General features: G+C 39.7%; 5 protein-coding genes and 1 pseudogene across 16 annotated transcripts; 4 read left to right on the plus strand and 2 right to left on the minus strand.

Annotated features, from left to right (window-relative positions):
• Positions 1–1,297: 1,297 nt before the first annotated feature.
• Positions 1,298–20,525, plus strand: LOC117419511 (protein max). Of its 10 annotated transcripts, none has more exons than XM_034032315.3 (6): positions 1,298–1,516; positions 1,799–1,855; positions 8,170–8,277; positions 12,016–12,060; positions 17,548–17,671; positions 19,244–20,525. In XM_034032315.3, the coding sequence occupies exons 1-6, from the start codon at positions 1,481–1,483 to the stop codon at positions 19,450–19,452; spliced, it is 579 nt and encodes a 192-aa protein (XP_033888206.3). In that variant the 5' UTR covers positions 1,298–1,480; the 3' UTR covers positions 19,453–20,525. The 10 variants fall into 10 exon arrangements, with proteins under 10 accessions (XP_033888206.3, XP_033888240.3, XP_033888197.3 ...); XM_034032306.3 differs by having other exon boundaries at positions 1,299–1,516; positions 17,533–17,671; XM_034032323.3 differs by having other exon boundaries at positions 1,300–1,516; positions 1,799–1,825; positions 17,533–17,671.
• On the minus strand, positions 20,350–39,797 carry LOC117419499 (protein farnesyltransferase subunit beta-like). 2 transcript variants are annotated; one of them, XM_034032288.3, is made up of 12 exons: positions 39,553–39,797; positions 38,377–38,441; positions 35,273–35,345; positions 35,033–35,124; positions 34,271–34,417; positions 33,324–33,407; positions 30,870–30,956; positions 28,072–28,201; positions 26,756–26,888; positions 25,804–25,915; positions 24,982–25,096; positions 20,350–22,783 (listed from the first exon to the last, which is right to left on the minus strand). In XM_034032288.3, exons 1-12 carry the CDS (start codon positions 39,649–39,651, stop codon positions 22,664–22,666), a joined length of 1,257 nt encoding a protein of 418 aa, XP_033888179.1. In that variant the 5' UTR covers positions 39,652–39,797; the 3' UTR covers positions 20,350–22,663. The 2 variants fall into 2 exon arrangements, with proteins under 2 accessions (XP_033888179.1, XP_058847313.1); XM_058991330.1 differs by lacking the exon at positions 39,553–39,797 and adding an exon at positions 38,928–39,014.
• Positions 39,798–52,301: 12,504 nt separating this feature from the next.
• Positions 52,302–76,485, plus strand: LOC117400195 (ras-related protein Rab-15). Its single transcript, XM_033999782.3, has 7 exons — positions 52,302–52,679; positions 59,413–59,473; positions 66,075–66,135; positions 67,486–67,563; positions 68,551–68,640; positions 72,736–72,801; positions 73,569–76,485. The coding sequence occupies exons 1-7, from the start codon at positions 52,556–52,558 to the stop codon at positions 73,725–73,727; spliced, it is 639 nt and encodes a 212-aa protein (XP_033855673.1). The 5' UTR covers positions 52,302–52,555; the 3' UTR covers positions 73,728–76,485.
• A 6,265-nt stretch (positions 76,486–82,750) lies between these two features.
• On the plus strand, positions 82,751–88,638 carry LOC117417716 (glutathione peroxidase 2-like; annotated as a pseudogene).
• Positions 88,639–89,704: 1,066 nt separating this feature from the next.
• On the minus strand, positions 89,705–110,781 carry LOC117421907 (uncharacterized). The gene is made up of 3 exons (XM_058991327.1): positions 110,690–110,781; positions 102,440–102,503; positions 89,705–100,430 (listed from the first exon to the last, which is right to left on the minus strand). The coding sequence occupies exons 2-3, from the start codon at positions 102,457–102,459 to the stop codon at positions 91,964–91,966; spliced, it is 8,487 nt and encodes a 2,828-aa protein (XP_058847310.1). The 5' UTR covers positions 102,460–102,503; positions 110,690–110,781; the 3' UTR covers positions 89,705–91,963.
• Positions 110,782–111,213: 432 nt separating this feature from the next.
• LOC117421087 (pecanex-like protein 1) lies at positions 111,214–178,384 on the plus strand. 2 transcript variants are annotated; one of them, XM_058991328.1, is made up of 36 exons: positions 111,214–111,645; positions 116,231–116,445; positions 120,883–120,988; positions 123,714–123,753; positions 124,460–124,549; positions 127,262–129,004; positions 132,567–132,699; positions 135,081–135,268; positions 139,205–139,298; positions 139,907–139,964; positions 140,755–140,972; positions 141,531–141,684; positions 142,573–142,605; positions 143,292–143,463; positions 145,132–145,242; positions 145,865–145,956; positions 147,116–147,225; positions 148,200–148,305; positions 148,754–148,846; positions 149,328–149,478; positions 150,576–150,717; positions 151,785–151,962; positions 153,117–153,225; positions 154,675–154,804; positions 155,226–155,284; positions 156,110–156,325; positions 165,001–165,254; positions 167,120–167,350; positions 168,624–168,724; positions 168,990–169,140; positions 170,706–170,936; positions 171,621–171,895; positions 174,362–174,543; positions 174,897–175,267; positions 175,683–175,823; positions 177,461–178,384. In XM_058991328.1, exons 1-36 carry the CDS (start codon positions 111,493–111,495, stop codon positions 177,599–177,601), a joined length of 6,972 nt encoding a protein of 2,323 aa, XP_058847311.1. In that variant the 5' UTR covers positions 111,214–111,492; the 3' UTR covers positions 177,602–178,384. The 2 variants fall into 2 exon arrangements, with proteins under 2 accessions (XP_058847311.1, XP_058847312.1); XM_058991329.1 differs by lacking the exons at positions 132,567–132,699; positions 135,081–135,268 and having other exon boundaries at positions 111,215–111,645.
• Positions 178,385–205,474: the final 27,090 nt, after the last annotated feature.

The following is a 205,474-nucleotide window of genomic DNA, read 5'->3' on the forward strand; positions in this document are numbered from 1 at the left end:
AAAACGATCCAGAGAAGACAAATCTCGGTCACAAAATCTAGGATTATAAAATCCGGATCACTTATCCACATTACATATGTTGAAAAATTTAGTAAGCAGGGTTGCTGAGTTGGTTAAAACAGGTAACGCGCGCCATCTCCAGTTCTGCATTTAAGAGTAATAGCGGCACTTACAGAGGAAATTCTTTACACAGCTTATTAAGCGTATCAGTATGGGATACATACAAGTTTAAATACGAGAAAATACTGATTGGATTTACGGGGCATTACAAACAAAATGTAAGGCAATACAAACTAAATTCAACTAATCGTGGGTAATTTCACACCAGCAGGCAGGGTGCGAGTTGTCAAATTTCCAGTGGGTGGGGAAACATTAAAAAGATCATGGCAAGCCTTGATACATCTGTGGTACACAATCTGAACAGTTAAGAGAATCACTAAGCTACATATTTATTATACTGAATCAACTACTAAAAAATCTTTAGGAATCACCCATTTGCCAAATCTGCCATCATGCAGGATAAACGCAGTTATTATTATTATTATTATTATTATTATTATTATTATTATTGTGGATACGGTATAATAAGGCAATAACAGAAACTACCTACGCTTACAGGATGCACCTTAACTTTAAAAACGTCAACAGCTTCATACGAGGTACAGTATGTATCTTAATGCTAAAAACGACACTTTTGGGGGCCTAAATGAATCTCATAATGTAAATGTAATACAATTTCCTCTATGATTTACATTGTTTGCGTTATATTGCAACAATTGTGCTTTCCTCGTAATAAAATTCCCTTTAAATTAGGGCTCGTGGTGTTGTCTTAAGTAAGATACCACAAGGTAATTTGACTGTGGTACTAAAGGTTAGATGTAGATATTTCACATTCTATGCAATCATAAAACATAAAAGAACGGCTGTAGAACAACATAATTTAACAGAATGAAAGCAAAAGTGTCATCTACTGGAAGGGGAGGGTGGGTGACGGTAATTATCGTCATTATATTACGCACCAAGAGCCTTTGCAGGCACTGCCCATCCACGTGTCTTTATCATGGCCCCTCTGTTCGTGTTGAAAACATGCTGGGACTTGTAGGCTTTTGCATTCCTTAAAAAACTACAAAGCCGACGAACGCTCCTTCATGAGCATGGGAATTTTCTGTCGCAAGGAAACGCCCATTCGAATGGACTTCTGGGATATGTAGTTAATATAAAAGGGATTGTGTTTGTGTAGAAAGGCAGTGCACCCACTTAAAAACTACATTCCCCAGCTCTCCCAAGAGCAAGGTGGGACTTGCGTGTCATGCTGTGTAAATGTCCCCGTGTGGAAGCAAAGTCACGTGTGGGGAGTCAGTTGAGCTCGTTTTTCGTCCCTGCAGTGAAAGACGCTTGTTTGTTCATTTGGTTTTGGTTTCTAGTTTTATTCTTTCCCCTGAATCCCCTTCGTAATCAGATCTAATATTTTAATTTAAGCATGAGTGACAACGATGACATCGAAGTCGACAGTGATGTAAGTAGCCGATTCATAGTTTTATAGTAAAAACAAATCGTATAAAGTCGTAAGAAATAAAAACGCCTTGGCTTGCTATGAGATGTCTCAGTTCTGTAGAAGAGACTCGGTACGATCCGCGGTTTCGGTTCAATTACAGATAATTGGTCTCAGTGGTTAATCGGATTTTGATCGGGTGTCTCCTTTAATTATTTTTTATATAGAATTATTTTCAATTTATTAACTTTTATTTTATCAGCGTTACCAAATTCAGTTTGTACTTTTTTCTGTTTTGTTTTACAGGAAGAACAACCGGGATTTCATTCGGTGGTGCGTAATTTTACAGACCGTTTTATCCCGGTTAGACTTTTTTAAAATGAATATCACTGCTACTGCTACTTCGACTACTACTCCATTGCAATTCACATAATATCCGGGTGGGTAAATAAAGAGAGTTGGCTGGGTTGAGACAGCGATGCTGGAGTTGCGAGGGACACCTACATCGGCGAAGGAAGAGCAGCCTAGGCACAGAAAGAACCATTGTAGGCCACTGCCGAAGCAGAGGAGCAAGCACACACTCAGGGTTTGATCCAACAATGTAGATACAACACAACACCACGCATCTTTATTTTAATGGTTGGTTGGGTTGTTAGATATTAATAATCTACTTTAAAAATAAATACAAGTTTGATTCTTGTTATGCATGGAATACGGGGTAATCCCATCCCACAAGCCACAGCGCGCCCTATATTTAGAGTGCCTCCGCTCCTTTTGTGTTTTAGCAGCAGGCTTCAAAACATTCAATAAAAGTGTGCGATTTAACAATTGGGCTGAAACCGTATTGGCGTGTGCTGTTTAACAGCTGTGTCGTGCTGTAGTCAGTTTGCATTCACCACAGTGTGAAATATTATTCTAAAACGAATCTATGCAGATGAACACCAGTCCGCTACAGCCCCATTTCCTGTTTTGCCATTAAACATAAAATGTCACCAGTTTGGGTGTTGCAATGCAAAACGCAGATTGCAAAGAACGTCCAGTGCAATAAACCGCTATTTGAGTAACAGTAATCGTCGTGTGACTTGTAATGTTGTAATTGTTTTACGCAGGTCTGCGTGCACGTTTGCTGTGACCAAAACACCCTTGACAGTTTTGACAAAACTGCAGCTGTCAAGCGCTATTAGTAAATGCCGGTTTGTACAGCATGTATTGTGACTGAGAGGAGCACGGTGCTCGGTACATTTAGGTATAGCTCTATATACGCATGAATTAAATATCACATTGTAATTTCTGCATTGCTTTATACCTGCAGTACTATTAAAATGCGATGTCTGCATGCGCACTACATTTGAGTAACGTGACATCGCCGTTTTTTCAGGTATTGCTGTTTGTTAGCGTCTAAACGTGACAACTCACAACGTCACCTGCATTAACCCCATGTCTCTCACATACGGTCACTAAGACACTTCTAAGTTCTGCAGTCATTTGGACTGCTTAAGTGTTGATTTGCCCCTGTACCAAACATTTTGTGATATTTTATATACGTTACTGTACAAATGCATCAACAGGAGGTACCCATGGAATATTTCAATGGAAATGCACACTTTTTTTTAACATTTATATAATTCTTTAATCTTAATTTTATTTCACCTTCTGTCCAAAGTTAATTCCAATCCCAGAAATCGTGCAGAAGGCAATATGCAGTTTAAAAACTGTTGTGTACCAAAACTTGCAAGTATTGTAAATTATACATTGTGAATTGTGTTTTTATATATATATATATATATATATATATATATATATATATATATATATATATATATATATATATATAAAAACATAGATGAAGTTTAGTAAGACACACCTAATTCAACGCATATTAAAACCTGGAATGGCTTCTAAGCATTGCATTTGAGCCCCAGATCCCCAGATATATGTAAACAGGGTAGAATTCTATGAGTGGAACAGCACTGGTTGTGACATCACCTCTAATACAAGAGATATATTTTTAGACGCTAGATTAGGGTAGTTGTTTTTTTACTGCTTTAAAAAATACAGACCCGAATAAAAGAAAGTTTATCCATTTTACAACTCTGGTAGTCATTTGAACATTTCCCCAAAATATATTTAATACAATTTTTATGTAAAGAAATGCAAAGTATCAATTGGGATGGTGTTTGTGTTATCACTCGTCATGATGACATGGCTTCAGGTGGATGTCGTTTTTATTTCTATTTAATTTTTTCAAAACTGCCTCTCATTTAGCTGGTCTCTAGCACTGTTAATTAGGCAGCCAAGATACATGATTTAATTATTGATGATGTTAGTATATATTATGTCAGGAAAACAAAGATAACACTAGGATTTATTTTAATCAATATTTCTTTATTTTAAGCACTGTATTTATTATAATGAATATCATATTACCTTTCTATTTAAGAATCACAATGCATAATGTAAGTAACACACTGGCAGAAGATCATTTTACCAGAGGGCCCCAGGGTTTATTAGTACTAATACACCATACCAATATCTGGGCAGTAGCAGCTGGTTTTCAGTCCTGCTAAATAGGCAGTGGTTTATTCGTATGTAAATTGAGCACTAATTAAAAAAAAAAAAAATCATCAGTTTAGCCTCCAATAAGAGGTCTGCTCCTTTTAAAGGTGTGCAAACCAAGGCTTTAAAGCTCATTTGCCTGCCCTTCATTGTAACGTTACAATTAGTCCTCCTTTTCTTAAGCGAAGTGGTTCTTTGCTTGATAATCTCTTCAGGAGGTGCATATCACTGCTGGGGTCAGTGGAGGAGGTCTGTATGTATATCACACATATTTTCATAAATCATATGCATGATATATAACATTGCGTTAAAAATATCAATGTTGTTGCATAACTTTTTATGTAGTGGAGTCGTCAGTACATCACATCTCGTGATCTGCTAATTGTGAGGGAACTTGGTAAGGACATTCTTTGACAGTTGGAATCTGGGAGTGTAAGGATCTTGCTTATGTTTGGAGATCAAGTTTACATCATGGGGAAGGTTTTGTATTTACAGCTGTGTGTAACTGACGTGTTTCTTGTTTGTTTTAAGTCGGGCTACAATGAATGTGGTTCATGAAAAGGGTGAACTCTGAACACAACACATGTACAGTATGTAGGATTGACTGCATTTCCTTTTGAGTGTTTTACTTGCAACATTTTAATAGTACTGCGTCTTGTTCAGGACCTGCGACTGGCATGCCGTGTTGGAATTGAAATATTCAGTAATGCTTCATTTTAATCTGTGATGTTTTACCAACGTTGTACAATTAGTTTTGCTAATATATACCATTTGTAATTACAAATCGATCTCCGTTTAATCTTACAAACTAACCAAATGTGTATATTTGGTCAAGTTTAGAAGGCTATTTTGGTATTTTTTTAATTGGCCACAATCACCTTTTAAACCTAAAATGTTTAATGTACCCATTTAACTATATTTTGTTAATATTAATGGGCGTTTTTATAGTCAAATTCTGGCGTGCTTAAATTGGCCAAAATGTTATAATGATGCCTTAAATAAGATTTATACACGGCCCAGGTTCAATTTTGATTGAACCCCAAAAGCATTCTTATAGAGGTTAAGCTTAGAAAGACATGTGGGTTTCCTGGCCAAGAGATTAATAACGAATATGATTGGTGGATTTCGTTTCAAATGACACGGCCTGCTTTAGAAATTTGGCTGAACAGACTTGGGCGGTGGGGCAGGATAAATTGTCTTCGGGATAGAAATAAAACTCCTATTACTTGGCATAGTGAGCCATTCCAGGTTTTACTATAGTAAAATGGAGTAATAAGAGGGAAACCTGTAGTAAAATTAGCTGAAACTGCTAAACAGTGTACAGTAAGGGCTGTGTATAAAGCAGGCATGTAGCACCAAGCTGACAGTGTTCAGATACAGCTCTGGGTCTCTCGCTGGTGGATAGGTTTGTCTTGCACGCAGCCCTTCAGTTGTACAAACGATTTCATGTGTACAATAATGTGTGCGAGTTTGACTATGCAAATCTAAGATGCATAAGTAAGTGGCAGCCACATGTTGTTGTTTTTCCTTTGTGGAAGGCCATCTCTGTTTCTGAAATGTTGTTAAGCTTCTGTTTTGTGGTGCTATTGTAATATCCGTCCCGTTTTTCACATTTAAAACTGTATAGCTCCATGTTCTAAAAATGTAAAGATTTTTTAAAATTGTATTTTATTAAGTAGCTTCAAATGTAATTTGATTTGCATTTGTGTACATGTCCCCTCCTATGTTATAGTATTTGCAGTCATTGAGTGGTTCTGGGTTCTGTTATATTCCGTTAATCTGCCTTTACCTGGCTTTGAGCTGCTTTCAGTTGGTCTGGAGAATCAGAAATGCCGGGACAACATAACCTTTGAACTCTCTGTGTCTTAATAAAATGCAAAGTTGAAAGGTCATATGATAGATAGCTTGAATTGGGGAAGCAGTTCAGTGCTGGCACTTGGGATTCTCCAGGAGAGCTGCACAACCCGATTATTCATTTATTCCGATTGCGCTCTCCACAAACATCAAGTTTAACATTACGTTGAAGAAACAGCTGCTTTGGAGTTGTCATTGCTGCTTTTCTTAGATTCTGTGGAGAACAGCAATCCACACAAATCCAAGCACAATTCTTTTTTTTTTTTTTTGAATGGTAAATTCGCCCAGTCAACACCAGTTGCCCTCACCTTATTTCTGTGGAGAGCTTGATCAGAATACTCATCTGTTGGTGCAGCTCTATTCTGCACACAAGCCAGCAAGAGGCAGATTTAAAGATACAACTCAATACTGGAGCAACAGAATCACTCAAAGATTGAAACACCAAAAATGTGTGAAGAAAATGTGAAAACACAATTAAAAATGACATTTGAAGCTACCCGCTCTTAAAAATATAATATTTGGCACAAGTGAGATGTAAAACCATTGCATTTTCACCTGCCTGTTTTATCAGATGTGTTTTTAATGTGTGTTTTGGACACTCATCAAAAAGTGATTTAAGCCACACAATCAGCGGTGACCTTCTCAAACCTGTTTCCAGATGCAGGCAGGGTATGAAGATGGAACTGAATAGACTGGAGCGTGACTAAATGGTTTCGGCCCCACCTAGTATACACGTTTGTATTATATAACACACCCAGTAACAGGGAAAACAAAACATTTGTATAGAAACGAAACTGAAGAACTGATTTTAGTGCCTCTCTTCACGTTAGTCATCAGTCTGGCTTGATCCTGGAATTTGTAGTATTTAGTGACGACCGCATAGGCATCTGTGAATTTGCGTCTTAAGCAATAGACTTTAATGGAGGGCAGTTTCAAACGTTATGGGAAAGCAGCAGCGAGCAAGGCCCACAGGTAAAGCAATAACTTCCCCTGGAGAAAAACTCCAGGTGGCAAGTGTAGAACTGTCTGGGACGTTCTGCAGTGTTTGTCTGCCCACATGTTGAAAAGTGATTTGGATCCTGTTTGTTTCCAGCAGTTTGAATTGGGTTAGGCTTTGAATTGGGACTCCTCTGCACTGTAGGATTGTAGCTCGCTGCTAGAGATCAGTTGGGAGTTCAGTGGAAATGATGTTGGTTGTTAAACTTTGAAATAGGAATCTGTGGTCATTTTATACGGAAATATTAGAAATGGGGAATTATACTACACGCAGACATATTTTTTAACTTCACCATTGTGGACTGACAAATACTGTGGACCCGACCCCGTTCTAGAATAGACATAGCAAAAAGCATTAATGCTACTCTGCACCAAGTAATTGGACATAGTATGACAAATATTTACGTTCATTTGAGCTCTTGTATGCTGGGTTGACATTAGAAGTTTATGCAGTTGGTATTTTACCATTCAACTGCAGAGCTCATATTAAAACCTGGAATGGGTGAACCTGCTATGCAATAGGAGTCTTATTGCCATCCCTGAACTATTAGGAGAATTCATCACAAACAGCCCATATCTCCTAACATTATTTAGTCGGTATTGCAGTGTAATTGCTTTCAAACAGCAAATCTGATAGCATGTTCTTTCATTGCCGTAGCCCTAGCTGATCTGATCAATGCCTATTATAACTCTGGAGTCTCGTGGTCTGTTCAGTAGAGATGCTCTCTGTGTAGGCATCAGCATGTCTGCTGTGGTTATCATTCCTGCTGTAGATCACATCCACATAGAGAATCTTCAAAGCATTTTGTGGCACTTGGATAGCTTTTAAAGAGGAAGTATCTTCAGATATCGTTAATGATTTGTTGTCTTTTTATGATGTTTGCCGTCTGGTTTTTTATTTTATTTTTCTATTTTTACCTGGCTTGAACTTGTCTGGAGAACTGCATAGCACTGAACAGACTTCCTCATTGCATTCAGTCCTGAAATTCATCCAAATGCATTCATGGAAATAAGTTTTAAACTACAACATTTTTTTCATCATACTGAAGAAGGTATTCGCTGAAAATGTCCTCCTTCAGTCCAGCACCATTTAACCCAACGTTCTGTATTTGTTACCTGACCGAATCTGTTTAGGCTGTTGCTTATCACTTTGGGATTGGGAGGGAATTAGTTGCTGCTGGAAGTAATAATTAATCGCGGTAGTCCTGTTTGTTATAAATTGTTTTCTTTGCTAAATGTTTTGTAATGCGCTTTTTATATTTTCATTTCAGGCAGACAAAAGGGCACACCATAACGCACTGGAGCGCAAGCGTAGGGACCACATCAAAGACAGCTTTCACAGTTTGAGGGATTCAGTCCCTGCATTGCAGGGGGAAAAGGTTGGTACAGTTCTGGGAAAACTTATTTTTTCAGTTTCAATATTTAGCACACGTACTGTAAAACAAGCTATGTTGGCAGGCTAGACCTTTCCGCTACATATGCAGCTTTGTGTTTTACATTTCTGTTTGCCATTTGTAGAGCAAAACATGATGTGTACCTTTTTGTAGGCAAAAAACAAGCAATTCTGGTGGAGAAATTGCCGACATGAAGTTGTCAAAAATGAATCACCCTGTGTATTTTTCCTAATTTAAGACTAGTGTGCTACATGTTTTATTTGAGCATTTTTGTCACTTGTTTACAACAAGTTTTTGGTGTGTTTACATTAACATAGATTTTATATATAAAAAAATCTTAAAATATGATTCTGTCAAACGTCTGGTCAAATGCATTTAATTTTTGAACAAAAGACAGTACTACAAATAAAGATAATGTCATGTCGGCAGTTTCACCTTTGGCGATTCCTTTAACGCATGGGGTTCTCAACTGGGGGTCTGTGGCCCCCTAGGGGGCTTTGAGGAGGTTTCAAGGGGTCCTCCAAAAATAAACCAAGGAATGGGTTATTTTCCCTGCATGCTTATGACACGCTGAAACCTATTAGCTTCAGCTTGTCATAAGCATGTGCAGAAATGAACGCGTTCTCAGGTTACTTAACACGTTCTCGGGTTACGTGTGGTGTAATAGAGCTATTTCAGCAGGAGCACGACAGATTATAAAGCAGAGGAAAAATCGTTGGAAACACACATAAATATCAGATGTGGATACATTTTTAATTCGACTATCAGCATCAAAACAACAAAACCCACAGAATGATGATACAGAACTTCCTTCAGGTTCAACCGTAAGAGCTGAAGAACAGCGAGGAGGTGGTGTTGTGAGGAAAAAACATAAAGCCATTATTAACCCTGCAAAATTAAGGAAATATGAAGACAGCTACGTGAATTTCAGTTTTATTTGTACTGGAAATGGAGATATACCTCAACCACAGTGTGTAATTTGTGCACAAGTACTGTCCAATGGATGTTTGAAACCCTCCAAATTAGAGAAATTCACAACTACCGCGGATAAAAAGCTTGTAGTGTCATCGTACATAGTGGCGCAGAAAATTGTTAAAGCAAAAAGATTGCATACAATTGCTGAGGAGTTGATAATGCCGTGTGCCATTGAAATTGTGAAGGAAATGTTTGGAGAGCAGAAGGAACTGGCAAAAATATTTTTCATGGTTTTGCTATACAACTTGATGAATCCACAGACATTTCTAAAGTGTCTCATTTCCACACCTATGTTCGGTATGTATGGAATAAGGAAGATTTTATTTTTTTGCAAGGAGCTCAAGACAGGAACAAAGTCGGACGATATTTTCAAACTGTTAGATGATTTTATGACTTCAGCAGAAATCAGCCGGTCCAATTGCATGCTGGAGCCGCAGCAATGACTGCAAAGCATTCTGGTGTTGTGCAAAAAATAAAAGCCGTTGCACCTTGTGCTGTTTGGACACACACTTTCTTAGCTGATAAGAAACCCAAATTTGCTGAAGTGCTGAAAGATGACGTGTTCAAAATGAAACTACAACTCTGGAAAGTTTGTGTCTGTGGGGGGACTACTGATATGTTTGAGCTCTTACTTTCTTTCATTCAGTAATGAAACATTGACTTTGACGTAATCAAACCGCAGCTGGCAGTGCAGCTGTCTGGTCTAAACAAATGTAATACTTTCTTTCCTGGTGTGAGCGCTCTGATGAATGCAGCACTGAAAGTGTTGGGCCCATTCAGTACAACCTACTTATATGAAACCGGATTTTCATCCATGACATCGATGAAAACCAAGTACCGAGCCAGGACATTGACCATTATTATTATTATTATTATTATTATTATTATTATTATTATTATTATTATTATTATTATTATTATTATTATTATTATTATTATTTATTTCTTAGCAGACGCCCTTATCCAGGGCGACTTACAATCGTAAGCAAATACATTTCAAGTGTTACAATACAAGTAATACAATAAGAGCAAGAAATACAATAACTTTTGTTCAAGCAAAGTACAAGTGTGACAAACCACAATTCAATAATACAGCAGATAATAGTGATAGTTACATCAGGATATGATTAAATACAAAATACTACAGGTTAAACACTTGGCAGATTACAGTATTCTGAAGTACAGGATTAAATGCAGTAAAATAGGGGGCAGATAATAGCAAAATAAAGCACATTTAAATGAAGGGTGATGGTGTCCCAGGATACAAACAGAGGAGTTCTACAGGTGCTGTTTGAAGAGGTGAGTCTTAAGGAGGCACCGGAATGTGGTCAGGGACTGTGCAGTTCTGACATCTGTAGGAAGGTCATTCCACCACTGCGGAGCAAGGGTGGAGAAGGAGCGGGCTCTGGAGGCAGGGGAGCGTAGCGGAGGTAGAGCCAGTCTTCTAGTGCAGGCGGAGCGGAGAGGTCGAGTGGGGGTGTAGGGAGAGATGAGGGTCTGGAGGTAGCTGGGTGCAGTCTGATCAAGGCATCTGTAGGCTAGTACAAGAGTCTTGACCATGACATGCGTGTGTACTTGGTGAAGATACCTTCACGTCTTGACAGAATTGTTGCTCCGCACCAGCAAGTTTCATATTGAGTAAGCAAAACAAAAATAATTATATATATATACAGTATGTGTGTGATATATATCTATATATATATATCTATATATCTATATATATCTATATCTATATATATATATATATATATATATATCTATATATATATATATCTATATATATAGTATTAATAGAGAGGACAAAGCGAGCACAGGGAAGAATTTTTTAAACGTCTCTGAGACGGCATGGTGGCAGTATTTGTGTGTGAAAGTGGTATTGGTCTCCCAGTATGTGGCCTGTCATTGACAGAGTGTGTCTGGTTATACTGTCTCGCCAGGTATGAAATTGCTGGCTGTGAGCACCCAATACGGCGAGCCACAGCACGCTGCCCTAGTCCAGCCTCCAACATGCCGATTACACGAAGGCGCTGTTCTCTTGACAGACGTGGCGCATTGTTTTTTTTCTGTGATTTTCTTTATTGCTTTTATTCAAACTTGCAATTCAACAGCTGAAATCACTCCATATCCAGCGTCCAATCAACTGTCTCACTAATTAGGTGATTAAGTGCATGTGCTTCAGTCATAGTCACTCAAGCGTGTCATGGTCAAGGATGAATGATCGAGTGATTAAAACGAATTCATTTCGTCAATGTCCATCATTTTATATATGTTCTTTTTTTCGAAAATAAATATGTTATAATAGTGAAGTTTATTTTTGATGCTCGGTGTGTGTGTGTGTGTGTGTGTGTGTGTGTATATATAATGGTATGTATGTCTGTATGGTGGGCCGTGGAATTTCTATAGCCGGGGGGGGCCTCAGAAGCAAAAAGGTTGAGAACCCCTGCTTTACCGGATCTGCTGTCTAGCAAATACAGGATGACGTCAATTGGCCACTTTGGTCTGCTGCTGTGGAGAAACTATTCTAACCAAATTGAAGGATTCCAAATTGCATTCTGCTGTTGTTAATGTTCTCTTGAAGCTAGTACCCCCTTCAGTGAATGCAAAAGCACGTGCATAGATTCTGTGATGGCAGCTCTTTAATATTGTTGCCCATCGTTTGCTGCTTCATTGATCTGCAGTGATGTTTTGTTTGTAACAGCAGCAGGCAGTGGCCAGCTGATAATAACCCTGTATATTTTTCCCGATCAGGACAGCGAAGTCGGCACAGCCCCACTGATCGAGTCAAATAGACAGGTGAGTTGTGTGACTAGACCCTATTGATTCTAATGTGCCTGCAACCTCTGCCTTTCTGTCATGTTTTCTTTGTGTTTGATATTACTTAGGAGACCGAATCTTGCAAGCGGCTCCGAAGAGTTCATAGTTGCACACTTGTAAGCGTAGCTGATGCAGACCTAGCTTGTTTTACAGTGTTGGAGTTGCTAAGCCAGTGGTTCTCAATTCAACCATCAGAGTCCTCTAACAGCCCAACTGCAGACCTGTAAACCGGACTCTGGTATTCCTATACATACCAAAACACCTTCTCCGTTTAATACTATTCACTATAGTGTTGCAGTGTGTACTGTTCTTTTCCAGAATGGCACCGTCATAAATTAGGGAACAACCTCAAACATTTGTATGTCCTCGTTAACGTGCCTTTTAAGAATTAAAAATAAAGATGTAAAGTGGAACTGTTTCTGTACACGTTAGAGCATGTTAGTGTGAAGTAGTCAAGTAGACTGACGTTTTAGCTAGTGCCCCCTAGTATACTAGCTGAAACGTTTGTCTACGTGACTTAGTTATATCTTAGTGCAGTAAAAGTATTGTGAGCCAGTATCTGCATTGTACACGCTGGTTCCTTACTTACAAGATCTCTTTCAACACTGCAGAGTGCTCTAATATAATAGGAAAGGTAACCACTCAAAACTGCAGAGCTATATAGAGGTCTAAGAAACAAACATAACTCGACTCAAAACTGCACACTCCTCTGGTAGGAAAGGATGGATAACTCTACTCAACACTACAGACTGTTGTAGTAAAGGAAAGCTAGCTCCACTCAACACGGCAGAGCACTCTGACCCAGCATAAAACAAATATAAAATCTATATGTATGTATCTATATGTAATGTATTTTAATTAGGTAATCTTTCTGTAAAACTATACAAAAAATTAAGCATCCATTTTTCTCTTCCTTCAGTATCTATCTGTGTCACCATAATTTACTGTGCTTTTACAGTATTTATTAAGGTATTTATTTATTATTTTAATGACTCTAAAACGGCACTCGTGACCTCAGAAACTGAAACTTTAAATAAATGCAAAGTTGAAACAAACGTGTACTGTGAGAGGACCTTGAGGTTTGGGGCTGAGAACCACAGCTAGACCATTGTAATTAGAGCAGTCAAAGAAAGAGAAGTTAAAGAAAAAGAAGACCTGTTTGAAGCAAAGGCTCCTGGCCAGAATGTAGAAAACTAACAAGAAACTAAACACCAGTTGAAGCTGCAGCTAAGTGGTTTCTTGCTAGTTCTGTACTGCTCTGTTCCTTGGAAAATGTCCCTTTTACACTTGCTTCACAGCACCCTTGTACTGAACACCAGACTAGCACTCTGCTTCCATAATCGATAGTAATCTACATGAGGAACCACCATGAGAAGATAATGGCAGTATCACTAACACAGTAATGAGACTCTAGGCAGGAAAGAACACTTTTTTTTTTTCCTTTACAGATTCACAAATTTAAAGGCGCAGTATCCTATAATAGTTTCTCTGAAAATGTTACATACTGTTTATTTCATTCTTTCATTGTTTAATTTTTCTTTTAGCAGATCTGACTTTTGGACGGGAGCTCCCAGGGGGCGGCGCACATTTGGCCGAGCGTCGCCCGGGGGGAGGGAGGGTTAGGTCGGCCAGGGTGTCCTTGGCTCACCGCGCACCAGCGACCCCTGTAGTCTGGCCGGGTGCCTGTGGGCTTGCCTGTAAGCTGCCCAGAGCAGTGTTGTCCTCCGACGCTATAGCTCTGAAGTGGCTGCACGGTGGGTCTGCAGTGTGAAAAGAAGCGGTCGGCTGACGGCACACGCTTCGGAGGACAGCGTGTGTTTATCTTCGCCGCTTCCGAGTCAGCGCAGAGCCTAAAAATAATTAGCTATTCTAAATTGGGAGAAAATAATAATAAAAAAAAACAATTGGCAACTACTACATTTTAAATAAATAAATAAATGACTTGCTCAAACTCTGCTACAGACATTTTAAAAAGATTTAGTCTCTTCAGTTGTAAGAAAATTTAAAGAAATAAAACCTGAAGAAGAGACTTTTGAGGTCTTGAAAGCCAGTGCTTGTATATCAGTTAATCTAATGAACAAAATCAAGCCGTCTGTTATAGAAATTCAAACTTTTCACATTGTGTTTTTGTTCTGCTGAAAGAACTATGCAGAAACACCTACACATCTATATTTATGAATGTAAACAGACCGGGTAGCCAATGAGGCCTGGTCAAGTAAGGTGCAGAGAAGGGCAAACCTGTGGAGGAATGTTGCAGACAGTCACCCCAATGAACTGTTTAGTACAAAAAGAGTAAATGATTGTTGGACACTGCCGCTTTAAAATTCTTTAAAGATCAGCAATAGAAATGGCAGGTACTGGTCACTGCAGTGTATTGGGACGAACCAGTTGGCACAGCAATGACCCAGCTAGCCAATCAAATCAGTATTTTTTGCTTCATTGAAAGCATACAGATCACATGACCTGCTCACAAGCTGGTCACGTGAGCTGTGATCTGAGTGGAGGCTGCTTTATCTGGTTGGCCACTAGGGGACGTTGGGAGCCATCTTTACCATTTTTGTCATTGAGAGTGACCATTTTATTGATGGTACACAAGTACACTTTTTAATTTATAAATGTAGCTTTCATAAACGGGTTGTACTGTAAGTAAGTCAGACAGCTTTTTACATGTTGCTAATACAATTTTTTTCCAAATGCTGCTGCTGGTAAATGGTTGAGTGCTTTTTGTCTGTCTCACCGGAGCTCGTTATAATGGTCTAATGCTGCACTCGCACAGAAAGCTATGTACTCGCAGGGTAGCACTGTAATTAGCAGGAATGGCACTAAGGCATGTCTCTTTGAGGCAGGTTTTATTGGACACTGTTTTAACATTGAGGAACGGTATGCCAAATTTACAAAGAAGCAGAAGCTAGGGACTTGCAAATTAAAAAGGTAAAATTAAAATTCAACAATTGTTTAATTTAAACTAAAACTGTGCTTCCATTTTAGTTAGCACCACAGAAAGAGAAAAAAAACAAACTGGAGCGTTACCATGTTCAAACTTGACACCTTTAATTTATTGTGAGCCGATTACAGACTTATGATTATACTGTTCGATGCAACAAAAGCTAGTTGCCTTTAAGGTATAGCCAGTTAAATTGCAACTTGGTAACTAATGTATTTTTCCTGTTGGCTAGATTCACTTTGTATCATTTTCTGTTTTGTAATCCCATCATGCTGACTTTTAAAAGTTTAATGCACCACTTTGGCCTCAATAGAGCTCAGAATCCTGTCTAACTCCCACTGGGACACAAGCGTATAACCCAGGGCTTCCCAAACCCGGTCCTCGGGGACCCCAGTGTCTCTGGTTTTCATTCCAACTGGCCTCTTAATTACTTAACTGAACCCTTAATTGAGCCAATAATTTGCTTAATTAGACCTTCAATTGTTCTCGGGTCCTAAAATTGCAGATTTCAAGTTACTAATAAAATGTTATAGTTGATTTTACATCTCCAACTGTTTGAGCTGAAAACAATTAAAAAGGTATAATTAAGCAAATTAGTAGTTAAAGTACGGGTTTAATACCACATAGAACATCCACCGGGGGCCACAAGTAACACACTTTCTCTATTGATCTTGTAAGCAATTATTTATTTATTTTTTTGCAACTTTGAAGTCAAATTTTGGAAATCCAGTTTATTTCCATTGATAATGACAAATGGCTGCCGATACTGTTTGGTGCAACAATAACACCAGGGTGAAATACACCTGCGAGTAGTGAAAGCAGCATTAGATGGTTATAAAAAACTCGGGTTGAGCGAAGTTTAATCACAACCATGCCATGAAGGTAAGTGAAAAGTCTAGCTTGTTTAACATGTTTATTGTATGATTTCTGTACAGAAGTTAAGACTTCTGTAAATAGTGTGCAGTTAAAGGGTTACAGAACACCCTGCAGTGTTTACTGTACACTGTCTTGTCTGTATCGCAGTGGTATTAAACCTTGATTTTATCGTTGTATTCACCCAATCCGGGTCATAGTGTCTGCAATGGTTCACTTTTACTTGGGAGCGTTTGCCAGGAGAGAGAGAACTTCACTGATAAACATTGTAGTGGATCCAGGTCGTGCTCCCTACTGCAACAGTGCTGGGGAAATGAGTGCCATATTGTGGGATACAGAAACACGCATTGTGTGGGTACACTGCAATGTTTGTAAGAGAAATTCTCTTTCTCCTGGCGAACGCTCTCAAGTTGAGAAATGTCTTCCCTAGATGATTTAGAACCCAGGATGAGATATGAATACAAATATAAAAACTAATTAGGATTATATTTTTAAAATAGATTGCTATACGGACAACACAGGATATGGCAAAGGCAAAGTAAAGAGTTTCTTGTAAACACTGTAGGGTGTCCTGGGACACTAAGATAAACTGTCTAACTTTTAAGATCTGTATCTAAAACAAGCAGCTCCTGCCCAGAACGGTAAGGTGTAATCGCATTGTGAGGATAGCTGATAGACTTTTTCTTGCATAACAGTTTAAGATTCAGTGAGCTTATTTAGTTACTCCTAAGCCGGTGACCTCTGGGATATTTCTAATTAAGCTTGTAGAAAAGCTTGACCTAGCTTAAACTGCTAAGCTATGCATCTTACTTGAGACATTCCTTTCCATAGGTTGAGCATATTATAATTAGGGGTTCCGGTTTTCGGTCCAAACCGATTTTTGCCGGTAAATACCAGCTGGATTTAACGTTCAAGTTCCCGGCATTTATTTTATAAAACCGATAAAGAGAATCTCCACTTGTTTTTATTTTTAACTCCCATTTCCCAACAAACCCTGCTCAGAGAGAATGCGCGCAAGAAGGCTTCCTGTGTCAATTCGTATCTGGTTTGTTACACACACACTCCTTATTTTCTGCAACATCCACACTCCTTAGTTTTACCACTTTCTATTGTGGAACATCGGTATGAGGGTCGTTTTTAACCGATTTTTACATGTTTTATGGTCCTGAAAATGATTAAAGTGCTGATTTTTAGTACTTTTTTTTTTTTTTTTTTAAATGCTGAAAACCGAAAGCCCTAATTTTATGTCTTCAAGATGTTTTAGACTTCAATATACACTATACAAGATAGAACTTGAATTTAAGTGAGGTGTTCATAATGTATTTTATTCATTGTAATAAGTAATAGAGAAGTATTTTGCATATTTGAAGGAATTTAGTATCGAGGTCAGGCTCCTCATTTTCTTAGTATTTCCAAAGTCTAAAAGAGCCTCGGAACTCATTTTAAGTATATTTTATAAATTGTGTTGTATTGTTTATGTATTCAGTATTCCCCCAGTATTAATGTTTTTGGCCATCATTCTGTAATTTGTTGTTGAAGTCACTGGGGTTACACTGAAACCTTTTTAGAAATGCTGTGTTAAGGAAACGATAACATTTCGTTGTATGTTTTAGTTTGTAATCTGTCGCTGACAGCAATCTATCAAACAGGCATCCCGTGCTCAAATCCTAGACAAAGCCACAGAGTACATCCAGTATATGAGAAGGAAAAACCACACGCACCAACAGGACATTGACGACCTCAAGAGACAGAACGCCCTGCTGGAGCAACAAGGTGAGGAGGTTAGGGCTGGGCAGATACTCTGCCATTCGGAGGCACGATTGAAGGTATTCATTGGAATGGAATAAAGCCTCTTGCACAAAACTAAGCTCTCCCTTGTTTGCTCTCTGCCAATAAATAACAATGTGACGGTGTGATATGAATACAGAACCAAACTAAAAGCACCTGTAGAATGAACAAGTAAATATATTTACAATACCCAGGCAAGAGTAACTAGCAGATATGTGTGTAATGGTTTTAATAAATTAGCACTTTTAATTAATAATTACTTCCAACCAAGCTCAAGATCCGGGAAATGAAACAGTCGAACAATAACACAACACGGTTATATAGTCTATAGATTTTATCAAAATGAGTTCAGTAATACGATACAAAAGTAAGAAAGTTAGTGTCAAAATAATCAGTACATTAAGTTTAGCATTGGATACTATTCAGGTAATACTTCCGCTTAAATGTGACATGTACATTATAAGTAAAAGCAAGCATTCATCAACATTTATATTTTTCTATAATACTAGCAAGGTTCTTAAATCAATAATGAAGTAGCATGAATAAAACATGTAAATAGGGTAACTGATTAGATAGATAGATAGATATGAATTAGTCAGGAAAATTATCAAAATTTATTCTAAAAATTTTTTTTCCTGATTTCAAAAATCCTATTTTACAGGTAATCCATGTAAATGGAATGAAACACACATGTAGTTTAAAAATACATTATGTAGAACAGTAATCATGTTTTTATAATTAATTCAAAATAAAAATACATGTTGTTTATTACACTAGGTATTCAGTACATATTTTACTGAAGCAATACAGCCACTATAGGTACCCCCCAGTGCTTTGGATACCATACCCTGCTCCATACATGGCAGTGGCACCATATAGAGTTGCTACGTGTAACAATTTAGTAGCGGATTTTAATACAACAACTTTTGTTTACGTAATATGCATTTATACAAATCAAAAGATTGAATGTTGCATGTGGGTGACATTTAATGTGTGCTTTATAGCATTCACACATTGTCAAACGGTTTCTGTTAACAGAAAAAAACAAAAAAAACTACCTTTTGAATTCCTGGCTAGTGAACAAACCTTTGAACACAGCCCTAGATGTTAGCAATCATTCTTACTTGGTGTTTCTTATTGTAAATACTTTTTTTTTTTTTTTTTTTGGCAAGTAGTTCAGGAGCTTTGATTTGTAGTTGTCATTGAAGATCTAATGTATCTATGAAAATAAACCAGCTAGTGCACAGCAGTGTATTGACCGCAAAACTGAAGGAAAGCCAGGATAGCAGTGGCTTACTTCTATAAAGACTCTTTCGCTGATCTAGCCTATGCTATATACAACTGACAGGTAACTACAACTATTGAACAACTCCTGAAGTGAAGGCACCCTAACACAGAATTATCAGAACATTTCAAACAGTATTTGAGTAATTTCAGGTAGAATCATTGAGATAATGGGACATTTGAAGCCACTTGTGTGGCATGGGTGTGGATGTGCTTATGGGCAGGTGATTTTAAAAGCAAGCTTTATACATATAGCCTCCTTTTCCTTTTCAGTGCGTGCACTGGAGAAGGCGAAGGGAAACACCCAACTACAGGCTAACTATTCGTCATCCGACAGCAGCTTGTACACCAACCCCAAGGGCAGCGCGGTCTCTGCCTTCGATGGAGGGTCTGATTCGAGCTCCGAGTCCGAGCCAGAGGAACCCCAAACCAGAAAGAAACCACGAGTGGAGGCCAATCAGAACCACCCGGCACGGCAATAAACTGGTGTGCTTTCACTAGAAACTCCCATGTATGACTTCTGTTTTGAGTTTGTCTTTTACGCCCTTCATGCTGTTTGTCAAGAGAATGGAAGCCTTTTGATGGCCCAGCTTTTTCGTTTGTCAGCACCACCTACAAAAAAAAAAATCTATACAATGTGGCAGCTTTATTATTAAAAGACTTGATGATGCATTTGGATTCTTGCAGTAATTTTAGTAGCTGTCGCATTGAGGAGAGCAGCTTAACTATGGAGAGTGATGCACAGCAATAGGAAGAAAAAATCTTGTTTTTGATATGTAATCTGTTGTATTTGAGGTTATGCGCATCCCCCTCCCCTCTCAAGGATTTGTCGGTTTACCTTTTTAATATTTGTATTTTTCCACTTAAGAATGTGACATAAAAAAAAAGTTATAAGCACCCTGAGATTTTAGGTGCTGAAAAGTTCTAAATGTAAATTGAGAAGAACCCAATGGTAAACATACGCTTTAACTTATTTATATTAGCTTGAGCCAGTGATTTAATTAAATGGATGTATCATTGTTAGGCTTTTCCGAAACATCGATCAGATTTTTATTTGTTTTTGTTTTTTTACAAGTGCACCAAGATCAGCTGTTTTGTATTTTGTATTCTGAAAAACAAAAAACCATGGGAAGGTATTTAAATACTAGGCTCCCCAGATATATACTAGGCTGAATAATGAATGTCTCATGAATGCTGTACAGGTAAAGGTAGTGCCCTTTCTTTCTTTTTAAAGTGAAGACTTTTTTTTTTGTCCATGTCAGTGTGTTGTGCATTACACTGTATTAATCTAGCCAATTTCAATTCTTTAAAAAAGAAAAAAAAGCTGCCTCTAGAAGCATTATGGCTGACTAGGGGTGTATGTATATGTTTTGTGTCTTTTTTCCTTTTTTCATTATTAGAACTTTAATTAGTGTGTACTAAATAGATATTTGTTCACGTTTAATTCCATTCCATGGAAATTACAGGTATGTTGTACATACTGCCAACAATTGTCTTGCAAGTTAAGGCTTACCTTTAATATGAGACTATAAATAAAACTATTTTATCCTTTAAAGATGGATCTGTCTTTTTTTATGAAAAAACAAAGGAAACCAGTGTGCGTATACAGAAAGGATCCTCCTAATCCTGCATTTTGTTAATCTACAGGTTTAAAATTTTGAATAAAATAGTTTCGGAGTAATCCGATAAAAGTCCAGGCAGCTTGGTGAACGACTCTTGTATGAGGCTTTAGTTCTGAGAATATTGGTGGAAATTCAAGGCAGTTCCTCAGTTCACCATTCAGAATGAGACAGACATGGATCAGTGCATAAGGGTCCACATTTTGAATGAGGACTCAAACCATGCTGAACGGTATATATGTTATGTACATGATGGCTATAAAAAGTGAAGTGACCACTTTGAATTTAAAATGGAGATAAAAAATAGTGGATTCTAATACTACTGACTACATTTTCAGTGTAAGGTAAGCTTAATCATTCTGGAAAACAAGTATGATGATGCAATATTTCTATGATAATGTAAAGCCATCAATATTTGTGAATCAAACCCAAAGAACCTATTTTGCTCCAGAAATATTGGCAACCTGTTGCAATGTACGAAGGATGTATTGTTAGTGGAATTTGATGTGCCAAAAATGTTTGCTTTTTTTTCGTACGCAAAAAAGCGCATAAAGGCCTGCAGATATTTATGGCATTACGGTATTCATCAAATTAATCTAGTCTATGCACACAGTAGAAGCTGTTTTACCTTTAAGGAAAGTACCGTAGGGTGGATTTGCAGAAATGTCCTTGACTATTGCCACATTTATTTTGATATTTATCACATCACATAATGCTAAACATACGGTGACTAAAGTTCAGATATGGCACTCATGTTAAATGTGTGCAGAGTAGGAAAAATGTAACCAATTATGTAAGTGGATTTAATAAACATAAAGAATGTGGCAACAGAGAAGTTCATTGCTACAAATAAACCCTATGATAGTTCCACTAGAGCTGAAACAACAATACAGTAAGACCTGTCCAATCTGGTGTCACTTAGGACCGGACAATTGTCTTGGCAGCATTCAGCTTTTTTGATAAGCACATTTTTTCCTCCCAGAGAGATCTCATTGTGTGGACGTTTAGACATTTTCCAGAGAGAGCTCATTGTGTGGACGTTTAGACATTTTCCAGAGAGAGCTCATTGTGTGGACGTTTAGACATTTAGTTGCTGTTCAACACCTGCACAATTCAGAATGGCGCTGACAGGGCTTGTGAATATATACGCAACGTCTTTCTTATGTTTAAACAATCCGGTGCTGGATTGCAAAGTCATATTTACATAGACTGTACACAGAAGAGGCCGAAAATCGTGCTGGATGCCAGAATACACAGGTTCCAGTTTGTAGAGGATGTCGCACTATTCATATCAATAGGGATTTGGGTCAGGACCCACAAATTATACAAGAGTACCGGTTTGTAGAGGGGCTGGATTAGTTAGGTTTCACTGTATCAAAGGTTTCATTTTTGGCCCTCAGCTGCCCTTCCTGCCAATTTTGACACCAGTTCCTCAGGCAAGTTGTTTGAAAGAAATTCCCTCTTGAAGTCAATTGATGCTGTTGGGCCTGGTACTGTTGGCAAGCAAAGAATAATGAACGAACACAAAAGAATAGTAAATTTAGATTTCAAACATTTATTAGTAAAACTAAAAATCTAGTTAGAATTCTAACATGATCCTACATGGCTTTTAAAAAAAAAAAAAAAAAAATTCTTGCTGCAGTACTTCTGGGTAACACCATAGGTAGAGAATACGGATACTACCCACCACGTTTACTCACTGTGGAGGCCTTAAGTGGCACTAGACATTTCTTGCCCTTCACACAAAGCCATTCAAAGTAACATCTTGGTTTTTAATCACCTGGTCCTGGAATACAATATTGAACGCATTCACCTTTTATTTGCATTTTTTAAAAATCCAATCCAGACTCCCAATGAACTCCTGCACTGGTTTTCTTAATTCAGGCTCACCACTTACAGACTGCGTTCACAAACTTCCACATGCATCTTCACTTCCTTGTACCACGAGTCAGCTGGCCGTGCAGAAACAAGGATTTTGCAGCGTCAGATGTCCATGCAGACGCTAATGATAAACCAGAGTATTACTTATAAATGGCCTAAACCTATGATGTTACCCGAAGTTTTTTCTGAAGTATTAGAGGTTAGGAGTCTGGGAACTTGATCCACTCTTCCCAGGGACAGCCATCTGATGAAAGTGCTGTACAGCTTGTGCTACTTTGTCAGGACAGATGTTGTACACTGGGTGAGTTGGGGCCTGTTGGGAGGAAAAAGATTAAACAGATTTTCATTGACAAGTCATAAAAGTAGATATTACCCTAGATTACCAAGTCTTGATGCATCAGATCACTGGCACTGTCTGCCAATTTAAAATCCCAAGCAAACCAGTTTTGATTTGGTCTCCAGTGGCACCAAGTGCTCTAGAGTTCTAAATGCATGGAATAACATCTAAAAACCCGACGAACAATTCTAGTCTCTTAAATGAAATAATGAATGTCCATACCAAGTTTTATCACAAGTGGATAACCGGTTGTCTTGATAGTGCAGAAAAGTGTGAGATTTATATAATTGCAGAACCACACATCACTGAGCATAAGAAGGCCCGGTCAGGGATAATACAGCACTGCAGTACGTGGCCAAATAGTCGACTTTAGAATAATAGATACATTTTTAAATCCCTATTTTGTGTGATGAGGCAATGCAACAAAAGCAATGTTAATTATGGTCCTGTATAACTGAAGGAGAAAAATCCTTTAAAATGCGCCATGCCACTCACCTATAATTGCTGTGAATCATTTTACTCTTTTCACTTGTGTATGGAATTCGTTCCCAGAACAAAACCTTTTTTTCTACTTCCCCATATTCTGTTTATACACAATAACCCTTTTTAAATACAGCAGATCCTGGCTCTTTTTTTCTGCCTGTATGCTTTGAACCCTAATTAGCACATATGCTTATCTTTTCGTTACTAAGTGATGCAGTGCGGGTACTGCAATTATATCTTCACAATACAAATGGAATTTTACGCAGGGTGCAAGTTTCCTCAAGAAGCAGTAGCGTCCTTCGGAAGTGGCTGTCTGTTTCAGAGTCCCCCATTAATCTTTTTCAGGTAATTTCTCTGGACCTCTTGTAATATAATAATGAATGTGAAAGAGCCCCAGAGCTCATTCAGAGCTCCTTTAGCTACTGTAACTCCTCTTCCGTTATACCCTTTACACTAATAAAATACAACACAGGTTCACAAACATGTTTCTTATAAAATATATTCACGTACTGATGTATTACTGGCGACAATGTAATGTGTGTGTGATGTTCTTTAGATTCAGCATGCATTAGCTATAATGGGTATTTGACACAATGTGTTAATTCATTTGTTCACAGTGGTATTTTGCCCCGTTTCATATGCACGTTGATGATGGTCTGGTTGGACTGACACATGCTTGTGTGTAACCTAATCTATTATAAACAAATAAATAATAAATAATCTCCACTTTCTCCACTGAATATATTAAGTTTTGTAGGTACGTTGCTTTTGAGAACCTCTATGCAGCACTGAGAAATACAAATTTTAGTTCACAAGATAGAAGAATCATGAATGGGGCTGTTTCTACTGCCTGCTGACACTAGATGGTGCTATACCTATTTCATGTAATACACTGCCAAAAAGAGAATGCAGGTGGAAGTTTATCTATGTGCTTGTGTGATTATTATTATTATTTTTGTAGAACAGTTTAAAACACAAGCTATCAATAAATTAAATACAGTATTAAAACAATGCAGAGGATATAAAGTATATTCCCTTTTATGGCTGCTGCTTCCCTAGAGTCCAAAAAGGTAATATTCTAAAAAATAACTTTCCTGAGTAACACAATGAAACCTTTTGCATTTTGTAAAGTGAGGAAGGCTCTCTACTCGTGACACAATCAGACCTTACAACTCAAACTAACTCTCATTAGGAAACACGGTAACAAGCTATTTTCTTATAAAGCTGTATCATTGTAAAGAAGTAGCCGGAGACTAAAACCATCCCAAGCTGGGTCCTGTTCCTAGCTTTCCCACTAGGGGAGATGGGTGATGACAAAATGGGAAAATATCACTGGTGTAAAGTTGAATTAGATTATATTTATGAAATCTTCAATTTGAGAGATTAAACAATGGTGTAAATGAAATGGTTCAGGGGATGCATCATTAACAAGGAGGGAAGGAAAGGACTAATCCCGCACTTAAAAACATTCGGTCAAGCCAGCTGAAAGAGTGGATGTTTCCCCATTTCTCATGTACACCATCCTGCATTAATTGTACAACTACAGTCCAACATGCCAGTACTCTCATTATCTCACTTGGGATGGAATGACCCGAAAATCAATTTACTACTGTACAGTCAGCTTTTTTAGTGTAACATCAGGATCGCTTACTGAAAACCCGTTGACAGTATTTATGTCTCAGGAAACTCACCAGGCGGTTTTCCTCTTTGCCCACGATCACTTCGTGATGGATCTCCCGGCTCCCAAAATGCTGTGCTATAGAAAGTCCGCTTAGACAGTAGCAGGTATGATAAAAGTCTCTGGATCTAATGAAGGAAATGAAAAGCAAATGTTTAGAGCAATACATACCACTGGGCTAAAATTTTAGTCACTTATTATTTACGGCTGTAAATACAATATCATCAGTGGCATGTAAAAGTAGATTACCATGACCTATATTTACTGTACATACGATAATCATCATCAATCCTGTTTAGAAACTGAATGCAGCGGTGTACTGAGTATGAAGGCAGCATCTCAAAACGTTAGGTCATCAAGATGTTGTTTGGAGTAGAGATCGATTAATCACCCTGGTGCCCTATTTAGAGCCTTGCATGTGTGTGTGTGTGTGTGTATATATATATATATATATATATATATATATATATATATTCATGTTGTCAGTATTGAAAAGTTACACATTTTGTCCTGTTTCTTGTTTTTGAATAAACAAGTGTCCTCAATGCATCGATTTCTGATTATAGTATTACCTGTCCATTAGGAAATTGGTTGCTGATTGCAACTCTGGTTAGGAGGCGCTGGTTTTGTTTGTTTGTATTCTGAGCTATCTGAGTGGCAGGTTAATGGTTTTGAGGGTGTGAGAGAAGCATCTGCCCAGCTTTGGGAACCTGTCTTGCAGATCTGAAATGTTCTGATCTGAAGACCTTGAATGATAACGGTTCAAACGCTGAGGAGCATGCCAATCACGTACTCAGCCCTGCAGCTGCAAATATCAAAGCTGTCAATCACTCACTTGCCAGGCTTATCCAGCAGCCCTCCGGATGGGTTCTGACAGCAGAGAAGGATGTACTCCTGCAGAGCCTGCTGATGAAACATCCAGTTCGTCATGCTGAGACTGGAACCCCCTGTATCAACACACTGCTGTTAGACATTCACAAATCAGCACTGGCACGGGTATGAAAGAAGAGGTATTATTTCGTTATGCTCGACTGAATTTTGTTACAAAAACGTATTACATACACTATGAATCTAGGCTGCCCTGATGTACTTAAAGTAGTCAAACCAGTTTGGTTCCACTATAAGAGCTGTATCTCAGCAACGGCTTCACAGAATTTAAAAATACTCTTATAAAAAAAACAAATCTTGCTGTTCTAACGACACCACATTAACTAATATAGGACCTCATGTGTATTGCTATTATTTATCATGGTAAACAGGCTTTCTCCAGTGAAAACTATAAGGCTTATTTAAGTTTTATAGGAGGTGTTCTTGCTGGATTGCATTTTTCATGTAACCATAACTACTGCACAGTAAGATTAGGCTGCAAGTGACTACATTACAATTACACTGCCTTTCACGCCATTAGTTTGCTTACTGGTGGTCTTAACTTACCAATAACAGCCTCACAGGTCAATGCGTTTGTATCACAGCCAGTGATCACTCTTGGTTGGGATGACAGAAATGGTTTGTTTTTGTGAACAAAAACACACATTTCTAGTTTCTCTGTTTTATTGGAATCCAAACAAGCTTGTGGTACTTTCTTTTCAATAGCACTAGTTTTATATGCCATTTGATAAGGATAAATCTACTGCAAGCAAAAAGAAAGACTCTTTTTCCAGTTACCGGTAATGCATATAGTGAAATGTACCATCACCGTGGCCTTACAGTGCTTCTGCTGAATTTGTGAATTATCGAACTGTGAGACAAAGAGGGAGCAGTGTATTAAACTCTGGCAGTACCCATACCTTGTGTATGTAGGGCTCTGTGCAGGAGGGGAAGCAGTCCAGCTTGCCAGAATGAGTAACAGCCATCGACCAGCTTGTTGCAGCGGCCCTGGAACCCTCCTTCAAATCGCATCTGCTTGCTGGTCACCCAGCGCTGTCACGAAGCACAAGCAAAGGAGAAGTTAGCATCCATCAGGCAATGCTGGGTTTCTACATACATCAAGAACTTTGAGGGGAAAAAACACTTCAGGTAACAAAGTGCTCCTTTTGTTCTTGGGAAGGAACAAGGACAAATTAGGACATCAGCATACAGTGGCACCAATACTTATTCACACTGATCTCTAGGTTTAAATATCCAACGCTCTTTATATTACTATAGGCACAACTGCTGATAAAATAAGTTTTGAGAAAATCAAAGTACCTAATTTCAACATACAATACATCCCCCACTGCGGTTGAAAATAAAGAATTAGAGCCATCAGTGCCATGAAAATGTGAATCATGATGATATTAAAAAAATACCCAATAATCATTCCAACAGTTTCCATAGCATTACTACACAGATTATTCAATTGAAACTAATTAGTTTAATAAGAATCAGCTTTATTTTTTTTTTAAATGCAGAAAGCTACAGCCTAAGACAGGGAGGTCATTGTATAGTATTGTAGAATACTGTTAAAACTATAGAATAAAGTAGCATGCAACATTTGTGTTTATTTAGTCTTGTATACATCAGTATGCAGATTGGCTGTTATGACACAAATTGGTGCACAGTGTTTTTAATGCAGATTAAATGTCTATATGAACTTCCTGCATGCAAATTGATTCCCCGTGTTATTCTGGTAAGACTGACTGAAAAAGACAGTGTCTTCAACCTCTGTCAAGTCCTGCTGTCTTTCAAGTTGACATGACAGCCATTATCTAGGGTGCAAGCATGACATGACAGATCTTAATAAGAAAAGTAAACCTGTTTTAAATTAAATAAACGACAGCTCTTACCAATTTAAAATGCATTCTGCCACCGACAGATAATGTTGCTCGAATTGGGTAGTTTTCTATATTTTTTGTTGTTGTTTTGAACAAACTGTACATTTTAAACTGCAGTTCCTGAAAAAGTGCCCTTCTTTATTTTTTCTTTGTTCCCCACAACATTTATTCACTGTCAAGAACTTCATTTAATTTGCATATTAGCCTGCAATTTCCAAATAGTATTTTTCATAGCCATTTAAAAGTAGAAGGTGCAATAGTAAAACCTCCAATTCTGTGTTCCAGTATATCATGAGTAAACGGTTTGGTTCAAGGCATTTTGTAGTCACTGCACTGCAAACATGACTTACTAACAAGGATTTGAGGTCCAGCATGTGTTCCTTTTGAAGAATCACCATGGCAGCCATTCCGCAGAAAGTATAACCACCGTGGGCCTCTAGTCCAGGTACACCACCAATACCCCCTTCCCAGTTCTGACACCTGGAGAGCAAGAACAGTGACATCACTGTACAGAACTGAATAATCCCGCTAGCAGGAGGGGAGGCCAGTCTTTTAAGGAAAGTGACAATTTACAAATGCTGTTGGATTGCAGTCTGAAAGCAAAATTAGTTAAGAAAATTGTGAAAGGGAACTAAGATTCTGAAGCGTGAACCAAAGTTTCTTAGTTTTTCAGCTGTTTGTGTTCAAATGGATAGAACTATTGGAAACAAGCCATACAGTGCCTTGCGAAAGTATTTGGCCCCCTTGAACTTTGCGACCTTTTGCCACATTTCAGGCTTCAAACATAAAGATATGAAACTGTAATTTTTTGTGAAGAATCAACAACAAGTGGGAAACAATCATGAAGTGGAACGAAATTTATTGGATATTTCAAACTTTTTTAACAAATAAAAAACTGAAAAATTGGGCGTGCAAAATTATTCAGCCCCCTTAAGTTAATACTTTGTAGCGCCACCTTTTGCTGCGATTACAGCTGTAAGTCGCTTGGGGTATGTCTCTATCAGTTTTGCACATCGAGAGACTGAAATTTTTGCCCATTCCTCCTTGCAAAACAGCTCGAGCTCAGTGAGGTTGGATGGAGAGCATTTGTGAACAGCAGTTTTCAGTTCTTTCCACAGATTCTCGATTGGATTCAGGTCTGGACTTTGACTTGGCCATTCTAACACCTGGATATGTTTATTTGTGAACCATTCCATTGTAGATTTTGCTTTATGTTTTGGATCATTGTCTTGTTGGAAGACAAATCTCCGTCCCAGTCTCAGGTCTTTTGCAGACTCCATCAGGTTTTCTTCCAGAATGGTCCTGTATTTGGCTCCATCCATCTTCCCATCAATTTTAACCATCTTCCCTGTCCCTGCTGAAGAAAAGCAGGCCCAAACCATGATGCTGCCACCACCATGTTTGACAGTGGGGATGGTGTGTTCAGGGTGATGAGCTGTGTTGCTTTTACGCCAAACATAACGTTTTGCATTGTTGCCAAAAAGTTCGATTTTGGTTTCATCTGACCAGAGCACCTTCTTCCACATGTTTGGTGTGTCTCCCAGGTGGCTTGTGGCAAACTGTAAACGACACTTTTTATGGATATCTTTAAGAAATGGCTTTCTTCTTGCCACTCTTCCATAAAGGCCAGATTTGTGCAGTATACAACTGATTGTTGTCCTATGGACAGAGTCTCCCACCTCAGCTGTAGATCTCTGCAGTTCATCCAAAGTGATCATGGGCCTCTTGGCTGCATCTCTGATCAGTCTTCTCCTTGTATGAGCTGAAAGTTTAGAGGGACGGCCAGGTCTTGGTAGATTTGCAGTGGTCTGATACTCCTTCCATTTCAATATTATCGCTTGCACAGTGCTCCTTGGGATGTTTAAAGCTTGGGAAATCTTTTTGTATCCAAATCCGGCTTTAAACTTCTCCACAACAGTATCTCGGACCTGCCTGGTGTGTTCCTTGTTCTTCATGATGCTCTCTGCGCTTTAAACGGACCTCTGAGACTATCACAGTGCAGGTGCATTTATACGGAGACTTGATTACACACAGGTGGATTCTATTTATCATCATTAGTCATTTAGGTCAACATTGGATCATTCAGAGATCCTCACTGAACTTCTGGAGAGAGTTTGCTGCACTGAAAGTAAAGGGGCTGAATAATTTTGCACGCCCAATTTTTCAGTTTTTTATTTGTTAAAAAAGTTTGAAATATCCAATAAATTTCGTTCCACTTCATGATTGTGTCCCACTTGTTGTTGATTCTTCACAAAAAATTACAGTTTCATATCTTTCTGTTTGAAGCCTGAAATGTGGCAAAAGGTCGCAAAGTTCAAGGGGGCCGAATACTTTCGCAAGGCACTGTATGTTTAAAAAAAATCCCTTCGATTCAGTTCCCATCTGCTTGCTGGTTACCCAGCTCTGTCAGAAGCACAAGCAAAAGAGAAGTTAGCAGCCATGAGGCAATATTGGGTTTCTAGATACATCAAGGACTTTGTAGGTACAAAACGCTTCGGGTAACAAATTGCTCCTTTTTTTTTTTCTTGGGAAGAAACAAGGAAAAATTAGGACATCAGCATACAGTGGCACCAATACTTATTCAGACTGATCTCTAGGTTTAAATATCCAACACTCTTTATATTAATATAGGCACAATTGCTTAAAAAATAAGTTTTCAGAAAAGCAAAGTACCTAAATTGAACATACAGACCACGTGTTAAAACAAAAATCCCTTTGATTCACAGCTAGATTGATTCCATGCGGCTTCATGGGACCTCCGCTGTATAACAAGAGCCTTATTTCCCCACCATGCATACATATTAAGGAAACTTGTCAACTTTAGTTTTACAACTGCCTTTGACATCACTGCTCCTAAAAAAATCACATGATGGCTCTAATGCTACTGAGCTTTGGCATCACTCTGGCTTGGTCATTGAACTTAAGGACTTCTAAATTCAGCACTATAGAGTGTTTAACAGTAATGGGTTAAATACATAACACTGTTACTCAGCACCAGAAATTTGGAACACCTGCAGAACTCTCTTATCCTGCTTATATTACGAGCTTCTCCCCATTTTCCAGGAAACCATCACATGCAGGAATGTCCTGAGGGAGAGACTGAGTCTCAGAATGCTGAGTCATGTATTGTGCTGCTGATGCCTCTAACCTTGTAATCCAACTGGGGGTTCCCTCAAACAGCGGGGCCGTGATGATGTTTGTCAGGGATGCCACCGAAGCAGCACAGTAAGCACTTCTGTACAAAGAAAACAGAAAGACAGCTTTAAAACGCACAGCATGGTTTAAAAAAATACCGCTTTTTTTGTGTAAATCTACGTTTAAGACATTAAACTGTGTAAACGGTTGTTTATAATTTAAACTATCACACAAACTTGATTTCACATGTTTTTCACATTTTAAATAGATTGTCACATAAAATATTCAATTACAGCAGTTTACAGTGCATCAAGATACTGCAAATGCTGAAACTTTTTTTAAAATGTTTTTAAAAATCAATGCAACATTCCAGTTAAACAGTACATTTTTGGTTAAATGCTTTGTGAAATACTATAGTTCAAGATTTCTATTTTATTTTACCGTTGAAACCTTTACAACCTTAAAAATATATATATTATTCTTAATGTTACAGACTTTCATTTATAATGATCTATAAACAATGCATATGACTGAGCAGGTACTAAATCAGTAGGTTCTGTGCTGGTGATGTGGTGATGCTGGAACTTTTAATTTTTTTTTTATTTTCAAATTGGCATGGAACAAGGGTTTACATCACTGCTGATGCCAGCATTCAAGGATAACTTTGGAGCAGTGCTGAGAGGACTTGTATAGAAAAACAGCACTTTGCCAAGGCGTCTTGTACAAATCCCTTGGAGGAGGTTCTGTAACCTCCACTGTTTGCCGTGCCAGAGAAGCACTGCATACAGGAACACGGTGATGGGGGAAATGAATCACTGGCTATTCTGACCTAGTGATCCTGCAGTGTGTTCATCCAAGGAACGCATTTCAACAGCTTCTGATTATCCAGCAGCTGCTTTCAGAAAACCAAAGCATTAGTATGATCAACGAGTGATACTCGTCCTGTTTTGTCTGAACACATTTCCTTACAGATCTTGATGCCTTTCCTTGTCAAATCAAAGAGAAGTATGTAGCGTTCTTTTATAATCCATTTATCGTTGTTCTTAGCAATCAGTATACAGACTTGATTTTGGATTAGCTATGTTACCCCTTTAGATCAGTAAAAACATACAATTCCTCTACAGTACTGGTACTGGTAACATAGATGCCAACAGGAAAATGGAAACAGCCAATTTGAGTTAGAATTTATCAGTCAAGAACTGCTACGGCAGCTTATATCCAAAATAGACCAAACCAAAAATGGTTTTCTTAGCTTTTAAAATGTTTTCTTTACATACAGCGTTCTTTTGTAGCTACGTGACTCATAATATATCTATACATACAGGAGGGCATTACATGCCAAATACACATGACACCACCCTTAAAACATCCTGCGATATATAATACAACATAATCTAATTTACTCCCAAAATAGGATAGGGGCAACTGAACGGTGTATTGATTGCAGTCCAGCACTGTTGCTGTACAAATGTAACCCCTGCAGCTCAATGCAGCCAGTTCATGACAAGCTGCCTTAGACAAAAGAGGTTTCTCTTGGGGGATGAAAAGCACAGTTGTCTCCAGGGCTGGTGCAGCCATGGGTTTTCCAGAAGCCAGTGCCTGCTAGTGACTGCTCTTGATCAGCAGCACGAGGAGGCCAAAGTTCAAATGTCAGCTTCGTCTGTAGCACTAGGCTCTGTCTCCTGATCTGTTGAGGCAGAGCACCAAGCGTGTAATATCACTGACCTAACCTTGTATTGGCTGTCTAGCTGACTTCAAGGACTCTGCCAAATGAGCTAGTTACGAATATTTCTGTAATCAGATTATATAACAATGAATGTGCATCTCGTTATACCTGGGTTCTGTGGTCCTGGGGGTCAGTTGTTGCCCTTTTTAACCAACTCAGACCTTGCTAAATATCTTGGTACCCCTGAACAGATAATCATGCACTCTTCAAATATACACATATGATTTTAACAAGCAAACCGTCTCATAATTGCCCCGGCACCTCAAATTATTATACATTTTCTACGAATAACAAAAACCTGGGGTGGGACGTTTATTGCCCATTTAACATTACTCAGATCCCTTGTTCACTAAATAACCCTGAATAGATAACCTTCCCCTCAAATTCTGCAAGACTTCCAAAAATGCAATGTTACAACAAAAAAATGTTACCCATTTACTCCCAGTGCAATAAGGCAGCCATGTGTTCATTTTAGCAAATGTCGTGGTCAGTCACCACTGCAGAAAACACAGTTTTGGAAGGTAAAACAAAGAATAAATATCCCACTGGCAGTAAATTACATTTGGAGTTCCACTACACTTGCAAGATGGTTCATTCATTAAATCCTATGATTTAGTGAACAAGTAGGCATTAATAGCCTTTTTTGGGTATACTGTTGTGTATACTTCTCATTTAGCAGCTGGCACTAAACCGTGAGCTCAGAGGAGTGCTGCAAACAGTACGAATAGTGAACAAACACACCTGACATCCACTTCACCGCCCACGTGCATGATGAACGACCCATCAGGCTGCTTCAGTGAATACAAGAAGTCTAGCAGTTTTTGCCTATGAAAACAGAAAAGCACTTTTAAAATAACTTATTTTAAAACTGCACTGTACAATAAAGTATATTTAAGCATTTGAATCGTTCATGACAAAGCAATCAGAAAGCACTTATTAGTTTTAACACAATTAGACAATTATTAAGAAGGAGGTAAAACTCATAAATAAATAACAATTTAGTCTTAAATAGTGACTTATGGACAGCATTTATTAAGCACATATTTATAAAAAATGATTCATCATCATTATAAAATGATTAATATTATAATCTGCTGCAAAGAAATATTCATAGTTTAGGACAGTAGTTCAGAATTCCTAATCATGAATAGGAAGGCCTACGTCACTGGCCACTAAATGTCAAAATTAATTTCAGTCCAGGTAAATTGAATGTAAAATAAAATCATGTTAACATGCAGATTTATGAACTGGCACAAACACAGATTGAGACAGAGTAGTAGTAGATTGTAATAATTTAATTTACTGCTAGTTCAGTATTCCAGAATATGTCTCTGGACTCTGGTTTTACGGGCACAAATTTCCCCATGGGCACAGCTTTGAGGACCACTGGTATAAATAATGGAGCATCTAAATACCACCACCTCTTTCCACAGGATTTATACAGAATATATCGGTTGCTGTTCAGATCAGGGGTAGGCGACCTCAGCACCTCCAGTCCAGGTATTTGTTCCAACTAAGTCTTTATACTAAACTGAACTGATTAAACAATGGATCAGATCCTCAAAACACTTTTATCATTGAATTATACCTATGATATAAACCAGAGTTGCCCTTCCCTGGTTTAGGTAGTTAAAAGGGACTTCCTTGTGTGTCTCATATTACTAAAACACTGTGAAGAGACTGCATACCTGTCGATCACGTTGTACGCCTCCTCTGTGCCGATGATGCAGAGCGCGTTGACAGCTGCGTAAGTGGGAGCGAGGTGCGGATGCTGGCCGGGGCCCCCTGCAAACCCGCCGCTGGGACTCTGACATCGGGCCAGGAACTTACACACACTGGGGGACAAAGTGACAACAGGATTTCATCTCTCTTGAAACCGGACTTCTTTGTTAAAAGCCACAGAACTAGGGCTTTAAAGTTTATTTGGCATCTCTAAACAGTACCTTTAACACTTAATGGCCGTAGGACTCTGGTTACTCTTTGATGTCCTTTTAGTCTGCGGTGACTGATATTAGAAGGGCAATTTGCTCACAGTGGAAGATTGGTCCCAATAGCGCAGTTTCAGAAGTGCATTATACAACCTCATCATAACCTCATATGATTTGTACTCTACACTTTTGACTAAGTGATTGATGCAATGCAGGGTAATTCCCCAGTGCTGTAAAATTATTTAAAAAAATAAATCCAGTTGTGGCTTACCCTGACAGGGTACAAATCGATCAAGTCAAAATCCTAGACTTTTATTATGCCAAATTTACAAAGAAGCATCTGGAGAAACAATGACCATTCAAAAGAAAATAGAGTTCAGTAGCACTAACCCACACTGAATCATGCATCCGTTTAAACCTGACACACCTACACAGTACTAAAACCCTATCAATGACCCTTTCATAAAAATAAAAAATATGAGCCACTTTATAAGCAGCACAGTGTTTTTCATCCCCACTTACTCTGATGCTACAGATGAAGGGACTGATTCATCCAGGAGCTCCAGGCTGTGTAGGATCCAATAGCAAAGCCAGGGCCGGCTTGCATCAAGACACTGACAAAGAGACACAGAATCAGATGTTCCAGCTTGGTAAAAGTGTTACTGGAAATGTAGCTTTATTTGGAAGAAGCCATGTAAAAAAGTGTTTTAATATGTGAACGTCTTAAAAAAAATGATTTGAAAGATAAGCGAGACACCGTACCTCGTAGGCATCTGAAAGATGTCGTAAACCCCTCTTTAAATAGATGTAATGCTGCTCCCGTTGCAGACTGGGTCTGAAAGAAAGACAAGGAGCTTCAGAAGCTTGAAGATAAACCAATGCACATTATTTTTGAATTTGTTAGACACAGCACTAGGTATCTACACTTCACAGAACATTAATTTATTTGCATGAGGAACTGACTGCATTGGAATCAATGTCACAATTTGAAGTCCAATTCAGAAGGATTGCGAGTTTGCATGCACAAGGAATTTTAGCTTCATGTCTAGGATCTGACAATCAATGTTTTTTTTACAGCTGAATTGTTAAGTTTGTCACACTGTACTACACAGCGTTTCTTGAAACATTTTATACAAGCTTTGCTGTCCAACTGTTCATCATAAACACGCTCTGTGCCTAGTAGAAAAGAAAGGCTGTCTAGCATGAGGTAAAAGAAGCAAGCAAACAAATATAATGCAGGGTGCTGTGTAAGATAAAACTGATTTTCACCAACTCAAGGTCAAAGTGTAAATCCACTGGTGTACCCAAATTGTATATATATATATGAAATCAAACCTGAAGATCTGTCCAATTTAATTGATGACTTTAATAGGCCACACATGCAATTCATTTAAAATAGTAAAAGAAAAGGAACACAAAGACACAGATGGTAAAATGCAGGAGACCTTTAAGAAGCTGTTTAAGATGCCAAATTAAAGCACAAAGTGGTCTAACGTTTTCACACACAAGTGCCTATTGTTTCTATATCGCTGATTACTGTCCAAAAATTAAAATTCTCACACCTAGAGGTTTTCATGCAGGTAGGTATATAAAACATAGAAATGACCGATCTTGAGGTGTTCTAATACATTTGCACACTAGTGCATGTACAACGTATATATTAAAATACATTAAAATGCAATCTCTGGAAACCATCAGTAATTTCAACAGGAATACGATTCTAGCGGATATAGGAGTTCATGGTTAAGGAACACTGTCACTATAACCAATATGCCCACATTACCCCCAGCTCCCCTAAACAGAACTCAATGTACCAACACTGCTGACAATTTAGCAGTGTGGTCTGTGGCGTGACTTTATTAACAAGGATTCACTCAAGATTAGAGTATTTTAATTAATATCTGCTAGGAATATAGAACGACATGTCAATTTGAATTAGGCTGGCTCTGCATAAACTGTCAGTGCAATGTTTAGTCACGGATTTCTGCAGCATGCCATTACCCACACACTTCATTTGCTGTGACTCATCAGCCAGCAGTGAAGAAAATGACAGTGTCACAACACTTCTTGCATCTGACTCATTTGCCCAAAACTACTCCTTGGACCAAAGATCAAGCAGTACATTAAGATGAGACTATCTAGTGACACTACTGAGTAGTCAAGTTGCTACAGAGATTTTATTTAGTTTTTACAAACAAATTCAAATCTCACGATTTAAATCAGATGGTTGGTACTCCCTCATTTGCATGCCTTGCTCACAGTGTTAAGTCCAAAATAGAAGATGTTAGCTGTCACTGTTATTGATGTATTGCTGCAGGTGTCGTTGTCGCTAGAGGTTTTTCATCTTTGGGTATGATTGTTGGAACCAATTTGCTTGATACACCTGAGCTGTTATAACTCAAGAGTCTAGCCCGGCTACAATCAAATAAGCATTAACATATTAGAGTTTCCAGACCATGTCTGAAAGCTAGCCATGCAGCACAAAGCAGTTGCAATGGCATCTAGCCGCAAATGATACAAACAGACACTTAGGGAAATCTAGGAATTTGTGTTGTCTTCATCTGCAACTAGCTGCCTAGTAGTGGCATTGAACACACAAGCATGATGTTTGTGAAATGTGTTCAGGAAACTATTACAGAAGACTACTGCATTATAAACCATTGTGAATATCAGCCATACAGCATACTGTATCTGATTACTGTAAAATATTATCTGTTGAGCTTCCCCTCACAGCTCTGAGAGTGAGACAGAGGGAAGACCTCTATCCTGATGAACACCCTCTGCCTGCCATTCAGTCCAGGGCCTCTCTCAAGCACAGACTGACAATTGTGTTGTGGTATAATCAGGGGTGTGTAAGGCTGTACTACCATTAATGGGTATGCAGAATATTTTGAAAACAATAAACTTGTGATGAGGAATTGATGTAGGTGGTTAGTTATGCAACTTCAAAATCAGGTTAGTAACAATGAATAAAAAAAGAGTGCTATAGACCTGGGCTGTCCCAAGGGATGTCTCTTGAGCTACATAAGCTCACAGCACTCCCCAATATGGCTCTGAATACAGCTTTGAAAAGACTGTACAATAAACTGCTATTGTGTTCAGACATGGCCCATGTTTAATCAGCACAGTCATACTGAAGTCTCAAGTCTTTTTAAAAATGTCTTTGATATTACTCAGTCAGCTATATAGCTGTAGCAAACTAATTATATTATTACAGTATTTATTTTTCCATTTCTAGTATACACATTATATATCTCCAATTTAAAACTATCGGTGTCTCGACTTTTCTGCTCCCTCCTTTCTCCAGACTTATTTCTCCCTACACCCCCCTCTGCTCCTCCACCACCGGCAGATTAGCTGTACCCCCTTCTGCTCCCCCGCTTCCAGAGCCCGCTCATTCTCCACCCTTGCCCCTCAGTGGTGGAACGACCTACCCACGGATATCAGGACTGCTCAGTCCCTGACCACCTTCCGGCACCTCCTCAAGACACCCCTGTTCAGAAAGCATCTATAAACCTCACAACTCGACTATACTGGACTATATGGCGCCCAACTGGACCATTACTAGCATCAGCTTGTACTCGCACTGAACTGCTCCATACCTTGCCGTATTCTACTACTGCTCTTAATTATAACTGTTTCCTGTATCTTGTACTTGATTTTACTCTTATAGGTATCCGTATTCACATTTTTGGTAAGTACTCTTAGTTGAGATTCTTCTTATCCATTTATCGTACTTAATATGTGCTCTTAATGGACTTTACTCGTATGAGCAAATACTTTTACTATAAATTAACTGCTCTTAGTTGAACTCACTTAAAAGCAGGTTAAAAATCTGAAGTAAACTGCAGAAAAGTAATACTTACGGTGACAATCTGTGGTTTTTCTTGTAAGCATTGAATACGTCTTGTACACTGTCTTCAACTTTTTTCTGTTTAACACAAAGATGATTTTGTATTAAGACACTGGACCAGCATTAAAGTAAAAACATCATTTGATTGATATCTAGTTTACAATTCTGATACAAAAAGACTAAGAGGAGGTATAGGCTAATCTTATTTTATGTGGGTCCCACAGTAAATTATCAAAGACAAGCACACATAAAAGACTCCATAATGAAAATAAATGTCAACTGGCAACAAAATCATGAATTTAACCACGAATGGCAAACAGTCGTATTGTGTAGTATACAGATCCATTTATAGCTGATAAGAAAAAGAAAAGGCCATTTTGAATGCATTTTGCAATGTATACTTTATAGGGAGTTACTGTACATAAGGATATGGAATGACTGTACACCGAAATGTTATGTGCTTTGGTGTGTGTGAACTTTAAAGTGAACAAAATAATCAGAAATGAATTAAAACATCAGATTTCTGATCAAGGTGCATGATATGAAATGCTGGTGTTTATATACCTGTATTCTGTTTTGATTCCTGGAAATGATTGTGACACTGCCGCCCATAAGAATCCCCTCATAATATACATCCACTGTGCTATATCAGATACGGGTATACAATGGTAAAAAAAAAAAACGAAGCACGCACGTCTCTTAAAATGATCTAAACTGCTTTGTATTGTGGTCTTGCAAACTTTAGATGTACATCGAGACCGGTACTGTATTTTTAAAACCACCAATTATACAATGTAAATGATTAACAAGTTGAAGCCTTGTGTTATTATTATTATTATTATTATTATTATTATTATTATTATTATTATTATTATGTTTTTTTAGACATTGCTGTTTAATATGCCAGAGTCTTAATCGTTCTTATGTCCTTAGCAGAGCTACAGACAATACAAAGGTTGAGCAGTTCGCTAATCTGTGATTACCACTCGTTATTGCGCTGCGATGAAAATATACAAAACCAGCACTGGATCTATCTCGGTGAGATTCAATTCACTGCTCCGCGCTGTTAACGTTTATCAACTTTATAACCCTGGTGTAACCCAGTCAGCATCATGTCTAGGTCAATATATAAACGTGCAGTCTGTACACAGCATTTGTGTTTGATTTTGTTTTATGTACAGTATATCACCTGTTCGATTGAAGTAACCGTCTTCACATTGTCCTCATTAAACAGTTCCGCGTTATGGTATTCCCCAAGACAGCGCAAAACTGAAATTGGTTCCTCCATGATAACACAAAAAAGTTAACCGAAAATAACGTAAATCCAGTTTTAATATTAATTCTCCCCTGAACCTACTCTCACTGGGTTTCCTGCGGGTTGGGCGGTTGCAAAGGAAAGCCGTGCTACGGCAGCTCAGCAGGGATTGCTCCAGTACTCGCTGTACTGTGAAACGCGTTTTTTTAAAGACGACTATTTAACATTTGTATCTCGCAATATCCAGATGCTGCGCTCTCTGGAGGTTGAGAAACAGCGGTTATTATTGTACTTTGAAGTTCTCCAAAGGTGGCTGGTTTATTGTTCACGAAAGGGTGACATTCTCTCAACATTTTTATAATTGTTTTTAAACTGTTTATTTAATTTTGTTTTTTAATTTTAAAGTTAACATGTTCATTAAAAAAACAGACAGAAATACATGCCATTTAGGGTATTAACCAAGGTTTCATGATAACATTCTTGCTGGAACCTTGCTTTCACTTTCACTCGTTTGCAGTAAAGCTACGACCAGGTTTGGGCCTGTACAAAGTATGTCACAATTATAACCCTTTTTTCAAGTTCATTCTGAGTTCTGTTACTCCAGAAATGTCTCCCAAGCTGTATCTCACAGGCTTTGAGCTTTCTTGGGAAGGCTTTGGCTGGGTCTTACAGTAATTATAATATATATATATATATATATATATATATATATATATATATATATATATATATATATATATATATATATATATATATATATAAAAGCTCAAAGAGCCAGCTGCCCATTATATATATCGTAATGATACAAAACATATTTGTCCTGTAGTAAACTATGCATTTGTTGAAATGTAAGACTAAATGTACAGTATTAAAACACTGCTCTTTAATCCATCGTTAGTTTTCATTCTTTTTTTTTTTTCTCGCACTCGGAATGTGCTCCTCTCACAGGCAAACGTGAAACCCGGTTTATATCACGACCCGCTTTATATCACAAATTATGCCTGCACGACAATCATGATATAAAGTGGGTTCATCTGGATATATTTTTTTACTCATAATGCGTCAGATAAGCTTAGCAATGTGCGAGAGAGTGAAATAACATGCTAATGCGTTAGTCTCACACTGAATAAGACTTGACATGTGGAGACTCCTGTGTACCAGCTGAGAGAAGACTGTTTGAGTGGCTGGGTTTTAACATTTCAAAGTACATCTTAATCATAAGAGGAATACATTGGTTAAGATAACTACATTATTCCAGCCTAGTGACAAGTTTCTCTTTAAGTCACAAGCACGATCTTATTTGAGAGACGAATTGAGGGGGTGCAATTGGAAGTAAAGGTCAGAAAGGTAGGAGGAGCTTTCTTTTTAACAGGTTCATGGAATAGATCAGAGGTGATTATGTTCTTATAGTTAACCCAAACCAGTACTTTAAGCACAATACAGAAACCAGGACCAGAGAACACAGTTGGAAAGTAAGTGGGAATAGACTAAAAACAGAGGGAAGGAGACCTTCTTCACACAGAGAGTAGTGAGGGTATGGAATGGATTATCTGGTCATGTTGTTGAGGCAGAATCACTGGGATCCTTTAAGACCCAACTTGACTGAGACCAATCAGCTTAGGAACTGGCTTAGATGGGCCGCATGGCTTCCTATCGTTCGTACATTTCCTTGTGTTCTTATGTACTTTATCCTTGAATAATTGCAAACACCATAGAAACAGGAATGGTACATTGTAATTCCAGCTAGTACAGTGTACCTTTCAATGGCTTTAAAAGAATTTAAAGATCTTCAGCAGCTACTGATTTGCAGTTGCTCATTAAACATTTACAGCTAATTGCTGCCCTTGGTGTAAACCCTGGAGATAAATGGCATTGAATACTGAACCCTGAGACAGTGCTGCAGCTCATAGGGCAATAGGAACAAAAGACAGCTCTGCTTCCGCTTTCCTCACCAGCCAAGCCTGGCCTCTATAATTGGGCTGTTTATCAATGGGGATCCATGCAGTGTAGATGCAGAATTGATCAACTGAATTACAGGCACAGGGTTGTAATTGATCTGATACCCTTCCCGCACAGACTACATAATGTGCGATCATCACGTTTTGATTGTGATTGTGAACAAAGTGAATGGCAATTATATTAAAAATGACGGCATTAGATTTGAAGTTCTTTAACACTATTGAAATGTGTCACATACAAAACAAAACGTGAGTTGGGGTGGAAATATTTACTGTTTGTGGCACCAAACAACCCCTGCAGATTAAAAGCTGTCTTTGTGAATCAATTGCCCAGGTACTGAGGTGGGATTCATCAGTCACAGCTTAGCTGTTAACACATGTCACAGTAATAGGTCTTTTGTTGACATTTTACCATCCACACTATCTGAATAATGCAACAAACTTTGGAACCACAGAAACGTGGAACTGGAAATGTGATGTTATAGCCATGCCGCACACTTCTATTTCTTAAGAAATAACACAACAAACTAAACAAAACGAACACAAAAGGCTTGCAGGGGGATCGACCAATTGACCACATCTTCCACATTCCACAAGGCAGGACAGAGGGCCAGTGCAGCACTCTTCTGTAGAAGTTCCATTGTCATGCCAAATATTATTATTATTATTTATTTCTTAGCAGACGCCCTTATCCAGGGCGACTTACAATCGTAAGCAAATACATTTCAAGTGTTACAATACAAGTAATACAATAAGAGCAAGAAATACAATAACTTTTGTTCAAGCAAAGTACAAGTGTGACAAACCACAATTCAATAATACAGCAGACAATAGTGATAGTTACATCAGGATATGATTAAATATAAAGTACTACAGGTTAAACACTTGGCAGATTACAGTATTCTGAAGTACAGGATTAAATGCAGTAAAACAGGGGGCAGATAAGAGCAAAATAAAGCACATTTACATGAAGGGTGATAGTGTCCCAGGATACAAACAGAGGAGTTCTACAGGTGCTGTTTGAAGAGGTGAGTCTTAAGGAGGCGCCGGAATGTGGTCAGGGACTGGGCAGTCCTGACATCTGTAGGAAGGTCATTCCACCACTGCGGAGCAAGGGTGGAGAAGGAGCGGGCTCTGGAGGCAGGGGAGCGTAGCGGAGGTAGAGCTAGTCTTCTAGTGCAGGCGGAGCGGAGAGGTCGAGTGGGGGTGTAGGGAGAGATGATGGTCTGGAGGTAGCTGGGTGCATTCTGGTCAAGGCATCTGTAGGCTAGTACAAGAGTCTTGAACTGGATGCGAGCGGTGATCGGGAGCCAGTGGAGCGAGCGGTGTAGTGGAGTAGCGTGGGCCGAAGCGAGGCAGAGAGAACACCAGGCGGGCAGCAGAGTTCTGGATGAGCTGGAGCAGACAGGTGGCGGACGAGGGAGGCCAGCCAAGAGGGAGTTGCAATAGTCTAGGCGGGAGAGTACCAGGGCCTGGACCAGGAGCTGGGTAACATAGTTGGTGAAGAAGGGTCGGATTCTTCGGATGTTGCTCAGGAAGAATCGGCAAGTGCGTGCCAGAGTGGAGATGTGCTGGGAATAAGACAGGCAGGGGTCCAGGGTGACTCCAAGGTTCTTAGCTGAGGAAGAGGGAGAGAGTGTGGTAGATTCCAGAGGAACAGAGATAGAGAGATCAGAGGAGGGGGAGGAGGAGGGAAAGAAAAGGAGGTCAGATTTAGCGGCACTGGAAGTGAAAAGTGTCGCAATTGTAGTCCGCGTGCATGCAAATTCATTTGCACATGCCTAGTTTATTTTTCCCGCCATCTTTGAATCTTGTCTGCCGAAAAGGGTCACATTTCAATGGTTCTGCTCTGAACGTATACACTATATCTTTTTTAAAAATAACAATACTTTATATTTCTAAAAATGTGTCAGTGAGAACTATTTTTGCATCCTCAGCACATGATTACACACATTGAAAGGTGAGTGGAAACGGGATTCTGCTCCACTGCAGTAGTAAATGCATGTAGCAGTACACACTTCTCTGATCTTCAAAAACAAAGAATGTAAAACAATTAAAATATCAAGTCAATACTGTTATATATTTTGTTGCACATTATTACAACTGTGCTACACTATTTGGCAGCGACACTAGTTGGCACACCGGGACTGAATAGCCTAATTCCACTTAAAACGTGTTAGGCCCACCTACTGATTAATATAGATAGGAGAGTTGAAAGCTTATTAGACCCTTAATTGAACTGATAATTTTATTAATTAGACCTTTTTACTTGTTTTCAGTTCTTAAACAGTTGCATATTTAAAGTTAGCTGTAACATTTGATAAGTAACTTGAACTGCAAATGGTTAAGAGCTGAAAACAAGTAAAAAGGTCTAATTAAGCAAATTATTAGTTCAATTAAGGGTCTAGTTAAGTAACAGAGTTCGGTTGGAATGAAAACCAGCAGCCACAGGGGGTCCCCAGGACCGAGTTTGAGAAGCTCTGTTTTAGAAGGAGGAAGGCTGTTCAGTCCTGGCACTTATGATTGTCCAGACAAACTCAAAGCCAGGTAAAGGTAAATTTAGGGGAAATGGTAATGGTAAAAGGAAAATTGTAATGGTAACTTAAAGAGTAAGTAGCGGGGTTCCGAAAAATATAGAGTTATACGTCCCCATGTGTTGCTACGACTGTTTAAATAATGTACCTGTCATTTTTCTGCAGGGACATGTAACACTATTTTTTCAGAATACCGCTACATACGCTTTAATATTGGAGCAACAGAAACCTCAAACCACTGAGAATGATTCCAGACACCATAAAATAGTAACGTGAATATAAAAAGGCAATTACAATGATATCTGAAGCGATTAGCTCTCTAAAATGAACTGATAAATACTTAAAATAGCATATTGTCTTTCAAAGCACAGAGTTGAAATGTGAGACTAATGTGAACCTCTCATAACAACTGACTTCTGATGGCAAGTGATTGTTTCCTGCAGGGAGACAAAACAAAATTACACCTGCCTTTCTGAGATGTTCCTTCCACACAAAACCCATTCCAGCCTGCCACTTGAGCCTGCACTGAATGTCTGTTTTGAAGAGTAAAGGCAAATTACCTGCTAGATAGGTGACAGCTAGGTGTCCCAAACCCAAGATGAGGGCACTTAACACAAGACAAAGTCGGTTATGTGCAGGTAATGGCCGCTGCAATTGATATTATAAACTGAACAAATGTCTTTATTTATGAAAATATTTTTTCAGTAAGTTTGAAGATTCTAAAAGTCCCACTAGTTTTTTGCAGGCACCTGTGGGACAATATCCGCTCTGCTCGGAAGCTGATTTTCCTGAGGTGATCCTGAGGTTTATAATTAAATATATTGACTGTTAACAACTAGGATTACCAACACAATCTGTTAACAATTAGATTAAACACACTAGGTAATATATACTGTATTAACCTACTTATGATATAATAACAAAGATATAACTAAATAAAACCTAGTCTCATTTGTTAAATATTACGACAGAATCATCTTTCAAAGGGCCTTTAAACAAAATGTAATCCCATTTCAATAACATGATCGAATTGATAATCCCAAAGTAGGGCGCTGATGTTTGCCGAACAGTTTCAGCTGGCATTTTTTATTTCGGTAGTTTATAAATAGGTTACTAAATACAGGACTTGATCATGTTTAATTTTACAATAGTATAATTCACTAGTGCCTGTACATTTCAATACCCCACACCCATACTTCCCATTCCCTACTCTGAATAGATTAGTGAAACATTTAAATGTATTTTAAAAGACAACAGTACTTAAAGTTTATAAATAGCTAATAAAAACAAATGCAAATTTATTAACATGTTCGTCAGCTAGTTCTTATCGTTTAATAAACAAAAAACTCCACTAAAATAAAGCATAAACCAAATGGCTAGATATAGCTGTCTCTGTTTCCCTGCAGATACCTGGATTAAGAAAAAAATCAAAAAGCAGACCTTTTTGACAGTCTGGTTGATTTACATTCGCTAATGCTTGTCAGTAGCCCACTGATTGTCTGTTGTGACATCTTCAAGCGCTGTTACAGTTGTTGAAGCAAAACAGAAATAAAAAAAAGGTTATTACCATTTGTCTTTCCACATGGTGTGATAACATCAAACAGGGAACAGCCATTTTACACATACAGCTCTGTTTTATGCCAAGGAAGCAAGACAGCAATTAAATTTCACTGGGCGTGAGCTGGGGTGAAGGATAAGGCAGAAGAAGCAGCAAGGAGCAGTTAGTAGGACAGAATGTGGTCACTGAATGAGGGCGACGATTATTATTATTATTATTATTTATTTCTTAGCAGACGCCCTTATCCAGGGCGACTTACAATTGTTACAAGATATCACATTATACATTATTTCACATTATACAGATATCACATTATTTTACATACAATTACCCATTTTTACAGTCAGGTTTTTACTGGAGCAATCTAGGTAAAGTACCTTGCTCAAGGGTACAACAGCAGTGTCCCCCACGGGGGATTGAACCCACAACTCCCCGGTCAAGAGTCCAGAGCCCTAACCACTACTCCACACTGCTGCCCCACATCCCAGGAGCAGAGGACCCAGCAACCAAAACGGGATAGAAAAGATGGTCACTGACTGAGGGCGACAATGCCGCACATCCCAGGGGCGGAGGACCCAGCAACCGAAAACACATATGAGGGTTATGACTCGGAAAGCCGCCCCTCGAGAGGAGATGAGAGAGGTACCCAGCATCTGAGGCTTCTGTAAGGGGCGCTCGTAAAACCCCTGATTGGCCGAGACGTCACGCTGCCTGGGACCTGAAAATAAGGACAAAGCATTGAGGTTAATATAGGACTCGGCGCGAGTGACCACATCCTGAAGAGAGGCAGAATAGAATAGAGCCTCGAGTGAGATAAGATGAGTGCAGGAGCTGCGACAGGACAGAGTTTGGCCGGGGGTCCGCTCTGACTCACACGGTGAGAACCCCCCTGAAGGTAAGGGAGGCGGATGCCTAGCCCTGAGGTCGGGGAAGTAAGACTCACTTGCCCCCCAAAGGATGGACCCCCGGCACCTCACAAACTCCCACACCGTGAGACAAACAAAAGACAGCACATGCCAACGCATAACATAAACAAAAGACCAGAAGGACGAACAGGAGGAACAGAGGGAGATTAGTAAATTTGTTAGTAGGATATGACTGTGTATACCTGCCGCTCGGTGGAGAGGAAAAAACCCCTTGAGGCCGATTAGGGGAAAACCTCTGGTGGCCCCGGCGGACAGGTAGCCCCCACTCCGGGCATGCTAGCGATTTTAAAATGGGCTGCAACTATAATCGGAGGGAGATGAATGGACGTAAGAATCTACTGCGGAAGAGGACCAGCGGCCCATGGTCTTGATCAGACTGTGGTTGATGCTGGCTCTTGCAGCAAAGGAAGCTGCACCTATATGAAATGAATGGGGAGAATACAGCTGAGGAGGGAGGCCTGCTCTGGAAAGGAGGGTGGAAAGGTGGGCTGAGAACCAGTGACGAGTGATAATAGAGTGAGAGGAATCGATGAATAGAGGGTCCGGGGGGGGGGGGGGGAGGATTTCCTGATGGAGAGATATTTTGACATTGCTGAGAAAGGGCAGATAGAGGATTCAATCCTTGAGAGCTGGATGAACTGACCACGCCGGAGTTGATCTGTCTTTGAGGTACGCAGCTGGATTATGAAATAGGAGTTGAAAATGCAGGAGAGATCACATAGACGAATACCCGCTGCAGGGAAGCTTGAAGCTGAAGGAACTGTGAATTCTGAGCTTCTGAGGAAGCCGAAGAAGGCTGTGAGGCAGATGGTTTCCATTAGGAGATCTTCGTAGGGGGAAAAGCAACCTTTCCGAAGAGTAGAGATGAGAGAATGGAGGATGTCCGTTGATATAGGCAGGCGGGAAGATGCAGCAGGGGGGGAGCTTTTGAAGATTCCGCGGAGGGTCAGACGAACAACTGGTATGGAGAGGATGGTGGGTGAAGGCACGGACATGATGCGGTAGTGATATTGGATTCCTGAAATGTAAGATTTAATAGATGCTGGGGAAAGATGGAGAGATTCCTTAGCATGGACGATGAAGGCCAGGATCCAGTCTTGATTGAACGGAATAGGATGGATATGCTTATGAGCACAGAAGGTTAAGAATGCTGACCAAGCCGTAGAATAAGAAGCTCTTGAAGAAGGGGCGAGGGCTGTAGACATGTAGTTTTGAGCAGATTGAAGGAGGTTGTGGAAGGTAGGGTTCAGTCTAGAAGCAGCTGATGAAACTGTGGGGTCTGGAGGGGGTTTGGGGAGGCAGATGGAACCAGCTGATGGAACTTGGCTACCTGTAGGCGAGAAAGAACATTAGCAGCATTATTATGGGTACCAGGAAGATGGCGAGCTTGTATTAGGAAGTTGAGAGATACAGAAGACCATATGAGACGACGGAGCAGGTGCATAATGAGGGGGGATGAAGAACGTCCTTTGTTGATGATGTGCACTGTGGGTTTGTTATCGCTGAAGAAAAGGATTGATTTTCTTGACCATTGGTGACCCCAGAGGACAGCGGCCACTACGACTGGATAAATTTCTAGCAGTGCCGTAGATTTCTCTTGAGGGGGAAGGAGCTGAATTTCAGGGGGCCAAGTGCTGGAGAACCATTCACGAGCGAGGAACCCGCCAAATCCGATGGATGAGGCGTCAGTGAAGAGGGCAAGATCATGGGGGGCTGAAATGAAGTCGTCATAAAATAGAGAGAAACCATTCCAGTTAGTAAGGAGACTGATCCACATCTTTATGTCTTTTCTGGCTTCAGCTGAAATTTTCACGTGAGAATTCATATTCTTGACAGTTGACGAAAGGGCTAGGAGACGTGAAATAAATGTTCTGCCCAGAGGAATGATGCGGATGGTGAAATTAAAATGGCCGAGGAGAGACAGGAGGTCCCTCTTCTTAATGAAAGAGGAGATCTGAAAACTGTTAATGAGTGAGAGTAAGCGTTGGAGTTTGGCAGGAGGGAGGCTGGCTTCGAATTTCACTGTATTGAGTGCAATGCTGAGGAATTCCAGGGAGTTAACAGGGCCGATGGTTTTCTCTTGAGAAAGAGGGACACCAACTGAGGAGAAGAGGGTCTTAAGCTGATTAATTGCTTGGGCTGGAGGATCTGACGGGGGGGGGGGGGGAAATAAGCAGAAAGTCATCCATTAGATGGAGAAGGAAGGGAACATGGTAGGAGTTGAGCAGAATCCAGCAGAGGGCTTCTGACAAGGAATCAAATATTTTTGGTCTACTGCGGCAACCGAAGGTGAGCTGGGTGGAGAAATAGAATTTGTCTGCCCAACAGACTCCGAAAAGGTGATGGAGGGAAGGGTGAATAGGCATGACCTTGAATGCATCGGAGATATTGGCTTTGGCAAGCCAGGCTCCGTGACCTGCAATTTTGATGAAATGAATGGCGTCCGAGAGCTTAATGTAGTGAAGAGCGAACTCCTCGCTTGAAATGAAGGAGTTAATGCTGCATGTGTAACCGCCCCAAGGAGCGGATAGGTCAATAATAAGGCGTTTCTTGCCAGAATACTTACGGGTAGCGGTGCCTATGGGATTAATGCGAAAGGTAGTGAAGGGGGGTGCTGAAAAGGGACTGACCATGAAGCCTTTGTTGACTTCAGCTTGGAGAAGGGAACTGATGACTTGTGGCTTGGAAATGGCAGAACAGAGGTTTTGAGATGTGAGACTCGGAAGGAACATGAGAAATGCCAGTGAAGAAGCCATTTGTAAGTCTGCTAATTAGATAGGAGACGAACGGCTTGTCTGCATGATTTTGAAGCGCATTAGCGAGAGCCGGGACGTTGATAGGAGTAGAAACCTGAAGTAACTTTGATTGTCACTTAGCTGTAAGAAGTCATATGGACCGGGAGTGGGCGTCATTGCAGAAGCTGCAGACATGGAGGTTCTTGCAGGTTTTGCTGAAGCAGGCAGAAGTATTAAAGTTATTGCATATTTGCCTGCCACCTGAAAACTTGATGGGACGGCCATAGACATCTTTGGCTTGAGATCTGGTGGGTGGAGCTGAAGCATGGATGGAAGCAGGGGCAAGATGTCTTGAACTGAGAAGAGAAGGCAAGGGATGAGGAATGGGTTGAAGAGAACTAGCTGCTGCCTTAGGGCATAGGTAAGAGGAGTGCGCTGTGGAGGCACATGCGCTGCAGGCGTTGGCACGAATTCCACTAAAGATCCGGGTGAAAAGATCTGGGTCGGAACGGGACCAATCAACAATACGGTTGTCAGCTGAGAGGGTGGCAGCAGCCTTGGCTGAGAAGGCTCGTGGTATTGATATAACAAGGCGCCTCCATAGCGCACGGCCAATTCGACAACCAGGAAGAGATACTGATTTAGCTCCTTAATCTGTGTGGATAAACAGAACAGAGAATATCGCGATAGATGGAGAAAGCGAGGACGAATTCTCACACGGAAAGGCTTTTTTGAAGACGTGGATCGCGGGACTTTAGAGTGACTGAAACGTCTCCACAGTCGACTACTCTGTGACCTAAAAACTCAGAAGAAGCAATGAGAATAGAGACGAGATTAACATCCTTACAAGCTTTCTAATTTTGGGTGAAATGGAATGGCTGGTAATAGCACGGGGAGAAGAGGAACTTGCTACAGTGGCTGAGGAGAGGTTGAACTCTGGAGGGGCAACAGGGGGTACTGAAAAGGACGTTCCAAAAGTATAAGCAGGAGTGCTGGAACTTAAGGCAGGTGGAGCCAAAGCAGGATTTTCCAGTTTGTCAAGACGGGCGCTGAGGGCTAGCTGAGAGTCTATAATGGGCTGGAGCAGAGTCTGCAGCTGATTAAAAGTGACCTAAGGGGCGCTGCTGGAGGAGGGGACGGGCGAGGTAAGTGACTGCGGCGGCAGATGCTGTGGCTGCGCTGACTGCGCTGCCAGGGGGAGCTGGGCTGCGAGAGTAGGGTCTTGCATATGCGCAGCAGGAACAGGAACAGCTCGGCTGACAAGGCTTCACAATAGGTAAAAAATAGGGACATTCGATCTCTGCCAACGGGAATGGGAATGGACTTTTCAAAGAGTACTTTCAGCAGCTTAGGTGTCGTCCAATCTTTATAGTGGAGCTGCGGTAGGGGCTGGCTAGCGGAACCGCGCTTTGAGCCCCGCTCTTGCCTAGCTGAAAGCCGGGTGGAAACAAGGTTGACTGGCGGGGCTGGTGCAGTCATGGACCGGGATGAAGAAAGGGATGCCTGACAGAGCCGGACCGGTGGAGGGGTCAGAGGCAGGAACTCGTCTGAGTCGGAAGGAAATGCGTAAGCTGAAAGCTTTTCCATTTGGAAGCAGGCAAGACTGCACGTATTAATCTTGTTTGAAACGATGGTCTTTGTAACCTTTTTTTTTTCTGAGTAATGCGTAACACTACCAGTCAGGATTCAAAACGAAACACTAGACAGAAAAGGTGCAGGTGATCAGGTCTTAAATAGTAAATAGATGCTAATTAACGGGAGATTAAAAAATTAAAAGATTAGAAGATTAGAGACCCCCAGCTCCACGCCCCCTGAACCTCGCAAGCTAACATTTAAAAACATTGTACAGGAAGCAATGTCTTTCACTGCCCCTTTCCCTGGAGCCACACAAGTAAATAAAAGGTGGGAAATGTTGAGAACAAGGCCTTGTATCACTCCACCCCAATGTAAACACCTTGTAGACTCATCACATTGAATCAGAGCTGTCCCGGCTGCCCATGATGGCTCTACACCCTATTCATGTTATGGCAGGTGTTTGTATTGTTTTTGTTGAGCATCTTTCAGCAAGGGAGTGAACAGAAGCAAGTTAGTCCAGATATCGTGTGAAAGAGATAAAAAGGAACAGGTTAGTCCACATATCTGTAAACTTACACTGCCTGGACAATTTATTAGGGCCTGTTTACCTGATTGGATTTGGCGTCGCCCTGGTGTGGGGCATGTTTTCCTGGTATAGCCTGGGTCCCTTTACTTAAGTATTTGTGCAGAACAAGTCCACCTATGCTGCAATGCATGGCCAGTTTAAAACCAGCAACTAACTAAGACCAGTGCTGGTCACTGCTGAAATGTGTAACAGAACAGAAAGGTGAAACGATCTACACAGTACAATAGCTCTATTAGCCCTGAGGGAAATCCCAGCAGTTAGCCGCACTGGTATATGCTGGTCAGCTGATGATTCACTGCTTTTCAGCTGGTCATGATGGCTCAGGAGACTTGGTACTGGGTGAGGAGCTGGTTAAACTGGCCCAAGAATAAATAAGTCAATTAAAAACCTCTTTAATGTAAAGTTCATTTTGAATGCTGTAAACCTTATCTTATTTACCTATTGACAGCCCAGCGGGTGTTTGTTCCAATTCCCAATTTAGCTGTTCATTTCAGCAGGGTATCACTCTAAAAACAATGCCTCCAGAAGAATAGTCAAAGTAACAAGGATAATACCATATTTATATTGAGCAATTTTCATAATAGGATTTCCATCACATGTAGTGAGACATAACGAAATTACCACATTAATGTTTATTTACTACATGGCAAAGACACTATTTGAGAGAGAACATTAACGACGACTTCTGCATCAAAATGTGCAGAAGAAAAAAAAACGAGTACAGACACCAAACCCGTTTGTTTTCAGGTTGCTTCTTCTCCCCTTCACTCCACCCACCTCTTGCGTTGTATGCACCGATGTTGACAACAGCTCCCTACATTTCTTGTTTCCAACGAGGAGCCTCACAGTGAAACAGCGCTGGAGGAGCCTCCCTTCAGCTTTAACAAGAGAAAACCACCGTGTGATTTGAACACATCGGCGAGAAAACCAAGCAGTTCTGAGAAACCATGCAGTGAGCGACTTCCAGTCTTCGACCGCCGAGCAAATATGGGAGATATTATATTAGCTACAATTAGCGCTTCGTTGCAGAGCTAATTAACAACCCTTAGACTTCCACAGCTGATCATGGCAAAGCAGTATGATGTTTTATTCAGACTGCTCCTGCTCGGTGATTCTGGGGTTGGGAAAACGTGTTTGCTGTGCAGATTCACAGACAATGAATTCCACTCTTCACACATTTCTACAATAGGTAAGGCTGCACTTTGTTAATGCATCGGTGCTGTTAAGGGCTTAATGTATTCCAACGCATTGTTCATAATGATTGTGATACATGTTTATAGTATTACAGGCTGCTGACAATAGCATGACTCAAAGCAGAGGTGTTTATTTTTTATGAATTCTCTCTCTCGTTATTTCATTTTTTTTAAAATCTATGAATATATTTTTTTTTACATGATCTGTACATTTTCAGTATGTTTTCATTTGGTATAGCTCATGCATCAATAATGTTGCGAGGATTCTTGTGGTGTAGTCTTTGCTGTCTATTGGCTATATAACACTTTTAGTAATTATGTGTTTTGTGTTACCTTAATAAATGAAAACCCGCGCCTATCTTTATTGTCTATTTTTCAGTCTTCTCGTTACAAAATTGTATAAAAAAAGCGCAATGTCATATTTTTTTTTAACCTGGATAAATATAAACGTTATTCAGATTATGATATGTGTAATTTAGGAATACTTAGATATTTCATAATGTGAGTTCTTTACATACAGCTTATGGTATAGTTTCATCAGTGTCATCGGCATTTGCTACTGTCAATGCGAGACACTAGTGCGTGCATACCTGATCTTGTGATGTGATAGTATGGTTGGATGCTGTATAAAAACGGACTCGCAGATTGCTGCAGATTTTAGTTTTTGTTAAGTTCTATATACCGTAAAATAACCTTTGCACGTTCATACAGTAGCCTGTTTAAACAATTTAGCTTATCTGGCGAATACATAATAGTTCAAGCCAGAGTATCAAACATATTTAATTTTTACACAGAAATATAATTTATTTGAGTCTGTTTTAAAGAGACGAAAGCAATGAAAAGAAACAAGTTATTCAAGATATTTGTAAGCTAACACTTCTTGGCCATTTTATTAGGACCCGTCTACCCGATTAAATTTGACATTGCCCTGGTGTGGGGCATGTTGGTATACCTTTGATTTCTCTTTGAGACACCTTCCAGCAAATCGGGTCTGCTGTCCATCACCAATGAGTCTGTAAGGATCTGTGTATATTTAGCTGTGAAGTAGGACAGAGTGAGGGCAGGTTCTCTGTGTGTGTGATAAAAAAAAAAAAAAACTCACTTCTCTTTATATTAGTATGAGTAACTATCACTGTCCCTCCCTTTGTATTATTATTATTATTATTTATTTCTTAGCAGACGCCCTTATCCAAGGCGACTTACAAAATATCACATTATTTTTCTTACATAGAATTACCCATTAATACAGTTGGGTTTTTACTGGAGCAATCTAGGTAAAGTACCTTGCTCAAGGGTACAGCAGCAGTGTCCCCCCCACCTGGGATTGAACCCAGAGTCCAGAGCCCTAACCAGTACTCCACACTGCTGCTCCAAACAGCAAACAGCAAGAACTGTGCTATAGGTCACAGGATCTGATTGCAGCTAGACAATTGCAGTGAAACTACTACTTAATCATTCAGCAAATGCATTTCCATAATTCAGATCTATACATGTGATCTATATATATATATATATATATATATATATATATATATATATATATGTGTGTGTGTATATATATATGTATGTGTATATATATATATATATATATATATATATATATATATATATATATACACAGTATATATGTGTATATGTGCATCATCCACATTATATGTCTGTGCACAATACAGATTTAGAAGTACAAAGAATCAATATGAATCATTCATAGCATCTCCTCCAACTTACGTTACATTCTGTTTGTGTTAGGTCATTTCTAGCATCATGTTTTCACCCCCCCCCCCCCCCCAGTAATAATATTAACAGAAGTTCTTGTGCTGCAGTACTTTCTAAAATGAAACACAAAGCGAGAGCTAGTGAGCAGCATTTGGCTGTGGTCAATGTTCTTTAAAAGCGTTTCTTACAGTTTGTCACATGTTCCAGTTCAGTTGGATGAGGTTCAGAGGAGTGCTAACCTAGGCTTTCAAATCCATGTTCTTCCTTATGCTAAAATGCAGTTTTTTGTTTTAGGGTGATCATTAGAAAACTAGGGGCCTTATGTGCTTAGTGAACATGTAACTCTTGATTTTACAAGCGTTTATCACGTGCTGCGCTGCGCAGATTTACGCCATTATTTTGAGCCTGTAATATATAGAACAATGATTATAGAAATGTAGGGTAACTGTCAGGTAATGATGGCAGACATTGATGCCTCAATACACGTTGTCGGTCAGAATTTTTGGTGTCAACAGCCTTGAAACTGAATGACTGGGGCAGCTACATTTATTTCTCCTTTTATCCCACTCAGACCCCTTACTCACTAACTTGGTATCATTGAATAAAAATATGCATTTTTAATGCTCAAGCCTAATGCAGTGGTACTCAGAAATCGTATTTATTTTCAGGGATGTAGAAAGACTTGCAGATGGGGCTTGTAACATCCAGTTTTTCCTACTCAAAACCCCTTTCTCACTAAATTTGTTAATATCGTTTGTGTTTGTAAAATATCATTTTCTTCTTAAAATAAGACCCCAAAAAGGTAAAAGCATGTATTTCGTGATTTCAAAAAGATCTGTATAATTTCTGTATGTAGGGCAATATGGTACTGTTGCTAGCAGTTTTATTGCTCAGCATCAACACAGCGGGCTTATTATTAAACTGTATTGCTTAAACAAAAGCTTTTCTTCTTGGAATTGCGCATCTCTCGGCTCTCCTGGGTTTTCAATGTGCATCCATCCAGCTTTTTATAGATACCTCAGATGTAATCCAGCCATGCTTGTCTGTAATGGAGCCGATTCAAGAGAAATTTAATGATTCACGCCACAGCTAGTGAGATAGTGTGCAGAGCTGCCCTGTACAGAAGGAAACAAATAGGAAACAAAACCACAGGGGGGGGGGGGGCACACAGGGAAGGAGAGAAAGAAAAGGTCAAAGGAAGCAGTAAAGAAAACACACACATTAACATGTTTTTAAAGGTGCAGTGTCACTTTATAAGGAAGTGCCAGCAGTCTTTTATGTAGTACAGCGTCTCAGGGTGCTAACAATTATGATCGTTAGTTTCCGTTTAATTTCCTAAACGTTTACACTGTAGTAGTGATTGTGTTTTAAACATTTAAAATGTAAAATGTTGTGAATGTGTATCCAATCAGCCTTGATAAGAAGCCCTCTATTAGAGTGCTGCTACAGTTTCATGATGCACTGCAACAGGAGTGTCCAATCACGGTCCTGGAATTTTACTCCACTCCAGGTTTAACAGATAACATGACATAATGAACTACTTCAGAGCCTTGATGGAGGATTAATTGGGTTCAATGAAACATTCAGAACAGGGTTGGCACAAAGACCAGGAGTGGAAGGGCCAGCTTTGGCCACCCCTGCACTACAACATTATTAAGTGGAAAAGACTTTGAGTAAATATTGAATAAAACCCCACTGTACACAAACTACTGTATACGTGTAAACCCTACAGCTGACCTCTGTATTTGACATGCATATCTTTGACAATAGGTAAACATTTAGGAAGAATTCTACATGTTTAAAACTTGCAAAACATTTAAATTCATAGCACCCCTAACTACAAAATAACAGCATTTTACATGTAGCATAAAAAAACACATTTATCACATTTATGTTAGGTTATGTAGTATGAAACACAAACCAACTGATCTCCAGGTTTGAGATTTTTCATGTGCGTACATGTTAAGTTCACAGTAGATACCGATAAATGGTCCACTTTATGAGCCAACGAATAATATAGAATTTTCTTACCTCTTTTTAGCAGTACTATCACGGTCTTTGCTTGTATTTTCTTACCTCTTTTTAGCAGTACTATCACGGTCTTTGCTTGTATTTTCTTACCTCTTTTTAGCAGTACTATCACGGTCTTTGCTTGTATTTTAAGATGTGAACCTTGCCAATAAATGAGTACTTTACTATGGAAGTTATTTTACTATTGATGGAGCTGCTGTTTATAAGCATACCTTTATAGCACATGCTATTAGAGTATCACATTCTGGGGGTTTAAGGGGGTGTCTGTCTGTACTTCCATCCATCTGAATGTCATACTTGCGTTGTATATATCTGGAGATGTCATGAAACTTGATATTAACATTATTTAGCTGCTTTATTGAGAGCATCACATTTTGGTTATCTGGCTGTTTGTACGTCCAGCCTTCTGCATGTCACCAACAGTTTTATTATTTGTTTATTTAGCAGACGCCTTTATCCAAGGCGACTTACAGAGACTAGGGTGTGTGAACTATGCATCAGCTGTAGAGTCACTTACAATTACGTCTCTCCCGAAAGACGGAGCACAAGGAGGTGAAGTGACTTGCTCAGGGTCACACAATGAGTCAGTGGCTGAGGTGGGATTTGAACCGGGGACCTCCTGGTTACAAGTCCTTTTCTTTAACCACTGGACCACACAGCCTCCTAAATTTTATCATTTGAATAATTTTATCTGGAGAATAGCTTATCAAATTGTGAGTAAACACTAAGTTGCTAAATCTTATTTTATAGTTTTGTGTACATACTGCTTTTTCGTCATATTGATAGCTCAGATGTTGAACTTACAGCCATGGCGGGGTATGTATGTTGCTGACAGAAGCAGTACTGACATTTTCAGTGATACCAGCCCCCCCCCCCCCCCCCCAACACACACAAAAAAAAGCCAAACAATTTTTGTGTATACCACACAGTGTCAACTATTAAATATACAGTATATATTCACTTTTAATTAATCCCAGTGCATTACTGTGAAGAAAACCCTGCAGAACCATTTAGGTCACAGCATTCCCAGCAATGTGATAGTAACTGGATGTTTTTCTGACAGAGAGGAAATGCCTGCATTCTGATGTTGCTATTTAACAACACTAACTAAAAAATGTTAAGTGTTAAATATTAAGTGTTCTCAGTTAAAAAAACAGGAATGCAGACAGCAGTATAAGAAACATTTGCTTTTAAAACAAGAGTATGTAATAATAAAGCATAAACCACTCTTGAGCATGACCTGTCTGCGTGATTACTTGAATGCCATTGCCTTATGACACTACTTACCTGTGAATAGGAAAATAAGCATGTACAGTTCACATGTATTGGACTGAAGCCCAGAATTGATGATAAGTGTATCTTAGTCATTTCAGCTGCATTACAATAGATTGTGTACCATCTGATTCGAACGCTGCGTCTCAAGCAGTTATAATGCAAGGGAAGGAGTACTGTCACCACCTGCCTTGGGCAGCCCATTGGTCTGAATAGTGTTTGCTGTCAGTGTGGTCTTCAGCGGTATCGCTTGTTACAGAGGGTGATGTGTGTCCGAGGAGGTCACATAAACTGTTATCTGTTTATTTGACTGTAGCCTGGAGGTATGGTCGCTCATTCCGCTAATAAAGTATAAAAGAAAGTACGGAATAAGAGTAAAATTAAAGCCCATCATAAGCCTGGTCGTCAATGTAAATGAGAATTTCTTCTCGATTGATTGACTGATTGACAACTTGCTCTGTTTGAATGATCTAAATGGTGGTGAATATGAAAGTCTGATGTTGAAATGATTAAAACAGACCCTGATTTTACCTATTTATCACGAGTTAAGTAGTTTAAAGGCTTGCTAATCAGTGATTCAATGTTCTTATCTCTTTTTCACTTTAGTAACATTATTACTGGTCCCCCATTTATTGTACTGAGAATGGTCCACTTGTTTTTTTTTCAGAGGTTTCAGAATATACAGATATTTGAAATACAGTGTTATACAGTGTGATTGCTTGTGCTAATAAGAGATAAGACAGTGACTTGGTAAGCATGCCTTTAACTGTTTGTAGATTGCACATTCTGCCTAAGCTTTTGTGGACGTATTAAGAGAAGAAAATGAAAGTTCATAGAGTAGCTAATTTATAATATTGTGGTTTTAAAAAGTGATTAGTCTTTGTCAAGGTGCTTGACTAGGAGTTTAGGAGTGGCTCTTCAGTTCTAGGTGGATGCAATAGGTTTTTGTAACATAGGCTAGATCTGTCAAAGTGTCATTAGATTAGTATTGCAAGAAAAATCAAAAGTGGATGTTTCTAATGGGGACGTGACTTGTAATGTAAATTAGATGCAAATACTTAATTAGGAAACGTTAATCTCACACGTCAAGACACCACCAGTTACCTGGAAATGGCATAGTTGTGTTATGCTCTTGTTGCTCTGGCTGTGGTTTTCATGTGCGTTCATTTCACAAATGGTATTGCATCACCATGCTATCCTGGACTGTATAATGTGTTGGTGCCTGGTTAGGTTATTTAATCACAAGCTGGGGACTTACAGCAACACCTGTAAGAGACATTCACATGATTACCAGTTGTGAAACTGGAGATTTTCAATACTGGTAAACAATAGACATCCTGTTTGATTTGTATTGATGTCGGGCCTTGTATTAAAAATGCTTCTGTGGTTGTTGCTGTCTCTTGCTGGCACATTTTCTCAATTGTATTAAAGAAAGCCAAGCAGTTTTTGTTTGGCTTCTGATAAATTTCAAGATATCGCCTTTTGTAAAAGGCAACAAGCTTTTGTTGATTTTTTTTTTTTTTTTTTTTCACTGTTTCAATAGAAAATCCTTTGGTTAATACAGTAGATTAAAATGGAAGGCCCTGTACAACTCGTGCTTTTGTGTCCATTTGTGATCCTGGAGGGATCTCCATGGAAACCATTGGAGGCAAATGCTAAAGTGCTTGAGCAGACATGTTGTTAAAATGAAGCGTATTATTTCTGTTTTAGGGGTTGACTTTAAAATGAAGACGGTAGAAGTAGATGGAATCAAAGTAAGAATACAGATATGGTAAGTACAAAATGGTTTCAGAAACTAGAATTGCTTGTTTATTTTTTTTATAGGAAAAAAATCCCTCCAGGATAAACCCTTGAGTTGTAGCTATTCATTTCCAAGAGGTGTTCCTAGAAACATCAAACTAAACTATCTAGAACACAAACGTCACAGGACATCAACGTCAACAGTGATCAATAGCAACTTGCAGAGAATCTTAAAGTGGTTGTAGCTAATAAAATGATTCCATAAATCTTACCTGTCATGCACTTCCATTTCATTCATTATAACAAACATGTCTTTTTCAAACATGATATTTCAAATATCTTGTTTTGGAAGCCCTGCTTTCAGGTAGTCCTGCACTTCCTCACCATATCACCTAGTTAAATTGCCCCCATCCCTTCAAGAACTTCTTCCCTGTTCTTAACCAACCAACTGCTTCCCTTATTGACAGACATGCTTTACAGCCAGTAACATGCTTTCGCCACTAGTCGAAACATTTGTCATTGAGTTTTTTACGTTTCTTGAAATGTTTCTAAATAAGTACAGCTAGCAGCATCATGTTTAAACCCTCAGTACATCATGTGACCATTAACCTGTCCACCTTCAACACTTCTTATGGGTCTGGAAAAATATGTTGGTAAGAAATATACCACATTGAATAAGTGTGCTTCTAACATTCACTAGGGATAGCGTTGCAGGGGGACAGGTTAATGGTTACACTATGGTTTACCTGATGCACTGAGTTTAGACATGAGTCTAAAAGCTCTATTGAGGCCACATGGGTGCTATAAAGTTACAGGATGTGGTGACACAAACAGATACAAAGTGAATCTAAATGAGAAGAACTTTAGTTAACATTACTGTACGAGTTTATACCCGTACCAAGTTGCTCTTTAAAGCTAAGAGGGTTAATTTCGGTTTTTAGGATGTTTACTGGGTGATGCTACAATATATTATTGATGGCACAAATTACTTTCAATATTTAAGATTTCACTTTTGCACAAGATAACAAGACTTTTGAACAGTTACATTCTCTGTTCTCAAATATGGAGTATTGTAAAACAAATAAAAAATACATCAAACCTGTACAGATGCCTTATTGAAAGGTTTTTAGCTGATGTAACCTAACTACCTAACCAGAAAAACAGGTTCAGCGGAACAAGGGCATGTTGTTGCAGTTAGAGACTTTTAAATTGGGCTGGTTTGTGAACTGCAAGTTTGACGTAAATACAAATATTCCCTTCCATCAAGTGCATTTTGTCTAACAAGATCATTCATTTCTGTCTAGCTCTAAAGTGCAAGCTTTAAGTAATACATAACGGTTATGTTTTTAAAAATGTAATGTTTGTAAAACACAAATGCACACACATATCTATTTATCACAAACAGTGAATTTATGATCTTGGTATGATGAAGTCATATTTGACCCACAAAGAATATACAGTGCCTTGCGAAAGTATTTGGCCCCCTTGAACTTTGCGACCTTTTGCCACATTTCAGGCTTCAAACAAAGATATTATATTGTAATTTTTTGTGAAGAATCAACAACAAGTGGGACACAATCATGAAGTGGAACGAAATTTATTGGATATTTCAAACTTTTTTAACAAATAAAAAACTGAAAAATTGGGCGTGCAAAATTATTCAGCCCCCTTAAGTTAATACTTTGTAGCGCCACCTTTTGCTGCGATTACAGCTGTAAGTCGCTTGGGGTATGTCTCTATCAGTTTTGCACATCGAGAGACTGAAACTTTTGCCCATTCCTCCTTGCAAAACAGCTCGAGCTCAGTGAGGTTGGATGGAGAGCATTTGTGAACAGCAGTTTTCAGTTCTTTCCACAGATTCTCGATTGGATTCAGGTCTGGACTTTGACTTGGCCATTCTAACACCTGGATATGTTTATTTGTGAACCATTCCATTGTAGATTTTGCTTTATGTTTTGGATCATTGTCTTGTTGGAAGACAAATCTCCGTCCCAGTCTCAGGTCTTTTGCAGACTCCATCAGGTTTTCTTCCAGAATGGTCCTGTATTTGGCTCCATCCATCTTCCCATCAATTTTAACCATCTTCCCTGTCCCTGCTGAAGAAAAGCAGGCCCAAACCATGATGCTGCCACCACCATGTTTGACAGTGGGGATGGTGTGTTCAGGGTGATGAGCTGTGTTGCTTTTATGCCAAACATAACGTTTTGCATTGTTGCCAAAAAGTTCGATTTTGGTTTCATCTGACCAGAGCACCTTCTTCCACATGTTTGGTGTGTCTCCCAGGTGGCTTGTGGCAAACTGTAAACGACACTTTTTATGGATATCTTTAAGAAATGGCTTTCTTCTTGCCACTCTTCCATAAAGGCCAGATTTGTGCAGTATACGACTGATTGTTGTCCTATGGACAGAGTCTCCCACCTCAGCTGTAGATCTCTGCAGTTCATCCAGAGTGATCATGGGCCTCTTGGCTGCATCTCTGATCAGTCTTCTCCTTGTATGAGCTGAAAGTTTAGAGGGACGGCCAGGTCTTGGTAGATTTGCAGTGGTCTGATACTCCTTCCATTTCAATATTATCGCTTGCACAGTGCTCCTTGGGATGTTTAAAGCTTGGGAAATCTTTTTGTATCCAAATCCGGCTTTAAACTTCTCCACAACAGTATCTTGGACCTGCCTGGTGTGTTCCTTGTTCTTCATGATGCTCTCTGCGCTTTAAACGGACCTCTGAGACTATCACAGTGCAGGTGCATTTATACGGAGACTTGATTATACACAGGTGGATTCTATTTATCATCATTAGTCATTTAGGTCAACATTGGATCATTCAGAGATCCTCACTGAACTTCTGGAGAGAGTTTGCTGCACTGAAAGTAAAGGGGCTGAATAATTTTGCACGCCCAATTTTTCAGTTTTTTATTTGTTAAAAAAGTTTGAAATATCCAATAAATTTCTTCCACTTCATGATTGTTTCCCACTTGTTGTTGATTCTTCACAAAAAATTACAGTTTCATATCTTTATGTTTGAAGCCTGAAATGTGGCAAAAGGTCGCAAAGTTCAAGGGGGACGAATACTTTCGCAAGGCACTGTACAGTGCCTGGCTACTTTAGAATTGGAATCACTTAAATTAGATATGCAAATGAGGTTGATCTTGTGATCCCTGCAGCACTGTAAAGCCGTGTGAGCAGCACAATTGCAAACAGTCTACCAGAAATGGGGAAAGGCAAATCTAACAGCATTCGAAAGAGGCATGATAGTGGAGCTGGTGCCACTGTAGCAAGGACAAGTCATGTTAGTTAGGCTGCTGCAAGAGTCATTTGAGTGTATCAGCAATAGAAAGAGTCTAAGCTAAACGTATGCTGTCAGTTTTACAGTAACACAGACATAACATTTCAATTACAGTACAATGATTATACATTTAAAAGTACTGTGCATTTTATTGCAAATAAGGTTGTAAGTGAACTTTTAAACACTGCAAATAAACTAAAACTTGCATGTCCCATTCTGATCACAGGCATTTTTAACCCACAGAAACAAGGCGTCCTCAGCATGAGGTATTGAGCAAATCAGAAACGCTGACGACTTGCATCCACAGTTTGCAGTTTATAGGACTGTATTATTGTATCCAGGTTTTTCAGAATGGTTGAGGAAATGTTTGCGGAATGTTTAAATCTGCAGCTTTCTTTTTCTTGTACGGTGGTGCACTTTTGTCTGCGAGGATAATGCAGTTTTTTTTGCGCTGGCCACTCATTTCAATGCATCATGGAAATTTGTTTTATTCAAAATGTTTTTCCTTGGGGGCTGCAACATATTTTGCACAAACAAGAAATGCGTCTTAAGTGAATTTGTATTAAGAAGTAATTGACAGTAAGCGACTGCTAAATTTGGCTGGGACCATGTCGAAAATGTGTCGTATTGGAAAATTTGCTTTATCCGAGTTTATTTAAATGACAGTTGGCTGAATGTAGATTACACTCCAATTTCTTATTTTGTATCCTTAGCGTAGAAGTAAGTAACCGTTACAGAATTATGAATGAACACAAAAAAGCCGAAGCAGCAAACGTGGTGCCTCAAACAGCTGAGTGAGTTAGCTGGGTTTGTAGGACAGTAACTGGAGCCCATCCAGGGCTCTGCGGCCGGCTCTGTGATCACTGAATACTGTTTTAAACCTTGAGCATCAACAGTCAATAGATGTAAAAGCTGAACCAGCTGTTTTCTAGAATAAACAATGCCAATAGCAGTGTAACAGGCAGTGTTGTGTGATGCGCTGTCGTTATGGATTCTGTCACCTGAGGGTGAGAAGAGATGAGGTTAAACGCTCTAAAACCAGCAAAGCAGATAAGCCTGGCTCTTCTGCATTGTGGTTTTAGATACTGTGAGCTTACTTGTAGTTAGAGGCTAACGTGTTACAAGTCTACTTCAGCTTTACCAAATCTGTATCAAGCTGAGGGTTATATACAAACTATAGTACGTAGAAGAAGACGATGTGCTGCATTTCAAATTGTAATGAAAACAAGATCAAGAAAAGAGACTTTTGTTCTTTCTGAATTTCAGATTTCCCCATGTCTAGATACAGTAAATCAGTGTTTTACTACTGTGTGTGTGTATATATATATATATATATATATATAATATATATATACAGACGTGCTCAAATTTGTTGGTACCCCTTCACAAAAAACGAAGAATGCACAATTTTCTCTGAAATAACTTGAAACTGACAAAAGTAATTGGCATCCACCATTGTTTATTCCATATTTAATAGAAATCAGACTTTGCTTTTGATTTTTTATTCAACATAATATTGTAAATAAGAAAACAAATGAAAATGGCATGGACAAAAATGATGGGACCGCTAACCTAATATTTTGTTGCACAACCTTTAGAGGCAATCACTGCAATCAAACGTTTTCTGTAGCTCTCAATGAGACTTCTGCACCTGTTAACAGGTAGTTTGGCCCACTCTTCCTGAGCAAACTGCTCCAGCTGTCTCAGGTTTGATGGGTGCCTTCTCCAGACTGCAAGTTTCAGCTCTTTCCATAGATGTTCGATAGGATTCAGATCAGGACTCATAGAAGGCCACTTCAGAATAGTCCAATGTTTTGTTCTTATCCATTCTTGGGTGCTTTTAGCTGTGTGTTTTGGGTCATTATCCTGTTGGAGGACCCATGACCTGCGACTGAGACAGAGCTTTCTGACACTGGGCAGTACGTTTCGCTCCAGAATGCCTTGTTAGTCTTGAGATTTCATTGTGCCCTGCACAGATTCAAGGCACCCTGTGCCAGGCGCAGCAAAGCAGCCCCAAAACATAACCGAGCCTCCTCCATGTTTCACTGTAGGTATGGTGTTCTTTTCTTTGAAAGCTTCATTTTTTCGTCTGTGAACATAGAGCTGATGTGACTTGCCAAAAAGCTCCAGTTTTGACTCATCTGTCCAAAGGACATTCTCCCAGAAGGATTGTGGCTTGTCAATATGCATTTTAGCAAATTCCAGTCTGGCTTTTTTATGTTTTTCTTTCAAAAGTGGAGTCCTCCTGGGTCTTCTTCCATGGAGCCCACTTTCGCTCAAAAAGCGACAGATGGTGCGATCAGAAACTGACGTATCTTCACCTTGGAGTTCAGCTTGTATCTCTTTGGCAGTTATCCTTGGTTCTTTTTCTACCATTCGCACTATCCTTCTGTTCAATCTGGGGTCGATTTTCCTCTTGCGGCCATGCCCAGGGAAGTTGGCTACAGTTCCATGGACCTTACACTTCTTAATAATATTTGCAACTGTTGTCACAGGAACATCAAGCTGCTTGGAAATGGTCTTGTAGCCTTTACCTTGACCATGCTTGTCTATTATTTTCTTTCTGATCTCCTCAGACAACTCTCTCCTTTGCTTTCTCTGGTCCATGTTCAGTGTGGTGCACACAATGATACCAAACAGCACAGTGACTACTTTTCTCCATTTAAATAGGCTGAATGACTGATTACAAGATTGGAGACATGTGTGATACTAATTAAAGAAACTAATTAGTTTGAAATATCACTATAATCCAATTATTTATTATCTTTTCTAAGGGGTACCAACAAATGTGTCCAGGCCATTTTAGAATATCTTTGTAGAATAAGCAATAATTCATCTCTTTTCACAGCTTCTTTGCTTTATTCTATGACATACTAAAGGCATGCAAGTATACATGGTAAAATAGCTTTTAATTTCATCACTTTTCAGGAGGAATGAAGCATTATTTCAATGAGCTGTAAGGGTACCAACAAATTTGAGCACGTCTGTATATATATATATATATATATATATATATATATATATATATATATATATATATATATATATACAGTACCATACATTTACAAATGTACAGTAACCATAGATTAGCATTTACCATGCATTAACTTAGTTTACTATGCATTTCCCATAGATTAGTTTTTACTATGCTTTTCCACGCTATACCATACTTCCCAGTGCTTCATCATCGTTTACTTTTCTAAACTTGGCCATGATTTTAACCTGACATACTCCTTGTGTCCCTCATCAGGGTGCCTGATGAAATGCTGCCCCTTTACAATATCAGTGGTAACATGAGTATTAAAGTGGGATGTTAAGTGTGCTTCTTTCTCATTCTCCCATCTTTCAGGGACACTGCAGGACAGGAACGTTACCAGACCATCACCAAACAGTATTATAGACGAGCCCAGGTAGGACACATGTCCAAACAGACTCCCCACCCACTCATTCTGCATTGGTCGTGAATGACTAATATACAGGGTAACACTGCACCTGTGGGACTGACTGCTCATTTCAGTCAGCAACATATTTAGTCAGCAAATGTCTTTCGCAGTCGTTCTGCATTTTGTTCTAATACTTTAATACATTTGGTTGCTTTATTACTAATGTATTGCTTTTGTATACCACTCATGCGGCTGAATTTCCATAATTCAGTGTTATCCCTTATAAGAGTTGACCACAGTATTTTTGCAATTTTACCATGCATTTACTGTATCATAGTTGACCCTGGTTTGCCATATTTTTAAATATGCTTTACAATGCTTTCTTAAGCTTTACCGCACTTTCACTGTGCTTTATTACACTTTGCTGTCACGACCGGATCACTTTATTTCATTTCATCACACTGCGATGCAAATACGTTGTATTGCTAAGCATACTGCATATTAAAACTCTATTTAAAACCATTGATATTCACAAAATAACTAACATTTTAAGAATGAAGTATTTCAATATGAGAACACTTTAGAGGAATTTCAAGCACTTCAGAACACCAGGTCTGAAGATTGTACTTTTCTACATTCAGCTCACCTGTAGGAAGGGACAAGCTTCATACTGCCTTATAAAAAAAGATACAACTAAACATTACTGTACAGCACCTTCAGATGAGTTCAGGTCCCTACAGCATATTCTTATTGATATATTATTTATAGCAATTATGAACATTCGCCCAAGGGCTTGTTGTTATCTTTGTCTCTCGCGATTTTAAGTCAAAGCTTAAAACTGTTTTCCTTAGCTATTATGAAATAATCTGCAGGCCAAATAATTGTCTTCTTTATAAACTCCCTTGTTGCTTATGCAAACTTAGCTCCTTAAGATGAAATCCTTTTAAACAGGGAATTGTTTGAAACTGTTTTAAGCTCTTAAAATCTTTATCAAGTTCTTATTTTGTAAAGTATAACCATGGAGGGAATGTATCTGTGCGTATTAAAAAAAATAAATGAATACTGAGTACTACGTTGAGAACAGCCTTGTATTGCACTAAAACTAAATCAGTATTCTGAAGAGTTGATACTCTATAGATTAACTGTGCTATACAAACAATTGCTTTCAATACCTCAAAGGTCCCTTCTTCAGGTAAGTGGATATTTAAAGAAACAGATTTTTGTCAGATTTTTGGAATAATAGAATAGTGACAATTCTTCGGCTCTTGATATAAATGTCTGTTGACAGGTTAATAATTACATTTTTGGGGTAATATTTAACCCTTTTTTATCCACTTTTGAAACTCCTTTTTGAGCCCCTTTCTGTTTGTTTTCCAGGGAATCTTTCTAGTCTATGACATCACAAGTGAACGGTCCTTTCAACACATCATGAAGTGGGCTAGTGATGTAGACGAGGTAAGCTTTTCCATTTGTATCTTCAATCGGCAGATTCGGCACGGTGCACCTTCCTTCTAATGGACTTCAGATGCACTGTTTATAAAAACACTTGCAAAAAACCTTCTTTTTGAATTGTTTTGTAAATTGTCAGCTTCTCGTAGGATCAGGTTTACATAAATCACATGGAGGGATGTCTTATGTTTTCTCTGCTTTTAATGTAATTATTTGAATTGTAATTGAAACAAACAGATAACACCTGCAACCATAGGTTACATTTTTACACCAGTTACAGTATACTCCAAGTACACTATACATCCTCTAGTTACAGCTATCACATGACAGGTCCTGGATTTGAATAGTCAATTATGGGTCAGATGGCTCACTGAGTAAACACACTGCCGTTTGGAGTGCAGGGTGAGTAATGCAAGCGTGGTTCAAATCCAGTTTGTGCTGCTGATGGGGGCGCTGAAGTGACATTTGCACTCTTCCTGGGATAAGTTCACCTGACTGCGCTTCAGTGACTCCTATTGGTCATGGGCCCCATGAGGCCAGGCGGAGACCTCCCAGGCTCCAGGCTTCAGTTGACAGCAGGAACAGAGGTCACCTGTTGATTTTCAGTCTTCCTCATTGGAGGTTCAGTGGTGAAGTGATAGGTTGGGTATTTCAGAAATGTGTAGAAAAAGGGGTGGGTGAAATAACAGAATCGGCCTCTGAGGTGCAAGCTGTGCTGTAAATGGGCAGACTTCAGTGCACAATACATATGCAGTTACAGTAATGCAACACAAATTTAAAATGATGCTAAAAAAGACTTTTAATATTAATATAAACAGATAGAAAATATGCAGCTGGGAATGTGCCCGATTATGAAGTGCAAAGGGAAGCTTTTGGAACGGTGTAAAAAAAGAAAGGAGCAATTGAATTATTAAAAATGCCTTGAAGAGGGCTTTAAATATTTGAAATCCGTTTGAATTCTTGATGAATTGGCTCTTGCTCTTTCTTCTGCAGTACGCCCCTGAAAAGGTTCAAAAGATCCTGATCGCGAACAAAGCAGATGAGGAACAGAAAAGGCAGGTGGCCACTGAGCAGGGCATCAAGGTGAGGAGTTCTTCTGAGCTACAGACAGCTTTCTATCTGCACTAGGAAAAGATCACAGTTTTGGATAAGCCCCCATTCTTAATTCCTTCACTGACTTCCAGGATTCCCCATAGCGAAAACCAACAAGCTTCCATTTAGCCTACAGTTCAATGTTTAACACCAGCTGCCTCATCAGGGCACCTCCTCCAAGAGGCCAAGGGTCAAACCAAAATTCTTTAGACTCATAAAGCAGTTGACGAGATTACATGTGGATTTGAAATGGATTGCAAAAGGATAAGTTTGTCATTTAAAGTGCATTAAAGTGCCAGAAAAATGACTGTGCAAATTAATGCGTTTTTAATACAACATGATTTCTCAGATTGGCATACCGTAGACAAAAATACTATATTCCATATTGATTCTAAAAGGAATCAGGATATTACAAAGGACTATAGTAGGCTGAATGACTGTATTGCAAAGGTAAACAAATAGGCTTCAAACATCAGACAGAGGTGTACAAACCACGACACAACAAACAGCTGGACCTACCTCCACCCCATATACTGGTAGGGAGCTCAGAATAACTCATTTTATTCATGTAACTTGATGGAGGAAGACCACTGGATCCAGAGTTTCAGTGCTAATAGAACAGCTCTACTATGATCAGCAAACAATCTGTAAACTTTATACAGGTTTAATATAGGAACAGCATAGCAATGTGTAATAAAGTGTAGTGTAAAGTACTGTTAAGCTATACAAACATGGCAAGCTATGGTAAATGCATAGCATGTCCATGGAAAAACCACCGAAATTCAGTGTGTGGACATTGCTTAGCAGGAGGAATAGGCCTGTTTGCACATGAGCAACAATTATAAAACCACAATGCAGTTCTGTAATACAGTGCACATATTTGTAGTTGTGTAACTGTATACCCAGCAGTATGTGTCTGCAGAGATGTGATGTGAAGCTCTCACAGCCCCTAGGTACCTCACTGCCTCCTGGGCAGACTCTAACCAGCACCATCTTCCCTCACAAAAACTAAATTCACTAAAAGCACCAGCATATTTAGCAAAATGAAGATCTAAATGATCAGCTAGCGGGATTAAAGAGAAGCAGAAACACAGTTTTAAAAAAAAAGCATTAAAGGAGTGTTTTTTTGTTCAGATGGGTGCCTAAGACACCATTGTATCTATTACATCCTAATTAGCAAAAGCATCACTTTTATCCTCAGAGACATGCTTGAGACTTTGATCAAGAACTACACAGGGGTAGTAGAGCTGCTTCTCAAGGTCACAGACGTGGTATTTAGCAAATGGATTTCATGTAAAGGGTACTCTGATGTAGGTCCATGCGTTTCTAGATTAAAGGAGCACTAATTAAGCAAGGTTTTAAAATCCATCTTCATGCTTTTTGTGAGCACTAGCAATATTATCTCTGGCCCCCTTTTCTTTTGTTCTTTGCTTTTATTTAATACTTTGGAAATTGCTGATGTCTCAGAAACAATGCTGTAGTTAAAGTGTCTGCAACGTTTTGGTACTTATCTAATCACGTCATGTTTTCGTTGTTTAAACTCACTTCAGTGTTCTAGCTGACCATGTGACCTACAGCAACGGCACCAGGATGTAGCATGTTTTTTTTTTTTTTCCTGTGGTGTTGCGTTTGAAATATTTGCAGATCCTGAATTGATGAAAAAACAAGCCAAGAACCAAAAGATTGTGAGCACAATAAAAGGGGAACCAGCAATATTGTTAATACATCTACCGGTAATACATCTTAAAGTAATTGTAGCTAAAGAAATGTTACCTGTTTTGCTCTTTCATTAGCTAAACAGGTCTTAACATGTGCAGGTTGGAAAGAAACCCAGGTTATGGCACTGATGTACTACTTGAGGGTAAAGGAAGTTCTCAGTTTCCATGCCTTATTGTCTAGTTATTTGTTTGCACTTCCTAGGTCATTTCACCTCAGCAGTGTCTTAAGTCAAAGCATGTTACTGGCTGAAAGCATGTCAGTCAAAACGACAAGCAGCTGACTGATTACTGACAGGACAAAAGCCAGTAAAGGGGTGTGGACAATTGACCCAGGAAGTACAAGACAGTCAAAAAGCAAGGCTTGCAACCGGATATTTCTTTAACCTAGTGTACGACCAGATATTACATTTTAAAATGAAACGACATTTGCTAAAACAACATTTTTTTTTTTTAATTTTAAAGGGCAGCACACCTAGTTGCTTCAGATTTAAATGTCTTAGTTTTCAAATATTTTTCCATCCAGCACTAAAAGTGTATTGCATGACATGTTTTAAAGGAGTTATGTCCAGGCTTTCAAATCAATTATTTCACCTCCTTTTGGCATTTATTTCAGGCATCATTTACAGTCATTTATACATTCTGTTTCAGGGAGGCATCCAAACATGGTCATTTTTGCCACCAAATGCATTTCAAACAGTGCTTGTTTGAATATTATTTCCCCAACGCTATTAGGGCGTTTCTGATCTTTCAGGATTACTGGAGTGTTCAAGGGTGGAATTTAGCTAGGTGTGGAATTACCAGTAAATCGGAGTCGTGCTTCTTTTCTGTTAAACTCTGCTGTTTATTATTTGCAATCAATGGGCAGGGTGGCTAGTTTACGAAAGATGCTGGTTTCAGAAATCCTCTTGAGAAAATTAGCGACCGATCGATTTTAGGAAGCGACTGCTCAGTTATCTTGCTCTAAGGTATAGATTGAGCTGGAAGGAAGAAATAACACTGTTGAGATGATAATTGATGATTTATTTTTTGTGTATCCTGTTCTGTGTGGTGATTGTCTGCTGCTGTTTCTGCTAAAATCATTATTTGCTATGCTAACTATTACAGCAAACATGTCATTTTTTTAACAGCTTGGTCTGCTGAGTTTCTGAAATCAGGTGGTTTGGGAAACCACAAGGGATCTGCATGAATTCTAAAACTGTAATTTTTTTAAATGATATTTTTCATTTACTAACTCAAGGTTTCAGATGGGACAGAAATGACAGGGGCACAACCCTGGTGGTGACATGGTCCAGGTAGCTGACTAGCTGGCATGTCTGTCTACATCTTAACCTGTGTATAAATGTCATCCTGTGTACAGAACATGACTGATTTATAATACGTTAATGCAATCTGTGTAGCTTCTCTTATAAGAGACGTCATTTCACACAGGTTGAGCATCATAAGAGGACATTCCTTATTCAATAAACCACATTCACTTCTAAACACTAACATTACTCTATAAGGAAAATGTAACAGGCAGGCAACATGAGAAAGCAGGTGTCGGTATTATAAATGTCTTTCAATATGTTGTTTAGTAAGAGGTACTAACTCAGCACTTCCACACTCCAGAGGCAGCTCTCTGTTAAAATAAGTACCCAGTGAAGACAGCCACCACATATATTATCAACAGTTCAGTCTTTAGATATATGGTGCTGAGTTTATTACCGGGTTTACATCACAGAGATTCATCTGTAAACCTGTTACTTTCAGTAACACCTTTAACAACATTGAAATAACATTTTTTTAAGCATTTCATTTCATGTATGCAGTAGATAGCTACAGCACAGGTAGCTGGAACTCCTTGGGTGGGATTGAGTTGTACAGTGTTTTAACTTGGCACACAGTGTGGTAAAGTGTGGAGATGCAACAGTTATTAGATTAATTGATTATTGATTGTCTTTTTTTTGGAAGCTTACATGTATATTTTATTACATTGAACGCTTGTATTTGAAGGCTTTCATGTAGAGTACATCTTTTTGTTTCTTTTTAAATATAAAGTGTTCTCAGTGTGTATATTACATTACTGTGTATTAATCTGCACATGCATGTTTTCAGTTGTATTTGAAGGCTTTTGTCTGCACACATTCTTTTGAATAATAAACTGTTCTTAATGCAATGATTTTTGTGGATTAATACCTGCCCACTATTCGATGAGGGAATTGGTTACTGATTGCACCCTAGTAAAGAGTTTTGTTTGTTAAGTAAGTGCCTGTAGAGCTTGCTACCAGGTAGCATCAGATTATTCTAAATCAATAAATCCATTCTATACAATGGTAATGTCGTGACTTAACAATGATCACCAGCTGTCTTTGCTTCATGTCTGTTACAGCTGGCAAAGGAATATGGAATGGACTTCTTTGAGACAAGTGCCTGTACCAATTACAATATTAAGGAGGTAGGAAAAGCATGTTGTGTTTCATTTTTTTATTGCCTTGATGAGTAAAACAGTAGTTATCTTACCAAGACAATTGTCTGCTATTTAGACGCTAACTTGAGGGGTGGTTAAGGGCATGAAGAAACAGACTTCCAGGCAGATAAACGTCCATCAGAGCTCCGAGAGAGAGAAAGAGGGGGAGAGAGGGAGAGGGAGAGAGAAAAAAACAACACTTTTTAATCCTGACCGGAACATCCCCTGCCTGCCATTCAGTCCTGAGCCTCTCTCAAGCAGACACATAGAGGATACGCCATGAACCCTCACAGCTCTGAGGGAGGGAGAGGGAGAAAAAAAACACACTTTAATCCTGACCTGAACACCCCTTCCCTACCGTTCTGTGATAGAAATCCAGGCCTCCATTAGGTGGAAGGTGTGGAAAGCTAGTAAATTAACCTGTGCTGCAGCCTAGCCCCCTCTTCAGTTGAAAAAACAAACTGACATATTTAAAACTTTTCAAGTTTTGCAGCTTTCTTAAGCCCTCTCACATCAGACGTGTGTTGTCACACCCAGATGTGACAATAATTATCTCCTCGCCCAGCAAAATAAACAAATAAGTCTTCATAAAGGAGCATACAAAACAGCACTTTCCAGCATCAGACTCTCCCCAAAACGAACCAACTGTGTGAGGGAGTCACATTCAAATAGGCCCTGACTTTGTTTACATTATATTTATGGCCATAAATAAACACAATCAAAATTGCTAAACTTCTCTTTTGTGTTTCCCACAGTCATTCACTCGACTGACAGAACTAGTTCTACAGGCGCACAAGAAGGAGCTGGATGTGTTACGAGTGTCCATCAATGATGAACTGAGCATAGCAGACTTGGAGGGCGAGGAGGGCAAAGGGGATGGAAGTGGCAACTCTCAGAAAGCCTGCTGGTGTTAGGAAACAGACTGGGAGCACTGGGGTACCTCTGCCACTGCAGCTGCTTTCCAGCTCAATCTCACACATGCTAAAATCAAACATCTGATTAGCAATGGTTTCTGTGGTTTTTGTTGTTTTTTTTTGTCCAGAGAATTAGGTGCTTTTTTTTTTTTCTTTAATTGTTTGCTCATGCGCTGTCTGTTTTCTTATAGTTATTTTGGTGTCATTTAGTTTCAAACCAGTGAACTACACAATAGCCCAGATACGACTACTACTGCCATTTTAACCAGTGTTTGTGTTGAAATGTATATACCCATTGTTCATAAAACAGAAAAACAGCAATCCCTCGGTAGAGCGCTCTCAGCTATAACACACTTACTTTCCATGTAAGTGTGTTCTACGTTATTATCAGTGTTTTGGGAAATGGAGACTATGATTGAAAATACATTCTTGAGTCTTGAGTATTTTCCCAAATATTGCAGTGCTTTTCATAACTGGTTGTCCAAATTATATATATATATATATATATAATGTATGTGTGTGAGAAACTTTTTATATATAAACCATGTTAGTTGTGCTTATGGCGCTACAACTTCAATATAAGCGGTTATCTTGAAGTTTGCGTCTGTCATACTGTAGCTCAACATGCTCTCTGCAGCAAAATTAACCTCAGTCGGGCCTTGCATTGGGATCGACGCAATGCAGTACGATTGGCTGCTTAGCCGGATCTCATTTTACTTTACATTAGAGAAGGAAGCAGAAGGACCAGTACATCTTCTACACTCCTACCAAGATCATGACCAAAATCAATAGTTGTATGTCTTTCAATGTGCTCAGCAACTCCTTTTCTGCAGCATTTAGTGTCAAGGGTCCCTAATCTTACACATGTATGTACTGCAGTGTTGGTTTGATATTCATTCTGAAGTGGAAGTCCTCTAGTAGGACCACCAAATGGTCTCAAATGGCCTTAATAGAGAGGTGGTCCTTGAGGGGAGCTCTTCAGAGTGGCCTATAATGCCCGAAGCCGCAGGCTGGATGTAACAATAGTCTTCCTGAGGGGCATTTCATTTTCCACTATGAGCTGACTCTGCAGTACATATATAATATATGAGTCAGTCAAAATAATAAGTGACTAAATATGAATTTTTGGCATGAATATCTTAGTGCTGTACTGTGGCAAAGATGACGTGTGTAGTGACGTCAGGCCAGGAAGAAACGCAGCACTGCAAGGTGATATGGTGAATGAAAGTTCTGTTTGCGCGGTTTAATAAATGAACAAAAGAAAAAGGTTAAATAAAAGTAAAACACTGTACACAAAACAAAACGGCACTTTGGCCGAAACAGACCGACACCAACAAACGGGATGAACACTAAACACACCACAAGTACCATGCTGATGTGGGTCAGCACGGATAGCAATTGTTATTGATTGAATTATTTCCTCCTCTGTCTCTCCTGTACCTACTCACTGCACACCCAACCCTGAGTGATTGAAACATGCACTCGCCAAATATTTGTGATTCGCCAAATATTTTGGTCACAAATATTTATGGCTTTACAGTATTTTGTTTAAATATAGCTGATACAGCATAAGTAAATAACTAAATAACATAAATAAATAACAGAAAATGTTTTTGAAGTTCATCCCGCATAGTTATTTTCTTTCATATGTAGTATGTTTTGCAATTCCTTTTCTGTTAAGTCACAGAATCGCTGCTCAGCCATTTTCTCTTGTTGTTAGGAGTGGAGGTGGAGGGTGTTCCTTTGTAAGGGGCGGGACTGAATGATGTGAACCAATCAGATGACAAAGGTGGTGTAAGGATGTTAGGGCAATAGTTTGATCTATTTTTGCGCCTATGAGAAGGTTTTAACCAATCACAAGCCAGAATTTCCAAGCATTGACTCCTATACATACAGTATAGACAATGAGTATGTAGAACTGCCAGAGGTGATTGGCTACTTTATCACATGATTTGAATGGAGCAACAGACCCCAGAACCACTCAGCATGATTTCAAACACATTAACACAGTAAGGGAAAAGTAGAGCAATTCAAATGACATTAAAAGCTAATTACTCTTTAATACTAAAATATAATGTTGGAGACGGTTTGCTACATTATTCCATTGAGTTTGTTGAGATCCATTAGACTGGCATACCCCAATTACGAGTGGACACTGCACTCATGGTTTATACTTTCTGTCCGTCTCTTACAGGTCTGTTTGCAAGTATGACAAAAAGAAACAGATTGCATCGTCACATCCCCTAAAATACCCTTAGTCACGCCCCCTCCGATAGCTAGTTCAATCACGTCTCCTCCAATCCATGACTGACACATCGCTTACAGTACTAGGGCAATGACTTCTGGTATTGTGACTCCGCCCCCTTCCTGGATGGCTGGCTTCCGACTGACCCTGGAATGAAGTGCTGAACCATCCAGTAAGAGGCACGCTGTTCTACAGCACCCTCACAGGTCGGGAGGGAGATTGTTGACTAGGATTCATTCGCTCTCTGTCACAACTTTGAATAATGTATAACATTTCCAGCAGTCTGCATTTTTTTATTCAAGTGTTATTTGTGATTTTTGATAAACATCAGGTTTCAGTTTTGTGAATTGAAAATTAATTGTACACATTGTTTCTTTTGATGTTAATAAATAAAAAATCCAAAAGGCAGGCCAATATCTGGACAGGGTCAGGTTCCTTTATCAATCCAGCACCTTAACCAGTTTGGGTTTGTCTGCTCTTATTTCTGACACTTCTTTCTGTGTTATACCAGCAGCATCATCTGCCTTCCCCACAGGTCTGTCCTAGACATTCTGTCCATGTGTTAAATGAGATGTCATGTTCATTGTGTAGCTTGTAGTGGCAAAAAAATAAAACATGTTTTCTCTTGTCTCTTGCAATTAAAAGACACATCATGAAAAATGTTAAATGAGCAATTTATAGTATGGGTACTGGTTATTCTGTATTTAAAAAAAAAACTGTTTATAATGTCTGTGTCGTTACTGCTCATTTGAGAACAGAAAACCTCACAACAAGCTTAAATTACAAATACTTGTTGATTTGTTTCTCTCAGTCTTTGTGAAAATGTAAAGCTGCACCTGAAATGATTGTATACTCTAGCCATTATTTTACCTGCAACTATTTACAAATATTTGAAAACATATTTCAAGCAAATTATTGAAGATTCAATTGTTAATTAACCCCTTCCAGCCAATTCGATTCACAAAGATTCTGGTACTACTGGCAAAAAAATAAATATGACACAGACTTTGTGAAGAGCCTTTTCATGTAGTACTATCCAAGTTTACAGCCATTAGTTAGCATTCATTCTCTCTCTCTCTCTCTCTCTCTCTCTCTCTCTCTCTCTCTCTCTCTCTCTCTCTCTCTCTCTCTCCCCATAGAGTTCTGCTCTACGTTGCATCACCCTATAGAATTAACTCATTTGACTTCATAAAGTTGAATGAAACCTGCTAATAATGTTTTGTTAACATATTGAATTGCATCTGCTTAATGAAAAACTGACACACATTTTAAAATGTGATATTTCGAAATTCTGTGCTCTGGCTTCCGGTAGACTGCAATATCATTTTGTAGTTTCTTTGGGGAGTGTGTAAAAGCCGGAAAATCATTATGGCTGTTTCCCTAAATAAACGTTTATGCTTACAGACAAAAACAATAATTATCACTTGTGGTGCTGAAGACAGCTCCTCGTTCCAATAATGCAAGATGAGGCTTTACAATCTCTGCACCCTCATATGCAATTTAAGCAATCGTTGTAGTAGTAATAATAATAATAATAATAATAATAATAATAATAATAATAATAGTAAAGCAGACAGAATGGCAGTCCCTCCTGACCGACGGTTAATTCAAACATTTCTGTGACGTCACCCTTTGATCTTTGAAAGTGGCGGTGGGGCTTTGAAGAGAAGGGGAGTTCGGGATAGTATTGCTGATTCACTCACTAATACTCTGTTTGTGCTACGAATCCACAGAAAATATGTTACAACTTGTGACAAAGCTTCTTTATTTACAGTAACAGTAAGAATCGGTTTAAAGAGGACGGTGCCTGTATGTTTATTTCTTCAGTGGTGTCCCTTTTCCAGTGGGAACACGGCTGCTTTTAACAAAAAATACATAACAAAAATATACCCTAGCTCCTGTGTTGTAGCGCTAACTAAACTAACTTTCAGAAGATATCCGGCTTACTCACTTTAAATATCTTATTCACAAATGCAATATACTTTGTTTTAACGTACACAGTATTCAGGTCTACAGAGGGGACCGGGGTTGGTTGTCACAGTGCTATAACATTAACACCAGATGGCGCTCGCTCATGATACAAACACTGAGGTGTGTGTTTAGTTGTACGGAAATACACAATCTTGGAGTTTCATCTCTATGTCTTCACGTATATAGTCAGGATGCCTGTGGATAGTTGATTACTTACGTCTGTTTTTACAAGGTTCAGCTGAGAAAAAAAAAAAAAAAAAAAACTTGTTCTAATTCTGCAGTACTGTGTGGCAGTATATTTATCGACCGCCAGATCGCGTCAAGTCAGTCACTTGGTACTGCAGAACTTAAATGTCAAGGCTATCCATAAGTCTGGGAAAACCATTGCAAGCTGGACGATGTCTCCCGAGCTCGCTGTGCTTGGGCTCCTTGGTAGAAGAACGCGTAACCCTAATTTCAGCACTTCAGTATTTTGAATTGGCACTCTTGTCCCCTGCCATCGCATAAGGTGCAGGTAAATGTCATTCATTTCAATTAGAAAATCACTGACGTTTCTTATAAATTATGGGTATACAGACACTATTACAGTTCCAGTCTGGCTTTATTTGGTTACAAAAGTCATCAGTCAATCCAACACCTCAATAAATACAATACAAATTCAATCAAAGAAAGTGCAACAAAGCATAGAATGTCTCTCTTGCTTTCCATGCTCTTTAAGCCTGATATCTGCTATTAGCTGCTGTGTTGCTGCTACTAGTTCATGTATTATACAGTTTCCACTGTATTTAATGTATTATGCTTTTTTTTTTTTTTTTTTACTGTATATCATGTATTATGCATTTCTCTGTATTTAAAGTATTATGGATTTTCTTGTTGTTACTGCATCTTGTAAAGCGCTTTGTGATGGTGGTCCACTATGAAAGGCGCTATATAAAATAAAGATTGATCGATTGATTGATTGATCTGACTGGTACAGACTAATATTCACAGGTAATGCCAGACTCTGAACTGGAGAAGGATCAGAGGGGTGTTTATACAGATAAATACACAGAAAGTTTAAATCAGGCTAAAATAATAAAACATTTATAAAAAATGCCAGCAATATCAATCAATCAAAAGATCAAAGGGTGGCGTCACAGAAATGTTCTAATGAACTGTCGGTCAGGAGGGTAGCTGACATTCATAAGCCGTTGGCTGTTTCTTACATAAAACAAAGTACTGCCTTCCCAATGTCACCACATCAATATGGAATGACCATTAATATTGTATTCAAGTGCTATTGACAGAATGTTGACAACAGCTGCTGACTTACAAATCTTACAACATCACAAAATGCAAACCGTATCATATGTTTGTTCTTACCTGTTTACTTCCGTATAAGAGAGTATCAGCTAATATCAGACTGTTCTTTTCCTTCAAGTGCACCCAGTTTAGTCTTCCCCTGATTTCAGTGCAACAGTGTAAGGGTGACATCTGCTGGATGCACTCTGTAGTGCTAGCTTTCTTATAATTTTATTACTGCTTTAACCTTTGTTGGCCTTAGATCGAACCTGACGCTGGCTAACCCTCACTCAGCTCAATAGGTTGGCTTCACATTTCCTATTTATACACTTCTGAGGTAGAAAAGACAGGAACAGCCAAATCCCCCAAACTAAAGAGAGAGTTAGTTCCAGTTTAAAACAGATTAAAAAGTCAAGCATGAATATCCGGGGCAGCAGTGTGGAGTAGTGGTTAGGGCTCTGGACTCTTGACCGGAGGGTTGTGGGTTCAATCCCAGGGGGGGACACTGCTCCTGTACCCTTGAGCAAGGTACTTTACCTAGATTGCTCCAGTAAAAACCCAACTGTATAAATGGGTAAATGTATGTAAAAAGAATGTGATGTCTTGTAACAATTGTAAGTCGCCCTGGATAAGGGCATCTGCTAATAAATAATAATAATAATATCAAGCTGTTTTGAGAATATCACCCCCAACAGTTATTTCTAATTGTAATTTTTCATTGCCATTGTAATGAACTTCATTTTCACTTTGACTCGCAATAATCTCCTTCCCCTTCCACAGCGCTGTAGTTTTCCTGTCCACTTCCTTTGTTACAGGTATTAAGACACAAGTGAAAGACAGATGGGATCCTATTAGATGTAACACAAGAAAGGCATTTATAGTAGCAGGAAAAATGAGCTTCACCTGAATCAATGTGAAAAAAGGGAAAACAAAAAGAAAACACTAACACCACAGTAATGCATGAAGCTTTTATTGCAATAGAAAGCTGACAATATAATTATAAAGAGTTGCATACCAGGTTCTTCATAATTACAGCAAGAAGAATAGGAACTCATATCATAGCTGTTGCAGTGTTGTCAGTACTTTGGGTGGGATGTTTACATTGAATCCAGTATTATTCAAGCCATTTGCTGTTTTATTGTGCAGGAAAACGATATCCAGTGTGGCTTTAAAGGGTACATAAGGACCTTTTTTATTGTATTGTGTTACATGTTCCCTGTATTGTTGCTACAACTGTTTATGTAAGGTGTTTGTATTGTTTTAATTATGTTTTTCTTTACATTTTGACCACTTTTTAAAACTTTTAAATTGCATTCCCTGCCTCAAGATGGCTTCCCATGTACCCGCATTGACCTATCAGAACTACATTTCCCATCATCCTCCTGCTCACATATGTAACTGAGATGGATTTACCAGGAAGCAGGAGGATGATGGGAAATGTAGTTCTGAGAGGTCCATGCGGGTTAAATCTTGGCCAGCACTACAATCCCTCAATTCATGCAGAGATGATGCATTTCTTAGGAAATAAACAAAGTAAATATCAGGATGTGAAATCTAAATTATTTTATTTCAAACGGATAAAAGAAAAGTAAAGTAATCACAGTTAACTATGAGTGGCTTTAGTTAGTTTTATCACCACAGGCTCTGTTTTTAAAATCACACTGTCCAAACTGTGTAGACGAGCAAACAAGGGTACGCTTTGTTTGGTGTTGTGTAAATAACAAGGCTTTATTCTATTTCATTAATACCTCACAACGTAAAACATGTTAAAGGGAATAAATCTGAAAACCCTAGCATCTGCACAGCCCTAGTACTGTAGGTACACTACTCCAATTCAGGGTTAGCAGAGAAGATGGGTGAAATCGCATCACAAATCAGAAGACACTTCTGCTGAGACTCACTGATCACAACCATCTACATGCAGTGCAAAGCCTGTAAAGATTGCATTGCCCCACATGCCATTCTTGCCTTGATGCATCTCCAGGTACACGGTGTCTCCTCTTTGCAGTGGAATCAGAGTAGCGCCTGAGGCATTATCTTCATCAGGAGCAATGTAGCGGTCGAACCACTCCAGGTAGTTGTGCCCGTTGTGCACCATCTTGATGTACTGATCCATGTTGTAGACCTGCGTCTGAAAGGTAAAGTAATACAGCCCGGGGAGCCTGCATGTAAAGACGCCTGTGCCTGGGTTGTAGTCCCCTCCCTCATTGCATATGGGGATAACTAATCTAATGGGATGGCAGCACTGGTAATTGTGTAACTGGCTGTACTGGTAAGTGAAGGCAGAACGGGGGACACGTCCTGAAAAAAGAAAAAAAATAATACTTTTTGTTTTTCTCCTGCAATGAGTGTTTTAAATGAATGGCGATTACTGTAATATTTATAATTCACAACCCCTGGGTCATTACTAAACTGTGCAATGAAATTCAGATACCCTGCATTTTAAAGGCGTGCTAACCAAGGGTTTCAAATCCATTTCCTTACCCTTATAGCAGAAGCAATATAATATCTGTCTTCTGTTCAAGATCATTTGTTTGTTTGCTTGTATCTCCCTTTTAAAAGTTTCCCGTAGTAAAGCACAGCAATTGTAACATTCAGATGGAATACCACGGAACATTCAGATGGAATACCACGGAACATTCAGATGGAATACCACGGAACATTCAGATGGAATACCAGCTTTAAAAAAGATAAACGGAATGAAAGCTGTACATTTAAGACTTCAAATGTTTAAAATCACAATAAAGAAACTGTTTACTGGTTTCTAATCTCAATAAAACGCTGATTACTGAGCATTACCTTGATAGTTGATCTTCTCTGTACGTGGTCAACTACCAGACAGTCATGCCCTCTAACCAGGCTTCGACCACTATCGCTTAAGGCTGTTGTAGATTTTCTAGTTTTGTTACCAACCATGTCAACAGGATATCTCCTTTTAGAACCTCTATTGCAATGCACTTCATGTATATTTCATGTATATTTAATTCAAGTCCAGTATCAGCTTTGGAAACAAGAAGTGCAGTCTGCTAAAGACACATCCATGTTTTATAGTTAAGAACGCAATGCCTGTCATTAGATTACACTTTACAACTCCACAATGAAAGATTAGATTGGAGATCGATAAGAGGCAGCAGTGCAGGTATATGCTTCTTCAGTTTTGTTCTGGTTCAAGCTACAAGTTTTGAGCACTGGTTTTGGAGGGTTGTCCTGGAAAAAGAAATATAATTTCAATTGAAAAACAATTCTTGTGCCCTATTACCAACTGTGGTAAACTTTTATAAGGGAAGCCACATATTTAGCGTACCGGTTTTGTACATTTGGGTCATCCCCTTGTACAAGGCAGTAGACAATATAGAAACTGCTTGGTGAAATGTAACCCGTCCTAGAGTTACCGCAGTGTATCAGCTATTCAGGTGTATCAGTAACACTATCAATTTTCTGCACGGTCATTGTATTGAACACAAGAGCCCTTTGTACCTGTCATCATGTGACTGTTTTCAATCGGTTTTAACAAGGTAGTGTTTCTCAGAGGCCCCCACTCTGCTGTGTCCCTGCACTGTTGAAACAATGGCCTATATCGCAAAGACCTTCTACGACCTGCACGCTACGAAGCTGGACGGGGACAGTGTGGATTTCAACATCTTTCGGGGGAGAGTTGTCTTAATTGAGAACGTGGCTTCTCTCTGAGGGACAACCACGAGGGACTACACCGAGCTAAATGAGCTGCAGAGCAAGTACCCTCATCGGCTCACTGTGCTGGGGTTCCCCTGTAACCAGTTTGGATACCAGGTGAGTGCTTCATGGAAACACAGAGAGCAAAGTGTGATACAGCATAGTGAAAGCATGGTGAAGTATAAGTAAGCATTGGAAAGCCCAGAGAGGAATGGTAAGGCACATTAAAAAACATACCGCAGTAAACTATAGTAAAAGCATAGTGTAACTACGGAAAATTGTGATTGTGAACTTTTGTAAGGTAGAAATGAATTCCTGAGTAATTTAAAGAATCTGTTTTGTAATGTCACATTTTCACTTTTCACGTACTCTTTTTATTGTATTATTTGCTCTGTACACACTCTTAACTCAGGGGAGATGTTGAGGAGGACAGAGATGTTTAAAACTCCTAGTGGTTTATATTTGAGCACTGGACGAGCGGTGTGTCCATGAAATCTTTGTTTAACCAAGAAAATCACTCAGACTCATTTATTTGAAGTTTTACGAATCAGAGCAATCTCAGCGCTCCTTCGGTTTATTAAAATGCTTTTAATATTGGATTAGTAGTTTGCGCATACCACCAAAACCCAGAAACATGTAATAACAATTAGCAGTCCTAAGTTTATTACAAGCTCAGCATTAATACTTCAATAACATAATACAATTATATGTATTTAGTGCAGCCCTCGGGCCAGCTAAGCACAAAGCCTACAAGCACCCACTGCTATATTTTAGCACATTCAATATAACATTCTCTTAATACTAAAACATAGTTTCAACACCTCATAGCAATACAACCAATACATGCAAGATACAATATTTCCATTAATATGCTTACCTCCTATTACAAGGGAGAGTAGCGTGAACAAAAGAGAAGGACTGTCTTGTGAAGATCTGAAAAGGATGGACCACGTTGCTCTGCCAAGCTGAGTCTTGATTGTGGTACCTCATAGTGAGAGACCTAGGTTTTTATAAGATTCTCTCTCCATTGGAATACATGGGAAGACAGTTCTTATCTTTTTTGGCAGGTAACTAACTTTTCACAATTAATGGGAGTCATATGCCATCAACACCTGTCGAAAACACTTGGCCATGATTTCATCCACTCATTCCTTGACCCCCTCCTCTATCTAAAAAGTTGGGTGAAACAGAGTTCACAAAGTCCTTGCTACCTTTCTACTTTTTATATGTGTATTTATAAAAGCATTTTGTTTAAATATATGAGTGTTGTGTGAATATATACAACACCAACAGTCTTGATTATACTGATTATATGTGCCTGGCTTCTAAAAATATATTCCCTCATGTCATCTCATTTTTCGAATTGGTTTCCTTCTCTCCTTACAGGTGTGTGTTTAGCAGGTATTATAGGGAACTTCCATCCTATGTCTTTTTTAGTGTAAAGTTTCTCCCCGTGGAAAATCTAATTATATTTACTGAGTTGTAAGGCTGTAGTGTTTTTCCCTTATGGGTCCCTGGTAGCCTAAACTTAATTGACCTTCAGATGACTTTGTATTTTTCAGCTATACACAAACTGGCTAAAACCAGTTTGCTAGAGACACCTCTCTCTTTGCCAATTTTAGTAGTGATTAATGTTTTCTAGAACTCTCCCTATACCTGTGTCTTTCGTGCTTTTTCTGCCCGACAACTAACTATCTTAATATATATTGGAATTAGTCCATTTCTATTCTAACTCCCTTTTTTCGCAGTCCTTGGAATAGTTCTGGCCTTGATACCGTAAGTTTCCAGATAAGAGAATCCCCACTTCTCTTGCCAACGAAGACCTCTTGGTATCAAGCACTGATCCCTCCAAGGGCAGGCTTGTAGAAAGTTCGAGAAAACAGGTTACATAGAGTTTACTTTTCCAAAGCCTATCCTTTGCTTTTAAAGTTATTTTTCATTATTTATTCAATCTTTTTATTTTGTATTTTAAACACAACTTCTTTCTATGCTGCATTATCTTTTTTTAACTCAGAGCCATACTAGTATTTTACTCCTTATAGGGTATGGTTGTTAACTATATTACTCTCTACTAGCAGCAACATAGCAGCAATATTAAAATAGGAATTTATTAAATCTTTCTGTTCCCTTTTTTGTGGTGTATCTTCTAAAATACTTGTTTTTCTTGAATCAGAGGCTGCTTTTTATTCTGTCAGTTTTGGAATAGGTGGGCGGGTAAAACTGACTTAGATAGGCTTTGGAAAAGTAAACTCTATGTAACCTGTTTTCTCGAACTTTCTACAAGCCTGCCCTTGGAGGGATCAGTGCTTGATACAAAATAGGTGAACAAGCAAAAACCAACTCAAAGTGAAATCTGCCCATCTTGATAAGAAACAGTTTCAGGTATGTTATCGTATCAGGCAGTGCTAAGCATATGATCTTATACATAACAATTGTTCATAGTATTTCACACTGTTATATAAACTAACAATTATTAACACTACTTATGATTACATGTTACCACAACAATCTATACTACTTAAAGCAAACATATTAACATACATTATTATTATTATTATTATTATTATTATTTATTTCTTAGCAGACGCCCTTATCCAGGGCGACTTACAATTGTTATATCACATTATACATTATTTCACATTATACAGATATCACATTATTTTTACATACAATTACCCATTTATACAGTTGGGTTTTTACTGGAGCAATCTAGGTAAAGTACCTTGCTCAAGGGTACAACAGCAGTGTCCTCCACTGGGGATTGAACCCACAACCCTCCGGTCAAGAGTCCAGAGCCCTAACCACTACTCCACACTGCTGCCATACATCTATTAGTACAGCATTATTCTATATTCCAGCTGAAAAGTGTTAACAGAGATTTTGGCACTCAATTCTAGGAACCGTGCCTATTTTGATAAGAGACTGCTTGAGGCCGGCTAGTGTATCAAGCTGTACCAGCTTCTGTTATATGGTCTTACAGAGAGAGCATTTTACAGTATTTGTTACAGACTAAAGATTATTAAACACTACAAATGGTTACAGCACATACATTTCATCAATATATTTAAATCATCCAGTCCATGTCCAGTGTTTCAGCTCGTTCCCAGCAGGACTCCACTTCTGTTCTGGGTTCATCTCGAGTTGGCTCGGCAAATACCACCACAGGCCCCTTGGTCCAACGTTTTGCGTCACAGGTGTGGGTCGCCATGGCCTTGACCTCATACCTACAAGACACTTGTACACGCTTAATAGGGATACCTTCCTCACATTCTAATTTGCCCAGATGTGCCCATTTCACCAGGTGACCGCCTTCACAATCCATACGTTCAACTCTTTTTACATCCCTTGGATTTACATTCAAATGAGAGAAAGAGAGTCCCTCAGAATCATCACATTCAAACAAGATCCGACAGTGTCTTACTAAATGACTGCAGGCTGGACATGGCTTGGGCCCAGTCAGGAGTGATTCACCTCTGCACCTGTCACAGTCACACATAACAAGAGGATTACTTATCTTTTCATGAACCAGGGCTAACTCTGTACCTCTCACAATCATTCTGAACCTGTACATGTTTCTTTCATGCATTTCCTGCTGTTCACATAGAGACACCTTACGAGGTATGCCATCCATCCAGAACACAGTAGGAGGCCAAAACTCACTGTTTTTCATATCAGCAGGCACCCAGCATCTGTTTTGCTCTGCATCATCAGTGGGCAGACTTAATACAACTGAATCTGAATCCATCGATGAACCGTGAACCCTAGCCACCGAAATTCTCCATGCGAAGGGATCCAATGTCTTACTACACATAATAGCTGGTTCGGGGTCACCCGTGACAGTAAAGTCTGTTTTGAAGAGTAAAATAGATGACGTTGTTGGACTGTTACTGATACTATCACCCTTCCTTAAATGCGCTTTATTTCTTCTTATCTGCCCCCTATTTTACTGCATTTTATCCTGTACTGCAGAGTACTGTAATCTGCCAAGTGTTTAATCTGTAGTATTTTGTAGTTAATCATATCCTGATGTAACTACCACTGTCACTGTTATCTGCTGTATTATTGAATTGTATTTTGTCACACTTGTACTTGCTTGAACAAAAGTCATTGTATTTATCTTGCTCTTATTGTATTATTACTTGAACTGTAACACTTGAAATGTATCTGCTTACGATTGTAAGTCGCCCTGGATAAGGGTGTCTGCTAAGAAATAAATAATAATAATAATAATACTGAAAATAACAAGGGCTCCTCATTGAAAAGCAATTTCTACAACCACATAGAAGTGCTACAAAACAGTAGTGCAATTTGACAGGAGTACATGAGAAGTATTTGTCAGAACACAAACAACAAAGATGTCTGTCTAATTTGGGGATTGAAATACTGACACCTAATTTATTTACCTAATGACCTCTAGGTCTTAAATACAACTTATCCAATGTTCATTAAACTATTCATTGTCGTTTATTATTCTACATTATTCTGTACATACAGTTTATATATGTCATGGTCATCAACTATTTTTTCTCAAACTGGTAGCTCAATTTTTTTAAAATTTCCAGCCAGGGATGTATGTTATTGACATCTTTAATTTAGTTTACAGATTATTTTACATATCCAATGTTTCATTTTCCGCTGCCACCTTCCATGCGGATGTGCTCTTGAATGAAGCTTCCTTATTGGTGGATAAAAGTTCTGAGGGTTTTAATTATAATAGATACAATATTGTTCAGAATTTTAGTCAACACATTTTTACGCCACACTTTTTCTGAATTTGTTAAATTTGAAATTTGCCAATGCCCCTATGGAAATATATTTTAAATATTTCTGCATATGAATATCAGATTACTCTTAATTTTACAAAAAATCATCAACTATTAAAGAAATGTAGGGAATATTTGTCCATATAAATCTTTCTACAGGGAGTCAGACATCACAAGTACAATTGTTAATATTTGTAGTCTCTATTTCTTTCAGGTTTGAAATGTCTTTAAGCAAAGAGGAATGAAGTCAGATCATTTTGATGTGTGCTGCAGATTAGTCAACGGGTTGCATTTTTTATTGTGTAGGAATGTAATCAATTAAAGTCTATTAATACTGTCAGATTACAAAAACAATAATGTAAAAACATTTCTTTGCTTGCCAGGAAAACTGTCAGAATGAAGAAATCCTGAATTCACTGCAGTATGTGCGCCCGGGAGGGGGTTTCCATCCCAATTTCACCATGTTTCAGAAATGTGTGGTAAACGGAAAGGATACTCACCCGGTCTTTGCTTACCTGAAAGACAAGCTGCCTTACCCAGACGACGACCCCACCTCCTACATCCAAGACCCCAGGTTCATTATCTGGAGCCCCATGAACAGATCCGACATCGCCTGGAATTTCGAGAAGTTTCTGATTGGTCCTGAGGGAGAGCCGTTCAAACGCTACAGTAAAAAGTTTAAAACCATTGACATAGAGCCGGACATCCAGAGACTCCTAAAACTAACCAAATAGAAAGAACTTGAAGATTCCTCGACTCCGTCATTGTCCTTATTTCTCTAATATATAATACAGTGCCTGATGTTTTGAAGTTGACTAACAGATTCTCCATACTTTTGAGCATTACTGAATGACAGTATTCTTCTAAAATGTACAGGAATAATGCTTGAAGAACTGTAAGGGTTCAGAGGTTATGGATTTTGCAGTTGGCAAGTATTTTGTAATGTCATGATATCTAAATAAACAGAAGATTAATCCAACTTATTGTTTTTTTAATGCATTCAAGAATAAATATTATTAATTACACCTTGTTTCTATCTGCACTATGTTACCAGTCTGTAAGACTCTCATCTCATTCCAACATCAGACTGGTGCTACCTGTCACTGCAACCAGATGTTACACACAGATCAAAGACCGCCAACATTTGTCAAATTATTATTATTATTATTATTATTATTATTATTATTGGCATTCATAAATATCACCTCTCTCCAAAGTTTACCTATATGATAGTCCTTCAGTAAGTGATGTGTGAAAGTGAGGGGAAAGCTGTAAGTTTGAAACCTTGAGTGATTATTAAGTTAGGTGTATGACCTGTAACATGGGGGGAGCACTAACATGCTGTCACTTATACAAGTTTACCACATAAATTTGCTTGCAATTTTTTAGTTTTTAGTAAGGTTTGGAGGGCAATAAATCACACGATTGTGATAGAAGTGGAAGCAAGACAGGTAAATAACATTTCAAAACAATATTATTTTGTTCTGTATCTATATGCATCTCATCCCAAGTCCACAAACTGGTCTAACTTCTTGATTACCTTCTGCTGGTCTAGCTGCTCTGTCAGAAGGGCTATCGGATCCTGGGGTTTGCCTTCTGCTCTACAGCTAGTGCATTACGGAGGATATTTGAAAACACCTGTTTTTAATTAACTCCTACTTTAAGAGAAGAAAGACACCTGTTTATTTTACAACACTAAAATCTAACAACTATGCAATATAATACAAGTTCTCTCAAGTTGATTATTTCTCAGTTTATCTCCCTTCACAAGAAAGTAGTAATTGTTTCTGATACATGCTTTAGTGACATGCTCTCCTTATTACACTGTGCTGTTACAGCCTGTTGCTAATTGTGACAGGGTGCTTGTGTCACGTGTGTGGGTAGCCGCTGTTTAAGCAATACAGAGAGGCACAATGGAGGTTGAGTTGAAATGCTGGCACAGGCACGCAGGATTTATTCACAAACAGCAAGTAAATAAAGGTGGTCATGTGACGTTACCAGCCATGGTAACGCACAGAGGACACATACAGCAAGCTGTACAAAAATACAAAATAAAACACAATACAAAAACTACAAATAATGTCACAATATCAGGAGATTTGAAGGTGCCACAGAGGGCGAGCGCTAGCCTTATAAATGAGGTGTCTGTTGCAGGAACCTGCTACACTACATAACCCTCGTTGTACATTACTTCCTGGGACCACTATCCCCTAAACTAACCTACTTATGAGCTGGTATTCCTACGACTTGCTGCTTCATACGGCCTTGGCTGGGCAATGCCTTCACAAGCACCACTTGCAGTTTGGGTTGCGTAGCTGTCGTTCCTGCAGAGCGGACCCTCTCCTCCCGAACATACGCAGCTCCCCTCTGGGGCATGGTGATGCAGTCGCCCCGAGCCATCTCCCACTGAGGTTATTAAACTGACAGACACTCGGTCAAGACCCGCCCACCTGCTGATCATTTGCTGCCCTTCCCCTTAACCAAGCCTAGCAGGCAGCAAGTCTCAATCGAGCGCCTGTCTGTAAACAATAATTCAATCAATCAAACAAATCAACTCCAAAACGACACACAATAAACCCATTTCCACACACAAATTATACCAACACTAATTTCCCATTGTGCAGGGCAACCGCCCTGCCACACTAATACATTTACAGATGCATTATTGATTATTTGTTATGGATCGTACTCTAAAAACCTGGGTTCAAACATTGAGGAGGCAAAGGTGTGGCTAAGCGCTTTGGTGAGTGCATTTTTATTTTATACAGAAAAAAACTTTACAAAATATAAAAAAACACCCATAATCAAGTTAAACCAAACTATTAAAAATATCTTAACCCTCCCCTGCCCCCCAAAAACTGTCACCATTACAAAATTGATATTTACTATATTTAAAAATAAATTAGGTAGAGATTCTCAAAGCTTTCTTACTGGAAGAAAAAAAAAAAACACCAGTTACAAAATCTAAAACAAGTGAGGAAAAAAAAAAAAAAACTTCTCATAAGATCCAAAATAAAATGGCAGGGCTGTAGAATATTTCTGATTTTGTAATTTTATTATTTTCTGAAACAATGGTGCGAAACAATTTTACCTAAAGAACTTTGAGAATCATTACGGTTTTAATGGATCCTGTCAAATTATTGTAAAACTAGTGAACAGTTTATTGTTTGTTTGTATTATAAACGTCCACCTCCACCCAGTCCTCAGGCCCCTGTATGTCAACAGCACAACTAGTTGACATAGAAGCTACATTGTATTGTCACGAGGAGGTCCTTCTAGGGGCTGTATAAAAGTGTGATGGACTTACAGCTTTCCTTTCTGTTTCAATTCTTTCACTTGCCTGACCAGAGCTTCATTAATATCTTCAGAGTAGGGCTTATTCCAACACTTCTGTTGTCAGATTCCTGATTGATGTATGAACTCTTATCCTTTAAGTCCTGTCCAATTTCTTTTGCCTGCAAATGATTGGAAGTTGCCTCCAAGCAACTGTCCTCAGGTATCTCTTCGGGTCTTTTCATGATAGCTCCATTGGAGGGAAGCTGAACTGGATCCCAGCCTTCATCTTCCTCTGCTTTTACAATCCCTACAGGTGATTCAATTGTCAGAGATGTTACTAAATTATGCCTCAAGTGGTTTCTGGTGTCACATGAGTGACTTGTATCTTCAAGGCTATTATTAACACCTATGAGTGAAGTTTCAGGGGTAGCAGACCTGCTTGTGTCATCGATGCATGGGTTAGCAGTGGCTGCAGACTCTTTCATGAAGCCTCTGTATAAAGGAAAATCATTAGTCCATCTTTCAGTGAATGTAAGATAGGAAGAGCTTTTTCTAGCACCCCTGATCTCTAACTTAATTGGGTTTTGTTTTTTATGATTGCTCTGTTTTCAGCATGTGGCGAAACTGCAGGTTCAATTCCTTGTGGAACATGGAGAGATTCTATATTACTTGTGGAAAAACATTCCACTTTAATTGACTTGAAACCATGTTAGTGAATAATCACATAGCATGGGTAATAAGCATCCTTTTGCATCTTCTGAATTTGTAAAAATGCCCTCGATTCCTTCCATGTTCCCAATATAGATACTGGTTTGGGCTAAATCATCTCTAAAAATTTTGTTTTCAGTAAATGGACAAGGAGTGGATGTCACAATATCAGGAGATCTGATATTGCTATGAGAAAAACTCTCCATGTAGATTGATTTACTATATGGAGTCAGTGAGTAGTTGCAGAGAATTGGTATGGCCAATGACTCCTTCTCTGTTGGGTCTTCGAACACATCCATGACATTCATTCCTTTGCTCTTTCAATTATTCACATCAGTTGCAGCAGATGTATCACTGGACTTGCATCTGTGTTCAGCAAACGCAGAAACTGCATTTTCAGTTCTATCACAAGGACCAGCATTCAATAGCCATGGATTATAGGATGCTGTGTTTGTATTAGGAAAGCTGTCATATTGACTCATATTGTCCAGAGTCCTTTGAAAAGATGATCCCACACTGTGCCATTCACAGTCTGACCCGCCCATTTGGGGGTAACTTTTGTCATTTGCATTGTATGAGTCATTTTCCATTTCAGAGTTTTCTTGTCTTTGGTCTGGGACTTTGATTGAAGGTGGGTTTAGTGGCTTCTTTCTCAGGTAATGCATTTGAATTGCTTTGTAATGCAACACCTTGTAAACATTCTCCTTCTGCTTCTTCTGTGAGATGAGAATTTTCATCACTGGCATTGTATGAGTCATCTTCCATTTTAGAGCTTCCTTTGCGTAGGCCAAGAACTTCAGCGGAAGACATACCCGTGTCTCTTTCATCCCAGGTGTTCTTAGGGGATTTCTCCTCGGAGGCTTTGAACGTTTCATGTCTGCTTCATGTATGCCATAATGTCGAATCACCTGGGATTCTGTTTCTGTCATCTCTTGGGCTTTTTCAACTGTGAGACAAGTGCCATTCTGAGCTTCCTGTAATCCTTTTGAGCTATCCAGTACATGTTGCAGAGACTCCTTTTGTTTTCCCATTACACTGTCTTGTGGATCTTCTTGACAGTCATCCAAAATCAGTTGAAAGCCGCCGAGAAGAACTGTTCGAGTTGCTGGAGAGTTAGGGGCTGAGATGAAGATTTCATTTTCATCCCAGTCACTCTCACTGGGAAAGTGGAACCCACTTAATCTGTCTAAAAATGTTTGTGGTGTAGAACCATTTGGTTCAAATACGAAAGCTGAAGAATCAGTTTGTGAATAATCACATAGTGTGGGTGATAAGCGTCCCTTCTCTTTTGTATCTTCCCAATTTGTAAAAATGCCCTTGATTCCTTCCTTGTTTCCAATATAGACACTGGTTCGGGCTGAATGATCTCTAAACATTTTGTTTTTAGTAAATGGACCAGGAGTGGATGTCACAATATCAGGAGATCCGATCTTGCTATTAGAAAAACTCTCCATGTAGATTGATTTACTATCTGGAGTCAGTGAGTAGTTGCAGAGAATTGGTATGGCCAAAGAATCCCTCTCTGTTGGGTCTTCGAATACTTCCATAACATAATTCATTCCTTTGTGCTTTCCATTATTCACATCAGTTGCAACAGATGTGACTGTATCTCTGGACAATGTGTTTTCATTAAATGAAGTAACTGCAGCCTCATTTCCATCAGAAAAGACAGAGTTTAATATCCCTGGATTATAGGATGCTGTATTCATTTCAGAAGATTGACTAATATTGTTAGGGGTCCCATTAGAAGCTGATCCCACACTGTGCCACTCACGCTCTGACCCGCCCCTGAGAAGGGAACTTTTGTCACTTGCATTGTATGAGCCATTTTCCATTCCAAAGCTTTCTTGTCTTTGGTTTGGTACTTTGATTGAAGACATACCTGTGTCTCTTTCACTCCAGGTGGGTTTAGTGGCTTCTTTCTCAGGTAATGCATTTGAATTATTTTGTAATGCAACACCTTGTAAACATTCTCCTTCTGCTTCTTCCGTGAGATGAGAATTTTCTTCACTGGCATTGTATGAGTCATCTTCCATTTCAGAGATTCTTTTGCTTAGGCCAAGAACTTCAGGGAAAGACATACCTGTGCCTCTTTCATTCCAGGTGGGTTTAGTGGCTTCTTTCTCAGGTAATGCATTTGAATTATTTTGTAATGCAACACCTTCTAAACATTCTCCTTCTGCTTCTTCCGTGAGATGAGAATTTTCATCACTGGCATTGTATGAGTCATCTTCCATTTCAGAGCTTCCTTTGCTTAGGCCAAGAACATCAGGGGAAGACATACCTGTGTCTCTTTCATTCCAGGTGGTTTTAGTGGCTTCTTTCTCGGGTAATGCAACACCTTCTAAACATTCTCCTTCTGCTTCTTCCATGAGATGAGAATTTTCATCACTGGCATTGTATGAGTCATCTTCCATTTCAGAGATTCCTTGGCTTAGGTCAAGAACATCAGGGGAAGACATACCTGTGCCTCTTTCATCCCAGGTGGTTTTAGTGGCTTCTTTTTCAGGTAATGCAACACCTTGTAAACATTCTCCTTCTGCTTCTTCTGTGAGATGAGAATTTTCTTCACTGGCATTGTATGAGTCATCTTCCATTTCAGAGCTTCCTTTGCTTAGGCCAAGAACTTCAGGGGAAGACATACCTGTGTCTCTTTCATTCCAGGTGGGTTTAGTGGCTTCTTTCTCAGGTAATGCATTTGAATTATTTTGTAATGCAACACCTTCTAAACATTCACCTTCTGCTTCTTCCGTGAGATGAGAATTTTCATCACTGGCATTGTATGAGTCATCTTCCATTTCAGAGCTTCCTTTGCTTAGGTCAAGAACATCAGGGGAAGACATACCTGTGCCTCTTTCATCCCAGGTGGTTTTAGTGGCTTCTTTTTCAGGTAATGCAACACCTTGTAAACATTCTCCTTTTGCTTCTTCTGTGAGATGAGAATTTTCTTCACTGGCATTGTATGAGTCATCTTCCATTTCAGAGATTCTTTTGCTCAGGCTAAGAACTTCAGGGGAAGACATACCCGTGTCTCTTTCATCCCAGGTGTTTTTAGGGGATTTCTTCGGAGGCTTTGAACGTTTCATGTCTGCTTCATGTATACCATAATGTTGAATCACCTGGGATTCTGTTTCTGTCATCTCTTGGGCTTTTTCAACTGTGAGACAAGTGCCATTCTGAGCTTCCTGTAATCCTTTTGAGCTATCCAGTACATGTTGCAGAGATTCCTTTTGTTTTCCCATTACACTGTCTTGTGGATCTTCTTGACTGTCATCCAAAATCAGTTGAAAGCCGCCGAGAAGAACTGTTCGAGTTGCTGGAGAGTTAGTGGCAGAGATGAAGATTTCATTTTCATCCCAGTCACTCTCACTGGGAACGTGGAACCCACATAATCTTTCTAAAAATGTTTGTGGTGTAGAACCTATTGCATTTGGTTCAAATACGAAAGCTGAAGCATCAGTTTGTGAATAATCACATAGTGTGGGTGATAAGCGTCCCTTCTCTTTTGTATCTTCCCAATTTGTAAAAATGCCCTTGATTCCTTCCATGTTTCCAATATAGACACTGGTTCGGGCTAAATGATCTCTAAACATTTTGTTTTTAGTAAATGGACCAGGAGTGGATGTCACAATATCAGGAGATCCGATCTTGCTATGAGAAAAACTGTCCATGCAGATTGATTTACTATCTGGAGTCAGTGAGTAGTTGCAGAGAATTGGTATGGCCAATGACTCCTTCTCTGTTGGGTCTTCAAATACTTCCATGACATCATTCATTCCTTTGTGCTTTCCATTATTCACATCAGTTGCAACAGATGTGACTGTATCTCTGGACAATGTGTTTTCATTAAATGAAGTAACTGCAGCCTCATTTCCATCACAAAAGACAGAGTTTAATATCCCTGGATTATAGGATGCTGTATTCATTTCAGAAGATTGACTAATATTGTTAGGGGTCCCATTAGAAGCTGATCCCACACTGTGCCACTCACGCTCTGACCCGCCCCTGAGAAGGGAACTTTTGTCACTTGCATTGTATGAGCCATTTTCCATTCCAAAGCTTTCTTGTCTTTGGTTTGGTACTTTGATTGAAGACATACCTGTGTCTCTTTCACTCCAGGTGGGTTTAGTGGCTTCTTTCTCAGGTAATGCATTTGAATTATTTTGTAATGCAACACCTTGTAAACATTCTCCATCTGCTTCTTCCGTGAGATGAGAATTTTCATCACTGGCATTGTATGAGTCATCTTCCATTTCAGAGCTTCCTTTGCTTAGGCCAAGAACTTCAGGGGAAGACACACCTGTGTCTCTTTCATTCCAGGTGGGTTTAGTGGCTTCTTTCTCGGGTAATGCAACACCTTGTAAACATTCTCCTTCTGCTTCTTCTGTGAGATGAGAATTTTCTTTACTGGCATTGTAGGAGTCATCTTCCATTTCAGAGATTCTTTTGCTTAGGCCAAGAACTTCAGGGGAAGACATACCTGTGTCTCTTTCACTCCAGGTGGGTTTAGTGGCTTCTTTCTCAGGTAATGCATTTGAATTATTTTGTAATGCAACACCTTCTAAACATTCTCCTTCTGCTTCTTCCGTGAGATGAGAATTTTCATCACTGGCATTGTATGAGTCATCTTCCATTTCAGAGCTTCCTTTGCTTAGGTCAAGAACATCAGGGGAAGACATACCTGTGCCTCTTTCATCCCAGGTGGTTTTAGTGGCTTCTTTTTCAGGTAATGCAACACCTTGTAAACATTCTCCTTCTGCTTCTTCTGTGAGATGAGAATTTTCTTCACTGGCATTGTATGAGTCATCTTCCATTTCAGAGATTCTTTTGCTCAGGCCAAGAACTTCAGCGGAAGACATACCCGTGTCTCTTTCATCCCAGGTGTTTTTAGCGGATTTCTTCGGAGGCTTTGAACGTTTCATGTCTGCTCCATGTATACCATAATGTCGAATCACCTGGGATTCTGTTTCTGTCATCTCTTGGGCTTTTTCAACTGTGAGACAAGTGCCATTCTGAGCTTCCTGTAATCCTTTTGAGCTATCCAGTACATGTTGCAGAGACTCCTTTTGTTTTCCCATTACACTGTCTTGTGGATCTTCTTGACTGTCATCCAAAATCAGTTGAAAGCCGCCGAGAAGAACTGTTCGAGTTGCTGGAGAGTTAGCGGCAGAGATGAAGATTTCATTTTCATCCCAGTCACTCTCACTGGGAACGTGGAACCCACATAATCTTTCTAAAAATGTTTGTGGTGTAGAACCTATTGCATTTGGTTCAAATACGAAAGCTGAAGAATCAGTTTGTGAATAATCACATAGTGTGGGTGATAAGCGTCCCTTCTCTTTTGTATCTTCCCAATTTGTAAAAATGCCCTTGATTCCTTCCTTGTTTCCAATATAGACACTGGTTCGGGCTAAATAATCTCTAAACATTTTGTTTTTAGTAAATGGACCAGGAGTGGATGTCACAATATCAGGAGATCCGATCTTGCTATGAGAAAAACTGTCCATGCAGATTGATTTACTATCTGGAGTCAGTGAGTAGTTGCAGAGAATTGGTATGGCCAATGACTCCTTCTCTGTTGGGTCTTCGAATACTTCCATGACATCATTCATTCCTTTGTGCTTTCCATTATTCACATCAGTTGCAACAGATGTGACTGTATCTCTGGACAATGTGTTTTCATTAAATGAAGTAACTGCAGCCTCATTTCCATCAGAAAAGACAGAGTTTAATATCCCTGGATTATAGGATGCTGTATTCATTTCAGAAGATTGACTAATATTGTTAGGGGTCCCATTAGAAGCTGATCCCACACTGTGCCACTCACGCTCTGACCCGCCCCTGAGAAGGGAACTTTTGTCACTTGCATTATATGAGCCATTTTCCATTCCAAAGCTTTCTTGTCTTTGGTTTGGTACTTTGATTGAAGACATACCTGTGCCTCTTTCATTCCAGGTGGGTTTAGTGGCTTCTTTCTCAGGTAATGCATTTGAATTATTTTGTAATGCAACACCTTGTAAACATTCTCCATCTGCTTCTTCCGTGAGATGAGAATTTTCATCACTGGCATTGTATGAGTCATCTTCCATTTCAGAGATTCCTTTGCTTAGGCCAAGAACTTCAGGGGAAGACACACCTGTGTCTCTTTCATTCCAGGTGGGTTTAGTGGCTTCTTTCTCGGGTAATGCAACACCTTCTAAACATTCTCCTTCTGCTTCTTCTGTGAGCTGAGAATTTTCTTCACTGGCATTGTATGAGTCATCTTCCATTTTAGAGCTTCCTTTGCTTAGGCCAAGAACTTCAGGGGAAGACATACCTGTGTCTCTTTCATTCCAGGTGGGTTTAGTGGCTTCTTTCTCGGGTAATGCAACACCTTGTAAACATTCTCCTTCTGCTTCTTCTGTGAGCTGAGAATTTTCTTCACTGGCATTGTATGAGTCATCTTCCATTTTAGAGCTTCCTTTGCTTAGGCCAAGAACTTCAGGGGAAGACATACCTGTGTCTCCTTCATTCCAGGTGGGTTTAGTGGCTTCTTTCTCGGGTAATGCAACACCTTGTAAACATTCTCCTTCTGCTTCTTCTGTGAGCTGAGAATTTTCTTCACTGGCATTGTATGAGTCATCTTCCATTTTAGAGCTTCCTTTGCTTAGGCCAAGAACTTCAGGGGAAGACATACCTGTGTCTCTTTCATTCCAGGTGGGTTTAGAGGATTTCTTCTGAGGCTTTGAAAGTTTCAAGTCTGCTTCATGTATACCGTGGTGTCGAACCACCTGGGATTCTGCTTCTATCATTCCTTGTGCTTTTTCAACTTTGAGACGAATGTCATTCTGAGCTGCTTCAGTTTCATTTTCATCTTCCTGTGCCTCTGAGAACAGGAGGTTGTGGTCTGAAATCCCAAAAATCTTCAGTGAGTGCAGGTAGGCTATATGGGCGTCCAGTTCTTTATCTGTCTGTCTTTGAGCTGCATGCATTTTCTGCAGTTGAATCTGTGTTGAAGAAGACTGCGTGTCCTCTAATATAAAGAGCTCTTTCAATTCTTGATTGTTGAAATACCGAACTGGGTTTTTCTCATCCCCAGTTGCCTGTCTGATCAGTGAATTCTTAAAGACTTGCCTTCGGTATATTTTCTCTTCCACTGTCCCACATGTAATGAGCCTGTAGATCACCACAGCCTTCTTCTGCCCAATCCTGTACACTCTATCCACAGCTTGGTCATCTCTAGCTGGATTCCAGCATGGATCAAAGATGACAACCCTATTAGCAGCCGTCAGGTTGAGCCCGAGACCACCCACTTGAGTAGTAAGCAGAAAGACTGAGTAGTCTCTATTTTTTTTAAACTTTGTGATTCGTCTCTCACGCTGTGCTAAATGACTGACAGTCCCATCCACACGCATCACCTTAAACCCTCGTTCATCCAAAATGTTCTCAATTATGTCCAACATTTTTCTAGACTGAGAGAACACAAGTGTGCGATTGCCCTCTTCCCGAAGCTTTTCCAGTAAGGAGATGAGGAACGGCAACTTGCCAGATTCCTGAATTAGAGTTTCACTTGACTGCTGTCTCACATCAGCACCCCACATATCCTTGTCACCATTCCAGCAGTCAATTCCACTTTTGTCCAGGTGGAATAACTCCCTGTAAACTTGGGCAGACAGCAGTCTGGGGTGATCACAAATCTTCTTCAAGGTATTCAGGTCACTCAAGGGAGAACGGGATGTTTCAAGACATTCTTTGACTTTATCCGAATAAATTAAGTTTTCATACAGAATTTCTTGTAATGGGCTGAGGTGAAGCCATATAACAAAATCATTCTTTCTGGTAAACAGTGGCATCTCAACAGCAACCTCGGGGTCATGGTTCTCCTTATTCTCTGGATGACGTTCATTCCTGTGGTCTGAATCGTGCCTGTTTTTCTGAACTTCTTCCTTTGTCCTCCTCAAGTAGTATGGTGTTATCATTTCTGTTAGACTTTCAGACATCTTGAGCCCCAGAGATTTCATATGTGGGCTGGCATTTTTCTCTCTTGCTTTCGATATTGGGTCTTCATATAATTTTTTAAAAGTCCTATATGTTCCTAGGAGGGTTTCCTGGCAGGCTACATTGAACAGTGCCCACATCTCCTTGAGGTTGTTCTGGACAGGTGTTCCAGTGAGAAGGATTCGGGTGTGTGCTGGAATTAAACATGCAGCTTTAAAACTTTTGGTGGATGGCGTTTTAATCTTGTGGGCCTCGTCAAATATTACCATATCCCAGGTGAACGCTGTCTCATCATGTTTTGAAAATTTCTGCCAGTTTTGAGCTAGCGTTTCATATGAAGTGATAAGCACATCTCCGATTGTTTGGACATCCTTCAAGTTCTTATCTGGATTTCTCTCACTATGATGAAACACTTTGAAACGGATGCTCGGGGTCCACATTTTAAACTCCGTAATCCAGTTCCCTAATAAGCTGCAGGGCATTACCAGTAGCACAGATTTGATCAGGTCCATTTCTAGCATCCCGGAAAGAAATGTTACAATCTGGACTGTTTTTCCCAAGCCCATGTCGTCTGCCAAGATCCCTCCCTTTTTCTCAGATTGATGTAGACTGTAAAGGAAAGCTAAGCCTTGTTTCTGGTATTCATACAAGTGGTCGTACATCCCTTTGGAAAGCAATAGGCCACTGTCAAGGACATGAATTGTCTCAAAGGTCTCAGATTTCTGTGTTTTCTTCTCGTCTTCATCCTCCAGTTGTAGATCTGCAAGGCTTTCCTCTAGGTCCTTAGTTCCTTTGCTATGCAGACTACACCTTAAAGAAAGCAATAACATGTTTAATTAAGTTCCACTGACTTTCAATTGACCTATTTTCTGCAAAATGAACATATTAAATCATTAATAACCCCTATTTTCACATTTTAACAAACATAAGTCATGATATTTAACCAGAAAACTGGTACAAATACCTAAAAATGTATTTATAAACTAAAACTAATGGCTGGTTTCACAGTCCCTGTTTAGCACTGATCCTGGATTACAGTACCTAGTGTTAATTGGGGTCTGTGGAACTAGCCGTAAAAGTTATGTTCTCCTTATGGTAATTTATAATCCAGGGCTCGTAATGGAACGTGAGACAAGCAATGTGATTGGTCGAGCAAGGTTCCAGCTGTCTGTATATTGGATGGATACGGAGCCTTGTCACATATTCTAACTCACTGTGCTGCCTCACAGAATTTAAAGTATCGGTAGCCATCTTGCTTACAGTCACTTATAGATGTACAGCTGTAACTATGAAACTGAGTGACCAATTACCTACAAAAAAACCCAAAGTAGTAAGTAGACATGCCGATTTGGATGAAGATCAATTAAATGAACTGGAAGATAGCAAAACAGAAAGAAATACCAATAACTAAATTAAATAAAATCGCTGTCTTTATGCTCACTCACCCCGACTTTGTCACTTCAAATAATGTATTTTTAGTGGTTTGTAAATGCTAAAGAAAAACACAAAAAGACACTTGTGCACATTATCCACCCCTCTTTGACACAGATCTTGGAACAAATTACTGAAACCCAAGACATCATTGAATTTATTTGTATTCCTCACGACAGGAAGAAAAAAAATAACTCAGTTCCGTCTCAACTCCGCCCCCTGGTGTATCTTTTCAATGGCAATGTCCACAATATCATAAATACAAATGTACTTTCTTTTGCATGTTCCAATAAAATTTATTTACTCAGCTTAACTTACTATGTAGTTTAAAGTTATAAATGGGACTGCTTTATTGGCGTAAGGATATTTAATAAAAACAACTAATATTTTTTTTGTCATAAACATGACTTATGCTTTTTTTTCTTCAAATCCACTGTTTTACCTGGATTATAAATGCAATAAGGCCCTTTAGGGCGTCCGTATACGTTGAATATATATGGACTTCTCTGGGGTTGAAAATACATCATATTTTCGACATATACAGATGCCTAGCCGGGCCTTATTGCATACTAATACAACATAATTGTTAGAGACATCGATGACTAGGGTTGGATGCAGAGCTGCAGGAAGGATTATTCGGATTGAGCGCTCCACAGGTGAGGGTCATTGGGGTTGATTGGACTAATTTACCATTCCAAGTGAAGAAACAGCTGCTCAGGTTTGTGTGGATCCCTGCTCTCCAGTCTAAGAAAAGCAGCAGTCCTCACAAATCCAAGCACCGGTTTCTTCACTTGTTTCACTTTGAATGGTAAATAAACCCAGTCAAGACCAAAGACCCTCTTCTGGCTGTTTTCAGACTCTTCTGCACCTGATTTCTGAGGAGAGCTCAATCCAAATCATTGAGTAATAATGAAATTTTCATTAGTGACTATTGGCTAAAAATGATCATGATAATCACCATTGTGATAAATCATCCAATTTATTGTAACTTTCTACCTAGTTAGTATTTTTCTCACTCTCACATTTTTCTTTCTGCTTTTCTCTTGTTGGCTTTTAAAAAATGTTCTCCCCCACAATAGAGGGGGGACCGAATTCAAGCAATTTCAAAGCCCAATTAAATGACCCCCAACCCAGCATCTCTTTATGGACAAATCAGTTGTCTACAGGAATTGAGAAGAACAAAACAGCAGTGGTGCTGATGCTTCTTAGCTTTAGATGACTGAAATGAGTAGTTACAACCACTTTGTTAAAGAGCTGGGATAGGCCTATGTAATGCACTGTCCCTGGTCAATGAAGATACAATATGAGCACTCTAAACTACTCAGCAAATGTGTAACTTGAAGCCACTTGTTTTTAACGAAAGCAGCAACAGAGAACAACAGTGTTACCTTGTTCTCCAGGAATCCATGACTGATGAGGTACAGGAAGAGAGGCTGTGTCCCAGCAGGCTATCTGAACATGAACAGAGAAAGAATCACACATCAGAGTAACAGTTTAAGTATCCTGTTTTGATGTCTTCTCGTGCAGTTCTCATAACTGTAGTTTGATGCAGGTGTGTAAAAAATCCTGTGTGTCTATTTCACAGTACAATCTCTGTCTCTCTCATCTTTATCAGCATAGTCATACACAAAAATATTACACAATCCTCTATACCAATGTTTCTCAACCATTTTGAAACTAGAGACCAGTTCAATAGGCGTTTACACTCGCACCTCAGGGAATAGGGTTGTGAGAGACCTTATAAATGTTTCCCATTGTAAAAGCCCAGAAAAGTGTAATAAAGCACAGTGAAAGCATGATAAAGCATGGGTAAGCACTGTAAAGAATAGCAATGGTAAAGCCTAATAATAATAATGAAAAGAATGGCAAAACTGCAAAAAGGCCATGCAAAAATACCACAGTAAACTTTTAGAAGGGAGGATTCATCCACAGTATATAGCACACCTAACATTATGTTATTATATTTCTATTTTAAACATAACATGGAACTTTTAATCCACAGTTACCATCTACAAGACACAATACACAATACACAATACAAACCAGTGCACTGACATTATTGCCTGTGTCTTCCGTGCCAGCGTTACCTCTATTTAATATATATAAAGGTAAAATTGATTATAAAAAAAGTATGAATGTAGGAAAAACTATGATACCAGATCTTTAACACAGACTTATCATAGAATAAACACAATACTTGAGTAATTTGGATTTCAGAATTACCCTCATTTATTACACTCACAAACCCAGCAACGTTGCCTCAGGGCACTGGGTTGTGAGAGGATTGACATCTAGAATACACTGTAAATAATACTCATATAGGCTAGATCACCCAAGGCCTACGTCATATTAGCAGCTGTCAGCACCATCTAGTGTACAGCGGTGTATTGTCAGCAAAACAAAAAGAAACTTAATCAAAAGTGTCTGATCACTAGATGGGGCTGCCACTCAAAAAACAAACAAAACTAAAAGTATGCAGTCTTTCAGTAATTGCAATAAGAACCACCAGAATGATTACAAACATCAAAAAAGTTAAGGAAATAACATACATTAAAAAGTTGAATTTAAACTTGCTGTTTACACCAGATATTTAATATCAATTAAACCTGGAGTGGAATGGCTGTCTACCCCTGGTTTAAACAGTAAAAATATTCAGACTACGCCAGTCCTGTTACTGTATACCAGGCTACTTGCAAACACTAGAAACACCACATAGCATAAAAAGATGTCGGCAGAACATAACGATTCTCAAAGCTGTTAGGTTATGTTTAGTCCTCTAAATGTTTAAACTTGAACATACTGAGAATACTGGTAATGACTCCGATAACCCTGAAGAAGCACTCCCTTAGATTTAAAATACATGACCATAATATGAATGTGTATACGACTACATGTGTACAACACTAATGTTTGTATATGTGCTTTTAACTAATAAACATGAAATAAATAACCTTACTGTATGTTACCACTGTATAGACACAAAAGCTAACATCTATATTTCACCCACACATTTCTGAGAACATTTAAAGGTTTAGACAAACACCCCTGTTATTCACATCGTTGTTAAAGAAAGGAACATGGATAAAGCTGGATAAAGTTACAGGCATTTGATTCAGGGCTTGTTAACACAGTAGTTCCTTATTGAATAACAACTTGGTGTAAAACCTTTTTGTAACCAAACCGAACTACGGTGAACATCTACCCTGTGTTTAAATAAAACATAAAAAATATCAAATATAAACAAATCAGGGTTTTTTATTTTTATCGGGTGCAGGGTTTACTACCACTTCAGATCTGAGCAACGCTTCCTGTTATCGGAAACAATGCTTTTGTATATTTTGACTGTAATTTACTTCATCAGTCTTTTATTTGGGCCAACTAAGCTTTTATGTTTTTTTTTTAAACTCATTAAATTGCGTTTTCTATTAGAAAGCATCAACTACTACTGTGTTTAAAGTAAACTGTTCAGATCTCACTTTATTAATATTTAATCTCTGTCCTTTAAAAAATATTTCATAAAAGCCTTCCCCTTTATCTCACAGGGTCTCATTCGACCTGAGCAATAACTCCTACATTTCGAACCCTGCTGTTTGCCATTGAAGAGCAGAACAATCAAAAACACAACAATAAAAGCAAGTCTATGGCATTCTTCATGTGCATTTTAATTGCAAAGTCTTTCTCTATTAAACAGGACAGTAACACCAGCAGATTTAAAGGTTTCAAATAAAACAACAAAAGAAGTACAAACTTTGTTGAAAAACTTTTTTTTTAACGGCATTGAAACAAAATGAAATGATACCTTGATAAGTCTTGCTTACATCCACCTTCTTCAGTTTTGCAATTCGGTTTCAGGATCAGTCTCCTTTGGATTCAGCATTTTGTAACAAAGAAATTCCCCTAATTTATGTATTTTATTTACAACGGTTATGGTAGCATGCCCAGGCATTGGCACTGATGGGCGGAGATATTTTCAAATTAAAAAGCACAGTGCAGTCACAGGAAACTATCTCTGAAGTTGAGTTCACAAATTTAAAGCTGCAGTCCCCCTCAAATAAAAAATGTGCTTTCTGTCTGAATGTTTATTACATTGCTTCATAGCCTTTGTGCTCTGTGAAACCTGGAATTATTTGCTTCCCAGTTTGTTCACCTCACGTCTTAACTGTAAACACACAAGCTTCCTCTCCTCTCTGCTCTTATTTGTTTTCACCTCCACCATGAAACCAGTCTGTACAAATATAACCTCTTCCCAGGTATCAAACTGGGGCTGGCTGCCTACTGCTGGGTCCATCTGCAGCCTACAATTCAATCTGCAGCCAGACATTACACAAAAAGTAAAATATAACCTGTACATAATAGTTCAATTTATCGGTCATTTATAAATGAATTCACCTACCTTCAGTATTAACCTTCAATCAGTAACAGCTACCAGTAGCATTCAAGACAGGTAAATGTAACCCTATTTAGTTCTCACCAGGGAGGTGGCAGTTGAACTGTCTCCCTGCCTACAGTATCAAAATTGAGTTAGCAGCAAATTCGCCAAAAGGCAAGGCCGGGCGCCAAAAACAACCAAGTCAAAATAATGTGATATATGCTCATATCAACCAGGTCAAAATACTGTGATACATGCTTATATCAACCAGGTCAAAATAATGTGATACATGCTCATATCAACCAGGTCAAAATAATGTGATACATGCTCATATCAACCAGGTCAAAATACTGTGATACATGCTCATATCAACCAGGTCAAAATAATGTGATACATGCTCATATCAACCAGGTCAAAATACTGTGACACATGCTCATATCAACCAGGTCAAAATAATGTGATACATGCTCATATCAACCAGGTCAAAATACTGTGACACATGCTCATATCAACCAGGTCAAAATACTGTGACACATGCTCATATCAACCAGGTCAAAATACTGTGATACATGCTTATATCAACCAGGTCAAAATACTGTGATACATGCTTATATCAACCAGGTCAAAATAATGTGATACATGCTCATATCAACCAGGTCAAAATACTGTGATACATGCTCATATCAACCAGGTCAAAATACTGTGATACATGCTCATATCTCTGATAAAATGTTGTTTAAAATGGTAAGGGTTGTGTTGACTCAAGCTCAGAGAATGAATGAATAGTTCTGTGGTCTTTGCAGGTTCCTACATGCAGAGAAACAGATTTGTTTTTTAAAACTGCAGAATCCCCCTAAATTCCCTATGCAACACACAAATGAACTTCAAACCGAAAGTAAAAAAAAAACAGACCAATGGGCTATAACCTTGATATCCCACAACAAATTATTTTTATTGGAAAACCCGCCTAATATCAGTCCTGTAAATGCCACAGCGTTTTATGGAAGTTCATTTGTGATTCCCACCCCACTTGGTAATAAAAGCAGTACTGTATTGAAACAATGCGTATATTTATAGCTTTATTACAGTATGTTATACATTGTATTATTGTAATCAATTCCGTCGTCTGTCAGCCTTCGCTTTTTCACGTTCCACAGCATAGCTGGCATGTTTGTTGTATCAACAATATTATGTTGCCTCGGTATTGGTGAACTCTAACTCCACTTATTGTCCGCAGTTTTGCTCAGTCCTTTTGAAGGGATATTAAAAAGGTTCAGTCAGGAAACTCATGTGATAGATTATTTATTAAAACACAGACCAGAGAACACTACTACATTTTATATATATATATATATATATATATATATATATATATATATATATATATATATATATATATATATATATATATATATACACACATACACATATATATATATACATATACATATATATATACAGCTCTGGAAATTAAGAGACCACTGCAAAATTATCAGTTTCTCTGGTTTTACTATTCATAGGTATGTGTTTGGGTAAAATGAACATTTTTGTTTTATTCTATAAACTACTGACAACATTTCTCCCAAATTCCAAATAAAAATATTGTCATTTAGAGCATTTATTTGCAGAAAAAAGATCATCACCGATCCTCCACCACATTTCACAGTGGGTGCGAGACACTGTGGCTTGTAGGCCTCTCCAGGTCTCCGTCTAACCATTAGATGACCAGGTGTTGGGCAAAGCTGAAAATTGGACTCATCTGGGGGTGCTTCAGCAAGGCTGGAATCGGGCAGATTTGTCTTTGTGAAGGACGCATGAATCAAGCCAAGTACAAGGTTGTCCTGGAAGAAAACTTGCTTCCTTCTGCTCTGACAATGTTCCCCAACTCTGAGGATTGGTTTTTTCCAGCAGGACAATGCTCCATGCCACACAGCCAGGTCAATCAAGGTGTGGATGGAGGACCACCAGATCAAGACCCTGTCATGGCCAGCCCAATCTCCAGACCTGAACCCCATTGAAAACCTCTGGAATGTGATCAAGAGGAAGATGGATGGTCACAAGCCATCAAACAAAGCCGAGCTGCTTGAATTTTTGCACCAGGAGTGGCATAAAGTCACCCAACATCAATGTGAAAGACTGGTGGAGAGCATGCCAAGACGCATGAAAGCTGTGCTTGAAAATCAGGGTTATTCCACCAAATATTGATTTCTGAACTCTTCCTAAGTTAAAACACAGTATTGTGTTGTTTAAAAATGAATATGAACTTATTTTCTTTGCATTATTCGAGGTCTGACAACACTGCATCTTTTTTGTTATTTTGACCAGTTGTCATTTTCTGCAAATAAATGCTCTAAATGACAATATTTTTATTTGGAATTTGGGAGAAATGTTGTCAGTAGTTTATAGAATAAAACAAAAATGTTCATTTTACCCAAACACATACCTATAAATAGTAAAACCAGAGAAACTGATAATTTTGCAGTGGTCTCTTAATTTTTTCCAGAGCTGTATATATATACAGTATATATATATATTCTTTGGCCTTGCCTTACGAGGTACCGCTGCCCTCCCCCGTTAGACGAAGCCAAAAAGCAGGTGGAGGCTGGGGAGGAGGAGGCGAACTCTGAGGCACAGCAGGGACGTAATGGATTGAGGTAAGATAGAAATCCTTTCCATGCATTCCTTCCATTGGCCGTATTGTTTATTGAAGGACAAATAATATACTATCTATTCGATTGATGATTGGATCTGTTAATGGAAGTGCCTAAAATATGCTTGATGTTTACGTGATTTGATCTAAGGTTAAAGTGAGTTAAATAAGTTTATTCTCATTTCCAAAGCACTTATTAACTAGCTTACAAAAGTAAAGGCATATCCAGCTTGGTTGTTTCTGGCTTGGGCTCCCTAACTAATAAGGTTGCTGCCCTCTAGTAGAGAATACAGAAAGGGCTGTCATGGTTATTTGATGAACTGTATGAGTGAAACGACTGCTCTTTTTCATGGTCGCTGTGAAATGGATGGCTGGTGGTGACGTCAGGCCTGGAAGTGAATCGACACGCAGGATTGTGAGGTAAGCGCTGCTGCGCGTTTTATTAATAAATAAAAAGTTTAAACAAAACAAAACACTTTACAACAGCAAACGGCACTTTGGCCAAACAGACAAAACACACTGAACAAGCACTAAAGACAACAAATATCATGCTGGTATTAAGCCAGCATGAGTAGCAATTGTTGTTATTCTTTTTAACTTTGTGTACTCAGGTCCCACCTCTGAACAACCAACCTCGATCAGCCAAAGCTGCGGGTTTTTATACATGTGCCCGCCTCCAAATTACTAATAAATTAATCAATCTGGAGACAGTTTAGCATGGATGGGAAAATTTAACACCATCCATTCTGCAAAACAATTAAATAACGTGTTTTACACATAAACAATACATTTTAAATAATAATACAACAAATAATACACAAGGACAGGGTGTACCCCGCCACATGGCTCATTGAGGACACAAGGAACACAGGTTATGGGGCAGCAGTGTGGAGTAGTGGTTAGGGCTCTGGACTCTTGACTGGAGAGTTGTGGGTTCAATCCCAGGTGGGGGACACTGCTGCTGTACCCTTGAGCAAGGTACTTTACCTAGATTGCTCCAGTAAAAACCCAACTGTATAAATGGGTAATTGTATGTACAAAATAATGTGATATCTTGTAACATTTGTAAGTCGCCCTGGATAAGGGCATCTGCTAAGAAATAAATAATAATATGTGGAGTTCACAAGATAAACTGTTTGAAATGTTTAGCTCACAAGATAATTCACCTCATGATCTCATATAGCAGTTAGTCAAGATCCTCAGATAATTCCCCTGATCTTAACGAGCCACTGTACACTAGCACCGATATTTGAGATGTGTCTCAAAAATGTAATAGTTAAAATGAACACTTTTTAATGAAAACACAGTGTTGTACATTGCCAGCTTATGAATTATAAAGTGCAGGAATCTGCACATTTAATCTCCCTAATTTTTTGTATGCCTCTTTGCTTTTGATGATGTTTGTAATAATTGCAATTAGTTTTATTTTATTTTCATAAGTCACTGTCCAGGAGCTGTTCTTCAGTTCTACATTAGTTGCCATAAACATATGTAACATAGTCTTAGCCAATGTTGTTAGCCCAGTTCCGTGGCCAGAGCTTCCACTCAACTGTAATCCTGAAAGGGGCAGTTAAGGACTAGGAGAGCGTCATTTTTATAGGATCGACGTCCCTCCCAAGACCCGCCCCTCAACCAATCAAAGAGATTTGCTAAACCTCTCTGTGACATTTTTTTAACGGAGACTACTAATTTCTGAACGCTATTTTAATGAATGCAATACACGCCTGGTATTACATTTCATCAGCAAAACAGGTCTATTTTTATTTCTGTACGGTATCAAACGTTCTGTTTTAATGCTAGGTTATGGGTGAACTAATGACGAAGTCAGCTCCGCGTTACACAGTATCACCATTTCGCAGGAGGTCCAAGAGGACAAGTCTCTTTGAAATGATAAAACGGGTTGTATTAATAACATACATGGTACATGTTTGAAAGTGTCCTGTTCAGAGCTGGAAGAATAACTTATTTTTCCTTCATTTTTTAATTGGTGATTCCGGTTTAAGAGATTGGAATGATGAATATAAATTGGCTGGAACAGTAAATTAATTACACAAGACATTCAACAGAAAATTAAGAGTGACATTTTTTAACAGCATTAGTTAAAAATTGTAATTTTAAAATTAGTTTTAAATTTTAATCCAGTTAAAAATGCACTGCCAACAAGTTTCTAAAAATGAGGGAATTAAAATCGGGGAGTCACACTACAAACGATATATTTCATAGCAGGGATGGAAATAAGACTTCCATTCATACCTGCCTAATTATGGGCCAATATAGGTATTTTTTTCTGCAACCCTGCTCTATTGCTCAGTATTGATCTACAGCAGTACTACATTATTAAAATATATGCAAACACACATGATGCCAAAAAACTAATAATCAACTAAATTCATATATACATAATACAACTCAACTGTATTGCTTATGTCCATGAATTTGAGCACTGTAGGCAGTTCTCGGTTTACTTATAGCCATCCCCGCCCTGTGTATTCAAAAGCAAAAATCAAAACACTTGGTCACTTGTTGAACGTGTTAGTTTGACAGGACGACTGTATATAAGGACATATGAGGAAACCGTATTATTTTAAAATGCTTAAGTAAATGTATTTTTAAACTCACGTTAACGTCTCGCTTCAAGCAGCTCTCAATTCACCGACACCCCCTCCTTCCCGCGCTCAGTTCGTGAAGCGAAACGTTAGCGAGCAAAGTTTCCTCATCCCATTCCCAGTAACTGCTATCATTGGTTGTTCAAGTGTCCACCAAAAGAAAATTATTGATGTTTTCCTTTCCATTTTTTAAAAATACAAACTTGATCCATATTCCGGTAGTTTGACCCCCACCCTCACTTTAACCAATGATTAGCCACAATGCTTTGGTAACAACCTCATAGCACCAGGACTGGATCAAACGGCTATGCAACGGGAGTCTTATTTCTTATTTCATTCATTCATTATTTATTTATGTATGTATTCATACAGCCTACAATCTAGTCTTCCACTCACAAGGGGCACTGCTAAACCAAATCACTGCTCGCTTCCCAAAAAATACAGTATTTATATTTATTTACTCATAATAGAAACCGATTTGAAAACAATACGCAATGCCACACTTGGGCCGCGGTGTGGCACTAGCGAGCAAAAGCTAATCTCCAACTCTGCAGGTCGTCCTCTTGGCTTGAGCCACCAAATAGTCCGACTGACTACCGAGCGCGCAGGGCGCGGTGGGATAGGCAGCCTCTCCGTGGAGGACCGAGAGTAGTCCTCCGGGTTCTCGGAGACAAGATGGCTGCGGCTGGCGTTTCCAGGCCAGTCTGTTACAGCAGAGCTCGGCTCTTGTTGTACCGAGAGGGGTAACATCCCCTTCTCGACCCGGGATTTCTTTTTATTTATTTCGTTGTTATAAGGATTCAAGGGAGACAAAACATGGGGTGTCAGACTTTACAGATCCTGAGACAGGGCGTCTGGGCTTCAGTTACAGGCGGCTGGTATTATGACCCGCATCAAAATACATTTGTCAATGCCTTACATCTGTACATCTGGATGTTCCTCCTTTGCTTTCCGTTTACGCTGTACATGGTGAGTTGTTGTTTTTTCTGTTTAGGTTTTAATGTGCATGAATTGTAAAATCTAAAGTTTCCTAAATGCGTGTACTTTTGTATTGCTCTTGATGCTGCGTACTACCTACCTGGGCTAGTACTACAGTATCTAGTAGTACAGTCTCAGACAGTACCTTCTCTTTGTTGTACAGACCTCTTGCAATCATCTCCGTGGATATTATTATTGTAATGCACTTATAACGTTAGCTGGCGTTTCGTCTTTACACACAGTAGTAACGCTAAATTGAGTTGTACTGCACTGCTGGTTTTGTGATCTGGAAGTGGAATGGGATGTATGGTTAGAATCCGTTATATTAATTGCTCCGGGGGGAGGGGTGTATTGTAACTTAACTTATATTACACAGATAGTCGGGTTTGTTGTCACAGCTTTTCAGTAACGAAGGGAAGTTTTTATTGTTGTTATTGATATGTATTACTTTATGAGGGGTTGTCTGTTGTAGCAAGACTGTTTAAGTACGATACGGTGACGTTTTGGTCAGTTTCTGACCACCCGTGCAAAATGTAATATTTTGTATAGCTGTGGTTGGTGGTTTAGGTTAGCGTCTAATAATATTCTTCACCGTATTGCAATACAACATACCAGAACCACACACGCACACATATCTACCGGGTCCCATAATACTAATATATTACATTTGAAACGAAACAACGTTCATTCCAGCAGTCTGTTCACACAATTTTATCAGCAACAAGACCTGGTTCGGTTTCCAGTTTGTTTACATTCCCAAGGTAGCTTCACACAAGCTGTTTTTCTTCTCATAACATATTGGTCCTGTCTGACAGTCCTGTTAATTAAAACTGTTTTTGGGAGTTTTAAAGGACATGCCATTTTAAAATGTATATGGTGAAAAGAAATGCAGTCCAAATGTTAATTTGTGGCTCAGCTTTAACAAATTAAAAGCTGTTGTGCAGTATCCAATATATACAGAAACCTTATTGTGATACTTGAAAATAAAGCTGCTGTATCTCATCTTAAGAACAGGGCAGCTAGAAAACGTCTTACTGCTGAAGTCAGTTTAGTTTAATAAAAATATATAAATACAATAAAACATTTCCCGTTGGTAGTAAAACTAAAAATGAAAAATTTGAGGGCCTTTGTTAATTATCCAGTGCCATATTTCCCGTCAATAGGTTATGTGACGCATTGGATCAGTTTGTGCTGCTCTAGTAGTTTATGGCATTCATAAACTGCTTTTCCAATACACTATGTCCCTCAAGACTTTATAGAAAATGATTGTAGAATAATGTGCTACTCGTGCTTTGCAACTGAACCAAGGATTTATATTAAGATAAATGCTATCGATAATCAAGCGTTCATTTCCATATGGTGTCTGTACTGCTGGCCCAGATGCATGTGGTGCTATCCGCAGATCTCCAAAGTAATGCACTGTGATATTTCCACAGAAACACATGTTCGACTATTTAAACTGTAATGTTGAACTACAGGTAGGCCGAACACATGTTGGCTTTCACTGAGAGAACATCGTTGGTAAATTAATAATTAATAGAATCAAGTACTAAATATATCAATATGTAATGCATTTATAAAGTCGGCTTTTGTCCTGGTATTTTCTTTAACGGAACGTTTTGGGGCCTGCAATTCCGTGTGTGACTAGTTGATTAATTAATCACTTACATGCTTGGAGTGATCGATTATACCTCATGCTTTAAATATATTTTAAAAAGGGCACAAGACCTTTAAAGTGGCTCACCTGTTCACTTCCATTTGGGTCTCAAATGTGCAGTTTTGAAAGAAACACATGTTATGTCAAACATTCGATTTTTTTATTTTAAAACATGCTGCGTGGTACTACACTAGGTTAAATGAATCTCGGTTTCCAAACATTCCTTACATACTCTTGCACTTCCTTGGTCACCTGGAGAGTGGAAGTGACCCCTTCAATGCTTTTCCTGTCATTGCCCAACCAGCTGCTTCCCCTATTGACTCACATACTTTGACCCTGAAGACACTGCTGAGGTGAAAGAGTAACAGACACCCCGAGGCAAGAAAACGACAACTTTCTTTTACCTACAGTAGTGTCATACCAGATAACGTTTTAAAATTGAATATTTTCTATTTATGTGTATTTCAAAACTGTACATTTCAGATAGCAAATGGAGGTGCGTGGCAGGTAACATGTATTGAGTTATTGTGTTAACTACAACCATTTTAAGGTGACTTACCTTTAAAGCAAACCAGTACTGTACAGTATGTGTTTCTTGTACCAAATGCATCTTGAATGACAAATGCATTGAGTCTATCGTTATGAATGCAGATGATTTCAGTTAACAATTGCAACATAAGTACAGTGATACTTCAGATTCCTGTCAGCGATTCTACGTTTGACAGGTATTTTACGTTTTTAATTGCACTCTGTATTATTGTAGCAACTGTACTGATGCATGTCAGCCACCATGATAAGGCTGTAAATAGCTTTTACCCTGGGGTAGTTTCTGCTTCTTTACTGTCCCAGATGGTTTTGTGTAATTGGTGTTTTAGGTGCAAAGGCAAGTGGAGCTTAAAAAAAAACTAACTTCCCTCATTTTGCGTAATTTTAAATAGCGTATGAGAAATCAACCAGTCACCACTAAGGATTTGTCATCTTATCCTGTGTATAGATGTCACCCCATGCATAGGACATACTATACTGAACTGCACAAAGTTGGAAAAACACTTATGTTTAATGCTGTAGCTGTTCTTGAGTCTTTATTATGTGATTTTTATTTTCATTTATTTAATACATTGTAGGGTGACCTTGTATTGTAATAGAAATGATGTTATCACATATTGAGAAGCCAGAACCAAACTGCAAGGGAGCACATAACAATAAGAGAATCTCAGCACACGGCATATTCATTTATAAGATAATACACACTCTGATTCTTGTTTAAATCTCTGACTGCCAGGCTTTCACGCTGTCTTCCATATGTGGTTGCCCTTTCCTTTGCCTGCCCCACTTGTTTGTCTGTTTCTCTTTCAACATACAGCCTCGTTGCAAAGTCTCCAGGGCATCAGGCAGCAATGCTTGCAGTATTAGTCACAGAGAGAGAGAGCACACTCAAAGCTAGTGTTTCCTCATGCTGTGCAACCCTAATTTGCAAAAATGTTGCATTGCTGTACAGGAACAAACTAACTTAATTACGTCCAGCACAGACAACATGCTGAATTTGGAACGGCAAGTAAGCCTTGTACTGTATGCCTTTATTATGCCAACAAAAGCTATGCTGCTGCAGCTTTAAGAGCTCATCACAGGGAATCAAGAATTACTCCAAGCCCTTGCAGTGATGATGCTCCGATCAGCTGTTTACAACATGCCAAGAATGGATAAAATTGAAGCAAATGGAAATAGGGTTAGACATCAATTAAGTTTTTAACTAACGATTAAAGAAATGATCATGATTAGCTCGTCTTGTTTTAATTGCGACCTTCTTCCTAGTGTTAATGCACATCATCGTTTTGATTTGTTATCCAACCCCTGTACATCCCCTACAATATTCTTTCCACTGTCTCTCTTTCTTACTTTCTCTCACTCTCAAGATGAGAGGTTAACCTATTCTCCAGTTTTACTTTAAATTGAATATTTATCCAAGAAGACTATTTCTGGCACCAAATGAGAATTCAGTCCATCACATGACCTAGTTTGTGTGAAACATTGACCAAAAGTATGTTGAATGCCAATTAACAGGGACAGTGATAAGGATCTAGATGAGGCCTACTTCTTTTACAGTAAGCAACAGAACACTCAGTCTTTCCTTGCAATATACAATTCTACAACAAATAAAACACAAAGCAGCATATAGCCTGTTGTCTGGAAACCATACAATGTGTAAATAAATGGTGATTGCACATGTACAATTGAGCATACTAGATGAACATTCACACTGCGATTGTTATTTCTCAAATAAAGGTGAGAGAAAGGCATTTTATATTGCACTTTCATGTGATATTGTGTTTATATTATAGAAGTATAATGCATAGATAAGAATATACTCCAGTGGTCAGAATTATGGTTTTAACAGCTTTGAAACATAATTACTGGGGGTGGGATATTTGTTGCCCCTTTTATCCCACTCACACCCCTTACCAAATACATATCTTGGTATCCCTGAATAGCTAATCAAGATCTCTTAAAATAAAGATTTTAAAGATCAAGCCATCTCACAAGTACAGTGGTGCCTCAAAATGTGATCAATTTTTAGGAATGTAGAACTTGGGGTGGATCTTTATTCACCCAGTTTTTTCCCCACTGAGGCCCATTGCTCACTAAATATCTAGGTAAATATCTCCCATTTTATATAGTTTTCCATAAATGCAGCAATTGGGGATGGTGCATTTTTGCTTATTTGCCGTTTGTGTCCTAATAAACTCATTGCTTCCTTGTTCCTTGCAGCCTGTTTAATCATTGTCAGGGGAAATTATCTTTTGTACAGTAAATGCATTGCTTCAGCTACTTTAGTATTGCATAATGTCGATAGCCTTGTCCTTGTCATGGCATCACTGCGGTGATGCTTGGTCCTTACGGTCTGTGTCTGTTTTCTCACAGGCCCTGCCCTCCTCCATGTTGATCGTTGGGATCTATTGCGGCGTGATCGCTGCTGTCTTCCTACTACTCAAGGTGGTGAATTACCGTCTGCACCGGGCACTGGACGAGGGAGAGGTGGTGGAGCGCAGCGCCAGCCAGCTGACCAACCGCGGGGCCAAGCTGGAAGGAGGCAATAACAGCAACGCTACCCGCCGTGAGGACAGCAATGGCCCAGGGTACGGCACTTACACTCTTAAGCTGAGGGAACACGAAGCCTCTTTGTGGCTTGGAACTTGGTTTCAGGAGACTAGGTTTCAGGCCTCTGCATGGCACATAAGGGGAGACTTGGGGTTTGATACAGCAAAGTTGCCTCAAACTAGGTTTCCTGGAACCAGGTTTCAAGCCACTGTTCCTGAAAAAGTGGCTTTGTGTTTCCTCAGTTTTACACACAGCTAATTGTAATTAAACTTGGTACAGACATTCCATTGCACAGGAGTAACAGAATCTAATGGTGTACATATGCACACAAGTGTGTCACACTATTTTTACATTTATCTGGATAACCGGTTATGAAATTGTGTTAAAACTTGGTATGGATATTCTGTAGCAATTCAGCAGTCTTACAGCTACTGCCTTCCTAAGATGGCCAACTTCCAGTTCCGTCCTACCATCAAGTCAGCCCATCCCTGTGAAAGCGTACCACCAACCTTACTTAGCGCCCTTCCTGGTCGGGAGGTAGATTTTCTCTCCCGTTCACACTAACATACATTTAAACATTTCTAGTAGGGATAGGCACCAATATCAATATTTTTATATGACATTAGCTGTTTATTACTTTTTTGAGGGGAAAATATGGCTTGTTTGCTTATAGTTTGTATTAGTTTACAAATGATTTGATTTATTTCAAGTGGTGCAAACTTTGCACTGGAGCAAATGCTGGTTTGGTTTTGAAGGATTTTAAATGAGTGAATCAGCTTTGCTTAGTGTTTAAATATTGAGAAACCACAAGCTTATATACGGGAGCCCTGCATCAGTGCAATGGGATTGAAATACAATTCCTATCATTTTTTTTAGATTGCTGTATGTGCAATTATTATGGCAGCCCCACAATAGTAGGGCAGTGGTAATATATATATTTTTATATTTTATCTTAGTGTATTTTTATAGAGGGCGTGGGCAGTATTTACAGTTAGTGAGGGACTGTACGTTACTGTTACTGCTGGTAGTGAGAAATTATGGTAACTAAATTATTTTTCTGTGCGAGGTTTGTCAATTTAAAAAAAAAAAAGCGGATAATGTTTAATAAAAAATCTGTATTGTTAAAACATGATGTATACTATGCTATTGATATACATCTATTTGAGTTTTATTAAGGTGTATCTGTAATAAAATGAAATTTGAAAAATAAAATGAAATTTGTGAAAAATAAAACAAATTTGTAAAAAATGAATAATTTCACGGGTCTACTAAGACTGCTAAAAATGCAAACGCAGTATAATCAAGTTTATTTTATATTAATATACAACAAACCCTTTCACATACCAATCACTGTCAGTCTCGCAGGCAAACACCACACACTAAAGTATTTGCAGAAGCAGCTGAAGATTCAGTGCCTTCCGGATTGTCTAGAAAGTCTGTGTGCAGTGAGGTATAGAAATATTTCAGTTTTGAGGTGGCTGATGATGGAATAGTAAAACAATATAACAAGACCTTGTTTTTGTCCATGAATATTGTGAAGCAAAGCCATTATTGCAGGACATATGTAAATATCTTTTAATGTCTGTATATGTTTGATATTGAAATTGTATTATATTTTTCTGTGTTTTGGAAGAGTTTGATATTATCGATATTGAAATACATGCATGATATCGGTATACAATTTTCAGATCGTTGCCCACCACTAATTTCTAGCACTTTAAAACATTGGACGTTCATTGGAAAATCAAGAGAAACAGGGTCCAGAAACATACTGAGTTGAAGCAAATGATGTGGTCCAAATATGAATAGAAACTCTTGGGTAACAACAGCTACTTCTGCAGCTGTGGGATCAAGGGTTCTAGGAATGTTTATTGGTGCTCCAGGACCTAAAACATTTTCCTGGGTGTCCTTTTTAGTTTGTTGAATGAATAATAGGTTTAAAAAGAATGTAGATAGAATTAGCCTAAGCATAGACTGATCTATTAACCACAAAACAATATGTTTTTTTTTATGCTGGACATTTGGATAAAACAGTTCATTCAAATATATATGAACTATGTAACAGTGTTTTTTTTTTTTTTCAGTTGACTAAAATAAAAATTGACAAAAATGAAAAATACAAAAAAAGTTTCTTTATGAAATAGTAATAGAAACTGGAAAATATTTAAAGAGTTGTATTTAATATCGTTTTACGAACTTGCTATATAAATAGCACAGCCAAGCTACAATGTGGCTCACATGAGTATTACTGTTACCAATATGAGTCTTGATCAAACACGTGACTAAACTCTCAGCTCTGGGTCTCTCTACTTCGTAGTGATAACGGGTCATGGTGTGATTTCGCGTTCAAGTACCTGGTTTATGTCTGCAAAATCAACAAGCGGCAGACAAAGATAATGCTTGATCTGGGAGCGAAGTACCTGGTGAGTATATAGGCTATAGATTTTTGTAGTATCTATTTTGGGGCAGCAGTGTGGAGTAGTGGTTAGGGCTCTGGACTCTTGACCGGTGGGTCGTGGGTTCAATCCCCGGTGGAGGACACTGCTGCTGTACCCTTGAGCAAGGTACTTTACCTAGATTGCTCCAGTAAAAACCCAACTGTATAAATGGGTAATTGTATGTAAAAATAACGTGATATCTTGTAACAATTGTAAGTCGCCCTGGATAAGGGCGTCTGCTAAGAAATAAATAATAATAATAATAATAATATATGACGTAGGGTTGTGGGTTCAATCCCTGGTAGGGGACTCTGCTGTTTTACCCTTGAGCAAGGTACTTTACCTAGATTGCTTCAGTAAAAACCCAATTGTATAAATGGGTAATTGTATGTAAAAATAATGTGATATCTTGTAACAGTTGTAAGTCGCCCTGGATAAGGGCGTCTGCTAAGAAATAAATAGTAGTAATATGCATTAATTGATTAGCCTCCTTAACGTTAGTGTGTGCAATTAGACATTTATTGTAAGGCAAGTTGGGTTTATGTTTTCTTCTATCATTGAGTATTTTAATATTGCGTAATACCAGTTGGCAACAAGGAAAAATAATTGTAGTACCATTGTGTTGTAGGCCTCGGTGAGTGCGGTCCAGTAAGCCACTACAGTGTTGGTAGCGTGTGAGAGGCGAGACTGCTGCTGTTGCTGCTGTTATTAGCGTTGGAACAGGGTTTACATTAAATATGTCTGTCTTTAATCACCATACTCATAAAACTGTTACAATGTGGATGAATGTGTTTGCACTGTCAAAAAAAAGATCTGGAATTTTAAGTGATTTAAAAAATAATAATGTATGCAGCAACTCAGCGTGAACCTACAAAAGTCTCTTAAAATTAAGATAATGGAACTGAAAAAATGTTTATAAAACTAAAATATTTATTTCTGAATAACTAAAACTAAATAATTTAAAACTAAATAGAAACAAAATAATAATCTTACCAACTAAATATAAACTTAAACTGAATTGATATGCTGAAACTGAAAAAACACTGCTATGTAATATCCAAATATCTTTGAATGGAGAAAATTATATTTGTGTAACTAGACTCTGTTCCATGAACCAAACATATAATCAAAGATCGGCATCACATAATATGTTTCCTATGAAAATGTTGGCTTGTGAGTCTGATTTCGAAATTTGGTGTGCTACACAATGGATGTGATACACCAATGGCCAGTACAGGGTTAACATTATTATAATAATTGTGGGCAACCCACCAGATCGTTACAGGCTACATTTTCCCATTGAGTACCACAATTTATTTTTCTCTTTGAGTTTTTAAGTTCTTTAATTGATGCCTTTGTTACACTGTGTGCAGGACACTCATGAAACATTGCTGCAATCCACTCCCACAAGCTTTCCTGGTTAAACAATTTAAATCAATAAAGAAATGTGTTCCTGTGTGTTCTAGTGGAGCTAAAAGTTATCTATGCAGTCTGCAAACATTGATTTATCTAAGGGCTACATGGCACAAGCCTTGCACATCTTATGTATCGAAAAGGATTAGTGGAGTTCCAGCTGCTTGGAATAAGGCTAAGAAAATGGCCATTTAACATTGCATTAAATTTGTTTTGATTTGTTACAAGAAGTTCTTTTGCTTACTGTTTATACTTCAGTCTCCGTGACCACGAGGAGACGGTTGTGCGATGCGATCATCTAGAGCTGTCTTGATGGACACGTTGGTCAGTATTTCCATTCAGAGTTAAGGGGCGGGTCCCAGAGATCCTTCTGCTTTCCCGGGATTGTTGATGAATAGTTATACGCAACACTCGCACAGCTTAGATCTAGCGGGTGACACGTCACCGCATACATTTGCATACCATGCAGACTTGCATTCACTAGTTGTTTGGACAGTCAGTGTATATTGTGCAGATTTGATTAAATGATACATTTGCAGTTTATATTCCCCTTGCATGTCTGGCACCTGTAATGTGTCTATACTTGGCGTTAATAACAAGGCTTGCTCCCTGTGTGTTTTCCAGCGATCCTGGAGGGGGGATCGAAATGACTGATTTCATCAGGGAAGTGACTCCTCCAGTGGAATGCAGCTCAAGGAATTCCTTTGCAGGCATGGACTCCATTAACCAGGTAGGAAGTGGGAGTCATCTCCTTAATGAGTTTTGAAACCCTTGTACTGTAGCACAAAATCAAACTGATAGAGCAGTACTTTCAATAGGTTAGGCTAGGTAGACCACATGCAATGGAGAAAAGGGTTAATTGGTAGGTGTTGTGCATCTGCAAAAGAATTAAAGGTGGGGATAATGACCTAGACAAAGAACATGATTATCATTTGAAGGCTTTTTTTTTTTTAAAAAAAGAATAATAATAATAATTTAATTGGCATAAGCCATCAACGTTAGGGGTCTTGCCACCCCCCTTGGTCCACTTGAACAGGATTGACCTTATGTCATCCCAGTGTCTGTTGTTTCAAGTCTTGGTTTACATTGTGAAAAACATATGACCCATAGCCAATGAGAAACCTGGTTCTCCTTCATGGAGCTGGAGGAGGAGTATGGGGAGAGATCCAATTCAAACAATATTAATCTGTTCAATGAATGCCAATGATTCATATTTTGGACCCAATACATTACTCAGGTGGTGAGCTCAGTAAATCAGGATACCAGAGATACATTTCAGAATGCATGTGGATGTAAAGCTTAGACAGACACAAAATACCGTAATAAACCACTCAACTTTGTGTTTATTTTTTAGTTGACTTGGGTTCTTTATTGGAACATCATGAAACTTGTTAATTGTGCAACGGGTGTGTGTGTCTATATATATATATATATATATATATATATATATATTATACAGTACTGTGCAAAAGTTTTAGGCAGGTGTGAAAAAATGCTGTAAAGTAAGAATGCTTTCAGAAATAGACATGTTAATAGTTTATATTTATCAATTAACAAAATGCAAAGTGAGTGAACAGAAGAAAAATCTACATCAAATCAATATTTGGTGTGACCACCCTTTGCCTTCAAAACAGCATCAATTCTTCTAGGTACACTTGCACACAGTTTTTGAAGGAACTCGGCAGGTAGGTTGGCCCAAACATCTTGGAGAATTAACCACAGTTCTTCTGTGGATTTAGGCAGCCTCAGTTGCTTCTCTCTCTTCATGTAATCCCAGACAGACTCGATGATGTTGAGATCAGGGCTCTGTGGGGGCCATACCATCACTTCCAGGACTCCTTGTTGTTCTTTACGCTGAAGATAGTTCTTAATGACTTTCGCTGTATGTTTGGGGTCGTTGACATGCTGCAGAATAAATTTGGGGCCAATCAGATGCCTCCCTGATGGTATTGCATGATGGATAAGTATCTGCCTGTACTTTTCAGCATTGAGGAGACCATTAATTCTGACCAAATCCCCAACTCCATTTGCAGAAATGCAGCCCCAAACTTGCACGGAACCTCCACCATGCTTCACTGTTGCCTGCAGACACTCATTCGTGTACCGCTCTCCAGCCCTTCGGCGAACAACCTGCCTTCTGCTACAGCCAAATATTTCAAATTTTGACTCATCAGTCCAGAGCACCTGCTGCCATTTTTCTGCACCCCAGTTCCTGTGTTTTCGTGCATAGTTGAGTCGCTTGGCCTTGTTTCCACGTCGGAGGTATGGCTTTTTGGCCGCAAGTCTTCCATGAAGGCCACTTCTGACCAGACTTCTCCGGACAGTAGATGGGTGTACCAGGGTCCCACTGTTTTCTGCCAATTCTGAGCTGATGGCACAACTGGACATCTTCCGATTGCGAAGGGAAGTAAGCATGATGTGTCTTTCATTATTATTATTATTTATTTCTTAGCAGACGCCCTTATCCAGGGCGACTTACAATTGTTACAAGATATCACATTATTTTTTTACACATTATTTTTTACATACAATTACCCATTTATACAGTTGGGTTTTTACTGGAGCAATTTTAGGTAAAGGTAAAGTACCTTGCTCAAGGGTACAACAGCAGAGTCTCCCACTGGGGATTGAACCCATGACCCTCCGGTCTGGAGTCCAGAGCCCTAACCACTACTCCACACTGCTGCCACAGAAACGGGCAACTGCTGCAGTAAGTTTCCTTGGCCGACCACTGCGTCTACGGTCCTCAACGTTGCCCGTTTCTTTGTGCTTCTTCAAAAGAGCTTGGGAAGCACATCTGGAAACCCCTGTCTGCCTTGAAATTTCTGCCTGGGAGAGACCTTGCTGATGCAGTTTAACTACCTTGTGTCTTGTTGCTGTGCTCAGTCTTGCCATGGTGTATGACTTTTGAGAGAAAACTGTCTTCAGCAACCTCACCTTGTTAGCTGAGTTTGGCTGTTCCTCATCCAGTTTTATTCCTCCTACACAGCTGTTTCTGTTTCAGTTAATGATTGTGTTTCAACCTACATATTGAATTGATGATCATAAGCACCTGTTTGGTATAATTGTTTAATCATACACCTGACTATATGCCTACAAAATCCCTGACTTTGTGCAAGTGTACCTAGAAGAATTGATGCTGTTTTGAAGGCAAAGGGTGGTCACACCAAATATGGATTTGATTTAGATTTTTCTTCTGTTCACTCACTTTGCATTCAGTTCATTGATAAATATAATCTATGAACATGTCTATTTTTGAAAGCATTCTTACTTTACAGCATTTTTTCACACCTGCCTAAAACTTTTGCACAGTACTCTGTGTGTGTGTGTGTCTATGTGTGTGTATGTGTGTGTATATATATATATATATATATATACACACACACATATAAACATTTGTAAATCCAAAGAAAAGAATAGTGAAATCAAGCTGTCATTGTTTTGTTTCTAATCAGATTGCATCTTTGCAAGGCGGAGTCACCACGACAGCCAAAGGTAAGAAAGTTACACAACAAACAAAAACAAAATCCTATCTATAATGAAGATCTTGCATTGATTTATGCAATATGTCAGTAACTGTCCCCAAGCACCATATTTTGATACGTTGCATACCACTATTCTTTAATGCTGCATGTGAAAATGAAAGTAATACAAATTAACAGTGAACTTATTGAACAAATATGATGCTAGAAATGATATTCACTCAAACATTTTATATTAGTTTATTCTATGCACTACAGCCTTTTATTTATTTATCTTTTATTAAAATGATCATTATTTAAATAAAAACTTGACTTGTATCTTGATTGATAATATGATTCTCACTTGCTCATTTTCCCTGGTCACTTTCATTTCCAATTTAATTACCTTGTTGCTATTGTAAGTTGTCTTGTGCATTTGCATTGGATCTGCTTTTTAGTGGTAAGTTATCCAGGAACACAAGTGTTTTTTGCAGACTATGAAAGAGGCGCGTGCATGCTGATTGTGTTTAGCTTTGCTCCAGTTTGCACCAGCATAGTACTACACAACTCTGGATCTGTGACTGCATTAGAGCAGACTGACTGTGCTGTATTATAAGCTCTGTGCATCTGATTCAAGAGCTGACAGTGGAGAAAGAGCTGCCGTGCTGTGTGTGTCCCAGGGAAAGAAAATAAATAAGTAATGAGTTCTGCATTAATTAGACTTGTCGTCTTTGCTGCAGGAGGGGCAGAGATGGGAAAGACCTCAGATGACATTAGCTTGAGCCTGGCTCAGAGCTGCAGCCTCTGCAAGGACGGGAGCCAGGAGCAAGGTGAGGCCTCCACTGCGTTGTTGCATCACTGCAGTCACTGCCCAGCCTTTCCTCATTTGCCTGACGCCTGTCCACTCTTAAACTGATACACATACATGGATTTGAAAGTAAAAAAAACCAAAAAAAAAAAAAAACCCTTTCCTTTTCACTTATTTTTATAAGTCAAAAAATAGTTTAGAACTATTTGTTTTCAGAAACTTATTTAACATTCATATTTCACTTCATAATTTGTAATTCAAATATTTTACACAGTAGTTGGTGTAGCTGAAAACTACAGGTATATAATATGTCAGTATGTTTACATGGCACAAGTATTCAGAATATTAAGTATTTGGAATACTAGAATATTCCGAATGCTCTGTATACATGCAGGTGGAATTCTCTTATTCCTTTCATATTCTGTGTTTCCATGGTAAATGGAATTTTCCTTTTATGCCATTAACGCATGCGTGCCTTGCTTCCCACTGCAAACCATAAGAGTGCTGATTGGAAAAGAATAGTTTGTTGTATATCGTAAAGAGCTGGTGGTGTGGACGTATTTCTGTTTTTTGTTTTTGTTTTTTCAGATATGGAATCTGATATTATGAGATTGTAGATGCTTGTGGGTCTTAATTCAGTGCAATGTGTTCAAGCAGACATGCACGCTTATGTCTTTATTAATATAACAAGGAGACAGATTGAAGATGAGCTGCCCCTGTCTAACCATGCACATTGTCAACAGAGCCTACAGTAAACACATGTACAGTAGAATAATAACCATAGTAAATAAATAAAGCATCTATATCTAATTGTCATGACATGCATAGCTGTTTTTAAATTTAGATGTGTATTTGCAGATCTAGCGTGTATTGATATTTGTTTTCTGTATATTTTGTACTCATTGTAAGAGCATTTTATACTGTATCTATACAGCGCCCCGATACCTACTGGTGAGTGGCACGTTAAACATTTTAATAAATAAAAAAATAAATACATAAATAAATAAATACATAGAAAATATGTATGTGATGGCTAATATATTATAATGTGGTAACATACTAATATAATTATTTTCCTTCAGTCTCATCAGTCAGCTGGTCAGGGTAACTTTCATCTTCAAACCCGATGTCCACACCACACCGATGCGAAAGTTCACCCCATGAGATAGTGCACTCCTTGCATAATAAATACATTTTCCCTTTTTGTTTTGTAATTTATGCTACTTACTACTTATATACATCGCTACACTTAATAAAACATTGAATACAACATCTAGTTTTTTATACACTTATCGTCAATTTTGTAATATGAGTAAAGGTTCAATAAACACACCTACAGCAAAAGTACAGATGTGGGAAAAGCTTGCAAAGAGGAAATTGTACAATATGTGCTTGTTTCTTCTAGTTTTAAAATGTTAAACTCAAGGTTTTTTCCATTGTCTCCCCTTACATCGCATGACGTGCACATGTTAAAGGCAGACTTTCGCATGCTACACCGGGTCGGTGAAGACAAAGTGCGATTGATTACCTAGTATGTCATTCATATAAGGCTGAAGTAAGGAAAAATTGATAGATTCGCCCCACTTCTGTTTTATTTATATTTTTTGCTTTTTGCTTTATAGTATCTACTTTTAAAACTTTACATCGATGGCGAACTTGATCCACAGTTCTCTCAAATCCCCCTTCATGTTTTTTTCCGCCATCCTTTTAAACACTTCTGTACATCTCTGTTTCTTGCCATCAAGCTGTTTTACGACTTAATAAAGTGATGTCTCCTCATCAGACCTAAAGTAGCTTTGTTTTCTCGCTCGTGCCGTCATGTTCACTGCTGTGAGTATTCGTTATTGCACGTGTCTGTTGTGAGTTATACTTCGTGGTCGGAATATGCTGTTTACATGACTTTATATTCCACTAGTATTCCGCATACTAGTGGAATATGCCACCTCCAATATTCCGAATATGCAGAGGTGGAATATTTGTCTTCATATTCCGAATATGCTGTTTACATGGCGGAAATTATTCAGTATTTCGGGCAGCAGTGTGGAGTAGTGGTTAGGGCTCTGGAATCTTGACCGGAGGGTCGTGGGTTCAATCCCAGATGGGGGACACTGCTGTTGTGCTGTTGAGCAAGGTACTTTACCTAGATTGCTCCAGTAAAAACCCAACTGTAAGAATGGGTAATTCTATGTAAAAATAATGTGATATCTTGTAACAATTGTAAGTCGCCCTGGATAAGGGCGTCTGCTAAGAAAATAAATAATAATAAAGTATTTCGAATATTACTGGCCATGTAAACGCAGTTAAAGCATTTTGCACTGAAAAGATTAGAGAGCGCAAACTTACATAAAACTAGACTGACGGATCTAGACTAAAGAGAACACTAAGAATCGTACAAAAATACAAGAATAATCAAGCGACAAATAAATAAACAAGTTCATTGAAGCAAGCATCTCATCAGCAATATGTTATCTCAAGTTGCTTGAGGTTCACAGTATATTACGGACACAGGAGAATGTACACCAAAGCCTGTACAGATTTCGGAGCCATTCAGATTTGACGTTCAGCTGTACGCAAGTTTGAATGTAGTCTACTTTACAGACTGCTTGTGAGGCCATCAAAGCTCCTAAATGACCTGAAACTGCAGTAAAACTATTTGACAAATTGAGCTAAAACTGGTCCAAATCTAGGTCTCCAGTGGTGAAAGACACCAACAACTTGTAATCTCTTCCCCCAGATCTGACAACGGACCCAAAGATGTACTGTCTGGTCTCCAATGACTCCTTCGCCTCGATGCAACCGTCCACCTCCCTGGGACCCCCTGAGCTGGCCCGAGACCCTGTGGAGCTGCCCTACGTATCCTCCTCACACCACATGGACCAGTCTCTGTCTGCAGCCTGCGACACTGAGGCAGCCTCCCTCATCCCATTGCACTCCCAGTCCTACCGCAAGGACCCTCGCCCCCGAGGAGTCCCTCGCACATCCAGCTCTGCCGGATCTGCCTTCCCCGACCCCTCGCTACCAGACTTGGGCATTTACCCCCAGCCCAGGAGGGGCGGGCTGGACCCTGTGTGTGAACTGGAGGCCTCCAAGCCCTCTAACTCGAGAGAAGCTGAGGCAGGGCTGTATCAGCTGGAACCCACTGCCTCTGCCTCTACCTCGAGGGGGCTGGAAATGGGAGACTGCTGCAGGCACTATCAACTGGAGGCCAGGACGCTTACCGTCTTCATTTCCCGCGAGGCTGGCGAGGGTGGTTCGGGGCTCTATCTGGCCGGGCACGGTTCCCAGAAAGTTCTGAAAGGGGATTGCAGCGCGGATAGCCTGCGGAGTCTCAGCACGAGAAGCAGCGGCTCGACGGAGAGCTACTGTAGTGGCACCGACCGCGACACCAACAGCACGGTCAGCAGCATCCGCAGCGAGCAGACCAGCTCCACACACGTGGAGAGCCTGCTCTCGCTGTCAGGGGACGAGAAGGGCAAGCAGCAGCCAGGGGACTCCAGCTTCTCGGCCACCACTGAGAGCAGGACACAAGGGGAAGGGGGCTCACCCGGCTGCCAGAGTCGCAGCAGCAGCTCCCGAGGGCTCAGTGCCCTGGCAGGGGAGGCTAACAAGAATCCGCACGCCAACGAGCTGACGGCCAAGCAGCAGCCGGCTCCCAGTCCTGCGGAACCGAGTGACCACGGCACAGAGGAACCACGCGCCAGGACCAGGAAAGAGAAAGCCACCGCGAAGGAAAGGGAAAAAGATGACGTGCGGCCTAAGTCTGTCAACTTGATCCACCGGGTGTCTTCCTCGGGGCACAAGGCTGGTGGCGGCAGTGGTCGGAGGCGCACAGGGAAGAAGCGGGCGAGCAGCTTCGACGCCAGCCGGCATCGAGATTACATCTCGCTACGGGGCATGGCCAAGCCACGCAGTGCTGTGTTTGCCACTGAGGAGGACTCCAGCGACCACAGTGACTTGAGTCGCACCTCCAGCCTGCATTCGGCCCACCGCTTCAGCACAGACAGCTCCTCCAGCACCACCTCCCACTCCTGCCAGTCCCCAGACGGACGATACCGCGCCCTGAAGGCCAAGTATGGGGGCAGTGCACGGGAGAGGGGCCGGGACTCTGAGGCAGGACAGAGGGGAGCGGCCTCCTCCTCCAAGGGTCAGTCCTGCTTAGAGGGGGGCGCAGGAGGGCGCAGGCGTTCCACTCGCCGCACCCCTAGCACGGGCAGCGCAAAGACTCACACCCGCGTGCTGAGCCTGGACAGTGGCACCGCCGCCTGCCTTAACGACCCCAACCGGCTGGGGGCTCCGGCCAGCGCCCGCCCACTCACCACCTCCAAATCGGACCTGGAGGCCAAAGAGGGGGAGGTCCTGGACGAGCTGTCCCTGCTGGGCCGGGCCTCGCAGCTCGAGTCAGTGACACGGTCCCGAAACAGCCTGCCCAGCCATGTGGCATTCCCAGAGAGCGAGGAGACAGAGGCCGCTGGTGGAGGTGGGTTAGTTTTTCTGTTTTCACATTAGTGGCATGTACGACTGAGGGTGTACTCATTATTGGTACTGTAACTTTTAAACAGCTCTGCTCGAGCGATGCGAGTTTGCTGAAACCAGCAATAGAATTGCTGGCTCAGGATTAGAATTTTGGGTTTATCTATTGTGTTTTTTACAAGCTTAAGTTTAAACGAAATGATAGATATTACCAATAATGGCCATTACACACAACCATGCCACAAGTGTTTTACGCATGCTCTGCCATGGGTGATTAGTTGCTTGGCTGCTTTTTTTTTTTTTTGTGATAATCATTGTGATTATCATTTAAGACATTGTGATCAAGTCATTTAAGACATTGTGATCATAAAGTCCTTTGGCATGCTTATCTTGAATACCAGATTCTCTCGTGCTTCCCATTTTGATGTAGTTTAGGGGATTTTTCAGAATTATTAGTAGGTCATTATTATAAAAGCTAATTTCACTATTTTGATTTAATTAGTGACTTAAATGACTGGTAATTGCACTGTACTGAATACAATGCAACAGCTGTTGTTTTCTTTTAACAATAACATTTATGGCATCTACAGCAGTGTGCAAATTTATTAGAACACTCCATTGCTCCTGTTGTTTTGATTTGTTGTGCATATGAAATCAAACCACTGGAACTGGAAATCTTGGAAAATTGTCAAAATAGGCAAATTAGTGTAATTTTATTGATGACTTTAATATGACACACATGCAATTCGTTTAATATACAGTAGTAAGAGAAACATAACTCATAGCCACAAATGGTAAAATGCCTAAGACTTTTAAGAAGTTGTTTAAGATGCCTAATTAAAGCACAGACTGGTCTCAGATTTTCACACGAGTGCCTATTGTTTCTATATCACTGATTTATTTACTGACTGAAAATGAAAATTCTCGCAGAAAGGTATTCATGCAGGTAGGTATATAAATGAAAAATCTTGAGGTGTTCAAAACAATTTGCACACTGCTGTAATTTTGAGTTTCTCGGAACTGGCACTATCCTTTGCAGTGGAAGCACTTCAAAGCAAGGGACGTCTGTCATTAAGGTTTGTAATTCTTTCCTTGCCTTTCTGCTGTTGCTGACGTACACTATATTGAAATTGTAAAGGAGTGTTTACCAAGGCTTTAAAATCCCCTTTCTTCCCTCTTGTGTTGAAGATCTTTTGGGTCTTAGCTTTTGCTTGATACTTTAATTTAGTATACTGTATTCATAGTAATTAAGTTGTTCTTTAATATAAGTTACACCCATACTTTCAGGACCAAACAAGTTGCATTCAACCCTTAATAATAACCACAGTTATTTCCTATTAATCAAGTACTGTAAATCTAAATAAAAATAGTCGCTCCCCCCCAAAACGGGAGCTTAATATTTCTGTGTGATTTTAAAAAATAAATAAATAAATAGGGTTATAGGTATTTCAATTGGTAGTTCTGTTCAAACTGATTTAAAAGTTGGTTCTAGTCCTGCATCCTAATCATTTAAGTGAAACTCTGTTCAGTTGTCAGACCATGAAACTAGCAGTACAGTGCGAGAGTTTTTTTTTTTTTTTGTAATTATAGCATTGTACAGTACTCAATATGTACATCCATAATTAATTTTTTTAACCATCAGAACAAAAAGGCATAGATTCATAATGAACATGGGCAAGAGTAGGTTGCTCAAATTAACAAGTATTGAAATAGGTATTTTTTACTTCTTTTAAATATGTTCATAAAGGGTTAATGTTTCTATATGGCCACAGGAGCACAGCTTTTCAATCCCAAAGGTCAGGGATATGGCAATTGTCTTTTTTGTTATCTGTATTTTTTTAATTTGGATCATTTTTTATTATAATGGTGCAGTGTAACATTCAAACAAAGTCTTAGCAGCTTCAATTAACTACATTAGAACCTGCTTGGAGTGAAAACCTGGACTGGATTTGGTACCAGTCCAGGTTTTCACTCAGACAGGTTCTAATGTAGTTAATTGAAGGCCTAAACTATTTGTCTTTAAATCAAATAAAAAAATGAGTTTGCAGGTAGCCTAAAAAGTAACCTTTTTAAAAGCATTTTGAATATGTGGTGTTTTTTTTTTTTTTAACTTAAGAATATTTAAATATTTAATTGTATTGTTAATGATTTTCTTTGTAGATATCTGTACATGCATGTTACTTTGGGCAGATACTATTTGGTCACACTTTTGACACTCCTACTGTACAGAGAATGACCCATTCCTGGAGATGGTTTAAATGTGATCTTTGTTCTGGAACATCAGCCCTTCTATAGACTCCCTAAAGACATGTTCAATAAAGTGTAACGGTTGAAAGGGAAACCAAATTCTATTATTATTATTATTATTCCGTCCTTACCGTTTATCCGCCATGATCAACCTCTTCAGCAATATTAGTTTATTATTGAAAATAGAAGATTAGTTCAGATATTTTTCATACACTGTGTTGTATGTGCTCCGTACGTTACCATTGCTGGTAGTGTCACAAGCTGTTCAGTTTGTTGACTTAATATGTAAATAAATCCTGTTCGCCTGCGGGGCGTATCAACTTCAAACTCTGTCTCGCTCTCCTGTCTGTCATTCAGCAGCGAATGCACGCACCCACATGGCAGACGGCTACTCTGTCACAAGCATTAATACCCTGTATCTTTCTAAACAAGGGATTCAGGGGAGCTCTCTAATAAAAGCTGAATCTCAAAACAATAATTGTGTGAATATAGTAATTGTTACAGCTGTGTATAGTGGTATTTAAAACAGGATTAATTCATCTGACTTGTTACATATCCACCCTTACTCTGGTCCCACTGCAGTCGGATATGCGACGGATTACTGTATTGTATCCCGAGTCTTTCCCATATGTCTACTCTTTCTGGGATGTAAATAATGCAGCTTGGATTCCCATTTCTGTCCGTTAGGGTCCTTAATGGGTGGAAGTTTCACTTTCCTGTTTGCGTCTGAAAAAAAAATATGCAGATTTCAGTCCATATTCTATACTTTAGTGTTGTGTCATTGAAAATGGTTTGGTTGCCATAAACTGGAACCTGTGATTCTCCCCTTGGCATATGTGTGTGGTCTTTTTCTGGTCCTTACAAGAAACAAACAAAAAAAGAAAATTCAAAATGAAGCTGTCAAATTTTCAAGATCATTTTTTACATTTTGATTTTTATCATTGCCCGAGTGCATTTTTGGATATCTATATTCCGATTTAGTAAACCTTAAAAATGAATTTCACCGAGAAAGCCATCACATGTTTAAAGTGGGTTATGGACTAAAATGTCCAGTATTAAGTTTGTTGAAAAAGTTTTTCTGTTTTCTCGAAGTTTCAGTTTTGCACAAAAGGGATGCGGTATGTATTATTGTGTGTGTGTGTGTGTGTGTGTGTGTTCACTGTTTTCAGTTTAAAAGCCTTTCCTAAAAGACACTGATCCGTAATTGTAAAGGTGTGAGTCTCAGTTCTGCTCTGCAGGTTTGGGGTGTAGGAGTAATGGGTTGGGTTGCGGGACTCTGCAGTCACAGCCCATATGCTTGTTGACACTCTCTCTTGCTGTAGCCGCCCGGTCGAGCGAGGAGGCGGTAACGTTTCGCCGTGAGCGCAGCACGTTCAGGCGGCAGGCTGTCCGGCGTCGGCACAACGCCGGGAGTAACCCCACCCCCCCGGCCTCCCTCATCGGATCTCCACTCAGGTACGCCTTGGACCCTGCCCGGCACTGCTGCATGCAGCCAAGCCCCCTCCTACCGACCCTCACCCATCGATCCCACTCTCACACCACGCAACCCAAGTCCATTGCAGTGGGATGGCTTGAGGCTCCCACAGTTCCTGCATGATTCTATTTGCATGTGTCTGTGCTTCAAACTGTCTTCTTTTTTTGGGAGCAGTTTTCTTTTTTTTTTTTTTTGTTCAGCATTGTTTTTTTTTTTTTTTTAGATGTAGTTTTATTTTGTTATACTAAAGCCATATTTTGTTGATATGGTCCAAATCTTTCTCGTATAGTAAAGTATAGGTCTGAACTTTGGACTTTGCTTTATATTGCCATTCAGTTCTGATCCAATAGTACAAATCTCTTTTTTTTTTTTAAAAGCAGGGTTTACATTGTTCAAGAACACTTTTGTGTTGTTGTTCATATACCTTAGTCCAAAAACTTTATTTAAACAAAAAAATGGTACCACTAGTCAGAACATTTTTCTGCATCAAGTGTAGCAAACTGATAATAAGTAGTCTAGATTTATTTTCCATCCATAGCTTTCAACACTCAATCTGAGGATATGATTTCCCATTTCAACATTGTATTTCACTTCCCTTTTTATGTTTAGAATATAACTCACGTTTGGAATCATATATTGTTAAAGCTTTGAAATTGGAAGACAATGCACTTCCCCTGCTGTTACTTGTTTTTTCCTTCTCCATTTCCTTTCATTTTCCCTGCTATGTCTTACCAGCTCATATACTCTTCAAACAGGCAAGCTTTCTCAGGATCTCTGTAACGGGGTCAGGCTTGAACTTTTAATGTCCTGTGATCACTTATCGCTTAATGCTTTAGATAACAGCCTAAATATTTTTGGGTACACTAACCAAAGTCCCGAAAGGCTGGCCAAGGGTGTGTTTATCTGTGAACGTCATATATGTGGTGTAGCTCATGGTGATCAGCTTCATTCTGAAGGCTCTGATTTAATACAAGCTGCAGCATCTGTGTACCACAGCTGATCAGTGAGTTAATTGGGGAATTTACCATAGCATTACCCATGATCTTTAGCAAGCTGCCTGTAGTTTTTTCTCCAACTGGTAACCCTGTTTTTTTTTTTGTATGTTCGTTGCATGTCATGTTCTTTACTAAGGAAACTTGATAGTATTGCTGCATGATTTGGAGGTTGTGTGGTGGGTCTAACAAGTTGTCTAAAGTAACTTGGCTTTGTTGCTGTATGAAAAAAAAAAAAAAAACACATACTGAAGCCTGGGAAAAGAGCAAGGATTATAGCCATGGGTCTTGGTCAACTGCCTACAGTTCCTTGTTTTGTTTTTTTTTGCCTACTTTAAGTAAATAACCTAGGCTTTCAATACTACTTTTCTGCGTAAGCAACTTGATCACACTTTCCGTTTGATGAAAATCTATTGGTTGCTTTGTTTTTACTTATTTTGGATTATACAGCTTCTTGTGCTGTAGGTCACGTAGACTGGTTATAGGCGGACCATTATTGGGGGCATTTAAAGTATAAGTATAATAAACAAGCAAAGAGCCACTATTTCTTTTCTTTACATAGTAGCGATAATGTAACAAGTAAGAAAATGGATTTTAAAACCTATCAATACCAAACAAATATTATTTTTGTGAATCTGCTAAATGCTGTAGGTCCTATCACTTCATTTGAACTTGCACTTTATTAAAGAGTGTTTGGAAATGTTCTCTGTCATATGGTTTGAGAGGGACTTGAGATATTAACTCCAAACATGACAATAATAATAAATAAAGTGTGAGTTTAAAGATTTCTGAATTGGGCCATATATAAAGTAACTTATTGTTGGCACATGATTCACATTTATGTTTTACTTCAGTTTGTTTATTTATTTATTTTTTCCTTTGGCCAACTAAAGCATAAAAAAATACCAAAGACTTTAAGAATTGCCTACATCATGCACCAGATCGTGGTTGACTTGCCTGTTGGCAATTTCCTTTGTGATGGCCTTCCTTTTACTATCAAGTTTCTGAAAGGTCTTCTGTGTCTGCAGTTTCACTAAATTTCCTTTGTTTAATAGTGTTCAAGATTTCCTTGTGAGTGTTTATTTTCTGTCTCTCTGCTTTTTCTCCTTCCTTCTCCCTTTCCTCTAAATACTCTTTTCTCGCTCCATCTCCCTCTCTCTTTGTATCTGTCCTAACTCTTTCCCCTTTCACCATCTTTGTATTACCCTTCCTTCTCACCCACACCCTCCCACTTCCCTCCTCTCTCTCTAACCCACCTCCCTATCCCACCTTATCACTCTCTCTAACCCTTTCCCTCTCACCCTCCTACCTTTATCCCCCACTTTAAACCCCTCCCCTTTTTACTAACCCCTCCCCCTCTAACCCCACAGCCTTCAGGAAGCTGCGCAGGGTCCCCAGCTCTCCACCTCCCAGCTCAAACTGCAGTCCCGCCCCCCCTCCCAGTCAGCCGTGCTCAGCGCGAGCTCCTCCCTGCTGGCCAGGAACGGAAGTGTCCACCTGGAGGGCTTTCCAGACAACGCGTCTGCCATGGGCGGAGCCAGTTTGCACGATGAGTTCGGTACGCAACAGCGGCAGTGGCGACACATAGACATTTTTTTAATGTAACTTTTTATCCCCAGAGTAAGAAGTGCTAGCCAGTGCTTTTATATGTGGTTTTTCACTTAATTGTGGATATACGAATATTTTAAAATACAAAACTGCTACATTCTGGTACCTTTATTGTCACATAGTCTGATTTACAGCTATGTAGAACTATTTAAAGAAACTTTGTAAATGTATTAGATACTGTATACATTTCTTTTAGTATTTCTAATTCTGATTGCAACTAGTTTGAACTGTATAAAGTGATTAGGTACCAGGAAGCAACTTTTCATCTATAGCCGTGTCTAGCTCCATGTTTCAAATTGCAGTATAAAATAAAACCAAAATATCTTTAGTAATAGAAAAGGGGGGACCGACTGCATAAATATGACACATTTTACATATAAAATGTTTGTCTTAATTTTTTTTTTATGAGCACTCAATTCAATTTGCTACACTTATCAAGTCTCAAAATACCTGGAACTGAAGCTTGTATTAAATACATTTTCAGTTCCATCTTAGTTCATTTTATTCCAATTTTGTAGATGCAACATTTTTTTTTAGGGCAAGTGCTATAATTACATCATTATCCCAGGACTGAATGGCAGGCAGGAAGGAAGGCAGGGGGATTTCAGGTCAGGGTTGAGGTGCTCTGTCTCTCTCTGGCTTGCAGAAGCTCTAAATTCACAAGCAACAACAAAACAATTTAAATGAATATAATAATATACAGCATTTTTTGTTCTGTTAAAGCACAGTTATTTTCACTAGTTTGTGTGTAAATAAAACTCCAGAACTGGGTCAAGCACTTAATGTGATATAAATAGATTTCATTCATTCCTCAAGGTGGCAGGAAGCAATATTTTAGTTTTAGTGGTTTGTATACCATTTAAGCAAGGTAGTTGCCATTTACAGTAAGAAAATTATTTTAAAGGGGCCTTGCATGTCTTGATTTGGTTGCATTTAAAGGTAACATTAAGGGATTCCTCATCCGTTCAGAGTCCACTGACCTCTAAAGAGATGGGAGTCTACCAGGCCAGAAGAAGACGTGCACAATACAAACATTAATGCAATATGCAGGACTCTGGATAGGACCCTGAAGGATCCAGTACATGTGCTATTCGTGTTGCAGTGTATTTAAAAGTGCCAGACCTCCACAAGACTTTGAAGTAACTACTGTCCTTTACCATATTTCAGCATTGATTTATCTATTTCATTTTGGAGTACATGTTTTTTAAAGATCATGCAACCTTTTTAAATTATTTTTATTCAGTTTTATAGTTGTTTGAAAATCTATATTGTACTTGCTATCTTTTGCAATTGCCATTTACCCATTAACCCAGATTTGACAGTGCATTTCTGTTTTTCTCACTGCTGGTAATTACAGCATGCATTTTGGTTTACCCTCGGGATACAGGGTGGATAATGCTAATATGTTGATCTATTAGCTTTGCATTGCACCTTGCACTGTGATCAGAATTTGGCCCTGTGTATTTGAATAGATTTGCTCTTTGTCCAATATAAGTCACTCATCGCAGTGATTGTGTCTGAGACGAGGAGACATTTATAAAGCTGTGATGTAGTGTTACAAAATTAGTAAAAAAAATTGCTTTTTGTATTATATTATAAGGATCTGTTTATTTAAATATTTTTCTACATTGTTTATTAAACAGTAAAGGTACAGTATGTGCAGACCAAAATATAACCTAAAAAATGTCTTGACAAGAATGGCTGCTCTAATTGAAGCAAATGGAAATCCCAGAGAGCGCCCCCTGTGGGATACAGTGGATGTCAACAATGGGGCAAATGTGATCACTTTACGTACCAACTACTTATTTTGCTGGTTTAGAAGAGGTTAAGCATTGGTATGATGAACTTGAAAGGACCAGAAAATGTTTATTGTATCTGTAGTTTTCATTAATAGAATTGGATTCCTGACATATTTAGAAATTAAAAAAAGAAAAATATGTAGGTTACAACTGTACCGTACCCAAAAACAAATAACTTCACCTAAAAACAGACACCTTCAACTTTAAAGTACCTGAGCAGCGGTATGCTAAAAATTCCAAAGGCTCCAAAATGAAAAATATCACTGGCAACTGCGTTAACCGTGGGATCACGGTTAACGCAGAATTCACCTGTATTACATTGCTAGATGGCTTGACTCGTTTTAATGTAATTTGCACATATTATTTATTAGAAAAAATACAGCCGTTTAAATAAATGTAACTAAAAAAGTATAACTTTTTTTTTTTTTTTTTTTTTAATTGTAGAGGTTTGCTTTGTGGCTTTGACTGGCGTCTGTAATGATTTGAAGTAGTCTGCAGTGTCTTCACTCCACCAGATACAGTATGTGTTATAACTGGGGTAGTGTTCTAACTTAACCGGTATTATGGATTTACACTGCCGGAAAACCACTGCTTCGTTGTACAGGTTTGGATAAAATGCATCTTTAAGCAAGTATAATATTCATGGCATAATCTAAACTGGGTCTAAAAATAAATAAAAAATCTGTAAAATTAGCCCTGGGTAAGGGTATCTGCTAAGAAATAAATAATAATAATAATTCAGTCTCTGGACGATTATAAAAAATAATAATTTCAAAAATAAAGGGTAGCTGTAAAAAATGAAAATAAACGAAAAAAATAAACTTTTAAAGCTAAATGAATAAATGTTTGAAATTTGAATCAAATATACATTTTGCACTTAACAGCTAATTTTACTTTCTCAGCAATAGTTTACTAAACTCATCAATGCATATTTGTTGATTTGAACATTGTGGAAGCATGCGCACCTGCATAGTGTAGATATGAAATGCAATGGAAAAGTAACTGTCATAGAAGTGCTGTAAAATAAATAAAATCTAAAATCAATTTGGCCAACAAATATTCTAATAATCTCAGAGCGCATTTTAGCACTAGTGGGCACATTCTAACAGCTTTTCGTTCACCCTGAAGCACGGAACATCTGCTTGTTGTGGTGTTTTTTTTTTAATTTATCTTTTATATTTTTTAATAACAGAAATCTAAAATAGACCCCCCGGGCATATTGATTTTTGGCCAGTGGACTGCTGTTTAAGGAAATAGGAGCATAACTTGTTTTCCAAGGGTAGTAAGCCTTATGTAGTAACTGTAAGTATGATGCTTGAGTGTGAGTAGCTGAATAAGACATTTGTTTGGGTATTTTAGTAGCATAAAAATAGTTGTAGGTATATTTTTGAAACAATTAAACCAAATTGATGATTCTGTTTCTTATTTTTGTATGCCTAATATCAGTAGTACTGCTTGCTTTTATTTTGAGGCAGGCCTGATTTCCATAAAAGGCGTTTGTTTTTGTAGAGATATTCATTTATTAAGAACACTAAGGGCCCCATTTTTCTCATAATATTGATGTTTTTTCCTTTCAGAAAAAAAATGAGGGAAAACTTTGCAATTACTTCAGAATCAGACCTGTAATATTGCGATACTCAATATATCGTGATAATTTCTGGACTAATGTTGTGATAATGAAAAAGTTACCATAAAAAATCAGTTTATAAGTCGTACCAGTGTACAAGTCGTGCCCCCCCACCCCCCTTTTTGAGATAACAATTTCAGGAAAAAGCCTATAGGTCACACCAGTGTAAGTCGCTCCCCCCTTTTTAGGACCCCCTAAAATACCTAGAAAATAGACTTATACAAAGGTTTTTACAGTAATACTGTAACACACCTACTGGCAAGTGTAATTTTGTCATGGAATCATTCAAAAGTGTTAATACACAACCATGATGGATAAAACAAGTTCCTGAAATCAGCCACCATTATGATGAATGGAGGGGTTACTGCTGTTTATACAAGTGCTCTTGGTAATAAAGAACTTGAATAGCACTCCTGTCAACTGAGAGTCAATAGTAAGACTCTCTATTTTTATTTTGTAGGGAAGTTCACACCTCCTCTCTACGAGACAGGGGGCTATGACATGTCCCTGGTGAACTTTGAACCTGCCAGGAGACGCACTTCAAACAACATCTGGTGAGTATGAGGGAAACGGAGGCTATGTCATGAGAAATCACAGGGATGTTACCAGCAGACGTGGCATTAACAAACAAGCCTTTGGGTGAGTTTGTTATCATTTAGCTGCTCACCACCCACGATTATCTTTGGCAGGTTAGTACTAGATTTGTTTAGTATGGCTACATATTTGAGTGTTGCGTAGTTATGGATGAGCAGCCAGGTGCCTCCACATCAAACAGTATGGTAATATGAACAGCCTGACAATACTGACCTCAAAGACCTGGTTGTTTCTTTGACTGGAGACCAAACAGGTTTACAGTTACCAACTGTGTTCGCAGTTTGAATTCAGATCTGTCCATAGAGCTGTTCTTTACAAAAGGACTCCCCTGATAACCATTTTTTGTAGTATATGCAGCTTGTTTACTAGTCTGCTGTTTTGAGAGGAATTAAGTTAGACCTAGACCTGTATACTGCAGTGCTGAAAGAGTACAGTGTATTACTTTCATTCCCCCTTTCCAAGTTGTGTTTAAGGATCAAATAAAAATGAAATATACTGGCACACAATGGTAATCCAGTTCCCCGACTCCCAAGTCAATTTTGTATTTCTTTATTTAATGTCTTTGTAGGGACACAGACTCCCATCTCTCCAGTTCTACCTCAGTTCGATTTTACCCACATGACCTGGTAAGCGTTTTGTCTTGAAAACTGTCTGAATATTAGTGTGTTGTTTCGGCATTTAGCATGTAAAAAGAACAGCTATCCCTACCAGTCGTTATACTTTCATTGGTAGCAAAAAGATAACATTTGAGGTGCCACTGTTCTTGTGGGTTGTTTTTCAAGGAAAGATTATCTATTCAGAGGTTTTAAAAGGTGTTTAGTGAACTCAGACCTGTTCTTTGAACCATTTTTGCTTGGCTAGGGTGAATGTTTTAATAAGTTAATATATTATGATTATATGATAATGAGTGTGTTTATTGTGCCCAGTGTCACCCAAAAGTAAGTTCTTAGGTCAACAATGTAAATTTTGCTTAAATGTTTAACCATTCAAAAACTATATGCATCAGTGTCCCTGAGTGACTGTGTTGTGTGCAGTGTGTCATACAGTCAGGGGAGTGCAGGTTCACATCATGTCTGCAAAGTCATCGGTCTTCGCTGTGGATTCCAGAAGTAGCGTAGCATTGGCTGTAGCACTCCCGCAAGTTAGGGAGGCAAAACTGGCAGGGACTGTTTCTCCTCATAACACTACAGCGGGCGCTACCAGCCAACCAGCCACCTGATGATCTCAATTGGTCACTTGCAGGGCTGGCTTTTGTACTTCAGAGGCTGGTAGCTCGCTGACATTGAGTTATCTGATTCTGGTTACAAGCTTTACCAATAAGTTTAATTTTAAACACTTAAAATAACATTTAACATTTAAGAATGTGTCACCCTATATTATTATTAAACCCCTGCTTCTCTGTGGACTCTCTGGCAGCTCTCTCTTCCTCAGATCCGTCTGAACCAGTTACTGACCATCGACCATGACCTCCTGGAGCAGCAGGACACTGACCTCAGCCCCGACCTGCAGGACCCCATGCAGCGCCCAGAGGAGGTCGACCGCAAGGCCAAGCACTACTACCGCTTCTGGCTGCTGCCTTACGTGTGGATCGGGGTGAACTTCAACCGACTCACCCTGATCGCCCTGTTCGACAGGTACCCATCAGCTGCAGCCTGCTGAACAGCACCTTCTGTTTAAAGGGGTTGTAGCTAACAGAAGAAATCTTACCTGTGGTGCACTACTGTTTGCTATGTAGATCAGTTTTGAAAGAAGCACATATCAGTAAAACTGAAGATGCAAGTTACTAAACATTCTCCAAAAGCTGTTTCTGATATTCTTCCAAAATCTATTTTTATTTCACTGTAGGACATGAAAAATGGTCACTGGTCCGTCATCACTCAAGTCAAGTCATCAAAGTCTTGGTTACAATGTCATTGAATAGCCATGTCATTAAAAAAATCATGTCCGTCCGTTTGACTGATACACAATAACTGCTATTTTGTATACATTCCTAGCCTATAGACATTTCAGATTGTGCTTGGCTATAACCCGAGAAACTATAGATTTTATATTTTAAACCTTTCAGGTACCGTGCATTTATGAGTGCTTAAACAACTATTTTAACATTAAGCTATTTAGCTGTTTTTTCTAGCGTTTTTTTGTGCAGTGAATGTTAACCTGCGGGTTCCTTGTTCTGCTCTGTTTGTGTTCAGGAACAGGGAGGTGTTGGAGAATGTGCTGGCTGTGGTGCTGGCTGTGCTGGTAGCCTTCCTGGGCTCTGTGCTTCTCATCGCTGGCTTCTTCACAGACATCTGGGTCTTTCAGTTCTGCCTGGTTATCGCCAGCTGCCAGTACTCCCTGCTCAAGGTAAAACGGACGACTGCTTCAGCCTAGCAGTCTGCACTGCGGATCATGTGCTTAAAGTGACTGATTCAATAAAAATGATACAGTACCTGTTTATGGTTCTAGTCATTTGAATCTCCCCTGACTCTATTCCATCAGTAAAAGCTTCAAACATATTCTATATATAGCCCTTGATATGAACATATTTATTAAGTCTTTATAAAATAAATTATAAACCTTAACATATATAATCAGCTAAGCAGGTTTCGAGTACAGTGGCCTTTATCTCACAGGTAGATGCTCTCTAAAAGCTAGCAGGACTTTTGAATCTTAAAACTTGCTTTAAACATAAATGTCAAACATCTTTATTTATCCAGTCTAAAATATAACCCAAAACACACATTCAAAAAATGTCTTTGCATAGTTTATAATATTGATATCCTTTGCGGCGGTCATTACCTTAGATAACTTGTCTTTCCTGAAGTTTAGATTATTACTGGACACCGTGCAGTGTTGAAGACAAACTTATAGCTGCAATTAAATAATCAACTGTGGAATTCAACCAAACAGAATGTTGCAGAACTTTTTACACTTTTGCTCCAAGCAAAGAAATCTTTTGTGATATATTCCAATAGCTCATTATTTCTGGTATTGCAATTGTCATCATTTAGGCGAGCAATTAGATTAGTAGCATAGTTCGCAACTTAATTCAGCAGCACAGAACACACTTGAAATATAGCGCGGACAGCTCACTTATAAAGGATGCCTGATACATTAAAACTTTGCTGACTCTAGTCTAGCCATAGCACCAAGTGAAAACTAGACTTTGGTCTTAGTAAGTCATTGTGGTTTTAGAGTATTTAAACTGTAATCATTATTAATGGTGAATCTTTGCTTTTTGGTTTATTTTAGAGTGTGCAGCCTGACTCGTCATCTCCAAGACATGTAAGTGGTTTTTTATTTATTTTTTAACCTTTAAAAAAAAAAAAAAAAAAAAATCTCTAGTATTACCCCGCCCTAACTAGTTTACAATGCTGTGCGTTTCTTAGTAAAATGAGACTGCTGAGTATACAGTACTGGCGTCCTTGGAAAACTGTCTACAAAAGCAATAGCTCCTTTTGTGCCTATTTATACATATAATTGTGATGTGGTTGATCCTGGAAGCATATTTAGAAACGTACAGTTGCATTCAGTTCTGAAACAAACAGAGTGTGCAGGAGCCTCAATTCTGGATGAATGTGGCAAATGAACACCAAGGAATCATATTTCAGTATAAAATCAAAGGGAGTTGGTGGGGCTGAAAGAGTTGAATGCTTAGTGTCACGTGATTTGAATGGAATGAGGAAGTCTGTTCAGTCACTTCGGTTTCTCCAGACAAGCTTAGAGCAGCTGAAGGCCAAGTAATGGCAGATTTAGAGAAACATTTTTCGATATGGGAGCAGCAGAACCACTCTGAAGACAAACATCAGACAATAAGGGGAAATGTAAAGAAAGTAATTAAACTGGCATTTGAAGCTACTTACTCTTTTAAATAACTACATTAGTATCATCTCTCTCTTTTAAAATAACTACATTAGTACCCTCGCTGTAGCTCTCTCTCTCTATCTCTGTCTGTTTTCTCCTCACACTAGGGCCACAACCGCGTCATTGCCTACAGCCGGCCTGTGTATTTCTGCGTGTGCTGTGGGCTGATCTGGCTGCTGGACTATGGCAGTGTGAGGCCCAGCACTCCCCGCTTCACACTGTACGGAGTGGCCTTCACCAGCCCGCTGCTCCTGACTTCAGCCAGGGACCTCATCATAGGTAATCCTACAGACCTGGAAAGAAAGCGGGGGTGACTGGTATAACATTTAGAAACCAACGAAGAACAAGAAGGGTGTTTGTCTAACACGGCAAACCAAACCATTGAGTGCTTTTTAATTATGCTCACAGGGCCATATTTTCAAAGCGTTAATACAGTTTTTTAATAACATAAACCACCTGTTAATTTTACAAAATTAAAACCAAACAACTGAATGATGAGTTCTCTTAAGCACTCTGTGTGTTTTGTATCTTGTAACATTAGCATGATTTTATTTTTTCTCCTTTCAAAAAATCGGAGTTGATTTAAAGAATGGAGGAAACAGTTTGAAAATAAGGCCCATAAGGTGTCATAGTGTTTTGGGTCTTTCAGGGGAATGCTTTGTTACAACAGTCTGCAATGTTGTGTGCTTTGTCTCTCAACCATTATGAAGGCAAATAAACATTTTCAAATCAATCTGACAAGTCGTTCACACATTTGAAAAGTCTGATTTCACAGAACCTGATTAGCACTAACCCTGGACTACTTACCTGAGGGAACTTGAGGTAGTTCAGGATTAGGGCTGCTCAGGGCCTGTGAAACCAGCTGATATAAAAACAAACATCCATACAAGAAATTGTATAAAACTTTATGTGCACTGACAGCTTATACCCTGTCGCTGTGCTTGCATCGGTAGTACATGGAAAACATTTTGTGGGACCATTGCACATATGGAAAGTCTTTTTGGATTTGAGGGGAAGATTATCTATAACAGGATATAAAAATCATTAGTGAACAAGGGGTCTGATTTGGAGTTGAATGGGCAGTACATGTCCCACCCCCTTTTGTTAGGTACAGTCAACCCTCTTTATACCACCAGGTAAGGGCCATGGGCAAAAAAGGGCAATAAGCAAGGATGGCACTATAGTGAGGGTGAACAAAAAAATCACACACACACACACACAACCTTCTATGTTTCAAACATTTGTTTTTTTTTTAGTTATACAATTACAGATCTCCAGGCCATTTTAATTAAACGTTAATCTTTTTTAAAACTACAGTACTAGTTCTTAACACAACAGTAGGTCTACTAGTGACGCTTTTCCCACCTGCATGAAACCTCATGAGGGCTCGACTGTGATTCTGGCGTCCCAGCATCACCCCCCTCTGTCCCCCACTCAACTCAGCCCAGCTTACGTACACGTACATCAGCGTTTCTTTCTTTCTATGGTGCTTGAGATACCCAACCAGAATCTTTCCGTCGTACATGGTTACTTTTTGAGGAGCAGTTTATACTTAAAAAAAATAAATAAATAAAATAAAATAATGGGTGGCAATATAACGGGTAAAAATAGCACTGTTTTTATATTGGTGACATTTGTTCAGAGAAAATAATTGGCGGTATGTGAGGGTGGCGTTAAAAGGGGGGCGGTATAACGCGGGACAACTATCACTAGAAAATTGATTTTGCAGAGCCACTTTACTTGTAAGGCGGCTTACTTGTTAAAGTCATCTACATATATTTGAAGAGGATTATCTGGTCAGGGATTCTTATATATTTAGTAAACAAGCCAGCGATCTGAGTTGGGGGCAAGACACACAGCAAATGCTCCAGCACCACAAACTAGCAGTTGTTAATGTTGTAGTTCATCTGCATATTCAATATTTGTTTCTCTATTCTTTTTCCCCAGTGTTTACACTCTGCTTTCCCATTGTGTTCTTCATCGGTCTGCTTCCTCAAGTCAACACCTTTGTGATGTATCTCTTTGAGCAGCTCGACATTCACATCTTCGGTGGGAACGGTGAGTCTGCGCTCACAGGTACTTCAAGAAGCTGCTTTTTTAAATGCCGATTCCCCAATGCTCTCAGGAATCTGAACTAAATAACCTGCTTGAAAATAACTAAAACTGTAGAACTGACTTTCTTAAACCGTAGAAGGTGGTTATAAAAGCACTTTTTCACGCTTCTCAAGGTAGGAGTTGAACCAGTGATCCGAATTGGATTAAATTTTGTACACAGGAAGTTGCTTCCTGTTCATTTTCAAGGAAATGTGTGCAGTGCAGATGCCATGGCCATGTCTTTGTAAGTTCTGTGTTATGGCTGCAGGTAGCAGAATATGTGATTTCTAGTTTTATAACCAAGTTTATTTTTAGTGCTACTCATTATCTGAAGGGCTCACTCTTTATTTTGCTGTCTGACGTTAAACATCGTAAACAGTAAATTAATGACGGGCCCTTATACAGAAAAAATATAGGACTTTTACAATTTACTGTCAACATAGCCTAACAGTGATTTAAACAAATGTTGTGAATTATTGAATGGTGATATAATGAAGGAGCACTGTATTGAATATGTTTTGTTAATTCTGTGTATGTACATGTTTTGATAGAGATTTAAATGCCATCTGTATTCTCTGTTCTCCAGCCTCAACCAGCCTTCTGTCAGCCCTGTACAGCTTTGTTCGCAGCATCGTAGCAGTGGCCCTGCTATACGGACTGTGCTATGGTGCTTTGAAGGTAAACCTCTCCTCCTGTCGAACTCTCTGGTTTGGAAATGTAGCAGTTCTGTGAGGTAGACTGTACAAACTATACACACCTGTCAGTCTGTGCTTGAGAGAGGTCCAGGACTGAGGGGCAGGATTGAGGTGATCTTTCTCTGAAGGGAACGCTCTCATGACGCCTGCATGCCTTTCTGCCAGCACCGTGCCTGACTGTAGCCAGTGCTACTTTCATATATAAAAAAAAAAAACAGTATTGTAATCAAGGTCTTAATGTGTCCTAATGCATGCTGACAGCTGATAAGAATTAAGTAAATGGTCTAGTTGTTGGCACTGGTGCCTTTGGATAACAAGAGGTCTGATCTTCTGCCATGATAAGTCTAAAATTAGTATAGCAGAAAAGCTGCCCAAGTGTCTGAGGATGGGGCAACTTCCCACTAGATCAACACTAGGGAGCAGTATCTCTCCCTCAGTAACTGCGATGTGTTGGTGTTAGTATTCACTGTGAGTGTTGTATATGATGTGTTTGCAGACTGCGATGTGTTGGTGTTAGTATTCACTGTGAGTGTTGTATATGATGTGTTTGCAGACTGCGATGTGTTGGTGTTAGTATTCACTGTGAGTGTTGTATATGATGTGTTTGCAGACTGCAATGTGTTGGTGTTAGTATTCACTGTGAGTGTTGTATATGATGTGTTTGCAGACTGCGATGTGTTGGTGTTAGTATTCACTGTGAGTGTTGTATATGATGTGTTTGCAGACTGCGATGTGTTGGTGTTAGTATTCACTGTGAGTGTTGTATATGATGTGTTTGCAGACTGCGATGTGTTGGTGTTAGTATTCACTGTGAGTGTTGTATATGATGTGTTTGCAGACTGCGATGTGTTGGTGTTAGTATTCACTGTGAGTGTTGTATATGATGTGTTTGCAGACTGCGATGTGTTGGTGTTAGTATTCACTGTGAGTGTTGTATATGATGTGTTTGCAGACTGCGATGTGTTGGTGTTAGTATTCACTGTGAGTGTTGTATATGATGTGTTTGCAGACTGCGATGTGTTGGTGTTAGTATTCACTGTGAGTGTTGTATATGATGTGTTTGCAGACTGCAATGTGTTGGTGTTAGTATTCACTGTGACTGTTGTATATGAAGTGTTTGTGAATACTTTTTCATATTTCAGGAATCGTGGGATGCCCAGCACATTCCGGTCCTCTTCTCTGTGTTCTGTGGTCTCCTGGTGGCTGTGTCCTATCACCTGAGCAGGCAGAGCAGCGACCCCTCTGTTCTCATGTAAGCACCACTCTGTAGGGCTCACAGCATGCTACTGTCTAGGGCAGGGGTTCTCAAAATGACTTTGCTTTGTTGCACCTATTGAACAGAATAACAGAAATGTGTAGTTTAAATATGAATCTCAAAGCAAAAGACATACTGTAGGATTGTTAGCCTGTCAGTGTTTTAAATGCAGTGTCATCCATAACTAGTAAACACTCGATAGTGCTAAACACTAAAATGAAATCTATCAATTCAATGACAAACTGAAAAGCTGTGCTAGAAAATGATTTGTAAAATGTAGTAATATGGAATATAGGCATTATTATCACCCACTTGGGATATACTGGAGCTATCTGTATGTACGTCACAATTTTAATCTAGAGAAGTCCTGAAATATTAAAGAAATTGGCCAGACTAAATGTTAGCACTGTTTGAATGAATTTAATGTATTTCAGTACACATTTAATAAAGCAAGTAAACAAGGCAAATGCATTTTACAAGACTATAACATACTAATTCAAGAAGACCAACCTTTTGCTAGTGCCTTATTCAGTGCAGTTAGTTTGTCTGCTTCTTTTACCTTGACATTCTGATTGAGGTTATGATGATATAAAAGCACTTGGGCTTGGACGGCTTTGTAACCTGACTTCACTGTGGAAACGGCAGCTCTGTTTTGTTTACTGTTGTAATGCAAACAGTGAATATCGACTCAGAGACTGCAGAGTGTAAACTGCATTGTTAGTGCTGCCACCTTGTGGTTGTGTGGCATGTCGTTTTGGGCCTATCCATAAAGTCAAACGAGTGAAAAGAAAAGCAGTGCAGCCACATGGAGTGGGTCCTCATAACCACACACTATCTGAAAGGGATATTCCATAACAGCTACATTTATTTATGTATATTATGTATATCAATAGGCATAGTCCAGATTTGAGCTCAAGTTGGGTTTTAGTTGATTTGATTCAGTTCTTACACACTGCCTCCCTTCCTCACAGCTCATTGGTGCAATCGAAGGTCTTTCCCAACGTGAAGGATACAAATCCAGAGGATCCTCTCTCTGAAGTGAAGGATCCGTTACCGGAGAAACTGAGGAACTCTGTGGTAAGTGTGTGAGGAGTGCCACGACTGCAAGTGCTAACAGTTTAGTCTCTGTTTAAATGTCAAAGTTCATGCCTAGCTCACGCTAATGAAACTGTCAGGATCTTGTATGTTTTGGCAATTGTATTTGTTTTTTGTCTGTATTTATCCTCCATGTTTCCCTTTCCCCTCGCTGCTAAGGAAGTGATGACTTCCTCCACCCAGCAATCCTAATGCAGCAGGGCTTGAAACCCGCACTAGCCCTGCACCCAGTCCTGGGTTTCAGAACTTACCTTGTTTAGATACATCATTGAAATGACCAAGTGCCAGGAGTTTGAACAATCAGGCTGCTGGTAAATCAGCTGTAAAGTGATCACACTTATCATCACACCATGAATAAGCCACTCCTGCGTGTTTTGCAGCTTCCCACCCAGTGACTGTTCTGTTAACCATACTCTCCTCTCCTTTCTAGAGTGAACGCCTTCAGTCTGATTTCATCGTCTGCATTGTGATTGCTGTTTTATACTTCGCAATCCATGTCAGCACAGTGTTCATTGCATTGCAGGTAATTGTATTCAAGTATTTAAGCTGTGTCGGACCTTTTTAGTTTGGGGGTTGTAAAATACTAGATTATGTTTAATTTCCTAAATTTGCTAGTCTTAAAGTTCAACATATAGGGAATGTTGGTAAGCACTCCAGCACAGTTCAAAACATATGAGTACAATATTAATGTGTATAAGACTACATCTGTACAACACTAATGTGTATGTGGAATAGACTGAATGATGAATAAACACTGTTTAGACAAAAAGAGCAATTAGGCATATTGATAACTTCTACAAAGAGATAATATTATTTGTGTGTGCTTACAATAAGTTGTTGCAATTATCCTATCCATCTATCTATCTATCTTTTTAATAATTGTGGGGCTATCTATTGAGTACCAAGACCAGCAGTCGTTTGCCACCAGTCTGATTGGAAATAGAAAGAATTAAAAAGATGCTGTTATCATTTGTGTTCTTTTCTCCCCTCTCCTTCCCTTCCAGCCTTACTTGAGCTACGTGTTGTATGCGTTGGTGGGTGTTGTTGGTTTGGGAACTCACTACCTGCTGCCTCAGCTCCGCAAGCAGCTGCCTTGGTACTGTTTCTCCCACCCACTGCTCAAAACCAAGGAGTACTACCAGTTTGAGGTCCGAGGTAAGCCAGGCATTTATTACCTTAGTCACAGACAATGTAGTGAACAGGGAATAACCCTTGTACGCTTTTCTTTTATTATGCCAACAAACATCACCAGGTATCAATTGAAGCAAATTGAAATCCTGTTCAATCACATTTGGATTAAACCTCTGATTCATGGTAAATGCCTCTCCAGGGCCCACAGTGGGAATTGTGACAATGCTGAGAAAATAATGTTGCAATCTACCTGTTTCAGGACTCTCTGTAGTTTAATACCTTTTTCTCCATAAGTCATAGTTAGTCCCCAGTTGGCTATTACAGTCATGTACTACTTTAACAGTTGCTGAAAATCCAGTCTGCTAGTCAAGAGCCATTGATGGCCAGAAACCTTTTCTTCACTTTTAACCTACTGTATAAAGTACTTGAAATACTGTAAACTTTAATACTGTCCATACAAATCTGTCTGGAATTCCAAAGAAATTGAGAGAATCCCACAATCAGGATTTCCAGTAGTGTCGTATGGGACTCGGGACTTTTAGAATCTTAAAACCCTTGCTCAACAGAAAGAGGCCATAACATAACATTTTAAAAAACTGGAGATCATTTTTTGGTTAATAATTCAATTAATAACCTCTGCAGTGGATAATTCACCTTGCCTTCAAGAAGGAATGGCCATTGGCTCACGTATACCAATACTAAATAGAATAATGTATAGGGCTTGAATCTCTTACTTCTCACAACATGAAATCTGTTACTTCTCTGATTCAAAATGCATCCAGCGTTCTACGTTGCTGGAATCCTAATGTGGACATCCTCACTTCAACACAGCAAGTTAACGTTTGTATATGTATTAGTGAAACATGCATTCCATGTATTCTAGAAACTGAAAATTGATGTGTTTGAGTGGTGTTTATTTTTAATAACTGATTTTGCCAAATATTAATAAAAACCGATAACAACCCCTCTCCGCCCAAACAGAACAAAAAATAAAAAACAAAAAATTAAAGCCCTTAAAAGAGTTCACACAAAAGTGTTTAACATGGATTTCCAGCCAGTCTGTAGAGCCCTGCTCAGCCCCACTCTGATAGCAGTCATACCCATCTCTCTGTTCTCTGCAGATGCTGCGCAGGTGAAGTGGTTTGAGAAGATCCACGTGTGGATGCTGTTCATGGAGAAGAACGTGCTGTACCCCCTCATCGTCCTCAACGAGCTGAGTGGCAGTGCCCCAGTCATCGCCAGCTCCAAGGAACTTGACAAGGAGTGAGTCCAAGTCACTATCAGGGGGCTTGCATCTTTGTCTTGGGTTACTACTGGTATCAATACAACTTAGGTTAATTTGTTTTAATAAAACTGCTCCCACCTGTTATGAACGTATAAACCCACTGGAGTGTTCCTCGTGACATTCAAGATACAAACTTACCTACTAGTAAATAAATCTGGTTGGCAATCAAGCCTAGCTCTCTCTAAGTAAATGTGTTTTCAGTAAACCAAGATTTATCGTGCATCTTCTCTCTAAATAAAGCTTTTATTTGGTGTTTTGCAGACAGTTTGTCTGCATTTTCAGGCTGTATTTGCAAGCTGAATCCCTGATGTATAAATGACATTAACCGATAGGCTTGTGTATCGTTTTTATGCTGTCATGAAACATTAGTGCACAGGTGTTGCCTACTTTTACAGGTCTGATTTATTAATAATACTATACTCACTGTCACGTCATGAATAGTATTGCCAAATATAAAACCTGGGTGAGTGATCAATCAGCCCATTTATCCGTCCTTTCCAGGACATTTTCATTATTACCAATACTACTGTATTAGCGCCATTACATCCTTGGGTGGAAGATTGATTGGGTCATTCTGTACTCCATACTGTGGAGTATGTCACATGGCCTGAGACCACTGTAGTAAAACTGAGCTACACCACAGGAAGTAATTTCTTCTTAGGAAGCAGCAGCAACCTTAACTCCTAGAGTGTTGTTTAAGTATCTGCATATTTAAGTATAAAATACAAGCAAAGATCTGCAAATGATCATATTGCTATTGCTAATACTTAAAAAAAATTGGTTAGCGCTCCTTTGAAGCTGTTCTTGCTTTAGTTACAGTGTTTTAGCTGTCAGAAAGGTTACAAGTAGTTTGCAATGCCTGTAGCTGTGTGTAGATGTTCCCCTGCCTGTGCTTTAGCCATCAAAAAGGTTAGATAGTTTACAATGCCTGTAGCTGTATATTGACGTTCCCCTGCCTGTGTTTTAGCTGTCTGGCAGGTTTAGTATCTGGCAGTGCGTGTATGTGTAGCTGTGTGTTGAAGTCCCCTGCCTGTGTTTTCCTCAGGGTGGGTGCTTTGATGATCACCATCGCTGGGTTGAAGCTCCTGCGCTCCTCGTTCAGCAGTCCCACCTACCAGTACGTGACAGTCCTGTTCACGATGCTCTTCTTCACCTTCGACTACCAGCCGCTCTCTCAGACCCTGTTGCTGGACCTCTTCCTCATGTCCATTGTCTTCAGCAAGGTAAATGCCCTTCCAGGTGTCTTCCACAACCCACTGGCAGTCTGGGGTGACGCTGATCGCTTCTCACACTAATCCCCTGGTGGGTTTTCAGCTCTGGTCCTGGCGTTTTATTTTATTTCATTAATTTGTATTCTGGTGGTTTTAAAAAAGAGCAGTCTCTGTATCTATACACTATTTAAACACTGAGGCTGTCTATTTAAACTGATGCCACCGACCAGGTTTGAAAACCAAAGAGACCGCAAAACTGCTCATAATACAGTCAGCGCTGCTTTATCTGGATGCCTCGGGAGAAGTAAAAATATCCCGAATAAGCCACTGTCCCAGTTAAACGAGAGGCATTTGAGACGACCTTAGTCACACTTGTTTAAATGTAAAATGCATAATTTAAAATACGTAAATTGTTTGTTATTCCTAAACAAGCAAAATGAATCACTGTTTTTTATTTCTACATGAAATGAAAGAATGAAATACATCTTATCATAAGGCGAGGCACCTGCGATGTTGACACGACAACTTTCTTTGCAACAACCCGAGAAACCACAGGAGACGTAATCACGTACTCACTGCACTGTGCTACGCAAACCTGTCTTGCTCTGAAAAGCGATCTCGGTTCATCATTTGAAAATACTGTATTTCAATTAAACAACACAAATAGCATTGGGAAGAACTGTCTGCCAGAGTTGTATCCCGTTTAAGGAGAACTCCCATATGATCAGTGTCCCGATTAGGCAGTGCCGACTGTATTTTCCATTAGTGTCGCTGTATATTCTATAGTGTAACATGGTACTGGTTCTAAACTTTACCCATGTTCGTCCCAGACAACCTTTCTTATTCCATTCAAATCATGTGACAGTCACCCTTCAACTCTCACAGCCCCACCTACTCTACATTTTTTGTTGAAAGGTTACATTGTCAGATGATTTGAATAGAATCAGGAAGACCGTTCAGTCCAAGCACTTCAGATTCTGTAGACAAGCAAGTGCAAAGCTAGGTAAAGGCAGGTTTTATGACAATAACTCAACATTGAAGCAACAGAACCACTCCGAATGATTGCAAGCACAATAACAGAGCATGGGAATGTGGACATTGAAGCTGCTTACTCTTACGTGTGTGAGTTGGTTTGGTTTGTGAGGGCTGGCATTTTCTCTTTTCAGCTGTGGGAGCTGTTCTACAAGCTGCGCTTTGTGTACACCTACATCGCACCCTGGCAGATAACCTGGGGGTCCGCCTTCCACGCCTTCGCCCAGCCCTTCGCTGTGCCTCGTATCCTTCCCACCACAAACCAGCCTCTTACCAACAGGAAAAGCTGCATCACTGAAAGTTGCATCACAGAGATGCTGTTCACTGAAGCAGTAGAACCCTGATAGAGGACATTACTGTCGTAGTTTACTGCATCAGGAGGGTAAGAGGCATGGTCAGCTACCAAGGTAATGCCATTAGGAACCTTAATTATTGTTGTAAATGTTTTATATATAATTTACCTTTTCCATGTTTAGCTTCCCTTCTGTTTCACTTTTTAAGTGCCTTGGTTATCTAGTGCTCTGCAGTGGAGCTCCCTAATTAGTGAATGAAACTTCTGAGGTTTCTAATTTTCTATATACACGGGAACCCAACAGTGAGAAGCACAAACCCACCAATATGGCTGTAGAAATATACCGAGCATCAGAAGAAACTTATCAGTATTATTCGAAAAAAAAAAAGGTATATAAATGAAGGACATTTGCCAAAATGTTTTTGGTTTCTTTTTAATCGCTCGATCATTCATCCTTGACCATGACACGCTTGAGTAACTATGACTGAAGCATATGCACTTAATCACCTAATTAGTGAGACAGTTGATTGAACACTGGATATGCAGTGATTTCAGCTGTTGAATTGCAAGCTTGAATAAAAGCAATAAAGAAAATCACAGAAAAAAAAAAATATGCCATGTCTGTCAAGAGAGCAGCGCCTTTGTGCAATCGGCATGTTGGAGGCTGGACTAGGGCAGCGTACTGTGGCTCACCGTCTTGGGTGCTCACAGCCAGCAATTTCAAACCTGGCGAGATGGTATAACCAGGCACACTCTGTCAATGATAGGCCATAAACTGGCAGACCAAGAGTCACAACACCTTCCCAAGATCGACAGATCATTTTGCAGCATCTTCGTGATGTCAGTTGTTAATCCGCACAATAAAAAGTCACTGCACCTGCTCTAAAACAGAGTTTGACATTTTTCGATCACATCTAGTGAATTTTATCCAAATATAAGTGATAAGTTTCTTTTGATGCTCAAATGTAAATTATATGTTTCTTTTGATGCTCAGTATAGCTTCTAGATTGAAAATGGAAAACTCGGGTGTAAAATGCAGTTATTTAGTTTGGCAATTACAGGTGTTGCATTGAAATTCTGCATTTTAATTTTCTTCATTGGTACAGTTCGTTAGCTGATGTTTTTTCTTTCCCACCCTTGTGGGTAAAACCTCTCTCGCATGCAACCAGTACATTTTTGCACTAGTTTCTCAAAGTATTTCCAGTAACCATTTCCAGGGTTTGATAACCTGATATCTGAGCACAACAGCTTTTTGGTCTCTTATTGTTTTATTGTAGCTTGTTTGGTGTTTTCCTAGGCTTGGTCTTGCTCAATTGAATCTTTTAATTGGACTAATGAATGATGAGTTATTGTAGAAGTGCTAGACTGGTGAGTTCTTGTCCTTGACCCGCGTTGTACAGACTCGGCAATGCTGTTTGTTCAGGCGGTGATCTCTGCTGTCTTCTCCACTCCCCTCAACCCTTTCCTGGGCAGCGCTATATTCATCACCTCCTATGTGCGGCCTGTCAAGTTCTGGGAGAGGGACTACAAGTAGGTGTTTCTGGTCACTCCTTACTGGGGTGTTTAGAGTTTCAATATTAGCCAAGTGTTAAATGTTAACCATTGTCAAAACATAGTTTTTATAAAATAGTAAGTATACAGTGGAATGCTTATTTATTTTACCATTTTTTCGATATGCACATAACATTTTCACAAGACCCTTCAGTTTTACTGATCCTTCTGTTCTAACTTTACCATAAAGCAACAAGGTTTTACTTCCTGTGTTACAGAGGAAAAATAGACTTGATTAAAATCTGAGGGTGGCTTTGCACAGGTTTTATAGTTGGGCACAATGTAATCTTAGTCTAGAATAAACCAACATTGTTTATTTTACTCTACTGCTGGTTGCTAAGCAGTAAGACCTCAGCGGCTATCTTAAATTGATTTATTTTTTCCCTTTTCCTTCTCATAGCACAAAGCGGGTCGATAACTCTAACACCAGACTGGCATCTCAGCTTGACAGGAACCCAGGTAGGATCAAGGTGTTTAATTTAAGAAGCGATCCATTCGCTAAAATCACACAAACAAAACGTGATCTTTTAGGATGCCAAAAAAAGAATTAAAGGAAATCGTTACAGTTTGAAGAAGCAACTCTAAGTAAGTCTACTTCATGGGAAAACTAGTAAACAGTTCTTCTTCTAGTGCCTCCATCAGTGTAGTGATTTAGACTGTTGTCGTGATTTTCATAGAAAAAAGAAACTGGCCCTGCATGTGTGGATCAGTTCTAAATACCAAAGATTTGATATATTCGGAAGATCAGAAAACTGGCCCACAACTTTAACTGAATTGAATAGATTTTTTTTATTGATAAGATTTTGCACATGTTGTTATACAGACGGTTTGCCTTGACTTGGCCATGTGGATGAGGCAATCGGAGCCCCGTTGAGATTAGTAAGGGAAGGGATGGCTACAAGGGTATGGTGGAGGAATCTAGAGGGATGCAAAACCGAATGCAAATGGAGGGCGGCATTGGCTACTCAGCTGATCAATTAGATTAGGAACATTTAAGGATTTTCCCTCATCCCAAACTATAGATTCCAACTGAATTATCTGCAGGCCCAGGAGGGGGTGGAAGGGAGAGGAAGAGGCAACTAATTATCTAGGGTATAGTTTTTTTGTTAGATTATTGGTTAAGATGTGCTATTAATTCGTAATTGATTGGGGAATAGGAAAATTAAGTTAATCTTTTTAAAAAAACAGAACTGTGAATCCTATCAGTCATTTTATTCCTTCATAACACTCCAAAGCATTGTTCATGCATGCATTACATACGTATTGTTTTGTTCCCCCATGCAGGTTCTGATGACAATAACCTGAACTCGATCTTCTACGAGCACCTGACCCGCTCCCTGCAGCACAGCCTGTGTGGGGACCTGTTGCTGGGGCGCTGGGGTAACTACAGCACGGGAGACTGCTTCATCCTGGCATCGGACTACCTCAACGCACTTGTGCACCTCATTGAGATCGGAAATGGACTGGTCACCTTCCAGCTGAGGGGCCTGGAGTTCAGGGGTGAGGGTGCTCTGCTTCTCTTGGTTCTGAATTTATTCGTATGAATTTGTGACTGGCTAGTCTGGTGATGGTGCTAATATAGGTGGATCTGTTTTAATGCAAGCAACTTCATGAACTCTGTGTTGAAGCCGTGGAAATGGTATAAAAACTATCAGCTATGTGCTCTAAAAATGAACTGCTTCTATTTGCAATTACGTTGTTATTTGCTCGTGTCGTAAAATGTATTCCAGTTTTTATGTTTAGTTTTCCAGACTTTCACTTTGAATTGCCCATTTATCCTGCCACTACACTGTAGATTCACTCAGGCGCAGCAGGTGGGGTCTTAACACAGGTTAAATGGACTTCACCAGTCTGGGGGGAAAAAAAAATTAAATGATAGTGTAACGGTTGGCTATCTGGGGTGCCAGGCAAATGCATAATCTACCATATTTAATTGTCACCAAACCGCTACTAGGACATAGTAATTCACTTTTCCATATGTGACACCACTACACCCTATATATACCCAGGGAAACACTCTGTAATTGAAATAAATAATTAACAAACAGGACAGAAAAAAGGTAAACAGCTAGGAGAAGAAGCATTGAGGAACCATGCAATCCTCAAGCATTTATTACACTCTACAAATATCAAGCAGGCCTCTTGGTTACTGACCGTAAACTAACAAAGAAATGTACTAGTTAATTACATCAATTAACCAATCACACTATTAATTGGTTATACGAACACCAACAACAAATATATTGCACAGCATTGTTAAATATTGCACAGCATTGTTAGATATTGCACAGCATTGTTAGATATTGCACAGCATTCAGATATTGCACAGCATGTAACTAATAAATATATTACATAGCATTTTAATTAGTTAGCAATAATAGATTAGTTAATCATCAATTAAAAATCATAAGTAGCATTTAAATTTCAAAATTAAGTGATCCATTAATCATGATTTAAACCATCCATTATGCTATATTGTTTAATTTGTCCTTAACTGACACTATTCTTAACTTGCAATAATCGATAAAACTAGAGTCAATGGCCCATTTATGCTATGCAAATATAGAAATAATAAAACTATATAGCATAACTAGTAAGGTTACAATGCATTGCAATACAGGAAAACAATTTACAATTATATAGTATATCATCCAACAAACAATATATTAACTAAATGGTGCACAAGAGTTCCAGCACGTTTCCAAAGAAGCAGGAGAAATGAAAGAAACAGAAATAAAGTGCATCGGTGTTTAGAACAAATCCCAGTAAATGTCCATTAGTTTAAGAGCAATAAAACTAGTAGTACGCTCTCCCCTTCCACCGCAATAAAGAATCAGCACGAAACAGCCAAGACAGTTCGATAAAAATGCAAATATCCATATCAGGAAAACTATAAACAAAAGTTTATTTTCTCAAACCCGATGTAGATTCAGCAGCAACACGTCTCCCCAGGTTCCACACGCTCTCACCGCAATTCTGCAACACAGCTCACTCGAATAGTTCGTTATTTTTCTTTACTATTTTCTGTAAAACATCCAACAGCTATACTTGAAAAAACAAACAAAACACAGCTACTTGTTGTCCTCAGTAGCGTGCCGCCATATTTTCAAAACTTTCTTCTTTCCCTGTCTCTCTCTTGCTCAGCTCAACCATATCTCCCGCACACTACAACACACTTTTTTTTTCCCGTCCTGCAACAGTGCTAGCTTTATACCCCTGCCACGACAATCCCAATGTTACGTAATCATTTTGTTTACGTAAAACAAGTAATATATAGACAAGCACCGACACATTTACCTATCGTCACACTCCCCCCCCCCATACGGAGCTGGAACGTGGAGGAACAGACTCTTCCATCTCTTTTTCTACAAATCCCAAAAACTCCTCATCATCACTATCTTCATTAAAAATCTTCATCACGTTCCGCTTCTCTTGCTCCTCTAGTTCAGCTACAGTAGGATAGCAAGGCTTGAGATTGGAAATGTGAATAACTCTGGCATCCTCACCAGTCTCCTCCATAACTACCTGGAAGTTCACAGGTCCCACTTGTTTGATAATTCGGTATGGGCCCTTCCATCTTGGAGCAAACTTGGCAGTATAACTGGTAGCAGCTTTAGATTGGGGATGATTACGAACCCAAACTCGATCCTTGAGGTTAAAGCTAACGTCCCTGCAGTGTTTATTATAATTTCTTTTCTGTCGTGCTTGTGCTTTACTTACATTTTCTTGCACAGCAGCACGTAACTTACTTAACCTAGACAGTAACTCATAACTAGGCACGTCAGGCCTCACATTATGTTGGAAAGCTTTCTCCAGGGGTCCACCAAGGGTACGTCCCAAATTCACTTCAGCAGGAGTGTAACCAGTAGATTCTTGTACTGCTGAGTTGATAGCAAATCGAAATTCGCAAAGATATCGATCCCACTTCTTATGCTGATCCGACACATAAGACGCCATCATAGGTTTCAGGGTGCGATTCACACGCTCAGTTAAATTAGTCTGAGGATGGTAAGCAGTTGTCAATTTTTGCACCACTTGCCATTTCTCACATACCGCCTGCAGCACATGAGAAATAAACTGTGGTCCTCGATCAGAAAGAAGATAATCAGGGGTTCCCCACCGAGTGAAGATCTCTCTGATTAAAATTTGACCAATAACTTCTGCAGTGGCTCTTCTTAAAGGGAATAATTCTACCCACCTTGAATAATAATCCACAATCACAAGAAGTTGGGTATTTCCTTTTGAACTCCGTGGTAGGGGACCCATGAGATCGATCCCTAGCATCTCCCATGGACGACCAACAACAGTTTGTTGAATCTTTCCTGCCAACCGTCTAGTTTCTGGTTTTAAAGTTTGACAAACTGTACAATTACGTACATAAGTAACCACGTCCTTCCACATCTTCGGCCAGTAGGCAAGTTTCTGAATTCGTTTCAAGGTTTTAAAACGTCCAAAATGCCCACTGAGAGGGTTGTCATGGAAAGCTACAAGGACCTTGCTTCTTAAAGCTGCAGGAACATAAACCTGATAGTGATTTACTCCATTCGGGTTTTTCACTGTTCGGTAAACCTTATCCTCCACAATGGCAAATTTGTCAGATATATTAGAGCCAGCCTCTTGTTCAGAAAGAAGAGCAGTGTATATTCTTTTTATTTCAGGATCTACGCTCTGAGCTCTCCAGATATCTTCATCACTCAAAGGGAATGAATCCACACGCTCGTTTCCTTCCAAACTACGAGTCTGCATTCCCAACAGGGTATTTTCTTGTGCCTCAATGGGAGCACGAGACAAGGCATCAGGAGCGCAATTTAATTTTCCTTTGCGATATTCCACGGTAAAGTTAAATTCCTGTAACCGCAACACCCAGCGAATTAACCGAGAGTTCGGATTGCTGGTATTAAAAATCCATAATAAGGAAGAATGGTCAGTAACTACTGTGAAATATCTCCCCTCCAAATAATGTCTCCATCTTTCCAGGGCCCACACAACAGCCAAACCTTCTCGTTCCACTGTTGAATAATTCCATTCTGAAACTGTCAAAGTACGACTGGCATAAGCCAAGACGACTTCTGAGTCTGGAGAAACACGCTGTACCAATATAGCACCAAGTCCATAGGCACTGGCATCAGTGTAGACAATGAAAGGTAACTTATTATCTGGATGCCCTAACACTGGTGAAGAAGTCAAGCAATCTTTTAATGCCTGAAAAGCAGTCTGACATTCAACAGTCCAACTGAACTTGGCGCCTTTCTTTTTTAGTGCATTCAATGGTTCTGCAATTTGAGAAAAATTAGCCACAAACCTGTGGTACCATCCAGCAAGTCCCAGAAATCTTTGAACAGCCTTTATATTAGTTGGTATTGGAAAATTCTGAATGGCATCAGTTTTAGCAGGGTCAGCACACACTCCTCTCCGAGTTACAATGTGACCCAGAAATTTAATTTGCTGTTTACAAAACTGGCATTTCTTTAAATTTAAAGTAAGTCCAGCAACTTCCAATTGATTTAAAACAGCCTGAATATCTTGAAGATGCTGTCCAACAGTTGCCGAGTAGATTATAACATCATCAAGATATACAAAACATATTTTCCCTCTTAAATCTCCCAAGACTCTTTCCATTAATCTTTGGAAGGTGGCAGGTGCATTTTTTAATCCAAAAGGCATAACTCTAAAATGATACAGTCCAAAAGGGGTCACAAAAGCCGTTTTGTCTTTACTGTCTGGATCCATTTCCACTTGCCAATAACCACTCTTTAAGTCCAGAGTTGTAAAGATTCCCGCTCCAGAAAGTGATTCCAAGATTTCCCCAATTGTTGGTAAAGGATAAGCATCATCAATGGTTCTGGCATTTAGTTTCCGATAATCCACGCAAAAACGTTGGGAACCGTCTTTCTTTGACACAAGGACAATAGGGGAAGCCCAAGCAGAACTAGATTCTTCAATTACACCCTTCTCCAACATATCCATGACATGCTCTTGAACCACTCTCTGCTTTGCAATAGACAAGCGATAAGGTCGTTGTTTAATAGCAGCTTCATTAGTTATGCAAATTTTATGTTTAACAAAGGATGTTTTACCAATTTTAACTTCACAGACTTTCGTGTTATTGCACAATAACTGGTGCAGTTGTTCAGCATCAGTTCCCAACAGGTCGGCATTTTGTATCACCTGGCTGATAACATCTTCAAGAGAAAGAGACTCGGTCTTTAGCGTCCCAGAAAAAATTCCCCCATAAGGTGAAATCGTAGTGTACAATGAGGTACAAACTCGTATTCCATCCTCAACTTCAGAGACAGGAAGCCAACTTGCTAGAGATCCCCCTCCTGGCTGGAAAGAGAACATCTGCTGCTTCTTATCATAGGGGAAGCTATATGTCTGACTTCTCACATCAATCACAAGTCCTGTAAGGGTAACAAAATCCAGTCCCAATACAAGAGCATAGGCCAATTGTGATTCAGACAAAACTAAAGTAGGTAAAGTCCATCTGAACCCATGCATTTGATATGCAAGGTTTACATAACCCAAAGGTAAGCTTTCTTCACCATTGGCTAAAAACAAAGTCACTTTATCTTGAGTCTGCAGCATGTCATGTGGCTGCTTAAGCTCTTTCCAAAGTTTTTCATTAATCAGGGTATACGTAGCTCCAGTATCCAAAATAGCTTTCCCAATCCATCCAGAGACAGTTACTGGTACAACCAATTGGCGCAAAGTAATTTTTTCAGGATGACCTTGTTCTATTTTCTTCTTCCAAGAAACAGATTTCCCTGCTACTTGTGAATCTTCAACCACAGCTGACAATGTGGTCTCCTTTCCAAAACTACCACTTTTTGATTTATGAAAAGCAGTAGTTTTATTCTGAAAATTCTGTGCAGTCTGATTCTTATACTGAGGACACTGACCTGGAGAATGACATCCATTGCATCTCCAACACAAATAACTGGATGGCTGGTTTGCTCTCACTGCTGCTTTATTATCCACTTTAGAGGAATTCATATTAGAACTCATAGAAATAGCCATTTTCTTTTTCTCATATTCCTGTTGATTTTGTCTATCCTTTTCAAGTTGTCCCCCCAACCGTACCAGTTCTTCAACGCTCGTCACCCGTCCACGCAGTTGACTGACAAGCCATGGATTTGCATTTTTCAGGATCAGCTTCAGTACTTCAATCTCAGTTATACTGGGTTTCCATCTTTTGCACAAGGCCTGATAAGAAAAAGCAAAATCCCTTATATTTTCATTTTCTAATTGTACTTTAGTTCTAATTCTTTCCAGTAACTCATCTTCATAATCTTCAGAAAGAAATGCTGCTCGAAAACGCTCTTCAAACTCTTGCCAACTAACCACTTGTGTTCTGGTAATCTCCCACCAATCTCTCGCAGTTCCATGTAGGACACTTCGGAGAGTTGCAAGAATTTCTCCATCTGCCATAGGTCTTAGTGCCAAGTAATCTTTGCATTTCGCTAGATACAATAATGGATCGGAATCATCTTCCGGACATCCATAAGTAGGAAAAGTCAACTTAATTGGAAGGTTTTTTTCTCTCTTTGTAATAGATGATACAGCGTTACCAGACACCTCTGACAGAGTACTTGGAGTGGGGAGTGCAACGATCGGCAGAGACGGCTTAAAAGTTTCTAATTGTTTTTTCAAATCAACCTGACCCCGGTTAATATACTCAACCAAAAGATCAATTTTTCCCAACACTTCCTGTTTTAAAATCAACATCTCAGCCCCCATCTGAGCTTTTAACTGACTCAGCTCTGTTGCAACTTGATGCACAGATACCTGTAAAGTACTTGAAACAGTGCGATATTCCTCCTGCAACTCCCGCTGCAATTGCTCCATATTCCATTTTAATTCCTCTTATATTTCCTGTTTCTTTAACCTCTTCATTTTGTGACTGCACCCAATGCTCCTGAAGCACTTGAGTTTCTTTAATGGCATTTTTTATACCCTCCACAGCATGAATTAAAGTTACAAGCTCCACCTGACTAATACCTGTGACACCCATAGGCAAAGGTACTAAAGGTGGTGCATTCACTGAAATATCCAAATCACTATCAATTAAGGAGTCGCTATTATCTAGCCTAGAGAGAGATTCGCCCACTTTAACAGAATCAATTAACTTTTCTCCTCCAACTAGAGTCAGCTCCTTCTCCGACCATTTACCATATCCTGTTGCCATAATTACAATCAAATATAACTAATTACATTTTTTTTTTTTTTTTTTTTTTATTATTCAAAACGTCAGGTTCAAGGGTCCCATCTGGGGTGCCAAATTCTGTAACGGTTGGCTATCTGGGGTGCCAGGCAAATGCATAATCTACCATATTTAATTGTCACCAAACCGCTACTAGGACATAGTAATTCACTTTTCCATATGTGACACCACTACACCCTATATATACCCAGGGAAACACTATGTAATTGAAATAAATAATTAACAAACAGGACAGAAAAAAGGTAAACAGCTAGGAGAAGAAGCATTGAGGAACCATGCAATCCTCAAGCATTTATTACACTCTACAAATATCAAGCAGGCCTCTTGGTTACTGACCGTAAACTAACAAAGAAATGTACTAGTTAATTACATCAATTAACCAATCACACTATTAATTGGTTATACGAACACCAACAACAAATATATTGCACAGCATTGTTAAATATTGCACAGCATTGTTAGATATTGCACAGCATTGTTAGATATTGCACAGCATTGTTAGATATTGCACAGCATTGTTAGATATTGCACAGCATTCAGATATTGCACAGCATGTAACTAATAAATATATTACATAGCATTTTAATTAGTTAGCAATAATAGATTAGTTAATCATCAATTAAAAATCATAAGTAGCATTTAAATTTCAAAATTAAGTGATCCATTAATCATGATTTAAACCATCCATTATGCTATATTGTTTAATTTGTCCTTAACTGACACTATTCTTAACTTGCAATAATCGATAAAACTAGAGTCAATGGCCCATTTATGCTATGCAAATATAGAAATAATAAAACTATATAGCATAACAAGTAAGGTTACAATGCATTGCAATACAGGAAAACAATTTACAATTATATAGTATATCATCCAACAAACAATATATTAACTAAATGGTGCACAAGAGTTCCAGCACGTTTCCAAAGAAGCAGGAGAAATGAAAGAAACAGAAATAAAGTGCATCGGTGTTTAGAACAAATCCCAGTAAATGTCCATTAGTTTAAGAGCAATAAAACTAGTAGTACGCTCTCCCCTTCCACCGCAATAAAGAATCAGCACGAAACAGCCAAGACAGTTCGATAAAAATGCAAATATCCATATCAGGAAAACTATAAACAAAAGTTTATTTTCTCAAACCCGATGTAGATTCAGCAGCAACACGTCTCCCCAGGTTCCACACGCTCTCACCGCAATTCTGCAACACAGCTCACTCGAATAGTTCGTTATTTTTCTTTACTATTTTCTGTAAAACATCCAACAGCTATACTTGAAAAAACAAACAAAACACAGCTACTTGTTGTCCTCAGTAGCGTGCCGCCATATTTTCAAAACTTTCTTCTTTCCCTGTCTCTCTCTTGCTCAGCTCAACCATATCTCCCGCACACTACAACACACTTTTTTTTTCCCGTCCTGCAACAGTGCTAGCTTTATACCCCTGCCACGACAATCCCAATGTTACGTAATCATTTTGTTTACGTAAAACAAGTAATATATAGACAAGCACCGACACATTTACCTATCGTCACATTCTATGTTTAGTTTTCCAGACTTTCACTTTGAATTGCCCATTTATCCTGCCACTACACTGTAGATTCACTCAGGCGCAGCAGGTGGGGTCTTAACACAGGTTAAATGGACTTCACCAGTCTGGGGGGAAAAAAAAATTAAATGATAGTACATAATGGTCCACGTTTTGAATGAGAGCTCTAAAAAAAAGGGGACATGTTTACTGCAAGTATATTAATTTGAGTGTAGACAACAATTCATTGACTGCAAATTTAGCATTAAACCTCTTGAACCAGCCTTACCACCTGAGAATAAGCACTGACCAGGATAGGCCAGTGGTTGTCCTTGCTGGGATATCTTACAGAGAGAGCAGAGGCTGGGTTCTGTGTAGCCGTGAGAGTCACAGAGAGTGGGTAGTGAGTGACCAGTTCCCCCTTGTCCTCAGGTACGTACTGCCAGCAGCGTGAGGTGGAGGCGATCACAGAGGGGGTGGAGGAGGACGAGGGGTTCTGCTGCTGTGAGCCAGGGCACCTCCCTCACGTGCTGTCCTTCAATGCAGCCTTTGGGCAGCGCTGGCTGGCCTGGGAGGTCCTGGTCACCAAGTACGTGCTGGAGGGGTACAGCATCACCGACAACAGCGCCGCCTCCATGCTGCAGGTGTTTGACCTGCGCCGTATCCTCACTACATACTATGTCAAGGTAACTCCCAGCGCCACTGTCACACTGAGCATCAGTGCCTGTGAGCTCTTATCCTGTTTTCAGCCCTGTGTGCTCACTCAACCTGCCCTGAGAATACTGACACCTGAATGAGCCTGCTTGCAGAGGGAGGGGAGAGCAGTCATTAGAACAGCACGGTGCTCATCAAGAATGGGGTTTAGAATGGGGTTCATTGCAGTGGAAACACAGCTGTGCTTTGTTGTAGCAGGATAAATGGGGTCCAAACATATGCACAGCCAAAGTATTTACTTTATATCTAGCACTTATTGAATTTCAATTGACATTCTTTAGCACAAGTTATAGGACCACCAGAATTGTGTTTTATGTATCTGTCTCTTTTATATCTGGAGCAGTGGTTCCCAACCTGTGGTCCGTGACACTACTCCATGTGGTCCACAAACAACTCCCAAGATTTGGTTCAGCAGTTCTTGCATAAACCCATTTCTACACAATCACATGTTGTACTACTACAATATATATTACTAAGCAACACAACAAACAGCTTTAACCAAATTATATGTAATTATAAAATATGTATGCAGTTTGCACCCCCTCCCCATCTGTTATCTGTTTTATTTTAATACAGGTGTGTTTATAATTTATATTGGCTCCCTTTTGAAGCAATACCATGCATTGTCTTCAGAATAGCCATTAACTGAAATGGCTTTCAAACGTGAAACAAATACTAACAAAATAACTGTTATGCATTATGAAGGCACATTCACGTAAATGCACATCTAGCATTCATGTAAATGCACATCTTTCTAATCTGTGCTGTCATTCTACGACTGGTTCACTGTTATGAAAAAAAAAAAAAAATAGTCTCCAGCCTTTTTGCTCCGCATAACTCTGTTGGAATGACAAAATAAAATAAAAATAAAAAAATCACAGTTTTAGTACTTTTCATTTTTAAAATATGTGCAACAGTGTTGCCAGGGTTATAGGAATATCCCTATTATTTCCATATTATATGTTTTTGGAGAGGTTAACTGTATAGTAAAGAAGTTAATGTGAAACAAAAACAGGCTATATTTGTTGCTTGACTTGTGAACTGTACAGTAGTGGGAATAATCGATTTCAGCTTCATGTTATTATAGGGCTTTATTCAGCCAGGTATAATATCTTCCAAGACTATATTCCAAAAGGAAATTGGCTTAAAACTACTTCTGGAAATGTGTTCAGTCTTTTCTTGACACTCATTAACCAAAACAGGAACTGACGAATCTCAACCACCTTCTAAGAAAAGGAAGCCTTCGTGTCACAAATACAATCCAGAATATTTACATGTACTGGATCTGAGGACAAACCAAAGCCCCAGTGCATTATTTCTTTCAGGAGGTTTTGTCAAACGAAGCTCTTAAACCTTCACAATTGAGATGCCATTTATCTACACACATTCAGAATGTGAAAAAAAAACAAAAGAAACAGAAACTTTGCCATTAGCAGTGTTCAACTTTGCTTAATTAACTGGTAGCGAAGATTCAAGCCCAGGGATCTCATTAAGTTAGGTACGTTATGTAAATACTTTACTTTCTACATATGCATTTACACATACAAATTAGTTTGAAAATGCTGTTGTGAAAAAAGTGGTCCGTGGGAAAAATCCAAACACCCAAGGTGGTCCCTACATTAAAAAGGTTGGGAACCACTGATCTAGAGAAATTAAATTGTAGTAAAACTTGGTAATGTTAAAGATTATGTAAATAAACTCTTTTGCTATCTTGGTTTTAATATATAAAATGGTGTCAAACTGACCCATCCAAGTATTGAGTAGGCAGGTAGCTGTGTCTGCCAGCCCCTCTTCCTCTGCCCCTGTGTTCACCCCTCCCCTGCTCTCCTCCCACCAGGGGATCATCTACTACGTTATGGCCTCCACAAAGCTGGAGGAATGGCTGTCTAGCGAGAGTGTGCAAGAGGGACTGCGCTGCTGCCGGGACCGTGGCTATGTGGACGTGGACCCTACCTTCAACCCCAACATAGACGAGGACTACGACCACAGGCTCGCCGGCATCTCCAGAGAAAGCTTCTGCGGGATCTACCTGGGCTGGATCCAGTACTGTGCCTCCCGCAGGGTGAAGGTAATGCACAGAGCAACGGCTGCTGGGCTGCAGGCTCAGTTACAGGTCCTGCAATAAAAATGACAGGATAGGCGTTCTTAGGCTGCATTCACAGTGAGTTTCAAACAGACACTGTTCTGGTTCGTTTAGTTTGAAACAATGTACCAGTGTGCTTGCTGTTCATACTTCTCTGTGAACAAAGGGACCGAGTTTGTTTGGATGCAAAGTAAAGTTTGTTTTTTTGGTCCTTGTCCTTTTTTGTTCACAATGCAGTTTCAAGTGTTAGTTTTATATGGTGTGTGAACCGGATGTTTACAATGTAGTGCAAGGCTTATTGAAAGATGGCAGCTATTGATGTATTGTTCCGGTTTTTAATGTAGCATGTTTTAGATTCTTGCGTATTGCTGTGGAAGAAAGCACTGGGGGAGCACTTCACTAATGTAATTAATGCAAGTATTGAATGCCTACAGTAGGAGAATAATGCAGTTCACCCAATTCTGCACGGCTCTCCTACTGTTGGCATTAAACAAAGTAATTTAAGAAAAGTGCGTTTTGTGAGTTTTGTCCAGTTCGGCTTTGGTGTTTGACCAAATTTCTCGCACTGTCCAGATTTCCACAGTGAAAAACTGACTTTTTTTTTTCCCACTCTGAAGCCGTTAAAATAACATTATATAATAACACAGTAATAGTTTAAAAATCGTAACAACTAATTGGTTTCTTTATATTGTCATATAGTCAACACATGTTAAATGTACAAAAAGCCAGATTTAAAAATGAGATCCGCTTTACCGTTTAAATATATGGTATACACATAATCAGAATGATTTAAACAAAGCGATCCATATAATTGTTTATTTTATTTTTGAATGATGCTAACACAACCTAATATGCAGTTTTGTACTTAATACAAAAAAAATAATTCAATAGCAAAACCGGGACGAATATCAATTTGGTCTGAAACAGAAACCTAGGAAAATATCTCGGATCATCCGTTTTAAATCTGCTCCTTTGGATCTAAATGTCTTCTAAAATCTGATATGATTCTAGAAACTGATGGAATCAGAACTGGACTTTACATAACCAGAAAAAACATAAGTGTAATGTGTTTTTTTGTTTGTTTTCTACAACCATTTTGAAAACTTAGACAAGGGTACTTTTGATCAGCATCTGGACATGCTGAGAAATGTTGTCGTTGGTGTTGTTGAAATAGTTGAATTTGTGCTTTTTTGGTGCTGACATACGCTATATAACCCCATTCACAATCTGACTGTTTGTGTTGTGTGCTCTTTCCCAGCCTCTGAACTCAGACAAGGACTCTGCTGTGGTGACTCTGTGCTACGGGCTGTGTGTGCTGGGGAGAAGAGCTCTGGGGACCGCCTCTCACCACATGTCCAGGTAGCACTACCTGCCTTTATGTAACAGATGAAGCAAGTTTAAATCTCTGCTTCATGGTACCACTGGATTATTAATGCACTATAGCACCGGAGGCGATTAGGTGTATGTTTTAATGTAGAAAAGTGAAATGATTTTAATGCAAGGGGCCCAGTGATAATGTGGTGCTAGGAAATAATGATTGTAAGAACGTCTTATCTTGAAGCATTCCTCGACGTGTGATCACGGGCGCAGAGTAACTCTGTTTTGTTGGTGTGCTTCTCCGCAGTAATCTCGAGTCATTCCTGTACGGCCTCCACGCTCTCTTCAAGGGAGATTTCCGCATCTCCTCGGTCCGGGACGAGTGGATATTCGCAGACATGGAGCTCCTCAAGAAAGTGGTGGTGCCGGGGATACGCATGTCTCTCAAACTGCACCAGGTAGCTGCATCATCATTGACAGCTATAGCTAGGGCTGTATTTTCTCACTGTAAAAATAGACTTATTTCATGTTATAAAAATAGGTATTTCAAGATATTTCAAGATTTAAACATAGCATTTATTTAAGCAGAAAAAAATAGCCTTGTCACATTCAAAATCGATCATTTTCTCTAGTTATTACACAACAAATGTCCCTAAATATTTAAATGCTTACCTGAAAAACAGTCAATTCTAAATTGTACAATATTTAGTTTTTTATATCCACCTTCTAAAGACATTCTATTATCAAACAAAATAAAAACATGATGAATGTAAAAATAACAAGACACCTGAATTGTTCCCTTCTTGCACTGGACAGAGCAATCTTTAGCCAAAATCTTTCCGATCTTTGATGCAGCTGGTGTCTTTTTCATTGAAAACATTTTAAAGAAATTGTGTAGCTCTATGCAGTGTATTCATTTACCGGAAGCAAACTAAACCGGCTGCCTGATTCCTAAATGCAGTGTAACAGGTAGTGTGTCAAGAAGGCAAATGTTTGCTGTAATTATTTAAGTGTTAAAAAAATGAATATTTACACTATGCTTTTTGAAATGGGAATTATTCACAGGGAACTACACATTACTCAGCAATGGGTACATTTCACTGAAATTGTGAAATATGTGATAACCGTGAAATAAATACAGCCTTAGCTTTATCAATTAGCAAGTCTCCATCATAATATCAGATGCAACAGGGCCCATATTGACTGAGTAGACAAGCATATCGGCCAAGGCTTACATTAGTGTTTAAACAAAAAGAAAAAGAAATAATGCTTAGGTGTTTGCCTGCTTGACTTCTTCACTTGAAACGTGAGCGAACGGCCTTGTATTTTCAGTTTATGATTGAGTGTTTGGGGCAGCACTTTACCAAGGGAAAGTCATTCATTTTGTTTTTATACTAAAAGAAAATTGAAGAAGTCAAGCACTTGCGTCAAACAGCGCTCCAAACCAGGGCTGAACACAGTCTAACTTTAATGACCATTTTATCCACTATACATCTTCAAGTTGCTCATATCCTGTAATATGAAATGTGCCATGACCTGCATACTGTGCTATGTATTGTGATTTAAGTGTTATTTTACACCACTACTGAATAGTAATAGAGGGCGATTTTATTTATTTATTTATTTTTTTAAGCTTTTTTCCTAATTGAAACCATGCACAAACATAAGGAAGAACCTCATACATTCATCTATTCGTTAAAATGTGTGTAATTTCAGTAGTTTATCAGAGGAGAGGGGTTGCTGGTGGAAGTCTTAGATTAGCAAACCCAAGAGATCTGTGTTTGCTAATCCTGACTACACACATTTTAACCAATAATAACTGGTCTGCTAAAAGCCTTAGCACTGCCATGCCCAGCAGACCGGTTAATTTTTTAGTTAGGATTTGTCTTTAGCTTAAATGTAGCTTTGTAGGAACTACTTTCATAAGCATCTTGGAATTCCTGTGCTTGAAGGACGATATATACAGCAAGTGTTATTGCTGTGGTTTGGTCCTGAACTCTCCCTCTGGCTCTCGCTCTCCCAGGATCACTTCACCTCCCCGGATGAGTATGAGGAGCCGGCAGTGCTGTTTGAAGCGATCTCGACTCACGAGCAGACCCTGGTGATCGCGCACGAGGGGGACCCAGCCTGGCGCAGCGCGGTGCTCTCCAATGCCCCGTCCCTGCTGGCACTGCGCCATGTCATGGATGAGGGCACCAACGAGTACAAGATCATCATGCTGAACCGCCGCTACCTCAGCTTTCGTGTTATCAAGGTGAGAACCATGCACGCACGGACGCACGCACGCACGCAGGCAGGCAGGCAGGCAAAGCAGCATGTCAGGAGAAAAACCAGGTGGGGCTGCTCAGTACTGCTGTCTTATAGCAATGTTGCACAGGTCTGTACCTATGCTGCGGCTATACCAGGGGATAAGTATAAGGGTCAAATTTAAAAGCAGCTTGTTGTCTGGAGCTTAAAAAAAAGTTAAGGAACATTTTAGTTTATCGTCATCATTTTAGTTCTTAATTCTCTTAAAACAAAGTTTTATTCTTCTGCTGTAACCCAGTCTTTAATGATATGTAAGTAGGAAGGAGAGATGTTTAGATGTTTTTTTCTCTGTGTATTAAGGACGGGCAGGTGCGCTCTCTCTCTCTCTCTCTCTCTCTCTTCCTCTTTTAAAAATGTGCAATTTATATTTAATTCTAAATGATATTGCTGGTAATTGTATACTGTTAAGGCTTTAGTGTAAATTAACCGCTGTCTTATTTTAAGATGTGAATGCTGTACCCTGTTAGGTAAGTCAACAATTCAAATACTTTCTTCAAGTTTAAGGATAACAGGGTACAGTTCATGTAAGCAAACATGTAGAGATACATTTACAAGTATTGCCACCTGTGTTTCATGTGATAGTGGAAATAAGGGGCAGGTTTGTTACAGGGGTGAATTTCTCTCTCTCCAGGTCAATAAGGAGTGCGTGCGCGGGCTGTGGGCCGGGCAGCAGCAGGAGCTGGTTTTCCTGCGGAACCGCAACCCTGAGCGTGGCAGCATCCAGAACGCCAAGCAGGCTCTGCGCAACATGATCAACTCGTCCTGCGACCAGCCCATCGGGTACCCCATCTACGTGTCCCCCCTCACCACCTCCTACTGCAACTCCCACAGCCAGCTGCGGGACATCATGGGGGGAGCCATCAGCATCGGAAATATCCGCAACTTTGTCGTCAACACCTGGCACAGGTACAGAGGGAGACGTGTGCTAACACTGCTTATACCTCAAAAATTTGACCATGCAGACTTTTTATATTTTCAGTGTTCTAGAAATTCCCTGGGCAAAATCTAACTGCACCCTTCATTTTGACCTACGACCTAATATGACTGCCATATAGTATATCTTGCGCCTTTTTGATTACAAAGACCTAACCCTTTGAGATATTGGCTTCATTCTCTGTAGTCTGCTGTATTATATGTTTTTCTGGGTTGGATATGATCATGGGTCTCGTACAAGAACAATCAGCCCATTATTTTACAAAAGATAAAACCAAACCGAAACCAAATTTGATGTACAATGAAAATGCATTGGTGGCATTTTTGGGAGCTCATCACCCACTTTTCTGCATGTAGGCAGTTCATATTACCATCCCTTAACCCTTTGCGGTCCATTGTCGGACTGGGTCCGACATTGCAATTATTCCTCAAAGGTCCTTTGTCGGACTGGGTCCGACATCATTATAGCAACGCAAAAAACGGGTTTCTAGTCGTTTTTTCTCCGGAAAAAGCAGAGAAAACCATTCAATTGCCGAGTGGGAGCGACAGGAGCCGAGACAATTCGAAAAAAAAAAAAAAAAAAAGGCGTATCTCATACATGGTATCTGGTATCAGATAACGGGGTGGTCGTAAGTAAACAAGTTGGCTGACTGAATCAGCGCACAGAAAACACGGACATTTGCACAGCTTTTTTGAGATGTTATAGTAATAAAATAATGACTTGGATCGCATTATTGAGGAGTTTGGTGATAAAACGAGTGATCAGGAGATGATCGATCGGTATGTACGACTATTATTATTATTATTATTATTATTATTATTATTATTTATTTCTTACATAGGTGAAAGCGATAGCGAACGAAAGGGTGGGGCGGGGCTGGAGATGCCTAGTGAGTGCTTTGTTGATATGCAGGGCCATTTAAACCCGTTTGACTGTGGAAAAAAATACTTTTAAACAGCGCGTCTAAAATTAACTGCGCGTGTGAAAATTAATTAGACCTGACATGCCTGACGCGCGATTAATAAATGGACCGCAAAGGGTTAATTTAATATAGCAACAGAAGTCAAAAGTTATGACTTACCTGATTGATTTTGACAGCCCTCAGTAGGTTTCTAATTTAGGCTTCATTTTGACCTAATAATTAAAATAAAACAGCCAAAGGTATTTATTGAAAGAAAATAAATGTTAATTGAGGTCCCGAGCCATTGTGAAACTGGAATAAGCAGTAAACTGGGCGAAGTTGCATAACAATTGAAAGAAATGCTATGTGGACCAACTTGATAGTAATTTGCGGGACTGTGCTCACGAAGCACCTGGATTCAAAGGGGCGTGCTAGCCTACTGCTTGGAGTCGTAATGCAAATATCTGGAAGATGCTTTAAATTGGATGCTCCAGTGAGCAGGTCACTTTGTTTTTATTAAGGTAACTTAATTTTCTGTGCATGTATTGAAATTAGTTCAGTTTATCAGATTACTTTACTGCATTCAATTGGCATATTGATGAAATTCAAGTGTAAGGGTCTTATCCATGGAGTCATATGTATTATTGTAATGGGCTATAATAAAGCAGCATCTTAAACAGTAACTGTTTTTTGGAGGCTGGCGACAGGCCTGAGTTCTAGCTAAATTTGATTTTTTTTTCTCATCAGAAAGGAATTGAAAGTGCTGGAAAATACCTATTGCGTTGAAGCCAACATGTTGATTTAAATAATTTCTATTTCGAGAACCATGAACTGCAGTTCTACCCAGACGTGATTTGCCACTTACAAGCGATAACGAGGGTACCAGGAAAATAAAAAATAAAGTTGAATGTCTCTTAATACCATTATTATTATTATTATTATTATTATTATTATTATTATTATTATTCTTTGTGTCTTAGTATAGTACATTACTATGAGCAGTGCACTGTATTCAGCTTTTTTGTCAGTTAAATAAAAACAACATGTGTGTAATAATGGTATGTCCCGTTCTATTGGCTGCACAAACTTAGTTAGGTTTTTCAATTTTAAAATGGTTTAGATTTTACCGAAAAAAGACTGGACTTCAAAAAAGGGCTGAAAGAATTGATAAAAAACCAAACTGATCATAACCCACTTGGATCCCTAATATGAGCACTTGATGGTAAATGTGTCGGTGAACTTGGCATAGACCTCTCACCTAATATGTCTGTCATATTGAGGTTATGTGACTTGTCTTAAGGTTTGTTAATGATGGAAACTTTATTCACCATTTCTCCATATTATTGCTAAGGGAATAAGTAGTAATTGTATTTGAGAAAAAATCATTTATAAAGAACTTTAAAGAATAGTTTTTTTTATGTGTGTTTTGGCAAATTTAGTTGGGTCTACCTAGAACTGCTTTACACTGCTTTAGAAACATTTAATCTCTGAAAACAAGAGTATAAAGTCTCACATCTTGCTTGGCTCTCCCGAGCAGGTTGCGGAAAGGCTGTGGAGCCGGGTGCAACAGCGGCGGGAACATCGAGGAGTCTGACGCTGGAGGAGGAGTCTCGTGTGGTAGCGGCAATGGGGTGGGGGTGGAGTCACAACAGAGTGGCATCTCACAGGGAGGGGCAGCTGGACTGGCACCCCCTGTCTCCTACCAGCCCCACGTCATGGGTGAGCACGGCTCTGAACACAGACTGGAGCTCAGCAATGTGTTTCAAAATACCTATGAAATATAGATAATTTCAAGTAGTAACTTTACAGAATTAAATAGTGTATTTTTAATACTAAAAAATAAATACAAATAAAGGCATATTGGTATATAGAACAGTTTACTGGTCTGCAGTTTTGAGTGGAGTTCTCTTTCCTGTACCACTACAGCGCTCTGCTGTGTTGAGTGGAGATCTCTTTTCCTATATCTACACCTTTTTTGAGTAAAAATACAGTGTTAAAATGAACTGCAAGTGCTTGGATCCCACTGGTTCTCTGTATGACCCCCTTCCCTCTCCACCTCTCCTCCCGCACAGGCACCAGTCACAGCTCCCAGTCGGTGCAGTCAGGCCTGGTGCGTCACTCCCCAGCCCGGGCCTCGGTAGCCAGCCAGTCCTCGTACCGCTACAGCAGCAGCCGTCACTCCTCCCTGCGCACCTCTGCCACGGGATTGGAGCCCTGCCGCCGCTCCTCCACCAGCCAGCTGTCCCTGCGCACCCTGCCCACCTCCCTCCAGCTGCGCCTGTCCGTCGCCACCGCCAGCAGCGACCCGGCCGGGCCCTCCGCCAGCCTGTCCAGCCACAGCATCCCCCCCTGCAAGAGGCACGCGCTGGCGGGGCTGCTGGGGAGCGAGGGGCTGGGCGGCCCAGAGACACACCGCAGAGATGACATCGCCTACAGGGTGCAGGTGAGCCGAAGCCAGGGACACGACTAAAGTCATCTTGATGTTACTTTAATGGTGATTTATACTGTATTCAAGTACAATGGTTTACACTCTGGGTTCTGAAATCAGAGGGCCTGTGTGGCTTTGCAGTGTCAAAACCATGAAATGTAATGTTCTGACATTTTACAGAAGCAATTACATTTTCTTGTGTCTGTCGTATCAAAGAACACCAGCTAAAGGCAATAGTAACATCACTTCTATTAAATGGCACCCCACACGTTGTTACATCTAAAATGCAGAAATTAGGTAGCACTGTGTGCCTTTACTTTGTAAATCTCAGAAATGTATTCATGAAATTGAGCTGGTCTTGTTGGTTGTTACACAGGAGGGTTCCTAGTCGACTTGCTATAAGCCCTCCTCAATGTGTGCTTTGCTGCAGGTCATTGACCCGAGCCAGGTGCTGGACACCATTAACCTGTCGAAGCGCAAGGAGCTGCAGTGGCCGGACGAGGTGGTGAGGCTGAGAGCTGGGAGGAGCTGCTGGAGGGAGTGGAGCCCACAGGAGGGCATGGAGGGACACGTGAGTCTGCAAACAATCACAACCCTGGGTTAAGGGAGAGCTCACAACTAGATCATACGAAATAAAATCAAGTAGAGCTGGGACAAACACAGGATTTTATTGTTTGCAGTCCTCGAGTGGCTCATCCAGCTAAAGCGGTGCCGCTGGGAGTGCAGGATGAATCACACAGGTTGGACAGCGCCAGTTCGCGTCCAGGCTGTGCAAAGAGGCCAAACTTTGCTGCGGACCCTGAGGGGGCGTCACATTGGCTCTGACGCTCCCGGGGTGGGGAAACTGTCAGGGATTGCTTCTCATCGCACAACAGCGAACCCTACTGGCCAGACACCAAGCACATTCAGAGTGGATAAAAAGCAGAGCTGATATCTGTTCTTTTGGATTGGTAGCCTGCCCTCCTCTGCTCTGGATTGCTCAGTGTAAAGCGATTCTGGCTTTAGGCTTGTGAGATTGGAGGAAGCTGACACGCCCCCAGAACGTCTGTGCTGTGTGAGGACTCGCTGCGGTGAGGAGAAAAAACATAATTCGACATTCCAAATTGGAGGAAAATAAATAAAAATAATAATTGGTCACTCTGAATTATCTCACTCTATTTTCACCCTATTTATCCACCTGTGGATGGAGCCTTAATTTAATTATTTAATCACTTCCTCAATTCACAGCTCCAGCCACATTCCCACGTGATTTTGCAGGGAGGATTTTATCTTCCTCCCTATCACCCACTATTACACACACACACACACACACATCCCCAGGGGCGGGGGTGACCCCGTCACATACATATTTTACTGAAGCACTACAACAGCTATAGGTAATCCCCCCCCCCCCCCCCCCCCCCCCCCACAATTAGAAACTGGAGTGGAGAGATTTAGGACAGAGGGAAGGATACACTTCTTCACCAGAGAATGGTGAGAGTATAGAATGGACTACCTAGTCATGTTGTTGAGGCAGACATCCTTTGACCACACAACTTGACAAAGTTTTGGGATCAATCAGCTACCAGGAACCGGACGAGCTTAGATAGGCCAAATGGCCTCCTCTCGTTCGTGCATTTTGTTACATTATGTTCTTATGTTCTCTTTTCAAGTATCCCGGTTTGTATGGACAATCTGTCGGTAGAAGCAAGCACAGATAAATACATCATATTGATTTTGAGTTTTATACTGTAAATTAGCAAAGGACCCTGTGGCGGAGTGTCCTGCCCCTATTTATTATTATTTGTATTTTTGTTTGCGGCGCGGGTAAAAGCGCCACGTCTTTTATTATTATATTTAAAAACCCCGTGAGGATGCATGGCTGATCAGCTACTGATTATTTAACTAGCTGACAGTCATGCATCCTTACGGGGTTTTTAAATATAATAATAAAAGACGCGGCGCTTTTACCCGCGCCGCAAACAGAAATACAAATAATAATAAATAGGGGCAGGACACTCCGCCACAGACCCGTATACAGTAAAATACATATTTCATGACCAAACTGTAAAATAGAGGGGCAGTGCATATCACTTCAGTTGTTTTCTGCTCATTACAGGTTGCATGTTTAAGAGCTCACTGGGAGTCGGTATGGTTCTTGAAGCCACAGTTGTTGCACTGAAGGGTTTTCTAATTGTGAATGGTCTCTCTTTGTCTGTCTGTCTCTAGGTGATTCACCGCTGGGTGCCTTGCAGTAGAGATCCAGGGAGCCGGTCCCACATTGATAAAACCATCCTGCTGGTGCAGATTGAGGACAAGCTCATACCCATCATTGAGAGCGGGGTCATGGAGCTGGGGGCCGAAGTGTGAGCTGCCCCAGAGACACGGGGGAACAAAGGACCAGAACACTCGCACACTCACACAGCGCCCTCCGGGACAGAGTCGTCCTGCAGTGGGATGATGAGGATGGCAGCACGCTGTCTGAGCCCCTTCTCAAGATTGTAGGAGAGCACTGCAGGGGGAAGTGGAGTTCTCCCTCTATATAACACAATATGCTGCATGAGGTTACACTCCTGTTAACACATATTCATTGTAAGTTGAATATTTCTATGCATCTCATAACCGTGTGACAGTCAGACACCTTTATTACAGTCCAGTCCAGAAAAACACACACAAGAAAACGACTTGCCAAAAAAGAGAAAAAAAGATTGTCATGGTTTCATGTGATGCACGTTTAAACTGTTTATGTTTATGCCAATGCCGTATAGCATTGGTTAGGTGTAGTTAAACAGGAGATTTCTTTTTCTTTTTGTCATGGATATATACTTTTTCCCTCTTGTTGTCATTCCTATTTAATTTTAGAGTTGCAAAACATGTTTAAAGAATCCTGCACACTCTCTCTCTCGTACATTTTTTTTTTGGTGGTTTTTACAGCAATGCACTAGTTCTGAGTAATCCTCGGACAAAGATTATTTATTGTTAAAGCGAATTTGCCATTATTTTACAGATGCCTTCGGAATGAAAAACATGCAATCAGCATACCATTCTGCCATCTATAGTACTCTCTTTTTGTGTTATTATCGCTCTGTATTTTAGAATTTTCTTTAACTTGAAAAACTATGTTTCTTTTCCACTAAATTATATATATATATATATATATATATATATATATATATATATATATATATGTGTGTGTGTGTGTATGTGTGCGTGTGTAATATATATATATATATATATATATATATATATATATATATATATATATATATATATTTTAGTGTTGTAAAAAAAAGAGGAAGAGGTTTTTTTTTATATTTATTACTGTGAACATGTGTTATTTACATTTAGTTACATATCTTTTGATTTGCTTTTTTTTTTTTTTTGCATTGGTGGGGCGGACGTACGACAAAGGTATATTATTATTATATAAAGGACCATAAGGTTACTTCGTGAAATGAAATGCTGTTGGGCTGTTTCCAACAGAGCTTATTTAACTTAATTTTATATATTAAAAAGAAAGAAAAGAAATAAAGTCAAACATTTTGATTTCCTGTCCAGCTTTTGGTGTTATACTAGGAAGTGTGCATGATTATAGTTGATCTAGATGAATCCATTATTCTTATAGATTAGCCAAGTTTAGAAGGCTACAGTAGTTAGGCTTGTTTGTTTTCAAGGTTTATTTTTCAAGGGCTCAGTATACTTTAATACATAACGTTTTTGACTGAGGTCCTTCATTGAAACACTATGAAACATGTTTAGCCACTTTTAGTTTGAGTCGTTTCTGACGAGCTGAGCTGACACCACAGTGTGATTGAGTGTGACAGAGATACTGATATCCCAGCTTAATAGGAAAGCATCAAGTTTGAACACCCCAGCTGGATTTGGTCAGCTGCTGATCAGAAGCAAAGAATGCATTGAACATTATCATTAAATAGCAAAGCCCTGCAACCCATTGCACAATTAACAGGTGTCATGATGTTTTAATAAGGAACCAAGTCATTACAAGGCTTGTTGTCTTTGCCTATCAGGTCCCAATTTGAAGAGTCATTACCCTTCTGTATGTTAGAAGACTGCTAAGCCCAGATTTTTTTAGTAGTTACATTACTGAAAATACAGATCAAACAAAATTTAAAATAAAAATGACATCTATTGATTTCACCATAAGATCCCCCTTTGACAAATGTCTTGCTGAAATTATCAGAACTAACAGAACACAAACACCATAATTTTAAGAAAAACCGCGATGTATCAGTCTTGTAAGTAAGTGGTTTGAGCCAAGGTATACAACCCCTTTCCAGATACATTCGAAGTCTGACACATTCAAATGGCACGACCCAGACGGTAACCAGACTACGAATTATTTGACATTCTGTCTACGCCACAAACCCATAAATACAAAATGATACGCAATTTAAAAAAAGAAGCCAGACAGTTCTTTGCACGTTCACGGCAGGACAGTAGTGTTAGTGTTCTGAATCCTTTGTGGGAATGAAACACAGGCTCTGTCTAAATGTGCATCCTGCCATACAAAAACGTTTCCTGCCATCCAGCATCTTGGCGTGGTGTCCCAAGCTTAGGGCAGCACACAATAAGCCCCATAAGGTCCCCTCTCCTGCTCTCTTCCCAACAGTGCAGGCAGTGTTCAGCTTGGAATCCAATAACAGAAATATACAGGTTGCAAGAGGATTCATGTCCTCAATCGGAAATACATTATCACATGATTGGGCAACAAAACATGTCAGTGACCAAATCTGAAACTGGTCTTTGTACTGAACATGTACTGAAGGCTGAATTCAAGCACAGACAGCAGGTGGGTGCACAAGATTTATACAGTTCATGTTTAAAAAATGCGGTGAATGCATGTTTTCAGAAAACTATTGCTAAGGTAAAAACTTATATATAATATGCAAAGTAAACTAACTTTTTGGGTAGTGCCTCCATCAGTATAATGAAAAATATTGGACTTGTGTGTCTCAAAGTTATCGATCCTCTGGCTTGAGAGGTAGGGGTGGAGATGTAGTGATTGCAAGTCGAGCCCCCTATACATATATGTGGTAGTTATCTCCTTGTCTTTTTATATATCCAATTGTGATCTGGTGCTTCACACCAAACTTTCTCATTCCGAATGTCAGTTCACTGCATTTTTCTGTGGAGTGTTGCTTAGTTAACAGAAACCTCTATAACTGAAAGTCCACCAGATGGCAGTGTCTCTCCATGGATGAGGGAGGAGGCTTTTCAGGCAAACAGGTTGTGCTTTTTGTAGCATCTGCTGATCAGCATGGAGTGCTAACAACACGTCAGAAATAACTTCTTTATGTAGCATATTTATGGCAATGGAGATATTAACTAAGACTCCGTGTCTTGGGTCTTCAGTTTCAGAAACAGGACTCGCTGTGAAATTCCTTTATCATTGTTCTTTGAAAATAACCATAGTTATTTAATCATAGGTACATAAAATGGATACGCAATAAAGACGTTGATTTTACATATTAATATTAATATGCAAAATAAAGTAGTTGTAGTAGTTCTAGTTTTAAAATCAGTTGTTTAACCTCTCCAAGATTCTGCAGTTCATGCAGTGTTGATTTTGAAAAAATTGTAAAGAAACAAAAGCTAATGGGGAATAAAAAGAGGAGAGGTGTGGCAGCACTGATCATGTTAATAAGAAGAGCTAAGAAATGGATTGTAAAGACTTGGTTGGCACTCCTTTAAGATGCATTCTTTAGGGATTCCCAGAGGCCATTAGAAGAAGTTCAATAAAGCAGCATAGAATTCCTCCTTTCATTTCTCGTGAGAACATTTGAGTCTTCTCAGCACTTCAGAATAAGCTGCTTGAGCACCAGGGAAACCTGCAAAGAAACTCCGATACATGATGATAAAACACTGGTGTGGAGTTACAAAGCCTCACACACACAACTCTGCATGGAGACTGACCAGCTCAAATATGCCATGCTAGACTGAGTCATCTGCCTGGAGGTCCACAAAGCATATCAATACCCTCCTGTGGGATTAAGGAACACTTTGTACCCCCGCAATGTACAGAATACCTTTATCACCCCATGAACTGGGTTTTCTCATTTAATACTGTTTTTTTGCACTCATTGAATTTTTGGCTTGTTTAATGAAGTAACCTGCATATTTTACCAGTCTTCTAGCAAGTTTGAGCAGTTTCTGTAATGAGGCCAGTATAGAAAACATCTCTAGGGGTCTGCATCAGCAATTAAAGTTAGCCTTAGCATGCAGAGCAAAATCATCTATACACATTAGTAATGGCATTACATTAATGCCAGTTTAAAACTTCTAATCACATATTGAAGATGTTAGTTTTGGCTGTGTTTTAATCATCTCTTATTAAATGCATTGATTCTATTACTGATCCCGTTTTGCATATGAAAATCCTTTGCTTCACTTCTTTTAAAGTGATTGTAGCTAACAAAATAATTCCAATTAATCTGTTCTACATGTCCGTTCGTTGTATATGTCTCCAATGCGTGCTTTTAAATCATGGTGTCTGTTACTGCACTGTTAAAGAACCCTCTCTCTGAGATCAGTGTTTTCAGATAGAGCTTGGTCATTTCACCTGGTGAAATTGTCCCCACACATTTAGTGGCTTCTTTCCTATCAATAACCAATCAGATGCTTCCCCTGAACTGCACTAGTAACATGACCCAAAAAGTGCAAATCTATTTCCTGTGAAAAAGGCAGAGAAAATTGAAACTTTTTGGTACCTAAATTAGGAACAGATATAATGTTTTACATTAAAATACATTTTCTTTTAAAGCTGCACATTTGAGACCTATGTAGCTAATAGAAGAGAAAATCAGGTAAGATGATTGATGTATTATTTTGTAGATAAACATCTGGTATCTTTCAAGTCCAGTACATTAGCTGCTAGTCCTGTGGTGATCCGCTTGAATGTGTTATGCATCTGTAGCCATGCAATCATATGTGCAGTCATTAATTTAGAATGTTCCCAAATACCAGGAAACAGCAGCAACTTTTCAACTGTATCACAATGCTTGGATTATCTACAATTATCTACAGTCGTGTGCAAATGTATTAGAAAACTACAAGAGTTGTCATATATCCTTTATATCGGGGCTTCTCAACCCCTGTTCTGGGGACACCCTGTGGCTGCTGGTTTTCATTCCAACCAAGCTCTCAATTGCTTAACTAGACCCTTAATTGAACTGAATTTTCTTAGTTAGACCTTTTTACTTGTTTTCAGCTCTTGAACAGTTGCAGTTCAAAGTACTTATCAAATGTTAAGCTAACTTGAAATATGCAACTGTTAAACGTAAGTAATTCAGAGCTCGGTTGGAATGAAAACCAGCAGCCACAGGGGGTCCCCAGGACCAGGGTTGAGAAGCCCTGCTTTATATACTTACCTGCATGACAATTGTTAGACCAGTTTGTGCTTTAATTAGGCATCTTAAACAACTTCTAAAAAGGCTCATGTCTTTTATCATTTGTGCCTATGTGTTCCTTTTCTCTTACTATTTTAAATGAACTGATGTGTGACCTATCAAAGTCATCAATTAAATTAGACAATCACTAATTTGCAGATTTTATGCTACAGTGGTTTGATTTCATATGCACAAATCAAAACAACAGGAGCAATGAGGGGTTCTAATACATGTGCACACTACTGTATATATCCAAAGTTAAAGTATAAGAAATTTAAAAAAAAAAAAAAAAGGATTTTTTAGCACAAGAAAAGGGGTGCAGCGATATATTATTATTGCTAAAGAGAAGTTATTTTTAAAGCATTGGTAAATACGCCTTTAAACGTATTGCTTTTTGCTTTTGAGCTAGACTAAAGCCCTTTTCACACTGGCAGTCCTACCCGGGTCCCGACCTGGGTTCTGGCTACCTGGGTCACAATCCCGCATAGTGTGAAACCACATACCAGGGTCGTACCCGGGTTGAGCCGGGTCCCAGCAACCCACCTCAGGATGTGAGTCGACACGTTTTGACCTGAGTTGAGAGACAAAATCCATGACGGCCGTTCGTAAGCCAATGAAATAACAAACAGCCACGCCTGTGTGAAGGTTTCACTTCCACAAGGAATGTTTCTGTTTATTCTGTTTAGCCATATTTCTGTTGCTTGAGACATACCATGAGCCAGATTGCAGCAAGGATGAAGAAACATTTGCTTCTTGACAAAATGTTGGAAATATAATTGTACTATTTTCTTTTTTGTCCAGATATCTTACAGTCAAGTGTTTTGTTATTATTATTATTATTTATTTCTTAGCAGACGCCCTTATCCAGGGCGACTTACAATTGTTACAAGATATCACATTATACATTATTTTACATTATACAGATATCGCATTATTTTTACATACAATTACCCATTTATACAGTTGGGTTTTTACTGGAGCAATCTAGGTAAAGTACCTTGCTCAAGGGTACAACAGCAGTGTCCCCCACTGGGGATTGAACCCACAACCCACAACTACTCCACACTGCTGTCTATTTTAACATAAGACCGAACAAGATTGTGGGGTACTGCAACTGTAAGAAGAAAAAAGTAAAAATGCAGCAAATCCATTATCCATCATAAAATCACCTTGACCTACATCTACAGGTAACCAGGGACAGAGGCAGATAGATAAGTTCCTGCTTTTAGTAATTGTAACTACTACATTTGGTGACATTGTAAGGTGGTGTTTGAATTGGCTGAGTTAGTGTGTGATTAGTACCAGGTGAGTGGCTAAATTGATTAGCAGTTGATTTTGCTATTTGATTGGTTTCCACACAGTTTAGTTGGTTCTTTTGCCAAGCAGGTGTAACAACATTTATTCAAGCAGCTTATTTTAGCGCCAGCAAGAAGCGCCAGCAAACTGAAGAGCCTCAACAAAAGAGCCGGGAGTCTAGCTGTGGGAGTCCAGCAAGGGGAGGCCTGCGCTGAGACACTGGTCGAATAGATCCGAACCTAACAGCGCTCTGGAAGAAGCCATCTACTAGTCAGGTCTGTATCCTCCACCCCACTGCTCCTACTGTGCCTTTTGTCTTGCTTGTCCTGCTATGACTGTCTCTCACATCCCTGTTCTGTCCTCCCGTCCTCGTCCTCTGCCCTCCCTCCGCTGTTGCTCCTCCAACCACTCTAACCTCATTTCTCTGCCTCTCCCCCCCTCCCGCACACTCTCTGGTGCACTCTGGAACTGTCACTCTTCTGCTAACAAAGCTGATTTCATCTCTGCCTTTGCCTCCCACCTCTTGCTCGATTTCCTTGCTCTTACTGAAACCTGGCTGTCCCCTGATAACACTGTTACTCCTGCTGCCCTGTCCTCTCTCTACGTCCTGTCCCATACCCCGCGTCTCACTGGACGGGGAGGTGGGACGGGTCTTCTCCTCTCTCCCTCCTTACTCTTTTCTGTCCCCTCCGATCTCACCTCCCACTCTGTCAGTACCTTTGAATTTCATGCAGTCCAACTAACCTCTCCCTGTCAACTCCTGCTCATTGTTCTGTACCGCCCCCCTAGGCTTCTCACTCACTTTCTGGATGAACTCGACTATCTACTCTCCTCCCTCCCCTCTCTGTCTACCCCGACTGTCCTGTTGGGTGACTTCAACATCCATCTCTCCAACCCCAGCCACTCTGCTGGATTCCTCCCTCTCCTTCACTCCTTCGACTTCTGTCTCTCTCCGTCCCCTCCTACCCACAAAGCTGGCCGTCAACTGGACCTCACCTTCTCCAGGGCCTGCTGCCCCTCCACCCTCTCTGTCACCCCCCTGGACCTCTCTGATCACTATTTCATCTCTTTTTCTCTGTCTCTCCCCCCTCTCCCTGCTCCTCCTACCCCCACTGTCACCTCTCGTCGTAACCTCCGCTCTCTCTCCCCCTCTGTCCTTGCCTCCACTGCTCTCTCTCACCTCCCTCCTATCGACTCCTTTTCACAACTCTCCGTAGACTCTGCTACCTCCACCCTCTTCTCCTTCCTCACCTCCTCCCTCGACTCCCTCTGTCCCCTCACCTCCCGACCTGCTCGCCCCTCCCCTCCCCATCCCTGGCTCTCCTCTGTGCTCCGCTCGGCAAGAATCACACTGCGATCTGCTGAAAAGAAATGGAAGAGAACCAAACTCCCTGCTGCCCTAGACCTTTACCGCACTCTCCTCTCCTCCTTCTCCTCTACTCTCTCCTCTGCTAAATGTGCTTATTTCCAATCTGTAATCCAAGCCTCCACTAACAACCCACGTAAACTATTCTCTACCTTCTCCTCCCTCCTAAACCCTCCCCCCCCTCCTCCTCCCTCCTCCTCCCTCCTCTATCTCCCCTGACGACTTTGCCTCCTTCTTCTCTTCTAAAATCTCAGATATCCGCAAACTCTTTAACACCTCTCCCTCCCCTGCACCCCCTCCTGCTCCAACCCCTACACCCACTACATCCCCTACTAACTCGCCCTCCCTCTCCACCTTCTTGCCCCTCTCAGACTCTGACCTCTCCTCCCTGCTCCAGGGTCACAAACCCACCACGTGTGCCCTGGACCCCCTCCCCACTCACCTCTTTCAAGCTGCTGCTCCTGCTCTACTCCCCTTCATCTCCTCCCTCCTCAACACCTCTCTACTTTTTGGCATCTTTCCCTCTGCCTTCAAAAAAGCCTCTATCACTCCCCTCCTCAAAAAACCTACCCTTGACCCCACCTCCCTCCAGAGCTACCGTCCTGTCTCCCTCCTACCCTTCCTCTCCAAAACCCTCGAGCGGACTGTACACCGCCAGCTCTTTGCTTTCCTGTCCAACCACTCTCTGCTTGACCCTCTCCAATCTGGCTTCCGCTCTGCTCACTCCACTGAAACCGCCCTCCTGTCTGTCACCAACTCACTTAAGTGTGCCCGAGCTGCCTCTCTCTCCTCTGTCCTAATTCTCCTCGACCTCTCTGCTGCCTTTGACACTGTTGATCACTCTATTCTACTATCATCTCTTGCTGACCTGGGGATCTCTGGCACTGCTCTGGCCTGGTTCTCCTCCTACCTCTCCAACCGCACTTACCAGGTAACCTGACGTGGAGCAACCTCCACACCTCACCCTCTCTTAACTGGAGTCCCCCAAGGGTCAGTCTTGGGTCCTCTCCTGTTCTCTCTCTACACCCGCTCCCTGGGCCCCCTCATCGCATCCTATGGTTTCTCATACCATTTCTATGCTGATGATGCTCAGATTTTCCTCTCCTTCCCCACCTCTGACTCCACCATCTCCTCCCGTATCTCTACCTGTCTGTCTGCTATTTCCTCCTGGATGCACTCGCATCACCTCAAACTCAACCTCTCTAAATCTGACCTCCTTTTCTTTCCCTCCTCCTCCCCCTCCTCTGATCTCTCTATCTCTGTTCCTCTGGAATCTACCACACTCTCTCCCTCTTCCTCCGCTAAGAACTTTGGAGTCACCCTAGACCCCTGCCTCTCTTATTCCCAGCACATCTCCACTCGCACGCACTTGCCGATTCTTCCTGAGCAACATCCGAAGAATCCGACCCTTCCTCACCAACTATGCTACCCAGCTCCTGGTCCAGGCCCTGGTACTCTCCCGCCTAGACTACTGCAACTCCCTCCTGGCTGGCCTCCCTGCGTCCGCCACCCGTCCGCTCCAGCTCATCCAGAACTCTGCTGCTCGCCTGGTGTTCTCTCTGCCTCGCTTCGCCCACGCTACTCCACTACTCCGCTCGCTCCACTGGCTCCCGATCACCGCTCGCATCCAGTTCTCTTGTACTAGCCTACAGATGCCTTGACCAGACTGCACCCAGCTACCTCCAGACCCTCATCTCTCCCTACACCCCCACTCGACCTCTCCGCTCCGCCTGCACTAGAAGACTGGCTCTACCTCCGCTACGCTCCCCTGCCTCCCGAGCCCGCTCCTTCTCCACCCTTGCTCCGCAGTGGTGGAACGACCTTCCTACAGATGTCAGGACTGCCCAGTCCCTGACCACATTCCGGCGCCTCCTTAAGACTCACCTCTTCAAACAGCACCTGTAGAACTCCTCTGTTGTATCCTGGGACACTATCACCCTTCATTTAAATATGCTTTATTTTGCTCTTATCTGCCCCCTATTTTACTGCATTTAATCCTGTACTTCAGAATATTGTAATCTGCCAAGTGTTTAACCTGTAGTATTTTGTACTTAATCATATCCTGATGTAACTATCACTATTTAATCATATCCTGATGTAACTTTCACTATTATCTGCTGTATTATTGAATTGTGGTTTGTCACACTTGAAAAAATTATTGTATTTCTTGCTCTTATTGTATGAATTGTATTGTAACACTTGTATGTATTTGCTTGCGATTGTAAGTCGCCCTGGATAAGGGCGTCTGCTAAGAAATAAATAATAATAATAATAATATGCACAGTGCATGTAATTGTGACAAAGGCATCAGACAGACAGCTCTGTTAATGCCTAGAGTTATAAATTAAACTTGTACAAGTTTTATTATAATTTGATAAGTATTTCTCTAGATACATGTTAAAGCAAACTGACAGGCAAACAGCCTCTACATACCCCCACATTACTCTCAATTAGTAATGAATTGAAAATGAATGTCTTTGCCAAATTCCATCCCAATTGGATAAGCGCTGCTCTAGCTATGCAGAACCTAGAAGAGTAATGCACGGGCTTCTCCACTACAACCCTGTCCAGGGGACATGCATCCCTTCTCCATAGCAACATGTACCATACATAAGATTATTCCCAGCATGTATGCTGAGTGTTTCCATTTCAGACTCAGGAATGCGTCTGCGTTCTCAGGAATGTCAGGATTTCGACTTTATCCAGGGAAGTTGACAGGCAGGACTGAGCCTGCTGGAGTTGTTGTTATATTCATAGAGCAGACGAATTAAACTATTAACTCAGTAATTGTTTTTACAGTGCTAAAAACCACCAGGAGTAAACTTTTACTTTCTCATTCCCTGAGCTGTGGTACAATGATATCTTAGGTTAGGAACGTTGATTATCAGCAGGGGGAGGGGCTTCCTTGCTGTTAAACTGTTGCCTTAGACCTGAACTTAAATGATTTTAAGGTGCCAACACTATTTGGCAGTCTTTTGTTTTAGTATTTCAGGATGAGAAGAGGCATTGTGATTTCACAGTGTAAGTTGGGGACTGGGAAGAAGTGTTGTCTAGTGGTTAAAACTCAGGGACTGGGAGGTGGTGTGGCCTAGTGTTTATTGCTGAGGGACTCGGAGGGAGGCAATGTGGTCTAGTCATTAGAGCTGAGGGAATGGCAAGGAGCAGATAAGTTGTTAGAGCTGAGGGACTGGGAGGGGAGCAGTATGGTTTAGTGTTTAGTGCTGAGGGACTGGGAGATGGGCAGTATGATTCAAGATACTGCTGTACCCTGTGCATAACTCCAAACCCATGAACAGTGACTCCTGTTTCCAGTCACTGGGGTAGATTTCAAGAACCAAACCTTTTGGATTTGATCCCGGGGATCCAGCTTGCGGCCTGACACTATGAAATCTCAGGTGAGGGTGTATCTTCAGGTTTGTTCCTGCTGTTATTAACAATAAGGTATTGCTGTTTCAGAGCTGGGCAGAGGAGAGTTAAGTAAGAGTGGCAGGGAGAGGACTTTATGTCTGTTCAGTTTGCTTGAAGGCTGTAAGCAGATTAAAAGTCCTCTGGAGGGGAGCCAGGTCTCCTGACTGGCAGGTTCACAGCTACTCCCTGGAAACTGGGCTCGGCACTGGTATAGAAACCCGGGCCTAGTGCCTCGTTTCCATCTAGACCATGAAACCAGCCTGAAAAGAACTGGGACAGATTCACACAAAGCAAGAGTACACTTAGGCACTTTTGTGCGCTTTTATAGTTGGTTAACAAAAGAATAAATAAAACCCCTCTTTTTAACCCAAACCTGCAGCTTTCCCTGATGAAAATATTCACTGAGCTTTTTGTTGCCTGGATATATTTGCCTAATTGATTATTTAAATGGATAATTTGCCAGTTGGCTCCATTTCCCCTATTCCAGTCACATGTCTGGAATGGAGGGAGCCAGTGACCAATTTACATGAGGGATAGGCAATTTTAACCCTATCCCTGCCACACTAGAACAAAATGAATCAATAATGCAACAAGGGGGCTCCTCACCCTGTCTCAAAGACAGGACTAGGGACAAACGTGTAAGGATCTTAGTCAAATATGCCATATTGAGGGATTTAGTTTTTCATATCCCTTTTTTTGCAATCATTCTAAGTCATTCTGGATTATATTGCTCTGCTGTTTACTCTGACCTTGCTTGTGTCACTCTTCTAGTCCCATGCACGATGTTCTACTTGCTGTAATTTCATGTCCACTCTGATGGCCCCATCTGCTTATTTGTTTTTCTGTATGTCTGGTTGTTTTTTTTAGCCACCCAAAGATTAGCACAAGCGAACCTTCACAGTGGAATCTCATGATATCACTGTGCAGTTGGACTTCCCTGCTAGAACTCCTTTTCACACATGCTATGCCAGCCTGGTTCATTGTTGAAACTGGGGGACAGGTGATTGACACAGAGTTCAGGACTTCAACAGCTCTGGCTGACTTCAGAACACTTTACTGAGGGCACAGGTCCCTTCTTGGTTGGTTTCAGTAGTTTATTTAATTTGTATCTGGGAAATATCCAACCCCAGCTGAACTTACAGTCTTCAAAAGGTCGTTGTCTGCCTATGTGTTGTTTTCCAACTATTTTTCACGATAGAAGGGTAGACCATCACATTATATGTTAAAACAACAATGAGTGTGATGAAGTTTTTGAAGACCAAAAGACGCTTCCTATTTCATTTTCCTATTTATTTTACTGCCCCCTTAACTTGTATGAAGTTTGCAACCATTTAAGTGGGTTTCATTACAATTTAACATCATTATTTGTTGTCAATTTTTAAGGTGCTTTTATCTGAGTTCACGAGCTGCTCTTCGGTTCTAGTTGCTGTAGACCAGCCAAAGCGTCTTTCCAGAAGTAAGAACCAACTCCATGTCAGGACACATGAGCTCAAGTTTCCTTTTGTTCAATAGATTGCCATGCACTAAATGGTACTGGCGCTTGCTAATTTAGCCTTTGTTATGTCTGTGGTTGGCAACCAGAAATGAAAAGCAGCTCCTGAACTCACAACATCTTAGCACTGATATAAAAAAGCACAACAGTTGAAAAGAAAATAGCTGCTCAGAATCTGGGTTTATACAGAGGTGAGTAAAACAACAATCAGCTTATTTTATTAACTACAGCAAGTGAATCATTTCCCTTGGTGCTTATAGAGAGAGCAGCTCCCCCGCAGCCTGTAATTACAAGGGAATTGAGAAAATCACTTGCAAACGAGGTGTTGTGAAGAGCCGTGTGGAAGCAAAGCAAGCCTTCTCTAGTCACCCGCAACACGTTGCGCAGGAGCTAGTTGAACTGCTTTCTCTAGCCCCCACGCTCGCACTCCCGTCCGCAGCTTCTCTTGATCCAACAGCAGAGAATGACTTGGTGGAGGGCTGTGAACGGGCTGTTCCTTTAACTGGCATCCCTGCTGTGTATGCAGAACTACAGAGAAACCCAATTAAAGAGGTTGTGGCTAATGAAATAGTTCCATAAATCTTACCTGTCGTGCTCTTCCATTCGTTGTGGGGTGATACGACTGCAACACAAAGCTGAACATTTCTACACACGACACATTAACCTATTAAACTGTACTCATGAATTACTTTTTGACTTTAGAGCTATGCCTTTTTGTCCTGTGCACCGGATGAATACACTGGAACTTGGCCAAATCCCTTAACAGTGATTTGCTGATTTCTCCTACGTGATTTGAAATTATATGTACATGATCTCTCCTGCCAAACAAAAAAACATTTTACACTTCTATCCAGATCTGTGTTAGAATAGTGTATATTCCCAGAACTGAGTGTCTCTATTATCATTTTGAGGACACTTATTGCTGTTTTAAAAACATGAGAAAAGACATTCTCAAGATTATCTACAACATAACAATAAGGGCTCAAAGTGACATCTATCACTGCCATGTTTCCGGGGAGCAGGTCATCTAATTGCTATCTCTGTGGAGTGAGGAGCTCTTCAATCAGTTTGCAGTGTGGAGCTGGAATAGAAACTGTAGCAGGCTGTGTGTCCTCTCAAGGGCGCTGATGAGGCTGAATCCAGGGGCATTGTAGTGTGGGGGTTGGGGGCTTTGGCAGCAATAGTTCTCCTGCAAGTCCAATGTTTCACTGTCTGGAATTGCTATTAATTTCAAGTAAGATAGGCAACTGTTCCAGCTAATGCCAACATTGATGTTAAACAGATAGAATAAAAGTCTGGTAGTTTCTTAAGTTTTATCTCAAACTTTATAATTAAGTGTTTGAATGTATTGATGATTACAAAAAACAACAATTTTGGATTTGTACAGAATAGCCTCATTTTGGTATGGTTTGCCAAGGATCCAGCTTCATGCACACCCTTCCTGGAAAAATCCAGGATTTGAGTGTTTACATCTACACTGAAGAAGATCTCTTTCTCCTGACCTGACATTGTTACTTTACATGTTACACAGTGTTCAGTGACTTGAAATGTTTGACTATGAACAAACACCATGATACAAATCAAAATTGTATTATAAATATTGTACAATGCTCTACATATTTAGCCAGGAAGTGAATGAATTTAGTAGAATCTGGATCAAAGTTGACAAGGCATATGTCAAGATATATGCTCCTTGCAAGGGAGCCGGCTCTTTTGTACAGCGGTATCTGCGCTGTGCTTTAGTGTGAGAGGTCCCGGGTTCGCGCCCGCCCTCCGCCTGTCTGTGGATTGCCTCGCCCTGTGTGATGCGCCTGCCTGCGGGAAACAAGATCGCTACAATATATTCAGACAGTTACCTGAAGTTTCAGTGCTGTTTTACAACTGTATTAACACCTTAACAGTTGCATTAAAAACAGTTACATTTAAATTTTGTTTGTAGCTAACAAAATAATTTCATTAATCTTACCTACTTTCATTAGCTACATAGGTCTCAAACGTACAGTTTTGAAAGCAACACATGTTAGAGCAAATGTGTATGTGGGTGTCCAGATGCAGAAATAGTACACAGTCCAAAAAGTATTTTTAAGATAGTGAGGTCACTTATTAATTTATAGACACAGTACCGTACATACAAAGAGGAAAGTGAGTGAAGGCTGGTACAGGTGCTCTCCAAACAAACTACACTTTAAAACAATAGTCTGGCATTCTGCCCTTCTCTGCTCCTCTACTTGCAGCACGTCCAAGAGGTTCCTCTAATGTGCTCTGGGGAAGACATTTAGAGCTGCACTGTACCTGTATGAGTAGGAATTATGTACCCAAATCAGGATTAAAATGAATGACATTTACATGGAACTGGAGCATAAACAGAACAATACAGTCATAATAATGAAGGTCAAAGATTAAAAAGACTAATCTGGAGGAAGTAATCCTTTAAGACAGCACAATTGTGATTCAGAGACGATATTGAATTTTTCAAGCAGGTCACACACATTGGCAGACCCTTTATGTTCTCTTATGGAGGGTCATTTCAATGTGTGTGCAGCAGTTGTTTGTATTTTATTGCTTGGTTTTATCTTTTGACGGCTTTATTAGAACAAAGAGAAGACCCTAAGATGAACCTGTTGCCTGCAACGAGAATTACAGATGCCATACAATTAAGGTCAACAGTTAAGGCCAATCCCCTATTAAAGTCACATTATGTTAATCCCTTAACCGGGCGTATTAGAGAGGTTAGTCTGTATTTGAGTATTTGCAACAAGAACCACTCAAAATGATTGCAAACATCATAAAAATGTCGGAAGACAATCAGAAATAAACAGAATGAAATTAGAAGAAATTTATGCATTAGGAAGCCAGTGTCCAAGCCTACGGCGCTCCCTGCAGTATTCTCTGTGACATTCCCTGTGACATCAAGCCGGGAGTGTGCTGTGCTCTGGTGTAGACGATGTGTCTGTTTGTCAGGCTCTCCAAACTCATCGGACCAGGCTGCTGTAGCAGCAATGTGCACTAATACACTCTACTACAAGCAGTGCACGACAAACGTGTCCAACAGATATGTCTGTGCGGGTTTCCATGTGTGCAATAAACAGAAGGGAGACTACATCAAAACAAAGGCAACAACTAAGGTAAGATAGCCATTAAATGTATTTATCTAAATGCTAGAAGTCTCAAAACCAAAATGTTAGTACTTGAAGCTACTGCACTAACAAGTAACTACGATGTGATAAGTGTTACAGAAACTTGGTTATCCAAGAAGGATGGAGACGAATATAATAACTACATTTTGGTAACATTGTAAGGTGGTGTTTGAATTAGCTGAGTTAGTGTGTGATTAGTACCAGGTGAGAGGTTAAATTGATTAGAAGTTGATTTGCTATTTGATTGGTTTCCACACAGTTTAGTTGGTTCTTTTGCCACGCAGTTGTAATATTAATCAAGCAGCCTATTTCCACGCCAGCAAACTGAAGAGCCTCAACAAAAGAGCTGGGAGTCTAGCTGTGGGAGTCCAGCGAGGGAAGGCCTGCGCTGAGACGCTGTTGGAATAGATCCGAACCTAACAGCGCTCTGGAAGAAGCCATCTACTAGTCAGGTCTGTACCCTCCACCCCACTGCTCCCACTGTGCCTATTTGTCTTGCCTGTCCTGCTATGACTGTCTCTCACATCCCTGTTCTGTCCTCTTGTCCTTGTCCTCTGCCCTCTCTCCGCTGCTGCTCCTCCAACCCCTCTAACCTCATCCCTCTGCCTCTCCCCCCAACTCCCGCACACTCTCTGGTGCACTCTGGAACTGTCACTCTTCTGCTAACAAAGCTGATTTCATCTCTGCCTTTGCCTCCCACCTCTCTCTCAATTTCCTTGCTCTCACTGAAACCTGGCTGTCCCCTGATAACACTGTAACTCCTGCTGCCCTGTCCTCTCTCTACGTCCTGTCCCATACCCCGCATCTCACTGGACGGGAAGGTGGGACTGGTCTTCTCCTCTCTCCCTCCTTAGTCTTTTCTGTCCCCTCCGATCTCTCCTCACTCTCTGTTAATACCTTTGAATTTCATGCAGTCCAACTAACCTCTCCCTGTCAACTCCTGCTAATTGTACTGTACCGTCCCCCTGGGCCTCTCGCTCACTTTCTAGATGAACTCGACTATCTACTCTCCTCCCTCCCCTCTCTGTCTACCCCAACTGTCCTGTTAGGTGACTTCAACATCCATCTCTCCAACCCCAGCCACTCTGTTGGATTCCTCCCTCTCCTTCACTCCTTCGACTTCTGTCTCTCTCCATCCCCTCCTTCCCACAAATGTGGCCGTCAACTGGACCTCACCTTCTCCAGGGCCTGCTGCCCCTCCACCCTCTCTGTCACCCCCCTGGACCTCTCTGATCATTATTTCATCTCTTTTTCTCTGTCTCTACCCTCTCTCCCTGCTCCTCCTACCCCCACTGTCACCTCTAGCCATAACCTCCGCTCTTTCTCCCCCTCTGTCCTTGCCTCCACTGCTCTCTCTCACCTCCCTCCTATCGACTCCTTTTCACAACTCTCCGTAGACTCTGCTACCTCCACCCTCTTCTCCTCCCTCACCTCCTCCCTCGACTCCCTCTGTCCCCTCACCTCCCGACCTGCTCGCCCCTCCCCTCCCCATCCCTGGCTCTCCTCTGTGCTCCGCTCGGCAAGAATCACACTGCGATCTGCTGAAAAGAAATGGAAGAGAACCAAACTCCCTGCTGCCCTAGACCTTTACCGCACTCTCCTCTCCTCCTTCTCCTCTACTCTCTCCTCTGCTAAATGTACTTATTTCCAATCTGTAATCCAAGCCTCCACTAACAACCCACATAAACTATTCTCTACCTTCTCCTCCCTCCTAAACCCCTCCTCCTCCTCCCTCCTCTATCTCCCCTGATGACTTTGCCTCCTTCTTCTCTTCTAAAATCTCAGATATCCGCAAACTCTTTAACACCTCTCCCTCCCCTGCACCCCCTCCTGCTCCAACCCCTACACCCACTGCATCCCCTACTAACTCACCCTCCTTCTCCACCTTCTCGCCCCTCTCAGACTCTGACCTCTCCTCCCTGCTCCAGGGTCACAAATCCACCACGTGTGCCCTGGACCCCCTCCCCACTCACATCTTTCAAGCTGCTGCTCCTGCTCTACTTCCCTTCATCTCCTCCCTTCTCAACACCTCTCTCCTTTCTGGTCTCTTTCCCTCTGCCTTCAAAAAACCTTCTATCACTCCCCTCCTCAAAAAACCCCACCTCCCTCCAGAGCTACCGTCCTGTCTCCCTCTTACCCTTCCTCTCCAAAACCCTCGAGTGGACTGTACACCTCCAGCTCTCTGCTTTCCTGTCCAACCACTCTCAACTCGACTGAAACCGCCCTCCTGTCTGTCACCAACTCACTAAAGTCTGCCCGAGCTGCCTCTCTCTCCTCTATCCTAATTCTCCTCGACCTCTCTGCTGCCTTTCACACTGTTGATCACTCTATTCTACTATCATCTCTTGCTGACCTGGGGATCTCTGGCACTGCTCTGGCCTGGTTCTCCTCCTACCTCTCCAACCGCACTTACCAGGTAACCTGGCGTGGAGCAACCTCCACACCTCGCCCTCTCTTAACAGGAGTCCCCCAAGGGTCAGTCTTGGCTCCTCTCCTATTCTCTCTCTACACCCGCTCCCTGGGCCCCCTCATTGCATCCTATGGTTTCTCATACCATTTCTATGCTGATGACGCTCAGATTTTACTCTCCTTCCCCACCTCTGACCCCACCATCCCCTCCCGTATCTCTACCTGTCTGTCTGCTATTTCCTCCTGGATGCACTTGCATCACCTCAAACTCAACCTCTCTAAATCTGACCTCCTTTTCTTTCCCTCCTCCTCCTCCCCCTCCTCTGATCTCTCTATCTCTGTTCCTCTGGAATCTACCACACTCTCTCCCTCTTCCTCCGCTAAGAACCTCATAGTCACCCTGGACCCCTGCCTCTCGTATTCCCAGCACATCTCCACTCTGGCACGCACTTGCCGATTCTTCCTGAGCAACATCCGAAGAATCCGACCCTTCCTCACCAACTACGCCACCCAGCTCCTGGTCCAGGCCTTGGTACTCTCCCGCCTAGACTACTGCAACTCCCTCCTGGCTGGCCTCGCTGACCACATTCCGGCGCCTCCTTAAGACTCACCTCTTCAGACAGCACATGTAGAACTCCTCTGTTTTTCCCCTGGGACACTTATCACTCTTCCTTAAATGCGCTTTACTTGCTCTTATCTGCCCCCTATTTTACTGCATTTAATGTACACTGCATGTACTTCAGAGTACTGTAATCTGCCAAGTGTTTAATCTGTAGTATTTTGTATTTAATCATATCCTGATGTAACTATCACTGACACTGTTATCTGCTGTATTATTGAATTGTATTTTGTCACACTTGTACTTGCTTGAACCAAAGTCATTGTATTTATCTTGCTCTTAATTGTATTATTACTTGTACTGTGATACTTGAAATGTATTTGCTTACGATTGTAAGTCGCCCTGTATAAGGGCGTCTGCTAAGAAATAAATAATAATAATAATAATAATAATAATATTAATGGGTATACACTGTATAGGAAAGACAGACAGGACAGAAGAGGTGGAGGGGTAGCGCTATATATCAAAAATAGTCTTGAAGCCCAGGTGTTAAATAGGGAAGAAAAAAAACAGTGCAGAATCAATATGGGTCAGAATAATGGACAAAAATTCAAGAGTATAATAATAGGGGCATGCTATAGACATAATTCAGACACTGAGCAAAATAATCTGTTATACAATGACATTACAAATGCGTGTAGCAAAGGAGAAGCCATACTAATGGGCGATTTCAACTTTCCCCATATAAAATGTGAAAACCCTGTGGGGAGCATGACAGACTAAATTGAAATGGTGGAAATGACAAATGACTGCTTCCTAACGTAATTTGTCAAGACACCAACTAGAGGGGAGGCATGCCTTGATTTAGTCTTTTCAAATAGTGAGGACAGAATAACTAAAAGAGGGGGCAGATAACCATTGGCAAACTCAGACCACAACATGGTCTCATTTGAAGTGCGTTTTAAAACCAAAAAGTAATGACTAAAGCTAAGGTTTACAATTTTAGAAAGGCAAACTATGAAGGAATGAAACAGAGACTAACAGAAGTAGATTGGAGTAAAATAGAGAAAACATCCACAGAAAAAGGATGGCTATTTTTAAAAAATATAGTACAAGAGGCGCAAAACAATTACATCCCAAAAGTAGACAAATCAAAATCTAAAACAAAATGGCCAAAATGGTTTAATAGATCAATTAAAAATATTTACATTTAAAAGGGACCAAGAACAAAGTACACAGAAAGAGTACTTGGAACTGCAAACACAAGTCAAAAAGGAAGTTAGAAAGGACAATAGAGAGATAGAAGTGAGCTTTGCTAAGGGGGCTAAAACCAATTCCAAAAAGTTTTCCAATATTATAACAGCAAGAGAACATTCAAAGAGGAGGTAACATGTCTAAGCGATACACATGGCAAAATCATAGATGAAGAGAAAAAAATAGCAAATATATTAAATTATTACTTTTCACAAGTTTTTACAAAGGAGGATACAGACAACATGCCCCACATGTCGACCTGTTTCTATCCAGTTTTAAATAACTTTAGCATAACAGAGGCAGAAGTGTTAAAGGGACTAGGAGCTCTTAAAATAAACAAATCCCCTGGGCCGGATGAGATACTCCCAATAGTATTCAAAAAAATTAATCTGATTCAAGCATTCCAAATTCTAAAAGGTATTGATAATTTCGACCCAAGGGACTTTTTCGACCTGAAAAAAGAAACAAGGACCAGGGGTCACAAATGGAGATTAGATAAAGGGGCATTCAGAAAATATGAGGCACTTTTTTACACAGAGAATCGTGGGAGTCTGAAACCAACTCCCCAGTAATGTTGTTGAAGCTGACACCCTGGGATCCTTCAGGAAGCTGCTTGATGAGATTTTGGGATCAATAAGCTACTAACAACCAAACGAGCACGACGGGCCGAATGGCCTCCTCTCGTTTGTAACCTTTCTTATGTTCTTAATCTTATACTGCAGGCATATCTGTTGATGTCATAGTGAACTCCACTCGGGTCACGTGTGCGGCTATGTTGTTGATCTCTAATTTATTTAGGTGCTATCTTTGGATTAGGGGTTGTTTCAGAACAGAAAAAAACAAGCTTTAGAGCAAAGGACAAATTGTATGGCATCTTTAAATCAGAGCTTGAAAGTGACTGGTTTGGATGGGAATCGGAAGTATAAAGCAACTTGATGTATTGTGTGATTTCTTTACAAGCTGCATCTCCCTGTTTGAAATTCAGTTTCAATCACGGTGGGACAGCAAAGCAGTATAATAAGCATATATTATACATACGTATTAATATGCATTGAGAAAAATGTATATTAAAAAGAAGTAAGACATCCGATTTTCTTTTTTTAGATTCTGACAGTCTGACAGATAGAAAAAGATGAATAGATGAGTTGACAGACATTTAATTTAATTGGAAGAAAGATTTTACTGGAATGAGGAAGTCTGCTAAATACCTGGCAGTTAGGATTCATCAAGCAAGGTCCAAGCCAGGTAAAGGCAGATATAGAAACATTGGAGCATCATACTATTCAGAATGATGGCAAACATCAAAAACTGCTAAGGCAAATTTACAAAAAAAATGATTTAAATGGTATTCGAAGCGATGTATCCTTTCATAGTGAGGGATCGGTGGAGACGAGAACAGAATCGTTGAGCAATCCGTTAAATGCTGCTAGGATACCCAATTGGAATCCTCTGCTTTCAATGGGCTCCCTACAATCACATTAAAACTGCGGGGAGAAAGTGGCGGATTAATCTTGCTTTTGTGCAGAGTGCTATCGCTGTCTCCCAGGGGCTGGAGCCAGTCCCAGGGTGCATTGCGGGGAGTTGGATGGGCTGAGCTTAAGTAACCTGGGGGTCGTTGTGTGCCTTTTTCAAGACACTCAGTATGGGGGTTGCTTTGTCTGCAGGGGGAAATCCTGTCATACCCTGGCCGAAGCCTGCACTTGGATTGGTTTACTAATAAAATCTAATTTCAGAATTTCCCTGGGATACGAGAAATATTTTTTTCTTCTTAGTGTGTGCGCATTTTGCGTGGGAGGGTGTTTTGCGTAGGGGGTCCAGCTTCCTAAACCCTAACGCAAGACAGTGACATAATTTGCTCTCCCACACACTGAACCAAAATAAAGGCTGAACTGAATTAGAATCAATGTTGGGAACACATCTGACGATAATTCATTGGCATGCTCCCAGTACAGAATGACTGGGGGTGAGCCATATGTTGCCTGTTTTACCCCAGTCAAAATCACTGAATATCTTGCTTTCCCTGGGCCTGAATAGATATCTGATATGTACAGTACACTGGGAGTGTTAAACAAGCTTTTAAAATCAATTTGCTTACCTTTCATTTGCACTGACAACATTATCACTTATGAAAAGATCCTTTAGTGCTTTTTTAAATTTAATTTTGGATATTTTAAGTGCATCTCTTTAGGATGAAACATGTCTGTTGATTCCTGGTTCCTAATCACTTCCTGTACTGTCAGACAATTTCTGAGCAAATTGACCTACAGAACAGGAAGCGATTAGGTTCCAGGAAGCAACAGTAATGTTTTATTTTTTATTTTTTTTGTACTCTTAATTTGTTTATTTGTTGGGACCGGTACAACCTTTGTAACCTTATATTTCATCAACAAAGAACCCCAAAAAACGTGTATAAAACAGAAAAAGCTTTTAAGAAATTTACAAACTGATCATAAATTTGGTTTCTACAGCTGGTATCAGCATGCATTTGACATTATGGTTCAGATTATAGGTCGATTCGCTTTACCGGAGTTTGGATTTATTGTGCACAATAAAAACACCCTTTTACACACCTGTCTGCTTAGATATTCATCTTTTTCTGTCTTCTTCTTTCACACACACCCACTATGCACACACACTTATGTTTACCCATCATCTACCAGCATGTCACAGATGAACAGATAGCTAGGTACTCTGTCGATGGATAAACAGTTAAATAGAGACAGAAACAGACAACAGAGCTGGACTGAAAATTAGAAACACCTTCTATATCTACAGTAGGATACTGTAATAAACTGTCACTTGCATGCCTGATTCCTTTGTTATGCAAATAGAATCCAGGAATAGTATGAGTTATTCTGCTACAGATTTCAACTCCTAATAAAACATACCAGGTATTGTATTCCTCCAGAACAATTTACATGTATTTTGTTCTCAATTGCTAAAGCACAATTATCAACACATTTAACACCAAAGTAGTTCAAGCAAAACTACCCACACGTTTCTTATGTGAGTGACTCCTCTTCAAAATCAACAATCAACGCTGTTTTATTTCAACAAAGATTCCTCACTTGGGAATGTGCATATTATTTAACAAACGTGTTGTGTCTCATGCATAAGTGGTCTTTATAAGTCCTAAAATAAAAACCCAACGCGTCCTGGCTGTGGAAAGTCACCGGTCTTTGCTAGGGAATCTGGAGGGAGCGTCACATTGGCCTTGGCGCTCCCGCGAATTAGGGAGGCAAAACCGGCAAGGACTGTTTTTCTTCATCACACAACAGAGGACCCTACTTGCCAGTAGTCTGGTTAACTCAAGTGGACACCTGCAGGGCTGACCTTTGTCCTCCAGAGGCCGGTAGCTTGCTGACATATGCTCTTGAGTTCCTGGGTGTAGAAGAGGAAGCTTGCTTGGTCGTGGATCTGAGGACGTCCACTGAACCTTCAGTTCTCCTGAGCTGTGTGGGGAATTGCTTATTGAACTCTCTATCTAACCCAGTCCTGTAAACCAACACTCTTTTGCCTACCTTTGAACAGTTTAAACATTGTTTGTTGACCCAGAAGCCACTGGGTGCAAAACAAACAATTACATTGCTGGAGCTGTTGTCTGGCATCCTCTGGAGGCCGGTGTTTGCTGCGTCACGTTGGTCAGAGAGTGGGTTGCAGAGGGAAGGTAGGAATTGGCTTTAGAAAGCCCACAGTGTTGAGCACAATCATTGCAAAGAGCAGGGTTGTGAAGGAGGCTACAGAACAGTGATTCTCATGTGGCATGATTCATCACAGCAGCAGCGCTATGGGTTTGCACTCATTTAGAAAATCGAAATCTGTTATCCCCAGGGGGTTTCAAAGACTATAGAAATGTATTGAACAACATACAGTACAACAGAGGAGACACTCAAGCCAGTAGATAACATGCTCAATACTGTTCACACAGGTGACGTATTTAGCCATAGTTCTATAGATTTTTTTCAGTACTTGCATAATAAAATGGTTGGTGTGTCCTTGAGATACAGCTAGGAGTGTTTTCTGCGTTAGTTATTGCAATTCATGACATAAGTTAAATTCTGCCTTTGTAACTGATTTATATATATATATATATATATATATATATATATATATATATATATATATATATATAATCAGTGACAATACATCATATATTATATGTACACAAAAGGTTTAAATAATAATAATACTATAATAATATATTTCTTTTATATAGTGCCTTTCTTTAAAAGAAACCCCAAAAAACATAAATATACATAAAACAATACAATAAAAACTATGCTTGCAATAAGTCAATGTATAAAAATGAGTCTTGAGGCGTGATTTAAAGACAGACTGAGTCCCTGATAGACCTTGGAAGGATGTTCTAGAGACGAGGGGCCAAAGAGCAATCTCCCATAGTTCATCATTTTGTTCTTGGCATGGAAAGGAGATCATTTTTAGGTGATCGCAACTTGTGTTGGGGAATCTAGCAGCAAAGCATATCCTTGGTGTAAGATGGACCCAGGCTATTCAAGGCCTTGAAGGTCAGCAGCAAGATCTTAAAATCAATTCTATATTTAACTGGTAACCAGTGGCCAGATGCTAAAACTGGGGTTGTATGGTCACGCTGTCTTTTTCTTGTTAAAACTCGAGCAGCAGAATTTTGAATGTACTGCAACCTATTAAGAACTTTAGTGGAAACACCCGCAAACAAGGCATCACAGTAGTCAATTCTCATGAAATGAAGGAAAGTATCAATTTCTCTGCATAAAACATTGACAAAGATGATCTAAGGCGAGCGATATTTGGTAGATGAAAAAAGATACTCTACAGATATTTCAAACGTGGGCCTCAAAAGACAAAGTAGACTCAGATTTTTAACTTCAGACGTAGGACGAGTGTCTGCTACAAAATTAATTACAATTTTTTATTTTTATTTCAGGACGTTTTGGACAAAAACCTTTCTTCACAGCTACACTGCTTCTTCTACACAGCTGAAGAAGGGCTTTTGTCCAAAAAGTCCTGAAATAAATTGTGTACATACAAGAAAAACATTTTTATTTTTTCATTTTTGTACATTGCAGTTATAGCTCCTTTCAAATATATATATACAGTGCCTTGCGAAAGTATTCGGCCCCCTTGAACTTTGCGACCTTTTGCCACATTTCAGGCTTCAAACATAAAGATATGAAACTGTAATTTTTTGTGAAGAATCAACAACAAGTGGGACACAATCATGAAGTGGAACGAAATTTATTGGATATTTCAAACTTTTTTAACAAATAAAAAACTGAAAAATTGGGCGTGCAAAATTATTCAGCCCCTTTACTTTCAGTGCAGCAAACTCTCTCCAGAAGTTCAGTGAGGATCTCTGAATGATCCAATGTTGACCTAAATGACTAATGATGATAAATAGAATCCACCTGTGTGTAATCAAGTCTCCGTATAAATGCACCTGCACTGTGATAGTCTCAGAGGTCCGTTTAAAGCGCAGAGAGCATCATGAAGAACAAGGAACACACCAGGCAGGTCCGAGATACTGTTGTGGAGAAGTTTAAAGTCGGATTTGGATACAAAAAGATTTCCCAAGCTTTAAACATCCCAAGGAGCACTGTGCAAGCGATAATATTGAAATGGAAGGAGTATCAGACCACTGCAAATCTACCAAGACCTGGCCGTCCCTCTAAACTTTCAGCTCATACAAGGAGAAGACTGATCAGAGATGCAGCCAAGAGGCCCATGATCACTCTGGATGAACTGCAGAGATCTACAGCTGAGGTGGGAGACTCTGTCCATAGGACAACAATCAGTCGTATACTGCACAAATCTGGCCTTCATGGAAGAGTGGCAAGAAGAAAGCCATTTCTTAAAGATATCCATAAAAAGTGTCGTTTACAGTTTGCCACAAGCCACCTGGGAGACACACCAAACATGTGGAAGAAGGTGCTCTGGTCAGATGAAACCAAAATCGAACTTTTTGGCAACAATGCAAAACGTTATGTTTGGCGTAAAAGCAACACAGCTCATCACCCTGAACACACCATCGCCACTGTCAAACATGGTGGTGGCAGCATCATGGTTTGGGCCTGCTTTTCTTCAGCAGGGACAGGGAAGATGGTTAAAATTGATGGGAAGATGGATGGAGCCAAATACAGGACCATTCTGGAAGAAAACCTGATGGAGTCTGCAAAAGACCTGAGACTGGGACGGAGATTTGTCTTCCAACAAGACAATGATCCAAAACATAAAGCAAAATCTACAATGGAATGGTTCACAAATAAACATATCCAGGTGTTAGAATGGCCAAGTCAAAGTCCAGACCTGAATCCAATTGAGAATCTGTGGAAAGAACTGAAAACTGCTGTTCACAAATGCTCTCCATCCAACCTCACTGAGCTCGAGCTGTTTTGCAAGGAGGAATGGGCAAAAATTTCAGTCTCTCGATGTGCAAAACTGATAGAGACATACCCCAAGCGACTTACAGCTGTAATCGCAGCAAAAGGTGGCGCTACAAAGTATTAACTTAAGGGGGCTGAATAATTTTGCACGCCCAATTTTTCAGTTTTTTATTTGTTAAAAAAGTTTGAAATATCCAATAAATTTCGTTCCACTTCATGATTGTGTCCCACTTGTTGTTGATTCTTCACAAAAAATTACAGTTTCATATCTTTATGTTTGAAGCCTGAAATGTGGCAAAAGGTCGCAAAGTTCAAGGGGGCCGAATACTTTCGCAAGGCACTGTATATATATATATATATATATATATATATATATATACACTGTATATTAACACAGTGCATATTAAATCATCTTGGTTATCAAACATATATAGTAAATGGTGGGAAAAGTTATATTAAACATCTGAACTAAATTATATCAAATATATAGGAATGACCAAAAAATTTTCAACACCTGCAGAATGTAGCAGACACTCGTCTGAAAATGGGTTGTCTCTTACTTACTGATTTGCAAAGACGTCTTGCAAGTAGTCTGTGATATATAAAAGCTGTACCTCCGATTTGCAGGTCTGTTTCTGTTATAAGTGGTGACATAACAGATCTGAAAGACTTTGATAGGGGGCTGTTAGACAGCAGAAATGAAGGCTGTAGGTATCTCTGGGCCATTTTGGAGAACAGACTTGTCTGCAGATTTACATACACAATGTCCTTAAAGAAATTCGAGGGGATAACTAAGGAATCATCAGGGATTCCTCCAGAAGAACTGAAGTCCTTGCAGACTGGTCAGAGGTCTGAAATGTCCTCAGACGACATTCCTCCCAAACACACAAGAGCCTAGTAGAGGCAGTACTGTACCGCTCCCTGGGCCCCAGACAGTATATGCAAGGTGGATGCAAACTAGCCTGCATAACCACCCTGCACCTCTGAATGGCATTGCTTTTACTAGGTGAGCCTCAGAGCTTCCAAAAGAGGGCGACTCTGTAGGTTATTATTTGATTGTATGTACATTGACAGGTTCTTAATTAAACTAGAATGATGTTCCTCTGCTCCAATAGTTTGGACCATCATTCTAGTTGATGATACTTGGGACCAGGGGTCATGGGTGTGTTCAGAGAACGTTTGCTTAGCTGAATGCACCACAGGTTCTGGTAGCTAAACAGTACATCAGTCAAATAACACAGTGTAACACATTTATTTTATTTTTTTTGGTTCCTGGGTAGTAAGTGTTATTTCCTAATTGCTTATTCCTCAAAAGTATAGAAAATGGCTATTATTCCCCACAAACTTTGCTTTTGTGACCAGGACAGTGATATTTTGAAATTTACCTATTTTCCAGAACATTCCAGATAGATTCAGTGCTGAGTAAACTTGGAATAACTTCTAGAACTTTCTAGAACTGTCCAGTAATATAAATAGTAGTATAAATACAGGGGCCTTAAGCCCACCAGTTCAGTTTAGTTCCAGCTGCCTAAGTGG

Source organism: Acipenser ruthenus, chromosome 18, assembly GCF_902713425.1.
Source record: "Acipenser ruthenus chromosome 18, fAciRut3.2 maternal haplotype, whole genome shotgun sequence".
NCBI lineage: Eukaryota > Metazoa > Chordata > Actinopteri > Acipenseriformes > Acipenseridae > Acipenser > Acipenser ruthenus.

Coding starts and splice junctions, on each gene's coding strand:
- LOC117400195 (XM_033999782.3), top strand. CDS start 52,556: ATGGCAAAGCAGTATGATGTTTTATTCAGACTGCTCCTGCTCGGTGAT. Junction 67,564..68,550: donor GGGCTAGTGATGTAGACGAG/GTAAGCTTTTCC, acceptor TTTCTTCTGCAG/TACGCCCCTGAAAAGGTTCA. Junction 68,641..72,735: donor CCACTGAGCAGGGCATCAAG/GTGAGGAGTTCT, acceptor TGTCTGTTACAG/CTGGCAAAGGAATATGGAAT.
- LOC117421087 (XM_058991328.1), top strand. CDS start 111,493: ATGGGGTGTCAGACTTTACAGATCCTGAGACAGGGCGTCTGGGCTTCA. Junction 124,550..127,261: donor GGACGGGAGCCAGGAGCAAG/GTGAGGCCTCCA, acceptor CTCTTCCCCCAG/ATCTGACAACGGACCCAAAG. Junction 139,299..139,906: donor CGCACTTCAAACAACATCTG/GTGAGTATGAGG, acceptor ATGTCTTTGTAG/GGACACAGACTCCCATCTCT.
- LOC117419499 (XM_034032288.3), bottom strand. CDS start 39,651: ATGGAGGAACCAATTTCAGTTTTGCGCTGTCTTGGGGAATACCATAAC. Junction 28,202..30,869: donor ACCCCCAGTTGGATTACAAG/GTTAGAGGCATC, acceptor CTTGCTCTCCAG/GTGTCAGAACTGGGAAGGGG. Junction 25,916..26,755: donor CAGAGCCCTACATACACAAG/GTATGGGTACTG, acceptor GTGTTGATACAG/GGGGTTCCAGTCTCAGCATG.
- LOC117419511 (XM_034032306.3), top strand. CDS start 1,481: ATGAGTGACAACGATGACATCGAAGTCGACAGTGAT. Junction 12,061..17,532: donor TGATCGAGTCAAATAGACAG/GTGAGTTGTGTG, acceptor TGTCGCTGACAG/CAATCTATCAAACAGGCATC. Junction 17,672..19,243: donor CGCCCTGCTGGAGCAACAAG/GTGAGGAGGTTA, acceptor TTTCCTTTTCAG/TGCGTGCACTGGAGAAGGCG.
- LOC117421907 (XM_058991327.1), bottom strand. CDS start 102,459: ATGGATTCCTGGAGAACAAG. Junction 100,431..102,439: donor ATGGATTCCTGGAGAACAAG/GTAACACTGTTG, acceptor GCTTTCTTTAAG/GTGTAGTCTGCATAGCAAAG.